This window comes from Poecilia mexicana, unplaced genomic scaffold (genome assembly GCF_051168715.1).
Source record: "Poecilia mexicana isolate PSO_F unplaced genomic scaffold, ASM5116871v1 scaffold_12, whole genome shotgun sequence".
Classification (NCBI taxonomy): Eukaryota; Metazoa; Chordata; class Actinopteri; order Cyprinodontiformes; family Poeciliidae; genus Poecilia; species Poecilia mexicana.
The window spans coordinates 17013708-17302065 of NW_028263381.1; the positions used below are offsets into that span (position 1 = coordinate 17013708).

At 37.8% G+C, this 288358-nt stretch overlaps 6 protein-coding genes across 10 annotated transcripts; 4 read left to right on the forward strand and 2 right to left on the reverse strand.

The window, feature by feature from the left end:
- Positions 1-211: 211 nt before the first annotated feature.
- On the forward strand, positions 212-98975 carry LOC106918300 (matrix metalloproteinase-17-like). Its single transcript, XM_014987922.2, has 10 exons — positions 212-1853; positions 52277-52409; positions 54401-54536; positions 65593-65879; positions 74984-75160; positions 75631-75733; positions 81619-81701; positions 86074-86226; positions 86354-86611; positions 98114-98975. Exons 1-10 carry the CDS (start codon positions 1704-1706, stop codon positions 98437-98439), a joined length of 1806 nt encoding a protein of 601 aa, XP_014843408.2. The 5' UTR covers positions 212-1703; the 3' UTR covers positions 98440-98975.
- An 11290-nt stretch (positions 98976-110265) lies between these two features.
- On the forward strand, positions 110266-135848 carry ulk1b (unc-51 like autophagy activating kinase 1). 3 transcript variants are annotated; one of them, XM_014987920.2, is made up of 27 exons: positions 110266-110905; positions 111654-111746; positions 112454-112495; positions 115487-115519; positions 116045-116081; positions 116931-117104; positions 122161-122234; positions 122357-122458; positions 124303-124361; positions 124715-124797; positions 125015-125065; positions 125253-125344; positions 125507-125672; positions 125795-125849; positions 125998-126084; positions 127549-127692; positions 127843-127988; positions 128274-128533; positions 128618-128823; positions 129171-129289; positions 129628-129747; positions 130089-130273; positions 130488-130672; positions 131434-131552; positions 131654-131811; positions 132329-132464; positions 132634-135848. In XM_014987920.2, exons 1-27 carry the CDS (start codon positions 110816-110818, stop codon positions 132687-132689), a joined length of 3072 nt encoding a protein of 1023 aa, XP_014843406.2. In that variant the 5' UTR covers positions 110266-110815; the 3' UTR covers positions 132690-135848. The 3 variants fall into 3 exon arrangements, with proteins under 3 accessions (XP_014843406.2, XP_087867149.1, XP_087867150.1); XM_088011023.1 differs by having other exon boundaries at positions 132329-135848; XM_088011024.1 differs by having other exon boundaries at positions 128645-128823; positions 132329-135848.
- A 137-nt stretch (positions 135849-135985) lies between these two features.
- ccdc74a (coiled-coil domain containing 74A) lies at positions 135986-140764 on the forward strand. Its single transcript, XM_014987916.2, has 7 exons — positions 135986-137024; positions 137684-137731; positions 138465-138567; positions 139639-139843; positions 139989-140089; positions 140187-140246; positions 140498-140764. Exons 1-7 carry the CDS (start codon positions 136745-136747, stop codon positions 140622-140624), a joined length of 924 nt encoding a protein of 307 aa, XP_014843402.2. The 5' UTR covers positions 135986-136744; the 3' UTR covers positions 140625-140764.
- Positions 140765-145730: 4966 nt separating this feature from the next.
- Positions 145731-156417, forward strand: crkl (CRK like proto-oncogene, adaptor protein). Of its 2 annotated transcripts, XM_014987918.2 has the most exons (4): positions 145731-146279; positions 146425-146904; positions 147905-148358; positions 154374-156417. In XM_014987918.2, the coding sequence occupies exons 2-4, from the start codon at positions 146594-146596 to the stop codon at positions 154506-154508; spliced, it is 900 nt and encodes a 299-aa protein (XP_014843404.2). In that variant the 5' UTR covers positions 145731-146279; positions 146425-146593; the 3' UTR covers positions 154509-156417. The 2 variants fall into 2 exon arrangements, with proteins under 2 accessions (XP_014843404.2, XP_014843403.2); XM_014987917.2 differs by having other exon boundaries at positions 145731-146904.
- Positions 156418-160682: 4265 nt separating this feature from the next.
- LOC106918297 (T-box-containing protein TBX6L-like) lies at positions 160683-164958 on the reverse strand. Of its 2 annotated transcripts, XM_088010673.1 has the most exons (9): positions 164922-164958; positions 164351-164513; positions 164123-164225; positions 163341-163505; positions 163095-163241; positions 162331-162407; positions 162121-162194; positions 161714-161927; positions 160683-161553 (listed from the first exon to the last, which is right to left on the reverse strand). In XM_088010673.1, the coding sequence occupies exons 1-9, from the start codon at positions 164956-164958 to the stop codon at positions 161367-161369; spliced, it is 1167 nt and encodes a 388-aa protein (XP_087866799.1). In that variant the 3' UTR covers positions 160683-161366. The 2 variants fall into 2 exon arrangements, with proteins under 2 accessions (XP_087866799.1, XP_014843405.1); XM_014987919.2 differs by lacking the exon at positions 164922-164958 and having other exon boundaries at positions 160683-161571; positions 164351-164559.
- Positions 164959-172913: 7955 nt separating this feature from the next.
- LOC106918294 (matrix metalloproteinase-17-like) lies at positions 172914-220889 on the reverse strand. The gene is made up of 9 exons (XM_088011025.1): positions 220688-220889; positions 220452-220584; positions 204293-204579; positions 189077-189253; positions 186653-186755; positions 184496-184578; positions 183103-183255; positions 181518-181775; positions 172914-175244 (listed from the first exon to the last, which is right to left on the reverse strand). Exons 1-9 carry the CDS (start codon positions 220725-220727, stop codon positions 174919-174921), a joined length of 1560 nt encoding a protein of 519 aa, XP_087867151.1. The 5' UTR covers positions 220728-220889; the 3' UTR covers positions 172914-174918.
- Between the last annotated feature and the right edge of the window lie 67469 nt (positions 220890-288358).

Below are 288358 nucleotides of genomic sequence, written 5' to 3' on the forward strand. Positions count from 1 at the left end.
TTAATTAGCCTTTAGGACACTATCTTTTTTTAATCTCAGATGAATCATGATCAAAGTCAAAAGACATTAAATAATGAACCCCTCCAGCTGAATTTAAATTCTCCAACAGCTGTTGAAATCGACTCATAGCAAAGTCAATGGTAAGTCAAAGGATGCTCGAGGACTAAACTTCAAAATAAAAGCACAATTATTAGCACCATTCAATAAATTAAGCACTTTAGGAAAAATTGTGCTGATCATTAAGTTATGTCTTATTCAAAGTTTTTATTCTTTTCTAAATTGAAAGATTACTTTGGAGGTTTTTGTGTCTCGACAATATTTGATAATTTCTGTATCAACATTCAAAGTGGTCGATCCTCAGATGAACAGAGAATATTTGAAACCTAATTTGAGATTCATAAAATCTCTATTCTCTTTGAGGCCACTTAAAAAAGTTAGATTAAGTAGCGTCTCCCAGTGGGCCAAAGTCGGTCTCCTTCAGACTCTTTTGGCCAGACAGTCCTGAAAAATTATTTTTTTTATTTTTTTTTACTTAAAAATTAATATCTATAATGACAATTTATTTCTTTATTTATTATGTATATGTTCATATGCATTGACAGACATACACATATAGGTCAATGTTTGTCAAAGAAAAACAGAAATTGGTGCACTTTCTTCTCCAAAGTACACCAATTTAGAACACCCAACCTTGCATGTCAGCATAAGATAATGCCCCAAAATGGCCACTGAATATCAGCGGTGAAAGTTTTCTGGATGTGCCTCATTTGATTGAGACCAGCATGAAAAATACAATATAGAGTAACCAAATCTGGATTGAGTACAGTGTTGAAAGATGCCTGTGTCTATCTTTCTGGATCAACTGTTATCTGTATTTTTTTTTAGTTCTTATCATTTCTGTCAGGGCAGTAAGTGCCTGTTGAGGGAGCATGGGGTGGACGAAAGAAGAGTTTGCCCAAGCCACTATTCATGGAAAGATTTCGACTGCTACTTTTTTCTGTCATCATCAAGTTTATAACATTGCATACAGAAATGTACCTACTACATGTCTTTTATTGATTAATTAAAATATGTGACAATATTTTCATAAATATAATCGACAATATTTTTTGCTTTGTCTGTGACATTTCCACAATACATAATTGTGATGTAGTCTATAGGTTTTTCTTCCATCAATATTTTTACTTTGGGATTTTCTTCCGGAATTTGATTGGGTAACCGCGCCTGGCTTGGGGGTCCTACTTGCGCGCGACATAACCTCGCGCAGCTGGCGGTGGCTGCTTACATTTTTTTTTCTCACTTTGTGCTCGAGACTCTACAGCGGAGCGCGGAGCTCGCGCGTGTTGCCACAGGGATCTCAGCTCTGACGGACCTGGCACGAGACAGTTATTTTGTCTCTCTCGCAGACAATATTTAGCTGTTTATTGCAAGTTTTTTTTCTTTTGTTTGTTTTATTTTCGGGTAACAAAGTGTTCTGTTTGCCTAAAGTGTTTTACTGGCAGCGTGTTTCATGTGTTTTATGTGTTTGCGCTCAACAGTGAGGTAGACTTGTACTCCCGTAGTTTTTTTTTTTCTTTTTTCTTGGATTTTTTTTTTTTTTTTTTTTTTTCTACAGCGTCTTTGCTTGTGATTTATCCCGCGGATGGATGCAGCTGGCGGGGTGGACATTTGAGCCCAGCAGGATCAACCTGTCTTAGGGCATCATGAATTCTCTGGTTCTCCGCAAGTGGATGAGGAATATCTCCCATGAGATGCTGCTGCTGCTCCTGCTGCCGCTGGTGCCGGTTTGGTGTTTTCTGCCTCTGACCGGAGCGGCTCCTTCGCTGACGACCGAACAGCTGGACATGGGGGTGGTAAGTTTTTGCCTTATTTTCCCTGCTTACTAATCAGAAAACAGCGGACTTAGAAGTTTCCCCTCCTTCACAGCTTTTAATTTAATCATTCTCACGTCAACCCGGCTGGTTTGATCCTCTCTCTTATCCAGGGGGGTTCTCTTGAACGTCCACTAAAAGCAATTGCCGCCTTCTCCAAATACTTGCTCTGAATTTTAACACCGCTCTGCAGTCCAATTCACAAAGCAGAGAGACGGTGTAGCAGACAGACGGCATGATTAAAAATAAGACCCTTAGACTCCAAAGAACAATCAAGTCATGAAAATAGGCATCAAGTTGTCTTTGATAAATGCATGTATTTGCCTCAGGGACTCCCCTTCCACGTTTCATTTCCTTCTACAGATAGAAAAAATAATAATTAAAAGGGTCCAGTGGACTGTACAGCAGTCTGTGAGAGAACTGAAAATTCACATAAATAAAGAGAGCACTATTGATTAGAGAAACAGGCAGCTGTTTGAGTTGTGACTTCATCTTAGAAGTGTGTCTGTTTTTTCTGTTAAATATAGATTGCACCAGAGCTCTTTATTGATTTTAATGGTTCTAATCTGTCTATGTTAAATATCTATCTATATAATCTGTCTGGACCGGTCTATCATAATTTATCACACCATGTATGGTATACATTGTAGATGTAGACTCATTTGTGTGTGTGTGAGTGTGTGTGTGTGTGTGTGTGTGTGTGATCTTTCCTATGTAGGGATTTTGATGGGGAATGCATCAGATCTGAAATGAATCTGAGTATGCAAGAATTTCTTTGAAAATGAGTCAGTTTATGCCTCGTAAAACTAGATTATCTTCAACATTTCCCTCCAACTAGATGCATTTTTTCCACGTTAATGTCTGACTTAAACTTTTCCCTCTCTCATCTATGCTTATTTCTATAAAGATATCTTTACTTGATATTTCCTTCAAGTTTACTCCGTCTGATCCTGCGCGTCCTATGCATTATATTTTTTTCCGAGTCATCACTTTTATCACACAATGATTTGAACCCAGCTACTTAGAAGAACATGTGAGGAAGTTATGTAATAGGAATACTAGTAATGAGCACAAACTGTACATCCAGCCAGCCTATTACCAACACATTATGATGGTGTGGAATACCGAGAGGCTCTGCTGTTCCTGATGACGAGAAAGCAGACATTGAGACATTATCTGATGCACTTTACCTCCAAACAAATTGTTTCCTGCCTTTCGAAAAGGTTAGTCTGGTCACATCTGATAATGTTTTCACCAAGTGCAAGCTGCATAGCTTTGTACGCAAACTATTAAAGCCTTGATTCAGGGTGATGCTTGAACTGAACAGTTTTCCCTCCCTTTCACTTTTACCTCTATGCTTTGTTTTACTCTCTGGCCTCAACATGACTTTCTGGTTCTGCATCTGAACTTTGAGTCACACAAGCACTTTAGCTACTGACAAAAAAAATAAAAAAATGTTCATTGGAACATTTTTAAAAACAGCTTTCAAGTCAGAGCCACATACTTTTATGTAGCGTAAGGGGATTTTATTACATCCTACCATGTGACCATCAAAGGGTTTTAGCATTTTTTCAAGCAAATAAACTCCTTAAAATGTGCCCCCTTTGATTTAATACCCCCAAATAAACTCTGGTGCTACCAGTTGCTTTAAAACGTAGCTATTTTGCAAACACATCTGTTTTTTGAGAAGGCTTTGTAAGTTTGGTAGAGAATAATAAGTCAAGTTTATTTGTGCAACACATTTCCGAAGGCAGTTCAAAGAACCTTATGATAAAAAGGTGAAAAAATATAAATATAAACAAAAAATATAAATAACAGTGGCAAAACAGAGAGAAGTAATACAAAACTGTAATTCAGACTCGAATTAATTTATATTCCAGTTATTATTAACAATCAAAGGCAACTCTAAATAAGGGCTTTTTAACCCAGATTTAAAGTGTCTGTTATGTAAAATTGAATTTTTAAAGCTTTATATTATATTATAATGTCATTTCCTCATCAAAAACATACCTAGATGGTTGCTTTGATTATTTCATGCATGTTTGAGAAATCCTTAAATCTCCTTTGGCCACCATTTAGGGGTGCCTAAACGCTTCCTCTCACTATTTCCAAAAAGCTCCTTATTTCCCAAACTTCTGCCTCACAGAGCACGCTCCCCCGCACACTCCACACTGGGCTCCACCAGACTAGCAGCAGCAGGAGCAATTAAACACCTGGCGGAAATGCATGGTGTCTGCTGAGCTTAGCATACAAACTGCTTCTTAGTTGAACGCTCCTGCGGAGAGTTGTAAATGAGATGATGACGAACATTTTTGTGGTGACGTGCGGATGTTGATGTTTCAGAAAGAGCAGGAGCTTCTTAAAGAGACAGAGGCCATTTTCAAGGCATCTAATTGCGAAGTCAGATTTATTTTGAGTCATGTTTTTAACATTTGTAACCTAATTGTGCTATAAAAAGGCATCATGTCCCTGGAAAATACAGAAGGGAACTCGGTGTGTCAACAGTTAGTGAACAAACAGGATTTGACAACACCAAGCATGATAAGGTATAGAATTTCAGGGAATTTTAGGCATTGGTATGTTAAAAAAAAAAACTGTATCCCAAATTTTGAACAATTCACCAATCTGTTTTCAGAGAACTGAAAGAGCAGGGCCCTTCCAACTGCTGTCCTCAACAGCTACTGTCCTGCAGAGCTTAAATGCATCGCTGTTCCAACACAATTTAATCTGCATAACTTGATGTCTCACTAAAGACAAAATGCAGCCCTTTTATTCAGATGTGTTCAAGTAGGGATGCATCTAATATTAGCAGAAAAGTAGCACTTGCAATCTAGAGATAGAATCGCTTTAAAAGGGTTTGGCACACTTGCAAAACTTACCAAAACATAGAATGCCACCTAAAGCAGGAAAAAAAAAAAACCCGCAGTGACTTGGGTGAGCTGCAGAATAACAACTCTGGTCGTAGAAAACATCAGCGATAATAGTTTTGCTTTTCCAATGTAAGACATGAAGTTGGTGGTAATAATGTGACAAATTGCAAAGATATAAATTAGGGCAATGAATACTTTTGCGTACTACTCAATGAAGTGTGTTAAATTATACTTAAGAGAACATTTATTGTTTTTGTTGTATTGAAGTGCATCTGTTTTCTCAGACACCAGAAAATTGTGTAAATAACTATACAGTTGTAGAGGAGGGACAAGAAAACGGCAAAAGAGACCCGTGGCTCATCTATGTTCATATTTCTATAGTAAAATTATCAGTTTGTGTGTTTGTATGTATGCTGGATAAAAGCAAGAGAGTGGGAGAAACTCCAAGAGCAAGGGATAAACATTTCAAACAGGAAGTGTTGTGAGCACACAGACACACATAGTTGCCTGTGTGAATGCTCTTGACAATTATCTGTTATATCAACACATTCGGACAGTTTTCAAGCTTTGGACTTGAGAGCTATCCAGGAACTTCAAAGTCTGATCCATCTGATGCAAATGTCTGCGCTCCCTCGCACAGCTCCTCTGAAAAACATCTTGGAAATGTCATTTCTACACAGCTTGCATGAAAGCAGCCAAAGAATAATACTTGACACGGCCGTCTTTGTTCTTTAATTGCTGTTGACTTAAGAGCATCAAGTAGGAGCAGTTAGTAATGGTAAGTCTTGGACAAAGTTCTTTTTAAAGTTGGATAAACAATGATAGACACACACAGCGGTGGGTGCAGATGAAAAAGTAGAAGCTCTTTATGCATTTGTTGACCAAACTGTGCAAACCACTCAACTTCACTGCAGCTTTATGTCTGAAAGACTTCAGTCTTGATGTGGAATTTGTGCTTTATTGAACTTTGTGCCCCTATAAATGCAAAATAACATAAGGTAGTTGTTACGTTCACATTTGTTCTACAGACTTGAGGAATATAAGCTTCAGGTGTGCATTTGATGGAACAGAAATGACACCTTTCTTGAATTTCTCTACTTTCCTCTTGAGGGGACAAAAAAAGCAAAAACATATTTTTATTGCTTTCTGTCACATAAATATGGAACATTTGATATTTTTCATAAGTCCTGTGTGTGCCATTTTTAAAAAAGTTTTATACTTTGATAATTTCTTGCAGTTAAATAATTAAAATGTTTTCCCCATTTCCAACTGTATATACTCTTTTCAACAAAGCTTGAATACAATATGTTTTTTTTTTTTTTTTTTTTTTTTTTTTTTACCAATTTTTATAAAAATGAATGTAACATTGTGTTGTATCACAATTGGTGTCACAATCTTGCCAAAATAAAAAGAGAAATGTGCTGCAAAATTATTTCAACTTTAAAAACAACAGTTTGCACCAGTATGTTTGTTGCTTGCAACACTTTTATAAGCAAATAAGTGGTTTGAAAACCTTAAAAATATAATTTATTGTGGTAGCATAAACTTGCAGGAAAAAAAAATCTAATGCAACATGTGTTTATTTTTGCAATACATAAAGACATATAGTTTCTTTTTTGTGCTTTATAGTTTTTCAAGCTCATCAGAGTGCCACAGACCAAATGTTTTTTTTTTTTTTATACCACATCTATGATAACTTGATGTCGGCTTATCTGCTTTGGACAGCTTGAGGCAGCTTCTGATGAAAAGAGAAGATCAGGTACACTTTATCTGCAAACAAAGACCAGCTTTTGAAACTCCCTGTTTTGAGCGGATGGAGTCAACCATTTTTGCTGGCTAAATGCAACACACCCATCTCTGATGGAATGAATTGGTGAGGGTGCTGCTTGGACTGCTGGTTCTGTTGAGATAGAGATTGTCTTGCTGGAAGAAAACATGAATTCCCATGAAACGCAGCCAGGCTGGATTTTTTTCACTGTGCCATACATTTGGGAAAGAAACAAAACAAAAATGGAAGTTGCTTAAAAAGTAGCTGTGTTCTTCTGTGGTTCACCCTAGAAAGCAAAATGCAGGAAACTCTTGAGCCCAGAAACAACAAAGACATGAAAGTGGCTTTCAGGTTTGTTGTTTTGAACCAAGCTTGGCCATTTCTTACATATAACCATGTGGAAGGAAACCTTGCTTGCAAGTCCAGGAGACATCTCATATCTCTATCCTTTGGGTGCTAGAAAATATTTGGGATGCAGTATTTTCTGCTAATAGAAGCCACAGAATGAAGTTCCTTTATAGATGTAAGAAAACGGTGCCTTTTTAGGGTTAATCTCTCACTGCGGAGGTCAGCAGGCTGCAAAGTAAACTTCACTGCTGTGACCTTTTCACCATGATAAATGATTCTTTTTCCATGTGCATTATCATGGCTTACTGGAGCAAATAGGTGCTGATGGCACAAACTTTATTCTTGTTTACTTAAATGTAAAGCTTGTAGTAAATAATTAGTGTAAAATAGTCTCCTTCAGCACATAAAACTAATGAAATTAAGTAAAAATATGTCATATTGACTGTTTTTGGACTCTTGAAAAACTATGTACCTTTTTAAAAAAAAAAAAAAAAAAGCAGTTTATAAGAATTATTATTTTAATAACTTCTACTATGGTTTCAAATGGTGATTATTTTGATTGCCTACTAATTTCTCAATACTTCTCCAGTTAGTTGGGATGTCGACTGTTTTAATTTCACCTTGAAGCCCCTTTCAATAAATAAGAAAATTTATACAAATACGTTTTCCCTTTCTTCAATCAGCTCTAATGTGAAATGCAAAGTAAAATCAATCGGAACAGGTTTATTCTTCACCAAATATAGATTTGCTTAATCCTAGAGTGTGATTAGTGAATCCTTTATTTTATTTGTAAAGGAATTAATTTAGTTGGCTTGCAGACCACCTTGGATCAGCTTTAGCACAGCAGCTGCAGGAAGCCTGCTAAAATAGATTACTAAACAACAAGCCCTTTATGTTGTCTCACATAGAATGAAAGGTTTCAGAAGTTATTTGGTTTTAAGGGCTATGCAACATGAAAGTGTAGTCTTGATTTGATTTGAATCTGACTGAAAATGAAGGAATTGCAGGCTTTGATCCATTTTTGAGGAAAAGCGATGAGTCAAACTTGATATGATTTTTATTCATTTCAAAAAGTACATCAAATGCATCCTGCTAGATAAAACATTCATGGACTTTTTGTTTTGATGCATCTAATAAAATCGGAAGAAATTTTGATATTTCCAGGATATGATCTGCTAAATAATTCCAATTTAGGGAAAAAAAAAAAGCCAAATTCCAATCACCAAGTGACAAATTCATACTTTTAGACTAATTTGTGTATAACAACTCAGTTCAGGTTTGACCAGTATTTAATAATTTGAACTAAGCTGAACAAAGAAAGGTCAGATTTCTTAAGATTTGATATACAAACAAAACCAGGAACAAACCTCCCTGGGGGCATTTGGAGATATTTTCAGATTCTGAAAGTGTGGATTCTAATCTTTCCAATGGTGTCAAACACAGTTAAAAAAAAATCATCTCTCCACAGCATGACATGTGAGACCCTTTTAAGCTTTGTTCTGTTTTCAAGCATTTCAACATCTAAAGAAACTATCCACTGGAAAAAAATACAAGGCTATGGAATACTTTGTAGCCCATTTCAGTTATAAAACATTTCTGCAATTTTTCAACAGTAAAATATGTTTCCTTGGTACTCGATGTCGTTGACTGGACATTACAGCCATACTGTACCTCACATTTATCAAAGTGATTCTGTACCGAGGCGATTGTGGCTCAGGAGGTAGGAGTTCATCCTGTAACTGGTGGATTACTCCAGAGGAATGATTAGAACCTGGTGAGGTGGTATGTAAAAGTAAAGATTTGAATGGCTGAATGTAGGATAAAGTGCTTGTGGGTCTTCTGGACTAGATAAAGTGCTACACAAGTACAGACAATTTACCATATGTCATCTAATTAAACCTTTTTTGTTCCCTGTGAAAGACAGGAAGGAAATAGGGATATAGCTTTACTTTATTATTTGTTGACCAGTGAGATTTGCCATCACTGTGGGGTCAGACTTGAATCCACTTCACTGAAAGGTCTGTAAAGTGCAGAGATCTTCAGATTGAACACATTGTTTTCTGTCTACAGTGGATATACGTTTGCATGGGTGTGTGCATGCATGTCTGAGTGATGGATGGCCAATCTGAACGTGGAAACAACCACTAAACTGCATATAATTCACCTGACGGCTATCGCTGCAACTTCCAGTCCCATTAAACTCTGCATTCTGCTCGTATGTTGGTGTAGTATATATTGTTTTTGTCTAGTTTGCAACCATGCATTAAGTTTTTTGGAGCTCACGCTTACTTGAGCACATCTCAGGAGTGTTCATTTTACAGCTGCGCAACAATCTAGTTTTATCTATTAGTCATTTGCGATTTAAGTGCTCAAGGGAATTACATCAGCTAAAATTGAATGTGCGCTGTGTTTTGTGCTCATCATATTATGTTTCTCTGGAGGAATATTTTCTCTACTGAAATGTAGCTGACAGCATCTCAGTGGAACTGTTCGCTCACCACACAGAGCTCTCCCTCCAAGAAGAGAGCATGAGCTGACCAGATTAGCAGCTGATAAATTTCCTTAATCACCGTATTTTCAGACGCATGGAGAGTCAAATCGATAGAATCACATCTGAGTAATGATTAGAAACAGGTGAGGCGGTATGAAAAGCTAAAGATTTGACAATGTGATTGTTGTCGGTGGGTGTTTGCCAGCTTATTTGGCTGAGAAGTTCATTTTTTATGATTTTATAATAACACTACATACATACAATTAGCACAATACCTATAAAAAAAATAAAATTCATCAACTGATGTTTGTGACTTGCTTTGCTTTCTAAAAGGGGCATTTAAGCTGGTATCATTGGGAACCTGGTAGATTCTGATGCTTCTCCAGTGCTCCCTGCACACCTTTTTTTAGGTAATAAATTAATTTTAGCGAAACACTTTGCAAGCTCTGAAGGGTAGGGCGACCTTAAATCCTCTCAGCATACTTGGAGTTGCCTCAAGGGCTCCATTGAGGCTACTGAGAAGCACTTTCTGTGTCTGTTTCCCATCATGCTGAGGTGTGGTTCAGTCTGTGTGCTTAAGAATGAGGAACTGGGTGGTAGTGAACTCAATGGAGCTAGATAGAGCAGGATCAATTCCCTCAGGCATCCCTGGGCAGTGGCACTCATATTTACATTCAATGTTACTGCTACATAAGGGTTTATGAAAATTTATCTGACGGCAGTAACTTGAAATGCCAAGCACCAAGCTCTTATGCAAAAACTATTTGAATAATTCGTAGGACTCCTTCAATCTTAACCAAGACCGCACCATGAGGTCTTTTGCGCTCCCCATTTATGGACTAGGGAACATGAGACCAGCCTTCCAGATTGTCTTCATCGCGCAGAAAAACTTCTGAGGTGAAACTGTGTTGGTTTCATTAGTCCTGGGTGCCACATGGAAAGTAGCAGTGGCAGTTTAAATACAACCTTTGGACCTATGCACCTGCATGCCTTGGCGATCAGACAATGTAAAATATTACTGCCGATGCTGGCTTTATCCCAACACTACAATTTAATCACGTCCACAATAAGCTGGCAGTCCTCCAGGAAATTTATTGCACTCTTTGCTCCAAGCGAAGAGGAATCCAAATAGAATCGCACCAAGCAGCTACAATTAAAGATACAAGCCATGCTCAGGTCCCACGGTGAGAAACGCACATACTTCCCACTTGTGCATGCAGGTTGAGTACAAGAAGACTGAGGGAAGCTGTGAGATTTTTGGCTGCATCTCAAAGACACATTTTTTCAATGCTGTAAAAAGATGTCCAAAAATGTTCACTGTTTTGAATAGACACACCATTGACTCCCCCCCTGCCATTTGGAAAAATGTTAAAGATTTTTGAAAATCTATGCATGTCCAAAAGGACACAAAATCCGAAAATTTAAAAAGGGTACATTTTTTTCTAGCATTGCTGCGGTTTGCAACCACTTTTTCTGTGTTTCAAATTGTTCTTCCTAGACAAGAAAAGTCCAGATTTCAAAACTGCATAATCTTCCATTTAACCACATTAATGCCATTTTTTTTAAACGCCTGTGCTTTCCTAGAACATGCTGGTGTACTTGCCCTCTGCCGTCTCTCCCACACAGGAATAATTTAAGTTTCTGTTGACAGTATGTTTCTTCTTGCTCCCATGGGTCTCAGGGAATGTTAGTAACCTCTCCTATGAATACCAAAAGATGGCCTATTTTCCACCTTGTCAAGCACTTATTATTTGATGCTTGAAGTAAAAAAAAAAAAAAAGGAAATATAAAAAGTCAGCCTTGTGAATAGTGAAAAGTCTTTCAGTAAGGACCAACAGGTCTTGCTTAATCCATTTCTCACTTTTGTTCTGCTGATAGATTTTAATAATTCATAGAACGATTAACGTCAAGAATCTGTAACCACAGGATTTTTCTTCTGCTCTCACACCGCGGCCACTCAATGCCCCCCCGACATCTTATTCTGTCCTGATATTTGATATCCCATTGAAGATTACTATGCAAAAAAAAAAAAAAAAGACTAAAGGAGCTTGAGGAGCTTCTTGGATCACTTCATTGATATTTTAAGTTGTTGTTTTTTTTCTCCAAAAATAAAGTTGTAGCTTCAGATAGACCAAATTAATTTCCTTTATGCATCAATATTCGACCAGCCAAAAAGCAGAAACCCGGGAGGTTTTAGCTAAGGGGAGAAATAGATGCTAATATTTTTATTATTAGTATTATTTCCATTCAGAACAGTAGAAATCAGAATGTTTGAGCTGGCAACCAACAGATCTTCCACTTTCATCAGCATCTCATATTTCTAAAAGTTTCTCATTCATTCTGTGTTTCCATTCTTTTATTTTGCTCTTGCACATCAGATTGCACACTTTCCACCATGCTGCTTACTGTCAAATCATGATTCCTCTGATTGCAACCAGGAGCTCGGGGATAGAAAAGGCTGAAAACAAAGTCTAGACACCGATTTGTGCTCTGGAATAACTAGTCGAGGAAAGAAGGTGTCATCTAAACGGCGGGCGCCCAGTTGTAATCTTCAGGGCAAAAGTTCTCCAAGTTTGCAGTGTGTCTGCTCCAACACAGCTGATTTAAATGGTATGTCATAAAAACCTGCAGAGGCCTGCTATTGAAGCATCAGGTGTGTTAAATCAAGGGAAGAATGGAAACATGCAGAACCCTGGCTCTTGAGGACTGACTTTGGACACCACTGGGATTCCCTGAGGACGGCTTTATTACTCATGATAGTTTTAAAATGAATAAAAACCATCCAATGGCCATTGGCCGTATTTTTTTTTTTTCTGGTTCATTACTTCTCATGAAATTTAATTTTGTGGGTTGGCTCATTCTTAAATGATCTATCTTCTTTAATGTGTCAGCTATAAACCTTGATTTAACTCAACAATTAAAGTAAGTAGTTTTCAAAGTAATCTTAAGAGGAAGGCAGCTATACTATATAGAAATGCAAACAAAACAAATCAAAACAAAACTGTAGAACAAATAATTTATCTGTATTTAAATGTATTTATGTATATTTATCAAGTTCAACAATTTTGTCAGGTTAGGAAAAAAAGAAGGCTGAAATTTGTTATTGACAGGAATCCTTTTTTTGTGAGTGCTTCTTTCTTCACGGAGCTGTTTTGTGTTTTGTCCGTGTAAACAGTCTGAAGCTCAGTATCTCTTAAGATTAACTGTGCTACATCCTCTCTTTGTGAAATGCAACAAAAGTAATTCTTCTTAAAAACCTGTTCAATTAGGAATTAGATGAACATCTGGAAATGTCAAATAGTTATTTTATGAGGTAGTCGCATGTTTTTCAGTTTCACTTTTTATTTGCTGATTTGAGCTCATAAATGAAAATGTCCTAATTTCAACTAAAGTATTGAAGAAACATGTTGGAACCAGGAGCAGATGTTTTATCAAACTGGCCTTTTCTGTGTTGTTCACACCTCTTATCCTCATGAAAACCATAGTTTTAGTGAAATTTCCATAAAGTGAAATGATAAAAAAAACAAAAAAACATTTTTTTGTTAGTTTCTGTGTGCACCTGGCAAACTGGCACTTTGGCAAATCAATAACATTACATCCTACGCCGTTCCTGCTCACACTGCTTTTTGTATTGAGCATGTGCTACAAACCACCACAATGAAAACATTTTCTACAATTTTTTCAACATCTGACAAGATTCACCTGTACAATGTCAAAATCAAATTTTCCAGTAGAGTTGGATATGTGCACAATTTGAGGTTTTCCTGGTCAGTACTGAATTTTTGATGTCTGACTTGCCAGAACCAAATTTGACTGATTCAGATTTTTTCCAAATGACTGTAACATAAAAGAGAAATACTTTTCTGCTGGTCCTGTCTTTTGAGTCCAACAACAAATAAACGCATCGATGCACATGTCCCAACCTTCATCTGATCTTCATCAAAGTTCCTGTTGCTGACTGATGCATTTATGAAGCAGTAAAGGAATACAAAAATACAAACCCATTAGGATTTTTACTACGTCACCTGTTTTTTTTTTTTCCATTCAGAGCCAATTACGATCTCTGCTTACTCATTTGGAACATTCACATTTGAATAAGTAGATTGTGCATTTTGTCATCTGATTAATTGCAGAGATTGTCACCACCTACTGGATCAACACAAATAAAATTGTTTTTAAATTTCACCATCTTATCTGGATTGTTTTGCTGTTGACAAGGAGAAAAAGTGTCATTTTTTTAAACCCTTTTTAAATACTTGATGTGATGAAGGCCTTAGCAACAGCGGCGCTTCTAGGACAAAAGTGTCCACTCACAGCTCAAAGGTCCTATTTGCATAGTTTGAAACATCAAGGTGCATGCAGATATATTTAACGATGGATAAAAAAGAAGAAAATACATTATTTTTATCCTCATCCAAAGCTTGGATCCTTTTGCTGTTCCATTTTCATCTACCAGTTTGACCTCCCGTCTGCAGAAATGTATCATGGGACTCATATTCAGGACAGGGAGATTATTTCAGGAACAGTCACGTGGGATATGATTTGAATCTCGAGGACGCAATATTTCTCCATAAAGATTGACAGGGAGCAATTGTTCAGCATGTTACACACAGAAGACATTCTCAGCTTTGCTGGAAGGGAGAGCAGACTACTTCAGTCAGCGCACATCTAATCTGTCATCCATAGGCTGTGTTGAGCAGTAAAGTTTCCGAAAGGACGTGCAGGTTCCTGAGAAGACTGTCAGCGTTATTGAGGAGTTCATGATACTCCCAGAAATCAATTCAAAATGGATTTCAAGGGCTCCAAAAGCACATGGTTGCCACTCTGTTGCATGGTGATGTTTTATTTATGTGTGGCACTGCAAGACTTTTGCAATTGGCGTGATTTTCTTTCAGCCAACGATTGCATCAAACCGCAGCTAAAACACAGCAGCATGTCCCTGCATCCCGAATTAACCGTCAGCTGTTCTCATGCTGACTTGGAAAAAACAATAGAATAATTTTCCTAAACGAGTCATCTGGATTTCACAAACGCATCCACAAATGACTGTATATGGGTTTTGGCAGTTTGAGATATGAGACGCTGTTTGCTGTCATTGAGAACAGGATGTTTTTTTGGGGGGTGTAGTTGTAAACAACAGATGGATATGCTTACTAAATAAATAGACACATGAATCACTTAGATCTGCTTGTTAAAGGCGGCATGTTGTGAGGAGATTTTGTATATCACAGTTTTTATCCATGTTTGCGCATTGTGTAGGTCATTCAACTCTTATGCCCCTAAATAACTCCAATAGAATTTGAATATTAGGATGTAAGAGTTGGATGAATCACTTTGGTCAATTTTTTTCTTCTTTCCAATTTTGTGCAATCACGTGGAAATACAAATAGAAGACAATATATAGAAGAAGCTAAAGAAAGATGATATTTTATGAGTGAAATCCTTTATATCCGAATGAACAATTACTGATGAGTGTTTGCAGGAACAGTGGGGAAAAAAACAACAAAAAAAAACCCCCATTGTGTTCAATTATAATTTTAAAAGAATAATCTGAATCTGCTTAAATTGGTTTCACCAGCTGGAACAAAAACCATGTACCAGTTACAAATTTTCTATGTGAAGTTGCAAGGTGAACATTTGGAGTATTCTGAGGGAAATGGCTTACGGTAAATTTCAGAAATATGTATCTATTGCAAGTAAGGAGCAAAATGACCGTAAACACAGGGCAGTAGTAAAATCTCCCATGTTGATGGTTAAAGCTTCATAAATTGTTGCTGTGGATATGATTCTCTGTGATTTCTTTATGTCACTGTATAATTGGAAACATGTATGGTTAAGTTTTCAGACTCAAGGAAGTCATCGCATTTTGGTCTCTCTAATTTAAATAACATAATTACTTTCAGTAACACTGCAACTTTTGCTTATTTATAATAACAAAGTTACTGATTGGAAATGTTTTCTTGCAAAATATGCACTTTGGTTCCTATTTCAACATTTCTTCCAGTACCTTGTTGAAGCACCTTTTGCACCAATCGTTGTTTCCAGTCATTTTAGGAAGGATCCTATAAACTCGGCACATCTTTCTTCTGAAAGCTTCTCATCTTTTTGACAGAAACATTCATCTTTAACCAGATTGGATGGGGAGCATCAGTGCATAGCCCTTTTCAGATCATTTCAGAGATACTCTAAGAGTTCAGGTTCAGACTCTAACTGGGTCACTCCAGGACTTTCTCAGAGTTTTATTTAGCCCCTTTGGTGTTTTCTTCTTCATGTGCTTCTGGTTGCTGTCTCATTAAAATGTGAACCTTAACCCGAGCCTAAGATGTCGGGAACTTTGGGGGGTGGAAGGGGGAAATCACAGGCTCTTTGCAATTGCATACCCAAATGCTACAAAGGCTACATCTATGTTGATGCTTCAAAACATGTCCATTAGATGAAAAAGCAGGTAGTGCAGGACATGAAGAAGAGTCCTGAAAATCAGGCGTAGAGTACTAATTGTGTTTTATTTAGGCACTTCACTTGCCAAATTTAAAAATATAATATTTCTGAATATAACAGCTTTGCCAGGAGGACGCCTTTGGGCAATGGATAAAATGGGTGAAAAATTAAACAACATAATTTAAGACAGTTCATAATAATCAAAGTAAATGGTCCAATTTGCTAAAAGTGACCAGGAAACTTAGGGCTGTAGTGATACAATAATCTCACGATATGATACGATACACGATATTCTGGTCACAATACGATATATACTGCGATATTCAGCAAACGATACAATTCAATATACTTTTGCGATTTTCTGAAAGATTTTAGAGGGACAGAGTGATTTTGGTGACATTTTGTGACTGTTATAGAGTTGGATTGAATTAATTTAACTGAAAACTGATTAAAAGCACCAACTACACAATACCTGGCTCTGGTTGGACATGGACAAAGACTTAAAGTCGACAGCTGGACAAAATGAATCAAAGAAGTGGTGAGAAAACATGTTCCTTTTAATTGAAACAGTACAAACTGTAGTTTACATGCATTTGTAAAGTAAATAAAGTGCGCCAAGTACCCTGCTCTGCATAGTCCGATACCTTTTTAACCTTGACACTTAACAAGGTTAAAAAGTTATCAGATGTTACGATACTTGTGGATGAATATCGAATTTTTTCTAGGAAAGAAAATATCGATACATATCGCAAAATCGATATTATTACACAGCCCTACTTCACATGGTGATGATGTTGATGACATATATGCTATAATATTTGGGTAACACTTGCATACGTTTCCATTTAAATACAGTAATGTAAATGTATTGATGGGGAAGTGATTATATCCATATCTCCTCTTAATTACTCCTGTCATCCACTCAGAACAAAGCCAGGTTTCAAGGGTAAAGTTACTTACATGGCTGCTTTATCTGAGGAGATGCTGTGTGCTCTTCTTTCAGCCTTTGTAGCATAAAGAAAACACCCTCTCGGTATACTATAGCTTATTACTGTTCTTTTTTTCCGTCATTTCAAGTACAGAGTCTATGAAGAAAGCCTTCTTTCAAACACTCAGCTCTTATCATAATAGCCCGGAGACACAAGAGAAATGAAGAACCTTCTGTGTATTAGAAAGAAGTGTCTTGTTCTTGTGATCCCAATGCTATGTATCATCCGACCCTAGTGGTGATGCATAAGTTTACTCTTCAGTACAGCCTTCGCAGTTGTAAATCTGCTACTGCATACGATTTAAAGCACCACAAACATACAGTGTCATGAAAAAGTATTTATCCTGATACACATTTCTTCAGTTTTTGCTTTTTAGCCACACCGCAATGTCATAGATTAGGAACCTGAATAAATGCAGAAGTTGTCAAATGGCAACTTTGTTGAATAGTGGCGAAAAAGCTATCCAAACCATCCGACCCTGAGGTTAAAAAAAAAAAAAAAAAAAAAAAAAAATATATATATATATATATATATATATATATATATATATATATATATATATATATATATATATATATCAAATATATATATTATATTGATATTGATATTGCTGTTATGCACAATAATTCATATTATGATGTAAATTTCCCTACTGTTTTGACGCTGTGAGAAAAAACTACCACACTTCCTTTTAGCTGGAATAAACGTCTAACAGAACTGGGCTCTTTAAGACTCCTTATCAGCTGCAATCGCTTGAGGGGTTGAGAGAACAAAAAGGACTTGGTCAGTGAATAAAATCATCTCATTTTCCTTTAAACGATCCTGACAAACAATCCAGTTCATTAGATAGATCAAAACTTAAACATGTCTTTGAATGTGTTAACAAACAGCACGTTCTTAGATTCACTGTGAGTTTTCAGTTCAGCATAAATCAGGTACATATGATATAATGCGTGAATATCGCGTTAATATTTCGATACCTCTGCCAAGGAACCTGCAGTGTGCTCATTTCATCTCTTGTTTTAGTGTTTTGCATTTAGAACTATTGGTCTTTTCAAACACATGAATATTTTATGTCATGGAGCATCAAAGAAGTGGCATAAATATGTTATACATGACTGACATTGCTGATGTTTTGACCATCAGACTTCTACGGCACAACACTGTCATTGTGATTCAGGATGTCTCACGTCTATGTGGCAGTCGGTCTCTGTAGGTTTTTCAAAAAAAGTTCAACTTCTGAGGAAAATGCAGAGAAGTTCACAACTGATGAATCCCATTTTCCCAGTGTTTTCTGTGTCAGAATAGAAGACAAAATTGGGAGAACAGTGCACCTTTTTTTTTTTTTTGTTTTTGCTGCAAAAGCCGGCTGTTGTTTTCATGCGAATTAATCAAAGTAAATTGTTGTTCATGATGACAGAGCTCAGTTGCAGCCTTTCTCACGTTGGAGGCTGAAGATTTATTAACATTTCTTTCTTGCTTGCTGTGTTCAGATGGCTGTAGGGGTCTGAACGAACAAGTTTTGTAACGAGAAAGTATGAAGCTGATGCAGACACTGGATAAAGTAACAGCAAGGTAATTGTAGGCAGATGCAGACTGATTAACCGTCATTACTGTTGTAACCACAATAAACAATGTGGTTTTGATTTAAATGGTGAAAACGGTTTAATTAAAATGGTTAATCTGCACTTTAAGCCTCATTCTGTCTTTTCTTTCTAACTGCTGCAAGTACTTTGGGCTTGATTGGTTTTGGCAGAGGTGATAGATCCATGTAAACTGCTTGGATGAACATTGTCAGCTTCTTCTCTGAGTTTTTTTTTTCCAATTCTTTTTTTCCCCAATGTTTTCATTTTAAGAAAACCCCAAATCAGCTCCATGTGGCCTTTCTATTTTCGGCGAGGTGAACCGCTCTCCTCTTGTTATGCACCACATAAAAGTTGTTTGTCTGTGCCAAAAATGCCCATGTAATCATGGTTGCTTCGGGGGATTTACACACTGCAAGAAACTACCAAACATCTTATACATGATTGATTTTATTCTTCCGCCAGATTCTAAGATGATCGAATGTCTAATCTAGGAACTTGACCAATTTGACCCTTCCTGGAATTAGATTTATATCGAAATAAAATCCCTTCCAATCAGCAGTGATAATAAAATGATTAGAGATGACAAGTAGTGGCAAAGTCTACCATAAATATAGCATCTGCTGTACTTGTGCTTACTTCAACATGACTTTTCAAGTGGGCAGGCTGTTGGGACCTTGCTGACATACACTGTTTACATTCACACTATTTTTGTCTCTGGCATACCACAGCAGTCTCCTCACAGTGTTTTTCAAACCAAGTTGTCTTGTTTTTCTTCCTTCAATCTTGGTTTGACTCACTTTCTTCATGGTCTGCTGTGTGTTTGGCATTTGTTGATTGAGAGTTTTATCCCCGCATATTCCTTGTTGGCCCGCTCATTTGGGATGGTCACAGACATCCGGATAGGAACCCGCTGCATATTTATAGTTTTACACATACTACGTTTGTCAGATGTTATATATCTAGTTAAATCTCACTACAAACAAGCAACACCAAAACAGGTTCTGAGATTTATTCAGCGTGAGAATTCAAGGGATTTTAATGGCCCCCTGCCGGATCGGGGTTCCTTAGCGGCACCTTTGTTTACTCATGCCTTCAGGCGGCGCAGGTAGAACTCATCCAAACAACTTTCAGACTGATGCCCTTTGTCTACTTTCACCTCAATCTTAAGTTTATAGGTCATATGTGTTAGTTACTGATGTATAATGGAAAACATTTTTAGAAAACATTATTTCTCTGTTCATATACATGTTCACACTGTTACCTAAACTAGGATATATGTCCATATATATCCTAGTTTTTAAACAACTGTCTTGCTGAGAGAGCCAGTAGATTGCATCTCATCTATTCTTAATTTGCTTCCTGATATCAATCCTAGATCAGTGAAAGGCAATAAAAAGGAAGAAACAACTTTCTTTTAAAAAGGAGAGATGGTGAGTAGAGATAAGTTCAGGTAACTAGCCTCATTTCGTGGCTTAAATAAGGCGAGAATTAAATTTATGAGCAGGCACATTGACTTGTTTCCAGATCCTCCTTCATCTAATTATGTTTGTTCTTTATAAATATAAGATGCGTAACAAAAAAAACAAAAGCAACATCACTTAATCCACTGTCAGATTCACGTTACATTATAGATTTACGCAGTTTATTTTTATGTTTAAAGTTGTTCATTTTACCAAATGCCAGGTAACTTCTTAAATAGCATTATGTTTTTCAGTTAATAGTAACACTTAGAAATTGTGTATTCGCATTCAGCTGTTCTGCTATTGTTTACTATTACAGCGGCAGTGTTTCCTTCCTTTAGTATGATTGTGCTTCAGTTCATCATAATCCTCCGTCAGATGCTGCTCGCTTCGTGGGAAGTATGGCGCACACAGTTCACCATGTGATCTCATGGTCTATCACACTTACCTGAATTACTTAAGCCTGGCTTGACATGGTCACACCTCCAGAGCCTGGTTTGTCAGGATGAACTGATCACATTATGTCAACCCTGGCTTTATCTCTTATCCTGGATTTCTGGATCCCGCTGTGTGAAACAGCCCTCAGCTATAAGAAAGGGAACAAAAAGAAGAAGGAGAACCCAGTTAACGTCAGCAGTAACCTCTTATGTTGGCGTGTGATTGGTTTGTGATAGGGAATAAGATAGAAGTATATGCTCCAAGTATATAAAATTGTGCTGCTTTGTTATTTGTTTATCCCGTCTTTTCAATAAAAGAAAAGAAAGGTATTACAGGGCTCTGGCCCAGCCAACCAAAAGCAAAGGCAGAACTCTGCTTTACTTCACGGTCTGAAAATGGCTGCATTGGGGAAAAAAGTTTTTGTACATGAGGATATAAAAAATCTGTTTCTTCTCTGCGGCGCAATGCATAATGCTTTTTATATCACTTATTTTTCCTGAGAAGTGATGGGGACTATTGGGTTTTGGCTGTGAATTAGCAACATTCTGTGCAAAAACATAAAAAAAACAAACATAGGCACTTGTCACCTCACAGAAAAGACTGGTTGCATAATTGCTAGTTACATTATCTCACATTTAACGTATTTTGTCTTAATGAGACTATACACATATATGAACACAAACACATTTTACTAGTTTCAAATGTATTGGTCTCCTTTTTAAGAGTGGACCGTTGCATACTAGTGTTAAAGACATTCATGAGTCTAAAAGAATTAGCATCAACTTATTGAGTACTTGACATTTAGTACTCAATATTACGTTATACATTATTCTTATGAGTTAATCCAGTTATAATTTCATCTTAAGTTTTTATTTAAAGCTTATGAACTTTCACCACATTAACCTGTCTGAGCTTCACCCCCACTGATAGATGTTGTTTTCTGCAGATGCAAGTGAGCCAGACTGTCTCTAGTGTTTATGATTCTTTGTCCTTGGTATAAAAATGATGTGCTCTGACAGACTGTGTCTGTCACAGCTTTTACTTTGACCTGTTCATGAGTGTCTGATTTTGTGAGCTCTCATAACATCCACCTGGTATTAATAAACCTGCCTGAGTGACATTCACCTTAATGCCGTTGAAACCAGAAGCTGACATACACCGAATAAAAATACTGATGCATTCTTTCTTCTCGCTGTCTGAAGTTAAAACAGACTAAACTTGTTCTTGGTCAGTTAGGATTAATCGTTAAAAATCACAGATGTATTGGTATCGATGTAATTACTACCTTCCTGTGTTCAAATTGCTCATTTTTGCACTAAACAATGCACTTGAAAGTGTTTAGAGAACCAATTCTTTAAAAAAAAAAAAAAAAAAAAAGCTAACATCAGCTGGATACTGATGCTATTGGTGATTTATTGTGCATCTCTAGTTTTTAGCAAAATTGGAATTGGCTATGATCAGTGGAATTATATCAAAGCTATAAAACAAATTTGTTCTGTTGAAATTGGGTCCTTAGTGAAAATGTTTGTTTGTTGTCAGGTACTCTGTAGGACTGATAGGGTTGCATGTCAGCCTAAAATTCCCCATCATCCATCTCTGATTTTAGATCTTCTGAAAAGGTCTTAAACGCATCCAGACTCGTTTCTTTCTATGCTCCAGCAGCTATTGCTTAGCACACTTATCACGTTTCAGCACAATTATCTGAATTTGCTTTATTTTAAGTTTTAGGGTGCTATATAATTAACCCTCCGTGCCTTTTGCTTTCAAAACGTGGCTGGAATGCATCTGTAAGTCTGAGTAAAATTAAAAAAGGAAGACGGTGAGACACAGAAGCAATTTGCACAAGTGGAAGAAATTCAGAGTTTGTCCAACGTCTGTGAGTAATGTGTTTATTAGAATTGCTATAAAGGCTCGGATACAATAAGCATTAAGGCGTAAAAATGTGTCCTTGCCAGAGAGTCGACTCCCTTTGTCCCATGGCACGGCGCACAGCAACATTAATTTGGAGAGTGACTACTTTCCAGATTGTATCTTGAGATGCGTATTAGCTCAGCAATTTTTCAACGGCTAATTAGATGTTTGCTATGTCTTTTTCTCTCCTCAGCCCATGGGAAAGAAACAAAAAGAGTTATTTCTCAGGATGTCTCTCCCCAAGTAACAATTAAACTAATTAGACATCCTCCACAAAAGAACAAGTAATTTGAAAATCAGTTTTTTTTAAAGCAGCATACTCATGGAAGTTCATGACTAAGAGAGAGAATTGCTAAGCAGCTATTATACACACAAGTAAAACTGATCCCTCTTTGATGTTAATCGAGTGCAAATGTGATCTTAGAGCCTTTGACACTCTCTGAAATGGAAATTGAGAAATGTGATAACCAGTCTGAATTGACAGACGCCTATAGATTTTAACAGCGTTAACAATAGAACTGAATTTTAGCTGGTCCTCTTCCATAGTGGAACTGTAAATTCTCCATTGTCTGTTTTAGGAGTGGAGGAAGCCGTAGAGTTTCGGTTACGATCCCATCCCGATCGATCAGGTGGAAAAAAACCCTACAGACTGAACTAAAATAATTCCCTGAGCAGCAGCTGCACACCAAACCTGCTGTACGCCTCGGAGTGTGTGGTTGTTTTTACACCGAGATGAAATCATGCTATAGCAGAGGGAGACTAACAAAGTTATTAACTGAAGTAATGAGACGACAGTAAGATTAATCTGATACTTGTGCAGCTTCTTGATCTTGCCATGCTTAACCAAAATTAGATAAATAAATATACTGGCCTAGATCAACTCACTGAGGATCCTTGAATAGCTCTTTATGCAGCATTAGTCCACTGGAACTGGATAGGCTTGTGCCTGACTGAGTTTATAGATAGTTATAGTTGTGTATTTTCACATTGGGAATAGAAATGCATGCATGTCAGATTGTACAATAAATGATAAAACAAAGCTATAGCTAAAAACAGATTGTGAAGAACTGCATCATGAAACTATCAAGTATTTCTGCAAACCTTATTGCATTCCCGTCACAACACGACACGACACATCTTCACCAGGTGCTAGAAGGTCTCTCATTGCAGAGCTGGGAAGCCTCTAGTCTGTGTCAAAGCATCACACGCTCCCTGTCTTGTTGAATATTCTCACCGCTGGAGAGCATTCTGATTCTTTCCTACCGACAGTCCTAAAAACAAACAGCAAGCTCAATTTCGCTGCACTTTCATTTGATGCTGCAAGAGTACTGAGGTGGCCTTTTGTCAATAGCGCCGAGATAAACAGCACAATTTGAAGAACCATGACAATCACTTGCATTGCGCAAATGAGCAGCATGTTCGTGTTGGCCTCCTCTGCTCATTCACAGGAATGTAAATCCTGTCATGCAACGCAAGCCTTTACTGTTGATTGATTTTAGTTTAGACACCGACAGTGCAGGAGTACTCAGCAGCCTGTGGAGCCAATGAACTGTAGGAGACGACAGAAATGCAAATAGTACAGCTGTAAGGTTGTGTCATGTGTTTAATTAAAGAACATCTAAGGAGGATTTTGTGGATTTTTTTTAATATACGTGCAAAAACTGTTTATGCTCATTTGGTTTGAAATTATAAGAGGTACACAACAACAATTTTTGTTTAATGGAGAAATAGAAATTCATAGGATCTTGAAATTAGTCATAGAAAATAAATATTTGCATGACTGTCGATGCAGCAATAAGAGAAACTGCAAAGCAGCAAAAGTACAACCTCACTGCTTGCATAGAAAATTAGCAGCCAGATGCCGTTTGTTGAATTCAGTTGATTAAAGGCAGCTAGAAGCAGAATAAATTTCATTCTTTTATTTCACTGTTAAAAGAGAAGAAACAACACAAATATAAAATAAACTTATTTCTCTTCAGAATATTAATGTAGATTTTTGTCTTTGTTAGTTAGAGCTGAGTTATCCAAATGGTTCAAACAGCGGAGCTACATTCAGTATATTCTTTTGAAAAAAACATTATTGCTGTTTTGTTTTGTAATTCTGGTTGTGATCTGACTGCCAGAGATTGTTTGGCAGGTACGGATGACAAAATTCATGCCATTAAAGATTTACTTCTCGATTAGCGAGTTAAATATTACACCCACTGTCATTTACAAAAAAATAAATAAATAATAAGAACTAATCAAGTATGGTTTGTTTGCAACGTTGCTCAGAAAGAAACTCATTGTTTTCTAAAAAGAATATGGTTTCTGAGTTTAGGTTTCAAAAGTTCCAATGTAGCAATGAACGCAATGCTTCCAAAACAATGTTCTTTGAACGGACGAGACTAAAATTTGTTTTTTTTATTTTTTAATGAAGAGCACCAGGGGTGGACAAAACTAAACTTGGCATCTCTGCACCTTAACTGTAAAGCACGGTGGTGGAGACATAATCATATGGGTTTGTTTGGGAACTTTATGCTGGATTGTTCTGGAGATGAAGCTAAAAGTTGACCTGAACTGGTCCAAACATTGATCTCAGACTCAGAGCACATCAGCAAGTCTGTTACAGAACAAAGAAAAGGAAAATAATTAAAATGTTGCAACGATCCAGTTTATGTCCAGACTGTAACCTGGACTATTACAGCGCCGTGAGAGACATTCAAAAGAAAAGCATTATATTTCCATTACGGCGTGTTTTCTTTTCTTACATAGACAGGCTATGTGATAATATTTGACGTTTTTAATGTATTTTTCTTGCATTTTATAATAAAACGATGGTGTTGCTTTATCCCATCGCAGAATCTACTAAGATTTATTTATAATTATGTACATAAGCTTCTCTGTTGTTTGAAGTGCGGCTGAGGAAAACAGAGGCCATAAATAGCACAAAAGTGACAATATTCATTTTAAAATACTGTACAAGAAAAGAATATTCAAAACAGCCATGTCTGGATTATTTTTACATTTGGGGCCACAAAAAAAGAAAAAAAAAACATAAATGTGCCACGTAAAAGCAATTGCAGTAAAGTTTGGATATTTTTAAAGTCCACGCATTGAACAGAATAGTTATTCTTTGACTACCAGTCTGTCATGAGTATAACACAATCTCCGCTTGGATTTGTCGCCTACACAGTTTTATTGCTAGGCAGCTGGATTGTGGTCTGACAGACAAGCTTCTTATTACCTCACTACATCACAGTGTTACTTGGAGCTGTGCTGAAAACACACACACACACACACACACACACCCACACACACATTTGCATGGCTATCTTTGTGGGGACTTTCCATTGACTTCCATTCATTTCTACAGCCTAAACCTTACCTTTATCCTTTTCCTAACTGTAACCCTCACATACCTAACCCTAACCTTAACCAAAACTCAATTCATACCTTAGCCCTAAATCTGATCCCTGACCCAAAAACAGGGTTTCCCCTTGTGGGGACCAGGCTCCGGTCCCCACAAGGAGCAATTGGTCCCCACAATTTAGTATGTCAGGAACATCGTCCCCACAAGGTATTACAACCAAACTCACACACACACACACACACACGCACACACGCACACACACGCAGACACGCAGACATCCAGCACGGCGAAAGATTTATAAAAATTAGAAATAAAGTGAATAACAGAATAAAATGAAGTTGTCCAAATGTGTTCCTGCCCCTTAAACCTTTCCACATACTGCCACATTAAAACTACAGAAGATCATTTTTATTGTATTATGCTTACTTTCTTTTTATTTGACAGACAGGAAAAGCAGAGCGTAGTTTTGAAGTGGAAGGAAAATTATACAATAAAGTTTTTAACCAATAGAACTTTCAAAAGTCAACATTCATTTGTATTAATTCCCAGTGAGCGAATGCTTTGTAGAATCACCTTTTGTTGCAGTGACTGCTGTGAGTCTTTTGGGCCTAGATTTACACTTCTATAGACTGACATTTTTACCCATTCTTTTTATTTATTTTTTTTGCTAAATACCTAAACGTTTTAGACTACATGGAGGATGTCTGTGAATGCCAACTCTCAAATTACAGACTATCCATGGATTTCTGTCTGGACTTTGACTGGACACACTCTAGGACTGGCGGTAAAAATGTTTTGTTTTTTTTTTGCTAGAAGAGGCCATCCAACTTCTTTTCTTAAAGGTCAGGTTTGTTGAATGTACAAGTTATCCTGCCAGTAGATTTGCCCATTGAGTTGTGGATCTCTGCAGTTCCCCCAAAGTTACCACAGGCCTCTCAGCTTTATCTATACTTTGAGGTTGGTCTTAATGATGCTGTTTGTTCTCTAATGTTTTCTAAGAAACCTCTGAGAACTTCTCAAAACAGCTGCATTTATACTGAGGTTCAATTACACACAAGTCTACACAAATTTATAGTTTGATGACTTGTGAATGCAATTATCCACACCTGTTTTGTTTTTTTAGGGTTATCAAAGTACATAATTCTTGAAATGATTTTCTGACTTATGTATTATCTTCCTTCCAATTTACAGCTATGTAATAATTTGTGTTGGTTTATAGAAATCCATAAAAATAAAGTTAACTTTCTGGATGCAACATGGGAACTGTAAAGAAAAAAAAACCATCAAGGAAATAAATACTTTTGCAAGGCCCCATAATTGTGTAAATATTCTGTGTGGAAAAACCGTGTTAGCCGGGAGGAGTGGCTTTATTATATGACCCTACTCTTTTTTTCTTTTTTTTTTCTTTTTTTTCCAGGCTGGATGTAATGCTAGAGTTTGAACTTTGACCCCATTTTCCAGGCTACAGCTATGTCGAGTTGCAAAGTAAAAGTTCCCTCGGCTCCTTATTTTCTCCAATTGATCTTTCCATTCTTCAAGTTTGAAGTTTTGTGACCTCTTGCCGTACAGACTTGCTGCTTTCAGTTTCGGTGTAGGCCGTGGAGGGTGTGCGTGATTCCCAGCCAGGCTGTCATTTCGCTGCAGGGTTGTTATTGCTGTAGGTACAGTACAGCTCCTCTCAGCCAAGCTTCCCTAATGAAACAGCACATATCCAGACACTTCATGGCTTCTTTTTTTTTTTTTTTTTTTGCAAGGTGCAGCACAGATTCGCACGCTCGGCATCATCGCATTTCTTCTTCCCCTCTGGTACTGCTCCTCTTTTCTCTGAAAACCTTTCAGAGCAGTCACAATAACTACTCATCACAATAGATTTCCTTTTTTGCTGCTGGGCACAGAGCGAGTGGGAGGTTGTAAATAAAATACTAACTTTATGGTGTGTCTTTGATGATTTTTTTTTTGTTAATGTAACAGGAAAAAGGTTTGTGCATGTGTTGGTGAGAGGGTTGTTTGACACGTCAGGAGATGATCTGCTCTTTTTGTCAAATCACTGCGAAATCCCACACACAAGCAAATACAATGTTGTTTTCACCCGAGTGCAGCATTTTAGCTCGCTGGATGGCATGGCTGTGTAAAAGTTCTCACAATTAAGCATTGATTGTAGAGCCATTCATTCAGTACTAATGCAGAAGAGTATTTCTGCATCATGAGGCTCAGCTTCAGTACTCAACTGAGCTTTGTTACCAAAGTTTAACTGCCTCTGACAGCCCATCTATTGCCATCATTTCACCTTCTCAAGGCTTTTCCAGAGTCACGGCAAAAGTATTATTCTTTCTTTCCATCCTGCCTTGTCGTTGAAGCAGAAAGTTGCGGAGACGCTGCCACAATGATTCGTGTTTGTTTGAACCCAGCTCTCGGTCAAAGTGCTTCTTAAGAAATACATAATACTTTCATTTAGTACCCAGGTTCTGCCATTTCATTTTTTCCAGTTATTCCATATCCATAGACAAACCATTTTTGTATTAAAGAAACCACCAAACATCCGTTGTTTTGTTGTAGTTACTAGTGGTAAAACCTCTATTATTCTCATTTTGCTTAGACAAAATGTCACAAAATTCTGATATATTTGAGCTCCAGAAATGGGACCGCCCGTTGCGGTGTTCTTTCTAAAACATTATTGCGAGCCTTATATATATCACCAAAAAAAAAAAAATGTCCACATTTGATCTCTCTCTAAACTTTCACCAGCATAATGACTTCCATGTGCAGATATGTTTTACAACTTGGAGGAAAATAGCTACGTCTTGGCATTTAATGCAGTGGTACTCTTTGGTTATTTGGCACACCGCACTTTTGCTCTGGGATGTTTGTGGGTTTTACAGAGCTGGAAACTCCAACATGGAAAAAGATCCGTTTCTGTGTCTGTATTTGTATGACCCTTTTCTACTAACCCTCACTGCATGTTGTCATGTTCTGGCTTCGTACTGAAACCCTCAGGCCTATAAATGACATACAAGCTCCATAAATACACTCACGCTTATTCCTGCAGTTTATTTGAACTTTAAGTCGACAGAGATGCAATTTCTCATTCATATGAATGTTTTATGAGCCAATAAACCTACACACAGAGCTACAGAGCAAAGAACCACATCTGACACTGACTTTCATACACTTAGTGCAGAAATTCCCTCACAATTTCACCCTCTCAGGCCCAGACTTAAAAGTCATCTCTCCAGGCAGGGAGCTCATATGTTGACAGTTGAGCAGATCTGTCAAGAAGTCAAGTGTGTGTGTGTACTTATATGCACATCCATTTGTGAGTTTTGCATATTTCGTTCTTATTCTAGCATATAGAATGAATGCCTCAGCAGGGACACTGGGCAGGCGTTATTTAATCCTTATGTTTGTGGGCTTTGGCTGGATGCCATGCCACATTACCGCCCACGGAAAGCGGAACTTCAAAGTGGGTTTGGGGGCTTTTTTTTTTTTTTTTGTCGCCCAAGTGAAGCCACTGAATCTTCAGCCTGTCAAAATAAAACTTTAGTTAAAGCACACATCCGCTTTGACTCCTAAAAACATCAGTTTGTTTATCTGAAAACCGAGAATAATTATTTTCAATGGAAGCGCACAACGGGAATCCACGCTGGGGTTCATATAAAACATGCCATTCACTGGATAAATGTGTCTGGTGTTCACCATAAGACCACATGATTCTTCCAGCTGAGGGCAAATTTAAACTTTTGTTGTACAATGTGGTTCTCCTTCTATAATAGGATGTACAGCTTCACACTATATCAAATTGCTTTTGTCATTGTAATATCATTGTATCAGTGATTCTTGAGAATAGGGACAAAATGGGTTTTAATTTTCCCATTTTTTTTTTTTTTTTTATTATTTCCCAACCTTATGTATGCAAATATGACAAATGATGTTTTGGAAATGTAAAGATGCTAAGGTGCAGGCTCCCAGTTGCAACATTTTTTTTTTTAATTACATTTTTAATCGACCTGACCCAGAACTTTGTCATCACCATCTGACAAAAATAAATATAAAATGATTTTTAAAATACCCTATTAGTGATATTTTTACTCCTCATTTTACAGACAGATGCTTCTCAAGAAACAAAATAAATATTATTTATAACAAAAAACAACAAAAAGTCCATCTGACGGAGTTGACACAGAACTGAAGGTGGTGACAAACTAGTGAATAAAATCAAAAACTTGGTACATGTGAAGTAATGCAATTCATGTAAAATACATTAAAATGAATTGCATATTTAAGTGAGATTTGACAACAATTTCACTGAAAGAGTCAGAAAAACTCTGATGGAGTTGACATCTGACGGAGTTGACAAAAAGCCAAACTACCTCAATTTATATGATGTTATTCTGAAGGAGGCCATTGTAGCTCATCAGGTCCATGAAATCTTTACATTATACCAAACTTAAGCTTTTATTTCACAAAATTTCATCAAAGTTTTGTAAATTATCAGTTATGGAGTTGACACATCATGGTTGTGACAAACAACTTAGGAATAAAACAGAAGAAAAAACTAAAGAATAACTTAAGCTAACCCTAGCAAAGGAAGAGAAAGGAAGATGTCACGGGGTCCTCAGAAGTTCTGGTGCCCCCCAATAATGCCTGATTTTTTTACATTCTTTTCATGTCTGACAGTGTTGACAAAAACTAGGGACAAATTTCAGCGGAGTTGGAAAATATATAAAAATTATTTTTAATTCAATGTATTGATACTTTGAATTAAGGAAAATATACATTGTTGTGCTCACATTACCCAGGTTAGTTTAGTCAGATATTTGAAAAAAATTATATTTTGTGTATATTTTATTCAAATTTTGTGCTTTATTCATAGGACCTGTTTTGTCCCTATTCTCAAAAATCACATGTGAAATTGCTATTGCAAAGTACTCCTAGATGGTGACATTTTGTGGGCTGTTATGTTTCAAATGTCATTTTTTGCATACTGGAAATAGGCTTGGACAATTTATGAATATAAAAGAAATGGTTTCTAAACTACCTGTACCTTCCCTCAGAGCATTTCTGTGATTTAAAGTTAATTTAATTGGATTCCAGAAGAAATAGAGGGTTTTTTTGGTTATATGTGGCTTAGATTGAAATCTGATGTAAGATTCTTGTTCTTCTGTTACCACTTATTGTGCTTAAGCAGATTTACTGCTTAAAAGTCAATAGTTCATCTATATAGGCACTGTTTCTGCCTCACACGTTGCTGCTAGGGCTACATTTTTTGGGTGAAACAAAGCTAAAGGAGCGTCAGCCTTTCCTCTCATGCAAGAGTGACTGAAAACTAGAGATGGACAAGTCAGTATATTTGTAGCTGAAACAGATTCTCAGTTTACTTTAAGATATCACCTGCCAGGTCAGATTTTTACCAATTCAGATGTACATATATTTTATTTATAAAAAAAAAGAGCAAATTTGCTGTAACCTCTCCAGTAGATGATGTAGCTTTGATGGCACAATTATTTTCAATTGATGCATTAAAGCCCATCTGTGTTACTTCTTTCTGATTTTTACGTAAGTGAAAACATACATGAAGTTGTGGGCTGATGTCTTTTTAGATCAAAAATGTTACATATTGTTCAAATAAATATCAGTATATGTAACATTTGAGGAAACAGAGGATAGAGAAAATGTGGAATAATTAGGTGATATTCAACAATAACATTGCAATCACAATATTTCTTCATTTGCTGTCTTCACAGGAGCTAAACAACAATGTATGAAGTATTAATTTATAAATAGATGCGTGCTGAGCAATTTATTAATTCCCTTCATTGGTAATTTGTTTTCATTTTATTAAACTCCAGCTGAGATCAAACTTATTTAAAGACATAAAGTTGAAGGTAATACTACACTGGTAGTCAGCAGATGTAAAGTGATTTATGTTCTCCCTTGAGATGAATTGTACAAAAATAAAAATAATATTACATACTGTCACCATGTGTGCTTAAAAATTTTGAGACTGATGGTATGGTTCCTCTGGACTTCCACTGTAGGATTTAATCAAACTTGAAGTGCACTGGTCGGGCTATTTTCAGCTGTAACTACAACTGTTCCTTTGTTTCTATGCGTCTCCATGCATTGCATGGACTGCAGTATATGGAAAACACGAGGAAGATAAACAGAGGTGTGCTGTTTTCATCTGCACCACAATAGCTATATGACAGTGTTCCTTAATATTGAACAGGCATCCAGGGTGCTGGAACTCATAAGAAGAAGTGGCATCAAGCCAGGAAACCATCGGTCACTGCTGAGTGAAATAAAGCAGAGATAATACAATGTAGAACCAAAACGATGGTTGCTACATTAGATATAATTCTTATTGACACTTGTTCAAACTTAGGGCCAGACTCTTTGATCTGTCACCTGAAAACTGTGGGTTGGGTGCTACAATGTTAAATGATGTTACTGGTATGCAAAATGTAGTTAAACCAATGGTATAAAGTGGGAGGCAGCTCAAGCTTGAACATTGTGAGATACTTTATCTCACAGGAGTTATTCTGCAGGAAATTCAGTTGCCTGGTAATAATGTTCGGTGTGGTTGAGCTATATTTCGTCTTGGCTTTTGAAGGCCTAATTATACTGAAAGAGAAAGAGCTGTGGCCAATGCCAAGATAAGAAGTGGACATGCTCCTGTGAGCATGCAGATGGAGACATATTTTATATACATGAGTCATAAAAGTAATCGTTAGTGAGAACCACAGCTTCTTTAGTGTTATCTGGCAGAATGCAACACATTAACCATATTGCATTTAATTGTTCTTTGAAGTTCACTTGAAGCATATGGTTGGGAGGCATTAAGTGTTGCTCACAACTCTGATGTGCATCACAACAATAGACTGCAGTTGCCACACTTTAATTTACCTGGTGGGAAACAAATAATGTCTTGTTGCAAAGCCTTGGAAAATATGTAAAGAACTAACTGCATTGCCTTATGAAAAGATTCTTCCATGAGTGACATTAGAGATTTTAGTCGCATTGTGGTCTCCGTAATCATTAGCTAACTTTGCACACAAACTGAGACCCATTAAATGAATTACATTATTGGTTTCTGTCAGTTACTTCCAGCATAGCAGCCTCTCAGATCAATTCCTTCTATTACCAGCTCCCTCTCAATCCTTCCAGTCTTTCGTCTCTCTTTGCTCCATATTTAACAGGATTGACCGAATGGCAAGCTCCATTTAGCAGACATGTCCAGGTCATTTAGTCTTGGAAATCTAGAAGAGAGCGGGTGCCTTTTTAAAATCCTCCTCTCTGTCTCCCTCACTGTCAGTCATTCCCCTTCTGCTCCACTGCCTCGCCCTGCAGACTGCCGTTGTGTCTCAGCACCCTCTGCAGAAGCAGCTGTCATTAAGCCTTGGATTAAATGATTCACTTACCGGCCGCATGTTAATCCTTGATGTCACACTAACTCTCAAACACATTTTGTTGCCTCACGTGGGTGAAGGAAATTGAATTATGTCTGGATAATATTCAAGACAGACACATATATATAAAGTAAAGCCTCGAGGTTTAAGCTGTTGAAGGGAATTGCGGCGAGAAAGCTGGCAGAATGCTTTAAAAAAATGTAGCCATGTGTTTCGGTGCGAGCACATTAGATGGAGGTACTTGTCTAATGAGGTGATTGAGTGCCTCAGCTCACTGCCATCTGCTTGCAACAAAGTGGCTTTGAATCCAACAGATGAATATTAGTGCTTGTCACTTCTTGGCTCTCTTTGCCGCTTTACTTCTCTAGATGTCAGAGTGTAGTTTCCAAATTGATTTCATAATGCTTCATTTGGATTAATTGTTGGAGGAAAAGAACATTCTGGAGTGCAGTGTCTGGCAGAAGCAGCCGCACTGCTTCAAGTGTTTCCCGTTTTGTCATGCTACATTCATGTTTTAGCTCTCACACAGGTAATATTTACCTCCCTGGTCTGCATTTGTGGTTAACCCCCTTTACTCTGTTACCTTATAAAATACTATTGAATAACTCAATGTGGAAATCATTAATTGAGAATTTAATTTAATTCATAAAACTTATTTGAAATGCTGTATTGATGTTTCAGTGATTATTTGGCTCGTCAGATGAACTCTAAACTCTGATTGGTTTATCTGTGCAGCAGCTAAAATCCAGACCCGTCACATTGTCTATTGCTGTGTTATTATTACCCATGAACTTTGGGTAACCTTGATGGATAAGACTAACCAATGCATTTTAATCAGTTAGGAATATGGAACTATAAAATAACTTGGTATATACTGAAAGTGTTACACATTCTTTAACTTTTTTCTATTTAAACCATATTGTATTTAGTAAACATGCTCAGTCGTTGTTTGTTTTACTGCTTCAACATGAGCTTTTTTTAATGTGCCAGCCTGCACTGCTTCTGTTTTCTACGACGTCCCAAGGATATTATATCAGTAAAGTCAGCATTTGGTGAGAATGAAAACCAATACAAGCACAAAACAGACACTGAACACTATTTTCTGCAAGGGGTAATCCAGATTTCATGTGTTTTTGTGTGTGTGTGTGTATTTGTGCACAGATGCTACAGTGGACTCTGCTGCACCATGAGGGTTGTTTACTTGTGCTTCTTCCTGTACTTCAGCAGCATTTGCTGATGACACACTCCTGCCAGCATCACAGATGTGAACCCCGCTTAGAGATGCTGTGCTTTGATAAAACTTAAAGCACAACACACTTAAAACAGTTTTGCTTTCAGTACGGCACTGAATGTTGCTCTTGCTCTTTATTTCTTACAAACATTTCTTGCTTGCCTTTTTCCGCTTGTCCGATTGGGTCAACATGCCTTTGCTGTTTACGCATGTTGTTGAACAAATTGTTTACAAGTTCTGTAAAATCAAAATACGTATTTCATGCATTTATCTACCACCTTTTCTCTGACACCTCTAAATCACGGGTCTCCAACCCCAGTCCTCAAGATCAACAATCTTGCTCCAACACACCTGATTCAAATAAATGACTTGTCACAAGGCCTTTGTCACAAGGCCTTTGTCAAAATGAATGACATGCTGAAGAGGTAATTCAATCCTTTGATTCAGGTGTGTCGAAATATGTTCTGCAGGACAGGAGAGCGTGAGTACTAGTGTTGGCTACCCCTCCCCGAATGAATGTCTTGTGAAACTAATTTGCTACAGAGGTTTGTTAATTTTTAAAACGTGTTTACTTGTGAGTAACATAATGTCTGTTTAATTGTAGCTATTCTGTGAAGACCAAGAAACACAGCAGACAGGTTAGAGTAAAGGTTTTAGGAAAGTTTGAAGCAGGGTTAGGTAATAAAATAATATCTCACACTCTGAATACTGAACACTGTTCCATCCATCATCAAAAAAGTTAATGTAAAGGGTATTACGTAACCACAAACCAGCCAAGACAGGAACATTAAACTGACAGACCAGGATTGGAGAACATTCAGAGCATCCTAAAGCGTCATGGTAACTTTGGAGGAGCTGCTATTAACACCAGCTCACAGGTATGAATTATGCAGTTTGCCACTCATCCACAAAGGCTGCATTTCAGGAGTAAAAGGAAGAGTATTTTCACCAAACGCAAATAAAGGACAAACCTAAAAGAAAACTTTTAGTAGCTACAAAAGTCATGAGACAAGGGCGGAGATTCACCTCAGAATAGGCAAAAAGATTTAAACATAGATCAAGAAATATATTAGAATGGTTTTGATAAAAGGTTTGTGCCTCAGAACTGCTACCTTACAGCAAAAAGGTCCTTGCTTTGACGGCTGTTCAGAGCCTTTCTGCTAGGAATTAGCATGTTACAGTTTCCAGGCCAAACACAATGTAATACCTGCTTACCTAAAAAACACTTATAACAACTATTAAGAACTATAAAACATAACTATTTTCGTATAATTTTTCTATGAATATCTTCTAAAAACCCACCAAATGTTTTGAAAAGAAAAGCAGCCAAAATTCTAATAACCTGCCCAAAGCTGTTTTTCCTAGCCTAGTGTGTTCAAAAGAAGCCCAGTTGCCCAATTTGGCAACATTGCTTGGGTTTCATCCCAAAACATTCTTCCTCAAAAACATACATGCTAAGATTAATGTTCACTCCAAACCAGTCACAGGTGTGAGTAGTGAGTAGTTATGTGCATCTGTGATGATACCGAAGAGAAGCGTTCAAAAATATAAGCAACATTCTACAAACATTTATGAAGTTCCCTACAAAGTCTGACACATAAGCAATTACAGATACATCGTGACATATTTTCCCTTCAAAACTATTTGTTTTTGGTTGAAAATACATTGACGTTTGCAGTTGTTACTTGATAAAAGAGAAACAAGTGCAAGGTGCAGGAATTTCAAAAGATTCCCGTTTAGATTGACAAAACATCTAAATTGTAATTATATAAATTAAGGGGGGCGTTTTGAATTGCTTTATTTGTATGGAAGAACTTATACGTCTTCTGCACAGATCAGCATAACTACTAGCTAAATTTTAAATATACTCCGACGAGATCCCTCCGTTCTTCTGTTCATTTATTTTGCTGCAGAGGAACAAACAAGGCATGAGTGCTTCAGATGAATTTCAAATTTGCAAAAGCAAAAACAGGGTGCAAATGACATTACTGATATATATTCCCATACTTCTGTTTGAACAGTTAACGCCATTTATCGACCAGGTTGGATAAGGACTTTGCTGCAAGGTAGCAGCTGGTCAATATTACATGGCTTGTCCCACACACAGATAATTGCTTTTCACCGCTGTTTTCTGTTTAACTTACTGAAAAGCTGAGATAAAGTGGAAGTGCAGATGCTGTGATTATTTGTTCTCTGGTGACCACTTTTATAAGCACACAGGAACTCATATGTACCATCTCTGGTGCCAACTTTTTATGAGATAATGACTGCAATATATCAAAAGTGGACAGAGAACGCACTATCACCAGTGCACTGCTTACAATCAGGTTTCTCTTCAGGTTCTCCCAAGAGTCTATCTGAACAAGCATGCATAGTAGGAAATATATTCCAAGCCTACCCTATTTCTATCCAGCGATATGTCTGACGTATATGTGTATGCGCCTGTGTTTGTGGAAATGGTGCATATAAACGAGGTGCTATGGGTACAGTGTTTCATGATAAAACCCTGAAACACAATGGACTCAAAGAGCCAAACACTTAGTAACGCCACACAACACCAATGCATTTCAGCTCCCCGCAGACGACAGCACAGCTGGATACATCGAAAAAGATTGATGAGATGCGATGTGTCATTCACAGTTTAAGTGAATAACAATAATGAATAATACTGAATAATAATAATTAACTTAAATTTAAAAAAAGCCTTTAACAAACAAAACTTCTACGCTAAATTTTGGATTTGGAACGGTGAAGTTACCAGCAAAGTCAGACCTGACCTTGCTTTGTGTAACTGAGGTGCAGAACCACCCGAAAGCAAAAGTTTGGTTTTAATTCACCAGGAGCTACAAATAAGCTAAATTTCACCATTCTGGTTAACTTTTTAAAGATCTGAAATCTACTGCCATTAGATAAAAACTGCAGTGTATGAAGTTAGAGGTGTATGAAAAGTTATGCTGTGCAAGTGCTTTTTTTTTTAAATCTTCCACAGTGTGAATGGATTACATGTGACAAGTTGAGAACGCCTAAAGCAGAAGAGATTTGAAGTCTTTTTCTAAAATATTTCATGACATTGCAACCCATTTTCCATCATTTCTCCATTGTTTCTTTTTTTAGGGCTAGAAGTGCTTTTGCCCTCAATTTGTGGCCCACAGGCTATGTCAGCCATTTGTATTATATTTCTTCTTTGTTTGATATCTAATGGATTCTTGTTTGATTTTGTCGACTCTACAGAGTTTTGGAGAAACCAACTTTCTCACCATAACGCATTTTACCCCGAAAACAACTTATTTTTTTTATACTTTGGGTTTTAGCAGTGAGCATTCCCTTCCTGTTTGAGCTTAAAGCTGCAGTAGGTCTGCGATTTTTTTTATTTTTTATTTTTTTTTATAAAAAGATGCTTTTCACATGTTTTCTAAAACTGTTATGAAGTCCTGATAGTATAATTTGAGACAGATGTTCTGTGTAAAAATGGATCTCCTCTTCCTCCTCCTTGTGGTCCTGCAGCCATGAACAGAAATATGAATAATAAAGGCTCAAGAATGCCTGCATTTAGGTGACCACTACCTTTAAATTTTACTGATTCTGCTTTACTCCCACCGGTTAGTGGAAATCATCCTTATTTAATTGTCTTTCATAGAATTTCTTTAAAAGGCATTTAAAAAAAAATTGTTTTGTGCTTCCTTCATTCAGTACAGGAGATTAACAGAGAAACATCTGTGTCCAATATCTGGCAGTAATTAGTTTGATGAAGAGAAATACAACACGATTTATTATTATCATGTCTTTTCACACTTGTTAATAAATCCCTTCAGTTGCTGTATGTTGAATCTTCTGGGAGCTCTTTTTCCATTGGTGAAAGCTGTTTTGTCAATATCCCCATTGTGTTTTGAAGACAGGTACTTTATCTTACTTGCCACAATTCTTAAGTTTATCTGTTTTTCTTAAGACAAAATAAAGCAGGTGGACTTAAATCTTCTGTTAGTACTCTTTACCCTCACAGTCTCACTTCCATTTTGGCCTTTGTCTTTGTCTTGTTGACATGCCTAGAGGCACAGTTTTCAGCACACAAATGAGGCAACTAAACTTTGAGAGAGAACTAAAAAAAAACACTTAAAGTCAACTTAAATAAACATGAATGGTTGCAGTAATCAGTGTGTTTGGCTGGCAGCAGAGTGAGAAACCCCGAACAAAGTTACTTCAAATTGGATAAAAAAAATGTTAACCCATTTCCCATTCACTTACAAGACCATTTTGCTCACTGTGATGCTAAGATGTATACAAGGCAACTTACTTGAATATTGCCAAAATATCAACTATAAACACAACAAACAACAAACGTGGGCAAACATTTTGCACAAAGTCAGCAATAGACACACAAAGTAGTTTAATGTTGGCAGTACATAAAATTCTCATGATAAAATAACCTTGAGGAAAAGAAAAAAATAAAGCAATACCTAACATAATCAATGTAGTTTGAACAATATGACATGTATTTTTTTAAATATTAATGTTTTATTACTAATATCCGTTTGACGTTTATATTTTTTCTTTGAATTTTGATGAAGCAAAAATCTTAATGAGGGTGAAACAGTGAAGCCAAATGTGTTGATGTACTTTTTAAAAAACAGAATTATGGAAGATAAATGGCCACTTTAAATATCTGCTTAAATGCTAAACTGAATCATAAATTCTTCCTATTCTTTTCATTGCTAATTACGGTAAGCAGCCTGACAAATTGGAGTGTGCTGTTTACTTCACGACAGGCACGCCCATTCTCTTTGCTTGCTCCATCTCCAAACATTATCTTAAAATGAGATGCCTGGTCGCTCTCTGGTGGCGAAGCAATCGGTAGATGCTTCTAATAGCAAATTGCACAAGTTGAGTACAGGAGGACTGTATCTGCTGACTGACACACCAAAACACACGGTGCAGCAGAGTGGGAATGTTACTCTACATGGTAGGCATGACACCAGATTCAACTAATCTTGGTTTGGCACAGTGCATTTTCATTGATAATTTGAACAGCAGATATCCTACAAAATAACTGAGAAATGTACTACACCTTGAAATGAGAAACTGCTTCACGACAAGGATGAATTAAAAAAAAACAAAAAACAACTATACAAGTAAGTATGTGTAGATGTGCATTATGGCATTTAAGAATATATCGAAGTAACTCATGCACATACGTATGTCATACAGATTTTTGTTGGAAGACAATGAATAAAATAACATTTTTCAGTTAAAAGATGAGACGGTTCTTGCACACAAGCCTTTCGCTAAACAAAAACACTGCTAAGTGATACTCATTTCATGCAGTTCCTTTCATTTCTCGTCATCAGGCATCAAGTTTGCAAGTGTGAACATCAGACTACCCACACATAGTGACACACTTAGAGGCACATATGGCTGGAACATCTCAGATTAAAAATGACCCAGGGATCAACATATGCTGTTGGTGTTGTGTCTCAGTTCCCCTCTCAATGCTCTTATATCCCCACACTGAAACCTGCGACATGCAGAGACTACTCCAACATGCTCCGGGATTTTGTTGATGTTGTAGGCAGTAGCTAGTTTCCTGAGGATTTGTGTTGAAATTTACAAGTTTTACATTTAAAAACCTACAGTACATTGGAATAATATGTGGTGTTTAAGTGCTACGTAACATTTTTTGTTTTGTGCTCATTAGAATATGTTTTGGTATTAAAAAAAGGCCTAACATGACTGTTTTTACAAGTACACTTTGGCAATGAAATTATGCAATATTAATTTCTTTTCACAAGCAGATATCGAGTTTTATTTTCATGATAGCTTAAAATCATGTTTAAAATAATAAGTATTTAAGCAACTCATTCAAGGTAAAATAACACACAAAGGAAGTAAAAGGGCTTATTTAACGACACCGGTTGTACTCTTTATAAATTAGTTCTTTGATGAATTTATTTCTATCCAAACATCTTTTCTGATCAAGAAAATTGTGCTCAATTATGCCATTTTACATGCATACTGACCTAAGTGGTGTTGGTTGGACAAAAGTCTTCTATTCTACCACTATCTGATGCACAGTGGTAGAGTGGTGGAAAAAGTCTTGTGAATCATTTTTGGTAGTCTCTGTACTGCATGCCAAGCTTAAAATCTCCTACTTACCTTCCCCCCTCACTATTGGTTGACAACCCATGCTAAATACCCTAATCGGACAACAGTTATGAAATCAATACTACGCTTTTGCAAACAAATCAAGTTCTCTTTGGAAACCCAATTGTATATTGAACATGTTCTCTAAAGTATTCTCAGTTGGCATAGCCAGGCAGGGCACAGTGAATTTGGAGTGGTAATTTTCACAGCACTGCATGATTTATGGGATTTTAAGTGACTTTCAATTTGCAGGTAATGATAAAGTTAGAGTGAGGAAGTCGGCTCTTGTTCATTTTTATCTGAACCCAGCTCTCACAAAAGTCAGTCCTGTTTGATGGGAAGACCTGAGACGACTTTTGAGAAACATTCATTACAAAAACAGATAATGTGACTCAGCTTGATTTTTTTTTTCTCCTGACTTCTCCAGCGACTAAAACCTTTCAAAGCATGTTTCTAAAGGATGTGCAACCATCCTTGTATGTCAGCTGCAATACCTCTCTCCAGTTTTCTTATATTCTGTTTCTGTCAGCAGCTCTGTTTGCGCAGGTGAGACGGAATCCTTCATTTCTGCAGGAAACCGTATTTACTTTAAGGGTCTGCCTGTGACTTTCGTTTTTATGAGGTCTTTAGTCAAGCACACAAGCTGTCATCATCTGGCTGTTATATCATCCCAATGTAATGCTTTAAGTAAACGATTTTGCAAAATAAGCTGGTGAAATAAAATGGAAAGCTGCTCCAACTGATTAGGGAATCATAGTGTCACTACTGCTTTTGCATACTCTCCCAGGGTGTAATGGAAATCTGCTTTGCTGAAAGCTGTTGCTTCATGTGCAGATTCACAGCATTCTGTGTGCTGTTCTTCATTATTACACACTACATTTACTGAGGAAGTCTAACCGAACCTTCACTTCTACACATAATAAACACATCATCCTACATCAAGTCTTGGAGTGCAATAATTTCTGTTTGAGATTCGACACAGCAATGACGTTCAGAGGTTGCATCACCTGCTCCTGTTTCAGTTTGGTCTATTAGCTGAAAAGTTGGGAAGTTTTTCAACCAGGTTCTATGCTTACACCTCCATTTCACTCTATTCTGAAAGCAAGGTGTCATTTATAATTGGGAATATAAACTAAAGTGATGCACATTTTGTGGTTTAATGATTAACTATATAAAATTCTGGATAGAAGTTCGGGTAGATTTCAATATGAATTCTATATGAACTTTTCTAGGGTATTTGTACAACAAACAACTTGAAAAATAAAGTTTTTTTTATGAGCTAGAAATGGATTCATGAGTTTATGTAGTCCTTACAGACCCCAAATCCCACAAACTAGCTCAAATACATAGATGTAGTGATATTTCCCTTGTAACCCTAGAAAATTTCCATTGACCAGGCCAGAGGGAGGAAGATAGATAAGAAGCAGCTTATGTGCTTATTTCACTATTTGATTTTTTTTTGTTATTATGAATTAGCAAATTATAAACTGAAATAAGTGTTGTAAACCTTGTTCTGTCAGAATGTAGAATCTGTTCTACATGAAGGAAATAAAAGATGATGGATCATAATCTATGCTTCATTCTGCACTATTTAACTTACATCATACAATTTTCAGGATATTTTATTGCTCAGTAAATTTTTGGGGGGTCTTATCATTGCAAGATAAGACCCCAAAACCATATTTAAGATCAGCATTCGAGAGTTTTTCAATACTGTAGTGAATGATAATTCCCCCCATCAGGTTAGGTTTCAACCTTAGTCATAAAGTTTTTGAAATGCCTCGTTTTCCAGACACCAAAAAACATTCTTACTGCCAGAAAACGTTTGGGTTTTTTAAGGAATTGGACTGTTTTTAGAAGCAGTAGAGACCCAAATGGAAGAATAAAAATGTACAAAAGTGAATTTTGCATATTAGATCCCTTTTGAAGATTATTTTACACTTTTCTGGAAGAAGCAGCAAGCTGTTTAAAAAATACAATTGTTATCCATCTTTTTGGCTTATCTTTATGAAATCAAATGAGGTCTACTCACAGTGATTTGTCAATGGTACACAGTGTGTGGTATCTATTTGAAAAAGCTCGATAAGTATAGTTTTGGCTCCAGAAAAGGTCAAACAGTCGAGTGCTCCACAATATACTTTAATTCTGGTTATTTTCCAAAGTGTCTTTATCGATTTGCAGTCTCTCCATTGTATCATAAAGCAAAAAGGGAAAAATCCAGGCACTCTTAAGTCCCTCATCTAATGAAAACATTTTTTTTTAATCTTTAATGGTTTGTAGCTTCACATTTGAGCAACTTTATCAAGTTGCTAATTTAATACAAATTTCTAACACCAAAGAAAAAAAGTAAAATGTTTCCTTTTTTAAAGATTATGGACATGACTCATTATTTGTTGCAATCTGTGGCATAATTTAAAATATTTAGCTTTATTAATCTACAAAATAGAAAGTTTAGTAAATCAGTATTCTTCACTTCCTCAACTAAGAAAGCAAAAGTGAAACAAATATATAATTATTGGTGTTCAGTTCCAGTCAGGAATGTAATTTTGGTTTTGAAATTATTTCTTATTTGAACTAATTAGTGGGGTTTGAATTCCCACTCTCTGTCTCAGTCGTTGTGTCTTTGGGCAAGACACTTAACCTGCCCTGCCTGCTGGTCAGAGGGCCTGGTGGTGCTGGTGCATGGCAGCCTCTCCTCTGTCTCCTGCCCCAGGGCAGCTGTTGCTACAATCCAGTAGCTTGCCACCATCAGCGTGTGAGTGTGTGTGCGAGTTTGTGTGTGTGTGTGAATGACTGAATGCAGTGTGAAGCGCTTTGGGGTTCTCTGGACTTGATAAAGTGCTATAGAAGTACAAGCCATTTACCGTCTCCTAGCTGTATTCTGGTTGGATTTTTTTCACAGCTCTTGGCATTTTCTCTGTAGAAATGGCTGTTTTGTAGCAACCTAGGAACCACTAGGGGTCAACTCTGCCATGCAAGCTAGTAGAACATTAGTTACTAACATCAACATGAAATAATAGACTCCTGGACAAGGCAGAGCAATCTCCTCCAAAATTGACATCTTCAACTTGACTGACATGTCCTCAATGCACAAGTTAATAATATAATACATCCATTCAGAAATACCGACTTTGTTTTCATATGTAGCGTTTTGTCGACATTTTAAGCTGTGTAATTCTGAAATAAAAGTTTTGTTTTCATTTCAACTATGGTGCAAGACACTAACTCAAAACAAACCAAACTTTCTGTTGTTTCTGGTCAAACCTATGTAGATGTATAAAAATAGGATTTTATTTTTCTCAGCAAAAATCCCAAAAGGCTGCACAAACTACAGCGGGGGAGGGGGGCAGTTAGGTTGTGCCAAATCAAAGAAATTAACAAAACAGGGCCTATCTGTAATCTACTTTAAGTGAAAAATAAAGCTAAAGAAAACTCTGATAATCTGATCTAACAAATAGGCTCTCCAAAACAGTACATAGGTGGCGCCAACCTACTTATCCAGTGTGTTTAACAGAAAGAAACTGGTGTGATGGTAATGCACAGGATACCACAGACTTACCTGGTCCACTAACTCCCACCACAAACCTACAAGTAACCTGCTTGGGCCCTGATTGGTTCTTCTCAAATCCATGAGCCAATCAGGGCAAATTGGCACCAGTTTTTGCTCTGAACCTGTGGAGAGACAGGAAACAAAAAGGAGGGAGAAAAAAAAAACACACAGACAGTCAGGCAGATATGTAACACCTATCTATAATGTTGGATTGAAACAGCAATAATACCCCAAAAATTGAACCACTGTCTGAAGCCACTTCTCTTCAGTGTGATAAATGAGAAATGTTATCCTGAATGGCCATAACGTATACCTGCTTGGAATTTGGTATTGTATCGTATGGAGCTGTGTGCTCATACAGCTCACAGAGAGCAATTTTGCAGCTTTATACATACAATTTAGCTCTCTGATGCATAGCATTTGAAAATACACAGTTATTCACCCGACAATATTGAAGCAATGCTTTTGCAGCTAACTTATAAGAAGCAGTAAATGTCTTGCATTAGTCAGGCGGTGAGCACCGTTACGCTGGAAAATCAGCTCTGTGTTGGTTCAGTTTCACTCTCATGCTTTCTGTAATCCATTTCAAACACTATCTTCTTGATCTGGCACATAAATGCTCTAAGGCAGGTTCTTTTTACTTCAAGAAAATTAGAATATTGCAAAGATGTTTTCGGCAAACGTGGAGAAGGGTTTATTTATGATAAAAGTGAACATAAATATCTTTTTGCCAATCACAGGCTTGTGAGCTTGTGTGCAGTTGTGCATTCACTCCGTTATCTTGTGTTGATGATTTTTCTAAATTCAAACAGCTGCACTGAATCAAACCGTCTCATTAGCAGTCAGATTAAACCACACGTTTAAAACCCACTGCACAACAAATGCAGAGGGTCTCTGAAGTGCTCTCTTTTATTATTATCACACGCTGGGATTATTCTGACCGTAAGTCTTAACTGAACTCTGGTATTTTTGTATTTTTCGGTCCAGAATGACATGTTTGCTCCCCGTGTTTTTGTTTCACATCATTCCACATCACATCCATCTCACTCTAAAATTTCGCCACTGCTTTTGTAAGGGATCTTCTGTTTCTCTTCTCTACGTTGACCTGGGGGTGGTAAGAAGGTCCAGCTGTCTCTCAGTTGCTCACTGTTGTGTTCTCATCAGTCTAGCCCTCTTTCCACTCTGTTTATTTTCTTTCCCCCTGTGCCTCTGTTTAATAGGAAACTGATTCAAATCAGGCCTGTACTGACTGACCTCATGTCAAGATGTGCAGGAGCAAGGCTGAGTCAGTGCAAGAGGAGGTGAGGTGAAAAAAAAACGAGGAGGAATATGTCTGTATGGCCGAGGAACAGAACACATTGATATTTTTGCTTGAATATGTTTCTTTAGGCAAAGAGATTGAAGTTGTGTTTGTTTATTCAGTGCAAAATATGTTTAAAGCAGAGAGAGAGATGCACTAACAGAATGTGCGCGTCTCCTTCCTGCTTTGGTTGCACCAGCTGTGTTTCTTTTTGCCCTGTAGAAAGAACAACCTGTCCATCCACATTGTATCAAAATTATCTGGAAAAATCCAGCATTTCATCTTATTGTGTAAGATATGTTGGCAAAATATACATATTCATTTTGAGCTTGCACCTCTCATCCACATGAAAGCACACATTTTGAGAGAACGGTATCACAAAAACACCTGCCAAAGTCTTGTGTTTCAGTGGTGCACAAAGGCTCACAGCTTTGAATAAATAACACTCCATCATATTCTTATACATCTGGTGCTGTAGCATATCCAGTTTAGTCTCCAACTAAACCAGACAGGGTGGAGTTTTGAACAAATCGAAAAAACTCCAAGGAACAGCTATCCAGCGATACCATTACTTAGTCTCGTGAGACACCATGCAGATGGTGTGTTTTATAGATGAAGATATACTCGCATTGGGTTGAAAAACATTAGAAGTGGCTCCAACAGCAGGGAAGACCGACCTATTTTCTGGCAGTAGTTATCTGACCACTTGGGGGCGTTGAAATTTCGATGATCCTGGATGCAAATAAGATAAACATGAGTGGTAATATAAGATAAAAAATAAATAAATAAAGAGCTAGAACATGTATGAGACCGCAGCAGCAGTAACACAGTTGTACATTTTTATCTGAACTTAAAACTTTAGCTGCATGAAGAAAAGTTTCACATCTGTTGCTGAAAATTCACAAGCTGTCCTCATAATCATCTTCATTTGTATTTTGATGTTGTCCCTCGCATAGATGTTTCAGCATCTTAGGGGTTTCTGCTTTTTTTGAGATAAGAAACAAGGGTGAACCTCAGATTAGTCATTTGATACTAACTCCATTTTTTTTATTTTCAAGAAAGCCACACGTACCGGGAGCAATGTGGGTTAGGATTAATTAGATCAGAACCTCATAAAATGTTTTGGATAAATTGATAAGGCTATGATAGAACTAGATAAAGAAAGTATCTAAATATGATGAGCAAACTACTACAGCAGTTTTCCATTTTAATGCTTTGGTGTACTAATGACTGTATTTAAAGTTACACAATGGATCAATGAACCTTTTATGTTCTGATGGCAGATGCATTGATTTATTTTTAATTTTTAGACTTAATCATACAATTAGGGATAAAAATAATGTGTTTTTCATTTCTATTTTTGCAACAGCTGCTCTGAATTCAAAATTGTTGCACTGTTAACAGATTGCTGTAAATTTTATATTCTCATGGAATTATTTGGGAAATACGACTCAGTATAAAGTATACAGATCAGGTGTTTCGAAGAAAATGCAGGCAATTTTCCAACCTTGACAAAACCTGATCTACACAGTTTACTATTTCTGGATTTCTGTAATTGAAATTATTTAGATAAACTTATTTATCTCTACAAAATTCCAAAGTAAACAGTGAAACTTTATGTATTTACCCTGGTGCATTTTATTTATTTATTTATTTATTGTAGATTTAATAAAAGTCAAGCTGACTACTAAATAAACTGCAAATAAAACTGAAGTCCATGCTTCACAGCCAACATCCTGCATTTGTTGGTTAAAAACATTGGCTGGTGAAGACATTGTACTGGAACAAAACTTTGCATTGAGTTTTTTATTTTTTTTTTGTAAGAGTTTGCTGAATTGGAAACAGGTTTTAATGATGGAAAAAGTAATAAAAACAACCAGTGGAACTTATTTAAGCTGCCTCACAGTAGAAGTTGTTGGGTACATCAACTTGGCCGGCATCATAACACAACCTGGGTGGTGCAGCTACCAGCTGATCTCTGACCTGCCGTTCCTCTTCTCTTTGAAACACCACATGCGTTTTAGGTAGCTCATATAGAGCCAGATCAATAGAAAGCATAATGGCCTGCATAGGTGTGTGTGTGTGTGGGTGTGTGCGTGTGTGTGTGTGTGTGTGTGTGTGTGTATGTGATAAGAGCACCTCTGTGTGTCTTGTCTTCTTTCTTGTTGGCCCGCATTATTGATGCTCCTCATGCATGACTTGCATTTACACACTCCCGCTCTCTCTTGTGGTGTGTGAAATCATAGTCAGTGGTCTGGTTTGATGTTTACAAGGCCGTACAACAGAAAGCTCCCTTGAGCATACGCTGATGTTAAGACTCTAGAGATCTCCTTTTGTTTCACTCAGTGTCTTTCTTCTGCATCCTCCCTTTTGCGTCTGTTTCACTCGTCTGCTTTTACCGCCGTTTTTTTTGTTACTGTGTCTCTGTTCCGTGGGATGGGTTTTAGGAAGTAAACTTTTGACAGTTAGATTAACGACGGCAACTGGGGGGTTTTTCTTAGTGTAGAACAATGACCTTGCTCTCAATACGCAGGCACAGCACAGTGGAGCACCGCTTTCCATTAAACAGCCTCAAGGCCAAACACATATTGGTCAGTTCTGAGCTGAAACTGAAAGTTTTATGTAACTTTTTTTTTTTTTTTCCTGCTTTACAGTTTTTATGTTGTTTACTCTCACTTTTCTGCATTGTGAAGGAGAGGTCAAACTGAGTCTTGCATTAGTCTCAAAGCAAAGCACTGGAGATTCATACAAAAATGTTGAAAATAATTAGCATTTCTGAAGGCATTAGAAAAGTGGATTGAGTGTACCTAAGCCGGTATTTGCATTCTTGTTAATGTTTTTTTTTTTTACTATGCTTTGTTATTGGGGGAAATTTGTATTCCTAACCCTCCCTCCCCCCCAAAAAAAAGAAAGAAACATTTGACTGACTTGTTTATGTGCATTTATGTTTCAGTTTGGCTGTTGGGACTTTATATGTGTCCTTGTGGACATCCTGAAACACAGGATGGAAAGCCAATAGAGGAGAAAGCCAATTCCACATCTGCATGGAACTGAGAGCCAGCATGGCAGCACTCATCACCCCGGATGCTTTTGTGCTCCTCGAAGCACACATTGGGACACAGACACATCTCCTGCTTTTGGTTTCTATGTGAATTCAGAAAAAAAAATAAAAATAAAATTGGAGTGCAAAGTTAAGCACATTGAGGAGGGCTTATTAGTGATAGTGTAGAGCAATTACTGTTTAAAATGGGCTTTGCTTCCAGCAGTGAAGTGTAACCAAATCCATCGTATTAATCAAGACACGAGAGCCTACAATGATCGGGCCTTGTAGAAGCTTACAGAACTCTTGAACCTTTTCACGTCTTTTTGACGGTATGACAAATCTGATTTGGGTTAGATCCTGTATAGACCACGCAAATGTTTTGAGCAAATGCGAATTAAAAAGATTTTAATGTTGAACAATAAAAACGTGAAAAGCACGCCAATGAATAAAGTATTTTACTGGCTTTGGACGTATGCCAGTTAGTGAATGTCTGCCGGTGCAGTAGAAGGCCTAAAACAACAAGTGTCTCAAAATGCTACACAAGAAGGATAAACAAAGGATAAAACACAGAAACAAAACATGATGTAAAGTCTTGCACTCCACAAAGAATGACGAGAAGAAAACCAGTGTTGAAAAAAGTCAAGCTTGAACCCACAAGTTATTTAAGGAACAGGGGGAGTGTTTTGATGAAGGTGCTCTGCTTATACGACACCAAAACTAAACTTTTTGCCCAACATGCAATTTGTTGTGCAAGGCAGAAAACTTGAACCTGTGCATAATCTCTAACAGAAGAAATATGTTGCCAGGGCTACAATTTATTATTTTAAGACCAACATATTGATGTAGCAGCTCTCCATCCACTCTTACTGGGCTTGAGTTATTTTGAGAAGAAGAATTGGAGAGATACAATGTGGAAAGTTTATGTTGACAGTGCCGAAAAGACTTGCAGCTTTAATTGAAGTGAAATGTGCTTCACAAAATATTGACATAGAGAGACAGAATATAAATACAGCACACCATTTTTTTTTCTCTAAATTTTATTAGTGAAAATAAATCATGTGTCTGTTTCCACAAATTCTGAAATATGTGTTATGGATTCCTAATCTGTCTTAAAATCCTAAATAAATTTGGAGAATTATGAATACTTTTACAAGGCACTGTTGATGCACAGAAAATCTTATTATACTCATGTGCTGAGCAGCATTTTTTTTCTTACTATTGTTTTTCCTGAACAATCTTCTGAATAAATGCAAAAATAAGAACCTTGAAAGCCATCTTTTCAGTTATTTGTCTTATTTTGCTATGCTCTATAACCCTGACAAGAAATAAATAAAAAGAAATCCATACTTCTTTGCCAAACAGAGCAGAGTTTCTGAAAGATTTTACAAAAAAAGCGATTGTCCTTACAAACAGAGACAGCAGGCTTGGAAGTTGGTTATAAATGTTTCTCCCTCATTTGAGACTGAGAGGCAAGAATGTTGTATAGCATTGCTTTGAATAGTTGTTGTTTGAGCCTATGTTTCTTAAAGGACGTGTCCTTTTTTTTTGACAGTTTCAGGAGGCCGTACAACTTTTGCCAGTTTCAGGTGGCAGAGTGAGCCACTCCAATCAGACCTACTCCACTCTGCTGCAAGACGCCTCTCTTGATATTATTAGCATGGCTTTGTGCTGCATTGCGAACAGGAACTAGGACACAAATTACACTCATTGCTCTCTGAAAATGATTATTACAATATGAGTAGCAAGAAATGCATTGCATGAGAGCTCACACTTATATTGAAACAGAGCTCGTGGTACAAAATACCAAAGTGATTCATGTACATGCCCTCTGTTTTTTCTTTTTGCATTCTCTGGATAAGTGATGCACTATTTGATAAAATAAGATATGCAGATATGTATATATGTGTTTAACTTTGTTAGAAATCGCTTTGTGTTTACTTCAAATGCGACAGACAAATGAAAGGAGAGAAGAAAGGGAGAAAGGTGGGGTAAAATATTTAGAGATATTTAAGCGATAATAACTCTAGAAATGTGGAAAAAAAAAAAAAAACAAGAGACGAAATTGGTAAGATTGTGTCATGTTGAAGTTGCTCTGTTCCCTGTATTTGTGCCAGCTTAAAAATACATAAAATGTCAATAAGTGTTTTACATAATCGAAATTACAATGCACTTTCCCTCCTCTTCTATTTTTTTTTTTTTTACTTAGGGATGCTAATCAAACATGGCCTGTAGTGTCATTTAATTTCCCAGAATTCATTGCTTTTGTGGCAGCATTAGCATCAGTACTATTTCACAGTCCCCCATTGATCTTTAAATTCAGACATTAATGCATTCGGCTAACTGCTGCAATGTGGCTTAATGCACAATAGACTCTAGATTCTCCCCTGTTATTAGAACATTTGCAATATATTTTAAGGTTTATGGCTTGTGTGCTTAGGCAACATGTTGAAGCTTTATGAGGCCTGCTCATATACTTACCCCTGGGCTCCATGGAAGACTCTGGAAAGTCTACTAAAAATGTTACAAGAATCAATATCAGTATGTTTGATGTATGGCTGAGGTGTACTTTTTTTTTTTTTTGCTGACTTATCATTCACTTTCTGAAAGAAGGATCACTTTCCAATGTTAAAGAGGGTTGTGTTCATAGTTAGACCTGAAATTGAACTAGTTGTATCAAACTCTGTAAAACTATAGTTATCTTCACTCATGTCTCCAGCTTTCATATTATAATCGCCTGGCATAAACACAGATTTTAAGAGCACTGTGTTTATATTGACTTTTGCTTTGGTTTTACTGGCCAGAGTAAAACTTGTTGTATTTATCTAGTAACCGTATTACACACCGTATATAAGCCGCTACTTTTTGCCCACGTTTTGAACCGTGCGCCCGGTACGGCTTTTCTGTGGATCACTGGGAGTCTGAGGCATTGTTTGATTTCTAAGTAACTCGTAAAAACCCGGTTTACCTTATTTTAAAGTCTAATTTCACCATATTTACTGATGCAGAAACAAAAATATAAATTTATGTTTCTGCTCGTGTTGGACAGCAGCAATTGCTTTTGTCTTAAATAGGTGATTTTTTTTTCCGTCTCTGAAGAGCAGGATATCTTGTTCTTCCTCCTGTTCATTGTAATTTTTGTGATTTCAGGTGAAAACATTTGCTGCTCTGAGTTTTGTAACTGAAGAATAAAAACATGCTTGTCATGCTGCACATTAGACAATTGATGGTTAAGTCTGAGAGATTTGAAAAAAGACACAGACTGAGAGAATTTGTAGATTTGACAATAATAATATAAAAAAAAACAACACTTAAAATTGCAGCTACTGGAAATTGTATTCAGTGTTGCCTGACAAAAGGAGTTTTGTTAGAAAAGCTGAATCAAAATTAATTTGCACAGGGTCAATCAATTTAGTTTGTTATTCTTTTTTGTGTGTGTGTGTAAACATGGTTTATTTAGACAATAGAACTGCTGAATTTTGGTTAAATGTCTCTTAGCAGGTTGAACCTTATCTACACACTTTGTAGTTATGAACAAACTACAGTAAAGATTTTAAATATCTCCTGTTCTACAAGTACAGCTCCAAAAGTTAGAATTTTGTGGAAAAAGTTTACAAAAAGAAAATCATATTGTATAGATTTGTTGGACATACTGTGAGCTATTTTAAACTGTTATTTCTTGAAATGTTTATTATTACGCCTTACAGATCATAAAAAATCTAAAATGTAGTGTCTCTGTAAACTATAATATCACATACAATCAATAAAGTATGTCTGTTATATGTATTTAATACTTGGTTGTGCCTTCTTTTGCATAAATGAATGTGTTAATGTGGTGTGGTTGTGAGAGGATTGTCAAGCTAAACCTATTGAAGAATTTGGAAGAGCTTCACAAGGAGTCAGCTGAAGCTGGAGTCAGCACATTGAGAGCTCTTGGTTTCCTTCTAATATACGCTTTTCTATTAGGGCGTCATAATGTTAAGGTTGAAAAAAGAAAATACAATTGCGACTATATTCAGACACAAAAATCACTGTGAACATAAAAACAGCTATTTGTGTGTTGAAGTGTGTCTGCTGCTATTTCTCTTCCAGGACTGGCTGAGTAGGTTTGGCTACCTCCCGCCCCCCGACCCGGTGACCGGCCAGCTGCAGACCAAAGAGGCGTTGACCAAGGCCATCAAAGCCATGCAGAAGTTTGGAGGACTGAAGGAAACTGGAGTATTAGGTGCATTTGTGGGCGTTCAGATGCATCCCGCACAATCTGTTTTACTTTGAGACTGCAGAGGATGTCAAGCTAAGTAACAGTGAAAGGAAGTACAAGTGCTTGACTATAATGCAGTCCTAGCAACAAAAACACAGAGAGTAGCTTTACAAGGAACTGAATCAATATATCTTAGACAAAACACTGAAAGGTAATATTTATTTGGGTTCTATTTACTGGGTAGTATTGCACTGCACAGCTGTCTACCCACCACAGGAGAGCTTGTAAACATGAATCACACTTGCTGTCACAAAGAGAGGGGGAGAGAAGAATGACAATACCTCCACGTGCGTACTGTACGTGATTGATGATGCTTATATGTGGGGAACCGAACAGTATATTGATTAGCATGCGTTCTCCTATTCTCTCCATGCAGTATTCTCATAATTTCCTGCAATTCGCATTGGCAGTCTTACTCACTCATAGGCACCACAACCTTCCTCTGCAAACAGTGCCATTATTTATCTCCCACATATACAGCAATGGAGAGTAGATGCGAGTAATTTTGAGTTGTAGAGGTTTGGGGGGGAGAAAAACAAATAATGTTCTAGATGGCAGACACCCTAAAGAGTTTTGTTGCACATGTAAGCAGATATCTTCAAGAGCTTATGTATTTTATCACTTAAATGGATTTAAGATACATTGTGTTGATGCACATATGTTTGCATAGGAACACCTGAATTCCCAGGGTTGCTGGTGCAGCCAATTATAAATGCAGAAAATGTTGAGGCCATCTTTGCAGATCAGATGTATTCCTCTCCAAAGACACTAAAATCATTAAGTCTCTTTCAGTGCCTTTATAAAAGTACTTATATCTGTTGAATATGTATATGTTTGTATTTTACTGGAATTTTATTTAATAGATGATGTAGAAGGAAAATGATACATGGTTCTCAAAATGTTTTACAAATAAAAAATCTTGACGTCCACAGCCATCCTTTGCTTCTATTACAGATGCAAGTTTATGTAGGAAGTTTTGATCGGTCAGACTGGATAGGGGGGACATCCTGTCTTTTATTAATCTGGCTACAGATCAAATCAAAATCAAATTTTATTTGTATAGCACATTTCAGCAGCAAGACATTTCAAAGTGCTTTGCAGCATGTGACATTGAATAAACAGTGAGAAAGAGATTTTCAACAAAAAAAAGTTTGGAATTTGGAAAAAAAAAAGATCCAGATTTTTAGTTAAAACGCCATTTGACAAGGACTCTTAACCTCCAGATGTACATTTAGGTTTAGGTTTGAACTTTGACTGGGCCATTCTAGTAGATGGGTGTGATTTGGCCTATACTCCTCAATATTTTCAATTTGTTACTCTCAAGTCTTTTGTAATCATGTAACTTTGCTCCCAGTATAGCCCTTTACTTAGCTCCACCCATGCTTCCCTGTCTCTGTCAAAGAAAAGATTCCCTGCAGCCTGATGGAGCCACCACCGTGTTTCCCTGTCACATAGTTCTTTCCACACTGATGAGTTCAAATTTGGTCTCATCTAACCACAATCCCTTCTTTAACATGTTTGCTGTGTCGCCTGTGTGGCTTGTGGCAAACTGAAAACATTTTTTTTTTCTCCTTCCGACAGTGGCTTTCTTGCCTCCCTCTTATAAAGGCTAGATCTGTGGAGTGCATGACTCATAGCTGTCTTCCACCTTAGCTGTAGATCTTCTGCAGCACCTAAGTTATCAGAGCTAAATAAAAGTGCATTCCTAACATTTCCAATTTTCATTTGAAAATAAAATGAAAACTATGTATAATGATTTACCTTCCACTTTTACCACATAAAATCCCTAAAAAAAAACTACATTCAGCTTGTTGTTTGCATCATGACAAATTGTGATTAAGACTTTAAAGGCACGGACACTCTTGAAAGGCACTATAAGCGGATATTATAAAGTTTTAATCATGGAAAGCCATTTTAGTTTTTAACTACTTCCTCTCACCTTCACTGTCCTTCAGACCAAGCCACACTAGGTCTAATGAAAACACCCAGATGCTCTCTGCCAGATGTCTCTGATCCCAACGTGACGGCGGGGCGCAGGAAACGAAGCTTGAACACACAGAACAAATGGAATAAGAGGCACCTGTCGTGGAGGTAGGAACATTTTTTGATCAGCCTACATGAAACCATTAGCTCACGTTCACCCAGATAATCCTTAAATAATAACCAAAGGTTACAAAGCCTTCAAAATGGAGCGTCATATTATTTCCTGCTTGTGGAATCGCTGTAGTGTATGTTTGGACCACACTCAGCAACTTATTTTTATTTTTTTTTATTTTAGATTTACATTTTACAAACAATTCAGTTATTGCTTGTTTCTTTTTTTTTTTTTTTTTACTGAATTTATTACCATCTGGTGTAAAACGGTATCAATTGTGCACAGGCGCAATATTCCAATAGTATTGAAATAATGGGAATCATATTTAGTATAATTCATCTCACACTGTTGCGTATCGAACCAAGGAATGGAGACGCGATCTGATGAGAAGTGAAAGCAAAATAATAACTAAAACTGTACACTGCACTGATCACACTATGACATGGTGGCAGCAGCACCAACATGCTGTACAGACTTCTTTGTTCATCAGGAGCTCTGGTTAGAGGTGATGGAAGGAAAGATGGAGCTAAATGCAGGTCGACTCTGAAAGAAAGGTTAAAGGCTGCAAAGGTCTCGAGGCAGAAGTTCACCTCAGGTGAATAACAGCCCCAAAACACACAACCAGAATGGTTTAAATCACAGGATATGTTTTAAAATGGCCAAGTTCAGAGCAAAATCTGATATACCGTGGAAAAAGTGACTAATATGACTGAGGTTGAGCTATTCGGCGAAGAAAAATGGGCAAATATATCAGTGCAGCTGTAGTAGCAGTGAAGGGGGGGGGTTCTGAAAAGTATTGATTTTTTCTCATAACCTCCTTTTCACCTTTAACGATTTTTATATCTAATGCATTTTAAAAACCATATGTCACTTTCCCTTCACTTCACATTTATGCTTTGTGTTGATCTGCTATATAACATACCAGCAAATACATTTGCGGCTATATTATGACAAAGCGCAAAACCGTTCAGTTGGTATTAATATCTGTAAATACGTCGCCGTCGATGTTCAATTTGAATGCTTATGTAAATGTGGACCTGAACAGATTTTCTGATGAACGTGCTCTCTGTCAGGGGCGACTACGCTGGGAGACGGTTTGTGGGACGTTCATGCGTCTTCCAGCTTGTGGATCGTGTGTCCAGCTGGGCTGCCGAGATCAGTGTAGTATATAGAAATACACGTGGGCTCACCGAAATCAACCATCTGAGGAAAACAAGTTGTGCAGGACACACACACACACACGCATACACACCTACACTCTCAGAGAGAATCATTGTAGAGGGGACAGATGCTCTAGGATGCAAACATTTTCATTAAGTCTCATCACTGTTGCATAGCTGAGAAAAATCTCAGCACCACCTTCAATTTAATTTTTTATTTTTTATTTCTAAGGTTTTGTTTACATAAACAGTTCAATTTTCTATATGATTAACAGCATAAGTGCTAGATTAGTAAATAAAACAAGCTTGCCCGCGGTGTTTTATTGTCTTTGCCCAGATAATTGATCATTTTCAATAGGCAGAAGTCCATTAACAGACAGAATAAAAAGCTCAACGGTTCACTTATCTTTTTGTGATTGCTCTGACTTTCCTGGCAAAACATTTAACTTAAGATTAACATGAAATGGATTTGGAAAAGAACCTCCTGTCTAGATCCCGATGGTGGGGGAGCTATCAGGGTGGCTGAGTCGTCAAATGAGATTTTTTGTGATGTCATGAACAGGTGAAGGTTGCACACTTTGGAGGAGAAATCACAGAACAGAAACTCATTTTAAAGGGCAATAGACTGATAAAACTTTTTTTTTTTTTATCATTTGCCCTCGTCTTTATGTCAGTCGAGGTTTACACAGAGTGTCACGTTGTGAAGTGCTCGTATGTCCATATGTTGCTATTTGCTTTAAAATAAAATATTTTCACATTCCCTGAAACGGAAGGGAAAGCAAAGAAAATTAAAGCCATTTTTAGTTATACAACATAACACAACTACAGCAGAACAAGTGCAGCAGAAAAAATGTGCTTCAGCATTAAAATATTTGTTAAATATAGTATGTAATAATCTGCTGTCATTCATTTTATTCTCGCCAGATACGCCTGAAGTTACTTTTAGTGAGACATAAAGGTGTGAAGGCCGACGCAACAAGCCAGTAAATGATGAAATGAGGAGGCTTAGTAGATGTAAGACAGGACAGAAGGAAAGCAAAGTCAAGCGAGATGAGGCAAGAAAGCGGGACATCAGGGCGCTGGAGGATTGAAGAAACAGGTCGATGAGCGGGAACCTTCAGCTGTAGGGGAGGCTGTTGGAGCGAAGCTGGCAGAGTGTGGAGGCTGTCCTGGTTAGAAGCAGAACAAAAAATGAAAGTAGAGTTACACAGTGGAGATCACAAACCTGTAGGATGAAAACGGTGTTCTGTGCACATATAAATATGTTAATAGAAGAAACAAAATGAGACAATCATTGTACTTTTGTTTAATCACTTTCGAGCAGTGATTCTCAGACTTTTTGAAGGAGAGGGATGATGTGAAGTCGAGTTTTCTGAGCTTTGCGTCATGATGATATTCCGCCGTCCAAAACATTCCTGGACTGTTGCTTTGATTCTTTTATGCATGTTTGAGGGACTCTTTTAATGTTAAATTAGGGTTAATGAAGAAACACTGTTGTGATAACGTTCTGAAGGCAGAGCGTCAGAAAGAGCTGGAGCTTCTTAAAGGGACAGAGACCCAATTTCAAGGAGTTAAATTGTGAAGTTAAATCTGTTTTTAGTCATGCTTGATATTTACAGCATTCAACTGAAGATAACAGTTACTTGACTGTGCTGGCACGGTATGCCTGTAAAATACACACTGCTGCCCCTTTAAGACATGTACCACATCTGTAAATACTAAGGTTTTCAAGTACTGCCATGTTGACACAAATTTGAAAACATTAAAAAAACAGAGGTTTTTGTCAAGAGCATAACAATAAGAGTGAAAAACTCCTGTTTCATTTAGAACAGGTGTGTCAAACTCATTTTCATTTTGGACCATGTTTAGATTCTGAAAGTCCTCAAATGCCCAGTTGTGACAGAACGTATTGATAAAACTACCTATTATCAAACTGGTAGAATATGATTAAATAGCTGTCTCCATATTTGATGAGTACTTCTTAAATTGAAATAAGATATCACATTAATATGTTAAAATTGCAAAGAAAATAGACTTCAACATTATTAGCTTATCATGCTAGTATTATACACAGAAATTAGAACATCCCTCTGGCTTTTTGATTTACAACCAGAACATGGATGAATTGTTTTTGCCCAGATCCATGTTCTGACTTCAGCCTGACTTCATTATTGGATATGCAGCTATGACACTGATAAGAACCAATGTAGGCACTAAAACCAGTATGAAATAGCTCAATAGCTGATGTGTTTGATAGACCACCCCCCTGTAGCTGCAGCGGACATAAATTGAGGAAAATCACCCACTACTGATTCCCAGGGATACACGTCTGGCTCATCCAGCTGGAATCCGTGGAGCCGTGCAAGCGTTTTCAGCAGCTGCTCAGGCTGTGAGAGTGATGAGTTCAGAGGGATGAATCACCTGTCACCAGGGGCCAGGATAGTCATGGCTTATTGAAAACAAATTACCTGGAGACTCTGTCCCTGCAGGCAAGGCCTTGTTGAAATAATCCCACCACATTTCTGAAGGCTCTCAGTCAGAGGTTCAAACAGATTTTGAGGGCATCATGATGGGAGCATGCGAGTGTGGTCTCAGCTGACCTGGAAAAAGAGGTGGCAACCATCCGCCGTTGCTCGCCGTACTGGATCGCTGAAGTCAGCCTCTGCTCGAGGGGACCAGCATGCAGACCGCTGTGAAGGTCTGCTGTTAAATAACTGCAGCATTTAGCCTTTTTTCTAATAGCCCATACCCTGCTTCTCTCCATCTTGCGACTGCCAGCCAACGACTGCCAATCTCCTGACCCGACCCCCACAGTTTGGCTCTTTAAAAAAAAAAAGCCTTTCTTTTTAGCACAGTGGAAGCAACCTCTCTACTTTCTCACCGGTAGACACAGTAGACCCAAAGCGGGCATAATTTGCTGAAAGCTGAGCTCTAAAGACTGAATGTTGTTATCATTATTTTTTTTTTTTTTTAAGTATGAGGTGTTACCTTTATTATAAGCATGTGCTTTATTAGATGTCAAAAACTTAAAAAAAAACGTACTTACATTAAATTTTGTAAGGATGCTCTCTCTAAAACCCTCATTTCAATGTGAGGGTATTAATGATGCTAAATGGGAAAATGAGTTTTTTTGCTGCTTTCTGACTATCCTACCACAAGGCTTCTGCCATTGGGTGCTGGACTGGACTGGGATGTTTTCTTCATACAACCTGCCGTTATTTTTTTATTTCTTATTTTTTGTCCTTTGATCACTGTCAATCAATCACAACAAGCCTGAACTGTGTTTTTAGGATACTTGAAGCATCTGCCATTCAGCTTATTTCACACCATCTACTTCTTGAGCTTCTCCTTCTAATTACTCTCATTCTACATGTATGTATCTACCAGAGCCATTCTTTGACATTCTGACAGTGTGTATTCTTTAAAAACACAAACTTTTTTAGTGCGACGGCAACCAGCAAACATTGCCTTGCGTGCAACAAGGAAGTATGTGCGCTTTTCTCCAACTGGGAAGCTTGCAACACAAGAGCTCAGTGTGCATCAACATCTTTTCTCCAAGGTGACTGATCATGGCGTAGTACTTTTTGTTGTGGAGAAAAAAAAATGGATTATTTGTTGGAGTTGCATGCTTAGATTATTTTTGATTGCATCCAAATCAGCAGCTGGATGCAACAGCAGTTGAGGTGCTAAGCGCGTGGCAGTAACTGTTTTGTGGCAATGCCAGCTGGTGAGCATCATAAAGGCTGTAGCTTTACCACGAGACCAGCTTGTCTAATCCAGCTTCAGATTCTCTGACGACCAGGTAGTATGGATGAGTGTCAGCCCCACCGATTTGAGACAATTTGATGCAACCTAATAATTAATCTCAGCGTCCAAAATAATTTTACACCACGTGCATTCTCTTTTTTTTGTAATTTCTTGAGCGTCAAAAACTGTTGCGATCAAATATAAGTTGTGATTTGTTGTATCAAACATTTCCTGAATAGTTTTGTTCCTTTACCATGACACTTCCAGATAATGTACAATCAATCTAGAAACTTCTACTCTGCCTTTTGTGTTGGTTTCTTTTTGAACGTGTTCATTTAATTGGTAGCTGTTTGCTTGATTGATTTGTCAATTAGAAGTAAGGCCTCTGAGATTTCAGTACAGGATGTTTAGATTGTAATGGTTATGTAGTCCTTCCAGAGATTGTACCTTAATGACAGCAGCTTTATTTGGTTTCAACTCAGCAATAGAAGGCGTCAGTAAGGGGAACCTTTAGCCCTCTGAACCAGATCAGGTTGTAAAAGGTGCACAAAATGTTCCTCCAAAAGGTAGGAAAGCTGAATGGCTGAGACAGAGGACAGGTGATTACGCTCATCATGTATCAGAAAGCCAGAGGTAAGCTTTTATGACTTCTGACTCCTGAAATTTTAAGTAAAAAAAAAAACAAAACAAAAAAAACCTTACGAAAAAATCTGTGTACGTTGAAATCAGTAGACATGAAGATCTGCACTCAAAATGTGTTGCTTTCAAGTTCCTCCTTTGGCTTTTTTTGAAAGTTACAAACAACTGCAAACTCATCCTGATCACTGGAAACTCTTGCTTGCATATTTCATCTCTTTTCTTGCTCTCACCTCCAGCATTCCCCTCAGGCTTTAACAATACTCCCATCTCTTTCCTCTCGGCCTTCTTCATCTCGCTCCTCTCCTCTGCTTCCCTCTGTTTGCCTGTTAAGCTCCATAGCAAATGATCCCGAGTCCGTCCCGGACTGCCGGCTCGCAAGTGTCAGGGTGTTCTTTGATGTAAGCACTTCTTTATGTAGGTATTAAATTTGATTGATGTGGAAGCGTCTGACAGCACACTCTGTTCTCAGATATTTATTTGTTAGTCAATGATGCACACTCTGAAGCTCTTCTGCTGCTAAACAGCCCTCCAGCCACGGAGCAGCTGATGACTCCCACTTTGTACTGGAACCAAAATCTCCAGCGTCTGCGTTTTTGACTAAACCGTGCTTGCTAATGCCTTTATCGCCATACAAGTTTGCCTAAGTCAAGATTAGAATATTATCAAGAAAACAGACTTTAATGCTGCAATTGGAAAGCGATCAGCTTAATCCGCAGACTTATTCTTTTAGAGCTGAATAGCAGCTGTCGGTGCAATCCACTTGTGCTGCTGCCTCGACTAGCATTTCAGGCTATTTAGTCATTCGTTTCACACTGTGCCGACAAGTATTTCTGTAAAAACATATCTCTTAATTATTTAACAAACATCTTTCAATCAGCTCTCTAGGAAAGGATTGTTAAATGGGAATCTGTGTTCAAATGTCTGACTGTGACCTTGTCTCTCCTCATGTGGTAAACTGGAGCAGTGGCCAGCGATGATGATAACTCCTCCTTAGGGAAAGCGGATTCTTTGCAGATGGATGTGAGAATTAAAGCAGGGTTTAATTAGCAGCAGCAGCGACAGCAGTTTTGGTAAGTGTCGGTGTGGATCTGAGGGCCATCCTTGCAGCCATGTTACACCAGAGATGCAACATTAAAAAAAAAAAAAGTAAGCAGACTGCTTAATACCTGAATTATGGTTCTCTTTGTGAGAACTGCATCAGCACGCTAAGGCCCAAAGTTAATTTGCAGCATGCACATATTTGGAGGAAAGGAGCTCCACTAGCTCTGAGGAAACTGAGGATTCCTCTAAACTGTGTATTTTCTTAATTATTAATAATCAGTAAAAGAGAAAAATCCACATGCAGGATTTACATAATCACATTGCATGATTATGTAACTGAAAATTTACAAGTCAGTACACTATCCACCCTCTTTAAACAGTTTTTATTCATTCTGATTGCTTTATTCCGACACACATTCCAGAAGATGTGAGGAATTCGCAGCTGTCCTCCAAGGTGCATTTGTCTTCTGTTTGCCACAGCAGAGCAACAGGAACCACGTTCCAAATCCCATCGCTAGCTAAATAAGTGATGAGGATGTTTTAAATGAGTCATAGCCGATGGAAAATGCAATGAAATGATTCATGCCTGTAACAGGTTCGTTCTAAGATAAACAAGCACTGGCTGATATTAAAATATATTTAATTGTAAAATGATTACACTCTGCAGTCTACCTGAATATGCTTAGCACTAATTTGTGTTTACTATTTTTGTCAAAATAAAAGAAATTAAAGTTTATTAACCTTTAATACGCACTTTTTCCATTTCATAAATATAAAAGAAGATTCTTAGTGTCCGTCATGGGACGGTGACTGTGCTACCACTGCTTTATGAGGATAAATCTCTAACATCTTATTTTTCTTTGTTTAGTTTTGTTTTAAAAACACTGAGCATCAAAATGTTGCATGATGATATGGTTTACTTTTCAAATTTCAAATAATTAACAAAGCTGTACACGCAGGTTAGAGAATTTACTTGTATTAAGTGATAACAAAAACATCACCTCGAGGAAGAATAAATTCTACTTTAGGCAATATCCCTAATTTTTAAAAAGTCAGAATACAACAAGTCATTTTTTGTTAATTTTGCACGAGACAAAAGGCTTTGTTCCTTCATGATCCAAAGATATTGTCTTTGGCAACGTTGAGCAAAAATATGGGCAGACTTTCTTCTTCTTCTTTCCCCGTTTTTGCATAACACATCACAAAGGTGTGATCAAAACTACAAGAGCAACAGAGAGGCTTTTATTGTCTTTAATCATATGTTAATAGCAGAGCAGTCTAACAATAACAAGGATACCAAAACTCTACCTTACAGAAATTCATCAAATATAAATAGTTTTGTGTCACTGTCACTCCTTCCATTTGATCCCACTCTTTCATTTGTTGTAAAATGTACTCTGGCTTAATTTTCTTTTGTTTATAGACGTCACAACTGATATCACAATTTGTTTTCTTGACAGAAAAGATAAGAGATGTCTTAATAAACCAAAATAATCCTGGATCATTGTCTGTTGGTGTGGAGCGGTTTGTTTCTCTACTGCAGTACAAATAGGAAAAAAAGACGACTGATGCATGCATTGAACTGTTGCAATCCTCTCACAGTCATAAAACATAACTCTCAGGTAAACTGGTCTCCCTAAGTGGTCTTTGGCTATGAGTGATCAGCTCTCTCGCAACCCTGCAAGGACAAGCGAGTATATCAAATGGATAAATGGATGGCGTTCTATAGACGAAGCATTATGTTAATTAATTACACACAGACTGAGGTTTTAAAGCCTTCATTTTTGTGAATTATGGTGATTCTCTTCTTAACGCTAATAAAATTACCAATTAATGTCTTAGAATATGAGAATAAAATGGTACAGAAATGTGAGTTCAGTGAAAAATATGTTTAATTCCTGATTAAAGATCATTTTCAAAAGATCCTTTGAATCTGAGAAATGACCGTCAGCTGAATGCATACTCCAATTTATATGTTGTACCGAGTGGTTTGTTTCTCTACAGCAGCATATTTGGACTTTTATGCATTCTTCAGCTGGAGACATTTTTACCTTGTTTCATAAATAAAAAAAAAAAACAGATCTTTTGACTCAGAGTTGAATTACACTGTGTAAAAATATATATATATATTTGTCACTGCAATGATATAATACTGTTTTTGATATTGTCATAAAATCTCAGTGGAAACAACCAGAACGTAAATGCATAGTGTTGTGGGCTTAATTAGAACAAGCTGTTTAATAAACATCAGATCTGACTGCAATTGGTTTCTTGATTAAATGTAATCAATAAGGCAGTTAGAATCAAGGTGTCTGACACACTGGCAAGTTCACACTCTGTAAAGATAATCAAATTTAAAGGAGGCACCATGGGGAAATGACACTTGCTTTAATTTTCATGCGAGTGTTGTCTCGGCATGTGGGCAGAGGCAATTCTCTGAGACTCCTTAGTTCATCTGAGATGCAGCGCAAGAGTGCTCTGACCTTGGCAGTCTTACCTGTAATTGCATTCACACACACACACACACACACGCACACACACACACACAGTTGCACACGCATGCACACACAACATTTAGATGCACATACATGCTTGCATCTGACAAAACCATGCACTCTGCCTCTCCATCTTTCTCTCCCGAATACTCTCTCTCGAAAACGCGCAGACATACACAGTCGCCCTCCCTCGTCAGTCTGAATTAGGACTAATCAGCAGGTGAATTGTCTGTGGAGGCGCTGATCCATTTGCAGTGACCTTGTCTAACTGTGGTTAGCAGCGACGGTCACACACTCAGGTTGTACTGTATGAATAAATAGACGGTGCAGTCCCATTTAGGTAAACAAATAAAGACAAAAGTTTTGTCTCACTGTACGCCACAAGTTTCCCTCCAAACAAATGGTCCGATTACACTTAGCAGCAACTCGCTGCGACTGCATTTGCATATTGATGGAGAAAACCCAATTTTCAAGCACCCCGTTCGTTATTGCTTTGAGCTAACATTGCATCCAACCTACCAGCGTCCATCTGTTTTGTGACAACATGTTGATACAGACATGTTTGCTAATTATTGCATTAATTATCTGCACTAATGAACTCATTTGCATCACTAGATGGATTAAAGACGTTCTGGTAGCAGGAGAACAGCAGACAGCAGGGAAGTGTGAAGTGTAGCTATGGATATTGGCAAGAATTCCTGAAAACCTCCGAAGGGTTTAAGTTGAACAATCTGGTATGAAGTGGTTTTCTTTTCACACCAGATATGTAAACACGCTCATATTATTTTCCAATCTTCTGCAGGGGCATCACAAAAGTATTTGTGCTCCTTGAAATTTCCAGTTGAACTTTTTCAGCACTTTCCTAAAGAGTGTCAGGCAGTTGTTTTCCATCCTCTCTGAGATAAAACTTTGTAGAACAAAGCGCTGCAGCTTTCTGTACTATCTTGTCGATAACGTTCCACGACACTCTAGAGTAAAATGATAAAATGCAAAAACGCTTTTAAAATGTTGGATGAAATAAACTACCATAGTGCAGTTTTCTTATTTACCTTTTGGGATAAGCTTGTTATATACATAAAAGTAGAGATTTAAATGTGTAAAGAGATAAATTGCAGATATGAGCTCCTTTAAGTGTAAACATGATAAGCTACTACTGATTCCACTCATGCAGGTTTAAATAAATGCATGCAGTGGTCAAATTGTACTCAGAAGTTTCATACTTCTGGGTATGAAGTAAAAAAATAAAAATAAAAAATCCCACCTGGACTACAAATGTAAGCCTCTACATCAGGCCTTAAGACCCTCTTTGATGTGAGGTTTGACAACGAATGGCTCAGCTTTCCACTTTGATTTATTCAGACCGGGTGTTACTCCCACTATATGACGGGGCTAAAGGAAGTTTAAGACATGGAAATTTCTGTTTATTACATTTCACACTTAATTACAGTTCGAAATGTGCACAGTCTCAGTGCGTCTGACTGTTCATATCCATTTCCCATTTTAAGAGGAAATCCATGTTAAGGTTCCACAATGTATTTCTCACCAGAAATTGCATTTTTTTTCCTTTTATTTCAATTTACAGTAAATCCTGTAAACATCCTCCATTCTTGTCAGTTACTTAATTTACTTGAATTTCACTGCGTTGTTAAAATATCCTTACCCCAATTTTGAAAAACATACATGCTTTTTTTAACATGCCAAAAACTGGATATGTGAAGAAAAGCAAAAAAAACTACCTTTTTTTCTATGAAAACTGGAGAACATCTACAGCACAAACACTACATACTTCTTTAAATAATTTTACTCTATGCAATATGTTGATGAATAAATGAATAAGAAGCAAAATTCTTCATTTATTAACCCCCACACCAAAAACAAACGACAAGGTCGTTCTGTGTGTTCTTCAAACGCTGAATAATAATGCCGTCTCATCTGTTATTCATCATGCGGTCTCTTATTTGCTTTCTTAGAGTGAGAACCTTCCCCAAGGATTCAGCCTTATTGGGCAGGGACACTGTCCGAGCCCTCATGTACTACGCCCTGAAGGTCTGGAGCGACATCGCGCCTCTGAACTTCCACGAGGTGGCCGGCAGCGACGCAGACATTCAGATCGACTTCACCAAAGCGGACCATAATGATGGATACCCCTTCGACGGGCCTGGGGGAACAGTGGCACATGCTTTCTTTCCTGGGGAGAGGTTCACAGCGGGTGATACACACTTTGATGACGACGAGGCCTGGACCTTTAGATCTCCAGGTGAGGAATAAAGACTCTCTGTGTCAGTTTTAAGCACATGTGCTTGAACATAAATGTGTTGGGTTACATGCTGAAGGAAAAATGTGGGTCTAGGAAAAAAGGATATACAGTGGAAATCTGCTAGACATTTGCATGAGTCTGTAAAACAAAAACGATAAAAAAAAGAAGAAAAAAAAAGCATTCAGCGTCCAGAAAATCCTAAAGAAAAGTGCAGCTTTTATGTTTGAAAACAAAACTCTGACTGCACCTGCAAGGCAAGCTGTGCTTTTGTCTTGTCTGGTCATGATCCAGATTTTATAATTAGCATTTCATTTGTTTGAAGTAACAGTATAACATTCGATGGCCTGTGTGTGGCAACTAAAGCGCCACTGATTGTTATCACAAGCTTATTAGGAGACATAAAAGGTATCCTTTCATTTTCCACAGCTGCCAGAAACAAACAACTCACACGTACGCGCCTGCTGATAGCCATTAAATCTGTTTTTAGCAATCAGCATAAGTAATTGAATTTCACTGTCAGCTTTCATCGATTCCAATTCGTTTTGCCATGGGGTTCTGTTACATTTTGGTCTTTTACCCTCAAGTTGTGTGCAAGACAGAATGCAACTTACTTTGATGGAATTGTGCATTTTACATAGATGGTGTTTTTTTTCTTGTATTATGTCAGGAGCAATTTATCTGTGCTAGAATTTGAAGCAGCCTGGTGAACAATAAGGTCGTCTAACAACTTTGCCAACGTGTGGTCTTCAAAAGGAGGGCACAGTAAAACAGGAAGTAGATTTCCATCACTTTTTAACACTGTTTCGTTCTCAAACCTTTAATTTTGTCGTTTAAGCGAAGATAAGCAGTTCACACAATTCTGTGGCACTCATATTTGAACTTAGTATTCCATTATCTGCTGTCTCAGTTCACATCCAATCTTTGTCCTCAGCCTGCATCAAGGGAAATGCTCAGTAAACTGCAAGACAGCACTTTCTAAATAATCATTACCATACCTGCTACAAAGAAGTAATTCTTCATCCTCCGTCAGAAAGTGGTCCTCCAAAGTGGTTAAGTGCTTTGAAAGGCTTATCATGAAATATAAAGTAATTCTTGTACTTATTTTAGAGCCATATTGTGCTAACATTTTCTCTGATGAACTAGTCCTCGGCACACACTGCTCACTGATTTAAGTTTATATCATCATTTCAGTGAGGAAACTAACCTGAAAACTTCCCTCTGCACCCGGCAACTGGTCACGGAGACATTTTGCAGGCTGCATGTGTAGATTTACTCAGCTTGGAGCTCTCCAAGAGCGCCCTCAGTGCCTTAATTTGATCTAAAGTCAGTGCATGATGACTGTAGTCATTCAGCTTACATATTGGGAAATGTGGTGGAGAAGCAAATTACAAGAGAGCTGAAACCATACCCCACATAAAAAAAAAACTACATCTGCTGATTTTTTTAGTTAATAAAAGAAACATAAGACCAACACATTTGCAATGCTGCTGTATGGTAAACATAAGGTTTTTCTGCATAATAATGCCATATGCATCACCATTCAGGGTGTCCCTCTACGTGTTTCTATAGTTCCTGTGAATCCACTAAAGAAACAGAACAAATAAGCCTGAAAACAGAGGTAGAGACATGAGACACTTGCTTTTGAAGTGAATGTTTAATAATAAAGGGAGACGTGCTTGTTGTATCTGACAGCTCAAAGTGTTGGCTAAAAATAGTTTTAATAAGATCCTTTGAAACATTACACATCATGTAAGCCACACTGTTTAGCAGAATGCTGCTGACCACAAAACAACCTCAGTGAAGGAACTGGACGTATTTGCTCAATAACTGCAAACTTCTTTGGCAAAGTAGCTTTTTTTGTTGTTGTTGGAAATAAATACAGTAAAACTTGTATTAATTTCAGTTTGTGACCAGATTTACTTTATGATTCTTAGAAAATAATAGGGGGAAAATGAAACAAACAAATTATATGAGAATTGTGTAAATGCTATGATACTGTGATGAAATTGACCCAATTCCTACTTTGAAGCACTGAAGTATGTTTACTTGTGTTTTGGGGATGAAGACCCAGGAAGTTTGGTCAGAACCAATGGTATGGTATGATGAATGCAACGTCTGAATAAACACTGGAAGAAGAAAATGTGCACTCATCATTTTGGAGGCTTGGTAAATAATGACGTGGATGTGATCCAAAACACAAGGCCGGTTTAACCTGCTTCTGGCTGCAGCAAACATGTTGAAGGTCCTGGATGGCCATCTTCATCTCCTGTCATTGATTTAAGAACTTGACTGGAATTAACAGAAACAGGAGGTGAGGTTTCTAGCCTAGAAGAACGTGGAGCTTTACAGTGAGAAAATACCAAAATGTGGAAACCAGAAAGGGTTTCAATTGGTCTTGATATTTAAAAATGATCACTACATGGTAACAATGTATTAAGGTAGGAAGTTCCTGCTGTCATTATGATTTAAAGGGGTAGACACAATTGCTTAAACATTCACCTAGCCACTCACCAAGAGACAGAGAATAATGTTTGCATAACAGTTTTGTCCAAATTCCCTGAAAAATGGTCCCACATGTCTTAAAGTCTTAAAGTAATGTAAACTTAAGAGCAAAACTGTATACTTTGTTTACTTTAAAGGTGCGATGATACATTTTTACTAACACTATTACTTAAATTTTGACCTGTAAAAATAAATGCTCTAACAATAAAGCTTCATTTTTACACCCTTATCCATGGGTTTAAAATTTCAGTGACAAATTTTAGTACTTTATACAAAAAAATGATTATTCTAACTAAAATAATTGCAGTGTTTCACTGAAAATTTACATATTCAGCCACAAATTCGTGAATTGCATCCATAGATGGTTTGTGGTCCTTGGCAGAGCATTGGCAAGACTATCAGATAACCTCTGCAGAGTTTCTCTCTTGTTTACCTCCAGTGCATAATTCTTCCATCTCCCCCTCAGATAAGTGCCACGGATGCACTGGTTTATCTACAAGATTCATCAGTCCAAGCCACCCTCTTCCATCAGGCCATGGTCTCACTCTGATGCCTGCATTCCCATTACAGGCGTGAAAGCATCCTAACATCCAGACAAGCAATAACTACTTTGTGCTATGCATGAAAGTCGCTGCATGTCTTCCCATGTGCCTCTGCAATAACTAGTATTATTTTTTAGCCATGCATCTCTCTTCAAATTGAACCACACAGGTCAGGCTTTACTCCCTGTGTGGATCATTAAGTTCCTGTGTCCGTGACCTTAGCCGTAATAACAGACTATCATGGCATCTGTTAGACATCTAGTTTACTGACCAACGCCGCATGTAAAAACCAGGGTAGGAAGCCATATAAATACTGCAGTGATGTACAAAGTAGTGTGTAATTCTGACAAAGGGTTTTATTTCTCTTAAACTGTAGCTCCGTAGCTCTATTTGGGGTTATGGCTCCACAAGTTTTGCACCTGTAGGAACAGAAATTTGCCTGGTTCTATTTGTAAAGATTTGTTTTATTTATTTATTTTCAAAGGGAGAATTTACCAGCAGTCTTTTGTTGGTAGCATTGAACAAGGATAAATATTAAGTGCCATGGTTGTTAAATTATTAAATGCTGGAGAATCAATTAAGCAAACCAAAAATAAATAATTAAAGCTACATGCAGCGTTGGAGGCCCTCGCAGCTTGGCGCCGCTCCGGCCAGAAACACCACCCACTTGCCGTCGTCGACTGTCTCGCGCAGTTAGATAAACGATGCGCTCCAGTTTGTTGAGCACTAGATTTTTGAGATGGAAAAATCTAGGGAGTGCAGTGGGGCATATTGGGTTGACAAAGGTCAATTATAATTATAAGTGGAGGTTATTCTACTTTGTGGGTGAAGTTTGGTGTGTTTTTAGATATAATAAGCCCTCCAAGAAGCTGCATACTTTGTCTGAAAAATAATAATTAAAAAATAATCCCATGATTACAAGAGGCCTTCGCAGCGCTTCACTGCTCTGGGTTAGTAAAAATGTGTTCAAAATACAGAGAGACAGCCTTGGTGACTCATTACCTCATCATTTGTATATCATAATACAAGATGTTTCTCCAGTTTTTTTTTAAAAAATATTATCTATGTTTAAGCAGTTCTTGACTTAGATTTAAAATCTAAATATTATTCTCAGCATTTTTACGACTACAGTCTGGTGTATGTAAAACCTCTAACCTCACACAAATTTTTTGTTCTCTCAAGAGTCCGATCTAAAAGCCAGAGCGAAAGTAAATATGATAATGATTCACTTGAAGCGCTATAGAGCATGTTTTACAATTTCTTCATTTGATTCAGTTATACTAGCACATTAGTACTTGCCCGCAGTTCAAAAGAAGCATTTGTACTTACAGGGTTTTATGAACGTGAGCAGAACAGAAAAGAGGAGAGGGAATCACATGTGTATGTTTGACCTCTGTCTGTTCATCTTTTCGAATCGTACAATTATCTCGAGCCGTATAGAGAACTAGGACAGAGAAAATATTTTCTATCTCTGATCTGAAGTTTCTCACCAGCAGTGACAAGACAGCATGCTGTGCTGTTCAAGAGAATAAAACATGTCACTTGGCCTTGTTTGATTTTACTTCTTTCAAGGCTACTTTCCACTCTGTGACAGAAGGTGGAACATTGCTTTGTTAAAGCATATAAGACATTTTCATTCAGATGCTGTATGAGATATGGCTGAATGAAATATGTCCCTGTGAGATTCAAAGGGAATTCAGAGGTCCTAATACAATTAATCAATTTCTTTACCAATCTGGGGACTTTAATAGGCAGTTGGTTGCTCTTTATTTTATTTCACGGTTTCAGATAAAGGATGCATAAATGTGTGCTGCTTTTTTGAAAAAACATTAAAAACTGAGTTTTTAATGTTTATGTTGGACCTTTTACACCAAATCCCAATAAAATGAGTTAATAATTTTGGGGTAAAAGTGACAAAATGTGCAAATGTTTATGATAAATAACAGGTTTCTTTCATCTAACTCATGTAACTTTTTAATTCCCTATATTCACAGTGTCTTCACTCAGTTTTCTACTTTATTGCTGCTCCTAATGGTTCCTTTTAAGCATATTTACAATTTCCGTATTTGTTTTGGGTAGCATTGAGTGCTAAATGTGATGGAGGGGTAAATTTGTACACATTTCACACACTCAGGAGGCCCTGAGCATCCCTGGCATCCCAGTAAAGCCATTTGTCTGTTTAGCAAATTTTAAACAATCAACTTTTTCTGTCAGCTGTGTGTTACATGCTTAAGTAGTGACTATAGTCAGAGCTTATTAAAATAATGAGAAGGAAGATGGAAACAAAACTAATGGATACTCCACACTTTACATACATAAACTTGGAGCAAAATGGAAAACTAGCTAAAGTCAGGCTAGTTGGACCATCTGCAAGCATAAAGGTGGATCAGTACTGACCTCAATGCAAGAGGAAAGTAACCTTCATGACAGCCATGATGGAATGCTTACAAGACAAACTGAGATATTTTAGTTATTAATTGCTACAAGCTAAGGCTTTATTACTAAGCTCAGACTGTCCCACATCTTTTCTTTTATCTGCCAGGCATTTATCCTGGTAATCAAGGAAATGATAGCTGATTTTAACCTACAGCCAAATCTCAAAGAGAAGTCATCCCAGAATGCAAATTTAGTAACTCCAAATTGGCTTTTATGTTTAGTAGCAATGCCTGACTCGGTGCAATGGGGTACAGTGTGTTATTGGCTGATATCTGCAAATTTCTGCAAATATGCATCAGGAAATTGAAAAACGGCTTCCCAAAATGTGATTGATGCAATTTTGAACAACCGTCATGCATATATTTGTCGACTTCATGTTCCACTCAGTCCATAGCTTGATGACAGTTATGCAATTTCTAAGGTGTACCATAATTTACAAGTGAGAGTTTGAGAGTCTGACTTATAGTTTGGCTTCACATTTCAGAAGTCTGCTGGAGTTCATCAAACTTTGATTATTATTTCAAACTATCTATTTCTCTAGAGACATTTTTTTCATAAAGTTTTAATGATTCAAGTTTCTTTCAGCAAAGAAATGTCAATATTGGGTTTTGAGTTGAACTAAAGATGGGAAGACAAAAAAGACTCTACTTTCCAATAATCTAGTACCTATGTGTTGTGCCATGCTTACTTCATGGATTAAACATGGACCAATAAAAAAAATGTTTTCCTTGAAAATGAATCCCTTTTGTGCAAGAACAGTCTTTTTTCTTCTCTTTTAGTTCACTGATGTATGTAGTTACACTTTCATACATCCTGATCTTGGATTATAAATGACTAAATGGAAACAAATCAGCAGAAATAAACAGGTTTTTCAAATAGGGGCGGGTTGTTTTTTGGGGCAAATTGTGGTTTCAGTTTATTAAATAAAAAAAAGTTTCTTCATTTTATTTACTTTTTTTTTTAAAATAACTGAAAATTATTTATGTACTTCTTAACAGAATCAATAATTGTTTTTCAATTGCATCTTTATCAGGACCAGCTATTGATTTTCTCCTATGTTAATAAATATATGAACACCACACTGGAAAAAATATGTTTCTTTTTGTTAATTTTGTTACTAATGATAAAACATGATGTTTTGCTTGTATGCTTACTTTATGTCAAAATTAAACTATGGAATCTATAGTTTACATTTTTCATATAGGTATTTTGTCAGCAAAGTTGTTTTTTTTTTCTTTATCTTTTTTTTCCCTCCTGTTTTTTCCATATAAACTCCAGTCATCTCCTTTACCAGCTCTTTCCTGCTCAGAGTCTTGGGGGGGCCAGCAGGCAATGAGTAAACCAGTTATTGGTTCATCACAGAGCCAATGCATATGAAAAATGAATGTTCATGTTTTTGAAATGGACCTTTTTTCTATGATGCAACAGTGCTAAGAACTGTGGCAACGTTCAGTGCTGCTGTTCAAACTGGTTAAGTCTCGTTCATCCTCTAGAATTAAAATGGCATATTTTCTTCTCAGGCCCTGCTCTCTCCCTCAGTCTCTACTTTATATCCACCTTTCCTGTCTTCTCCACATAGTACCGTAAATTAGACTTGACTTTTTAGCCTCTGGATGTCCCAAACGCTGCAAGCACAAGCGCACCTCTTTTCTTGCCTTTTACTTTCGACGGAGCACGGCACTAAAATGCTCCTAAAGTAAAGCCAGAGAGAGTTTAACAGAATGTAGATTTGTTCCTAACCACCAAAGAGCTCTAAGCTAGCTTTCCTTGACACGCATGCTCTCACATGTTTGCAAATCTTTATCCCACCATCCATGGTTTTGTCTTGCTTTGCAGAAGCAGACAAACCGTTTTTGGAAGCTTTCCATTTTTTTGGCCCAACATCCATGGAAATGTGCTCTAATGGCCTGCAGCCTCTTTGGGTATCTTTCCACACATAGATTTTGATTGGCAGCCCAGGGGCTCAGGCAGTATTACCACAGTTATCTCACCGCAGCACATCCCAAACAGCACTCATAGCCACCAGAGCTGTCTGTCACGTCGGTTAGTTTGCAACCCCCAGACATCTGAACACTGGGAAGAAAATTCAAACCTACCCTGAGCCGTTTCCACTAAAGACAATATTAAGAGACATTGTGATATTTATCGAACCTGCGATAAGTTAAAGGTGGCTCCTCAGGGAAGGGTTCTTAAAATCTACAAAGTGAGATGTTTGGGATTTTATTCGTCTTATTTGAAGGGGATTCTACTGCTACAAATGAAGTGAAAATCCTCTGTGTTTTACAAACAAAATTATTCCAGAAATTTTATGAAAAGCTGTGTTTTAAAGGATTTTCTGAGTGTGAAACTATTCACTTCAACTTTATTCAGACTAACTTTTTTACATTTTGAACTAGAGATAAGCAAAATAAGTCCAGACTCATTCAAGCAGATGAAAACTTTAGCATTGTTCTGGGCTAGCAGTTACCCTATCTGTGATATTCTAAGGCTGCGTTCACACTGCAGCCTGAAGTGACTCAATTCTGATTTTTCTTTTTTGACGTAATGCGACCTGTGTGATCTTTTCATGACAGTCTGAACAGCACAGGTCGGATTCTTTTCGAATGTGACCCATATCCGACATGTATCCGATTCAAATGCGATTTAACGTTCAGGTCGCATTCATCCGAACTGAACGTCACTGATTCTCAACAAATCTCACTATTCTGCGTCCTCATACGCGCAAGCAGGAAGAAAAACAACAACCATGACGGACTATAATGAGGATTAAGTTGTTAATATGGAGTTCCGGCCGGACAACAACTCCAAATATGTAAGCTAAGCTCCACCGTTAGCCTCCATGTTTACTTCCGCAAACACAGAACACTTCTTCTTTTTATGGCGGTTGGCAGAACACTGAGAATGCTGACGCTATCGCGCCCTCTACTGCGCATGCGGGACACTTTAAGGTCGTTTTCCTGTTCACACCGCAGAACGCATACAGGTCGCATATGTTTGGTAGTGTGAACGGCCCGACAAAACAATCTGATCTGACAAAAAAAAAAATCAGAATTGTGTCACTTAAGGCTGCAGTGTGAACACAGCCTAATAGTGCTCAGAAATCCTCAGAAATCCTAACTTAATTTCGGAGTGGCCAACATGGTTCTAGGCTAACGTTTGTTTCAAGGTTTGTAATCCTAAGAAAAGTCTTAAGTCACTTTCTCTATGAGTTAAAATGGACAGATTTAGAGCAGTTTCTATTTCCTTAAACTCAACACACATCTACATGTACAACCACAGCTACATGTTTTCTTACATTTCCCATCTTAAGAAGGGGTTTGGACAAATATCCCTGTTTTACATAAAACAAGATTTTATGGATTATAAATTAAATGGCGAATCACTCTATGGTCAATTTAAAACTATTGCATGAATTAAGAAAAATAAATGGACATTTTAGATATAAATTGTGGCGATAACATTTCTAACTAAATTCATATGGTTTTCATACTGTTAGATTATGCTTCTCCAAATCAGAAAGTAGTTAATTTTGTGTATCCATCCAGGGGTGGTGATACTTTTAAAAGGCACAGCATTTATCAAATAATAATAATAATTCTCATTGCCTCCATGTGTTTCTTTCAGACTCCCATGGGATGGATCTGTTTGCAGTCGCAGTTCATGAGTTTGGTCATGCCATCGGCCTGGTCCACACCTCAGCTATGGAATCCATCATGAGGCCGTACTACCAAGGTCCTGTGGGAGACCCGCTGAAATACGACCTGCCCTATGAGGATAAAGTCCGTGTCTGGCAGCTCTACGGTAAAAAGACACATCCATTATCTCTGTTTGCGTGTGTGGGTGTGTGTGAAAGGACACTATTGACTCCAGTGGGTGAGGTTATTGATTAATGAGAACATGGATGGAGTTAATTGGAACTCTTTATGGTATATGACCTTATCATACCATTCACTGCTATGGAGAGGACTGCAATAGAGAGAATAATGATCATGAAGGGCTGCATGAAAGGTGGGAAAGACCGTTAAAGGACAAGGCTGCAAGAATGGATGGTTTCTTTTAAATGAGGGAAATTAAAGATAAACACAAGCATAAAGACAAGAACGACAAACATTGTTGCCTCAGATTGATCGCAAAAGATAAAACAAACAAACAAAAAAACCCATCTGTCCTATTGTTGCCATTTTATTTATATGCAATGAATCGACCAGACATTTCTTTACATTTTAACAGCTGTTGTCTCTCTCTCTGGAATAATCGTCTGAAACATGCAGGTGTCAGAGACTCTGTGTCTCACACGAATCAGCCAGGCAGCCCGTCTCAAACCCCTGAGCCTCCCGTCCTCCTCGACCTTCCTGAAAACAGATCCACGCTCCTGTAAGTAAGAGAGACACCTAAGAAACAATGTATGATCTATACTAATGTCTTCAGCTTTCATATGTTCCTATTGTTCTCAACTCAAACTAATTTGATGAATCGGTATTGGGGAACGTTTTACAAGAGGTTTAGTTTAGTTTAGGTTTAGCCAAATAGCCAAGTTATTTTATTGTGATTGCATGTGATATAAACATCAGCAAAGAAGAACATGAAAATTACAAATGAAAAAAACAAACAAATCTGAAAAGTGTGGTGGGTAGCGTGGTGACCCAGTTGGTAGCAGTACGAAGGCCCTGGGTTTCCATCTTTCATGGTTCAGTTTGGCTTTCTTTTTGCTTCTTTTTTACTCTCTTTTATAAGGGTGTAAGAGGAATAAATAAACTGCTATTTTTTTTTTTTTTTTTTAGATTTTTTTTTGCAAAATTAGTCGAACCCTTCAAATTCACATCTATGTCCACTACAGTTCCAATAAGATGCACTGAGGTTTTTGGTTATGAAAAAGACAAAAAGGTATTGCAAAAATATTTTGTATGACACTGTATGAAATGACAATAAGGAACTCCTCCTTTCATTATATGCAAGGAGTTTAAAGATTGACTGAATCTTGTCGTTAAAATTGTCAGATTCAGAGATTATTCATCTCTTGTGCTGAAGGACATATTAGCATGCTCAAGGCAATGTGCTTCCACATACACATACATGGCGTTTCACTGCTAATTTCACTTTTCAAATTGTGTGACCGTTTGGGCATTAACTCATCATTTAACTTCTGGGCCAAATAATGAGTTAAGTCTTGAGAAAAGGGAACATTCCGGTCCGAAATGGCCCAATGAAGCATAAAATGATTGGTGAATATGTATTAAAGGAGATTAAGCTAAAAGAACAGGACCGATTCCATCACAGTCACTTTTTGTATATAGTTTAGTAGAGAATTTTTGACTTGAGCTTGAAGATTGGGCACATTACAGTCATTAGCGATCATCATACATCATCGGACTGGATGTGTTGTCTGAACAGAAGGGCAGTAGACAGGAGGGATATGAAGCATTTAAAAGTCTTTAACTCTGACATTTTTTACATTATGCAAGAGTGCACTGTAAATGTATTAACTCAAATTCTTCCACAGCCTGTGTTTTTTTTTTTTTTTTTTTAATTTAATGTGAAAGACAAACATAAAGTGGTGCATAATTGTGAAGGAAAATAAGAATCACTTTTGGGTTTAAAGTTTTGAAAAGTGTTCTGTCCTTTTTACTTGATCACCCCTAAATAAAATCCAGTGATACCAAAAGTCAATTAAATTATTAAATAGAGCCCAACTGTGTATAATTTAAATATAGCTGTTCTGATTCAGATGCTTACAGAAAGTTGGTGAACAAAGAATATCAGGACCACAGCAGAGCAGATAAAGTTCTGGAGACGTTTGACGAAGGTCAGATTATTAAACAATGTCACAAGCTTTCAATATCTCACTGGTGGTTATTCAGACTGCCGTTTAAAAGATGACGAGACACAAAGCCATACCTGTCTGGTGGTGGCAGCATCATGCTGCCAGGAGTTGATTTGCAGCAGAAAAGGGATGCAGAGATGGGTGAAGCTGTTACATTTACTCACTTACATTTATTAGAGTAACATTTAATACTTCTTGGAGTATTTTTACTGCGCCATACTTTTTACTTTTACTTGAGTAATATTATTATGAAGTATTAGCACTATTACTTGAGTACAATCTCTAGCTATCTTCTCTAGTATAGCACCAGACATAGATGCACACTTACAGTTTATGTCTGAGTGAGACTTATTATCTCTATCTGTTGAGTCTGCTGTACCATTTGAAGGTCAATTGAATATATAGGAAACGATATATAGTCTCAGCTGCAGTGCACTCGACGTCGAATGTACCAACTGTACCTACTGTAAGCACTGGTTTCAAAAGTTTAATGGGGCGAGTAATTTGAAATTGGAAATGTGTTTCTTCTGTCTTGATGTTATTTTATTGTGTATTGTTTTTTTCTTTAAAGAGATGCTACAATCAGACTGTTATTCAGTCCTTCAATAGGCACTTTAAGTACTTTTTTTTCTCTCTTGAGTCAGTTTCCGGATGACAACTTTTCACGTTTTAGACATTGAGATTAAATCAAAGAGTGTGGCCGTAACCTGACTAAAGGTGCACTGAACAGTACCTTAGCATTACAGTACCTCATTGTCTTTCACTTTTAGCTGTTGCCTGTTTTAAAAAGCAGAACGTGTCTCACGTTTTATCTCGGTGGAGGCCGTTTCCCTACTAATAAGATGCAGAGCCCTGTGTTTATGCATCACCGTAAGACGACTATATGCTGCATGCAGACTTCCAATTTGGTAGCAGTATGTTTGACCATATAAATAAAGCTGCGTACTTAACCACCTTTAGTAGCAGAAAGCTCACATAGATGTGTGTTTGGGGAAAAAAAAATTCTTCTGAAGTAATTCACATGCAAATACTATTAAATGCATGTTTATATTCCTGTCACTGAATATTAGCATCGCCCTCCTTGAAGTAACCTTGTTTGTTATTGTTGACATGAAGCACATTTATAATTCGAGTAAACAATGCATTAACCTTCAATTTTTCATACTGCTAAGCAAAAAAAAAAGCAATGCTTAAATATTCGTAACTGCATATCTAATGTTTACTCTTTAGACAAGAAGAATCAAGAGCAGCAATGGTTATGAATCTTAATATATTTTACTATATATTATTAAATGTGGAGAGGAAAACCCATTGGTATGTGTAAAGATTGGGATCATTGTGTAAGATGGACAATGAAAGAAACTGTAATTCCCAAAGTTTGTCAAGACAAGCTGGTTTTAGTAACTAGTTCTAAGTCACTGTAATAGGTTTAGGATTATATTTATTAGTGATGAATGTGGTAATAGAAACAGCAAAATGTTGGGTTTGTATTTAAGACCAAACAAGATCTTTTACACCTTAAATTAGTTTTGAACTCTAAAACAGCTATAAAAGAACTAAATATGTTGAATCCTGCTTCAAATCCAGCTGGACATCTGTGAGGAGAGTTGAAAGCCAATAAATTTTAGATGGCTGCTGCAGTTTGTTCAAAGAGACGGTCAAAGCTACGAACTGAGAAATCTCATAAAGGGTTTAAAAGGCATTAGCAGAGACTGCCTTTATGTGTGCAACAAAATGATGGCTTTGGATGAGCTCCAGCAGTCTGTCTTTTATTTGTTCATTCTGACTCTCCTTCATTCGTTTTCATTTTTCTCCTCTACTCCGTCTTCATTTCTCTCTTTCTTTTTTTCTGTTTTAACCCATTTTCCTTTTCCTTCAATCTTAGATCCTCCCTCTCTCTCTCCTCCATAAACTTTTTCATGTTCTGCCTTCTTCCTTTTGTCTGTCATGATCTCTTCCTCTCCATCACAGTCATTCCCTTTCTCTTTCCATCAACATCTGTATTCTTCTCTTTCATCTTCTTTCTCCTTTCTTCTCTCGTCTTCTCCTTTCCCCGCTCTTCTTTTCCTATATTCTTTCTTACTTTTGTCTTTCCTTTCTACCTACTGTGACTATTTCCTTTATTCTTCCCTCAACTCCTCCCTTACTTCTGACCTTCTTTAATTCCTTTCTTCCTTTCTGCCTTCTTTATTTCATTCCTTCCTCTTTTCCCTCTTTCCTTCCTGCCTTCCTTCCTCGCCTCCTTAAGCTGAAGGAAAAATATACACAAATTTAAAAACCTTTGAACACAACCCTGTTTGTTCAACGTTTCCTTCCTCTTTTCTTTTTTCATAAGCCACGTTCATTTTGTCATTTAAAAATATAATATCAGTGTCTCCTCTCCTCTGCAAGCCCAAGAGTTAATTATTCATCCGGTCTATCACTGTAGTTTTTGTTAATTAATGAACCTTCAGAGGGCAAGTTCTTTGTCGTTGTGTGACCCATTATAATTTTGTATTATTAAGAAGTGTATTTAAACATGCTTGCTGTGCAGATGCAGCCTTGGTTCCTCAGAGAATATTCAGACTCTGATAGAGTATCTAACACATTCATGCTAAAAAAATAAACTACAAATTTAATTCTGGTGATAATACAAAGACCATCAGACTCACAGAGAAGCAGCTGAGGTACTGATGGCTTTATCATTAGCAGACTGATGCCTCAGAGCTCCGAATCACTTACTAATAGAACAACATGTTGCAGCTACTATCTAATGTTTAGCCCATCCAGCTGAAAGAAACACATTCAGTGCAGTTTTATCTTTTTTTAGCCTGTGTATTCAAATGACATTTAACTAATTTAGTAAAACAACTTTAGGTCTTCTAACCCCCGTCACACAGTCACACACCTGTTTTTTTTTGTTTTTGTTTGAAGATACACAGCTGTCAATAGATAATGTTCCATTTCTGCACTTCTGATACTGAAAATGTGTAATTTTAACCTCCAGTCAAGCCAGACAGCCACAGATTCCTTTGGACATGATTTAAAATAACAATGTGGGACGAGCATCTCAACTCAGACATGCAAAATATACATACTGTAAATATGCACCACAGTTTATGTAAGTTCAACACCAATGTTGCAGCAGCGACCCGATAATTACAATGTGCAGCATTATGCAAACACCCTGTTGACATCGTTTGAAGTGGCAGGTCCACCAGGGGAGGTCGTGTGATTTTCTTATTAATTCAGCTATAATTAATACAGCTTTCAGGTCAGGGAGCTTTCTCGGTGTGAAAAGATTGTTGAATTTGGAGCCCTAGATGATCAAATGATTATTAAGTATCGTAGACAAAAATGATACGGGTTACACCTCCGCAAAAATAAATACCAGCATTCTTATGTAGTTGCACATTATATTTTTATGCCTTTCATCCTATTACACAGACTGTATGTAACAGAGGCATAATAACACACATTCATGACAGAATTCTGATCATGTTTATCGTTATTAAGAAAATACACAAAATTCGTAAGTGTGAGCTCATGCAAAAGGCATTTTATATGTTCCGACATACATTGCAAGATAGGTACAGTGATGATGATTTTATGCTAAGCGAGCATAGAGATATGTAAAGTTGGTGATGGGACATGCATACAAAATTATAAATAAAAAAAAATAACTTGGAAGAGTTTAAAGCTCCATGTTCAAGAGCAACGTCTTAACAAGCAAAGGAGGCTCAGCCCACCATAAAATTGATGGTTATATGAAAATGACAATGTAGTGGAAATAAGAAATGTCCTCTCCCCTTTTCTTCACCCAACAACAAGATCGTCTGTGTGTTTTCAGGGTTTGTTTTGTTTTGTTGTTGCTGTTCTGTAATTGCTATTGTTAAGTGGTTGTTTGCAGCCTCACTCTTTTCCCAGTCTGTGTCCACATTTCATACCAACACATTGCCATTTCATCCCAACCTGCTTCCATTTCACACCTTGGTTCTCGTTTATATCTGCTTGGTTCTTTTGTTCAATATTTTAAGGAATTGTGACAATAAATGATCATAAAACCCTCAAATCTCAAATAAAATTTGAAACATTTGTAGGTTATTGAAGGTTTTCAGTTGCACCTTATTGTGGCTCTGATCCTAATTTGGACTGGATCAACTTGAGAAAATATGGCAGGTTATGACATCCGTTTTAAACTAAAGAAACTGATGGAGATCCTTCCTGGTGTATGTTTATCAGATTTTCATAACTAGATTTCATTAAAAAAAATAAGCTTTAAGTAGATTAAAGAAAATTACTTTGAATCATCTCCTGTCAAACTGGGTATGAACTGTCCCATGGGGGCAAATTATTTGTGGCCGCCATGACAGAAAACCCTGTTTTCATTCCTTGCGCTCTTCCAATACTGTTTTGCTCTTTCAACTTCTTACTCTTAAAATTGCTCTGTCTTCGTCAGACTGGCACAAGATGCTCCAGACAGATGCACCAGTAACTTTGATGCTGTAGCCCAAATCCGAGGAGAGGCTTTCTTCTTTAAAGGTAATCTAAAATGGGGGTAGGTTGTGTTTTTCTTTAATATTATTATGATCTATTTTTTTATATATAAATATAGCAGATGGAACATACAGTATTTATCGGGTGCAAAATGATATAAAATGAATTAATTTACAGATTAATTGGTTCAGTGTGGTAAGTAATATCAGGCGAAGATGATATTACTCATGCATTGTCCTTATAATGTAGCTCCTACATGCTGTATTTAATAGATGTTGAAGTATAATATCCAGAAAAGGTTGGTGCTGGAAGAAAAGTGGATTAAGCTGCTTTTATGGCACATAAGAGAATTATCCTGTGACAAGTCATATAAGAGAAATGGAAAATGATAAAAAGGATGACACCTGAGGAGCACAGTGTACCGTTGCTTTATTTTTCATGCTTTACCATTCTAAATATTTTTGTTGTTGCAGTGTAATAAGGGAGATGCATGCATACAAGTGCATGCTTGCTTCAGATTCTTCTTAAGATAACGACAAGACAGAAAACAGAATAACGCAGGTCCAAAGACTAAATCCTGCGAGACACCCGGAGATGGATTATAATACGACTGCCTACCAGGGAGTGTAATGAAAGTTTCTGTTTGCTTAAGCTAGAGTCGAGACACAGGAAACGCAAACCTGCTTCCTATAAATTATTTTTTCATCTAAAGTGTAGGCTATGAACTTTTAATTCTCACTGGTAGTTAGAACAGTATCCACAAACAAGAGACCGATGCAGACGGCAGCAGGTGACAGTTTCTGGATTGGAGGGGCAACAAGAGAAGGGGCAAAAAGCGAGAATTTATTTACAAAGACTGGAACAAGGCTAACAGAGACGCTGAGTCACTGCACTGGCACGATGTGGTAGAAAGAGACCCACAAGACCAGGGCTGATTGGATCGGACTTGCAGGTGAAGCCAATCACTCACACACCAGGATGGTGTCTGAAAATTAAGCAGAAGGGGGAAAAGAGAGAGGGAGAGCAATTTCCCCAGCCGTGGGAGCAAGAAACTGGCAGGCATGACTGTAGACCCTTTGCAGCAAATGCCTTCTGGCACAAAGTACTGGGGTTACAGCAATAAAAATCACTAAGGAGAGGGTTGGGGGATCTTTTGGGATGAGACCATCACTCTTCTGGGCCATAACTCTTCCAATTCACCAGGAATTCAAGGCTGTGTTCAGAAGCTCTGCTGTCTGCCTATGACATTGGGTGATGAGAGATAGAGAGAGGACACAGGAGACTGAAAGAGACCAATTTGAATTGAGACTCATTAAAGGAGGAATGATTGCAAAGAAAAAAGGCAACTTACGGCGGAAGGCTCATCTCTAATTAGTAGAAGAGAAATGGAAAAGTAGAAAGTGCAAAATTTTTGTATTTAACTTTAACAAGTATTTTGATGTCGCTCAGCCTTTTAATAGGGAACTGATTATGTTTCTTGTAAAAAAAAATGTTCATACCCGTTGAACTCTTCCACATTTTATGTGGTGTTGTCGCCATGAACAACACCACATAAAATATATAAAATATACAAAATTGGTATATTTTGTTAAGATTTTATATGATAGACCAACACACAACAGATTTGCCCAAAGTTGAAGAAAAATTATGTTTTACTCATAAAAATTGCATCAGAGTGACATACCTGTGTATCCCACCCCTTTCTTTCCACGGACAACTCTAAATAAAATGCACCACAAACCAGTTTTGAGGAGTCACCTAGTTAGAATATAGTGTGTGTACACTGTCTAATATATTCTCAGTGTACAATACAAGTTGTGGAAAAGTATAAGCAGGGTTAGGTTGTAAAACAACGTTTCAAGCTTCTCGCAGAGCACGTCCAGTTCGTCATTTTGAAAATGGAAAGAGAATCCCATGACTGCAAATCTACAAAGAAATGACCATCTACCTGAACTGACGGGGTGGGTAAGGAGGGCATTAATCAGAGAAGTAGCCAAGACACCCAGGGTAACTCTTGAAGAGCTGTAGAGATTCACAGTTTAGCCGTGTGAGTATAAATCTGACCTTAATGGAAGAATGCCAACCAGGAAATCACTGTTCAAAGAAGGTCATAAGAAGAATTTGCATTTTGTCACAAGTCATCTACAGAGGAAAGAAAGTGCTTTTGCTATTTGCAACATATGTTTTTCCATAAATTATCAGCAAATGTATGTTGGTCTGTCACAAAAAAGTCCCAGTGGAGTGCAAAAATGCAAATGGAAATGTGTTGGTTTTCTTTGTCCAGAGCACTGTGTGGATGTTCTGTGCTGCACAGAGCTCCTTGAACATGACTCTGTAACATCCTGCAGGGCAGGATTGGTCCTCCTCTTTAGTTTGACTCTGAGGATATGATCATACAAACCCATGAGGAGGTACAAAAATACCTAAATACTCTGATCTTTGTGAGACAGGAACCACTGTTTTTACTAAGAGGTCATCAGTTTCTTTAGCTCGTGGAACTTTATAGCCAGAACTGCACAATTTACCCCGTCAGTGCGGTATTAATAAAGAAAAAGATGACACGTTAAAGCCACTATTTGCTTTGTATTTGTATATTACAAGTATACCACTTGCCAAAGTACAATTGACTATGTTCTCACTAATTAATTATTCAACCTTATACCATGTTAAAACCTTACATCTCAGTTTGAAAATGTCAATAATTACAACAGTCATCTTTTACACACAAGCTGATAAAGTTATGGTCTTTGTACATCTTTCATTTTCATACAGCTGTCTGATATCTTAAGCTGAATCTTTAATCCTTTAATCCTCAAATCTTTAATTCTGTACTTTATTTGACTTATTCGTTGGCCATCCTGTCCGGTCACCATTCAGTACTGAAAGATATGACATTTGGTTATGTGCTTTGTCAACCTGACTGAATTAATTTTATCTTATTTAGACTGTTTCCCTGCTGAGGTCTTGATTCTACTTTAGCATAAAGTTTTGTTTCATAAGAGAAGGGGAAGGGGAGATTTTCAAAGGGGGCAATTGTATTTGTATTTCCTTTCTTTCCTCCTATACCTTGAGTTTTTATTTAAGCTATTCGTCTTGATTACATAACACTACAAACTGAGCCAGGAGAATGTATTCTGAATTGCAGCTCCTTATAAACCACTCTCGGATGTTGTGATTGGTCTATTTTCCATCAAGATGAAAGAAGTCAACATCCATCTGCTGTGAGAGATCTGTCCAGTGTCACAATTTCAGAAAAAAAAAAAAAGTGCTTGTCTGCTTGTCTTGAAGATGTTTGAAAAGGTTAAAGTTGTACCTCCTCGGGCTTTTGTTGGATTGTACCAGAAGGAAACAAATAGCGGCGGTGTGGAGGAATAAAAAAAAAGAGCATGGAGAAGATGAAAAGAAAAACACTAGATCTGACATGATGGAGTGAACAAAGTGCCCCCCAGGGAGATTGATGGGTGTTACTCCCAGGGATTGGCTAATACACCATTAGGGTGTTGTAAATAAAAATAACCAAGAAGCAGAAGCAAAAGGGAAGCAGTGTGTGAGTCAAGTAAAAATACTTTCATGACAAACTAGGAAGAGCTCTGGAATTCCAAGAACAATGTTAGAATGAGACCAAAAAAGGATTCACCTCCACAAGCCCAAATGACAACAATTGAAAACAGGATGGCAAAAGTTGTCCAAGAGAAACAGAGATCGATTAAGGGTTTTCTGGATTAGCAGCAGGTGTGCTAATAGCAAAGAGGAAGCTGCTGACTGGTCAAAATTGCTCCATTTGATGCATTTCCTCATAAATTCAGCTAATAATTATTTTGTCACTTGGCGGTGCTCGCGAAATGCATTCGTTAGATCATAAAGTATGGGGGGGGAAACTTAGACGGTGACATGATGGCGGCAGTAACACATCTTGCCATGACACACCAGAAAACAAATTGTATCCAAACACACATGCTGTGTACGAAGTGGGCGTACTTTAAATGTTGTCACACTTAAGTCAAATAAGTGACAGGACTTTTGCTCCTTCATTTCCTGACATTTAAATCTAGTAAAATTCCCTGTTTAGACACAGAAGTGGTAAAATAAACGGTGAGACAGCAGCTTCAATCAGACTCCAAGCCTCACCAGTCTTAAGCACATTATGAACAAATTCTGCCACCTAAAAAAGGTTATTACATTAAACAGTATTTTCTGCCAAAGTAATCTTAATCTTTCCAGATAATTGTTAGGTTCTTTAAGTTGTTTTTATCAATTGCAAATTGTATTTGTTGCTGGAACACCTTACTTTTTTTTTTTGATGAAATAAAGTGCAGCCAGCACTCCATTTGGCAACATTTCACCAAAATCAACTTGCCTTTTCTTTTAATAACCTTGTTTGGAGAAGCTCTAAGCCAGTCTCTTCTGGTTCCTGTAGGGAAGTACTTTTGGAGGCTAACAAGGGAAAAGCACCTGGTGTCCCTCCGTCCTGCTCACATTCATCGCTTCTGGAGGGGGCTTCCTCCCAATTTGGATAGCGTGGACGCTGTTTACGAGAGGCCAGGGGACCACAAAATAGTATTCTTCAAAGGTGAGTATTTACTCCTGATTCAAATTGGCTTTTATTTTGATTTGCCTGTCTGTACAAGAAAAAAAACAACATTTGCATAGCTTTGTGAATTCTTTCTTTTATTGTAATGTGTGTGCTGAATCCTCAGGTCAAAAGTATTGGGTATTCAAAGACAATAACGTTGAGGAGGGTTACCCACGTCCAATTAGTGACTTCGGCCTTCCTGTGGAAGCAGTGGATGCAGTGTTTGTTTGGTTACACAACGACAAAACCTACTTCTTCAAAGATAACTACTACTGGCGCTATGACGACCACCTGCGACACATGGACCTTGGTTTCCCCAAAGACAGCACGCTTTGGAAGGGGCTGCCGCTCCAGCTGGACGATGCCATGAGGTGGTCTGATGGTGAGAAGCCACAAACATCTGCACTTCATTATTTTATACTTTTATATTAGCTGAAAGAGGGTAACCTAACATATTCTGCATGCTATGCAAACCTGTTCAGTGAATTAGAATATTATTGAAAAGTATTTTCAGACTGATGTTTTCAAGCTTTTATTTATGTTAATTATGGTGATTTGTTGTTTGTTTGTTTGTTTACCGTTAATGATAAAAGCGTTGAAGGTTAGAATAATACACCAGATGGATGCAAAGACCATCTTTAATTTATGGGTTTAATGAAAAGTACGTTTTATACCTGAGGTTATTTTCAAAATCTGACAAACGAGACTCATCTGAACGCTGTGAAATGACAATAACAAACACAGGCCACTTAGTAACAAAAAGAACCTGCATCCAAGATTTTCTGATCTGTGCTCCACCTTTTCAATTGAAATTAAGTTAAATTGCAATTTGAGCCTGATTTATACGAACATACAGAAAAGAACTGAATGACATCTTTCATTTCTGATACTTTGTTTTATTATAAAATGTAAGATGTGTTTTTTTTAACTTTCATTTCTGTAAAGGTTATTTTAGCTGCTGGTGTGTGTGCCAATCATTTTTCAATTTCAACAGGAATCCAACCATTTTGACATATATTTATTACTTTTTGATGGGACCAATTTAGGCTCCGATTGGATGTTTTTTTTTTTTTTTTCCCATATTTTACAAACTGAGTGTTGGTAACTGGGATGTTTGTCCCACATGAGCACCGGTTGTTTCCCATTACTTAATGCCCTATGACTAAAGTTGTCTGCTATAATTAACTTTTGGGAAATGTTTGTTGGAAAAAGGTTCATTTGCAGTTTCACATGATTGAACTATATATTTTTTGACATTATTTTTATTCCCATATTATGAGGAGTATTTTTAAGATTTACCAAGTTATGGTGGAGTTTAAATATTTGCTTTTCTTTTGAGATTGGCGTTTCCCAATCCAATACTATGATATAGAATTTTCCCACTTACAGATTTATTCAGGTTTTTGTCATATTTACATGTTTTGGATCGTCAAACACTTGTTAATATTAGACAAAGATAACCTAAGTAAATATAAAATACAGCTTTTATTAAGGACAAAAAAAAATATTCAAACAAACCTGGTCCAATGGTTCTTTGTTTCTTAGTTTTACAGGACTGTCAGTAATTAGGACTGAATATCGCTTGTGAAATTATACAAAAAAAAAAATGTGGGCAATCAGAGTTAATTCATAGTTTAACAATGGGTGCAATTGTATTTCACGCAGAGCCAGGTTAAGTTGGACAGCCTTTTTCCCCCCTAAAAATTGAAGTCATCATTTAAAAGCTACTCTTTTTATTTAATTTGATCATCTTTGTCTCATAAGTGTGACAAACAAAAACAGAAAATCTGAAAATCTGCAGAAAATCAAAGCACAGGAGGACCTAATGAGTTTTAAATATTGCGTCCCGACAAGTAAAAGACGTTGAACTTGCTTTCTAACGTGATAGAAATCTTAATACTCTGCTCACTCTTTAGTTGGGAAAACTTTGCAGGAAGTCTAATTGAAATTCAAATTTCCATTCGGAACTCTGTTTAAATAGCTCAATTTGGCTCACAAAGAACCCCGTAAAAGACTATGGATGAAATAAAAGGAAGTTTAATGAGGAGTCAGAAACAACACATTTTATTACAAAACAGGATATTAAATGTGGTAGAGATTTTGGCTGCAGTTTGCTGGCAGATCACTTCTTTAACAATACATTTAGACCCTGCTGATTCCTTAACATTTTTAGAGTTTTTGAAAGCCAGGTGGTCAATTTCTATTCCAAGCATTGTTCTGTATTATTTTATTTATGAGTGCATTCTTGCACAAACAGCAGTTATTGTACACGCTCTTGGAAAAGAAGATGTGGCCAAGTGCTCCACAACAGAAGCTATAAAGCACGCTGCGGTCCTGGAAAATAAAATATCTGGACTATAAACCTTTTAGAAACTAGCTGCTGAAGTTTAAAGACTGAAAACTTTTTTTCAATTACACTTGGTCAATGTAGCACAAGAGCTTTGGTCTTTCCACCATAAACACAGTAAAAATCTCTTGTCAGGTGTCATGAATCCACTAGGTGCCACTGTGAGCTTAGTGGTCCCACAGGGAGCACAGATGTTAAAAAAAAATCTAAAATGGGGTGACAGGTTCTCCAATCTAATCAAATGGGTGAGACAGGGAACATTTCTCCAGCCTTAACCTCTGCACACGGTTGAGTCCATCATGATCCACTCCCCCAGATCTATCTTCTGCTGCAACGACAAGGAATAAAGCAAAGCTTGTTTCAGACTGTTTGGATGCCACCGAAGCAGGACAAAAGACTATAAAAGTAACGGCTGATTTTGCTTGGCGGCTGCCCACTTGTTTCACTTCAGTTCAGTCCCTCAAACTCTTTAGCCCTTTCATCACAATCACAGTTTGCACCCACACAGGCAAACATCAGCAGAAACACCCTGTTTCTACATTGTGCTGATTAAGCTTAGGTATGGAAATTTCATAGCAAGCATTGCTACAAAAATTCATACTTTTAATTTCAGCCCTCATTTGTCCAGTTGAATATCACTGTAATTGTACGGAGATGTTTATTCTGGCTGGAAATGGCATTAATGCTGCTAAGGTATACAGGTTAATAATTTCTACTTGCATAATGAAACATGACTTTTTTTCTACATTTTAAATGTTTTATTTGCAGAGGTGAGACAATTGAGAGCTGGTTCTCACTTAAAACCCCAACTTTGGAAGAACCAGCAGTAAAAGCAAATACTACAAACATTATAAATTATAAGGACAGAGAAAAAAAAAATCAGAAAGCACCACTTCTATACAATACGTCCAAATGAGAAGAAGGTGCATGGACCATTTGCAGTGAATTATTAAAGGTAATCATTGGGATGTAGGTCTGAAGCTTTAACATGTTTTTGCAAATCATTCCAGTCATTTTGGGCAACAAACTGTAATAATGAACGACCAATGGTGGTGCAAACCTTTGGAATGGTTCTGGTGATAAAATTACTGGAGCATAAATTTCTGCAATTTTTTTGGAAATAAAAAAAAAAAACATGCAAAGGTAAAGCAGAGTTTTGACAATGTTTGCATTGTAAACTAATTGGTACCAACCTGCAAGAATATAGAGATGACCCTGTTACAAAACGGACTGCAGTGACATTCAGTTTATGCAGAAGGTTTTTGGAGGCATTCCCGTAGATAACGTCAACATAACCTAGAACAAGAAAGGTTGTCATTTTGATGTTACTAGACAGAAAATTGGTTGCAATTACTACCGTATTTTCCGCACTATAAGGCGCACTGGATTATAAGGCGCACCTTCAATGAATGGCCTATTTTAAAACTTTTTTCATATATAAGGCACACCGCATTATAAGGCGCATAAAATAGACATTACAGTAGAGGCTGGAGTTACGTTATGCATCCACTAGATGGAGCTCCACTAAATGGAATGTCAACAAAACAGTCCGACTCTGGTCGGCGAGGAGAGACTTCCGCGACTGGGCCGGGGCGTGGCCGGACGATGGTCACCCTTCTCTGTTCGCGCACAGCATGTTCATGGAGAACGTGGTGCTAAATGACCTGCAGACGACCTGATTATAGACCGTCGGTAGGTAGATAGGTCAGTCAAACTTTATTAACAAACCAGCGTTCTGACAACTATCCCAGCATGCACCGCGCAATTCTTCTTCTTCTACGGGCGAAAATGAAGTCGGCGGCTGCTTACCGTAGATACTAGACCTGTTGTGGCTCAATATCGGTCCATATATAAGGCGCACCGGATTATAAGGCGCACTGTCGGCTTTTGAGGAAGTTGAAGGTTTTTAGGTGCGCCTTATAGTGCGGAAAATACGGTACTTGTAATGTGTGAAGACTTAAACCTCAGTACAGTCTCTCACTTTTATTTCAACAGAACCACAGAATACAGAAGTGTTACTTAGATAGTTTTTTATATTTTTCTTTGGTTTTCTGTCACAGCTCAAACCTTTACAGAAAGATTCATTTCTATTCATCTCAGTTTTAAAATAAAGGTTTGTGAACACAGTTGTGCTGTTTAAGATCTCATCCCAGATATCTCTGTTCCTTTTTGTTCCTTGTCAGGACTTGTAAGTTTTGTTATCTTGCAAAAAGGAATGGACAGTTTTTCTTGCACATTTGTCAGAATTCAATTTCGTTAGAGAGCAAAAATCAAGAGATGGTTAAAGATTTTTCTCTTTTTTTGTTTTTTTTTCCCAAGTGTTGATTCTCCCATTAATCAATCCCCAAAGAAGAACCGTATCAAATTTGACAGGTTGATCTGGCTTTGGATGTTAGAGCAAAGAGAAAGAGCTACAGCTAGAAGAAAGCTTGAAATGATGAAGAGAAAAGTGTTCATTGGCCTTAAAAGTCCAAATAAATCTGGAGCAAAATTTTTAAAAATTCCGAATGTCGAGTAATTCTACTACATTAACACTCTTAAAACCTATTAATACAAATGTTGCCCTTACTTCTACATATGTCCTTTATATTCTGCATGCTAAATACTGCGATCTTAGTTTTCTTTGTTGATAGATTGCTATTGGACTAGGTCAAAATGCATTTTTAACAATAGACTGACTGATTTTAAACTAACTCACTGTCAGATCAGCACATTAAATTCATTGCCTATTATTTTGACAAGGACCTAAGTGCTTCACCAAGACACACTGTGAATTTGAGAATAACTTTAAAACTGTGCTGTGGCTCCGTTTGTGAACGTCTGATTATCCTTTTGGCGATCCAAACCCTCGGTTGTTATTGTGCTGATGAAAAGTTTTCTCCGTCTTTGAATCAGCATAAAAACCGGTGAATTCATCAGACCTGGGATTTATGTAATCTTTGAAGAAACGTAAAAGTGATTGTGGTTTATGTGATAAGTGGTTCTGTGAAACAGGGATTTATTCCTCCAAGATTGAGCCTCCAAACATTTCTCGCTACCTTGTTGATGTGTTTTGATGTATTTCCAACCCAAACATTTATGGTTGCGTACAACATTGATTCAGGATGCTGCGCCGGCTGATTGATCTAATTGCACAGAGCAATTATGTCCTAAAGAGTGTTGTTGATTAAAAATGCACCTCTCTACAATTCATACAACTAAGTTATATTGATTTTAAAAAAAAAGAAAAGAAACATCAGTGTGTATCCGTGTATAACAGCAGTGTCTGATGTATTTAGAGCCTGAACTAAACTTTATGGCACAAACAGGCATGTGTTTGTCCTCTTCTGGCTGGGATACATCTGTTGTCTGACTCCGTGGTTCAGGACAAGCACGTGTACTGCTACATTTTTAGAGATTCATGGATTTATTTATTTTTATTTATTTTTTTATTTAAAAAAGCTGCAGGCCATTGGTATTTTGTGTTTTTGATTATCAAAAACCTCAGCAGGTCTGCATGTTCCCACACCACAACAATTTTTGTTGAGGTGTGTTGGGTTGACAAATTCTCCCTCCCGTCTTCAGAAACTCCGCAGCTCCTACAGAGTTGCCACAGTTCTCTCGGCTGCTGCTCTGATTAATCTCTCTTTGCCCAGCCTGTCGGTTAAGGTCGACCACCCTGTTTTGGTAGGTCTGGTGTTGTACCACGCTGCCTTTTTGGATGATGAACAGTCACTTTGCAAGTCAATCCTGCTTCAGCGTACTCCAGAAGTAAAGCCCTGAGCTTTCTGCTGTGCTCTTTGGTCTTCTTCTTTCTGTTTGTTCTCTGATGTTCTCTGTCAAACCTCGGAGGCCTTCACAGAAAAGCACGATGTGTATTGAGATGAAGTCACGCACAGATGGACTCTATTTACTAGCTCAGGTCACCTCTGAAGGCAACTGGTTGCACTGGATTTAATTTACCATTTTCAGAACGCGGGGTGCTGAATAACAAAGACAAGGATAGTTTCTTTCTGAGTGAGTATTCAGTATGTTATAATTGATGCAATTACAAATTTGTAAAGAAAATCTTTGGATTCTTAAATGATTGAAACCAGCATAAGATGCTGTTTCAATCGTTATTGAAATCGTTTTATTTTTGTTCCAACTTGTTTCTTTTCTAGATTTGTCAAACTTCCCAGCTGTGTGGTCTCATAATATTTTTTTTGGTGTATGAATACTCACTCAGCCTGCAGCCTATACTTGTACAGCTTGTAGTTGGTCACAGTCAACACTCCATTGTTTTCAGCACTTATCTGCTGTCACCAAGCTGCAGAGCGATAAAAAAAAAAAAACATTTCATTGCGGCATCACATGTGCGCCCTTTCTGTTTGCGTACAATTAATCACCTTCCTCAAAATGATTATTTTCTGTGAAGTTTCCCGAAAACATATCGCGGGGGGAGCCTCGGAGCCAGATGGATGACAGACGTTTTGTTTACTTCTAAATACCACAAATTGCCTCATAGTTTACTGACAAAGTGCTTGACAGTTGTTCAGAAAGGTCATCACCAATCACCGATGGCCCCTTTCGAACATAATTCAGCCTTTTGTGATCTTTTCTTCGCCGAGGCACACATGGTTCGCAGATTTTTCTGAGCAAGTGCTCTCTGCAGGGACTGTTGCATTTGCATTTTCCATTTAATAAAAAGCAGCACACGCTAAGTCAAGTGAGGCATAAAGATAGTTATTGAAGTCATTTTCACAAAAACCAGAATATTAATCAAAAATAGCTCTCACGTCTCTTATTTTCCTTTTAGATGTGTTGCTGCTTTTAAAATTTTTTTGCTGTTTTTGCAACGGTTCCAAAAACTCCCACATAACACTTTTAATTTTTTTTTTTTTTTAGCATTTGAAATTGGCAAAACATTTACAGAAATCCCTGCTGATTCACCTCCAGGATACTTTACTTCAACCAAATGAGCATATTTGTTGTGTGAGCTGTTGGCAGGTATGATGTCTCCTTCACCTCCCTATAACCTTCATCCCATCATCCCTTAATACTCATTTTGTTTCTCATCAAGTACCAGGTTTTAAAGGAGCACATGAGGCGATGTGTGTGTGTTACCGGAGCTCATTATTCCAGGCAAGGCCAGTAATGTTTACAGGATGCAAATCTGTATTTCTTCTTTAATCTTTAATCTTTGATACAATATCATAATGTACAGAAAAAGGAAAATGTAAATTGGAATGAATAAAAAAATTTGAATTAATTGAATTGATTTTGGATTAAATTGGACTCAGTGCAGTTAAAAATGAATAGGACCTGTTTGTATGACATTGGCTTATTAATAAATTAATTAAAATGTAATTTATTGTATTGATAGATAAGATAAGATATTTCTATAAGACATTTTTCATGTGCAGATTGAGTTATTTTTTGGAGAAAGATGTGACTCAAAAGATGTGATCCATCTGATTTTATTGTTCAAAGACTACATCAAGCTGTCTTTTTGACTTTTAAGCTTACATCTGTCTTACGCTGCTCTTATGCCAACCTTTTGCTCTACAACTGCTGGAGATAAACCCACATAATTCTTATATTATATTTAGACTCCAGGAAAACAAAAAGTCACGAATCGCTTTTTGAAAGTTCATAGACAGTCAGACACAGGTGGCGGAAAATAACTGAGCTTAGATCGTTTGTGATTTCCAAATACGCACGGACAAATTGGTGACGGCCAAACGTCTGGACATTGTGCTTATTGATGAGCAGCAGAGGATAGCTGTTGTGATGGGACTCTGTAGGTGTGGCCATGCTAAATGATGGGAACAGGAGGAAAAAAAGGAACTGCGGAGAAATGCCAAAAGTGGGGGCAGATAAAGGACGCAGTTCTGCTTTCACACAGTTTTGTCAAGAGATGTAAAAGAAACGTTCATTTAATTGTGCTAATCTAAAATGTAGAAACTCCGGGACACATGGACTCGGAGGTTCTTCACAATGCCATTTTTAATGGTTAAAATATTCCTAGGTTTAAAACGGCATCACATCAGGGAGTGACAGTGCTCAGATGTGGCTTTGAATCAACTGCTGTGATAATAAAGTTGATGCACTTCATAAAACATCCCCTCTCTGAAGCATTACCATATTGAAACTTTAAAAAGCTTGCTTTAAATTTATGCCACCACACATCAAGGAAAGACACCCCGAGGTGTGTGCAGACAACAGACTCGGTGCAACCTAAAACAGCCATCAGAGAACAAATAAAAAAGTTTAAGGACCTAATAAACAGGGAGTGAAATGGGGTCTGTGCCTGAAAGTGTTGTAAAGATGGGCGCTGCGATATGAGATATGAATATGTATAAACTTTATAGATGTGCAGGTTAAAATTTATTGATTTAATCATATACATGTGATCATTTGGTGAGAGAGAATGTCTCCCTAAAAAGTGTCACATCATCATGGTTGTGACATTTTCTTCATCCCTCAGATGCTGGAGAAAGGTTACCTGTTATTACCAGGGACTTACGATAGGTCAAATTTTCAAGTGCCTGCATTGTTGCAGAAACACTTGCAGGACAGAGAACACCGAGCAGAATATGTAATTTACAAAAAAATTTAAAAAATCCACAATGTAACCAGGTGACCCATTGCAGGTGTGCCTGGTGTATTTCTCCTAGGGACACTCATGTCTCTATTTCTCTTGTTTCTATCGGTGCTGTTGATGCTTTTCAGCTGCAAACCTGGCGCTCTGAATGTTTTTTTTTTTTTTTAGACATTAGCCATTGATTCAGGATATGTGTGATTCATAATAGTGTGTGTAAAGCTTTTTTTGGGGGGGAATGATGTCTGCTTTAGAACTTTAACTGCTGGAAACTTTATTGTTTTACTTTTTTTGTCTGACTTAGTTTGATATGCAGCCAGCAGAAGTCTCTCTCTCCCTTCTTCTAAGAGAACTGCACAATGTGGGAGGACCCAAGTTTGAATGCTGGCTGCATAGTCTTTCAGTTTTACTGAAGGGAGCTCTTTATTCTTTTAGATCATTAGACTTTACAAAATGAGCTATTTAATAAAAGGTTCTCAGGAAACTTTTCAAAGTCACCACTATCCTTTGTTTCCTGCAGCAACTCTGAGTTCAGAGTCTTCCACCATCATCCACTGTACTAAAAGTTAAAAATGTTACTTTGCTTCAAATTGGCTGCTTCAAATGACTGGATTACCTTTAAATCTATGTCATCAAGCTCAACAGGAGTCTTTGAGTGGACAATAGTTTGTATTCTGTTAAACATGCTGGAAAGTGAACCACAAAGCTCTGACATGGGGCTCCTACACCCTCAGGGAAAGTAAAGAATTGTAATGGAAGAAAGAGGGGGAAAAAAAGTGAATTTTTATTACCGTCTAAAAAGTTGTGTCCCTCCATCTGTTCCGTTGATATATATCACTAGATAGGGCAGCAGCTATTAGCCCCTACAGCTAATGATATGCAACTGCAGATGCCATTACTGTGCTTTCAGTCATATCGACAAAACCATAGTGTTCCGATGTGGGGTGAGGATGCATCTGTCACAAAAATGAACAAAGCTTCCTTATTTCTTATCCAATATCTAGAAAATATGGCTGAGAAAATTGCCAAGCTTTTTATGTGTGAAATATGTATTATACCTAAATGTAAACTATCAGTTTGGTTTCTGCCAGTCTCTGTCTGTCAAAATCCAAAAGAGGAAAAAGGAAATATCTCTAATGGACAATTAATTTAATTTTACACAACTGCTACTGAAACTGCTACACTTGGCCCTATTTGATGACTGTTATGAATAGTGTGCCTTTCTGCAAGTGAACGGGGCAATTTGTCAAATTTACTATCGCTTATTGAACCACTCTGTTGGAAGGTGTTTCTTTGTCCAGATGGACCAAAAAAATTCAGAAGAAATGTACATCCAGATATGAACTACCATAGAGACACATAAAGTGTGAACAATATGTGGTAGAGAAGGAAGAATCACATTACCATATGCCATAAATATCCTCTTTGCAGTTTTATGATCAGTGATCAGTATGAGCTTGAATCCATTGCGATGCGTTGCAATTCCAGCTGAATTTTTGCAACGTAAAACCCAAAATCTTACACAACGTAGGACTGTAGCTCTTACCATGCGGAGCCCCACTCTTGACAGTCCAGGCCGATATTGAAATAAATTGGAGTTATTGATCAACAGTATGCTATCAAGAGGAGAAACTCTGCCTAGCTGGGTAATTATAAGCATAACAAAGGTGTAAATTTTCAGCTCAAAGCAATTAGTCTGCACCTCTTTCAGCTGTCACCCTCTCTGGAATTCTAAACACATGCCATACAGAGACTGACTTCATTAGCAGTATTCATTAGACCTCCCCGAAACACACACACGCACACACACACACACACACACACAGCCACACACATTGCACCATTGTAAGCTGTCTTAAAGAAAGATGGGAATTTATTCCTGCAGATTTAGTGCAAACTCTCCCAGCCTTCATAAACCCAGGTCTCTGACCAGCTTGCTGATGCTAATAGCTCATTATGTACACTGAGCTAACAAGCGTATTTCCTTCTTGGGATAATGACCATTTTCCGCTCATTACTTTTCTGATTTTTTTTTTTTTTTTTTTGTTGCATTTCTAGGCACAAAATCAGCTCTTTACGTTGGTCCCCTTGTAAACTCTCATTTTGGGTCATTTTCTTCACCTCACCTTTCTGAGAATCTCTCTAATGACATCACTCTGAAACTCCTGCTAATGCATCTACGTGTGCTGAAGTTTTAATGTGGAAACAGCCGCTGTGCTCTGTCTCTCCATCTCTGCATTAAGGGCAAGGGAAGGGTTGCCTAACAAAAAAAAAAACAATGTAGTGCATTAATGGAAGGAAATGGATATACAAATAAAAAATCTGATGGTTTTTTTTTTGTGTGTGAACTTCTATTCAACCCCTCTGATTCTGTGGTGAATCAGTTCTGCAGAACTAATTTGCCACAATTACAGCTGTAGACCTTCTGAGAATGGTTTGCTCATTTATGGCCTGGTACTGTTGCCCATGTCTCTTTGCAAGGTAGTTCAAGCCAAGACAGACTGGTAAAAGAAAAAGAAAAAAAAAAACATTTGTGCACAAAAAAATTTAAGTTACAGATTTCTTGGCTTCCCTGTCCATCCTAAAAAACAAAAAAAACACAGCGTAATGGCACCACCACCGTGTATCGCAGTGGGGACTGTGTGTTCAGAGTGTCAATCTTTCTTCAAACATGTTATTTTGTTGACTTGAGCAAATTATTTAAATTCTTTGCTATATTTTCTTATAATTTTCTTCCAACATTTTTTTTTTCTTTTGTGCCTCTCTTCTACGAAGGCTAGATTGGTGGAGTGCCAGGCGGGTTCTGGATTAATTCAGTATTAACCTAATTCGTAATCTAAGAGTTTGTGGTTGCAAATGTGGCAAAATATGGAAAAGTCCCTTTCCAAGTTCCTGATTTATGTTCTTTTGAGTAACTGCACCCTAAATACAACAAAATCCCAACAATGTTTTCTCTTTCAATCTCTACCTTAAAGGATCATCCTATTTTTTCAAGGGCAAGGAGTACTGGCGAGTGCCAGGCAGCGACATGGAGGCGGAGGCAGGATACCCTCGCCTGATTGCCAAGGACTGGCTGCTCTGCACCGAGATGCAGTCTGACTCTCCGGACACAGAAGCCAAAAGCACGGAGACGAGGGTCAACGTGCACCGGCCCCCAGACCACGCAGAGAATGGATACGAGGTGTGCTCCTGCACCTCTGACACCGCCTCGCCTTTGGCTGCTCACTTACCCCTGTTTCCAGTTTGGCTGCTGCTGCCTTGTTGGACGCTCTTACTGACCTTCCGCAATGAACTGCTATGATGCTGAAGCACGGGGTTAAGTACTTGTGTTGAGTGCAAGAGAGAGACTAATTAGCGGATGCTCTGCAAGAAAGAAAGAAAAAAAACTGGAAGAATTTGATCATATAAATACGGTTTATTTAGTTTGTTTTGTTCTCTTTATTTCTCTTTTTTTTCTTGGGAGTTATTTATTTCACATGCCATCTTATGGTCACTTAAAGAGCTTTGCAGTAGCTGTTTTATGAACAATTATCAGTTAATATCCACTGACAGTGACGGTATTAGATGTTTCATAAGCTGAGTTGCACAGAAATACAAGTTAACTTCACTTTCCAAATGGCCTCATAATACTGAGAGGGCTAAGAAGAGGGGAATGTTCAGATATAAGTGGTTATATCATTACAGATTTAATGGCGACTTACTTTGAGGTATTCAGTTTTATGAATAAGAGCTCGTGGCTCAACCTGCTGGGGTTTGAGAGCATTCACGTCAACACTGACGGAGATTTGGAAATTACAGCTTCTTATTGACAAAATAAAAGCTGAATCTTTTATAAAATGGGATTTAAAGCAGTTTTATTTATCAGAGCCTAATGCTGTAATGCTGATACTGCAAATGTTTGCTTATTGGTGATTTGTTTAGTTAGTTAAAATGCAGCTTAAATCAGAAAGATATTCATTCACAATTCTGATTAATGTTCAAAGATACCTCGATCTTCTTTAGGCATTGGGCAGTTACTGGTATGGAGGGCTTAAAATGTTATGGTTTCAAAACCACTTTTCTATCATACCAATCCTGCATTATGACATTTCTTTTTTTAGATATGTGTTTATGCAGCAATATGAGGCATAGGATAATGCAGTGCTGGCCCTCCCCCACTTGTTGCTTGTTGAATTCTTTTAGCCAAACTGATAAGAGATTCTTTGTGTCAATCTGCTTCACCAGCAGATTTTAAGACCGTTTGAATAATTTCCAAACAACTGCAAGACCTAGAAAGCATGCTAAAAAAAACAAACAAACAAAAAAAACATTTTTGATCCTACTTCACAACAGGTGCAAAATCTATAAATTCACTCCATTGTTGGTGGAGCTACAGCAGACTGATAAGTCCCAAGGTATTTGTTGTTTTGATACTACCAGCAGGCTCAACCAACCTAAATCTGCATAGGAACACAAACACAGTTCTGCTTTAAAAACAGCACTAAACATAAAAGTCTTTTGTAAAATTGTATTCTGTCATATATGCAAATTTCCTCAAAAATAACCTTATCACCCTGAAAGTGACCAAAGACAGATAATGCAGGCCTTCTCTGGTTCTCATATTCCACCACTCTGAGACTATTAGCTTTTGTTGACAATAACTACACAAAACCTCTCAATCTACCAAATCTAAACTGTGTTTATTATGACCATTTCTTCAGTTAAAAAAACCCCACAAAAACAAAACCCCACCTTCTCGACTGAAAGTAACAAAATGCTGTCACGACGGGGACGCTCGGTGGATTCGGTTGTTGCGGAGGGGTTTGTTTATCCAAAACTTTAGCCTCTCGATGTCCACGTGTGCATCCTCAAACTCCTTTAATAGTTTGACGTTCGTGTTCTGAAGCTATCTCAAGCGAGCACACGTTTACCGTTGCCCTGCGCCGTCATCCAAACTGGATCCATATTTGTCTCCGTTTGATTGAACGAAGCTTTCGGCTTACCCCTGAGGTTAGCTGTAGCATGGAATCGAGGGCAATGCCAGGAGGTGAGTTGCCTTTTTTAATGGAATCACTTCTCTTTGAAGTCTTTTGAAGTGTGAACTAGATAAGATTTGATCAGCTTATGCCATATTGACGACTTTAAAGTTTTATGATAAGATGTTAAAGAAGCAGAATGCAGCTGATCAACGTGTGAACGCTTTGTGTTACCCGCTAGAGGTCCTCTATAGGCTACAACAGCTGTTGACTCCAACCAGCATATCTGCTAAATAACTGTAAATCTGAGCTAATTTATTCCCAACACAATAATGAACAAAACGGCAACAAAAGGTGTAATATCTCGGATCCAGAACCAAAATGACTATAAATAAATCCTACAGATAGTGTTACCATACTTGTAATTCTGAACTTGTTCCATTATTTTGACAGCAGCAGGAATAATTGTAGCTTCTACGCTTCAAATAAATCTACCTTCTGAAAATCTGAAAAAGCTGTAATTTCTAAGATGTTTGATCAAGTTGAAAGTGAATACTCTCAGATGAAAGCTAGATTTGTTCTGTACAGTCAGTCTTCATATATATATATATATATATATATATATATATATATATATATATATATATATATATATATATCAGTCTACATGGACAGTATCTTGGAAAAGTATTCGTTTGGCAAAGTGTTTCATGCCTTTCATTGGGATTTTCTGTGACAGACCAACACTAGTGGTCCATAATTGGAGAATAATTTTCTTTCTACACACACACTTATATTTTTTTTCTGATTTATGGGTAACCTCTGCCCCAGACCCAACTATTTTTCATTCTCTTAACAGGTTAATTTTAAGAATTGGATTTCGTATGGCTCAATATTTCTTCTTTTCACCTCTGACCAGCTTCCCTGTCCCACAGCATGATGATGATGGTGTTTTCCAGATGATGTGCAGCGTTTGTTTTCCACCCCACACCGAGTTTTGAGCGATGCCCTAAAAGCTTAAATTTGGTCTTGCACGCCTTGTCTTCTTCATTGCTTGTGGGCCTCTGTAAACAGGATGTCCTATTTCTTTCTTTCAACCATGACTTTCTTCTTGCCACTCTTCTGTAAGGGCTAGATTTGTTGGGTGCACTCCTATTGTCAAAAGCCAAGGCTTCTCCCCATCCTTTCCATGCCCTGCCTGTCAGTTTGGGTAGATGTCCACGTCTACCCATTGCAAATGGTTTGCTTCCCATTCTGTACTTTCCACTAGATTACGTCGATCTATCACACAAAAACCCAATGAAATACATTTAAACTTTGTGGTAGCATGAAAAAGTTCAAGGGATATGACTAATATTTCTAAGACAACGAATAAGCCGGGTTGAGATTCAGATCAGCCGATCCCAGAAGAAGAGACAGGATCCCTATTAATCTGAATATAGACTCCCACCAGGGGGAAGAGCGACATCCCAAGGTGTCATCACTCGACAGGTGACTGACACTGCAGCGCCCGTCTGTGCAGGCAGGTGTAATGTACCTTGGGATGTATTGCAGAGAGATGGTTAGGTTGACAGATCAATGGCTCTGTGGGAGCTTGACGTGTTGAAGACACATGAGTGGCGTGCTGGTTTTCAACAGGTACACGCGCAGTCAAGAGGAAGACAAGGGAACATGGGACGTGGGGGGGGAAGACGACAAATGAATGTCGGACAGAACATTCAAAACCAAGATTCCTGCTGTTGCTTGTTGACGTGCTCCTTGCTTTCTATCCGTGTCCTGCACTCCCTCCCTCCCCATCACACAGGTGGTACCTCCCCTGCTCAGATTTTTCACCTTACACACTCCCTGCCATAACCAGAGGTAGTATTAGTTTGCTGTATTTTCTTTTTGTATTAAGTATGAATATATTGTGAGCCATTGCTTTGACGAGACGACATCCCGTGGAGCATTTCCGACACAAGCCAAAGCTCCGTTCGACGACATCTATCGCAGACCTCACAAAGGCAGCAGATTTGTTATTGTTGCTGATATATTTACCTACAAGTTTAAATATAGACAGATATATTTGAGTCACAATGTTCCATGGTTACTGCAAACCAAGTGGACTGTGTATATTTCAAGCTGTGTTTTCTAATGTAAAATATTTTTGTAGAAAAAAAAAAAGAAAATAAAGATTCTTGAATGGTTTTCCTGGCTAATCATGGTTGCATGAGTGTGCAGTAAGAGAGATTACTTTGAGTACTCTGTCTTGAGGCTGAGGACGTAATTATTTTGCACCATTGAAAATCAACCCATGCTTGAAGACAGATGAAGGTAACAGAACAGCTTGCAGACACCAACTGGGAGTTGATGTCTATCTCTGTGGTGTTCTTAAGAATGTTTTTTTCATACCTTTGTTTTGCAATCATGGGTGTTCATGAATATTGCAAATTGTGTGATGATAATCACCCCACAGAATCACTCTTTTTGCCGTTACCTTTGTTCTTATGTTGACACTAAGGTTAAAACGCTGCATAGTTTCTGAAGATGTGCATGAGCCGAAGAAGACAACAAACCAAAGAGCCTGTATGGACTTTTGGGGAAATTACAGTGGCAATTTTGAGAACTTATTCTGAGAAAATATCAGAGTTTATGCAGCATTTACCTTGCTCATAGGAGGATGTATTTCTATTTTCAGATTTCTTTTTTCTTGTTTGAGAATTCTTTCTCAAAGCGTACGATTGAAGATACCAAGAGATCCACATTATGCTGAACAAAGTTAAGAGCCATCATGTCAGATTCACTTATAACGCGTTTATTCCAACATTCAAATAATTGGTTATAACAGCAGTGAAGTATCTTAACCACAACCATTCTTCTTTCTGCTAATTCATCAGTTAATTTACCCATCCATCCATGTTAAGATTCCATTTGCACTTCTATTTATTATAACATTCTTAAGTAACTTTAAGTTTCTAACTTTGAAAATATGTGAACAAAAAATACCCATATGACATTATAAATGAATCTATCGGTATTCTCTCCACATGCTCCCTTTGACACAGCTTACAGGCCACGGTGTGACAGCACTGAGAGCATTTTTCCCTCCTCTTGACACTCTCGAGTGGTGTTAATTAACTGCCGTGTCCCGGCGGCCACCAGAAGAGCACAAAACTCCCTGGAGCAAAAATGATACCAGGTCAGTCCTTATCACTTTGTCCAGCTGATCCTGTTTGAGCCGGATGCTAAGCGATCAAGTTAGTAGTAGTACCTGCCATACAAGTATTCACTGTTTGTTTCTACTATCAAGCTGATTGAAAATTAAAAAAAAGTTTAAGGGGTTTGGATATTTAATTGAGATTCATATATCATATATATCTAGGTGGTATGGACACATAGAAACAATTTTATTTTCATAATACTTAACTGATCACACCCAGGATAACTTTGCTTTTTTTCTGCAGAGAAATTCTCCACCTGAGGCATCTGTACTTTGGCTTCTTCTAGTTTATAGATGTAATGTTTTATCTCTGCTCTCTGCACTCTGGAGACAATTATTGAACACCTCAAACAATGACTTTTTAAACTTCAGGTCTTCCGCATTGTTATGTCTCAAACCCCTCTTAAAATAGATTTCATTTTACTTATCAGTTCTACCACAATGGGAAAGAAAAAAATTGGATTTCTGAGTGTGTTGGAAATGTATAGAAAGTGGAAAAACTTGAAATATAGCATTCAAAGAGCTTACATATAATTCAAAATCACATTTTCCCTCAAGGGTATCCCCAAGTCTTCAGGGAGTGGAGTTAACAGCGTCCCCAGAGAGGTTTTGCCTGTTCTACCTAAATATTCAGGGAGGATTTATTGCAATTTCACATCCATATAAATTACACTGAAATAAAATTCACTCTGTGCCACAGGGAGTGCAAATAAAACAAAATATAATAACACTGAACAATGCAATTTGAGGACAGCAACTGGATTGGATGCGATGTCAGAGTGCAGCTATTTCAACGGTGCATTTTCCATGGACAATATGACTCGCCGCCAAGGACATCATTCTATCTGGGGCAGCACAAGAATCAGAACCACAGTCCATGAAGACTAAGTGTTGTATAAAATCTTCAAAAATAATTTGCAGTTAAATTATATTAGAAGTCAGATTTGAGCCTTTTTATTACTTATCTTCAAGATTTAAGGTAACAATTCAAACACATAACTGATGGAATGAGTGACTTTCTGAATTGGATCATTTATGGTGCTTAATGATGGGAAACGAGACATAATTAGTCCTTATTGGATGAAAAATCTTCAATGCCGAAGTTGGACATTTCAACCTGTGGCCACTTTAGACACCTGTGTTTATCATTTCAAATGTTGCTGCCTTTCACTGCACATTTTGTACTGACCATGCATCAATTCATAGCCACCAAGTGGATGTTTCTTACTTTCACAGCCAATACTTTAACGCTTCCAGTTTTCTATATAGTCTACTGTTAGAAAATGTAGTTGTTTGATTTAATCACAAAATATCAAAGGTAGGCGACTTTAAATTATTACTGTTTGAACAGAGGACAAAATGTTTCATACTTTATTTGAATCAACATGCCCAGAAAATATAGTTGAACAGAGTAAATACATGGTTTTCAGGTAACTTACATTTGAGTTAAAAAGTGAAATTTGTGTTTTATGACAATTTATGACAACACTTAAATATAACGTGGTGTACTTGGTTTGAAGTGAAATGGGTAGGTACCAAAGAAGTGTTCATCCAAGTGGTTTATTTATCGATGTGAAAAGGAATTAGGAGGTGACAATATAGCAAAACGGAATTAGGAACAGACAAAGAAGAAAACTGTCCCAAAGATTCCCAGAGATCATGAATACTGTCAAAGAGGGTTTTCTAAAAGCAGAAAAAAAAAAATCTTTTTGACTTGGTTTTTACTCCCACAGGACCAGTTTTATACTGTATGTTGCAAAACATAAGATTTGTCAAATGCAAAAGGACGTTTACTGAATATAAATGAGATTCACTTTTGTCAAGATGTGTTTCATTGAAACTTTTCACATAATGGATTCACAAAACCAGTGTCTGTCTCATGGCAAACAGATCCAACTCCCAAACTTTCAGTGACACAGTGAAGAAAAAAAAAAATTCTGATGCAGTGTGGGGGAAAAAAAACCAAAAAACTGACCTACGTACTGTGTATATGTGAGTGTCACACTCCACCGTGGAGATGAGTTGCTGTCAGAAAGCTTAGCTTGGCTTCTTCTTGATTCATGCTTGGTGTACCACTGAGGGAGGAATCTGCAGACTTGTCGAGCTCCGGCAGTTCTCCGCTGTCACATTCCACTAGAGGTCATACCTGATTCAACTTCTGCCCACACATGAGTCGAGGAATATGCTGGGAGTTTGAGTAAAGGTTTCACCTCCACTGCGGATGTAGGGATGGAGTTCCAGGGATAGACGTGAGATCGCTCACTTTAATGAAGCAAGTGTGCAAAGAAGGTTTTTTTTTTATTTTTGTTTTTTTTTTTTTAAAAAGGCATGGATCGAGGCTTATCCTTCTGGACAAACTAACATTTTTAATCAGATAATGAGCAGTTCGAACGCCTCCGACCATTTCAATTTAACTTAGATAAAATGGGAGCAAAGTCAAAGGAGACCAATTTCAATGAGCCACCATACACAACACTACCATCCTGAAATTAGTCCAGCTAAACAGAATGCAGTCTTTATTTGTCAGAGGCACTGGTGCTCATCCAGCATTGAATTGCCTAAAACAGGGGGGTGGGGGGAGAATCCAACAACAAAGATGTTTTCACCTGAACCTGGAGCTACTTATCACCATGTAAAAGCTTCAAATCCAGTTTATGAATACAGAATGCCTCCCTCAAGTATAAGTCTCCCTTGTTTGTAGTAGAGAGTATTGAATTTCCTTGAGATTCTCAGTTTAATTATCTGCCATGACCTATTGGCAGGAATTACAAGGTTAAGCGGCGCAGTGCGCAGACAAAAGTGTTATGCTGATAATGTCTTGTACGTGCATTGCAATGCAGAGTTGGGTATGAAGAGGCGGTGACCTTCCTGGCCAGATTACTAGCCATCTGTCTGCAGGAAAAGCTGAAGAGATGAGCAAGGCACGGCGCCATGAAACCCAACAATGGTTACTCAAAGAAAAGATTGCAGGAGGCAGTCACCCTTTGGCAAGCAATGAAGACAATAAAGCTCATCATAAACAGCTTATAATGCTCAGGATGGGCAGCTGGAGGGATTTTACAAATAGAAAAGAGAGTAGTGAACAGATTAAAGTTAGTAGGTGATACTATATTTCATAACAGTTATAATCGGAAGAGTTAAGATGTAGTTTCTTGTTTGCAAAAAAAAAAAAAAAAAATCCTGCAAGGATGAAAAATTAACTCCAACATTTTGTTGCATGGATTTACTCAATACATAATTTTTACGAAATTCTTCTACTCTAAAAATAGTCAGTGCATGACTATATGCTGACATATTAAACCATGTCACCATATAGCGAAGACTTCATGAACATTTAGAAAAAATAAGTAGACCTAAGGATTAAATAGCTTGTAAAACCTCCTTCAGATGTTAAGTTTGTTTCTGTATGATTTAAACCTTAAGAAGCATTGTCTTCAATTAGAAAACATTCAAAGTTTAAAATCAAACAAAAATAAACAAAAGAAATAGACATTTATGGCCAGGGGGTGGCTCTGTTGAAGGAAGCTGGAGCTGATGCTAACTGCTAGCCCAAGAGAAGCTAATCTCAAAGGAAATCTTTACTGTCTTAAGATGAATTAAGCTTCACTAACATCCCGTGTGTGCAATTTATAAATAACTAAAGTATCATCACATTTAATAGGTGACTATTTGCAAAAGCAATGGAGGACATAGAGCCATTTTTTATCTTCCTGTGTGAAACCTGCTCTTTTTCTAGCTCAGTCAATGTCTCATACAAAAGCAGAGCAGCATAAAATGTAAAATCAGCATAGTGGTTTAAGTGAATGAGCAATTGACAATGTTTAAGATAAGATATTAACTATTTATAAGCGTTTAGCAAAAATCCCAAACTACCCCTGATACATGTCAAGCGAATGCTGTCGCTTTGGGTATGCAGACATGGTTGAGTCATTCGCTAAGGTTGCCCCGGTATTGCAGCAAAATAAGCAGCAGCCCACATCATCATTCTTACACCACCATGTTTTCCAGCTAAGATTTTTGTGTGGACATTGGGTGATCAGTTTTCATCAAAAGTGATAGTTCAGTCGTCGTGTTCAAATCTCTGCGTGTTGTTTTAGGAGGAAAAATGTGCCTTGCACAGTACATCAAAGCAAGCCATGACCACACTAGATCCATGTTTTTCAGCAAAGGACTGAACACTACAGTATGAGATGCAGCTCTCAGATGTCTTTGCATTTGCATTCAGGCTTGCACAGCCTGGCCTACAGGTGGAATCGCAGAGACTTCCGCAGCGGTAAAGGTTGTGTTTGGTGTTCAACACTTGTGAGCAGGTTTCTTCACGGCAGATATGTAAATAAAAGCAAAAGTTTAACAGAATTTTGTTAGATTTCACCATATCATTTCATCAAGTTTTGTGCTAAATGTATGACAACATAGTTGTAAAAAATGTCTACACACCCTGCTCAACTGTAAGTTTTTGAGAAGTAAAACTAAGATAAATAAAATCGGATCTTAGTCTAACTTGAGCTTAATGTACATGGAATTATTGAAATGATAATAAATACATATTATTAGGAAAATATATACCTACACATATTTTAAATTCTAGTAAATCTGATTAACTTGACGTTCAGCAGTCCCAGATTAGGGTTGACAGACATAATTCTTTTTTCTTTTCTCTTTTTTTTTTCACAGAAAAAAATCAAGACCTAGTAAAAACCTAAGACCTTGTGAAATTATGTTTCATGGTCTGATAAAACTATTCTCAAAATTTTGTCTACAGTTATGTTGGGCACCGAAAAAGACGAGGTCCATGTGACATTTTTATTCCCTGAAACTTTATTGAGCGAAAATGTTTGACTTTGCTATCAAAGGTGATAGTGTCTGTAGGGGGCTGTGATTTATTTATTTTTTCTTTACAGGCATGATTGCCGTGAGTGAGTGTAAATATTTCATTCACACACAAGATCAACAAGACCCACCTTCGGAATCTGTATGCAGCGTGCACGCGCTTTGGGACCCGTCTGGCTAGGAATTTCCATTTCTACCCAGAGCGAACACCTGAAGGCTCTTCCGCTGACTGACAAAAACAGAAAGTTGAAGTAGGCCAGGAAGAACCAATCAATCATCCTGTTGGAGCCACAGAGCGACAAAAATAGTCAACACCAAAGCGAACTCCTGCAGAGTTAGACACCTGTAAGGTGGTGTGGTGTGTATCCTTCTGCAGAAACACCAACTGTCCTGCTCAGGCAAAAACTGTCTGGCGTGTTAAATCAAGCACAGGACTCAAAGCAGAATTATCATTTGTTTACTATTTTGTAAACCTGTCACTGTATTTGCCAGACTGCAGCTTGTCAGCTTGCAGCTGTTTTTAACTGAGATTAATCAACGTGACTGCAGGAGTTTTACATAATAATAGTAGATATAAATTCAATATTTTTTTCATAATTTGTTCTTACATTTTCTTTCTTTATGTCGCCTATTGTTTTATATCGTTCATATTTACATTATTATGATGTATATGGGAAAACTAATAAGCAAACAAACAGAAAAATAGCAAGGAAGTTTTTAATGGAATTTAAATGCTCACCATTTCTGGGATCTTCCCAGACTAAGGCACTCAACAGTAAAAATGTTGAACTGAACTGGTTGGCATTACATCACTGCCCTCTTCTGGTAGTTATATGGAACCTTTTTGTAAATATTCATCAGCTGATACTGAATGCATTCATATAATTTGTTCTTGTGCATACATTTGGTGCAGCGAGGGTAAGACCAACTTTTTCCTGTCAGCAGTATGTCTTCTTAGCGTCTAAAGGTGCAGTAAATATAATAATATAAAAACACACCAGAGGTTCTGTAAGGTTGCGATACTTACAAGTCCAAAACACATGCAGTGATAGAAATTAGTTAAATAAGTAAAAATTATGTCTCTTCACTTTGCATGTTTTCTCGCATTCTACCAGTGGTTATTATTGTTTGTCAACGACTCAACTTCGCAGATTTGCTTAGACAGAAGCTCTGTTTTAAGTCTTGAGATGTTATTTCAATATTTGCAGGCGAAGTGCTTTCCATCTATTTTGTTAAGTGCACCAGTTGCTCCTGCACAAAACTCCCTCACAACATAAGGCTGCCGCCATACTTCACAGCTGGGATGACAGTCTCAGACTTGCTACTGCCTTTTTCTTTTAAATCTAATGATGGTCATTATGAGCCAACACCTCAATTTAGTTTGCTCAGACCACGGGCCTGTCTCACAAATGAAGGCCTCTGTACCTGTGTACTTTTCAAACTTGTAATCTGGATGCTTATGTTGCTTTTAGAATGATGGCCTCCCCCTCACTGAGTAGCTTTTAAACCTGTTGTTTCACTTTATGTAAATACACTCTCTTACCAACTTCAACAAGCATCTTGATCAGGTAGTCTGTTCCGGTGTTGATATGAACATTTCACAACAAAACACATTAATTTCAGAAAAATCAAACCTGGCTTCTTCTTAAGTGGGTGGTAGCTGGACATTCCCATACATTTCAATATTCAAAATGGTGAATGTGGAACCTTCATTCATGAGGAAATTTCACCTAATAATGGACCAAAGTTGTGTAGGATTATAGTTTTCATCCTGGTATCTTGGTTTAATTTTAATATTTTTATTAGCTGAAAGTCAAAATCATCAAAATGAACAGAAATAAAGGACAGAAATGTGCGTAATGTACGAGTTTAAGAGCTTATTGGTTGCAGAAAAGAAACCAACGTTTTGATGGCATTGTATCATGTAATGTTTCCTTATTTTTGTGTTGTTTACTTTCTTATAAATTCAAGACATTTAGCGTGTTTTGACTTAAGCTATTTTATCTGAAACATCTGTGTTGTAATAACAACTTTCCTAAGTTGATTTTACACTTCGATCTCGTTTTATGGCTCCCGAAGAAAAACGAGTGACGTCAAACCTACAGCTGTAATTGAGATGCGCATGCGCATTTGCCATCGAAAGCAGATTCTGCTTTGTTGTGAGCGTCGATGCTGTGACTTTCAGCGAAGTCAGCTCCTATTTTGAAACGTATTGAGAGGATTTTTTTTATCGCACCCACTGGACTGTGAATGTTGTCAACCTGTTTTAAGCTCAGTTTGTCGTCTTTTCGCCGGGTGGAAGTCTCAGGCGACAGAAGTCTGGTCCTCCTGTATATAAACAAAACGCAGCAAGCTGCTTCTTAAGGTGGCACGTCAAAGACAGCTGTAAAACTGCTACAGTCGTCGGCTTCCAGTTTGTCAAGTTAGCTAACTTCGTGTTAGTCGCTTTGCCAGTGATGGAAATAAACGTACAGCTCTGCTAGGAGTTAAACTCCAACAGGGAACCGTGCGAACATGAGAGAAGAGGACAATTTGCTGTTGGGAAGCCAATCCATGGCAAGCGAAAGAGGGGGTGAACGTTCCTGCAGCAGCCCCCACTTGACTGAGGAGAAAAGACTATCCAACGTGAAGAGTGACCTGAGGCCCCCTGGTTATTGGTCCAGGTCTTAGTTGGAGAAATTCGGACTTTCGACATGGAGACGGTGGGGAAATTTGAGTTCAGTCGGAAGGACCTGATAGGACATGGCGCCTTTGCTGTCGTTTTCAAAGGCAGACATCGAGAGGTGATTTTCCTTTTACACTTACAATGTAACAATTATGAATGATCATTATAGGATTTCCAAATGCCTGTGATGCATTCTTGAGGGATTATTCTCATTTTCCGGTCATTTGGGACGTTTGTTATTATTGTACGGCCTTAAGAGGCCTGGTCTAAAAGACAGGATATTCCCTGAAAACCACCAAGCTATCGCATAAAATGCTTAAATAATCTTCGCAAATCTTGCAAAAATGTTTAAAGAAGGCATACATGATTGCTTTGTGGCCTTTTCTTGTTTTTGTCGCCATAGACATGTGCAGATGTTGCACGTCGACTTTGCAAATTCAAATATAGGCCAGTAGACTCGTATTGTTTCCCATGAAAGCTCTTTACAAAGGCCAGTGATAGACATGTTGAAACACGTACTGTACACAAATGCATATTAATTATTATGGCTTCATTTACTTAACCATTTTATTTCAGTCATATAAACTTGAAGGCGGCTAAATGAAATAACATAACGTAACTAAGCGAAGTAATGCATGCTAAATTTCATGTTCCTGTGTGCAAACGCTGGACATGTCTAAACACATATCTGTTTTAGTTTTAAATATTTCATTTCTATGTAACTTAAGTTGAATGCATAATGTTGGCAAATTTATTTTGCAGGATATATCGAATGAAAATGCATAAAAATCTGCAAAATTTCTTGAGAACTGCAGTTGTTCCCTCCACCCAGAAAGTGATCTTCTGTGAAATATATTTCCTTCTAGAAACTCGACTGGGAGGTGGCAGTGAAATGCATAAACAAGAAGAACTTGGCCAAATCTCAGACGCTGCTGGGGAAGGAGATCAAAATATTGAAGGTGAGCCAGAGTTATTGGGATTGCTGCAAGAAAATACATGTGGAAACATAGCAATACCAAATTAATCAACAATCCACAATTGTATAAATGGACATGTTTTTTTTTTTGTTTTTTTTTTTTTTTTGCAATAAATGATCAGCATATTGCCATATTTTGCAACATGGTGGTGGTAGCATCATTCTGTGGAGATTATTTTCTTGGGGGACTGCTCAGAGTTGAAGGGAGAAGATGAATAGATCTAAAAACAGAGCAAACCTGAAGGATAACCTTCTAGGAGAAAGAGTGTAAATGTATTGCCGGGGCTACAGTGGAAGGTGTAGATTAAAGCATAGTCTGTGTATTAGAATGGTCCAGTCAATGTCCAGACCGAAATTCAAGGACTTTGTGGCAAGACTTGATCACGGACACTGTCTGTCTAATCTCACGAGGCTAAGCTATTTTAGAAGGAACAAATGTGGGTAAAAATGTCTGGCATGTGCAAAGCTGGTAGTCATATGTACTAAATTTGGCAAAGTATTCATCAATTCATTTCCATTTTACTTTTATTCCCAATTTATGTGTTTGATCTGTTACATAAAATCCCAGTAAAATACTTTAAAGTTGGTTGTTGCAATATGACCAAAATGTCATACTTTATGGCACTGTGTGTCTGTGAATAGTCAAGGCTTCAACCTAAAGCCAATATTTATTTTCTGACATTTCTACAGGAACTGAAACATGAGAACATTGTTGCATTACTGGACTTTCAGGTATGTATGTATGTATTTAATTAGGGCTACAATGCCAAATACAGTTTGGTATTTCTATTTAGTTAGAAATACCATCACATTCTTTCTTGTTGCATTTCCCTTGGTCTGCAATTGGAAAATGAAGATACATTCTTGCATATATGTTTGTTTGACTTCCCACCTTGTCTCTTTTACTGCATGTTTATTTGCATTTTTACTCTGTAAAAGAGGATTTTCTTCATTTCTTTGCTGCAAAAAGTATTGGCTATCTTTTGTCTGACCCTCATTCTTCAGTAGAAAACTGATCTTAGTGTCAGTTTACACCCTGACTTTGTGTCCCTTTGAGCACAGTCATCACTTCCTGTGTTTACATTTTGCACGCAGTCACAAAACCCGATTCTGTCAGTCTTCATTGTTAAGCTCTCTGGGATCTGTAGTGCAAATTTTACCCATAAATAATGCGTTTTGGGATTCTCTGCAGTATTTACATCCAGACAATCGGGTAGCTATACATATTGATCTGTTAACTTACTGTCAGCGCGGTTGCTGCGTTGTTAGGGGACAAGCCTGAGTCCTTAGTGACATTGATGCTGTTGCCTGTAGCTTAGTTACCAATCTGAAGCGGCCTGCTGCAACACCTCCTGGATCGCTGTTATATCACGTCCCTCATGTCTCCTCACAAAATGTTATCTGATCTCAGCAGGTGTTCCTTTTGTTTTTAGTCCATAATTAACACCCTATGAGCTGGATGAAAAACACAATGCTACTTTATATCATACTAGCCTAAGCTATGTTAATGAAACAACAGTTCACTGTTTGATGGATGACTCTTTTTACTTTGCGATGAAGCATTGCTGTGTTTTTTTTTAATCTTTAATCTCTTAAATGAGTTCAGATGTTTAAGAGTTGCATTTTTTAAAGCCTTAATTTGCAAATAATTCAAAAGTGTACCGTGTTGTGCATGTGATTTCTGATTTTGGATGTTTAATTGCCTTGTTGGCAGTTGTTGTTTCCACCTCTGAGAATACCTATTGTTCTCTAAACTCTATTTTTCTATAGATAGTGCAGCAGGACCTGCTGGCTTTTGCATGACTGGTTGAAATGAACTGAGCTACAGTACTGTTGATGAAACTGTAGCCTGGTGTTGTTGTTGTTGTTGTGAAGTATGCAACTGCTTTGTTAGGTCATCATCAGTAGCCTGGTAAAATAAAACAAAAAAATCTCTTTAAAAAAGTTGTCACATTTGTGCCAAGCACAACTGAGCTGCACTCCTCACTGACAGCGGGTGGCTGAGAGTGACAGGAGCTGTTTCTTCATAGGACAGTCCAAGCCAGGCCTCTAAGATTACAGGTTTGTGTTGATGTTCTTAGCTGGGGATTAATCTGTCCATTGATCCACATCTCGGAAGGTCACAAAGAAAGTGACACCAAACGAAGCACTGCTCTCCAGCAAAATCCAGGCTTTCGCATTGAATCTGCTTTTCAGACTGTCCTGCAAAGGAAGATGGAAGCCAGTTTAAAATCTTAAATAATTTTAAATGTCATTTCTTTGAAATACTTCACGTTTCCTTTACTTACTAGGAAAAAAAGGGATTTTTTTTTTACTGTTGCATAAAAACATTGACAACTATTGGCTGGAAGTTTAAGGCTTTGACATACATCTCCACATCTGTGACCTCGAGCTGGTTAGATCTCACAGTCCCTTTTTAAACTATTTCTAGGTCGGTTGACTTACAGTGCTCTACTTAGATTTACAGTTTTTCCTACAGTGTCTTACGGGGCGATATCGAGCAGATTTGAACACTGTTTACCCGAAGGACAGGAAGCACAAAGCAAAATCATTTCTTATCTGAATATTAATGTTGTTTTGTGTTCTTGTGGTTCCTAATTGATAAAGTGCCTAGCAAATCCAAATCAACCGGCTAATTTTAAGCTTGTTTGACTTTCGGTGTTAAACTGTAATAATCAGAAATGCAAAGGAGTGAAATATTCTCCACACTAAATGGAGTGGATGTAGTTAAACTGATAAATGTCAGTTGTATTAGTTGTTTGATCGCAATTTGGTCCTGTTGTGTGATTTTCTTCTAGACAAGAAAATATTTATTGAAAACTCTGCAAAGTGACAACATGGTTTGACATTATGCTGAATGCGAGCTCCCTTTGTTGTGAAACCGTTAGCAACAAGAGCAAACATTTTATCCGCCAGAGATGTTCTGCCTCAATTCTTTGAGAAAGCCTGTGACCTCTGGCTCTCTGCCGGCTCTCTGCCAGAACCTGTTTGCTGTCCTTTTTCTCAGTGAAGCCACAAGCAGCCGGCGTTAGAAGCCCTGACTCAGCTGAGCTACAGAAAACAGTCTGGCCTTTGACCGCTGCATTCAAACAGATACTGAATCGGGGTCAGAGTGAGAGATGACTGTCATCTGTTGCTATGTGATAAGAGGGTGTTTTGAAGTTAGCTGAAGTATGTTGTTGGGCTTTTTTTTTTTTTGTTCATGTTTTCCTCCAAACTGTTTCGAAAAGATTGTGACAGACTAAAAAATTAAAAAAAATTTGGGAGCTTTCAATCTCTCTGAACAACCATATCATCATTTCTTTGTTTTGTTTTTTAAATATAAACTAGTTAATTTAACTTGTTGACATTGAAGTCACCATTTCAAGTGTTTTTATCCTGTTGGCTAAAACAATCGAGTGTTGATCATTTTCCCCTTTTCTTTGGGCCAAAGTTAATTTTCAAATGTAGATCTAAATTGGTAGCTTATCTAATATCATTAAAATATTAACTAGGACTAGACTAGGGTTAAATTCTTATTTTCTCAGTTTTTTTGCACAATTTTTTTGTTTTATTAAATTGTGCACAGAGTCGATTCAGCTTCTAGCAAAGATTTCATGGTTGTCATAAGCTGTGTCTTATCCTCTGTAGTTATTAGCTCAGTTTGTTCTCTTGCAGGCTGTTTTCTCGTTACTGTTTGACTGAAATGTGTTTGTGTACGGCTCTTATCTGTTCCCTCTTTAGGAAACTGCCAGCTCAGTCTACCTGGTAATGGAGGTAAGCTTTGCTACGACACGTTGCTTTGTTTGCTTAGAACTGCGTTGTCTCCATAATCTCAGGGGAGGAGCTATAAGTGGGGGGGTTAAATGGTTTCCAGTCCAGAAATCATCTGTTGCTGCTTTTGCAACTTCTGGGCCAGTTTGCAAAGCCTTCTCAAATAAAGCTCAAACTTGAATGTTTTTCATGCTAAGTCCACCACCACTCAGTTTAGTAATTTGTATATTTTCTGGTGCTCCACATGTTCTAGTCCAGTTAAAAATTAATTATGGATGCTTTTTATATTCTCGTTGCAGATTACTTTTAGTACTTAATTCCTATGTTTCTATCTTAGTGAAGAAAAGTGTAATTAGAGCCTCACTTGCCACACCTCATTAAATTTATTTTAATACTAGGTGTGAATATGTGATCACATTTATGCAGAATCCCTTCTGTTGTCTCCACTCCATTAGCCTCTCTCTGAAATCTGGAGGAAGTCGTAGTTTTAAGATAGTTCTCAACAATTCCTTTTCTTTTTGATCTCAGTATTGCAATGGCGGAGATCTTGCTGACTACTTACACTGTAAGTATAAAGACGGATCTACTGTTCGATTAGCAGCCAATGTATTTCAATGGACATTAGCGTTTTCTTAGTGGAAATGACTGCATCTTTCATGAAAAGTGAATAGGTCACATCAGTAAAATACCAATTTGTATTTGTATTCAAATCCAGGATTTTTTAACCTGCTACGTGGAACATGGTTTCTCTGTTGTCAGGAAAAGTATATGGAATTAGATCGAGGTATTTTCCAGGTCAGGATAAATATAGAATATGGGAAAATATCAATTTGATCATCTTGTGTTTTTTTTTTCCCCCCTGATATTATAGCTATTTCATATAAAAATCTAGAAAAAAATCTTATGAAAAACAAGAATATTTGCAAGAAAACAGGCGAAACATGATGCATTTAAAGTATTGTTGATTGAAGGAGGAGTTTATTACCCGGCTGAAAGTTAATGCAACCTAATGCATGCTTAAGTCGCTGCTCGTCACATGAGCTGGGAGAAGCTCTCTTAATGGTCTTAGCTAAAGAAAGCAGATTTTACATTATAGGAGGATGTTTTTTCTTTTAAATGTAACAGTCTTTAAAACACTGAAGTTCTGCTCTGCTTCAGTGACAGCCTGAGTTTTACAGGGAGAATATTTTTGTAAGGATTCAGCAAAAATAGTACCCACTCTCTCTCTCTCTCTCTCTCTTTTTTTAGCTTTAAGATTTTCATCACTCTTTCGTTCTTAGAAGCAGGGACCTGTTTGACTTAATGCATTACAATGAAACTGTCTGACATTAGAGATTGGTAGCTTCTAATGGGAAAACATAAAGCAATTATTTACGTCAGCAAACACTTTTTGTTTTCCGTCTGGCCTCTGCAGCCAAAGGCACACTGAGCGAGGACACTATTCGGGTTTTCCTGCAACAAATTGCAGGGGCCATGAAAGTCCTGCAGACCAAAGGAATAATCCATCGGGACCTCAAACCCCAGAACATTCTGCTCTCCTACCCACCGGGCCGAAAGTCTCACTCTAACAACACCTGCATCAAGATCGGTAGGTTTCTTATAATGAGTTTCCTCATTGTTGGCTCTCTGTTTTCATTTCGGCTGTTTAGAGCATATCCTAAAAGTGAATCACATTAAAACCTGATGAACAACCAAGAAAGAGGGAAAGAGGTCTGTGACCAGATCTATTCCTACAGTGAAAGCCTCTTCACTATTAAAACAGTTTTTAACTGATGGAAAAGTGTCAGAAATTTCTGTCTAAATGTGTTTACTGGAAATGTTATGACTTTTCTCTTCCTTGATCTCCTATCTGTGTCAGAGTACGTCATGCATTATTATCAAGGCTATTTCCTTCATGCCCACTAGATGAGCACTTCAAAAATGATTACAGCTTTCTTCTGTTTGCTCAGTGTTAATTGGCAGCACTCCCAATTTCTTATGAAATCCTTTTATCGGTGTTTTTATGTAACCTAGATATTTGTTTTCACAACAAACTGGGTTACATGCGAGAATGAAAACAAGTTGGGGTTGAACCAAATACATTTTATGGAGTGCCGTATAACAGGGAATAAAATGATACAGGTTAACAAGCTTGATAACAACTTTCTAGATTTATTATTTTTATATTGAGGTCCAATTCAGTTTAACATTTATGTATTTATTTATTGTGTTCATACTCTTGTTTAATTTTTCTGTTCTTCATATGGATTACACACTCTTCCTCATTGTAAAGGAAGAGTTTTTCGCAACTTTCTGTAGGGAAAGACATTGTCTATTTATAAAAGTCTTCTCCCAATCACTGTTTACACTTCTAATCATGTAAAATGACTACTTGGCATGTTTCACAGTATCTCACCTGAAACAGACACAGTTTGAAACTTCCATGATCCGCTCTTTCCTTTTACAACCCTGGCAAATCCGTTGTGTGTTCCTGTAAGATTAGAATAAAAAATTGTTGGTAGAAAATTCCCCCCCGCCCCCCCAGCCTTAAATTTTGAGTCTTATCCCCGCACCTGTGATTAGCAGGGTGATTCTCACGAACCCAGTCATTTGAATGTCTAAGAAGATTTTAAAGTCATACTCATGAAAATTAAAAATAATTCACTTTTATTTGAACAATCATCATTTCTAATATTTGGCACAGTTAATTGTTAGTTACCAAAATATTTTTTTAAATGTTTTTTAACTAATTTTAGAGTCAGAAATTCATTACCGTAATGCGTCCACAGTAAAAAAAAATGCTTTCACCTCAATTTATCATTGTAATTATTCAAGCTGGTTTATAAAAAAATACTACCAACTTGTGTAAAATAATGTAAACTAGCTCAATATTGTGATATCTAATGATTTCCTATTAAATAATAAAATATATTTTAATAAAAGTGAGTGTCCAGAGGTGCAAAACTCATTACCGTAGCACCTTGTTCGAAGTCCTGTTAAATTTATAGAATTTTTTAAAATTGAGTTATTTTGACCCATAATGTACCACAAAGAAGAGAAGACAAAATATGGCTAAAAAATAAGATTGTTTGACATATTTTGATTATGATAATTGTTATGTTTCTCCTTGCATACGCCTATTCGCACACCACAGCCGATCATTACCGTAATGTGCATTACCTCATGTGCTTAAAAAGTAAATGATTAGATATTTTTCTGTAGAGAAGATATCAGGGAATTTGTATTGTAGGTGAAAAAATTTTAGCTGACTCACCATGGCATGCTACCATTTTAAGCTATCTCATGCGAATTTCACTCATTACCGTAATGCACAACTTTCATTACCGTGCAATTTTAGACCTGTTGCGGTAATGAAAAACAAGATTACGGTGATGAACAGTGTCTTTTTGAAATGAAAACATAGATAAATACATAGTGCATTTAAACTTTAATGCTCCTTCTTATTGTTTTTTTTACACAATTACAGCAGTTTTTTATTTACTTCCTACTTATGAAAAATGGTTATACTATTTTATGGCAACAAATATTAATTACCTAATGTGAAGGGAAAAAGGAAGTAGTGCTGGATATCAATTAAAATTTCCAAAAATGCTTAGATTCAGAGGGACCCATTTCAACTCATGATCCAATTTGATGGTTTTTCGATTCAGTTAAGGATATTCCGCTATCAAAATTTTACTTGGAAGGTGAATGAGTGAAAGAAGATGTATACTGGGGGCAGTTCTCCTGGACTGGCAGCCCAGGGGGGTGGTCCACCTACAGAGTATGCTCCAACTACAGAGGGTTCTTGGGCCTCCCTGGTAATGTCTATTCTGTGGTTCTGGATTAGTCGAATCTAAGCTTCAGGAAGAGCAGTGTGGGTTTTGTCTTGGTCGTGGAACACTAGACCAGCTCTACACCCTCAGCAGGTCCTGGAGGGTCCGTGGAAGTTCGCCCAATCAATCTACATGCGTATTGTGAACTTGGAAAAGGTGTTCGACCGTGTCCTTCAGGGAGCCCTGTAGGGGCTGACAGTAAGTCGGGCTGGTTTCCGGTGAGAGTTGGACTCCGCCAAGGCTGCCCTTTGTCATCGATTCTGTTCATTACTTTCATGGACAGAATTTCTAAACGCAGCCAAGATGTGGAGAGGGTCCGTTTTGGTGGCCTTAGGATCGCATCTCTGCTTTTTGCAGATGATGTGGTCCTGTTGGCTTCATCAGGTCATGATCTACAGGTTTAGTTCTCAGTATATCTGTAGTCATGGATGGGAAAATGGAGTGAGAAATTGACAGGTGGATTGGTGCAGCGTCCACAGTGAAGCATATACTGCTTTTCATTGTAAGCAGTAATGGCTTTCCATTATGGTTCAGCAATATGCAACATTTTCTCAGTTGCACTGGTCTGCCCTGGTGAAGAGAGAGCTGAGTCAAAAGACAAAGCTCTCAATTTACTGGCCAATCTACAACCCTTCCCTCATTTATGGGCATGAGATTTGGGTCATCACCAAAAGAACAAGATCACAGCTACAAGAGGCTAAAATGTTTTTTCTCTGAGCTCTCCTGTAGAGACAAGGTGAGGAGCTTGGTCATCTGGGAGGGACTCAGAGTAGAGCCACTGCTCCTCCACATTGAGAGGAGCCAGTTGAGGTGGCTTGGGCATCTGGTGAGGATGCCCGAGCCACCTCAATAAATAAATCACCCTTACATAAAAATAAATGAATAAAAATTAAAAAAACACCCAGTGAAGGACATAGCCTATTATCCAGGTCTGTGTAATATCGATTTTTGCGATATATATCAATATTTTCTTTCCTAGAAAAAAATCGATATAGTAATGCAAGTATTGTAACATCCAACTGTCATCTTGTTCACTCACTGCTTGCTTCGCCAGGAGAGTGATTAGGTCATCAGGCTTAGAGTGATTCCTTCAGATGTTAAGTGTCAAGGTTAAAAAGGTATCAAACTATTCAGAGCAGGGTACTTGGTGCACTTTATTTACTTCACAAATGCATGTAAGCTACAGTTTGTACTGTTTCAATTAAAAGAAACATGTCTTCTCACCACTTCTTTGATTCATTTTGTCCAGCTGTTGACTTTAAGTCTGTGTCCATGTCCAACTAGAGCCAGGTATTGTGTAGTTGGTGCTTTTAATCAGTTTTCAGTTAAATTAATTCAATCCAACTCTAAGTCACAAAATGTCACCAAAATCACTCTGTCCCTCTAAAATCTTTCAGAAAATTGCAAAAGTGTATTGAATTGTATTGTTTGCTGAATATCGCAATATATATGGTATCGTGAGCAGAATATCGTGTATTGTATTGTATCGTGAGATTATTGAATCACTACAGCCCTACTATTCCTGAGGATTGATGAATTCGTCCAATTGCCCAACCTTCATTCCAAGCAATAAGCAGAGATGAAAAAAAGTCAGTTGTGGGTTTGTTTCCATGGCTCAATGTTGGTAAAATGTTTAATTTGCAGATGTATGTTTTGTTACATGCCATTTTATTATTTATGTGTAGTTAAATGTTAGTGTAATTATAAAGTGTTCATTACCGAAACATTCTTATTCATTACCGACATACGTTTTTTCATTACCGCTATGCTCATTTTATGATAATTTATTTAGATTAGATAAAAGAATTACATGAACTTTTTAATTCCTCAATGAAATGGTCAGACTCTTTTATATTATGGTTGTGTTGTTTTTTCAATTTAATGATTTAACACAAAATTAGAACAAAAATAGATTTTAAAATTGTATTCATGTTACGGTAATGAAATAATTGTTTACATTAAAATAATAAATTTTGTTATTAATGACTATTCTTTGTTGGTACCTTCTCCTTTGTGGACACTGAAGTCCATGGTGTCCAAAAAAAGTGGAAAAATGTTTTTGTGGTTTCATATTTCTTCATCAAAATTGTGTTACGGTAATGAATTTATTTCTTCAAAGTCAGACTAAAATGTCTAAAAATACCTTTAAAAATATGCATAGAGGTTATAATTTTACATTGAAAGATAAAATTAGATTCTATTTTATAAAGAAGGTGTGTTTTTGTGTGCATACAATGCATTTTTATTTTTGTTGTAAGTTGTACCATGTTCGTGAGAATCACCCAGCAGTGTTGTGGCTCATTCTGTATCTGATGAAAGTCAGTGCAACTGGGAAATTTAGAATTGAACATTTCTGGTGATAACCTGAACCACTTTCATGCTTTTTGGGTCGCTGAAGGTCACCTGTGTGTTCATTTTGTCGGTGATAAAATAACTCTGGTGTGTTTTCAGTGCTCTATTTCTGGTATTTATTACCATATATCATCTTAAAAACGATCTAATAATTAGAAAGAAATGCAACATTACTTATGCTGACATTTTTATAAAGTTCTGCATAACTGTACTCGCATCTCTCTAGTTATGTACGTAATTTGTTATGATACTTTTGACTGGCTGTCTTTGGACATAAGCTCCAAGTCTTTAAAGTTGGAAAACCTCCTAGAATAAGTTTATTCTACACTCTCTCAATAAATTCTGTTTCAATTTGAAGTTCCACTGGGGGTCTAAACATAATTTGAAGCAATGTGCAGCTTTTCTAGAAAGTTCTTCTCTTTTGTGCATCGGATGTTCACTTGTCCCTCCTCTCATCTTTTTTCTGTCTCTTTGTAGCGGACTTTGGCTTTGCCAGATACCTTCAGAACAACATGATGGCTGCTACACTCTGTGGCTCTCCCATGTACATGGTAATGTCAACATCGATGAATGAGTCTCCCTTTGACTCATTTGTATTTACTGCACTCGCCTACAAGTAATCATGCGAGCAGAACTACATATTGTTAAATCTCACGTTTTATTTCCCCAATAGGCTCCTGAAGTGATTATGTCCCAGAACTATGATGCCAAGGCTGACTTGTGGAGTATAGGAACCATCGTATTTCAGTGTCTGACTGGTAAAGCTCCTTTTCAGGTAAAAACACACTTTATATGTTAGAATGCCATGACAGACAAAAAAAACCTTCAAGTTTAATGTCTGTCAAATGATATGATGATACAAACTGTTTTGTATTCTGTATTATTCAGATCAATATGATTGTTCAATGAAGGATCTTCTACATTTCTTACTGCATTGATTGAAATCTTAAAAGCTTCTCAAAGTGCTTAAATGTTATCTTTTAAAGTAGAACAGCAGCACAGTCTGTGTTGTGGAGTATCGCAGCTCCTCCTCCCTGTGGAGGAAACCTTTAGGCATCATTCTTCTAAGCTTACCAAGAAGGAAATACAGACTTGACTATCCAGTCCTTCCAGTCCCTAAGAGATTATTTACTAGATAAGATAATTGACTGTTATTGTTATTTGTGCTGATTTTTTTTTTTCTGTGCATCTGAAAACACATCAACAAAATTGGAAACAAACAAACAAAACATTATCCCAGCAGCATTTCTGTTATTAAATACTTAAAACAAGACAGGACTAAAGGTCACACGTTACTAAAGGTCCATTACTGCATGGACAAATGTCTTCTGTCATGCGGTAACAAGTATTTTCCCCAGCTGGCAGAATGAGTATCTTCTCATTTCTTAAACACTCATAAGATCGATCTTAGCCTGTTCAGGAAGGGTCAAGTTATTGGCATCAAGCAGAGAAAACGTATAAGAATATTGCTACTATCTACTAACATTGGGTTGAGAACTGTCCAATGCATCGTTAAAAACTGGAAGGATGGAGGGCAACCATCGTCTTTGACGAAGAAATGTGGTCGTAAAAAAAATCCTAAATGACCGTGATATCTGGCAACAACAGAACTCAGGATAATGTTTAATAGTGAAAGCAAGGGCATTTCCACATGTTCTGGAAACGCAATCAGGGAGGCTATCTGGAGGAAAAAAAGACTTCAGTGTGCGGTGGAGTATAAAGATTGGACTCTGGAGCAAGGTCATGTGGTCTTATGAGTCCAGATTTACCCTCTGACAGAGTGATGAGCGCATCAGGGTGAGAAGAGAGGCAGATGAAGTGATGCATCTATCATCACTGGAGTCTCCTAGGTTCTATGTACTCAAAGAATGAGGTCAGCTGGAAACACTGCACCACCAGGTTATTCCATCAATGGATTTTTCCTTCCCTGATGGCACGGCCATATTCCGAGATGGCAATGCCAGGATTAATCTGTCTCAACTTGCGAAAGAGGAGTTCAGGGAGCATGATGCATCGTTTTCCACACATGGAGTTCAGACTTTAACCCCATTGAATGTCTTTGGGATGTTCTGGAGACAGTTTTGCACAGTGGTTGGACTCTCCCATCACCAATGCAAGATCTTGATAAAAAATTAATGCAACACTAGACAGAAATAGATCTTGTGACATTGCTGAAGCGTATCAAAACTGCGCTACAGCGAATGTAGTCAAAGCCTAAAGCGTTCCATGAAATATTGGTGTGTGACCTTTATTTATGTCTAGCACTGCATGTACTGAATCAAAAGTAATACTGTTTACTGATCATGTACAGGGAATAAGAAAACTTTATAACTGAGACTTATTTACAGTTTTATTACATGTTATGAATTCATATTCTGAATAAATTAGCATATTTTGCATAAAAGTGCATGTGGGCCAGCACGTTTACTTGCTGGCCCAGCAGCAAGTAAACGTGAAACATGTCTGTTCTTTCGTATCTGAGTGTGCTGCATTAGAAACACAAAGGAAGGATGAGTCGTAACAGACAGAAGTGCTCAATAATAAACTTCCCTTGTGCTGTGCAGTAGCTATGTGTCGACATGCCATTGATATTTGCATATTTTGCATCATCGCCTTTAGGCCAGCAGTCCCCAGGACCTCCGGCTGTTCTATGAGAAAAACAAGAATCTGAGTCCCAAGTAAGAGCTGCAGCTTTTAAACTGAACAACGAAATGTTAGCACAACAGTGTTTTGTGGTAAACAGGAGTAATGAATGTGAAGTCCCTTGGTTTGTTCCTAATAATTGTTTTTCATTGGCTGCCTTACTTTTGCTTGAATTTAGACTTGGATTGCGAACTAAAATGTTACAAAACAAGTAGGTCAGACATACCAGCTGCTTACTGTGTCTCATAAAAGCTGACACTGACAGCCATGTTCATAGTTTTTGAGATTTCTTTGTTAATGAACATGATTATTTAAGGTAGAACATTGAGAGCAAACAAGGCTATTAGAAAAATCCCTCCTTAGATTTTAATGTTTTATATTTTTGCAGCATCCCCAGAGAGACTTCTAGCCATCTGAGGAACCTGCTGCTCGGTCTGCTGCAACGCAACCACAAGGATCGTATGGACTTTGGTTGGTGACAGTCAGCAGTTTTAACCCTTTCAAAATGCTCTTTCTGACAGATGTCACACTGTCATAAAAAGACTCAGATAAAACTCTTCCATATACATGAAACCTGATGAAACAAGTGCAAACACTCTCTAAACTATTTCTATTTATTACTTTGAATTCTGCTCAGCTTTTTCACCATTGCTCAGTACTTATTCTTTATTTTCTTCTCTTTCTCCAGATGAGTTTTTTACCCATCCTTTCTTGGATGCAAGCTCATCCATTAAAAAGTGTAAGTAAAAGTAAATATTACTCTATTTAAAGCTTGGTTGGGTGTGATCTGGCATATTTTCATTTCTTTTAAACCAAAGGTTTGATTAAAAAGTGATTATGATTACTGCTCACGACCAAAGTTGTTGTTTTTTTTTTCCTTTTATTTATGCGACTCATTTTAACAATTGTTTTGCGTTGTATCACAGCCGTCCCTACAGTGACCATGACCTGTTTGCCCAGTTCGGCATCAGCCAGCTCTTGTAGCAGCTCCTCCACGTCTCACCTTGCCTCACCACCGGTTCGTACTCACTTTTTTCTCTTATTCCTCTGCTTCTGTTTGCATGCAATTTATGAGTCTGTACATAGTCTGTGCCTGTTCAACCATTCCCAAATGGTATGCATTTTACACTTTATGCTCACACTCTTCTTCTGGTTCTTTTGTGTCCGCTTCCTTCTGCAGCAGTCTTTAGCTGAGACTCAGCATCTGCGTGCCAAAGTTCTGGCCTCTCCAACGCAGGAGGCTGCAGGTTTTCTCCTGAAGGACTCGTCTGGAGCAGGCGGCAGCAGCAAGAACTCCTCCTCTTGCGATACAGATGATTTTGTCATGGTGCCTGCTCATTTTACAAGTGAGGATATGTGTAAATGACATCAGATGAAACTGTAAAAGTTATTCAATATATTGTTGTAATTATTGCCAAAGCTTTTTTTTTTTAATTGGTGCGTTATTTTCATATGATTGACTTTCCAGCAGGTGAACTGACTTGTGAGAGTAAAGTGCTGCAGGACAGTTTGATGAACAGTGGGTGAGAGGCACTGACTTTATTTATCATGGAAAATAAATGTCTTTCCATCCCAGAACATTTGCAGTTATTTAAAAAAAATCAAAGGAAGTACAGTTCTTTATGATCTGATGTTCTCTTCTATCTTCATTTTTTTTTTTATCTTCCTTAGCTCTCTTTTGGCTTCAGCTGGTCTGTGTAACCAAGCAAAAACACCACCACACTCTCCTTCTTACAGTGGCTCTCCAAGTCCTGTCAGGTACATGTACTGAGTTAAAATGTTGAGATCTAGCTGTAAAATGAAAGTTAAGCACAAAATGATATTGAAATTTTAAAGTGAAAATGTGTTTGAATGACTCAGTCAAAGTCCAGACGTCAGTCATATTTAGAAATTTTGGCGAGACTTGAAAATTGCTCTTCACAAACGCTGACCGAGTTTGAGCTGTTTTGCAAAGAACGTTTTGCAACGCTGGTTGAGACATACCCTAAAAGGCGTGCTAAAGCAGTTTAACCAAAAAGAGGCTTCCAGGGTATTTGTTCATGTTTTTATTGGTCAAAGCTATTCAAAAACCACCTGCCATTTTCCTTCCAATTTACAGTTCTGCATTACTTTGTGTTGGTCTGTTTCATAAAATCCAATAAGATGCATTGGAATCAGTAGTTGTAAGGTGACGTAAAAAAAGTTCAGTGGAAATAAATACTTTTTCAAGGCACTGTGTGTGACGTTATCCAATGTGAGTAGCAACTTCATGTCTTGAGCCCATAAACATACAGAAACTGGTTTTTAAAGATCAGCTTCTGGGTCAATTTCCACTCTTTCTTTTCAGAGTTTGAAGAATCCTTTGTTGTGATTGAACAGAAAATAAATCTTGCGATTAAAAAAATCCCTGTCATCAGAAGTTTTGGCATCCGATCTCACTTTCTGTTACTGAAGCTGACTTTTCAAATAAACTGCAGATATTAAAACTACCAAAAGAAGCCTGTGCATAAGACTTGAAGCATAACCATTTCATCGCTTTATTTTTTTCTCTCTACAGTTTGAAAAACCCACGACTTTTTCTTTTTTTTTTTCCCCACCCACATCCTGACTTTATCCTCCTTTTAAAAACTGAAACCTCTAATTTTCAAATGAACTCAAATATTGTTTTTCTTTTTCTGAAGGTGAAGCAGATGCCAGTCCTAAAACAGAAGCTTATCCTTGCATTCCACGTTGACATCCTTAAACTGTTCAACATTGTGATTTACTTTCATTCAGCATTTAAACGAACGATGTTAAAATTGCTTCATTAAAGTTTACCGTAAGCCTTCGGGTGTGAAGACTGGACGGTTTCAGCCCAATCTCGTCTTCAGAAATCTTCACAGCTGTTTGGTGTGTTTACAACAGGCCTGTAATTCAATCCTTCTCAAACAGAGAAAAACATTTTCCACAACCTGAGGCGATATCTTCCATTTTGCGCCTCTAGGAGCCTTCAGCTGAAAGATAATATTCCCTACCTAGTTGCTTGACTTTAGCCTGGCGATGACCTTTAATAGGGATTTCAAGAGTTTTGGTTTTAAACCCATTAGTAACCTCTGAAAGCTCTGACCGTATATGAACAGAATGCCACATCTTCGAGATGATGCTGGGCTTTCCCAAAAAAGCTGTCATAAAAACATAACTGTCTGCTGTTTGTGCTCTGAACATCCCCTCCTCATGCTCTGCCCTTCTCTCTGCTGTTTCCAGGCCCACCGAGTTCCCTGGCAGTAATTATTGTGGTAGCTGTGGAAACCATGTTCACTCATTGCCTATCCCAGTCCCCACTCAGGTCCAGAACTACCATCGCATGGAGCTGAACCTTCAGTCTACCAAGCAGGACGGCTCACCACGGTCTGTATCCTAACCAGCACGCAATCCCACAACCAAACAATTGCACATATGAAATTCTGAAACTAATGCTGAAGTATTTTTTTTTTTTAGAGTTTCTCAGATAAACTTGAGTAATGTACTTCTTTTTTTTTTTTTTTTTTTTTTTGTCAGGTTGTCAACAGCGGTGCGTTGCGGCAGCAGTGGGAGCCTGGTGGGCCACGCTAGAGCAGGACCTTCGGCCCCGTGGCAGGGAGCGGTCCCCTCCTCCCGTAGGCTTTCACTGGGAGGGACCAGAACATTCCAGATTTCTCCTCAAGGTACTAAAGGAAGCTGCATGTTATAAAAACCGTTTCTTTTAGGGGGGGTTTTCATGTAATGAATAGATTTCAAGCATTTCTCTTTTAGATACATTTAGGGTTAACCTTTTTTTGTATTCTGACATGCAGATAAGGAATTATTTGAATTGATAAATCTGTAAATTGAACTTCCCCTATTTTTTTTTTCTGCTTTTTTGCTTTAATATTATTTTAAATCTACATAAATAAAAACAATTCCAAGCATTGCACCATACTAGAGGGTCAAAGTTGCTTTTCGCTCTCCAGGCCCGCAGCACGTTGAGTCGAGGCAGACGTCTCAGCAGCAGCCACAGGCACCGGGGCTCGGCACGCGGCTCCACAGTGCCCCCTGTCTGTTGGACTGCGCGACTGGCGGCAGCAGACAGAAAATCAAGAAGCAGCATTCAGACCCCGTCGCTGTCCCTCCAGCCGGGCTGATGACCCTCCGGCCGCTCCACTCTTCCCCCAGACTCAGCGAGCTGATGCAGCGCAACCCTCTACCGACCATCCTGGGATCCCCGTCCAGGGTGAGACGACCGTCTCCGTGAATTTACCCCACACGCACAGGACAAAAATAAATTTAATGTTTCCTTACTTGTCCGCCTTCTCAGGCTATCCCTCCTTTTGAATTCCCAAAGCCGCCAAGTTCTCCAAACCTCGTGACGTTCCTGACTCAGAAGGGCTTGGTTGTTGGTTCGCCCGGTAGCAGGACCGCCCCGGGAGAGCTCAGAGACCTGGGGCAACAAGCGCCAGCGCCGTCCACCCACCCAGCCTGCTGCGTCCACAGAGTGAACGACGACGGCAGGAGCTTTGGAAGGTCAGGCTCATTCATTCACTGTTTATCTTTTCAATCACAAACGAGTTGTTTAGACACAGGAATCTTCTCTTTAGGTATAAAACTAGTCATGAACAGGACAACCATCGTTATCTATTAACTGCTTCTAACTCGTTAGTTCTAGTTCGAAATTAATTATCATTTGTAAAACTGCAGTTGAAGTGATTTGTCTTTTTTTTTTTTTTTCTGGAATGGAAAAAGGTCAGAGTAGTGTTTAACCTTTTCAGAGTAGATGGATATGAACGAACCTAAAGTAAACAGATGAAGAGAATTGATGGGAAGCGGACAGATTTATGAAAGCAAAGCTGTTTCTTGTCTGCTTGCTTCAGGTCACAGAGTGCCGGCCGTCTGTCTGACATGCTGCTGATGGCTGCGTTTGGAGCAGGACATGCAGGAGAACGAGGCAGCGCGGAGAACCTGGCCTCAGAAAAAGCCATAGACATAACAGGTCTGTGTGTATCTTACAGAGGATGGATTAAAATGTTGATTTTATTTTATTTTTTTTCTTCTTCTTCTTTCTGCTATGACAGTTCAGGATGAATTCAGGCTGCATCTTCAGCATTTTAAAAGCTTAGAATTAAATGGTTCCAGACATCAGCAGATTTCTTTCTCTATTTTGAAGCCTTGAGTTTGAACTTTTTTATAATTTTCAGAAGAATGCCAGTAAAAGCGTGAGGGAACTGTTTTATCAACACTGCCATTGTTTTTTTTTTTTTCTTCCTAACTGATTCTTTTGTTTTTTCTCTAACATGAAGTAAACAAAGCCAATGTTTTTCTGCTCATTAGCTCCTTCTAGTGGCGGCTTTGCACCTGGTTCTTGCAGCCCCGCACAGGTGGTTTTCACTGTTGGCTCTCCGCCAAGTGGCAGCACCCCACCTCAGACCTCCAGACACAGGAAATGTTCAGGTAACACAATAAAAATGTCTGAATAAGTTCAATATTCAAAAAAAAAAAAAAAAAAAAACCTAGAGGTGAAACATTCTTTGTTCTCAAGGCTAAGATCTAATTTCACATATCTGGATAGATATAATGTAAAGAAAAAATCCTATTTAAAACTGATATATGGTTTAGTAATCAACAGCAATTTCCTCAGAAGGCTTATACATTGTAATTGCTTAATATATATATATATATATATATATATATATATATATATATATATATATATATTTTTTTTTTTTTTTTAATTAATTTCACAGTAGATGAATTGAAGGAAAATGTCTTCCTTTTTTTTCTGACTCATGCAGGCTCCTTCAGTTCAGGCAGTCCTGCAGGCTCGTTGACCAGTCGCTACCCCCCGACAGGCACCTTTCCCGAAGGCTTTGAGGCCCCGCCCAGCCCTCGCTACAGTTTCACTGATCCTATCACCGCTAACATGGGTGGCGCTGTGACCTTTGAGGCCCCCGAGCTGCCTGAGGAGACACTGATGGAGGTGAAGAACTAGTTTCCCCACAAACTAGTGAGATTGTTGACACTTTTTAGGACTGGAGCTTAGTTTTAGGATTCATTTACCTACAAAAATGAGGAATCGATGTTTTCTTTCCAGCAAAGCAGATCCTGTAACATCACCTTCTGTTGACGCATGATATAAATTGTCTCTAAATTACCGCCCCTTCCCTCTTTTTCTGCTTTCGCCGGGAGTTCAGCAAGAGCACACAGACACGGTGCAGCGCCTGCGTTTCACTTTGGAGTTTGTCCTCTGTCTGATGGAGGTGGCTGGCTCTCGCGGGGCAGTCACAGCGGGGGCACAGGGAGACGGCTCTCACCCCGCTGTCCTTCAGCAGCAGAGTCTGGTGGCAGATCAGATAAGCTCGCTGAGCCGAGAGTGGAGGTAAGGTCAATGTCACTGTTGATGATTCAGTTTTGCTCCATTTAGACAAATAAAACCACCCAAAAGCCCCAGACATAAGCGACGTGTGTTAAAGCGGCTACTTAGTTTGTTTTTGCTTATGACTCTGATGTGTTTATAGTAATAAAAGAACAGTGACGTTCTGGAAAACAAAAAACAACTCTACATTTTCTGTAATTACTAATCTAGAAACGATTAAGTACTGTGGATGACTAGCAGGAAGCTTTGATATGATTGTGTTTTTTCACTTTAAAACTGTGTAACAGTCTTTGTAAATGATAAGATTTAACATTTAAAAACACAATGTTTCATGTTTTTGTCTGAAATGGGTGTCAGATATGTAGTTATTAAAATCTGGCAGTGAGTTTATTTTATCACTTCACTGAGAAGCAGTTGCTTGATATTTTTCTTCTTTGCCATTTCATACTTGTACAGTTTTGGGGATATTGTGTATCGTAAAAAAGAGGAAAAAGTCAGAAAAATCATCATGATTGAAATTTTAAGCAATCCAATTTTTTTATATTACCTGAAAAGGAACTTGACCCATAGGTGTCTAGAATTCATTTAAATACTTAGTCGAGTGAGCTAAAAGTGAAACTGCTGTGTCTAACGTGTGTGTATGCACACACTTGTAGTTCAGGATTCAGGCCCAGAAAGTAGTGATTTTTTTTTCCCTGACAGTTTTACAACACTTAAGTTTTAATTAAGTCTCAAGTGATGTGTTTTTGTGCTTCTCTCCTCAGTCACGCAGAACAGTTGGTGCTCTACCTTAAAACCGCCGAGCTATTGTCTACTGCCTTACACACGGCCATGGAGCGAGTTAAACAGGGCAAACTCTACCCCTCCGCTACTGTCAAACAAGGTAGGAGGCTCTTCATGTCACAAAAAGTCTTTCAGATCTCCTTTTCTTTGTGAGCCACACAAAAGCAGAAACCTCTTTTCTTCCAATCTCTGTATTCGCAGTGGTGAGGCGGCTGAATGAGCTGTACAAGTCCAGCGTGGCATCTTGCCGCTCGCTCAGCACTCATCTGGAACACTTCTTCTCCAGGAAGCATCGTCTAATGGACCAAATCAGCTCCATCACAGCTGAGCGTCTGCTCTTTAGCCACACAGTGCAGATGGTAGGCTAAAAGGAAAAGCAGAGAAAAGCCGTTTCACATGGCTCTTCATTTTACGACTTTCACAGAAACCCAAACTAATCATGTAAAACACCTTATGTGGCAACACAACGTAACCGCACACCGTTTCTACTGAGAAATGTAGCGGTGCAGCAGCGATGAGGATGCTGATTAGAGTTGAGAGTAAAATAGATTAAAAGTCTGAGGCAGGACTTGAAAGTTTGTGTTTACAAACTCTCTCCATCGGATCGGAGAGATTTTGAGTTGTTTTGTAAATTAAAAAGGGGTAAATGTCAGTTTTTAAATGTGCAAAACTGGTAAAAGAAAAAAAAGAAAAAAAAAAAACCTTCAGCCAAAAGTAGTTCTACAAGTATAAATTAGGGTAACAAAAACAAAAACCCACTACACTTCTCAGTCATTTATTTGTAAAAAAAAAAAAAAATAAAATAAAATAAATGTTTTTCACTATTTTTAAATGAATGGAACAGACCATTAATGTCCCCCCTCTTTGTGATGTTAGGTTCAGGCTGCTGCGCTGGATGAGATGTTCCACCAGGGGGAAGCGTCGATCCTGCGTTACCACAAAGCTCTCCTGCTAATGGAGGGCCTGTCTCTGCTCCTCACTGAACAGGATGACATCCTTAGTGTTAGCAAATGTGAGAATCTCTTTCAGCTGCTCAACACTTGTAGTATTTGTTGTTCTTTGGGTGTTTGGGGGAGGACAAAAAAAAAAAAAAAAAAAAACTGGTTCAGTTTAGAGAACTGGAGGCTTCTGTTTACGCTGCACTAAATATTCTCTGTCTTTCTTTGACCCTGTTTCTGCAGGCAAGGAGTGCATTGAACGCCGCCTCACAGCTCTGCAGTCGGGTCTCTGTGTTTGACTTGTGAAGCCGTACAACCCTCCATTTGCACTCTGACACCAAATCTCCACCCACATTTCATGGTTTCACATAGAAACGCTTTCGTTTTCGCAAGAAAACCACAAAGTTTACTCAGACGCCGGAGGGTTCCGCGCATGGAAGATCTTTCAGTTTTCAGGGTTGGACTGTGACAGAAACATCTCAACTCTGGAGGTTGGCCCAGTAATGGACATGGGGAGGACTCTGCTGCTGAAGATGGAAATGCCAAGAAAAAGATTTAAGATTTGCACCTAGTTACTGTCGGTCTAATAAGAAGGAACAGTTTTTGCCAAGTAGTCACATTCCTTCATGTTGTGCTTATCTAGCATAAGAAAACAGCTTTTTAGGATTCATGCTAGCTGCAGCGGGATGAGACGATTAATGCAGTAGAAGCTGCACAGCTGGTGACACGTTCTGATAAGGACTCACTGTGGCTAAATGTTCCCATAATGTGTTTTTTTTTTTTTGCTTATATTTCTAATTTCCTCCCATGTTTGTTCAGTATCTTTAATTCTTTCATGCTTATTGACAGAAAGTACACATTTATAAAGCATAGCGAAATTTAATCAGCAGAAGTACATACAAGCATTATTACACAAAACCACAACCAAATTACTTTCGAAAGACTTTTGAAGTAGATTCAGTGTCTGCCTCTGCTGTTTTGATTTAAAAAACAAAAACAAACAACGAATGAATAAGAATTTGCTCATTCAGTATGCGCTTAAAATTATAAGGCCACAACCTGCTTTTCACACTATGAGGTTGGGAGGGAAGTATTTTGATTCTGTTCATGAAAATCGTGGCTTGCAATAAGCACAGAGGAAACAGGTCAGGTTAACGCTCAAGACATCTGCAGTTCAAGTGTAGATTTATATGCAGACGGGGCTGAATCTGATTCATCTACATCTGCCATCGCAATCATGTTAGCAAAAATGTTCCTGTACAGGTGCACCTTAATAAATTAGAATAACATTGAAAAGTCCGTTTATTTCAGCAATCCAGCTAAGAAAAATGAAAGTTATTAATTTCTGTTAATTTTGATGATCATTGCTTACAGCTTTTTAGATTCTTTTAAAGGTTGCTGTTACCGTTTTGCCAAATTTTGTCCCTCCAGCTAACTTTGGTTACAGCACTCTGAGAAAACAGTTTTTTGGTGATTTCTTCACTGTGAGGAGGATGCCAGTGACTGTGTGCTGAACAACTTTTGCCTTTATCTATTTTGCGTCATTGACTCTTGTGTGTCTCATCTTACTCCACACCTTCTCTGTGTAGTTTAGGTCAGGTGATTTTGCTTGCTAATCAACGACAGTCATTAAAAATGGACTATGACAGTTTCTTCCTTCTACCCTGGTAGCAGCTAGCTTAATCTTTAAAACTCAGCTCATTTTGCTCACACGCCGCCTGTGTGAGCAAAATAAATAAGTTTATCTTAACTAAGATAAATGCTTGGACAATATCACATTGCACGAATGTGTAGAAAATATGAGTTTAACCAAATTAATTTACTGAAATGACTGGACTTTTTAGTAACATTCAAATTTCTTGAGCTGCACCTATGTTCATCTGATACTCATAGGCTTTCACACTCATTGCTGGTGTTTTCTGCAAATGATTTCCAGACTTTTGCCACGGGGATTTTTTTTTTTTTTTTTTTGCATTTTATCTCTCAATGTTGTGGGTGTTCAGCGAGTCTAGTCAAATATGAATGTAGGGGTGTCAGGAAAGAAGCAGCATTAAAATCAGGCTGAATGTCGAAGGGAAGGTCAACATTTCAGCTGATCTTAATGGCTGGATGTTTTTTGCACTGTTGATGTACTGTATAGATAGAGGAGTATGCAAAACGTGTGCAGTCTGTGTAGCCGTGCTCATTTAGAGACTTCTGCTTATTCGCTTTAGTGTAGTTTTAGTTGCTTTTACATTTACCGTCATAAATCGTATATGTTTTCATGTTAAGGAGTGTTGAGAAGGAAGTTGTATAAGCTAGTTTTCTAGAAGACGAAAGAAAAAAAATTCACACTGAAAAAAATGTTGCAGTTCTTGTTTTGTGCTTTATTTTAACAGTTATTGTTTGGTTTGGGTTTTTTAAGGCTTTATGCCGTTTTCTGCTTGCTTGATTCATTTTAATTGTGACTGTTTTACTTAACCACGTGTTTCCCCTCACCCCCCCCCTTTTTCTTTTTTTTTTTTTTTTTACTCTTCTAAATTTGATTGACTGATTTTTGACAGTTTAAGTCCTACAGTAGTTGTTTTTCATGCTGTGTGCATGCAAGTGTGAACTGGTAAGCCTGATATTTAACACGGTAACGTCAGTGGGACACGTTAAGCGCAGAACGTGCTGCATAGATCTGCTCTCGTGAGAAGCAGAACATGTCACTCTGATGTAATTGACATCGAAACCCACCACTACCTTATTTTACTCGAGATGTCATTCCCTCTGCTGCTCAAGGCAGAAATTGAGTGCATATTTTATATAATGCTTGCGTGCGATTTTGGCTCGAGAGGCTGAACTGAGACGCCTTTTTAGCGTTACAATCGGCAGGACGAACTGGATAGATAATTTATCTGAGCAGACATTTTGTGTGTTTACTTTGTTGCCTTTTCATGTTGTGTCCTAAATGATGTCTTTGTCTCTTAAGTATACATTCCTAATATTAATTAATTAGTTCCTCCGCAGACGTTTTGTCACTACACTTGCTGTGCTGTCCTTCGACGAATCAGATGACAGAAAAAAAACCGACGCATGTGTCACTTTTTATTGTTCCATACAATCTTTCTTCAGATTAGGGAAAACAATTTCCTTTGATCATAACCATCACGTCGATTTTATTTCAATTTGTTTCTTTTATGTATTTTCTAACATTCCAGGATGTTTCTTTTTCCCTTGACTAATTCTATGTTGCCTTTTATATGTCGTCAATTAAGTTATTGTATTCAACTCTGGGGAGACGATGGGCCACCCGAACATTCCCAAAGACTATTAAGCTTTTTGCTTGTTCTTCCACATTCTCTCTCTTGCTCTTGCAAAAGCAGTTTTAATGTTTTCATATCCATAAGAGACGCACTATCTCCTGTACCACTGCTGGTAATGTAATCTTTACTGTTTGGGGATCTTCGTCATGAATAAAGTGAAAGGACAATTTCTTCAGGATGTTGCGTTTTTGTTTTAGTTGAAAGGAAAATACTGCATGCTTTATTAGAGTTGGTTTATTTCCTTGTTTTAACATCAAAACCTCAGGCATGATGTGATTCATGCAAAAGGAGCCCTGGCCAGCTGTCGAGTACATTTACTAAATAGTACATAAACATACTTTTCAATGAGCTGGCTAATCTCTCTCTCAAAGCTTTTTTTTTTTTTTTTTTTTTTTTTGGAGAATGTACATAACTTAAATTTTAATAGTACCTTAATTTTTGGTTTTCATTCGCTGTATAACATAATCCTCAAGCTAATATTAAAAAAGCCTTTTAAAATACACCACTGTGATTTGTGAACCTATTGAGTTTCACTTTTTAATTTATTAATGTTCCTATTTATTTAGATGCACCCATACGAGTTATGTTTTTGTAGAAGATAAAAACTGATTTTACTGAGATAAAAAAATAATTATATCACCCAATCCTGCTTGTAAAAGAGAACGATTAGAAATCAAATAGTCACTTTTTAGTCGTGTAGAAAGAACTTTTTGTTGCTTGTGTGAAGCTGCTATATTCTTCCGTCACCACAAGGGGGAGGAATACAACTCCAAACTTTCCCCAAAGAAGAAGGCGAGACATTTCTGCAGCTTGCTGCGCGTCGTCATGGCAACGTTGTTTTTCTCAGTGCACTTGCAGTTTGAGTGCAACGCAAGTCAAATAAGAGCAAAAGAAACCCGGGAGACTCACTAAGCCGTTTACTGCTTTTGTGCTGACTAATTGGTTGTTGTAACACAACAATGTGGGTTAAGCTGAACTTTAACAGGATGTGGAAAAGACCTGCCAGCTAAACCGTGTAGAAAAGAAGCCAACTAGTTCCATTGAATGCTGCAAAAAAGGAGAAAAAAATGGCAGGTAATGACCTCCCACCCATATTTCAGTCGACATTCAGGACCAGATTTGAATTCAGCAGGAAAGCGAGTTCTCCACGATCTCGCCCACCGGGACACTCAGTGCCTGCTGTTTCGCTGATTGTCAGAGGAAACGCGCCAAATACTACCCAGCTGAGCGACGTGGATCCCCGAATCATATCCCTCCAGAAGAACATCCGATATCTGCAAAAGCAGCAAACGGAAACTCTCGAGAAGCTCCACGCAGAAATGGACTTTCTCAAAAGGGAGAATAAAGGTGGTTTTTCCAGATTTTTTTTTTCTTAGAACGTATCCTAATCACTGAATAATTTAATTTTCTATACACAACATATATTGCTATCAAAGCACCCTGGGTTTGTCCATAATGTTGCAAATTTATGTACTTAAGAGAAAAAAAAACAGAGCAAAGCAAAAAACGTGCATTGTGGTAAATGTTAGTCTGAAAGTGTTATTTGTAATTTTTCCCATTTGGCTGTTTCATGAAAGATGGCTAGATAGAATTTAGTCATTCCCAGTGGGTAATCAGCAGGGTTTTGACATTCATTAATGAATCAGCCAGCTTCATTAACCTGATGCCTAACAAATCAGCCGCCGGCTGTACATCATTATTTTCCATCTACAAGGGTTGGATTTGATGACTCAGAGTATAATGAATTCAAGCCAGAGACCTGACTGTCCCAATGATAAAGTACTCACAAGAAAAACACTCAATCTGGGCACTCTGGTAGCATAGCAACTCCAGGGTTTTGACTGGTCCTCAGCTGGGGGTCCATGAAGGGTCTGGTGTCTGAACAGGTCTAAGTGTCTCGCCACCTGTGTGAGACATTAACTCCCCAATTTTTGCACCGCGATCTTATGCATTGGCTGTCCCTCAGTGCAAACTGTTGACACTGTTTTCTTTTATGGCTGTTGCAGAGCTGAAGTATAGATTGACTATGGACTCAAGCAAAGGAGGCAAAAAAGGTAAGATGCAATCCTGATTTATTATTGTTTCCATTGCACCTTCAGTGGCAGTTTTGTTACATTTTAAGTTACTTTAACCTTACTCACCTCCCTGAAACTTGTCATGTTACAACCACAAAATTCGATGTATTCAGATTTTGTTAGGTAGGACAATAAACAAAGCAATTATCTGAAAAGCTTGACCTTCATTTTTATGAGTTAATACTTTGTAGAGCTACATTTAACTAAAAATCAATCAATCAATCAATCAATCAATCAAATTTTATTTGTATAGCACATTTCAGCAGCAAGGCATTTCAAAGTGCTTTACATAATTAAAATGCAAACAGCATGTGACATAGAATAAACAGTGAGAAAAAGAGATTTTGAAAAAGATTTTAAAAAAAAAAGATAAAAACATTAAAACCCGCACCCCTTTTAGAACTTGAGTTAAACGTCGTTTAACTGGGACGTTTTCCGGGGGGCTTTACATCATTAAAACATGATGGATGGAGGTAACAGGTTTGTAACATGACAGAATAAAGCTTGGGGGTAGGAGTACCTCTAGAGTCGCTTTAGATTCTTAAATCACTAAAAACCCCACAGGATTAGTGATTCCTGATTTGCAAAGAAGCCAGACGTACTCAGCCTTTACTCATTTGTTGCTGTAGTTATTGTTAATTTCTTTAGCTAAACGTCGGTAAACCACATAGCCTTTAGAAAGATTGCTTCAGCTTAGTCATTGGTTTTGTAGGAACAACGCCCAACCGAAATGCAAGATCTCCCTGTCAAATCCACTCCGGACTCTACGGGGAGGAGCTGCTTGAAGACTCACTGTTTCAAGACCAAGCTTCAAGGTGAAGTTCTGTCCAACCACCATGGATTTGTACTTAAACTGTATCCTGCATTGAAAATGAGATCCAAACTGCAGATGTGGTCAGATGGATATGCAAAAGAGTCAGGGGCTGCTGAATGTTTTATTACACCCAACTAAGAATAGGTTTCTAGCAGTCATACATGACTTCTAAAACTTATATTTAACTAAATGAGCTCACTGTTTTGTTTTTACCAGGGAATTATTTGCCTATTAATAGCAGAGACCAGAGCAAGATGCAAATATTACTATGTGGAAACATTGTGCAGTGCTATTTTGTTTTGACAACATGGTCACATTTCCTTGGCTGTTTTTGACATCAGTGTAATACACTGACTCCTACAGTAACACATAATTGCTTATTTGACTCTGGGACGTAATTTATTTGCACATAGAACCTGCCAGGAAAATCTCAATAATTATTTACTTGCTGAACACATAAAAAAGAAAGGTTAATGTTTTTAATCCCAAGAAGACATACAGTTTGTGTCCAATTACATATAACCAATCGACTAGGCTCTAATTTATTTCATATTTAGATTTATTTCAAGATACAGCAGAATCCCCCACGTCACCTGTATGTCTATGAAAGTAAAACTCCATGATGACAGCATAACTTTGCGAAAGAGACGGTGCCAAACACAGAATCCGAGAGTCAGGAGAACTTTATTTATTTGAAACAAAAACAAGGTGAGAACACAAACTGGAGTCGCAGCAACAATCCCGTCGACGAGTTTGTAGGAGGAAAAACATAGCAAAACACAATCACTTGGCCGGGTGCGTCTTCATCAAAAATCGCACATTATTCACACTTGGATAATGGCGTTAAGATGTGACAAAAAGTGGAAAGTATGTCCTCCAATAGTCTAAGCCTGGAGTTGCGTAATTACACAGAGAGCTCTGGATATCCTACTCTACTCTATATGAGTTGTTTTAAACAAATATGCTTGGCATAGTCTTAAAAAAAATTTGTGGATTTTGGTATTTAACTTACACAACCAAAACTGTCATTTTTCATGCTGGTTTTAGTTTACAACATTTTACTCCTCTTTAGGGAGGTTAACGAAAGTCCGCGATCTGTACAACTAAACCACGGTGGGGAGTTAACAGGGCTGCGAAAGACCGTTTTAGAGCCTGTGAGAATCAACAGCATTCGCGCGGCAGGTCCGTCCGACCTGCCGCCGCGTCCTTCTACAATGCAGGAGTGTGAGGCCATCATCCAACAGCTGTACAGTGAAAACAGTTTACAGACTCAGGAAGTAAGTGCGCATTGTTAGATGCTGTAAAGCGTCCCTTTACGCGCCTGAAAATGTTGTAAAAATGCACTTGACGATGCGCTTTTAGGACCTTTTCTATATTTATTTAGGAAAAACTGACTTGAACCTATCTGTGTCCGCTGCATAGATTGCACGTCTGAAGGCGCTGCTTAGTGATATAATTCTGAGCAAGAAAATCACCCGGGAACACCAGAGTTTGAGCAAAGCCTACCTTGCTGTTGAGCCATGGTAAGGTGACATAAACATGTGCTTTATTTGTACCATAGAATCAGATTTGAATATACTTTAATCTTCCTGCTAATTTGATCTCTGTTGCATGTTGCAGCAAACTTGGTGAAGAGAAGAAATTCCGCACTCTTGGTTCTCACCCAGTTCCACCAATAGTGTATGTGCTGATTTGTCTTCCACTGGTTCTGTGAAGTTTAGGTCTAGGGTGATGCCCAACTAGCAAAATGCAATGTCTTATTTATTTATTTATTTATTAAATATATTTGTATCTATAAAATACACAGTTATTTCTTTGTTTTCAGGTTTTCAGACGACCAAAAAAATACGATTTCAAGCAGAAATAAAGAGTATTTTTTTTTTGTCTAACAAAATGTATCCTTTAAGTTAACTCTACTTATCTTTCCCCAGTGCTGGACCCTCTCGCGCTGGTGTAGTTCCCCCTGGCCTGAAGCAGCGCCCCGATTCCAGCGCTGCAGACAGACAGAACACGCTCCTGTCAATTCAGCAACTCCACATCCAACGGGGTTTCCGCTGACTGGCAAGAAAGACCAAAGTCCGGATGTTTTCCTTGGTCACCAACGCATCTTTATTAAAGACTCATTAAAAACAAATACTAAGCCATAAGAAATATTCTATTAAACTGAAATATTATTTTTATGTAACTTTGCAAACCTATCTCTTGGTATCCTTATTGACGTTTGCTCTTCACAGTAAACCACCACCACAGTGAACCAACAGTTTGTACAGCAGGACCTCCTATAAATGGAGCACAGCTTTTCAAGCTTTAACATGTGAACGTATAAGTAGGTAAATAAGTCTGTGACCCAATCCTATTCTCCAACCTGACACCTAATCACTGGACCCTTACACACACTGACATTAACGGTGTAGTGCTGAAGGTCATGCGGACTTTAAATGGAATTATTTAGCTGCACGTTGAAAACCCTGTGTTTTGAAACAATGGGGCAGTATTAAGAAAGAAGAAACCCCATCTCTAAATACAGGTCTGCTGTAGTCAGTGTCAACGAATGTTTGCATCAATATGTCTATCAATCAATCAATCAAGTTCATTTGTGTCAAAAAGTGCAAAATTAGCAACACAGCAAGAGAAAACTAAAACATGGGGATACAAGCTAAAATAAGAGAGAATGAAAAAAGAGAGAAGGCATACACTATTTAAGTTCCTTCCGTCTTAGTTTATGCACAGTTCGTGATTTGTAGAATCCAGAAGAAATCCAAGTTTGATAAAACACTTTTTTGGGAATTAGAACAGATAATCCAAAGTTTAGGAACTTTGGATTATCTGAACGTCTGATCAAAGCTTTGTCGTGAAGCCTTGATCAGACGTTTAAAATCTTACTGACAAGTCGATGGAAGGATGAAAGTAATGAGATCCATAAAAGAATTATACAGTAACATGGGGAGTGTTAAAAACTTCTTGTGTGACAAACAGTTTCCAAGTTGAATCAGCCGCACTTCTTCCTTAGAAGTCCAAAAACATCTGCTCATTATCAAATGACTCAGGTCCAATACCTGTGTTCATTTGTTAGACAGTCACCGGGTTTGGGATTGCTTCTGATAAGCAGCACCGACCCAGAGAGCTGAGTACGAGACTGAAAGTGTGACCTGACATATTTCTCAAGGCCTTTCGCTATTTATTATAATAAAGCAGATTGCATCTCTTAAGAATTTTCCTCTGCTCAAGCAACATAACGACGGTTGCACCGCTCTAAGAATGCATCTAGAACTTTCCATACCACATCGTATGCAATAAATATGACTAGTTTATCTTAGGGTGATACCTCATTATCAGCTCACATCAGTGATATCTTTCTGCACACCTTCTACAATACATCCTCCACTCTCTCCTCAGTGCTGCCATAAAGCTCACTTATTTTTCAGCTAGTAAGTGACGCAGTCATCTTAGGTGTTTTTAATGAGAAGCACAGCTGAAATCATCCTGCCAAGCTAATGGCGTCACCTGCAGATAGCAGGAACATAGGAACATACCGAACAGGCCAGAGTTAAGGTTGTAAAGAAGTGCATAGTGGTGCTCGGCTATAAAACCATATTCTAACTTTGAATGTGTTAGAATGAGCTAAAGTACCTAAATAAATTCAACTGGAAATTTCTGCTTAATGACGCTTGAGTTTAATGTTTTCCAAATAAGCAAAACTTTAATCGTTTGGTAGGTACCCAAACCTGTAGAGCCATGCATAATACAAATCTGTGCCACATGTTTTTTTTTAAACATTTTTTTTTTCCTACTATTTCACAATTATGCACTAGTTTGAGTTTTGTCTATCACGCAAAATACTTTGAAGTTTTGGATGCAAACATGACAAAAACAGTTTAAGAAGAATTCATCCTTTCCAAGTATGGCTGATGACTTACTGGAAAGATTTATCATAATTTATTAACTTATTTTGATTTCATTGTACATATATGGAGAGTATATATATATATATATATATATATATATATATATATATATATATATATATATATATATATATATATATATATATATATATATATATATATATATATATATATATATATATATATATATATATATATATTTATTTATTTACTGGGAACGAATGTTTGTATAACTTTTCATAGCACAGCTGCACATTAACAATCTATGTTTCATGAATAAACCCAATAGTATTGCCAAGCTTAGAATAGAGAAAGCCTTCATTGTCTCCTAAACGGAAAATTCAAGCCTGTCGGTGTAAGGAAATAAAATATGAAGTTTTAGTAATAGATTAACCTCTTATCAGATAATCCTCCACTAGATGGTGTTGTTTTTTGAATGAATCTTCAGTGACCACTGCCTCGGTAGAGTAATACGCATATGTTCCTCAAAAATGTTTAATTTGATCTTTAAATCTGTCCTTGTGACTCCTTAAAACAAACTTTACTAGTATTTGTCACAGCTTTGTAATAAATTACCTCAAATAAGTAGATTGGAACCCAAACTAGCAAAAAAAAAAACAAAACTATTTTTATCCATAATCACATTTCTAAAGACTATGAAGCTTTTTTTTCCCCAAATGTGTTTCCTTGACCCTTCATTGTTAGAATGTGGGAATTGGCAGACATTAGCAGTTAAGACACAGTGGGTACAGAACTATTAACATTCAGACAGTGTTCCAGGGGTGGGAGCTGCTCTGTGCCACCTCTAGTCTCATGAGACATGACCACTAAAACCAGAAGCACAGGGCTACTGCTTTGTTTTTATCACTAGGCAGCAGTAGCTTCTCTGCGCACTAAATATCTTGTCACACTCAACCAATTTTTTTGTCTGATGCATCATTTTATCCATGTTGCATTTTATCAAGGCTTTTTCCCCAAGGCACTGCCCTGTGAATTTAAATAGACTCCCACCCTTTCAGCACCCTGCGGTAGAGAAGTAGCTCCAAATCAATGTGTCGTAGTTCTGTGCCAAAGAATTCACATTATGAGATTAAATGGAAGGGGAAGTTGGAGAGCAACAGGAAATGAAAATAAGGAATTATGTAAAGATGTTTTACTTGTGGCATGAAAGAGTTTACTGCAAAAACCTACTGTACGCTTTACGGTTGGGAAGTGAGGTCAGCTAATGTCACGATTTATCACAAAGAATCGCCACTATAATCAGCAGCATCTATTGTGGACATATGCTCTCCTCAGTCATGTTGTGGTTGCAATTCATGGCATGTTTCTGCTAAATGTGGCAGTCTGGGTAAAGCATAATCCTGGTTTCATTCAGATACGGCTGCATAAAATAGGAGGAATTAGTTTTTAATCACAGAAATACTTCTGTATTTTTAATCTATTTCTGATTAGTTTTCTTTTGATTTATTATGTAGTTTGATTTATTTTGTCTTGCAACCTTGCCACATACGTTGTCAGTAGCTCCCCAACCCCCCCCCCCCCCCCTCGTCACACTAGTCTTTCATTTATGATCAGTATAATTGTCCTCACTCAGTAATCTCCTTCCTCAGCACTTTTACTTCCTGCTTCTCTCGTGTGCCTTGGTTTGTCCAATCCTCCTATTTTCTGAACATGTATTGTTTTGTTTTGTTGTACAAAGTTTTTGCTTTTTTTTTGTTACCCTTGAGTCTCAAGTTAACGATTAGAATTTCTCCAAATATCTCTGGATCTGTTTCTTTTCTCTAGCAGAGTGCCACAAGATTATGTTTTGCTTTTTGAGAACCCGACAGGTCCACCAGTCCATAGCAGTGCGACAGACAAACAGGACACAGAAACATGCACACACGCAACTCGCATCTAAGGACAATTTTAGATAAACTAATTTGCTTAGCAGCTACCTATTTGAACTGCGGAAGGAAGCTGAGTATGTATGCAGTGAGAACATGCAAATGCCATGCGGATAAAGCCCGGGTTGGGATTCAAACATAGAATGACTGGAAGTAGCAAGAAAAATATTTGTGTTAAAGAAAAGCCATGAGAAACCCCATTTGCAGTTTTCAACAGACCATGAAGCAAAATGTAACTCTTTGGCCAAGATGCAAAATGCTGTACATGGTGGAAAATGTACACAGCACACCACCTTGAAAGCACGTGGTTATGGTGACACACAATGGTGGCAGCATCATAGTATGGGGGAACTTTTTCTCAGAAAGTACATGGAAGTTGGTTAGGGTTGGGGAAGCTAGCTTGGTAAAAGACACAGCCCCTTGTTGGCTTCATAAAGAGGGCCGGCATTCTCGGCTATTGAGAAATGATTGCTTGCTGAAGGCGTGGACAAGCCACTGAAGTTGTAAAGGATTGGATCTCATTTTAAAAATGCATCCTGAAAAACGCAGCTCAATGAAGCAAATCCCAGATGGAGCACTGGGATTTGCTCCGAGAAGAAAATCAAGCGGAACTGCAGGAAGGAAATGGCCAGGGGAAGCTGGAGGAGGTAAAGCCAAACTTAACTTGTTAAAGGGTGACAAAACATAGAGATTGGAGCCCAGGTTGGATTGCATTCAAACAAATCACATCACATAGCTTATCAGTTTATTTATGATTTATAATTTGAAAAGAAATACTTTTATCTCATTTGGACATACCTTTCCTTAAATTTTTTTCCAACTAATTTGTACAGCTTTATTTCATGCAGATGCTGTGTTTAATTTGACCCTGATTGCACCTTTGTTTACTTCAGTGTATTTGATCCACTAGAAATGTTAAATCAGTGTCCGGAAAAAGTATTTTTTTGGACACATGAACTGTTTTACTTCGACTTTTTAATTAATTATTATCAGCATTGTTATGTTATTGTTCTTGTAATGTTTTTTTTTAATGCTACTGTTGTCAGCTTACAATTTTAGTTGATAGCATTTAAAATAAAAGACATAAATACAAAAGAAGCTGCTTTTAGAGGCTAGCCTGGAATTTGCACACTCTTGTTATGCATTGGTGAGTGATATAGCAGCTTGCGATTATAACACTTTTCAGGCTATTTCATTTTTCAATGCAGTATTTTGGAAATTAGAGTAACATGAAGCCGTATCTATGAACGTATCCCCACCCCCACCCGTGCTCAGTCACCCAGCTGCCCACCCCCCATTTTCTCAGCCAGTCCTCACTTCCTCCGCCCGCCTCCCCCTCCAGTCATCGAGTGACGTGCTGATAGAAAGCGGGACCAGCCCTCCCGTCGCCATTTTTTTCTCTTACACTCGCACTTCTGGTTTCTCGAGCGAGCGGAGGATAAAATAAAAAACAACGGCAAGTTCAGGACAAATACTCGTCTGGTCGGGATACTTCGCTTGCGGTAAGGGAGTGCAGCTCCTGAGATGCACCAGCAGCGGACAGACGGCTGCTCTGAAGTCACTTTTTGTGTGAAGACGTGTTGCGGGCCGCCATTTTTTTCTTGCGCTGCCTCTGAAGTCTGCTCGAACCCGAGAGAGGGAACTCACAGACCTGTTTCCGTGCCTTACCGTTAAGTCGAGAGGATATAAAGTAACTATCTGTGTTTCCCCACCTGCGGCTAATTGTTGGCCTTTTTTATTCACAGCTATGATGATTTCTCAGTTAGAAAACTGAGACCACCTTTTCCGCTTTTATATTAACTGACACTGACCGGAGGAGATAATTATTTGAAGCCTTGTGTTTTTTTCTCGGAAGGCGGAACGAAAAGGAGGAAGCTTAATTGATCATTTCTTGCTTCGGCCTTCCTCGGCGTTTTTCTTTCGTAAGTTAATCATTTTCTCGATTCTCAGCCACTCAAAGCTGAGCCAATATGGTCCAAAGTTGGATCAAGTCAGTCTTAACCTGTCCCTAAAGAACCACAGGCTGTTTTTTTTTTAATCATTTTTTGTTAATTTTGTTTTAATCAGGTCGAAGAAACCTTCAGTGGTTCTGCAGAAATTACTCGAAAACCGCACAGGGGCGACGAATGCCCTGCCCTGCACCTACTGAATCATTCACTTTGGATCAACGCTGAACTCTTATCAGTCAATTTCTTCATTTATATACATCTACTAACTTATTTTTTGGGGAGCAGACATGTCATCGGCTCGGTTTGACTCGTGTGATCGGTCCGCCTGGTATTTTGGACCCGTTTCCCGACAGGAGGCACAGAACAGGTTACAAGGACAGAGGCATGGCATGTTTTTGGTTCGAGACTCGTCTACCTGTCCCGGCGACTATGTCCTGTCGGTGTCTGAAAACTCCAAAGTGTCTCACTATATCATTAACTCATTACCCAGCAAGAAGTTTAAGATAGGCGATCAGGAGTTTGAGAACCTCCCGGCTCTCCTGGAGTTCTACAAAATCCACTATCTGGATACGACTACGCTAATAGAGCCTGCCCCCAGGTAAGGAAGTCACGCAATACTCCCTTTACTAACTATTAACCAGACAGTTAGTTTATATAACAAGCAGCCTACTTTCAGGGAGCTGTGTCATAAAGCAGAGTTTGCTTAATTTGCATTGGAATCATTCCGACTACTGTTTGACTTGAGCGTTCTGCTTCACAAAGACACCTTTGATGGAAGTAAACATCTCCTAGGAGACTGATTTCAATTTATTTTGGACTTCACGTTAAAACAAGTTTTTATTTTAAGCCAGTGCAATGTTTGTTTGTGTAACTTCAAATCCAGCTCCATTCAACTAGACCTGGGTAAGTATGGTGACATTGAGTCAAAAATATTTACACAAAAATGCATCTACTACATTTATATGTCCAAGGGAGAAAAGCAGCAGCTACAAAATGTAAAAGCTGCCTTAAGATTGATGGGTGTTACACGCCTTCAGTTTTCACACCATGCCTATGTGCACATCAACGGGGGGAGGAGGAGCAGCAGCACTGTGGTATTGGGCTTTTGTTTATTTTCTAAGTTTTCAATTAGAAATGCACTAAAAAAAAGTACATTATGTGGAGTAATCTTGAGTTAAGATCCATTGTGGCTGATATTGAATATGGTCAACTTTACAGGTATAAACTAGTTAATAATTGTGAATGCATTCTTTTGTAAGTGGGGAAGGCATGTAGCAGGCTTCTTTCAGCCAGCTGACAGACAGTACACAGCAACACGTTCAGGAGGGGCAGTACTCTGTCGACTTATTCTGAATAAAGTCAGAAAAACGTTGTTTGGATACATTTCAAAACGCCCTAGTTGATCTTGAAAGTCTTGGGAATAAAAGTGTAGCAGCACATAGGGAAGGTGTTACGGTGCTATAATGCCAAAATTCCTTTAAAGGAATGTTTACTTATCTTTTTTAAACAATTTAAAAAAAAAAGTTATTAGCCCTAAATGCACAAAGCTATCCTAGTGACTAATTGGCATCTCGTTTTGACTGCGTTGTCTTGCCAAGGTACCCAAGCACGATCACCGGCGCCATCCAGACCATGGTTGGTCCTGAGGAGAACCAGGAGTACGTGCGGACATTATATGACTTCACAGGAAGCGACGCAGAAGACCTCCCGTTCAAAAAGGGGGAAGTTCTCATCATCCTCGAGAAGCCGGAGGAACAGTGGTGGAGCGCCAAAAACCGAGAGGGCCGCGTCGGGATGATCCCCGTCCCATACGTGGAGAAATTGGTGCGACCGCCTCCCCATCCCGGCCAACCTACCCACGGATCTCGTAACTCCAACAGCTATGGGATCCCAGAGCCTGCCCATGCCTACGCTCAACCCCAAACGTCTTCGCCGGGCACGCCAGGCGCGGTCATCACACCCCTGCCCTCCATGCAGAACGGCCCAGTCATCGCGAAGGCCATCCAGAAACGAGTGCCTTGTGCCTACGACAAAACGGCTCTTGCTCTAGAGGTATAGTAATGTCTGATTTTAAAGTCTTGGAACAACTCTTATTTGTACATTAAAAATCTTCCAAGGCTGATACAAGGCTTTCTGATACCTTGTATGAATTGTTCTCCAGGATTTTTCTTTTTGGAAACTTAAACTGTTTTTTCAGTGTTTTTTTTTTTTTTTTTTCTTCTCTCTCCTTATGGTCAAATTTGCCACCGATGTCGATCTTCATCAAGCTTTTTTCCAAAATTAGCCAGCACATTTCAGTTTTTTTCCCCTAAAATTGTTTTTGCTCAAACCAAAACCCTACCAATGACAATCCTCTGCGTGTTTTTTCATTGTGAATAAATGTCAGATAGAGAAGAGGGATGAACAGCAGCACTGACGGGCGCAGTTCTGCGGGCTGAAGGTGTAAAACTGTCCCATTGCGTCTCGAGTCATTTTTCCAGTGCTCTGGTGTTGGTTACCATCACATTTTAAGTTTGTGGTCACACCATAAGATGTGACTAAATAGCTACTGCCTAGGTGCTGCATGTTTATCTGTTTTTTTCTAAAACGGTAAGAATTTGCATGCATGTTTTCCTCTCTAATCTTAAGTCAACCTATGTGCTGCGAACTGTGGCTGCTAGGTTGCGTAAAAGCCCTGAAATCTTGCCTGCAGTTAAATACGTTAACTCGAGGAGAGGTTGGTCAGTTTTACGTTTTAGTTTCTTTTCGTTAAATGCCGAATCCAGAGCAATTCATGTGTGTTTTCTTTGTGTCTGATGCTAAAGGAAAGGTCCAAGTCTGACAGCAGCATTGTCGTATTTCTTAGCTGAGTCCTCTTGGGTTGCTCTTTTTATGACGGCGTGTCTAAACTTGCGACGCGCGGTGTGCGCTGGAGAGCTACAGCAGCTCTCTGTCTTGCTGTGGTGATTTCCCCAGGCGAGAGATGAGAATGGGAGTTATTTTCGAGCCAGCTCGGCTGCCATTCGGTGACGTCGGAGTGTGTCAGCAGTTAAGAGGAAATGAACTAGCTTGCTGAGAGTTGTGTACAAAGATGCACTTGGTCCCTGTGACTCTTGCACACAACTCTGTGGAAAACATTAACAGAGCAACCAAGATTTATCAGCTACATGTCAAAGGTTAGTTTGCTCTCCCTAAAAAAAAAAAAAACAAGACGGTACTTTTAGTAGTTTGCTGTGTGTTCCTTTGAAATCTTAAGGCGTATGAAGGATCAGATAAATGTCCTATAATTTATTCAATCTGCAACTGTGACCCAGTCCCGTTACATTAATGAAAATTATAAAATACATGAATATAAGTACAGAAAGTAAATGAGTGCACCATCGTTGAAGCAGCCATGTATAAACTTGATTTACATAATTGTTATATTCAAATATATTTGGACTTTTAAATAGTACTGTGCATGATGGTACTTAGTATGCTCAATACTTTGTTAAATAAAAAAATATAATTATTTATTCATGAAATCCTGCAATTCTTAAAGCACTTAAAGGTTTAGTTAAGTTTCAAAAAATAAACTTGATGAGTTATAAAAGTTTTAGAACCTAGTCTAAGTTTGCATTAATATAGAACCTAGTCTAAGTTTGCATTAAGATACATAAGATCCTATGTATCTTAGGATCATAGGATCCTAAGATACATAGTATCTTAGGATCCTATGTATCCTAAGATACATAGGATCTCCTAAGATCCTATGTATCTTAGGAGCAAGACTTTTAATGTGAAGCTGTTCAATACAAAAAACAACTATTGCTTTTTTTTTTTTTTTTTTTTGTCTTTGTTTATTTCTATGTAGAATCCGGAGCTTCAATAGCAACTAGATGCTGTAAAGAAGTGATCACATCTTAAGAGATTAGACAAGGCTTTACAATTTTATTTTATTTTTTTTAAATTTTTTATTTTTGTAAAAAAAAAAAAAACCTGTAATGACCTTGTTACCGTCAGTCCTGCATGAAACAGAACACATGTTGTAACCTTTTAGTGAGTTTGACAGATTAAAGTCCAGACTTTAATCTGTTTTTCCACTCAAGTTTATTAACGGTTTTGTGTGAGATGGTTATTCCCACTGCTGCAAGAATCCAACTCTAAATATGACGGTTGCAATGTTATTGATGTTGACTTTGTAAGAAATCTAGAAGAAACAGCCATTAAATTGCGCTGTAGTGTTCAAGTGCTTTTTACAGCAAATGCAGTGGTGGTTTATTATTATGTTCTTTGTTAGTCAGGTTTTCCGCTTTGGTAACCACTCTGCTGCTGTGGGCTTCTATGCAGTTATCATTAATAATTTCCTTACCTTTTGTGCAAATATGTAACATGCATCATCAATTTAGCTCCGATGAGCTAAAGATTGTGTAAACTTTTGGGATTTTTGCACCATTTGTGCAGCAGCACTGAAGATTGTATCTTTCAGCGTTTCTGGTTGGTTGAAAATGATCTTGATTGACTCACTAACTCTTAAATACAGATGAGTGGGGCTTGATTAGTTTCCGCACTATCACTGTAGCTGTTTTTTCTCGCACAATATGTCTAAACAGCAAAGTTGTTTCTTTTTGAGCAAGAGAAAAGTCTAGTGCCGTTCTTTCACCCAGCTGAAGGTGAACAGCAACAACTAATAGAGGAAGGACTAGGCATTAGTCTGTGCTTTATGCACTCAGAGAAAACTTTTTTGTCTCCTTAAGTGGACTTGGACGTTAAGAATGTTATGATTGAAAATCATGCCAAAGCAATTTTTAGACTGTCGTCTTTTAAAAGCCTTGAAATGCCCAGATATAGCTGACTGCCTCACCCTTACATCGCTTTTATGAATACCACTTATTTTAAAATATTTTTAGCGAAGTCTTCCTGTAAAAACCTTGAAACTTGTTCCCTGAAATTTAGAAGAAATTTGCCTCTGGTTGTTCGGGGACCTCAGGTTCTGTTAGACAGCAGAACTTGCATGACTCAAATTGAGATCAGTGGTTGCAGAAATTGCTTTTGTATGGTTGGTTTCTGCTTTTCTGCTGGAAAATCAAGAGACTACTGTTGATGGAATATGTGTTTATGGGCATCTAATCAGCTTTAGCAATACTAGAGGTTGGCTAGAGTAAGCCATTAGCTCAAAGTTCCTGTAACTTTTTTACTTCCCTTTCTGTAGTTGTGTCATTAGTTTAATGTGTGTAAACTGCACATTAATGATGTCTGGTTTCACTGTTGGCAGTAACGAAGGGAGTTCTGTACTCTATATTATGATACAACTCTGCCACACACCTGCCCCTTCTCTGATTTACCTACTTTCTGGTCAAAAGAATTCAGAGTTTGTTTGCCAAGGAACAAAACACACACTTTGTTGCTCTTTTCTTGAGATGCGTTCAGCCAACAGCCTGCTTGGAAACTCTTCTTCTGTTGCAGTGTGCATTATGGTCCAACACACTTCATGTGCATAAAGTAATAATCCAAGCAGCCATATGTGCACCGTCACTGTAGATTCCTGGTTCACTTTTACTTTCCAGTAATGGTTCTGACATTATGTGACACTAAAGGAGTATTCAGACAAAAAAAAAAACTAACAAACTGCTGGAACGGTTCGGATCAAGTGAAACTACTAGGGAGCAGCCTCTGAAGACATTTATACTGTACTGCATTGCAGTGCCTGGACAGTCACTGTCCCTCTGGGACACCTTTGTTTCTCCTCAACTGGCAAAGAAAGCATTAGGGAAACGGTTTCCAGGCTTTTTTCTTCTGTTTGTATTAATTTAAATTCTCTCTTTTTTGTAGTTTTTTTTTTTTTTTCTCATAGTGTTGGTTCTAATCTTTAGGTATTAGCTTTGTGGGAAGTTTTGTTCAATCTACCAAGAGTCATTTCAATTGTTGATCAACCAAACCTTAACTCTTATTTAGTGTTTTTTAAAGTTTCAATTCGCTACCAGTGGTAATTAGCGACAATGCAAGCTTAATGGTACAATATAAACCAGAAGTTTATATTATCTCTAGTTAATTTAAACTGGTAAAGTTTATTTTAAGTTTGTATTTTAGCGGAGGAGGAAGCTGCTATGATAGCAAACTGACAGAGAAAGGCTGGAGAATCATTAGGGTTTTTGATATGCAGGCTGGTGATTTGCTTCGCTCTGTGACAGTTATTCGCTCCCAGGCTGTTGCGTCGCTGCTGCTTGACTGCTTTAAGCATCTGGTTCCAAACACATCACAGATTCCAGAAAAAAAACCTTTAGATCTGTGCCGTGGCTACACTGGGGCCTTTGAAAGTCAGGAAGAAGAAGCAATGAGTCATTTTACAGCAAGTCAAATTCAATGGTCTCTTGAATTTTTTCCTTTTATTGTTATAATATAGTTGAGTAAAAATAATTCATCTTCAGTTCACAAGGTTAGAAATTCTATAAACTGCTCAGATTAAATACTTATAGTTTGTTGTATTTTATGATTAACTATTGAGATTTCATATGCTAAGCCAATACAAAGCAGCAATAATTTTGAAGTGGTTGGAAAATGATCGTCACACTCTTTGGAAAAAGTCCTTTCTTTATAGAATCATGTTTTGCAGCAGGAACTGAGTCCAAACTGTTCCGTTGAAGTTCTGGTTGTAGTTTATAACAGTTACTGCATTTCACAAAATTTAAATCTTTTTTCATGCCTGCTGATGAAAACCATCTCCACTGCATGATTCTGCTGCCATATTTTGCTGTGGGGTTGGTGTGTTGTGTAAATCTCCTCCAGGGTTACCATTGGTTCTCTGTCGCCCCTTTGACTTTCAAAGCCTTCACGGTACAGACGGGTTTATTTTGAGTTTAAGGTGGACCGGTTCAGTCTGTTTTGTCAGGCTGATATTTATGTATCAAATATTTTTGGTAAATATTTAATTTTTCGAAAATCAGGATTGTTTTATTTTTATTCACCAGTGAAAGTTCAGAGTGTCAGCACGCCCTTAGCCGCCATCTTGTTTGTCACATTTTTTTAATTTTTTTGCAGCTTCTATTTATTTGGACTTTAAATCAACTCTACAACAGGCTAAGATTTACTGTAATGTTTTTTAAAAATAACTTCAGGATGTTACAAGATTACAGTAATAGTAATTCTAGAATAAAGTCATAACATCACCAGAATAAAGTTGTAATATTTGGAGAGTGAAGTAGTACTTTTGCAAGGATTCAAACACGAAAAATAGAAAAAAAAAGTTAAGCTTACTAAAATGACTTTTCTTGCAAGTTTAAGAGATTCTTGTGGTAAAATTATCTTTATTCTGCTAATATTGTGACAACATCCTAGTAATTAAACAAAAAATCTTGTATCCAGGCCACAATACTGGTTGTACAACTCACAGAAGGAATGATTTGAAATAAAAACAACTTTTTTTTATGGAAAAGAAAGCAAGAAAAAAGTCTGTTAAAATATTAGCTGGTATGAAAAAAATCAGAGATTTTGTTGTTAACTTACTTTGGAGCATCAAGAGTAAAAGTGGGTGAATTAAAATGCATTCCACACTAGACGTCTCATATTGTTGTTGTTTGTGGTTGCAATCTGTAGATGAATTTAGGAGATGAATACCTGGCAAGTTACTACAAACTTTAAATTATTAGGATTTCATGTAAAGCTAACCCCCCCCCCCCCCCAAATCGGATAATACTTGCCTTACCCGTTTCTCTGATAAAATGCTTCAGATAAAATTCTAGTCTGTACATCTTTATTTATTTATTTTTTTTTAAGCTAATGTTGTGAGTAATCTAGTTTAAATTGAAGATTTAATCTTTGTTTCGTTGGAATAGATTTCTGCTCTAATCCTAATCTGAAGGGAGATTCGACCTGGTCAAATCAGGGTCACGTTTTGGGCCGTGCATCTGTTCTCCTGCCGTCCGTTTTTAAACCGCTGTGTAGAGTGCAAGTGGAGATCTGACATGAAAGTAAATCTTCCCGCAAGTTGTGTAACATTAGGTGGATCATTGCATAACTTCAGGACGCACCAATGAAGCCCCCGACTGTTTAATGTGTTTAATGTATGGAAACGTGTGGAAAGACTGAAGCTTTTTGTCCTTCCCTCCTCAGGTCGGCGACATCGTCACGGTCACACGGATGAACATCAGCGGCCAGTGGGAGGGAGAGGTGAACGGACGCAAAGGCCTCTTCCCCTTCACGCACGTCAAAATCATAAACCCTCAGAATCCGGATGAAAGTGACTGACGCGGGGGCTCGTCCGGAGCCTCTCGGCGGTGTTGACGTGTACCTCAACCCGCTGGCCCCTCTCCACCTGTCCCGCCAGTGTCCTTGTTATCCGCTTTCCTGCTTTGAGAGGAAATAAAAACAACCCCCACCTCCTCTTCATGTCCCTCCCCCCACCGCCGCCTCTGTTGCCGCCGGCCTTCGCAAGGCTTCCTGACTGTTTACAGCTGTGGACTCCAGACTTAAATTAAAAACCAGACCTAACCATTGCTAGTTAAATTTTCAAGCAATTTTTCTTTTTTTAATTTGCAGAGCTTCACTGGGCATCAGCGTGAGTATGTGTTTGTATGTTGAAGTGCATGTGAGCGTGCTCACAACAGATTTCTCCCACATTGCATCACAACATGTCGGTCCTCTAAGACTCTGAATATTTGTCATGTCTGCTTTTTTTTTTTTTTTTTTTTTTTTGGGGGGGGGGGCTCTGAAAATGTTTTTGACTGTGTGAGAAAAATTGTGCAGTGAGTGGGATAAAGCAGCGTCCACACGGATACAGGAGAGCACTGAGACACCGAGGAGCTGGCCAGCCGATTAAACGACATTACTGCAAACAATCAAGTCACTGTTGTACCTTAGCTATCAACTAATTGGTCATGGGGTTGGACTTTTACTTTTTTGGGAGGGGGTGGGGTTGAATTTTGATAAGTGTTTTTAGCAATGCTTGGAAACCTGTCAGTAGAAGAAAAAACACGGGTGGGAGTCCTGGAAAGATTTCATTATTGATCACATTCTCAAATCCTGACTGGCTATTGAACTTATTTATGCTAGTGAGAAACGGTGTGGCCAAAATTTCATCCTGTTTTTCTCTTGGTGTGCCAGAAGATACATTTACCTCTTCTTGTTTTGAGACCTGAATGCATGTTTGAGGCCAAGTCTACCTGCCTACTTTGAGTTCAAACAAACCATTGGAGTAAATTTTTTTTTTTTTTTTTTTTTTTAAAGAAGTGCCAAGCAAATTTTTTTTAGCTAAGCAGTGGCTGTAGTCTAGATCAGCAACTTTGCTAGCATTTAGCGGCCTGTCGAGCGTAAAAATGGAACTTTGGCATCTAAATTTTCCGTTTTCTTCAAGGTTAAATAATTCTTACGTTTTATTTAATGTGCTGATTCTATTGAGTTGAGATTATGTTTTGATTTTCACATTTCTTGAAACAGGCCTGAGTAGATGTGCAACAGGACCCCCAAAGATTAAACAGTTCTGCGGCTTTCTGTAGAAATACAAAACCATTTCTCCATCGATTTTATTTTTTTTTTTTTTTTTACTGCAAAATGTTTAAATCGACGCTCGGCCAAATACTCCAAGGTATTGTGCAACTTTGAACTGTAACTTTTCTCTTTGGTCAGTTTTGAATCAAGTATTTTAAAATGAGTAATGTTATTTAAAGGGTGACTTACTAAAAGGGAAAAAAAAAATGCCTGCTGGTTGCCTACGTGCATGACCTCTTGGCCAGCATCGGTGGTCTCGCCTGGTCATATGCTGCTTATTGTCATTCATTTCATTACTCAAAGTTTTCCTTTAATAAATCCAGAATGTTTTTTTTTTTTTTTTCATGCCAGGATTATTTAAATCTAGTTGAGCAATACACCTTGAGTATTTCCCTACTTGAGATGAACTTATTTTCTCTTGCTTTTGACTTATTTTGTAATGGCATTAACAGTATTACTGTGCTCATTTTTTGTTCCCTCATAATTCTAATTCCTCAGTCTTTTTTTTTTTGAAGACTGTCCTTCAAAAAAAAAAAAAAAAAATCAAATTGTGCCTTTTTATTTTCTAATACCATTTACATGTGTTAATATTTCCCATGGTTAACACCTGTGCTGGTAATGACCCTTTATGTACAGAACAAGTAAATAAAATTTATGTCTACTTCTTTAAGCTGCTCTCTGGTATCTTTTCGCTGTGCCCTACATGCGACGTGACAGATGGGTGGGTGGTTGTTTGCAGCAGCTCTGGCGTCACCGCTTGTGTTTCTGGAGCACAGGACAGTTTTTTTTTTTTTTTTTTCTTTTAAAGAAAGTTCCAGTTTTGACTCTGCCTGCACCCAGGAGAAAGAAAGCAATTAATGAATTTTAATGAGGTGCTAAGAAAAGAACGTCAGCTGACCCAGAGACGGGAACAGGAAAAGTTTTTCAAGGGCAGCGTCGCGCGCGTGTCCATGTGGCGAAGTCTGTCTGGCACTTTGCATTTGTTATTCAATTTGCTGAAATGCTGGTATATTTAGATGGTACAGTTCGCCACACAAAGATCTGAAATCAAGCTTTGAACATTTTGACAAATGTTGGACATGTTTGTTAGACGGCGACGTCTGCATGCGAGCGGGTTTAGAAGGCACGCCAACAACGTGGCATTTAACACCTGAGTTTAAATAGTTTGTTGAAAGAGTTTTTATTAATCTCCACTAACATTCACTTGTGGAGATTAAGAGGAAACGAAACCTTGACTCCGTTTTTGTCATGCGAGAGTATCTGACTGAATTTTCATATCATTAGGTCAGGAGATGATTTTGTAAAGATGACTAGTCTCAACGCTTTAAACAAAAATATTTCTGCAACGCAGTCAATTTATTTTTGTGCTAATCATTAGATGTGCCAGTAAAAAGGGAAGCAAGGGGGAAAAAAATGAAATGATTATGCATTTGCTACCTTTGCTTTAGTGATGAATTGACAAGAAATGCTGACGGCTGCAGAGGGCTGCAAAAGTATTCATAGCCCTTGAACTTTTCAAGGGCTATGAACCACAAGCTTCGTAGTATTTTTACTGGGACTAGAGGAGTGGTGTGCAAACCTGCCATGCTTGTCAAAACTGGCAAGTTGAAAGTACTAGAAAATTTATGATTTTTTGTTTGTCTTATGCTACTCAATAAACTAAACATTTCTGAGGCAGCAATAGCTTTTATTTGCAGCACTTAGGAAAGGAAATGGGCAGAGAGAGAAGTGGGAAGACGTGCAGCGAAGAATCGAACCGAGGACAGCTCCGCATACGATGCTCCCACTTTACCACTACACCACGCACCGCATGTGTCTTTTTGTTTGATTATACAAAGTCGTCGAATTTGACTTGAAATGGTTTAAATCAGAGATCCAAGACATGCTGGTCCTGTTAAAAAGCTATTTCCTATATTTCCTTCGTCTAGAAATGTATTTCTAGTTTAGTCTTGGTAACAAATTCAATGATCTGGGTCACTCCTGCTTCAGAAAGGTCTGCTTTATTGAGCAAAGTTTGGGTAAATAACAATGTGTAACTGGTAGAGATGGATGGTAACTGGGTTTATTTAATACATGCCACACTTTTCAAATTTTATTTGCAAATATTTCCACATGACAGTCTTTAGCTTTGCTTTTACGTGATTATCTCCACAGTTTGGGTTATAATATAAAATATAAAGAAGTTTAAGGTGTGTCTGTGAGCTGCATCTTTTAAAGTGAAAAAAAGTGTTAATCCTGTTTCTATATTTGCCCTATATTGCATTCTCTGTGTGTATCTCACAGCGGTTTTTATGTATCGAGCCGATTTGGTATTGGAGCAAATCAATGTGTTCCTCAGCACTGCATGTGATTGGCTGTAGGTCCGGAGTAAACAAGCTTAATGAATCCAACTTAGTCGACTCTGACCTCTCCTCCGGGCACAACTTGTATGCGTGTGCGTGTGCGTGTGTGCGTGTGTGTGTGTTTCAGGGTCGATGTGCTGCAGTCCATTAGTGCTGCCTTTAAGTCAGCTTCACTGCCTGGGAACATGCAATTTGACCAAGTGATGCAAGGTTACTGTACAGAAATATGAACAGGACTTTGGATTTTGCTTTTGTAGTTGTGTATTACATGGAAATGAATGAGTAAAGTCAAAATTAAGGTAAAAAATAGAACTGAAAATATAAATCCCTACCACAAATGTAAGAGTGGAGATTGGAGATGTTATGAATGTTCATTTTCACTCCTCCAAGCTAACCTTGTCAAGGGGTTGACTTGTTTTCTGCACACTTTGCAACAAGAGGAAGTTCAAATTATATAGCCTGGTTTATAAATATGTTTACCAGAGGTGTCGTCATAAAAGTTGAGTCTGACTTTGTCACTGTATGAGCTTGAAGCTGATAGTCTGTACACTTTTTCACTTGTAGCTCTTCCTGACAGAAAAGTGCTAAAAAAAGTCGGGGATTTTTTTTACAGGGTGCTTCAAATCCAGTTCATACTATTTAGTTTTATGGGATGATGAAGTAAAACTTTGAACCGCGATGTACTGTTAGTGTCTGTAACTGTAACAACTGTAACTATGCAGTCTGCTGGAAAATCATAAGTATTCTTAAAGTTCTCAAATCTGACATTCTGAAAATATGAACTCTGCCTGTAGTTTCTAAAGAAATGCTTCCCCACATCATGATGCTGCCACTACCGTATTTCATGGAGAGGACTGTCTGTTCTTGCTGATCTGTTAGTTTTCTTCCACATGTAGCATTTTGCATGTGAACTAAAAAAAAAGTTCAATATTTGTCTTGCATAACCAGAGAACCTTCTTTCACATGTTTTCTGTGTTTCCCTTCATGACTTGAGGAAACATGCAAGCAGGTTTTCATAATGGCTTTCAGTTTACAGTGGCTCTCACCGTGCTCCTCTTCCATGAAGGCCGATCTCCAGATGTCTGCAGCTCCAGAGTTTAGGGAATTGGTTGCTTTGGATTTCATTTAGTAAAGAAAAACTGCATTTTCAGATTATTTGGTAAAAGAAAGATAAGTATTATTTGATACGCTACTATAACATGAAAATCTAATAGAATACGTTGAAGTCTGCTGTGAAAATATGACAAAATCTGGAACAGGGGTGTGAATACTTTCGTGAGGAACTTCATTTCTGGAACACCAAACAGTTACACAACCATTGTGTAATCAAACTCCCTCTTATTCACGAGCCGCCATGTCTTTTTGTTAAACCCTCAAACTCATCAAGTGACTAAAACCAAATGCCCTCCGTAGCTGATGCTTCTCTGAAAGCACTTTGTATACAACGATGTTAAAAGTAATGGCTTTCACCGAAAAACATGCCAGTGAATGTGCTTTAGAATATCTTCTGTAGCAACCCAGTTCCCTGAGGCTCTGTGTGTGTCCCAGATAGAGCTTCTCTTCTCCATCTTGTGAAACATTTACGGTGGCAGACGTTCCGGCCGTCTGCTGGGGGTAGAATGCCAGAGCGTGAGGGCGACTCCACGTTGAGCTGTCTGTCATCTCTTTCTCAGGTCAGATGCTTTGCTTTGGGAGAATCTAACTGCTTTTATGCGTCCTCAAGCCTCAGTAGTGTTATGTTGCATCTTGCTTTTACACAGAAGATTTTAGTATAGGTCTTTTTTTGCGATATCTAAAATGTGAAGGCACTAATAGCTACTCGGTTTCTCCTTTCTATAAAAACATTTTTTGGGGGAATTTATGAAGCATTTATTTTTTATTTTCTTTTGTATTTCATAGTCAACTCAAACTTAAATCATCCTGGTCAACATACCGGGAAGTGGGGAGGTGGTCTCTGACTTTGGAAGCCAAAGAGATGAGGTTGGGTTGGGTTGGTGGTGGAGGAGCTGAAGAGAACAAAGCAGAAAAGCAGGCAAATAGAGTGCACAATACAGCTGGACGTTTTGCAGCTTAAATAATCCTTAGGGTACGTTTGATTTATCCTCAACAGTTAGACAAAAGTCACATTTAAGGCAGCAGCGCGGCTTGAGATGACTGCGTGACTTGCAAACGTCACCTCGTTAGTGAAAACATGCACAAAATCGCATCCACTGACCCATCAGTTTGCATCAAATCAATACTCTTGCCAGTTGCCATTGCCTCTGAGAAGTTAGGTAGTTGTTGAATATCAAATATAGATTTAGGTGGCACAGGATGACAGCTTAGCTTGTAATATGGTTCTGTTGCAGGTGTCGGCAGAAATGAAAACGGGAGCTTGGTGTGACTTGCAAAGAAAGCCGTGAATAAAACATAAACAATACCAAACATTATTAATCATAACTGAATGAAAGAGAAGTTTAGCCAGTGAGGTAGATGTATGGTTGAAGAAATAAAACCTTAGCATCTGATTGTTGCAGAGGGTCTATGATGGCACCTTCACGCCTACTAGCATGTTAACAAACATAAACTATTTTGAGTTAATGCTTAATAGACATTTTCTGGTTTTATTGTTTTGAAGCGGTTGTACAATCACCCATCATGTAGGTGTGATACAAATCAGCACATTTCATTTGCCTATCTAGCTTTAGACTTCAGAACAGAGTGGCAGCTCAGCAGGCTGAATACATTCTGAATGCTAGTGGTCAAGAAACAGATTTAACCCAAAGCATGTTCCATTAAACACCCCTCATGTTAATAATCCAAAATAAAGCCAATAATGTAAAGCCAAACAGTGCTTTGTATTTAAATTTCTTCACATTTTGTCTCATCACAACCTCAAACTTTAGTAAACTGTGTAGATCAACAGAAATTGTGAAGTGGCCAGAAAAGTATTGAAAATTTCCAAATTGCAAATACTGAACCTGAAACCTTTGTGTTCGGTTTCAGTGAAGCCAATCACCTTCAAAAGTCACCCGCTAAATAAAAATGTCACCGACGTGTGGCTCAAACTGAGCAGGAACGCAGCCTCACAAACTGTTGAAAAGGCAACACTTTCTGCAAGCAGTGTTGTGCAATATGGAAGAAATGTGGGAGAATGTCACCAGCATTCCTAACTGGAGAAAAAAAAAGATAAAAAACAAAGGCAATTCTTTTCAAAGTTTGTCAAATTTATTTAACTGTATCCAAATGTAGTTGAAGGCCCTCTTCTGACTAGGCCGTGACTGAACGGTGTCCAAGTTCACCAGCAGGAATAGGAGAACAGCGGGTACTGGCTCCAGTCTGCTGGGTTGCTGTGGGGGCCCTGCTGGTTGCCGTAGCGGCATTCCTGTTGCTGGGTGCCGGGCTCCGACGTGGAGAGAGGATGAGGCGGCGCGTGGAGGAGCAGCGCCTCTGTGGGATCTCGGTTCCTGGGAGGCAACGGGAATCTGGGGTACTCCACTGATCTGAAGGGAAGAAACAGATCCAGTAACATGTTATACAGAACATGCTGGCATTTAGTTAGCTATTTCTGTGTATTGGTGTTGCTTGTCATCGTATACTATCATGACTGGATGCTTATTTGTCACCTATATTAGATTTTCAAACCTGTAAGGTTGGTAGGAGGTGGATGCAGGCACCAGCTGTTCTTCGCCGCCGTAGTCGTACTCCCGCTGCTCCTGGCGCTCAGTGTGGATGCTCTCTGACAAGTCCTGCTCCGGGGCCCAGGGGGAAAGGTGACCCGCCTTCGGTGACTGCTGTGTGGAGGCTGGCTTCTTTCTGACCTGTGCTGACTGAGAGGTAGAGGGCATCCTCTGCAGGCCTGACGAGGAAATACAGCGTCTGTTTGTGAGATATATTCATCCACGCTACCTTGTGGTCATTTCATAGCCTGAGGTTTGAACGCAGGTCGCCAGCTCTGCAGGGAACCTATTGTAATCACAGTACATGACTAATTTGGTGCATTAGCAACAGTTTGTAATCAGTTTATTTGGGTAAGATGAAAAAGAAAATACCTGCAGCACTGTGAGAAGGACTTTTCTTGTCTTCTATGTACTTTTTTGCAGGAGAACCTTTATTTGAACGGCATCTGAAAACCCCCCCGAAAAACACAGTAGTGTCATAATTACTGTAATTTTACCAGAAACTCTTAAGGACACATACAGGCAGAGAAAAATACCTGAAGAGGCAGCTGCTAATGTCTGATAAAATGCCAAAACATGTACCTTTTACTGTGGGAATGGGTTCCTCCTTCCCTAAATCCCTTTGCAAATGGATTGTGATCAATCTTCAGCTTGGTAATCTAAACAAAGACAGGAGAAAATAAATCCCATTGCATTCGTAGGAAACAGCCATACAAATGTGAAGCAAATCATAAAATCTGCTGCCCATCTTCCAAACGGCCATCATTCAGTCTGGTTTGTGCACATCTATCTATCACTGTGTGGTTCGGCTCCGAATGAATCCAAACTGCAACAAACAACCAGACCTACAGAGGGAACCATCAGCCCTGACTTTCTCTCCATCTGTGACTTGTACAGGTCAAAACAGGGCAGATAACATCGCTGTAGACCACACACATCCTGGACACAAACTGTTTGGACGTTTACTTATAGGTAAGCACGGAAAATTGTTATTTGCGAAAAATAAGTCGCCACAGAGACGACTTCTTTCCCCAGGCTGTCTCTCCGATGAAAACTAACCAGCATTTCCACATTGATTCCATGAATGTTTGCACTAATTTAAACCTGTTTTCCTCTTTTGTAAAAACTCTGCATATATAAGAAAAAAATATCTCCCAAAAATGTTATTTATACATTTATATTTAAAATGTCAGGAAGCACCGTGCAACCAAAGTGAAATTCCTTGTGTATGTGCACCAACTTGGCCATGTTCAGATTCTTGATACTTTCAGATAAAAGGTTCAGATGGTCTCTACATACTTGTTTTATGCACCGTGCATGGGAAGGACGTGATGTCTTTTTGGTACCTTTGGATTTTGGTAAGCGGTAACAGCTGTGAAAACCGTCTCTGGGAACGAGAAGGTCTGAAACGATCCCCAACACACAGTGTGTGGACTGTCCGCCTGTATCACATGAAACCGTGGGTAGTAACGATGCATGGAGTGGAGGATAATCTAAAAGGCAAAACAAGGAAAGTGAGAATAAGTCACTCAGCATAAGGAGAGTTTAATGTTATATCTATTAAGATTTAAGGTGTGAAACTGTGTTTTTACATGACCATGCTGATCCAAGGTGTTGTTGGTGAGCTTCATCTTGAGGAAGGACAACGACTGCTTCATCCAGTGACTTCCTACAGCCGGGGAGTCCGGGTGAATGTATGTCCGACATGGGGGCTGGGGCTCAGACTTTCCTGCGACCTCCCACTGCTCCTTCTTCCACTACAGAGAGACAGATGTGGGGGGAGGGAGAGGTCCAGCATTACCACATGAGAGACCTCAGGATATCAGTAATTAGTCAAGATGCTCCAAGTAGCCAAAAAAAAAAAATCCATTTTAATTTCTCTTAATGTTGGCATATTTCCAGGACTCTGACAATACTTTTATTTCTCTAAAGGAAAGTAATCACTCAGTTTTACATCTTGATCTTCACAGACCCTCCATTCGCCCCCCCCCACCCCCACCCCCCCAAAGCTCTCCTGGAGAGGTCTGATTTGCACTACACTGTCTTCAAGTGCGTGTTGACAGCAACCGCTTCGACCAAATGGGCTGCGAAAAAACGACAGGGGCTGCTGAATGTATGGGATGGCAGACTGCTCCCCGTTCATCGACTGTGAATGAGGCCGGGATGCTAATTGATTGGGCTTCCAGCCGGGAGTGCACAAACAGGAAGCAATGAAAGGCTTTGATATGCGGCAGTGAACGGTCGCAGGCAGACAGGGCAGAACTGTGTCTGACTGCCAACTGCTGTCTCTTATATTCTGCAGCCTGGTGGGTTTAAATCCACAGGGAGAGGGGAGAAAAAGAACATGCTGGGGATGTGTTGAATATGATCATACCTTGTATTTGAGATTGTCTGCAGGGATGATATCCACCATGACGACATAATTTGCAAAAGGCTGAAGCCCAGATAGGCTTATGCTGCAGTGTGGAAACATTCTCCTAAGATAAACAGTGTTAGAAGTTGCTTTAGCTGTTTTTTTTTTTATATATATATTTTTTGCAAATGTTTTCTTCTTTAAAACAGAAGGCTGCATAAATTAGAGTTCATTGGAGAAGCTCACTACCTTCCATGTTTGGTTATTATCATCTCCGTTCCAACGGTGTGGAAAGACTTCCATAGCTCCGAGTCCTCCAGGGTCATCCGGATGCAGCCCTGCTGGTAAGAGTTAGCGGCTGATGAAGACAGCGGCATACCAGGATTCAGTCTTGGATCTGCTGGAGAATCGGTAAGAAGTGCAGAAATAAATTGACAAGAAAAGTGAAAATAATTCGTGCAAAAGTATATTAGCTACATTTGTCGTCCGAATGACCTAAATGTCTTAACTGCAGTGCAGAAGATTTTGTGTAATATGCAAAATGTCTCGCAAAGTCTGCTAAACTGGCATTTGTCTAAACTGTTTGTACTTAAATCCTGATAAGTTTCAATAAAATTTTGATCAGGTTAGTAAGACATGAAAATAATTGTGTAGTTAAGCAGCTTTTTTGGGATAAAAATGTAAAAAATAAAGAGTTAATTATACAATTACTTTAAAGCCAAATGTATAACAAAATCAGTATTAGTTGAAACACGTAGGGTCAGTGTCAGAGAGCATGCTTAAAATGCATATTCATCCTTTCAAAAATCCATCTTACCAGAGATGTTTGGATTGTTACTGCATCGCGCTGTTATCATCACCAACCAAACCACAGGGGAAACACTGCTTTCAAATATTTGAATAGGGTTGGGATACTTCAGGGACTTCTATCCTGGAGAGGTCTGGGAAAGGTTAGACTTGATTGGTCATCACTGAATAGGTGTGGTCTAACCCGCCTGGAGGGGCAACAGAAAATCAGGGAGAGGGACAGAGGAGGCATTTGGGAAAAATACTTGTTCTGTGCAAATTCAAACACAATGCACAGTGCTGATTTTTATTAGAGATACAGCTGGTGCCTCAGAGGATTGTTAGGGAATATTGGTGCACAAACGTCATCAAGGAGACCAAGAAACACTGGGGACATGTCAAGGATAAAGCTGTGGAGAGGTTATAAGCAGCATTAGATTATTGAAAAAAATATCCAGCCTTGAGATAACATGTTGGGATCTGAAGCTGTATAAGTAAACTGAACCAAACTGAATACTCTTGCAAGGAGCTTTATTATTTGCAATGCTGAGAATGCAAAGACTCGAAGTGATCTGGCTTTTAAAACTTTCCGAGGAACAGGAAGGCCTCTTCCCTGCTGCTTTGAATGCGTATTGGGTGCAGGATGTGAAATCACAGAGGCAGCTGAAGTTTCAGGTCTGGCCTTGATAATGGCTAACTCTGCTTATCCCGCCAAATGGCCTCACCACATCCATCCCCCATGTCTGCATCCTCATATCTTTCAAGTATCGTGGGGAGGAGAGCAGCCTCTCTCCTGCTTAAAAGCCAGTTCACAAGGATGGGTGAGAAGAGGAAGGGGACAAAGGCAGGATTGTATGCAAGAATGAGTTGATCTTTATGTTAAAATCTTTACAGTCCGATTTAAAATATTTTCTGAAAGACTCACCTTGAGCCTCAGAGGTACTGACCAACTTGTAATAGTGTATTAAAACATGAACTGGTGAAGAATGACTGATCATCCATAGGTCTTATTCTCAATACATTTACTTTAGTATGGTGCTTTAACATTGAACCTCCCTAGAAGAGTTTTGATATGCATTATAATCATAGATGCATTGTCTACTAGCGTCGCTTCAACCTTTAAAAAAAAGATCCTTTGGGTCTACTTACTTTTTCATAAGATTACAGATGTGGGTATATGATTAAAGCAGACCAAGAGTATTCATCTAAAATAAAATTTATCTTTCTCAAGAAAACATCTCTTGCCTTGGGTGAGGTTTTTAAAGCATAAAACCTGATGCAGTTCTGTTGTAGCAATGAATTACGTTGTTGTATGACTGCTGCGAAAAGCACATTCTCTACATTTTAGAGTATCCTTTGAATTACTAAGACGCTGACTTGGTGTCCTAACAAGAACTTTTGGTTTCAAGGAAAGACAAGTTGGAACATTCCTCTCCTGCCTGAATCAACTTTAGGCCTGAAGATGGAATTTGTTCTGTTCCAGCCTGTGGCGGGTGTCACCTCTTCAACTATGCAATCGCATCTGCCTCTGCTAATGATGTTCTGTCAGACAGAGTGAAGAAAAGAAAAGGAAAAAAAATAAGATTGTTTTAAGAGCAATGCATGAAATGTTTTGTCTACATTCCACAAACTGTGTAGCTAAATTGTGAAGATGAAACATCATTTTGTTGCAATCCCCTGGGTTACGGCTATTCTTTGTTATATTTATTCTGCATGCTCGGCTGCGTCAGAAGCCGCTGCACTCAAAGTATCTTATAACACAGGAAATGCTGTGGTAGCATGTTAAGCTGCAGTTAGAAGATGCAGAGCATAGGTTGTGTGTTTTGGTAGAGCGTCAGATGTGGGGTGTGTTTGGTTCACCATCTTTGGATGCAGTTTGAATGAAAAAGTTTGGAAGCTTCTGAAATGCTGAAGTGTTCCAGAAAAAAAAAAAAACATTTAATTTACAGAGAAAGAGGCAGATGTGGGTGAGAATTTGTTTTTTTTTTTATTCTCCGAACCACAATGGAGATTGGCAACAGATGATGGTTTGGCTAATCGATCTGAAATGATAATTGATCATAATAGAATAATGAAAGCTCTGAATGAGCCACCAAACGTCAAAGTGAAAGTGAGGGTCACCAAAAAACAGGATGTCCAACATGTTTCAAAAAAGAAAAATCATATGACCAAAAGCTGCAGTTTGGTGCAGCTAAAAACAGGAATCGGCAAAGTCTAAAGAGTAAAACAGGCTCGAGCACGTCCATTCTAGATTAATATGTTCATTGAAACTCCCTAGTAATTACTGTAAGCACAATGTGATACATCAGAGTTGGCAAACACATTTCAGAGAACAGAAAAAAGGCTGAGCAATCACAGGAAAGGTTCACTTAAATCTTTATTTGCTGTTAATGCCACCTGCTGGAAGACCCTGAACAAAGCAGTTTGAACATAGATTTGAAACAACGGAGGATTAAATTGAGGTTTTAATAAAGACAGTTTAATGGTTTTTTGTACTGCCACTTTTCTGACCCCATCTTGAGGATAGCTGTGTGGCCATGCTAATGCTAGCTTGTACATAAACAGGAAGTAGGTAAATGGCTATAGTGTGATTTCTGTAGAAACGGTTAATGAGACGTACTTTTCTAACTCTCTATCTTGAGGGTACAGCTACGCTGCAATGCTTAACAAAGTGGGTTTGTTATTTGTTATTTTGCACTTCTCTATAACAGAAGTATTATTTCTGTCAGCATTTATGCTTCTAAAAATATTCAGTATCGTTTGCTGCACTTTGCTAATGGCTGTTAAGTTATGCATCAGCCACCACCAAGAGGAGTGGCTGCAGCCTTAGTCGACTCCCTCTTCACAGCCTAATTAGTTTTATTGATATAAGATACACATATTTAATTATAATATGTATTTAATGAGCACAAGTGACAGCATCTCTACAGTGCATAATCCTGAAAAATAGACATCAGGCAACAAACCACTGTGTCTATTATTCCTTGTCAGGGTTGCAGCAAAGAAGGTGCTTATCTCCTGAGGTCAATAAGCTACACTCTGGACAAGGACCACTCAGCAGTCCATCCATCACAGGGACACACAGCAATGCATGCAAACATTGTTCCGAAGAGTGAATTAGAATCCCTGGTTAACCTAACAGGGATGTTTTGACTTTGGGACGTTGGCGTATGTAGAGAAAAACCCTTTCAACCCAAGCAGTTATTCCAACAACAGGGCCAGATAAAAAAAGTGTTAGCAAGAGTCAAAAACAATTGCAAGGAAATTATTAAGACATCACTAAATAGTATGCAACACTAAACTTCAGGATTAGGCCTACAATAGGCTTCGATTGATTAATACAATTTAATTATGTTGATATCTCATGTCATATAGACTTTTATTGTTCTGATAATCCAGTCAAACATAGTCTGTCCAGGAAGGTTCTCACTGGACAGACAAACAAAGCCAGTTGACGCAGTGCTTTGATAAATCATTATGTGAAGACAACAGTTAGCAGAAAAAAAAAAAGTTTCCTGACATAAAAAAGGGCTGGCTGAAAGAGACCTGTGAATGATAATGATGATGATGATGATGATGATGTGTCACTGTGTTAGAAACCTTGTCGGTGTATCCAGTGATGAACACGGACAGAAAGGTATGAGCAGAACAGTGGAGCTTAATGTTGACATTACAATAAAAAACACAAATACCTTCTACATGTATTTTTGTATCATCTGTGCTACCAAATACTGGAGATCAAGTGGAAGTTTACAATAAATGTTGCTAGAAAGAAATAGTGAAATTCAAGGGGAAAGAAAAGAACTGTAACAGGTATAAATATTCACGTTGTAACCAGCAGGGGGCAGCACAACACAGAGAAAACATGGAAAGAAGTATTTGTAGAGATTACGGTTGTTACTCTATTTTCACGTAGGAAATTTGTATTTTTTTAAGTCTATAGTTTTACCAAATACAAAAGTCCAAAAATAGTTTTTAGTTGGACAAATTAATGTCATACAATCAAAACAATCAAATTTCACAGTTATATTTACACGAAGACAACATTTCTGCTCGTTTGATTTTTGTTTATTTTAACAACAGAATGACTGCTACGGAAAGGCCTCGTTTATATCAAGAAAATTCTTCCTGTGAGTATTGTATCCCACAATTAACAGTGTTACACCCTTTTACACCAACACTGGTTTCACAGGAAATTGCTCCAGCAGCAAATATTTCAGCCTTCGTTTGCTTCTCTTCAGACTGATCGATTGGCTCTACCCGGCCTACAGGAGCCCTGCCAGTGATAACAGCAGCCGCGGGCCTTCAGGTGCCGTTTCCGATTAAAGGAAAGGCTCCGTGCACCGCCAGAGGTGCCTTCGCACATTTAAATAAATTTCCATACCTGTGGTGATCATTATTTAAAGCATACTATCAGAGGCTAATAGGGAGTCAGCTGTTTTATGTCGAATCTTATGAGCAAGGATTGTGAGTTTCTTCCACTTAGTATTCATTTATACAAGCGCCCCCAAAACCCCATTACCTCAAACAATCTCCTGCAACTCAAATGTCGCTCTTTGTCAGCCGTTCAGAGGACAGCGCTGTTTATTCAGCACCTGCGCCGACTTCAGGGGTCCCGCTTTGATGTGCATTTGAGGGCAGACGGAGAGCTGAATGGGCAACGAGAGCGACAGCTGCTCCTCTCCCCAAAGAATGCCACCCAGACTTCGTTAAGGGGTCATCCCTTAGAGCCCAAATCTTAACATTGTATCTGCAAGCAGAGAAACAACCAACTGAGCATAACATGAGACTGACACAGGGGGGGGGGGGGGTTGCTCAGAATACGTCTTTGGTTAAAGATATGTCTGGACCTCACCATCATTGGGATCAGGGTGGGATAAATGTTGGCCAAGCAAATATAAAGATGCATTAGTTCCAAGCTAAAATCTAGTGGAATTTGTTTGACACGACCAGGCTAGCAACAATTATCAACACAAGCCAATAGCAATGGGTTTCCTAGCATTTCTCACTCAAAAAACAAAAAAAAAAAACTCAAATCCACAAACTTGTTGTTGCACCTTTGCTTGTTTTCACTGTCAACAAGTCAGTCAGAGGTGATGGATTTTTTTCTTCATTCTGTCCCATAGCAGAAAAACTGCAGAAAAAAAGTGAACCGAATCAAATGAAGGAGTGACATTTTTTTCATCATTCCCAAACCAAGCAAATAGAGTCCCCTGGATTCTCCGGGTTATGGATGTGGTCTGGTCCTTTTCTCAGCATGGTCGGAGTCAGGTCTACTTGGTTTGGAAATGTTTTCCACTGGTGGCAGCTGTGGTACCAGTCCCTGTTTAAGAACCTGCGTCACTGGGGTTTCAAGAGAGCCATGTTTGCCTGAAAACTCAACATTTTAACTTTTTGGCTAAAGGAGTTGAGTCACTGATTGCGTCACTATAGCAACTTTCTCTCTCTCTCTCTCTCTCCCTCTCTCTCTCTCTTTCCCTCTTTCTCTCCATCTCTCTGCTGCATTTGCCTCCCATGCAGTTTTCTTTTTGGCTCTCTTCTTTGAATTAGACAAAAAGCAGACTGAGCAGAGTTTTCAACATATCCCCCATTTTTACTCTCTGTTTGTGTTGTGTGTAGATTATGTCACACTACTTTTCAGACTCTGGGGCCAATGTACTACCCACTATGTGATAACTCCACCCACTGCTGTAATGGGTGGAGTTGCTATTTTTTTCACATGGTTAAAACCAAACCTGACTGAAGACTTGTATGTCGTTGTTATAGCTTCCTAACAAAAACAAGACTTTTCCAGTTCAGACTTAATGGAACTTTTTTTTTTTTTTTTGACGTTTCAAGTGTAATTTCTAAGTGAAGCTATCAGTTCTCTAAGTGAAGGTTCCAGTCTTCTAATTCTGCCGTGATATACATAGCCTGCTACGGCCCATTTCACCTGTAAAGATGATTTATTTTTCAGTCCCTGTTTCTGTTAGGGTCATTTAAAAGAAGGAAAAATAAACCTAGCATTTGGCATTTTACATTTTCTAAAGCATGACCTGAAAACCAGAGAGCGTACTGAGCCGTAATTTAGATTTACCTTTAAGTTCCTACCTTAAAGCAAAGATCTTGGCCATTGCAAGCCGCTCTATGTGCAGTTTCTATGGTTTCAATACACAAACAAGAAACACTCAAACTGAGTTTATGTAGAAATTTATTGAATTTCATGGCTCAGCATCTTATCATACATCTAAAATATATGATCTAAAATTTATGAAGTTCTTCATGAATTTAACAAAAAATGGTCTCTGTGAATCTTTTTTAAACCTGTACTGTTTACTCAATCTAATATTCATGACCAACTACGTTAGCTAACAAGGTAAAAAAAAATACCTTGTTTACAACATTGTCATCTTAAACTTCTTAGGGGGAAAAAAAAACATCATCATGTGAAAACATTTTCTCCATCTGCCTCTAGGATTACATGTGCTAACAGTCAGATAGCTTTTATCTTTCCTGAGGTCACATTTCATGCCTTCCATATTTTTGGCTTCACTCATTTCTCTGTTTATTAGTCGTTTTTGCTTTCTGGCTTGCAGTTTTCCTTTTGCTTGCAAGTCTGTGTCTAACTTCTATATCAACGAATTATGCCGACTTTCAATTTTTCCTGCACTTTCCTGCCTCGTTGTTTCTGTTTGCTCTACCCTCCACCACCCCCGTGCCGTCAGCAGTTCCACTGCAAGGCTCTCGGCTTTGCATGCAATTTTGCCAAGTTCTGAATATTTTAGTTACAAAGTGATTGATTGGTTCTGCCCTGCCCCTCTTAAGCCTCTGACAGTGAAAGTGTTAAAGACTGAGTATATATTTCCCCTCGAATATATTGAATTATTCTAAATGTAATATGTGGATTCTTAATAATTTTCCCTATTGAGGAAAATTATTAAGAATCTGCTAACACACACACAAACACCCTGTGTTTGCCTGTGGGTACAGGTGCTCTCCACCAGTTAATTAACACCAGTGGAGTGTGTCAGGAGAAGGAAAGGAAAACATGCTGCTGTCGGCAGAAGCGGTGAATGAGTGACTTTGTAAACTCTTAAACTTAATTTTACCTCTAAAGGAGTAAAGTTGTGAGACTGCATTTTGCAGGGTTGGGTTGAATTTCTAGCCGTGGGGCAAAATACACACTCAAAAATCCTTAATGACGCTACCGCTCATCGGCATCTACAATCTGCACTTGTTATTAATGATGGAATCTTAAAATGGTTGAATCGAAATAACTTGTGGTTCTCACTATAGGTTTTTGATTTGTGCTTTATATGCCTGAAAAATCTAGAAACACTTGACATCTAGCTGAATTTGATGCACAAGTCGGATGTGTCAGAGCATGCAAATATTTTTGTATCATTTTTTCCCCCTCTGATTCCTATGAAATATCGGCATTCTGTACAATATTCTGTCACCGGATCTCTTTCAGTGTGACTGATATGGTGCCATTTACAGTGCATTCTTGTAAAGCACCAGTTATCGCCTTAGAAAAAAGTGGAAGGACATTAAAGTGATGGAGAGCAGCTTTTGTCATCTTCATCTGCTTAAAATGTTTGTCATGGGAATAAATCTAATTATTTTTGGACTTTTAGCGATTCATTTCATCTAGGGTGGATTTACCACATGAAAACATCAGTGAATTTAGTGAAAAAGTTTGAACCTGTTGTGGTTTTTCACTAAACACAAACGTATGTACAGGATCAAATACAGCAACTTCTAATAATTGTTAAACTGTAAGATTTTGGGGAACATTTGACATGCAAAAAGCACATTGTTGAGATATAAGTTGCTTGAGTCTACAATGAAACTCCAAAGGTTTACATATGAGCATCGTTAGTGCATGTAGAGGTTGGGTTGAGTCTACCCAATAACAGCTGACACAGCCAGAGGTGTGTGTGTGTGTAGGTATGTGTGTGTGTGTGTGTGTGTGCGTGAGCATGTGTGTGTGTGCTCAAATGAATTCAAATTGAAATCAAGATGAATACGAATTCACAAACGTGAGTCGTTTATATTATTTTATTATTTTTCTACAAAAATATTATACATTAAAAACACAGCTTAAAATATACACAGTCCACTTGGTGATGCAATAGCTGCAAAAAACATCTCCAGTCAAATATATCAGTTTATAGGTAAATATATCTTTACAGCAATAATAAATCCAGCACCCACAATGATGCAGCTGCAGGCAATAAAATAAGCAGGAAGATGGAACCTTCAGTTGACAGCAGGGAGGTTGCGAGAAACGCTTGCAGGTTGGAGATGAACAGGAGGTCCTCGGTTTGAAGCGGCGACAACAGATTATGGTGAGAGGAAACCTGGTCCACCAGGAGGAGCAGCTTTCAAACATTCATCCTCCTCAGAAGCAGTGAGGAACTGTTGGTTCATATATGTTTGAATTAATTGTAGATTTACCCAAATGTCCACTTTGAAAGTTTTTCTTGTTTTTTAGTGATTTAAATATCTTTAAAAAAATGTAAGTGCAAATAAAATATTATTTTCCTTTGAAATTAGATGCCTAAACTTTGTTGTCAATGTCTTAGGCCTGGAGCACTTTGCAAGACAAGAATCTGAATTTATAGTTTTGCAAAAATTTGTTTACAGATTTTCTTCTGTTTTTGTGTTATTTTTGTCACACATCAATGTTCCCGGTCACAGTTGTTGGTTCAGTTTGACGAGGCATGAAGTAAGGTAAAAAAATAAATAAATAAAAATCTTGTAAAGCAACACATTATGCTCTTATCTAATGAAAGTCGTTGAAATATATCAGTCTGGGGCAGGTTATAAACCATTTTTGAGGTTTTGGGACACAGTGTGAGCCATTGTCCACAAACGCAGAAAAAACAAAACAAAAACCAAAAAACAAAAAACATGGAACAGTTCGCTCCTGGTTGAATCCAGGAACTCACAAAAGAGCCCAGAGCAACATGTAACACAATGCAGGCCTCATTTGCCTTTCAACAATCAAAAAGGAATGGTCAAAAATGGCATCCAACTGGATAATTTATAAACCACTACTGACCAGCAAGAACACAAAGGCTCATCTCAGTTTTCTTCATCCCCCCCAAAACATTTTGGGAATAGCACAAGATGTATAATACTGTTTTTTTTACAAATGGAATAGAACTAATAGCATTTCCAGAAAAGAACATCATAACTGTGACTACTTCACTGCTTTGGGGACTGGATGTTTTTTTTCAATTGATGGAACCACAAATTCTGCTCATGCTCTGAAAACCTCGAATGTAGCTGAGTTAAAAAAAAAAATGCTTAAAGAAAAGTGGGGGGAAAATCTCTCCACACTGATATAAAAGACAGATTGCCAAATACGCTAAATGCTTAATGGGAGTTGTAGCTGCCTGAAGGTGGAACAACTAAAGGATATTAAACCATAAAAAATGTGGCTTATCAAAGTTAATTCATGATGTAAGAAAACGAAATCATCTTTTGATAACTGCATTTTGTAGATACTTTGGCTATTTATTTCTGGTGTTCATATTTGTTTGACCAGAACCAGTGATGTGTGTCAGATAATCAAACAGAGGAAAAAATATGTAAGGGGAAATACTTAGGACTGTATAATGTTTAGGTGTTTTGGATTTTTCTAATTCCTCCCACCTATTAAATTGATTTTCTACCCCATATATTGAAACGTGGCTCACTTTTGCACGTACGAACGCTTTGAATGAATAAACTCTTAATGCTGTAAGAGTTCACTGAGGTAAACCAGGTGCACATGGAAGCAAAACAAATCTTGAAAATGCTTGTTTTGCAAAACCTTTCTAGCTGAGACGTCGTTGATCATTTTATTAAAAATGCCAAAGCATTAAAAGTCATATGGTACCTGTGCCTTTGCTGACAGCAAACCCACACCCCTCCACCTGGGGGGAAAAAAAGCTATGCTGAATAAATAGCTGCAAAATAAGAGCAAAATGCTACAAAAAGTGTCATGTCAACATTAATTATTGGTCAGTCCGCTTGAAAGAACTTCGTCCCGTGCTTCAGCATCATAGCAGTTCAGAGCAGAAGCTCAGAAAGAGCGTCCACAGAAGCGGCAGTAGCCATAGCGATGACGGGCTGGGCCGGACGCCCAAAGGCGAGGCGGTGTCAGAGGTGCAGGAGCACACCTCGTATCCATTCTCTGCGTGGTCTGGGGGCCGGTGCACGTTGACCCTCGTCTCCGTGCTTTTGGCTTCTGTGTCCGGAGAGTCTGACTGCATCTCGGTGCAGAGCAGCCAGTCCTTGGCAATCAGGTGAGGGTATCCTGCCTCTGCCTCCATGTCGCTGCCCGGCACTCGCCAGTACTCCTTGCCCTTGAAGAAGTATGTTGAGCCTTAAGGGAGGGAAGATAGAGGGTTTGAATTACTGTGAAGTTATTTAAAGTTTAATTAGTTAAAAATGCCATGTCTCTTACATATGCATAAGTATTTCTGAAAGTATGACATCACATCACAGCAAACTTGATATAAACATGTAAATTTGCTGAATTTTCATCTTTAGGCATATCAAAAACTATTTTTTGGACATGTGATTTTATTAAAATGTTTTTTTTTTGTGAATGGAATAATTTTTAAACATGCAAATTCAATCTTTTTTTTAAAAATTACAATTAGGTGTGCAAGTTCTAATTCATTATGGATATTCTACAGTCCACATGGGGTCAAAATAGCACATACAAGCTTAAGCTTATATATATATATATATATATATATATATATATATATATATATATATATATATATATATATATATATTTCTATATATATATATATATATATATATATATATATATATATATATATATATATATATATATATATATATATATATATATATAAATATAAATTGCACCTCCAACTCTTTCCATATGAACCACCTTAACATTAATGAGCCACTGATTACATTTGTCTGCAATGAAATTGCAAAAACAATCCAGTAAATTGTGAAAGTGATTTGTTGCAAAACCCAAATTCAAGAACAACCTTTATTCAGCTGATATACAACAAATAATAGCCACACCAGACAGGATAGTGTTACACATAATGTGCTTTCACAAGCTTGTATTTTGTATGTCATCATTAGATGCACTATAGCACAGCTGTCATCCAGCCGGAACAAACAATCAACACCAAATACCTGAGTAGAAGAACGTATGAAGAATCCTAATTAAGGCAATGTCACTATCACAAACACAGTAAAACAAGTAGACATACAATACATGGGTATCTGTTTGCCTTTGTAGAATTTTATCTACGTTCCTCTTATCTGAAGAACAGCACTGCAGCTTTGCTTGGGTAAAAGAAATTTGGATAATTTTCTTGGCCAGCTGACCAACAAAGCCAAACCTGATGGGCAATTTTCCCCTCATAACTGCAATGTTTCATCTGACTGTTACTGATATACTCAACTCTCCGTCTGTTCTTTCACCTTGGGGCACTGAAGTTAATTGGAGTTGCCAAAATACCAAATGTAGTCTGGCTCTGTCCACCGTGGATGAAAATGCCACTTTGTTGTTGTGTGCCAGTATGTGATGTGCTGATGTCGAATTTTAGGTCAATATTCCACAGTCAAAAGTTGGTTCTTTTTTTTTTGTAAGAATGTTTTTCTGGAATTAGGTCCACAGCTCCCACACTGACCGATAAATTTAATAAACTCTGTTTTACCAGAGATATAACTCATCCGTTCTCCCATAGAGCTGAAACAGAGTGTGTTAAGTGGAAGTCAACCGCCTTGGCCAAGGCCAACTGAGTCACATACATTTTCTCCATTAACTTATTGACTAAGCCAAACAAGCAGAGCAGGAAATAAACAGGTTTATTATAGTATGCTTCATTAACAAGGGTGCACAAAATAAACAATGGGAGCGAAATGAAAAATGTCCTCTCACCAGTAAGAGCTCACATTGGAAGAAATCCAAGGTCTGTAACACTTTAGTACTTGAGTGAATAGTTTCTCAGCAAGGGAGATGAGTAAGGGCGGATGCCTTTGATTTATAACGCCACGCTTTTGCCTTGAAATTAAATGGCAAACACACGTCACACAGTGAAAGCAAATTTTACACAATAATTTTGCTTTATGGGGTCTGTGACATTTGCATTGGAGAGTGCCCAAAAGTCAGCGTTTGGCCTCCGGCCCCTACTAACCCATTGAATTAAGATATATTGAACACAAGTTAATCACAAGCTGTCAAAACTGCCTTAGAGCTTATAGCTATAGAATTTACTAGACCTCCATTCATCCTGTGGAGTTCTGCATTTTTGAGATGCACCAAGTCATCTGGTGACTGAAACCAGCTCATATCCAGCTCAGTGGCCCTGACTAGGGAGCTAAAATAGACCCTGTTTCCATTGGTGAACACACCAAACCCAAACACTAACAGCAAAGTTCCTTAGTATGGAAGCTGTTACTGAGGGTAGAGGATTCAGTTGGTATGTTCAGGACCATTGAGGTGTTTTAATCAGCTATGCATGTCTAAACACTTGGTTAGTCAGGTTGAGAGATTATGACTTTCAGCAGATAATACCAGAAAGTACTAAATTGTACAAAATCAAGTACAAATAACTTTAATATTTCTTGAACAATAATTTCTCCCTGAATCCATAGTTTATAGAAAACAATATGTTCTAAAGATGATATAGTACCGCTGTTCATTCATCAAGATTAGTACACAAGAACTTTAAATCAGTAAATATGTCCTTGTGTATTTTCTAATTTAAATTGAGATCAACTTATTTCACTGAAACAGTGACATGGACTGGGAAGGCAGTAAAGTTATAATGATTCAGCTGCAATTAGACAAATAAAATGCATGTTTGTTCTTGTTGGGTCATCCTGGAGTGTGAGTAGTTTAATGTGCCTTACAACTTAGCCAATGTTAAACAATCAGGCCCTATTATTTTACTAAATCTTTGCTATGTTTTCAATACTTCTGCTGCCTCTTCTCACTTATTCTTGACTGGTTTTAGAATATGAATGGAAATTACTGACCTCACATAAACCCTACTGTTTATGTGCGATACTTTATGATGGATACGAGTCCTTTCATGTCTCAGAGGACCATCTGTGACATCCGTTTCTCTCTGCATTTTCCCTGAAAAGCAGCTTTCTCAGAAATGATGACTAAATGTTATGCATTTTGCTTTCCAAATATTACTCTACAAAGGTTTAGATTATGAAAAAGAAAATGAATACAAGCCCATGGAAGGTCACCATCACTTAAAACCTAAATGCTTATAATTAAACACAATCATTTCTTCTTCAACTTAGACCCAGAGCTGTCAGATGTTGCTGAATAAATTTCGTTCACTTCTGACTGTTAGCTGCTACTTTTTTCAGAATAACCCCATCATGCCCTCAATGTAAGTTAGCTTTATCTTCTTTACTGCTTTCTTTACTAGCAGTACGCTTATTTAAGTTTGCTTCATAAACTTCAACGTCTGCCTGTTCATTGCAGTGAATTTCTGACATATTTACTAAGAAATCTACAGTCACAAGTTTTGCCAGTGTCATGTTTTTGGGCCTTTTCCTTTTTGGATTAAATTTATGTTTCAACACTTTACTAAAGAAGGTTTAAAAGCATTTCATAAAATACAAAGGCTTTTATTTGTAAATTCAAATGTATTTTGATGTTAGACTTACCGTGTTTACCCTTTGTCTTTTGAAATTCTGCAGTTCGCTGTGACACACTGGAACTGACGCAGTTCCGTCTGACCCGTGTTTTTTTTCTTTTTTTTTTTTTACTGATCACAAGTTGTTGGTTTTTGAGAAGTGGCTCAAGTTAACGACTGGGTTAGAAGCGTCCTGGCTGCAGTTCCAAAAAAAAAAAAAAAAAGGCTCAGCTCTTGGTCAGAATTGAAAGTAAGTAAACCCACAGTCATGGATAAAAAACCCAAAACATCCAAGCAAAAGGCTTCACAGTTGGCAAGGCAGGAGTAATGCTAGCTCCCAGCTTTTCTCCTCTTAACAGGATTTTTTTGCAAATGTTGCAAACTAATGATTATTTATCTCACTTTGCTTAAAACCATCTTTATACTTCCTGGAATTTCTTTCTCCCAGACAATAAATATTTCTTGCCACAAGGTTATTATTTGAAAGATTTTCCCTCACTCTGAGTAAACGGGCCCATACTTTTAGTTTTGCGTAAATTCTGCATAGATCAGCAAACCAATTCTATAGTTGACCCCTAATGACTACGTCCAACATTGAATCTTGATTGTAACCAAACCTGTCACTTTAAAGCCCTTGATGGCCTGAGGAAGTTTTAGTTGTGCTAATTTTATCGAGGAATCCATTTCAGTCACATCATCCCCCTCTTTTAGGGCATCTATCCAAGTTGCATGCCATAGTTACAATGTAAAGCTAATAAAGCTCTTTTAATGATTCAATATGCATCTGATCACACTGTAATAGTTTAACAATATGGTCAGTCAACATAAAAATCTAAACTAAAGATGACTGCATAGATTGTGCCAATTTCTTCTCATCATCAGAAGTCACTAGTAACACTCCGTTTGCCTAAATTAACATAATTGCTAGAGCATATAATACTCTCGTATCCAACATATTATCAGTTTCTCCGTATGATATCCTTTGGTAAAAACCCAAACTCTATTTACCAGTAGCTCCTATCTTTATTATGATATAGTTAATAACATACTTCTTCCTCCTCCTTTTGATCCAACTCTTTCCCGTTATTGAGTTTTAACTCCCGGCTGTCTATAAAATATTGGCTCTCAGAACATAATCCAAATCATCCCCTTCCCATAATATTTTCCCACACGTTCAGGTTAATTGTGTCTGCGTTTCATCATCCTCTTTATGAGGTCATAATTTTCCCACAAATGTTTTTATATTTTTTCACTCCTGCAAAATTCACGTGAGCATAACTTCTGTTTTTAATAAAATATCATAAATATTATTATATATTTTTATTTAGTAGGAAATAGGAAACGCAAAAGGTTGAAAATTATTTAATTAAAATAAGTCTTTCTAAACAGCAACAATAATGTTCCCCGTCAGGGGGCAAAAATCTTCAGATATTTTCAAGTTTTATAAAATTAGAAAGAAGCAAAGAAAGGGTAGTGAAAAAAAAAAAAAAAAAAACCATATAATATAACTGAATATTGTTTATTGGCTATAACAAATATATTAATATTAAATGGTCTAGATTTTTTCAATCTTTATTTGTCACATTGACGAACAAATGAGAGGCCACCACACCTAATGTCAATACGCAGAGCCTGATTATGAATTCTCGTTAATTTCAAAAGTGTTTTTTTTTTTTTATTATTAAATATATGAAGATCAAACTACTGTTCAGCTTTGCATACCGACATTCTGTTGTGTTCCTGTCTCCTGTTTCTGCTGCGCTATCACTCTCTTTTCTCCTCGTGTGCCTGTCACTGGGTTTTCTCTCCTCTGTTCTCTGGCTGGTGAAACAAACTGAGAACAGGCTTTGATGTGGCTCCAGTTCCAAGGCTCCCTCTGATCTGTCTATGTGCATTTGTGCGTGCAGGTTTAACCTTCCATGCTCTGCGGTGATAATGGCCGGAGGTGAGACCGAGTGAGAGCCGTGCAATTGACTGGACTCCACTCCCTCTCTCTTTTACTCACACACACACTCATACAAGAGCGTTCAAACCTCAGAGTCTGTAAGCTCAGTCAACAGAACATAACCCACTGAACACCTGACAGGGAAAGGACTTCCTCCCATGCAGCTGCAGTTAGACGGGTAGCAACATCCTGGCAGCAGATGTGTGACCTGGGAACTGCAAAACCCATTGGCTGATTTTTGAGGGGAGGGTGTTTCAGATCACACCACATTATGAGCACAACTCCGATCCTAAAATACCAACCTATAAACCTAGAAACAGAATAAAACCGCTCCCGATTCTTGATCAAAATGTCCTGAACCATTTTACAGCTCTTGCTTTCATGGGGCTAGATAACTGTAAGTATAATGCTCCGATGGAGGCCGTCACTGTGACCTTGGTGTGGTGGAGCTGCACAGTGTGCAAACTGGGCGAGCTCCAAGGTTTGAAAATGTTTGACTCTGTGAATGTGAAGCCTGGGTGTTGGTGAAAATAAACAAAAATTGATGGAAAAATAAACTCTTTTGACACACAGCAGGACTCAATAAACAGATACGTCTGCACACTGTAGCTATTCCAAAGAATCATGTAAACTGAAATTAAAGTAAATCAACTGCATGATTGCTGATAAACATCATCGCAAACTGCTTATTCTCATGAGATTTTTATTACTACGAAAGACATAAGTTCTTAAACACTATTAATTCTCTAGATTAGTATTTTTTTCAAGCAGATTTTTGAAGAAGTGTTCAGGGTCAAAGAATTAAAGTATTTAGACTTGCTACCGGTAGCCAATGTAATTCAGCAGAAACTAAAACATTTATGGTCTGGAAGTCTGAAGACCTGCTGATGTGACGGATATGTGTGTTTGTGTGTTACTTTATTCTTTACTTATACAAAATATGTATATGATACATTTTATTTTTAGAATCTGTAAGGCATTGTCCAATGCTCCGTTGTGCAAAAAATTGATTGAATGATTGATTGATTAACTGATGAAGTGCTGTCTTACTCACCATCAGACCACCTCATGACATCATCAAGTTGAGATGGCAACCCTTTCCAGAGGATGCTCTCCTTGGGGTAGCCCAGGTCCATGCGCCGTAGGTGGTCGTCATAGCGCCAGTAGTATTTGTCCTTAAAGAAGTAGGTTTTGTCGTTGTGAAGCCAAACAAAAGCTGCATCCACGCCCTCCATGGGCAGACCAAAGTCACTGATTGGACGTGGGTAACCCTCTTCAACGATGTTGTCTTTGAACACCCAGTATTTTAGCCCTAGACAGTAAGAACAGAGAAACGTGTTTAAGAAATGTGGCATTTATTCTCTCAGCATGTATTGGTTTCACTACTAGAAATGTGTAAATGCATAAAAATAAATGCATCTTTCATTGAAGTGCCACAATCTCCCAGTGAAAATTCAGCCTTAATCTAAAGTACATTTATGCAGTGGGGGAAAAAATCCCACTTTAGAAAGTAACTATTTTTTAAAAACAACACCGGGACTCCTAATGAATTGCTTAAAATAAATGTAACAATGCCATTTTTTTAAATCCATCATTTTATTTCTTAAGTGTATCCAAGTGTCTAGAAAATGGAGTCTTGACTGAAGTTCAGGCTGGAAGACTCTTTTGGCGCACCTGGCCCTGCAATCAGTGCCTCCCCCTCCGCAACCCGGACCTATCAACGCAGGTCCAAGCCTCACTCCAGCCAAGCATCGTCCAGGCTCTGGTTCAAAAGGACCTTCACTCCCAGCCTCCTCCGCTTACCAGCCCCGATCAACCCACCGCCACCCCACCTCCACCTTCAGCTCCCGGCTCTCAGGCCTCATCATCCTCTGACCGCCGCCACCAGCACAGGCCCCGGGGGGTTTACATTCCCTCGCTGCATCAGGAATGTTCATCGAGCTTATCGAAGTCCAGCTCGACGTCCACGGCCGGGGCCTGATCGCCAAAGAACTTTGTGTTTATTTTCACGTTATTTTTGTCATTAAACCCTTTTAACTCCTTCCCTCTCTCCGTCTGAGTCTCTCCAGATTGAAGTGTTTTTTTTTATTTATTTAACAGTGTCTGAGTTCCTGTTTCCCTAGTAAATAAAAATGACATGACGCAGAGACCGATTTCTCTTAGACACACTTCAAAGTGGGGAAACATATGAAAATATGTTACAGTCTCAGTTATTATTTATAATGATGAAATGATTCTAAACCAGTGAAACTGTGACAAACGGAGCTGAAGGGGTACCCAAGTTTCTTTTGCCGTGAGTGAAGAATATGATAAGGGAGAAAAGAAAAATATTCTGCAGCAAAGGGAGGAATCTTGGGTTCACCATTTTATTTTTTTAGGGCTTTCGCTGACATCTTTACCACAGGCAGTAATAATAACTGCTTTAAAAAATGAATAGATGTTACTCATAATAAAAAAAGAAACAAACTTCTTACTGTTAGAGATCTAATGCACAACTCCTAATGATCTAGAACAGAATTAATTACAGTGGTACTACTGAAAGTTACCACCAAATAAAATAAAAAAAACTTCATTAAAATGCTCATAAATTTGCTACACAATTAGTTGTATTTGTAAAATACAGTCACTTGTAAATGTACCTTTAAAGAATACTATTTTGTGGTCCCCTGGCCTTTCGTATACAGCGTCCACGCTGTCCAGATTGGTTGGGAGGCCCCTCCAGAAACGATGGATCTGTGCAGGTCGCAGAGACACCAGGTGCTTCTCCCTCGTTAGTCGCCAGAAGTATTTTCCTGACAAAGTGCACAAAAACACTGGTCTGGATGTTGATTCATACGTCAGTCATAACTACGCCTACTTAGTAATGTAGCTGCAGCTGTACGTTTTTATTTATTTGCTTGGGGCCACCCATGTAGGAAGTTTATTAATGTCCAAATGAACGTACAGCACTTTGCAAAATATCTCTTTTCGCCTAACGTTTTTCGCCTTATGTCATGTGACAACCACAAACTTATTTGTATCTTATTGAGTTCACTGCCTTATGAATATACCTAATATGGATTGATTAAGATCTAAGCGAATTCATGGGTTAAAATGGTCCAGTCAAAGTCCACGCATAAATCTTTTTGACAATTTCACAGTCACTTCCCATCCATAGCTTGACATACTTTGCATAACATCATCAGCAAATTTCCTTCCGTAAACGTGAAAATCTGATGTGGACGTACACCAAAATATTTGAAGTGGTGGTAATAAAAAGTATTGACTCGAATGTCTTGAAAATATGTATATTTAAAACCAATCAAGAAAACATTAAATTGCAATCCTTTTACTGAAAATAACAATGATGATATAAATTATGATTAAGCCACAGTTTTGAATGTCTTCTCTTTCTTCTTCTTTATTTCAATCTCACAATCTTTTATCACCCAGGCAACTTAAGAGATCTTAAAACTGGTCATATTATTGGGATAGAAAGTGAAGTATGAAGTATGATGTCCAATCAAATTGCAATTTTCCAAACATCGATATCGCTACGGTTTTAGTCTGAACCAAAAATAAAACTGCCATCTTTTTTTTTGTGTGTGACTTGTCAGTTGAAACCACATTTAACGGACAAAATAAAAGCAGCAATGATGCATAAAGTTTTAATTGTTCTGTCAGCCTTATTAAAATACAGGAGATTAAAACAGGTCTTTCAGCAGAGCTAGAGTTCAGCACGCTTCACTGACACTTGTGCTTCTGAAAGTTTAAGTCTATTTCTTGTTTCTATTGTCAGTGGGAAGCTTGGGGTCATTCCTCCAGAGAGCAGGCATGAAAGCCTGATGTAACTTTTGGATTGCAGTCTTTCAGCTGCCCGCCAGCTGCAGTCGGGCATCTACATCTACCGGCCCTCCCTCTCATAGTCATTTTGATCCATTTATGCTCTCCTTTACTTCTACTTCTTCTGTACTAATTTAGCTAAGCACTTTTTGTGATTCCCATACTGTTGTGGTGCTTTGCGTCTTTATCTCTCCCTTTGTGCTCCTGTACCTTTGAAAAAGAAGGCCTCCCCCCGTATCTGGGCCACTGCATCAAAGTGAGTGGTGCATCTGTCTGGGGCGTCTCGTGCTAGCCTGGGAGACAGGGCAGAAGAGCAGAAATGAGAAATGTAGGAAGAGGAGAAACAAGAGTATTTTAGGAGAAATTATACATTTTTTTTATTCTGTTACCAACTATTTGGGGAAATATTGGCACCACAATGCATTCAAGATGTGCTGCTGTTGTATGAACCTTCCAGACCTCTCAGGTCTTCTGGTTCCGGTCTGCTCTGCATCCACAGAACCAGAACCAAACACAGAGAAGCAGCATTCAGCTTCTATGCACCACAAATCTGGAACAAACTTCCTGAGAACTGCAAAACAGCCGAAACACTGAGTTCCTTTAAATCTAGACGTTACAATGTTTGCTTTTTAAACATTATAAACGAGACATTGATCAATATTCTGATGCGTAACGATGGCAATTGACAAAATGTAATGCTTCAATTATTGACTGTGGGTTTTATGTGTTTTTACAACGTAAAGCACTTCAAAATGCCTTGTTACTGAAATGTGCAATACAAATAAACTTGATTGATATTTTAGGGATGTTTTTTATGACGGGCCTCTGCAGAAGCTGGTGATACTGCACTAAACAAAAAAAGGAAAACCTATCAGTCAGACCCAGCAGAATCCCTAGGTGCCTTTTTCCCTGGGGTTCTTAAGTGATTTAAAGCGCCGACGTGGCCTGCCTGCCAATGATGAAGTTAATAGCACCACAGGGCCGGGAGTGGGAGCTGGCCAGGCCTTATATTACCAACAAGGGTCTCTATTCAGAGCTCTATTAAAACTACATCACTACCGAGTCAGGCCTTATTCAGCCGTCTCACTCATTATCGTTTAATGAAATTAGAGAATATTTAATGATTAAAGTAATGGTTTAAACTAGCAGGGATATGTGGAGACATATTCAACTAACCACCTGTTTGGTGGCATGTACGTGTGTGTGTGTGTGTGTGTGTGTGTGTGTGTGTGTGTGTGTGGGGGTGTGTGTGTGTGGGGGGGTGCGTGTGCGTGTGTGTGTGTGTGTGAGGTGGCAACCAAAACATCAGACTTTCATATTAAGGAGATCATTAATAAATATTTGTTTCTAAATCTTTTAGGCGAGATTACAGTTGGAACGTAGTTTTAGAGTGTTAGTGTGGTCACCTGGAAAGAAGATGTAAATTAAACAGACAGTCCAAAGACACTTCAAACAAGCAAACCCATATACATTAAAGCTGCCAGATCTTCTTTTGGTTGTTATTTTTTTATATTAGTAAAGCAAATTTAGGTTTAGTTACAGCCTTTTGACCAAATGGTGTGTAGAAGCCATTGTGTTGCTGATACAAAAATAATATCTCAAAACGAACAAACAAACAAACAAATATATAAAAATATATATACTACATCTGGTTATAATTTAGTAAGGTTTGTATAAACTGTACATTTGCAACATGTGTGGAAGAACAAATACAAACGTAAGGAAACAAAATGCCCAATGCTCCCAAAACACTAACAGGCTCATACCACTGAAGTGAAAGAGGATGTATTTTCCTCTTATGACGACTGTACCTGTATCAGGAACATGGATTAAACTAGAAACCCACCAAAGGTGCAGCTTAAAAGTAAGATATAACGAACATGGTAGAGATTTGTTTGGGTTTGAGTTTATTAGCCTTTATCAGTTCCAAGCACCGGGAGAGGAACCAATAAAACATGGCTGAGCCAGTATACGCTCCAAACTGAAACTGGTATTGCATTTTGATGCTAAAATTTCACAAAGCCAATTTTCTTTTATTGACATTCCCGTCTGCTGCACTCCTCAGGGAGATTGATGATGAATAACATTTACTGAGAGAATATTTGAAGGTTTAGAAATACTTACTCTACTCCAAACAAGAATGATGATGCAAGAACAGGTCTCATGAATGTTGAAGATATATATATGAACAGGTCTCATGAATGTTGAAGATATATATATGAACAGGTCTCATGAATGTTGAAGATATATATATATATATATATATATATATATATATATATATATATATATATATATATATATATATATATATATATATATATATATAGGCACATGAAAAACTACAAATTTTAATCTTTTACTTACATGACAGTGGATCTGTTTTCAGGAAGATCAAGCAGGACAGGAGGCTCAGGTGTAAGAGAGGGGTTTCCTGGTTGATTCGTGTGGGAAACTGAGTCTCTGACACCTACAAGATGGGATGAAAAAAAAAATGTTAGAAAATGTTTTGATAATTCTCAGTAATATAAAATCCTTTCATTTCTCACTTCATGAATATATTTCAACCCACTCCACTTTTGTCCAATTCAATTTCTTTCCTGCCACATTCCCTAACCCAGCAGTACACACTTTGCATGCAGATCATTTTCCCCTTTTTTATTTCTCATATTGACACTTCCTGCATAAAGGCAAAGCATGATAAGGTCACACTCCATAACAGGGTCCAATTAACTTCTTCCGTGTTTTTTATTAAATCAATATCCACGCTCTATAAAACTCATCAAAGGCTGCTTCCTCCACAACAAGGCCTCTGCACCTCGAGTCTCCTGAGCTGTCCCCCATAAGCAGGTGTTCTTATCTGATAGACTACATAATGACAGCAGGGGCTTGTAAGTCAAGGCCAGTAAAGAAGGGGAGTGTGAAAGCACTTATGGGTCGGAGAACACATCATCTGGCCAGAAAGCATAATGTTAGAAGCACTGGAAAATATGAGTAGCAGTAAAAATGACACAGGCGTATTGAGGTATAAGGAGGTGAAGTGGTGTAGGACTTTAATCCCATATTGTTAAGGTGTCCTCCACAGCTACAGGGCAGTGAAGGAGAATGTCCTCCTTTCCAGTTTCTGTTTTTAATTTGTTGCCAAAAACGTGTTTTAGGTTTTTAGCTTATTATAATATCAGACAGATTTCATATCATAACGGGGAATTAGTCTTTTGATTGTTGACCTACTTTAACCTATTAAAGTAAATTGAAAATTGTTTTTTTCATGCCAGTTGGATTTAACTCCAGGTTCTGACTCTCTGGCTACAAAACCTTTATTTTATTTTCGTGCATTGGTAAAGAAGTTGCTTGTCTTGCATAACACAAACTGATGGACAGATAATTTCCTTCAAATTTGTTTTTTTTTTTTGTTTTTTTTTTGGCAGAGAGCAAAATTTGTGGTTCTAACAATTACTGAAAGTCATCCAGGTCCTGAAAAAGCAAAGCAGCCACAGAGCCCCACATTATGACCACCGTATTTGAAATGCTGTTTTAAATTTTCATCGGACACAATAAGACATAACTTCTTGTCAGTCCAAAACAATATATTCTCAAAACTCTTGGGGGATCATCAGAATATATTCTTGGTAAATATGAAGCAGTCCTTTATGTTGTTCGTCCTGATCAGCAGTTGTTCTCACACTGCAACTCTCCCAAGGCTGCCATTCTCGCCCTGTCTGCTTCCTATTGATTGATCATGAATACTGACCTTAACTGAAGCAAGTCAGGCCCGCAGTACTTGAGATGTTGTTCTGGGTTGTTTGCAGCCTGCTGGACAAATTGCCGATGCACTCATGAAGTAATTTTGGTACGGCGGCCATTCTTGGTAGGGTTCATCACTGTTCGATGTTTTCTCCATTTGTGGATAATGACACTCACTGCAGTTTGCAGGAGTCACAAAGCCTTAGAAATTGCTCTGCATCTTTCTCCAGACTGAGGGGTGTGAACAACTGTTTCTCATCTTCTTGAATTTCTTTAGATCAAGATACAATTTGTTGTTTTTTAAGAGACTTTTATTCCTTACATGTTATCAGGTTGAAGTTAGTTTTTTTATTTTACAATTCTTGTGATCAAGTCTGGGCATGTATAAGTAAACTAAAAATATAGTTAATTATAATCAATATGATTTGGTAAGTTATGCAGATGTTGTTTCCCTAAAATGAAGTCCTCATTTGAGTACTATTTTTACAATTTTAATCAGGTTATGCTGTAAAATTTGTTTCTTAATCTGAAACATTTATTGTGACCATAAACAATCCACATACCTAGTTCACTTTATTTTCACCAAAATATCTTAAAATATATTTAACATTTAAAATGCATGTTTACTTCAACTGTTTAACTTTCCCACATACGGCTCTGGAAAAAATTAAGAGACTTAAAACGATCAGTTTCTCTGATTCTACTCTTATTACGTATATATTTGAGTACAATGGACATTGTTCTTTTATTCTATGAACTACCGACAACATGTCTCTGAAATTCCAAGCAAAAATGTTGTGCTTATTTTGCAGAAAATGAGAAATGGTCAAAATAACAAAAAAGATGTGATGCTTTCAGACCTCAAATGATGCAAACAAAACAACCTCATATTCATTTAGAAACAACAATACTAATGTTTTAATACAGGAGGAGTTCAGAAATCAATATTTGATGGAATAATGAGGTTCAGTGCAGGGGGCTCTTCATTTTTTCCAGAGCTGTATGTAACGGCACATGCACAACAGGGAAGTTCCTCTTCCTTCATACCGTAGAGTTGCCACAGTCGTACTTTGTCTTCATAGGGTAGATCGTACTTCAGAGGGTCCCCTACAGGGCCCTGGTAGTATGGCCTCATGATGGACTCCATGGCCGAGGTGTGAACGAGGCCGATGGCGTGACCAAACTCGTGGACTGCAACAGCAAACAGGTCCATCCCGTGAGAGTCTGACAGACAAGAAAACAAGAGGTAGGATGAAAACATGACATAAAGGAGAGAAAAAGAAAATCTAAAGTTGTTGCATATTGAATAATACTTGATCCTATGTGAATCTGTTACTATCATCTCTCTCACAGTTATTTTGGGTCCTGTTCCACAGAACTCTGGTAGATTTAATGACACATTTGAGTTTATTGGAGGCCCACCTGTCACACACCTGTGGAGAAGTTGTGGGTCGTTCTGAACAGGTGAGTGAGGCAAACTACAAACCCGGCTGAGTTACGTCAGTTCTGTCAGAACTCCACCAACACAGGAAACATCAGCAGCAAAATTGTCTTTGTCAGAAAGTCCTGTATGCAAATCACGCAATTTGTCACGTAGTTTTTTAAGTGTAAACATCTCATCATAACATTCATCTGTTCTCCCAGAAGTATCTGGTAACAGACATTAACTGTAACTACAAAGTACTTTGAAATGATTAAAGTCTGTTTAAAATTGTTTTGCCTCAAGTTGAGAACCACTTTCAAATCAGCAATGTCTCCCCATTCAACGCACAGAAGCCTTACACAGCTCTACAGTCAGATTGTCACAGCGTTGTGCTTAATGTGCTTAACAAGCCAACATGACGTGCCCTCGAGAATAACTGAACTAATAGCTATCTAGAAAAGCATAAATGGCAAATTATCCTCAGCTGGTGATCATGACATTTCTGAAATGTTAACAGAATTGAAAAACTAATCTTTGTAAAACATAAGAAAATAGATCATTGAAAGGTAATTAAGAATCATAGTGTTGAATTTTTATCAGTATGACTAAATATCAAAAGGGGCGGCAGAGGATTCAGCAACCAAAAGTTATGCTGGACGTTGGTGTTTAGGCAGGACTACTGGGATGTGGTATGTGACTTTCTCCAAAAAATTGTATTTATTCTTATTTCACAAAAAATAATATGATTTATCCTGTTATTGAAATGCCAGGCAGTCAGGGAAAAAAGGTTATGCATCTTTACCTATGTGTGAGCGTATGTAAATGTAACATTGCACTCGCTTAATTAAGAAAATAAAATCTGTTAGCTGAATAAACAAACTATCTAAACAAAATCTGAGAAGCTCCATCTTAATCCCCAAAACTGACTGATTAATGAAAAAGAAAAAAATCTGTTAAATAAAAAGCTCCATGGTGACACTGACCCATCACCTCTGACCCTATGCCCTAAATTGACCATTTTCAGTTACTTTTCATCTGCTTTTTATAGAAATTAACAGGCGTGACAGACAGCTCAAAAAATAAAAAATTATAAGGGCTATAGGCTGTATGGCATGGTGAGATAACCACAGTAATACTGCCTGAGTACTTGATCCGCCAATCAAAATCTGAGTGGGAAAAGGTGCCTAAAAATGCTGTGGGCTGTTAAAGTGCATTTCCTTCATGTTAAGCCAAAGCATGAACAGAAGCCCCCAGAACTCCTTGTCTGAGTCTGTGAGGAAGCACAAAACCTTGAGCTTGGAGCTGTAGATTTGCAAACAAATGGTGAGACAGCATGGCAGGCCAAGCTAGCTTAGAGTTCCTCAGCGACTTGGCTAAAGTCAGCATTTCCGTTAACCTAGCGTTAGCTTCAGCTTGGGACATGCAGTCATGCTTGGAGTATTCACCGGGGGCATCCGACAGACAAATACCAACTCTAATCTACAGGAGCACATGGTGCAGGTGAACAAAGGAAGGATAACAGAGAGAGAGAGAGAACAGAGGCTCAGAGCGGAGGATCTAGTGTGTCATCGTATTTATGGTTCATGAGAAACTGACAGCACAGATGTAACGCCTGCTGGACAGAGGCAGAGCAGGAAGTGTTGTGAGGATGAACCAGATTCCCTTTTCTAAGGCAAAGAACAGAGACAAAGTAGAGTTTTTTTGGAGCTCCACTGACTGCTGAGGTCTCTGGGGCTCCAGCTTTGTTCTTCTACATCCACCAGTGACCCATTAAGTAGCTTTTTACCAAACCAAATGCTTTTATTGCACAGTGCTAAGAATAGATTAAGTGTCTTATTCACCAGATACCTCTAAACCTTCCCTTCCCTAATTGTTATATTCTTTAAGTCTTAAAAACGGCTTTGATCTTGGTTGGAAGGACATATGAAAGACTTGTCCACTAAGTAAATGAGTGAGTGTTTCAAATAAGCACCATCGTCAATAAAGCAATTAAACAAAAAAACCATTTCAATGCTATAAATTCATATGAGGTCAGAAATATTTGGAACGCCTTCTAAACATGAGCTCTCACAGAGCATCTAGAGGTTTGCATGTTAGACAAAAAAGTTCAGTTTTGGTCTCATCTGACCAGGGCAGCTTTGTGAATCTGAAAAGTGTGGGATGCATGTGGGTTTCTATCCCTTTACTTTAAAACTCCTAAGTAAAACTCAATGGAACCTTTTTACTTCGACAGGCACCCAATTAGTAAATATAACTCAAAATGAAATGTAACTTAATCTTAGATAATTAGGCTTGATAGGGAACATTTGTGAACAAACAAAATAATGAAGACCAAGCAACAAGGCAGACGTATTATGGGTAATGTGGTGATGAATAAAGCGATACCAAAAATCAATATACCAAACTTCAAACATCTCACTACTAACGACTGGTCAATCTGTCATCTGAAAGTGGAAAGAGTATGGGACAGCCGCACACTTCTAAGAATTGACTGTCCAGCTAAGCTGTCGGGCAGGTAAGGAGAGCATTAATTAGAGCGGCAGCCAGGGGTAATTCTGGTGGAGCTGCAGTGATCCACAGCTCCGCTGACAGGACAGCTATTAGTCTTGCAATGTCGAGTGCGGGCAGAAGAAAGCCGACATTGAAAGGAGGCCATTAGAAGTCAATTTAAAGTTTGTCCCAAGCCATGTGGGGGACACACCGAATATTTCTTAGAAGATGTTCCGCAACATAAAGCACTATGTGTGGGGAAAAAAAAAAAACTAATACTGTTCAGAGTGGTTAGAAACCCAGTCAAAGTCCAGACCTAAGTAACACTGATTCTGTGGTAAGACTGGAAATTGTATGTCTTAGACAACAATGGGGAAAACTATTTGTCCATAATCAAATTGTTACAGGGGAGATTTTTTCCAAAAATAACAAATCTAGGAAGGCTGAATATATAAAGTAATTTCTGGATTTTATTTAGGGGTGTCAGAGTAAAGGTTTTTTTTCTTTTTGTTTGTTAAAATGTATGTGTCTAGATAAGCATACCCAAAACAACGTGCAGCTGTAATTGCAGCAAACTCTTTTGTTCCATCACAAGATTTAAGATTTTAAGATTCAAGGGAATGGAGTAGATAAACAACTCTGAAAACTACGTATCATTTTTCCTTTCACGTCACAATTATTCACCACTTTGTGTGGTTCTGTCACATAAAAGCCACCAAAGATGTGATACGGTTTGTGGTGGTGGTGCGACAAAATGCGTGAACGTTTAAGTGAAGCACTACACCATTGATGAAATTTTATATTCCATGTATGTACCGAAACTTACAAAGCTTTACAAAAATATTGTAGTGATAAAACCTTGTTTCATATACTCACTACAAAGTCCCAACAAAAACACATAAGAAAACTTTTGCTTTTAGGGCTTAAAGCTTCCAACAAGTGTAACAACAATATTTCACCTTTCCTGAACTCATGAAGTGTGATGACAACACACCGGCTTTCACCATTTAGTGCTTCGGATGAAGCGACTGACTTTTTTGACACTGTGACGTAACCGTTGTGGCCTTTGGTACTTTCTCAAGCAAGCAGCCTAAGGTGTCTTTACATGAAAATGTGAATCCTTGCAGTGATGCTGTCAGCTGTTGCAACATTTTTGCCTGATTTTTTTCCAAGCGCTAAAATGTTCAGCAATGTTTTTGTAGGTTAGTTTTTCACTGGTGTGTATGATAGAGTCTCTGTTTGAAATATGGCAAATAAGTTAGGGGTTTACTTATGAAGAAAGAATAATATCTCTTATAGGGTGTATGCCCTTTGTTTTAGAGGATCAATAAAATAGATACAGTACATTCTGTAAATAAAGTTCAGTGAAGCAGAACGTCTCTCTCCCGACGCCCCCTTGGTTTTTTTGTATCTGCAATAACAATGTGGTTTGTTTTTATTGTCTATATGGATGCTGATCCTGCTTCTGTTTTCTAGCACTGAATTGTTCTGCAGAACTCTCTGCTTTCTTTTCTTAACTTGTTTGCGCTGTACTTGAGTCATTTCTTTTTGTTTACTTTAAAAAAAAAGAACATAGAGTGAAAACGAAGGCAAAAACATGACAATGATGAATATAAACTGCAAACCAAACTGCAAGTGGAGCATTGTTTTTTCAAAGCACAACGTAAAATTTTGAAGTTAGAAGGGGTAAAACGCAGGCCTACCATTCTTGAGATACACCTATCGGTAGCCCAGGTACTTTTATTTGCGAAGGTAAAACTTTCTCTTCTGTTCTTGACCAATTAAAAACAGAAAGGAATGGGGAAAACGTAGCCCAAATAGTTCCTTAGACACATTTCAGGCAACTAAGCCTAACAGAGACAATAGAAAGAAAAGAAACAAAAAAATAATAATTGACAGTGTCTGTTGTATGCACTTAAATTGGCTGTATCACAGCTCTACATTCTCTATGCTTCATGGCACAGGTCTAAATGGAGAAAATTAAATACTGAAACTGAATCAAAAGGTGGATCAGCATCAGTTTAAGAGCGTGCAAACCTAAGCCATCAAGTCACGGCAGCCTCTTTCGAAAATGAAACCCCCAAACCCATATGCTCTTCTACTAATTTGTTCCAGGTTTTACGTGGGGCCTTGCAGCTGAAAACATACTTTGAAATATTGAAATGTAATCTAATGTAATCATGTCAGAATTAACAGGTGTTTTAGCAGTGCTGTGTATGCTGGGATTCACTGTAGATTTGTAGTAAATATGTGCAGCTGGGGCTCCTCCACTGATATCATCCTCACAGTTGTTTGGCAATTCGACGAGTGCAGCTTCTCTGGAGACATTTGCGGTAATCCTCTGAATTAAGTTTCCTGCATCATAATGCAATGTGTGGAGTGAATGCTGACTTGGCTGAACATGGAATCAAATGAGTTAGCCTGTGGGGTCAGTCGTAAATGACTGACTTTCTCAATGTTTGTCTTTATTTTTTAGACAAAAAAACCCACATTTGAACCACTGTGACCATTGCGAAATTCTTCTTAAGATCTAGTTACAAGTTACATTTTGAACTGGTGACAACACTAGGAACTCAATTTGGCTTTGAAAAACAGAACAACCCCACCTGTCCTGTGTAAAAATCTCACTAATGAGCTAAAGCTTGTGATTAATGATGAACAATGGATGAATGGACACTGAGAGAAATGTATGGGAATGGAACAAATATGGGAGAAAAAAAACAACTTTTCAGGAACTATGATGACTTTCTCACCTTTCAGGAACTTGATTTTTGTTGTAGAATTATTCGTTTCCTTGATCCCGGTTGTTACCATGGATTTTTTGTGTGTATAAACACGGATTAGGTGCTTTGAAATTTAAAGTAAATACCGACAAGGCTGGGATCAAAATTCAACACACAGGAACATATTTACAAAGGTAATGCACGCAGATGTGTCTTTTTTTTTTTTTTTTTGCAGCTTGTGTGCAAATGAAGCTTAGGTTTTGCAAACGATTCCTTAAAACTCCTCTGCACGTAAACATCACAAGCCTCGCATGTGTTCCTTCCCAAACAATGCTCTGACATGAAAAATTCACCTGCCTAATGATGCTTTTGTTTTACTTGGGTTAATTCTGCAGAGGCAGATTGTTGTCTGAGTGATAATTAATAAAAGCAATCTGCTTCCTGTCAAAGCACAACAACAACGCTCAGCCGAAACTTTTTTTTTGATGTTGCTAAGACCCCCCCCCATTCTTCTCCCCACCCGACAACTTTTAATGGATACGGGAGCTATCAGTCTGCACAGCAGGGGTGAACTGTTCTCCTAAATGTGGTGCTTAATTTCTACAATTCAGCATCATCGTGCACATTAGGGAGACAGACTTAGTGGACCTGGATTTAGGCTCCCGCTGAGAACAATGCAGCAGGAAATGGGGGGAAGGGAATTAGCAAAGGCAATTATTCAGCTACGGATTTGTATGATAAGCTTCATTTTGTCCCCCTCAAGATTATTACACAGCTCCACAATTTGCTGAAGCACCAACTCTGACTTTTTACCTCCCGCCTGACCTGACCAGGTTGCAACTTTTCAAGGGATTTTCAAAGCTCTGAAAAAGTTACACAGGTCAACAGTACGGGTCTGTTCTGGCTGTGGTAATGCGCTTTTGTGTCGCCTTACGAGAAAATGGATATGCAGAAGCAGGGACATTGCATCAACTGAGCAAAGTCTCAGAGAGACACTGACAATGTTAGAGGAGGATGTGAGATAGCAGCGAGGTGAGACTGGCAGAGTGTGACATGAAGAAATTAGGGGGCCGTTTAATTAACTTTTTTCCCTGAGGTTTAGAACATCAGGTTGGCAGCTTCACTGTGGTAGAATATGAAAAATTCAACAGCTAAACCAAATAGTAAAAGCCAAGATTCCCCCACTATAAATCTCATTGTATAATGTGGGGCAATTTTGGCTCGTTAAACATTTATCTCACTAGTTGTTTCAGCCAAGTTGATATTAACAAGTTATGGAGATAAATGAACAAGAACTGAAAGGTGTCAAAACCTAAAAGAGAATAATAATAATAATAGGTGCAGAGCCTACCATATGTGTCCTTTATAGAAGGCTGGATGTTTCAAATATGATTCTCCTTGCTTTATTGATGAAAAAGATTGTCGCAATGAAAAATATTCTTTTAAAGAGCTAAATCACAATGAATGAGCAGAGTATCCTTGAACATCAACATCTAAAAAGGTTGGCGACAGTGCAAAGAATCCATCAGGTTTTGCACTTTTTCCTCATGTTGAAGGCCAGTTGGTAGTTCCTGTGCAACCATCAGTCAGTCTGTCAAATTCTTTGATTTAAGTCAAAAGTAATATAATATTACAATCTGTAGGTTTACAGCAAACATGTTCATCACTGTGACTTAACGGAGTTTAAGATAACATTAAGAGGTCATACAAACAGACTTATACCTTCTTTTTTCTCCCCCTTTCTCTCTCCTTTGTTCCCATGAATCAAACCTTCATCTGCACAGCTGTTGTTAGGCCCTGCCGTCACTTCAGACACACATCAAAGCCAGGCTACACTTCTGCATCGCCTCCTCGTAGTGCTGCTGGTGCTGCAGCCTGGTGGGAGGTCTGATTGGAGCAGATTGAACTGCTGTCCTGCAGCATATGGTTTACAGCCCCGGCAGCTCAAAACAAAGAGGGGAGATCAGCAAAAGGCTGCTGGCCTCACCACAGACACCAGCTGGGTTAGAAAGCATAAATACACTCTCCGCTGCTCAGACTGGGGTTTTAAATGCACGACGGCCCACTGAAGCTTTCCCTTATTATGGATAGCTGTGATTAGAATGGAATATGATTACCATGCTCTGGATTTATATGTGAAATCTGATGAATTCTCTCAGTGCAAAACCTCTTTTCTACAAACATTTATATCATCTTATGGGGAGTTTTGATCAAATAAACAAATGTATGTGGAAGCTCACACATACCTCTGAAGCGAGTCTTCTAAATAACTCTCAAACATCCACATATATGCTCATCCGTAAGCTCCCAGTCAATCTGTTTAGACAGCTGCTCAAATGGAAGAGTGGTGATATTGGAGGTTAAAATGGAGTGGTTCCTCTCCACTGTCACCCAATGCTTGCTCAGGATGAGGCTGTTGATGCAAAGTCAACAACTCAATGCGTTCAGTTCGGCTTCCTTAGGTGCAATTGGCATTCATTTTCGATTGAACAGGGGTGAGTGCAATTTGATCTGAATCTGAATTTTTGATTAGACGGTATTAAAAAGAATCACACTGATTTGATTTCAGGTCGGCTGAACTGGATTATGTACAAATTGATACGAATCAGACCTGTTTAATAAAATACCTTGAAAACAGAGATGCCATTTGATTGTAGATTTCTTTTATTGTCCAAGATCAAATACACATGCCATTAAGTCATCCATCAGTCAGGAAATATTTGTGAAGGTTGAGGGTTTAAAGATTGTGTTAGAGACATTTACCCAGATGATGTGACCCTGTTCCAAGTAAAAAAAAAATCTTGAATGTAGAGCAGTTTTGATCTTCTTTACCCACTTAAAGTACCATTTTAATGAGTGGTGGTACGGCAGAACTCTGAGAACAATTCCCCCTGCCTTACCCCGCTTGAACACAGACATCAATAGTAGGCAAAACTATTTCAGATTAAAGTTAACCAATCTGTCATGTACAAATTTAATGAACTTAACCTGCAACATCACCCACTGACTTTCTTTTCCTTCTGGAAACCAAATCTGTTCTAGGCAGTCGTACACTGTTCGCTTACTTGTTATTTCACGAGATGTGAGATAAGCTTCTTGGATCATTTATCAATGCCACAACCTATATCCAATTAAATTTGAGTACCTGCAGTCAAAAAAATAAATAAAAAGAACAAAAAAAGCAAAACAACTTAAATTTAACAAGCATTGGTGTGTAAAATGAGGATGGATCTTTGGATCTATCCCTTCCTATCTACACACACTATCCTCTCTGACTGTGCACTTCTCGATCTTTATCATGATTGTCTAACTCGCACCAAAGGTGGCTTCTGAATCTATCTTTGCATTCAGGCAAATATGAATGTGCTGTGAGCTTACTGCGTGCAAACTCAGGCTGCCCTAAATTTGAAATACATAAAAATGTAAAAGATTTATTCCACAGAGTTATCCAAACTAACTTGTCGGGTTTTTATATTTTTGTGATCCCGTTTGGAGAAATGCAATAGTTTGGTTGTTTGTACATTATATACTTAAACGTATCAAGGAACATCGCAAAATGTCGAAAGCAGTATTTCTCCCCTTTTTCTGATGCTGGGCTGTACATCCCCCTCTTATAAAGGAGAAGACAAAAGGTACAAAGGATGTAAAAAACAGGGGTCAACGTAAGTTCAGTGATCCAGAAGAAAGGAAGAATAAAAAAAAGCAAGAGAACTAGTGATTAAGGCTGTCAATTGTGTGGCTGTACAGAGACAGCCCCTTCCTGGTGATGCATTCAGTAGACTACATCACTCCACCCGGTTATTTACTTCGGATGAGTGGACTCCTAATGTTGCCCCACCTTTTACCATTTCCCAGCCCCTCTCAGCACAGGGAAGAGAAAGGTTAGGGGACACAAAATGAGGTTGATGCTTAGTGACAAGAAAATGGTCCCATTGTGCCATCAGCCTTTTTATTTTTATTTTTTGCAGCCGAGCACGCACAGAACATTCTTCAAGTTTTAGCAGAAGTGCAAAAAAAGTGCAAACCAACCATGAAGTCCGTAGGATGGGATATATTTTGTATTGCATAGTTAATGAGTGAACAAATGAATAATAAATCAGTTGTTATAAGTGGCTCAGAGACCACGGCTTGCTGTGTTTTCCAGAACTGTCTGAGAATGACGGATATCTTTAATATGGGCTCATCTATTTTTGATTGGCAGATCTGATTGAATTCTATTTTAGAGAAGCAGTCACTACATCCTCATTTCAAACTCGCACATCTCTCATAGTGTGTAATAAACCTCTTTCAAAACAGTTTGATGAGACAAATTAGGCCAGATCATTCAGGAGGCCAAGGCAATTTATTAGCCCACACAGTACAAAGCAGAAACACACAGAATGAACGAACATGCATCATTGGCATTATCACGGGCTTTGTGTCTACGGCAGCTTCACGAAACCTTTCCATAAAGTGAAATGCTTGAAATAATTTAAATAAATTATAAGTGGGTTAAGTTAGAAATGTTTTGAAATGTTGATTTTGTTTTTGTTTAACAAAGCAGTGTCTGAAACTGGGACTGATAAAACACTTTCAGTCTGTAGCTGCAGAAGGAGCAATATTACTGTCATTACAAGAAGAGTGAATCATCATCCATTTTTTGTCTTGCCTGTTTCTCTCTTTGAACATCTCTCATAAAGTGAGGCATACAAGATGATAACAATTGTGAAATTACAAATGTTTTTTTTTTTTTTTTCCATAAACTGAATATTGAAATTATGACCTCACTGACACCTCTCATTGGGCTGCCACCTTATTGTGGTGGAGGGGTCAGCCCGAAGAGAAGACGTGGGTCCCCCTTCCAATGGGGTCACCACCTGTCGGAGGGGCCAAAGGAGTCGGGTGCAATGTGTTACGGGCGGCAGCCGAGGGAGGGGACCCTGGCGGTCTGATCCTCGGCTGCAGAAGCTGGCTCTTGGGACGTGGAACGTCACCTCTCTGGTGGGGAAGGAACTGGAGCTAGTGTGCGAGGCGGATTGGGGCAGCGTCTGCCGTGAAATGGGCGCTGTACAAGTCCGTCGTGGTGAAGAGAGAGCTGAGTCAAAAAGTGAAACTCTCGATTTACCAGTCGATCTACGTTCCCACCCTCACCTATGGTCATGAGCTTTGGTCATGACCGAAAGAACAAGATCACGGATACAAGCGGCCGAAATGGGTTTCCTCCGCAGGGTGGCTGGGCTCTCCCTTAGAGATGGGGTGAGAAACTCGGCCATCCGGGAGGGACTCAGAGTAGAGCCGCTGCTCCTCCACGTCAAGAGGAGCCAATTGAGGTGGCTCGGGCATCTGGTAAGGATGCCTTCTGGACGCCTCCCTGGTGAGGTGTTACGGGCACGTCCCACTGGGAGGAGGCCTCGGAGAAGACCCAGGACACGCTGGAGGGACTATGTCTCTCGGCTGGCCTGGGAACGCTTTGGGGTTCCCCCGGAGGAGCTGGAAGAAGTGGCTGGGTAGAGGGAAGTCTGGGCCTCCCATCTGAAGTTGCTGCCCCCGCAACCCGACCCCGGATAAGCGGAAGAAAATGGATGGATGGATGGATGGATGGATGGATGGATGGATGGATGGATGGACCTCACTGACAAACAGAAGAAAAAACCTGCAAAATTAGACAGCTTATTCTACTGTATATTGCGATTAACTGAATTTGTATTATACCTTCACTTGCTTTCCAAAATAGCGTGTTACACACTGGTTGCACAAATGTTTACGTTAGACCATTTCAATGGTATTTGAAAATTCCTGCCTCTTAGTGAGATTTATGTTCCACTCCAATCTTATCTCTTCTTGTACTTTTGGGTCCACCAAGATGTTTTGCAAAAAAGATTTGCATAAAAAAGCCTAGATTTTTGTGACTGTATTGTTAAGGTCGCTCATAAACCTCCCAGTTAAAGCATGGGACCAAAAACAAACAAACAACAACAACAACAACAAAAGCCTGTTTGCAACAGAGATCTGCTGTTAGGTAATTTACAGCTCTGGGATCACAATGACACAAAAATTGCACTGATATCACACAGGGGAACACTTTAGTCTTTTTCTCTCTCTAAGTAGACAGTTAACAAATCAGTGCATTAATGCCTCACATATGAATGAATGATTGTACTTTATTAATGCCAGAGGGAAATCCCCATATTTCAGTACAACTCATCCAAAACAACACACAAAGAAACCTCAGACATTTAGACAAGTGTATGAGGTTGCAGCCCTTCACCCAGATGAGAGGCACTCTGGGCACATTTATGAATTTACTCATTTTCTCTATTTTATTTAAAAAGTATGTAAGTAAAAACAATAAGTAATAAAAATAGCAAAAGTACGCAAGAAAATCCAAATGACCAAATTATCCACAGATGCTGACTTGTGATTATTTCAATTAGCTAAGACAAATTGAAAAGATAAAAAATTTCCTTGGGAGGAGTTTTAGTCACTGTGGTTTAACACACTGTCCTCTTTTTAAGTGCTGTTGCCATGGGGGATGAGCTGCATCCTCTCTATGAATGTGTAGGAGGGCGATACGTGACAAAGTAAAGAGTGAGTAAATGCCAGGATGCAGAATTTTGAACATTTTAAGATCAAAGTTTTCCACATCACCTATGAGGTGTTGAGCCCAACCAAAGTATATTCTAGAAAAGCAAATGTTAAAAGAAAATGCATTCCACTTTCAACCAAACTTCTCTAATCCCCAACACATGGTAGCGTCACAACATGTACTCAATGGCTTCATACAGTAAAAGAGCTAACTGTATGGTAGCAATTTAGTGCAATTAGCGAAGACAGTTTGCTGAAGCTCAAACCAAGGATCAGAAAAGGAGAAAAGTGACAGCAAGGTTGTTGTTTCCCAACAGACGTGCCAGATTTCTCAAAACTGCAGATCTGCTGGGATATTCATGCACAAGTATTTCTAATATTTATAGAGGATGCTCAAAAATGAGGGAAAAAGTGAAGTGAAAAGAAATTTCTGATTGGAATGCAAAAATGCCTTGCTGATGTCAAAGGTCAGACAGGCATGCACACACTTGTTAAAGATGACAGAAAAGCAGCAGTGACTAAAAAAAATCACTCTCACCTTCCAAAGTACGTGGAAGTAGGCCTGTCACGATAACAAATTTTGCTGAGCGATTAATTGTCTAAAAAATTATTGCGATAAACAATAATATTGTTTCAAGACCTTTTTGACACTGATTTAATGGAAATGACGTAATAATGCATGCTATTTCCTGCCATAGATAGATACACTTTATTTTCAAAAGAACACATAACACTCAACTGATAAACTAAATAAACAAAACAACCAAAAACAAAAATAAAATGGATTCTCAGTCTCCATGAACAAAAAACATACTTGAATAAAAACTAAACATAAAGCCAAATTGGAAATAAATACTTAATTCAACCAAAAGAGTGCAGATTATGAAGTCTGTAGACTGTATTGCCCTTCAGTGATCACTAGATTTAAATAGAGAAGATGGGCACATCCGACTACCTAATGCAGTAGTTCATACTACACGATTTTTTGCCCCTATTTTCCCCTTTCAATAATCTTAGATTGTTGGCCGATCTAAGATTGTCGCTGGTGATTTCGTAACCGATCATCCTGCAGTGTGTGGTGAGTTACGGTAAATCGAAGTCCAGCAGACACTGGAGATGATATGTGGAAACAACATTAATATTAATAAATTAATATTAATATTCAACGTTTCGTGCAAAGAATATAGAAATGACAAGGGGAGGAGTTGGAGCCAAATCGCTACCACAATTGATAAACCCAGTAACCTTTCAGCTGTTCTTCGTTAACGTGACATAAATAGGTTATAATGATTTTCATTCAGTCAGAACTTTACGCTGACTCTAGCCACATGCATCATAGGTAGATTCTAATAAAGCATTGATTAATGCCTGATTTTAAAATTCGTTAACTGGACTTGTAGCCATTATTTTGTGCCCATGTGGCTGGACACCACAAGGCCCGATCGAACCCGATCGAACCGTTATACCTAGGATTTCTGTCAGCTAATGTGTGGTCTCAGGTTTCGAAAATGACTACAAAAAGATTGTCGGCCGACAATCAGCCGACAACTCGTGTAGTGTGCGCTGGACATTACACTAAGGAAATGAGGAAGGGAGGGTCAGTGGAGAGCACCGGAGCTGAGCCTTTTTTCATTCAGTGTCATCAACAGAAAGAAAAAAGGGAGGAAGAGACGATAAAGCCGATAATTAAAATGAGGTCTATAAGTTTAATTTATCGTGCGATTAATTGAGTTATCGTTTATCGTGACAGGCCTACGTGGAAGGTAATCTCTGAATACTCAACGTAAACACTGAGACAGAAGGGCTACAGAAAAATACCACTATGGTCAGGTAAGAAAATAAAACCGAGGCTCACAGAAATGGACAATAACTTGTTGAAAACACGTTTTAAGTCCAGCCATGGGATTCAGCTGGTCGAATTTAGCATAAACGATATAAAAACAGATTCATTCTGGTAAGCATAGTTCTGACTACGCTTATCTTCTTATGACAGTGGTTCAAGTTGGTGGTATAAGAGTTTGAGGGCTATTTTCTTTGCACTCTTTATGTCCCTTAGTGCAGACTGCTGACTTAAATCCTTTTAAGCCAGTTTCTTTAATATGAGAATTAATTCACTGAGCCCAAGTGATCTCCACAATCACCAAATCTCAAACCAGCAAAGCACCTAAGAAATTCAGTGGAACTGGAGATTTTAATGATGGATTAGTTGTAGATAAACTCTATTTGAAGCTACTGTATGATTTCAACAAGCATCAAAATCAAAATCTCTCAGAAAAGCTAATAACAATTGAACATCTTGCTCAATTTTTACCATGAAAGATTACCATAGTACTGAGGGCAAAACGAGGCCAAATCCTGAACTAGATAGATGCACATAGTAGGTTTCCAACATGTGTATGTTCAAAAATCACAGCTTGACTTTCTACAGTGTAGATTAGACCTCTTCTGACATAATGTGAAACACAAAAGGTCGACAGTAAATCATCTCTTCATACTTTCAAACTCTTACTATAGAAGTTTTGTTGTAGAAACTAGGAAAGCAAAACACAATGAAGTGAGTGTTCTCAATTAAACAAGAACCTTCAATTGATCAAAATGCAGGAAACAGGAAAAAACACAATGAGAAAGTTCAACGAAAGCTTTTATGCAACAATTTAGATAAGAAATGTTGGGTAAGCTGTGCTTTATCTAAATGTGGCTGTAAACACATTACTCACACCTCAGTCATATTGTTTTTTGTTTTTTTTTTAAATCAGCATCTTGCTATTCAGAAGTGAGATTCTTATTCACACCTCTCCAGATGAACCAGACTTTCTAGGCTAACCAAGTAGAGTTTGACTGAAGTGGACTAAAGAGGGCTGGTGTGAATGCGTCCTAAGTTTGAAGTTGCGCATGACCAGGAACAGCACCTGAAATGAGGGACCAACAACAAGTTTTAACTTCTTTGAGAACCAGTGCACCAAGTCTCATTTGAGGCTGCAAAGCGTAATTATTAGTTTTTTTCTTTTTCTTTCCTGCATTACGTCCACTTTAAAAATCATGTTACATTAAAATGTTTCCCACCTGGTGATCTGAAGGTCCAGGGCTCATCATCATCAAAGTGTGTATCCCCAGCAGTGAACCTCTCTCCAGGGAAAAAGGCGTGTGCCACTGTTCCCCCAGGCCCATCGAAGGGGTATCCATCATTATGGTCTGCTTTGGTGAAGTCGATCTGAATGTCTGCGTTGCTGCCGGCCACCTCGTGGAAATTTAGAGGCGCGATGTCGCTCCAGACCTTCAAAGCGTAGTACATGAGGGCCCGAACTGTGTCCCTGCCAAGTAGGGCTGAATCCTTTGGGTAGGTCCTCACTCTGAAAAGAAAACAAAGGACACATCTTAGATGTAAGAGAATAGATGAGCAGAAAAGGGAACTAAGATGGAAAGAGTGAAATAGGATGGCTCACAAGAAACAGAAGGTTAGACTTGGCATATTAACAAAGTAAAGCAGAGAAGAAATGAAGTAAAGCAGCGTTTGGGAAACTTGTAAGGTTAACATCAATGCTTAAAAGAGGGCGTCGTCATGTAAGTGAGAGAATTATTCATGAAGCAGAGAAATCAAGTTCTTCATATTGTGACATGAACAAAGATCACTTCAACATGAATAGCAGTCCATTAAATGTGTAAACTGTCTTAAAATGAAGCTATCATAAAAAAAAAATCATATTGATTCTGGCACACAGAGATACCAATTCTGATTAATTACTTTACAAAATGGGAAGGATAAGAGAGCATGCCATCAAGTCAGAACTACGTTTATCTTCGTACGTTAGGAAATTAAACATTAAAAAGTTAAAAACACGAATCTTCTTAAAATTCATTTAAAGATGGATTTGTCAGTTCAACTTTACGTTACTGCAATAAAAGATTAATTTATATTTGTACCCATCCCCATCAGGGTTTCTGTTAATGCTTCAGAGCTCAACCACATCTGCACGCTCACTGTAACGTAGAACTCAAAATGTAAGGTTTTGATAAAAAGTGAAATGTTGTCGCTAATCTAATCAGGCGAAGTAGATTTAAACATGTAAAGAAATGGATATATTGAGTCGTTCTTGCTTTTACTGTCTGCAGCTCCTGCCGTTCCATTGAAGTTAAACAGCCGACTGACGACTGTAGGATGTGTTACATTCGCACCATCTGATCTGAAAGTGGTGCCATTATGCACACCCGTCAAGTGTGTTTAACTGAACTGTCTGAATGTTATACAATGTTAACCACGGACGATGTCAAATGCAAACTAATTAATTATGCTTTGTCTTGAAAAACAAAAACAAGAGAAACTGTTTTCTCACAAATCTTGTAATTTGGATTGTATGCATTTAGTTTCATTGTTATGCCTTTATCCTAAATATACAGGTTTAAGGTAGATGGAAAATGTTGTCAATTCCCAATCTGCCTACAGGCTCACGGATTAAGAAAAGTGATAGAAAGTGCCGCCAAAGAAGCAGAAAAATAGGATGAAATGCAAGAAAGGCTGGCAGCTAAGGAGATGGATAGAAATTGCTCTGAATTTAAAGCAGCAAAGGTCAACTACACAATGTTTGCCACTGGTGGAGAGCTGCACAAAAAGTCCTGTTTGCATATTTCTAGCAGTACCGTTGGCTTCAGTATTTCATGCTCAGGTGCTCCTGCTGCTTACACATAATATGCTGAGCATACAATGTGCCTTTGAAGAGATTATAGAGTCAGCTTTTGGGAACAACTCATAAGTTCTTTTCCCATCTTTCCCATTTCCTTATTAAGTTTTCATTCTTCCTCACATCACCTCCAAAGCTCTGCAGCCTTTTTCTTTCTGACAGCTACAACAGAAATGGGACATGTACAAACTGAAAACCAATCAGACATCATACAAAGTTTTCCATTTTTCAATTCTTTGATGGTCTCTTTCATCCAATGTATTTCCTTTCCACTCATTGGTCTTTACATCCTTCTACGCCTTTGCTTCTGTGTGAGGGACTTGCTTTCCGTGTCCCTGCAAGTGTATTTCGGTCTAAAACTACGGAGCCGTGCGGTTCTTACAGGCTGCCGTGGGACATTTAATCAGTGACAAAAAAATATCAGCGGAGTGATCTCTGCCTCAACTAGCTTTCAATCTGCTCGGAAATCACTGAAGTGAGAGAAAGTTGTGACTTATCAATGCAAAAAACATGCACAAAAAAGACAGACTCAGAAAATGCTAAAAAAAAAAGTGCTGAAAAAATAACTGGAACTATATTGTCCTGCAAAAACAGCCATTCTTCTTGCTTTTTCACATTTTGTCAACTAGGACCACAACTCTTGCTGTGTTTTGATGGGATTCCACCTGATAAATCAACACAAAACAGCCCATTCAGCCCGAGCCAATACATTGCATAAACCCCTTTTGCTGCAGTTCTTTGGAATACTGTCTCTACTAACTTTGCCGGTCTGGAGATGGATATTTTTGCAGATATTATTTTTTTTTCTTTTTACAAAGTAGCCCAAGCTCAGTCAAAATTGATGAAGAACGTCTCATTCCAATTGTTTTAAAGTCTTGTGAAAGATTCTCAACTATGCTTTCATCTGAACAGTTTCATTATGGCTCTGGCTGTAGAATCACTGTGCCGCTGGAAGATTAACCACCCCACTAATAGATAGACTCTCTTTATAACAAGATTTTAGGGATATCACATGCTTAATCCAATATATAGCATATTTTTCAAGTTTGTGAATGCAAAACAAGGGTAGATGCGTTCACAAACATACAAGGCACTTCATGTAGTGGAAACGGCCTTAAAACTCAATACATTGTTGGTTTGCACAATATAAATATACAACAATGTACAGGCCGTGCAAACATTTCAATTTAGATACATGGTACTGGTGAGGTAATTAGTATTATAGTAAGTTCAACATCTTATTCCACTGTTGCATCTTTCATCTAATCATACAATAAAAGCATAAATGTAGATTCACAGACTCATTTTTAAATGCAGACATCAGAATTAAAATTGTAGTATTGTAAGGTCAGAGGTCCTACCTTTCAGGAGTTACATTATGCAAACTCTAACAGGAGTTAAGTCTGAAGGGAAAACATGCCCAACACACAATATGCAAAGCGAAAGTGGGCGAGTGCCCACATTCTGAGTCTCAGCTTCGCTCATACCTGCACCAAAGCTTCAGCAACCATCTGTCAGAACACCTGCATTACTCACTTCTACTGCAATTTACATAAAGGAAAAGACAAGAACACTGAAAAGGAAAAAGCCAAATCTGGATGACAGCTAATGTGTATTATAAGGGGTGAGATGAAGGTAAGTATATATTCATGTGAGCTTAAGTTCTATTCATAAATCCTGCGTTAATTCGGCCTGTTTAGTTGGTATTTTAATCCCTCCTTTTTCAAGAAACCAGATTTGCTCTCCTCTGAATGTGTGTCAGCTTCATTTCAGAGAACTAGATTACCTAATTGGAACAGGAAACTGGATAAAAATAATTCTACATTATCAGGTTGTGAAATACAAACAACCTAGCCACAAATAAAGCTAAACAAATCTGTCTTGTCCATTGATATAATCGGTAATAATGAAACCTCTCAGAGCTGTAACAGTGCAGAATGTCCTAGCTTTCTACATGTACAAGTCTAGGATACTATAACAGTAAGACAGGTTGTATCGCATCATTGTAACACATACAAAATCCTATTGTAATTCCTAAAAATGCACCAATGCCTATAATGCAAACATACAAAGTTATTTTCACCAGGATGCCTGGATAAAATGATAGATAAGAAAAAAAACATGCTACATGTTTATATCCCTACCGGTAGAAAAGGAAAACTGAAGACAGACTTTTTACAGCTGGGGAAATGTGACGTTTTCCATGTGTTCGGCGTTGTGGAAGGATGTAAAATGGTTTTAAAACTAGCCCACAAATTAAATAGACAAATCAAATGGAAGGCAAAGTCTCGAATAAAAAAAGTGAACTGTAGTCCCACGAATTAAAATGGCTGCAATCGAGTAATAATTCCAGCCTTGAATGAGCTGTAGTTTACACTTCACAGAGCTTAGTGCAGCTCTGTAAAGTGTAAGCTGCTTGGCGCAGCTCTGTGAAGTGTAAACTACATTACCTTGAATTTAATGTCTTAGTGTTGCCTCATATTAAAATATTGCAATGCAACAACAGACTGGTGGGTTTTAATGAAAAGCAGCAACTGTGATTTGCAAGAACAACACGATCAAGTTCGGCACGTCTTGGCAGTGGTTCAGTATAATAATAATAATAATAATAATAATAATAATAATAATAATAATAATAATAATAATAATAATCTTTTAAGATTCTTTGCTACTTTATTCCAACTTTGAAGTTTGAAGTTACATGCACTAAAATTACTATGTCATTTTAGACACACAATGCAAGCTTTTAGTTAATTCCCAACTCTTATGTAAAGGGGAGACACATCTGTGGATGCATTTTCAAGCAACATCTCAAACTGAATGCATTAGATTGTCTCATTATGAACAAAATAACAAAAATCAGCCAATATGTCAAACATGAGAAGGTACAGTCATGATGGAGACAGGTTCTGTGTCTTAGAGATAAATGTGTTTTGGTGCAAAATGTGCAGATTAACTCCAGAACAAAAATAAATAAATCACGCTGTGAAAGAATTTTCAAATACTGATAAATTAAAATTAATATGTGTAAAAAATATTGCGGTAGCATTCTTTCATAATGTTATCTTGTTGAGCTTCAGAACAACCTCCTTTGTGTCACCAATCACAGGTGTCATAAATCATTCAGGAATGAAAGCCAACAATTATTTTGCAAGGACAGGGAAATTAGCTCCTCCTAAGTCTGACAGAAGCAAAATGTCATTTATTAGGAAAAGAAAAAAACTATGACAATTCCCACAAGTTCTGCACTTGAATTCTTGTGAAGTATGAAATGTCCCGGCCAGAGAAAACATTGTTATTGTTTATGCGGCATTGAATAAAAGAACATATTTCTGTGTTCTAGAGGACTAAAGGCCATACAGCTGAGAATGTTGCTTCCTTTGTGTTCTTCATAGCACACACAACAAAAGCCTCATTATTTCTGATGCTTTTGAACAAGCTGATCTAGCTGTGAAGGTGTCAAATGCAAACTATGAATATGGTTGTAAATATTGAGGTCACAAATAGGCTCAGGCAGAAATTCTGACACTACAAACAATCCCTACAAGGAGTGTTATGCCAGTTCTCTGTCTTCTTTTTTTTTTTATCTATTCAGACCTTATTTCCTGTCAAAAAATAAGAAAATCGTTCTCTTTGTGTTAAAATCCTGATCAAAAATAACTTTTCAACAAGTTCTGATGATTCATGTGTTTGAATGACGTTTCCTGCCGTCGTTTTTTGTCAAAAAAAGTGGGTGAATACAGAAAAGTTCCCCCTGAACTTTACTGAAGTAAACCTCAAATGGAGTGGTATTATGTACTTTGAAGGGACATAGTGTAATTTCATACTGCACAATAAAGCAACTGGGTTACCTTCATTTGTTGTAAAAGTGTTCTATATATCAAAAATAACTCAAGAAATTTGAGCTCAAAATAAGATGCCTTGAAACTGGAATTGGGCATTTGTCTCTTTAAGAAGATCATACTCTTTATGACACTTCAAACCTGTTTTAAAGGCAATCACTATGTCCCACATTGAATCTAAATCCTAAATCATCTGAGTGAGGCTCGATACAAAGTGTGTTTAGCAAAGTAAAACTGGTTATTAACATGCTTCCAGATATCTGCGTTGATAAACTCAAGTTATGGGATTTTAAATATATATGAATCTTATACAAAATACATGCAATATATGACCAATTGTCAGAAAAAAAAGGAAAATAATGTAAGCGGTAAGGATGCCAGGAGAGTAAGCAAAACAGAGAGCAATAAGCAGAAACGCAGCAACTTTCCTATTGCAGTCATATTTCTGACAACTCCCTATGGCTCCATGTACCACGGCTCTAACTTTAGTGAGAATAATGCTGTGTGTTCTCCAAGAGAAAGACGTCGTCCTTGTTTCAGCATTTCTCCCGGCTACTCCAATCAGATGGATCAGTGATCACACAGGCACATTTCTATCTCTGACAGACGGGCTGATGCCTTCATTTCTCACCAAACTTAAAATGTTCCTCACAACCTTTGCTAAAGATGTATCTGGTGCAGAAAAGCAGTGCAATGTGTACTGTAGTGAAACAAAAGTGGGGAAAAAGTCAAATGATGAATATTTAAAGCCTTAGAGATCTCAGCTAAACATTTAAGGTTCATTTGAAGGGAAATACTAATCCTAAGCATCATGATTACATAATGCTTTTAATTCCAAAAAAGTGCATTTCCAAAACAGCTGAAAAGTCTGCTTATGTCAGGAAACGACACATTACTATTCAGCACAGAATGCAACAAGCTCCTCCAGATGGTGAGGGCAGCCTGTACACACCCCCAGAAATGAAGCGTGTTGGGTTTTCAGTGAAGCGGAGAAAACAGATTCAAATCTGTGCGACCTCGATGACTGTATTATTTCTAGACTGAAAAGTAGTAGATTTCATTTCCTAAACAAACGCAGACCATTTACAAAGCCCATAGATTAAAAAAAAAAGAAAGTCCCAAAGGTTAAATGTGAAAATGCATTAGTTTAACTTGGTCTGAGTCAGTTACTGACGATGGAGAATAATGTTTTCCTTTTGGATTCATTCACAGTTTTGTTCAGGAGCAGAATGTTTTTGCAGGAGTTTGTATACTCCAACAAATAATGTGATGATAGTGAAGCACGGAGGGGGCAGCATGGTGATATGGCGCATAAAGGAAATGGGCAAAGCAGAAAAGCAACTTTATCACATCGATTTGACTTCACCAGCAATGAGAGGAGAGGAAGTGAGGCAATAGACGGACGAGAAGGTTGAACTTTGCGGTTTAATGGAAACTTATAGTGGAAGCTGGTGAAGCGTTGCACATGATGAGATCTGTATCACACACACATGGTTTTGTGTCAGTGGCTCTCTAGTAAGGTCAACTCAGAAAAAAGGAAGCCAGAAATTGCAAGAGATATTGATAGGAATGAACAAGGACAATGTGTTGAATTGATTTATTCTTGGTAAAGCAAATTAAATTTTCATAGATTAAGAGTTTCAAAGTATTTTCATTTGGAAACTTTTTGGAAGTCCGATCAATTGGAAATAAGTCCCTGTTTTTAAAAAATAGAAGTAAATGATTACTAAGAAGTGGTGAAAGGAAGGATCAGGGAGGACAAGTAGGATAAAAACGGTGGGGGGGTCATGTAAAGTAAGATGAAATGGGGTTATGAGAGGGAAAGTAGAGAAGTAAGGTGATGCAAAAGGATTGTAAAGTGGGGTGAGTAGCATGAAGTGAACAAAATGTTCTTTTTATGAAAAAGAAATGGACAAGGTAAATGAGGGGAATAAAAAAAGTCCATAAAAAATGATGAAAATGTAAAGGGAAGGAGAAAGTAGAGAGGGATGAAACATATGAAGGAGAAGAGGGATTAAACCAGGTTGTAAAGAATGAATAGAATAAAATGGGATGAAGCGAATTGAGAAAAATTGTCATAAAAACTCTTGAACAGAATAAATGAGATTAAAAAGGTTAGTAAAAACAGATCAAATTAAAAACAAGCAGATAGCCTGGACTAAAAAGGGTTATAAAGAGAGATGAGGACCATCAACAGCAGCACAGAATGCATGTGGTAAAAGAGTCTGATATGGGCAGAACTGTTTGTGTAAAAGGTGGAATGAACAGGGAAGAAAGGATAAAAACAAGGATGAGTGAAATAAAAACAAGTCATAAAGAAGGAGGAGTTATAGATGAAAAGGAGTTGTAAAGAGTCGTGGGAAGTGTGGAGAGGATCAAAAAGAGGTCACAAAGCAAAGAGGGATGAAAAAGTGACTTATAAAGCGATGGCGTTAAATAGAGTGTGAAAAAGGTAATGAGTGAGGAAAGGTTAGGAAGAATGGGGTAAAAGGTGTGTGTAAAAATGTGATGTATGGGTGAAAGGGACAAACAGGAACAGAAGACTGATCCAGTCATAAAGAATGAGGAACGGGAGGAGAAGTGGTTGTAAAAAAGGGGGAAATAAGATAAATGAGGTAAAAGCCTATCGAGTGAATGAAGAGGGATGAGTGGGATAAAAAGGGATGATAACGAGAAATAATGGGAATAAGAAGGGATTTTTAAAAAGGATACAAGTAAGATAAGGCAAAAAGAGAGTAGAGTGAAAAGCAGGATGAAAAGGATTGCATGGATGTATTGGATGAAAAAAGGTTTAGTAAGTGCTTAAGGTGGATGGAGGGATAGACAACATGAGGTGAGGGCGAGTGGATGTGGGAAGAGAGCGTGAAGTTGAGCGTCGGTGATGTAATGGCAACCAGGTTCGTCAAACAATTCAAGTTATTGTTAAAATGTCATAATGCGCCCTTGCTTTCAAACCTCATTTAGCACAATCAATGCATTTAAAAAAAAAAAAAAGTAGTTGAGAGAAAAAATGACTCAGTTCCCAGAAGTTCTACAAAATAAAAGGCTAAACCTGAAAGACTCTGAATGGAAGCCCTCTGACCTCCCTAGTTACTGAAGTAACCTGGGATGAATCAATAAGTAAATAGTTGATCCAGTGACGTACTGCCAACCTGTACACTGCGCACCTGGAGACTGGCAGAAGATGACCTGACTTGTAAGCAAGCAGGTGTAGACAATGGATGGATGAACTGCATAGACTGAGACTCAAATTTCTCTCCCAAAGTAACGCAGGATCAACCTGAAGGAGCGTATTGCGAGTTGTTTAGTCCTCCAATTGCAGCGGGAAGCTCAAGAATTTTGAGTATAGGTTTCCGATGAACCCCTCTAACTTCCTGCAATAAATGTCAGGGTAAAAGGGATTAAAGCGACTTTGAAATTAGCTGGATGTGCAGAAGCCTGATTAGGGATGACTTCATTTTCCTGACCTACTTAATTCTGAGACGTGAGTCTCACCTTGGTTTGACAAATGAGTCAGAGGAAACCGGGGATCAGTGGGAGGTAAATGTTTGCATGCTTTCTCAGATATAGACACACACGCAGATTTTCGTGTCACATTTCACCTGAATGACATTCATTTACATGCGACTTGCTTCTTCTGAACATCTCCACTGTCAGTTATGATTCAGATAAAATGTGGCAGGAGGGGAAAAAAAAGAGCAAGAGCAGTAAAAAACAAAAAACCTTGTAAGATTTTTTTGCTGTCCCCTGCCTTCATCTCCTCTGCAGGTTCCTGCCTCCTGTGGCTTCAGTACTCCACAGACATCAGAAGTGATGATAAAAAGTACACACAGGTACAGAGACTGAGGGACCCAATCATCTCATTTCATCCTTCCCTACCCTTTTGCAGACATAACCTGACAAACGGGTGGTCAAATGGTAACGGTCATGCATGCTCGTGTGCATTTATACCTGCATGTAAGACAAACGGACGAGAAACAAGCACTGAAAACTGCTGCTGGCATTCTTGCAAACACACTCACAAGCCGCGTCAATCAGGCTGAAGATAAAAGACGTTTTATTAAAAGGCTGTGCTGAAATCTCTCCCCCTGCTAAAAAAAAGAGACAAAAAAATATTGCTTGCCTTTTTCTTTGTCTCCCTGTTGTCTATCTTCCATTCTTCCCTCACCAGCTCTGTGACGGTGATTTAAAATATAAAAATAATATATATTTTTGACAAGTTTCTAATGAGATGACAGCGTGATTATACTTAAGGCTCTACCAAGTAATTTCACAGGTTAGTGGCCTAAAGTGACGGCAGGGAAATGATAAATGAGCAGTTAGAAGAGAGATAAGGGGCTTTGCTTTGGCTAAAGATTGAAAAAACTTCTGAAAAAGACACACATCGATCAATGGTAAAGATAAGAAGGATTGCAACGTGCAGAAACAGTTCAAAGCTTAAAGTTTTGGTGTTGCCACTAAAAAAAAACCAACTAATCAATTTTCTTTTCCATTATTCCGTTAAGTGAATCTAGTATTGATGATATTTATAATTGTGTTAGGATTTCTCATCCCTTCATTAATATTGAAAATAGCTTTTCAATATTTGAACGGGTTTGCCAGTACTAACCTGTCAATCTGACTGGCAGGATTTTGAAGCCTGTGCCTCAGAGCTCAGATGATTCTGCAGCAAAAATTCATTAAATATTCTCTAATGAGGCTATGTCTTAAACCAATTTTATTTTTTTTGTTTATTCAGCACAGGCTGGTAACTAATGTTTTAATCTGGATGTTAATCTAATGTTTGCTTTATGTTGTGGGTGTTTTAAACTAATTTAAAAACTGAACCTGATTCACGGTTTGCAAAGTAGGTCTGGATTAAAATTACTTTTTTTTTGTAGTCCCTTGAGATGAGGTTTTGTGATGATGATTATGATAAAATTGTTTAATTCAGAAGTAGTTTCCAAGAGCTTATTGGACCAAATATTGTACATTTTTCTATCATGCTGCTCTTTCTAAAGCAACACAAAGAAAACATATTAGCAAACCAGTTGCTTAACAGACATGCTCCTCAGAGGTTCCTAATTGTAATTGAATTACAAGATAATATTAATACGAACCAAAGTAAGTCTGTATTGCTAAAATATTTTTGAACGTTTGCCAGCATGAAGCGAAGGGGAAAAAACACAGACTAACATTCGGAAATTGAAATTATCATAATTATACTCTGTTCTTTGCAAAGAGCTATTTGGATTCCCACCTGCAGATTTCTAGTCATTAAGTACGTTGAGCCTCCTGTTCATTTTTGGACTTAGTTGATTTATTTGATGAAAAGGAAGGCAAGTCAATGGAGAGATGAGTCTTGATGAGTGTGGAGTCCAAGTTACAAGTAAAACTTAACTATTTTATTACATTTGGGAAATAAATTAAATTAGACAGCTTCCTCCTCATGTTCCCCCCCCTACCCCCTCCGTCCTCCTCCACCTTCTCTCATCCTCCACCCCTTCATTGTGCCTCTTCGCTCAGCTGGCTACACCTATCTGTGTGAGTTATCAGTCAAGCTGCTAATGACTGCCAGGCTGTCTGCTGTGATAATGGCCCAACAATATGAGGTAATGGGCTAACAGTGAGCCATTACACCACTCAGCTTTTAATGTCAGCGACACATTCGACCAAACAGACTGTGGAGAAGCGGGAAAAAAACGGAAAAGGCAGAGTGGAGTTAAATTGGGATTAAGGGCTCAGCCTCGTCACAAAAGCTCTCAGACGCCATCAGGAAAAAAATAAAATCATTTACTTATTTCGATTAAGAAAAAGACATTGTTTGAATTTACATCCAGCGAATGAATAGTTACTCGCCTGAGCCATTTATCCTTTCTTCCTTTCTGTGAAATAACAACCACTGAGCACAAACTTTTTCCACATTTTCAGAACATAATGATGTGAATGACACGTGAGAACAAGCAGAGAAGAGCATGAAGTGCCAATCAGCCTCTTGTCAATTGTGCTGTGGCGAGCTGAATCAGGAGGGAGTGGGCGATCCTGTACTTCCTGCTGTAAGTAAATGGGCTGTTTTAATTAAATACACGCAGATAATGCTTCAAACTTCCGTTTGATTAGGTAATTCCATTATGTGCAACATTTTACATTCTGTACTGAAAATAATGACCATCCCTTTCTCAGTAAATTTCTAAATGCATTCTGCAGAACTTCTCAAGCATTAGTATTCAAGACAAATTTATTTTAAGAAGGCATCTGCAAGGACGGACATAATGTACATGTGAAAGACAAGTTGTTTACAACTACTATTTTTACAATGTTATGCAGATCATAATATCCGAACAAAACTGGATAGGCCGTGGGTCACTTTGTTCTGCCATTTCGCGCTTACCCTTTGTTTCATATTACTTTTCTAGCTCCATTTTCTACTTGTAATCAAACCATCTTGTACCAATAGGTTGCAGTTCAAATCAAGTCCCTTAAACCGGCCAAATTTAAATACTCAGATACATCAACAAATAAGTAACATTTTTCCAGACAGACAATACATTACCTTGGGTTTAAATTCAGTTTATTATGCCAACCGGTAAAACAAATAAATAAAGAAACATATATATTGTAGTTTCCACTATATCCCAAATGTTATGTGAAAATAGTGTTTCAAAATAAAATATCACTTACAGAACCTCTCCTTGTATGGTGAAGTTCTTCAAATTTACCTTGGCCTTTGTGAACCTTACTTGTTTTCTTTTTGCTGGGATACTTCAGGCTATTGATGATACATAGACAATTGATCAGATCAATTGTGAATATGAATTTTATTAATTCAAGTAGCTCCGTTATTTTGAATGCTGAAAGTGTGGAGTTTGTTTTTGATGTTTTGGTACCATGACACCAGATAGCTTTGATCTTCTGTCAGTTTCTATACTGTTATCACTACGTGTTAGATACTCTGTATGTTAACGTAGGTCAACAGCAAGCCAAACTCAATTTCATGAGCCAGGAAGCTGAGCGTCTTGCTCCTTTAATACGTTTTCTTGACACAACTTGAGCAGTAGTGTAGAAAGCTCAATGAAAAGTTGAGTGAAACTACAAGAAACAGAAAAACAAACATACATCAGCTCTGAATACAAAGAATAAACCTCTTGTGTCTGAACAGAATTAACCTGAGCTTCAGTTAAAAAGCAGTTATGTAGCAACTGTTGCTATGTAAATAAAAACTCAGAATATGGCTTTTCTAGAACAAAAACACATTTAAAAAACAATCTCAAAATAAACCAACAAAACAGACAACACCAAAACAGAAGATTGACTCACAGCCATTGCTTTCGGAGGCGCAAGCAAAGATTGACAACAGAGGAGGTGCAGTTCACACATTAACAGGCAGGCTCTCTCTCTACCAACAGGTATTCCAAAACTGCAACAGCCTCTGCTACCCACAATGCACTGTTCTCTAAAAATTCTCCTCCAAAATAAAACAGAGAAATCAATAGAACTTTCTTAAAACTAATCAAAACATCCAGCCTGGGCAGAACAGTTTCAAATGTCCAGGTCTTAATTTATTTTATTTTTTTCTCAGACGACTAATAGTTTAAAAATGTCAACGCTGCCATTTGTGCCCGTAGATACCAAGGATGTAAAGGTGAGATGGACAAGAAAGCAACAGGCAGAAAGAAACATTGTCATGTGCAAATATATGTATGTTTTTAATGTAAAGTACACAAAGAAAGAACTCTACCTGCATCTACTCTGCTTTTAGCTATTGGCAAGGGAGTTAATGTTAGCCAGATGTACGGCCTCTTCAGATTTATCTATTTTCAACTTGTTACCAGCTTGTCAGATTTATTGGACAGGTGGAATGTAGTTGGGAGTCTGCTTACATACTAGTTTGGTTTCACCTAAATATTGTGAAAGGGCAGCTAGAACAGTCAGTTAGACTGAAGTGTTGTCAGGTTAGCTGGTTAATGAGCTGCTACTTTTAGATATTCTTTAAACTTTGCAGCAATAACTACATTATTATGATTACAGAAATGTTTTTTTTTTTTTTTTCATTTTGGGGCGTGTCTCATCAAAGTTGTCTTTGTCTTACTTGGTCTTGACTACAACACCAATATTATTATTATTTTTAAATCTAGACATTAATTGGAAGTAATTAGTATCTTGCTTACTTTTAGCTTTTTTTACACAATATATACTAAGCTAAATGTGAACAAACTTTTTGAACAGATACAGAGAATGTTATGTTTTGAAGTGGGTTCAAATTTTTCCTTTAAAATATACACCTAAGACATACGGTAATATTATAAAAGAGTTTTGTTTTTGTATGTTTGGTTTTTGTTTCATTTTATCTCATTCTTCTGTTCCCCCACTTGAGTTCGCCAATGGAAAATTACTTTCTAACGCAAATTGAGATTGAAAAACAAAATATCTATTTCATGGCGATTAAAAGCAATTATTTTTTGTGATCTCTCTGAAGTGTTGCATCACTGCAAGAACATTTATTATTTGTGTCAGGTTACACCTCGGTCATTCATCATTTATCATAGCTTTACTTTATCACAATTCCTAGATTTTACTTTCACATTTATTGTAATAAAGCAGAGGTATTGTTAAATGTTGCATCATGAAACCAGGCCGCGAGGTGATGGGCATGCAAGTGGAACAACATCCACTTAACACCAAAGGGAGGAGACAGAGAAAACTGCCGGGCCAATCTGAGCAGAATACAAAGGATTTTCTTCAAATCTGCCACACGTGAAAATCTCTCCGGATTAGAGCCTGGTACATAACCCACAACGGTTCCTCTGTTCACTTTTACAAATCCAACTGCTGTGAATATGAAAGCGTTTCATCGGACTGAAGACACGGCTGTCTTATTTTAGTGTGCAGCACGCTGACAGGAGAGCTGAATGATTGGCAGGAGTACAAAGGAGGAAATGAAAGTTAAAGTCCACCAGGAGGAAAGCACACATCTGCACAGGGGAATGTATACTTCATTTGTGAAGGTGTATTTTGGATTTCCCTGTTCCCCAATTCACATGTGTATGTTAAATATGTATTGACTTGAAGAGATACTTTCTACCTCTACTGTTTCAAGGCAAAATATCCTGCTATATTTTTCATAAGGTGACACAATTTCATGCACTTTAGTCTGGATACCTCTGAGAGGAAGAAAAATAGCTCTTTTTCTAAACATAGACCCTTTTTTAAAGGTAATGCTTATCTTCTGTCTTTACATTCAGCCCTACACAATAAAATACAGAATGAACTGCTTGCAAGTCTTAGGTTTAGGAAGATCTGCCATTAACAGCAATGTAAAAAAAGAAAACTTAAATTAACTTTGACTCCAATCGACATCTACGGTAACACTTCTCATTGGGCAATATGAGATTCTTGTTGGTTGCAAACAGCAAGTAAAAACCATTGAAAACAAAATTGCATCAGATAATATAAATGCTTTAATATGAGGCAGATATATAAATATGCTATTTCTCAAAATCACAGATGGTGATTTTAATATTATTAAAGGGCAGTCTTCTTGATGAATGTCCCACCGTAAGTCTGGTGTCATATGGGTTATTTGTTATTGATCAGCTGCCAAACAGCAATGTGCAGGTGAGAAAACAGACGCTATGAAGGAGCAGGAAAAAAAAATGGCTGCCGAGACTGCCTGAAAGGTCACTGCATAACTCTCATCCCTGAGCGCACTGGGGTTTAAATCATAGCAGCCTGTTTGCGTGACGCTGTTTACATTCCAAATAACACTTTAGGAGCACTTTTGTAAAGAAATGCAACTGCAGGTTCCCTGATAGCCATGTTTCCTCCCATAGTCCAACGATAGGGATAATAGAGTTACTGATGATACTAAATTGAACATAATGAGAGTTTGCATGGTTGTCTCTATGTGTATTTGACTGGCAATCTGTCTGAGCTGCAGCCATCATCTTGCTCAGCCCCGAGCAAGATGAATGTGATGAATCCAGAGGTACGTCCCCCTGTGGGTGATTATGAATATGCATACAATTTTAAAATCTCAAAGCACTGTTGTACAGTTAGTCTCTGCTGGTGGGATGTCCTGATTGCTCTAGAGCATTTTATCTTTTAGATAACAGCTCCTGTCACACATATCAACCAGTTTAGGCAGACTTTCCTTTAAGTGAATTTACCTAAGCCTAATTTTCTTTAGAACAAAGTTCATTGACACAGCAGGAAGGGTTGAGTTTAGCTTTAATTGCATTATACTTCCTCTAAGACAGAAAGAAATTCAAGATAAACTGGAGTGACTTCAGAAAAGAAATCTTTTAATTAAAACTTTGGCATGAGCTTGCTATTTAATATTCTGTGAGTTTATCAAATGACTATTGCAAGTCTTTTCATGGACTTTCTGTACTTTTCTGATCCAAAGAGAGAGGTTCATGCTGAAATTTAAACAGGTATCCTACTGGGGTGATATGCTCATTGCCCTTTTATTAACATCTTTCTGGTCAGAATGTTGGAGTTATAAAGTATCTTTACTTAGATTTTGTTCCAAGGATACATACACTAAGGAAACACTTTGGAGCTGCCAAGCTTCAATTAAACTACTTTTATTTTTATTTAGATATACTTCCTTTATAATGTCAGTTTGCACTATATATGAAGGCACAATTCCAGGTAAAGCCGGGAATAAATTGAATGATGTAAGATGGAGTTATTGTCGAATGGAGATGGTCGGTTGTGCCTTACCTCCAGGAAAGATGCCTCTTATTCCATTTGTTCTGAGGAGTTGGACTTCGTTTTCTGCGCATTGTCATCTCCGCCTGAGACATGTCTGGCAGGGAGCACCTTGGTGTTTTCATCAACCCTAACGTGGCTTGGTCTGCGAAGAATAGAAAGAAGTATGAGGTTTGGATTTTGGTAGCAAGGTGGTGAACCAAGTTCAAGGTAACATTTGAGACATGGGTAGATTTTGCAAAACATACCTAAAACTCCAGTCTCTTTCAGCCCTCCAAACTTCTGCATGGCTTTAATAGCCTTGGTCAAGGCCTCTTTTGTCTGAAGCTGTCCGGTCACTGGGTCAGGAGGCGGGAGGTACCCAAACTTACTCAGCCAGTCCTGTAGATGAAAATAGTAGGCATACAAAGTTCAGCGGAGTTCATTTGAGGCATTTCAAAGAGCTCTAAAGCTGCTGAGATAGCAACACCTGTGCTTTACTGTCTGTGGATACTGTGTTGCTATGTGTTTGTATATAAATAAAGATCCCAGGATCCGTGTGTAATCTTTCTCAACCACAGATTCACACCACTACTTTTCAAAACCCCAATTCATGTTTAAATTGATGTGCAGATAGATAACTTTTTAGAACTTGATGGAAAGACTTTATCATGTTTTTGTGCCAAAAAATCTTAAAAATCTTAAAAGTAAGAAACATCCACCTTTTGATTGCTACTCAGCGGAAATATGCATTTCTGACACAAAAGACTGTTTGGAGCAATGCCTCTGAAACAGAAGGAACTTTATCAAATATAAATGATAAAATTGCACATTCAACAAGGGACCACAGCGATCAATTCTGTCTAGAATAAATACTGCCAGTATTTATTCTTTTTCGGGTAAAGAAAAAGAATAAATACTTTTCCTTTACCCGTTTTCGGGTAAAGGAATGGAATAAACGCGTATTTTCCCCAGAAATGTTTTACCCACAATACTCAGCTGTAGAAGCAATTTTTTTCAGTGTGTAAGCTGAATGAATGACAAACTGTGCATTTCTACTCCAATTTTCCTTCTAGCCACTTTTAACACTAAACCAGAAAACTAACCATAGATGGAATTATTTAATTTGATCGCCATAACAGACGATCAAATGACAAATCATAGCTATATTATCTTATGCAATTAATCTGTCATGACTGTGCTAATAATATGTAGAAAAGCAAGATGCTACCTCTGTACATTATGAGTTTCGAAGAAAATTGGTACACAGGTGGGTCAGTTGCAGAGCAGAGAGTAAAGCATCTACATAAATACTGTTAGAATTCAGGCAGTTGATTGATTAACAATTTGGTTTGTTTGTTTCTTTTTATTTGTCACAAGAGGTCCTTCAACAAATTGGTAAAATACAGCTTCATCATGTAACCTTTTTCAAGTCCTGGGAAGGGTGCCAATCTGTTAGATCTCCAACTTCTGCTCTCTGACACATTTTGTCCTCCTCATCAACAAACCAATCACAAGCTGGAGACTTCGCTATTTTGAAATGACAATTGCTTCTTGTGACATCCATATAAACACCACATTTATTTTTGACTTTGCATATTGTTAAATATGCATAAACATAACTGAAAAGAAAACTTTTAAAAAACGCATTTGTCCTTTAAGTGCACGCCAATATTTTGTATTTGTTTCTCTTCACCAATAAGTTGTTTGATTTCATATGAAAGCATACTAGAGATGCAGCCAATATAAGCTGTTTCATGCAGACATATAAAGTAGCAAGGTTGAAAAATGATCAAAGCAAATCTTAAATTTTAAATAATAAATTTATACTGCCATGCCTAAGAGGCATAATATCTATTGGGCAAAATGACAATACAATCAATTGGTTTGGAACTCATAAGATGGAGGTATGGGAGGTAAGTTTCATTCTCCTCTCTCACTGCTATTGTCTCCATTTTCCCAGCTTCTCTTTCTTTTCCTCCTACCTTTATTTGTCTCTGCTCCATTAAATTCCCCTCCTCCTCCATCGTCATGATCTGACAGCTAATCAGAAAAGGCAGATTTTAAATAGGTTTTTGATCAGCACTCATTGGAGGTGAGTGACACAGATCGATAGCAAGGCACCCCCTCTGTAATGACAATGCTGGGAAAATCCCATTTACCCAATGACTTCAGGTTTACAGAAGTACTGCTCTGCCAAGTTTTTACCTCTTCATGCTTTGCTTCACTGTCTGTCCAAAGGGGCTTGTAAGAATCGACACAAGAACTGAACTGAACCCTCTGTAACACTGCAGAAGCTAACAAACCAAAGTTTCTGGAAATAATATGACGTGAAAGTCAAATGGGGAGGTGAGAGAACATAAGCTGAAAAGGCTGTATGAATTGACAGTTTGCGAAATTAAGTGTCTTAAATCATTCATATTACATATGTGCCATTGAGACCAGAAGTATTTTAGATATCTCTCTGTGCTTCCTCTCACAATGAGCACTATGGTCGCTTTTCAGACGCTCTAAAACCAGAAGTATTTTCACAAACAATTTGGAGTTCTGTTCTACAGAAAAAAATATGCAAATATGTGAATTATGAATAGGTGGGGTTTTGTTGTATCTAAACTCCAACATCTAAATCCAGATATTTGAGTCAAAATAGAAGTACAGTCTTAATGTACTACTAAAGAAACAGTAAAAAGTATCTTCCTTATTTTCTTCTAATTTTAAACCCCTTTTAGCCTATATGATTAAACATATAGACAATAACAAAGCACTGGCTGTTTATAGGCACCCCAGGAATGTTGGGTAACAAATTTGTCTGCGGTAGCAAAATGGCACCCTGAAAAACATGTTCAAAATATAAAAAATAAGAGTGCATGCCATCCAAACAAGACAGATGTGTGTTGATCTTTATGAGTCAGGGAATCAATATAGAAAAATAACATTTTGGCTAAACCTGCCATAGTGCTGAACCTGATGACAATGTATTTCTCATTTGATTAAGGTGTGAGCCTAAATCTGAAGACCTCTAAAAATTTACGAACCAGATAAGTCCTGATGTTTAGATGTGGTACACTACATGTAATGTTTTATAACTTCAATGGTTTCATTGTTAGCACTACAAGGTGTCCGGTCGACCTTGAACTAACTTGAAAGAAAGAATATGGATTATAATGACTGTTGATGGATAAGTGCTTTTCTCTTTCATTCCATCCATGTTTATTTGGGCTAATTCACAACTTTACAGGAAAAACTAAACCAAGTCATATTCCGTCATATAGGAATATACCAATCAATGCAATAACGATATTATATAAACAGATTCAAATCTAATTACACTGAGAACCCTTTAATCCTGTATGATAGTGCATTAAAGTTAGTGTAGTCCTTCACAACATACTCAAGTGGCAACACAAAATTACAGTTTACATGCAATAAGACGTTCAAAACAGTTTCCCAGGCAGCTTCTCAGTATGCTCTGCGCGCCTCTTTAACTTGGATTGTTATTTGATTAGTTCCATCTCTGCACATGCTGACATTGGCATAAAGTCTCTCTCTGCAGCCATAAAAATTAAATATTTTACTGATTAGCTAAAAAATAAATAAATAAATCTCTTAATGACCTTCATATGACTCAGCTTCTGACTCTGTATTTTCTTTCTCTTGTTTTTAAATAAAGTCTGAGGCACCCATCCATGTCTGTTATAAAACTTACATCAAACTATGGGAAAATTAAGACAGACACAGGAAAAGATCAAACAGTAAATACAATGATCTGAGATTCCAACTCTCAAAGTGAGCAGGGGACAGATGACATAACTGCACTGTTTTCACTTTCAGGCAAAAGCCTTGCTGCTCCAGCAGCTTCAGTAGGACTTTCTAATGAGATAAGGAAAGAGCAAAACCTGCATGAAATCGTGAACTTACTTGTAGACCAGAAGGTAGGTTTATGGTTTATAGTAAGAGTACAAAGTGTAGATTTCTTTTTGCCAAATTTGTATAACAATAGCCCCTGAACTTAACTGAGATTTATCCAATTTAATTAATAACATAAATATTGTTTTGAGGTGGGAGATGACAGTTTGTGGAATTAAATTTTGCACCAAGAAATCCAAAAACAGGACAAGCGATGTTTAAACTTTTCAAAGAAAGACCCAAACATTCCAAAAGTCACCTCGTTACCAAGTCTTCAATTCTCCACACCATTTGTCAACGGCATTTTATATTGTCTCCTTAAATATAAGGAAACTCACCTCGTAAAGATACACCCACATAAATAACTATTCAGACTGTATGACGTGATTAAGCAGGTTTGGTTCATATTTACCCAGCATTTATGCCTAATTTTGGTCAGGACAGTTATTATAAAATGAAAACAACTTACATACGGTGAAAACAAATCATATTTATTCAGTATTACTTTCATTAACCATATTATAGTAATCTCATGCAAAATTCAGGATATTTTTTGGTTACATTCTGAACTACAGTCAGTTTCTCTAGAAGCTTTTCTTAGCTGCAGCTGTATGAAATCAATCAAAACCATATTTAATCACTGCAAGTGGGAAGACTGTTTTTAATTTCTGTACACTTTATGAGACAGAAAATCGTGATTCCCTGTGGTCCATTAAGCTGCTATAACATGCATTAAGCACTGAGCGCCAATTTAAGGTAGCTTAAGGTGGAAAAGGCTAATCAGAGGGTGGATGACCTTTTTTTGATTAACAAGCATTTATTGGATTAATTTCCTCCAATCAGTTTAAAAATCTCAATATACTAAAATAACAAAGTTCTAGTTACATATGTGTAACTTTCTACAAACCCTAAAGAGCTCATGGTTTTGTCTTCAAAATCCAAACTAAAATGAAAAACAAAAGGTGACACTACAGCCGTTACTGTTGAGAAACAAGCACCGGGTCTTTATGTAATGGATTTTTGGTGTAATGAGATAAAATACTCTGACCTTGGGTATTCATGTCACCAGATTATCTGAAAAGCAATTTGTTATTCATATTCAACAGGTTCTCAGTTAACACGCTGGGGCATGAGTGAGACATCAGTTCACCGATTCATATCACTTGAATGTAGAGCAGTGAAACCACAATGTAATTCGGAGGGTGTCTGAATGGTACACAAACGAAAAAAGGCAGAGTGATCAAAAGTGAAGCTTCTGAATTTCCAGAAGAGAAACTGCAGATGTAGGGGACAGCTATAAATCTCTAGGAATCCAAAGGGAATTGATAACCAAAACTAAGCCACAAGAGCTGTGAGAAAAACAATCTACAAACAATGAGGAAAATGCTAAAGGGGGATACTAGAGAACCAGCTACAATCAGTCATGTCCTGTCAGTTTTTCAAGCAAAGGAAGAAGGTAGAAGTCACTAATATCAAGACAAGAAAGCCCCTCAGAATGCACAGTTCCTTCTACCAAAAGTCCAGCAACCTATGGCAGTGGGCAATCAGGAGGATTGATGGGTTTTATGTCTCAGGCAGCAAAAACAAACCATAGAAGTGGTAGAAGAGAAGGAACCATCATGAAGGGATTAGCCTTGATTTGTCACTGAGCGGCTGCTGAAATAACGTACATGGAGAAACCAGACTCAATGGAAAAGAAACCTGGACAAGAGGACAAGACATGGGCACTAATCATTGTAAGACAAGGGTAGAAGAGACCTGGCTGTGTCACATCAGAAAAGACCCAAGATGCAGCCTGGAGACATTTCAATACATATATGGTTGTACCGTGCAGACTGATAAGAGTATGTACAGAACTGCATCTTCAGAATGTTGTAAAAGCATAAAACTGTGATAGTATTGTTGAACATTGTGACAATAACATATATTGTAACTACCTCTATTTTTTCCTCATTCCTTTCATTGTTTGCCATCATCATAACGCCCCTGTCACGCTCCTGGATCTTCACCAATACAATCTAGATTAGGTGTAGGCAGGAAAAGCAATGAGAATCTGTCCAATTAACCAGAAATGCTTTTTCACAAACTGAACTTGAATGGCATCTGAAATATTTTCGCCTACCAATTACTGCAACCAAGAAATACTTAGCAAATGCAGTATTTGACATAATAAGATTGTGATGATAATTGCAACTCGATGTACTCTACTGCTCTACTCAGAGCATTATAAACCAGTGGCTGGAATTCAAAGAAGGACATAGTACCAAAAGGTGAAGGAGGGCTAGAATCCTAAGGCCCAATCAGAACCAAACTGTTGATGAGAAACCAACAGGTCAATGACAGACTCACTGTAGAGATTGACCTGACAATAAAAAGCGATCACTGCACCCAGAAGAAGAAACATAAGAGGCTTGACAAATGCCTCAGGCTCAAAGATCCAACAGCGAAGTTGTAGAAAATCAAGGCCTCAGTGGTCATTGCAGCAGGCAGGGCTGTGATCAGCTAAGGGGAAAGTGATTCCACCAGATAACCAGAAGAACACCAAATGTTTTACAGTCCTACAAACAGCTAAGATACTGTGAAAACCTTTAGGAAGTAGAGGTAAGATGCAAAAAATAAATCTAATTTCTTAAAGGTTTTGGAAAAAAAAATATTTTCATTCCCACTTCATGAAATTGCAATATTTTATAAAGTGACCAAACTGTTTTTCAATTCAAATAAACTGGTTGACAACTACATTAATATGCTGACATGTCTGAGAGCTTGAAAATTCAGACTGGGCAAACCCTTGTTTTGACCATTTCAAAGATTGTGGCTGTAGCCACAGGGCAGTGCTCACAGCAATATGTCTTTGATAACAGTTTTAAGAAATATGTAAAAAAAAAAAATTTAAAAAAAACATTTTTCTAATAAAAAATTACATCCTGTAGCTATACATACCATAAACGTATGAAGAAATCACCACTCTTCAGGGATTGAAGCAAAAAGAAAATGCAGGAGTGCTAAAAAAACTTTTTTTTTTCTCAAATGTTTGTCAAACTGTTTCACCTCAAGAATAAGCAGGATCCAAATAAATATAGTCTGTATTGCTTATTTCTTTTCACTTGACAACCATATGAATATTCACCGCATTATAAATCACCTGAGTAAACTGAAGATGTACTTTTGCAGAATTAAACTTTAAATGCAAAAATAAGCCAACGTAGGAGTGAATATAACAAAAAACAAATGTACCGTCTGGATTGAAGAAAGTACATCGTAGGTGTCTGGGTACCCAGTTTAATATCCTTGTATATTTCAGTCCAAAATCTCATAATAATGTATTTTGACAGGTCAGACTTGCTTCATGTTACACAAGCCACCCAGTAAATTGCAATCTCAAATTATCGTACCATATTCAGACACTTCTCACATACTTTGCCTTTCACCGGCATACAGATAAAGATATAATTGAAGCACGAAGCAAATATTAAAGGACCTGACAGCTGCGCAACAGACTGTACATGTAAATAATAATTTACCTCAACATTCCTGAAGACTTGTCCCTGTGATCTGCTGTTTGAGGGGACCTGAACAGAGAAAATGCCGCTAATTTAAATAGCCAGTTACAGAGCAAAGGTACAAGGAGACAGAGTTTCTTACAATGCTTGAGGATTGTTTTAATATTCAGAACAAGTGGGACGACATATTTCCTGATGTCAGTGGTGATGATATATATTCTCCCTAGATAAGTTATTGATAAGACATTATGATGTGGTGTATTTATAGTATTCCTTTTTAGGACCTGTTGGAGATGGGAGGCAGGGCTGTCTGGCACAGAAAAATGACCCAGACTTACCCTAATTAAAGAGCTGTGAACAAAGAAAACAAAGTGAGACAACTGCTCATTCTCTCCCTACAACAGAACTGCTTGTTCATTTCGGTAAAGAGAAGGGGGCTGAAAAAGAAAAACCAAGCCTCGTGCGTGAATGAAATATTAATGAACTGCTGATGCGTTAGTTATTAATGATGTGAGTGTGTGTGTGTGTGTGTGTTTGCATTTTGTTGTATTCAATCAGAAGGAGGTGAAGTGATAAACGAGATACAAAGAAAGACGACCAAGAAAAAGCCGGTGATCTGGATGTGACTAGTGGGTTTTCTGATTATACTGAATTACAACAGAATTAAGTATTTATGAAATATAGCATCTAAAATGCTATATTTCATAAATACACCAAGGCCAGTGTTTTCAAACGGTGGGCCCAAGTACTGTGCATAGTACTTGGACTAACTTTAATGGTACTCCCCAAAAGTTTGATCTATTCTGAAAAGAGAACCAAATTGGTTCTCTCAGATGTTGAGCTAAGAATAACATGAAGGCTACACAAATTGCTACAACACAATAGCATTAATTTCAGTCAAAACCAACTAAAAAAGAGGCTCAGCGTGGTAAAATAATCAGAAAAGATAAGTAGATGAAAGTGAACAACAAGCAAGTGCTGGTTCTGCCTATCCAGGATTATGTTCAACTCTGAAGTCAGAACTTGGCCCTGAAAATGAAATATTTGCTAATTATTACTATTAGCTCATTACTATAAGCCCTAAGAGGGAACGACTACAATGCAGTTCTCTGTATTATATACAATTAAATGCTGTAGCAACATGTCCATTAAACTTGTTGCCTTCAGTAAATGACTTAGGGAAACTCAAGCTGACAAAATCATTTTATTTCTGTAACGTTTTAAAAGTGGGGCAGCCATTTTGGATTTTAATGTTTACTGCTGATAAATAAACAAAATCCTTTGCCATTTAGGATTTCTGTTTACTTTAATACACATGGGATGTACAATAAAATCGTATCCTTCAACAACTCGTATAGCAGACACATTGAATTAGTTTTTTTCAAAACAAAAACACTCTTTACTTATTTTCTACTGAAGTGGTACTTGCAATAAAAGAGCACACTGCACTTAACCAAATGTTAGATGTAGGGCATAGTTATTTTATTTTATTTATTTATTTTTTTTATATTTTTTGCCAGACCCAGTGAACACAATAAACTGTTAGTCTTTCTCTTGTTCTTCAGGCAGTTCGGTGTCCCTGCATGTGGATAAACTTTTCTAAAACTTTTTCAACTTCTAGTTCTCACCAGCCATATAAACATTCCCTCATCCTTTTTTGACTAGAAGTGAAACCTTAGCACCTGCCGAACTAAAGAAAATAAGCTGCAAGTATCAATGTTGCCCACACCTTAATATATACAAAAGTAGTCCAGTTATTCCTATATAGATTAGTCCCAGGCTTTTCAAAACCACTTAACATCCCCTCCATTGCTAATAGCCCATTTGGGATATAGTTAAAAAAATGTACTATTTTTTCTGCTTAAATGTTAACATTTCAAAATAATATTTTAGAAATATATTAATATTAGCATTTATTTTTTTCTGTAGCAGTATGGGAAATGATTTTTTTTAATTATTTGCTAAATAAGATAAAATTATATGTTTTGTTTTAAAGATTTGCATTGAAGGATCTCTTGTATTTTGACATACACTGAACATCTTTTCAATCTTGTCTAGTCACAAATTAAGTGTTTTTTTTGTATTTGAACAGCTAATAAAAATATAAGATGATTTGTTAGCAAGTCTACAAAGACCCTTATTCTAGGATCCTTCTTTCAGAAACATCCTGTAACATCATCCAATTTGTAGTACATCAGTATTCCACAGCTGGATCATTCTCAAAGCGTCACTTTTAACGATGTTTGACCCGTGGCATCATTTCCTTTGGTTGTCTATGTGTCATGAGGCTGACAGTGGACAGACACTCACTTAATGAGCTATGAGACTATTCACATCGCCACATCAACTTCCAACTGGATTTACATAAATGCGTGTGATCTCTATCATCTCACAATACCTCCCTGTTTAGCCCTGATGAGCAGCTGCCGAGTTCCCACATCTTTTCCATCATGACAGGAAATGACTCTCTGGGAGGCATTTAACCCTGAGACCTCACTGACTCTCCAAGGGTCACAAAGTAGCACACTCCATTATGGGGTTTTGTTGTTCTTTAATACCTCAAGAGTGAGGTCAGATCTGTGAGCCACCTCTTGGTCTTTTAAAAGGTTAAGAAGCTACATGAGGTAGAAGAAGAAAAGATTTTTTTTGTTGAAAAAGTCAGAGACGTATTCACCGTTTTGACATACCATTATTCAGGTCTATTAATTAATGCCACTTTTAGTACTTTCAAGAGCTACCCACATGTCAAAACAATCTGAACCTGCTGTACTTCACCATTGGCATAGTTTCTTACAGCTAGCAGTTAGCAGGTCTGTAAAAGTCATTCTGATAAAAACCCCCATATAGCCAAAAATCCCAGAAAGTAAGCACTTTATGATCTTTTACTGTGAAAGATCAGAAAATCTTTCGCAGCCCACATGGACCATACCACAGGAAAGAGACAACCTCCATCCTACCACCGCTTGAGGACAGGACTCCACAATGCTAAAACTCTTCTGCTTGAGGAAGAAACTGCCTCCAACCCTTAGGAACCAATCCCTTAGGGTTGGTCCCAATCCACCAAGTGAGAACCATGAGCTCAGATGTACAGGAGCTGACAGCCACTTCACAGCCTGCTTCAAACCACCAGTTTTACAAGTAAAGGACAGCCCCCTAAAATAAACCACAACATTGCACCAACTGAACGGCCACGATGTGCTCTGTGGGGGAGAGTCACAACGCCTTTTCCAGATCCACAAAACACAATTTGACTCAATGACTGAAGTCCCACAATGCTCTCAGAAACTCTGTAAGTTTATTTGGACTAGAGACTGGAATGAAGTAATTATATTATTTTAAAGTGACTGAGCTGTAGGCTTAAAGTTTTATACTTCAGTGAAAGTTATCAGATTCCTGTATCTGCTTAAAGCCCCAGATTCTCGCCTCTGAGTTGCTTTGGAAAATTCAGCGCAGGGATGTTTTTATTTTACAAACTCGTGCATACCACTACAAGCGTCAATATTTGAACTGGAAACATCTGACTCCTGTAATCAGAATAATAGCTAATTTGAAAAACATTACGCACAATCAACCAGCCTAATTGATTTTGAATAACTGAAGAGTGCTGACAGATGCAGTTTTTGTTCTTCTGCTTTTCATTTTGCACTTTAAAACAATTCCTACCAAATTCCACATCGTGACAACACATTATGATGTCCATGTCACAATTTTATATGTCAATATTGGAACTAAGCAAACATTACAATGTGGAATGTGGGAGCTCAGAATGAAGATGAGAATAAAAGAAAATCAGACAAACTTCAAGCAAAAAAAAAAAAAGAGCCCAGATTGATTTTTGATTAGTAGCAGCTTAGACTACACACAAATCCTAATCTTATCTTTTATTTAACACAATCTTTAACTAAAAGACATACCGGGTGAGCCAGACAGAAAACGCCTATCACATAGATGTAAATGCCTCACATCAAGCAACCACAGACGTTAGATGCTGCTCTCCACCGAGATCATTTCTTTCAAGCAGCTTCTATCAGAACATCCATGAGCCTTGCAGCGGATTCAAAGATGCTGTCATCATTTAAGGCAGCTGAGAGAACTTCCTGTATTATATCACCAGCGAATACCCCAGGAGAGAGTTTACTCTATGTACCACACTGAGACGATGGAGGATCCAAGGAACGAAAGCCTCCTCGAGTGTGTTTGACTGAGAAGCTCTTGAAAGCAATCCGATGGTATGAAATGTAAACAGTTTAATGAAGAAGTGAAGGATTTAGTCTCATTTGTACGAGCAGATAAGTTCAAAGACGGAGAGTGGCAGGGGGGAGAAAGTGAGAGAAATTGGGGATGACATGCAGTCAGAATGACAAATTTAATGGAAGAGAAAAATTGAGGCAGGAATGTCAGAGGGAAGAAGCGCAAGAATCAGTCTGGGCCTTTTTCTTGAAGTTTGGCATTAAAAATAATTAACAAGCATTAAATCATTTATCACTGATCCTTGTTTTGTTTATCATTTTAATTAGTTTCCCTGTGTGACGGTCTACTGACAGAAAGAAAACAAATGGGGTTTTGTATCAGCCTATATTCGGGTCAACAGCTGCTGCCAGTGCAACTGGATCAGTGAGACAGTGATAGTTTAGATCATGATGGCCATTGATCTGGTCACTGAGTCTTACTTTCAAGGGCAAGCAACCAAACATGAACTCGCTGCCTGAACTTGCTGCTGCCGAAAAAAAAATATATACATAAAAAATAAAAATCTGGACTCATTTATTTCAGGTCTCAATATTCTTGTCTTAAAAACAGAGCAACTTTCTGACAGAGACATGCGGGGTTTTTTTGTTGTTTTTTTTATTTACAGGATAAATAAAACCCTTTTGAGGTTGATTTCAAGCTAATTAAGGACTTGAGAATTTCTAATGTACCAGGAAAAAAAAAAAATACAAAAAAACAAAAAATAAAAACAAAAGTGAAACAGTTTCCAGATTCTGTCAAACCATTTCTGCAGTTTAAAGTCATAGCAAAAAGATAGCAGAGACAGCGTGGGGTTTTCTCTGGTTGTATGGAGCGTAAAGTAATGCTCCACTGCACCCACCTGCTACTTCAAGCCATCAGTCAACTGTGCATGATGACTGTAAAAGACAAAAACTCCAAACTTTTCTCCGTCTGCGCAATAGTAAGGCATTTTCTGTTTTTTTTTTTTTTTTAGGCTAGCGCGTCCTGCTCCTCCACTGGATGGTGTGAATTACCATCAGCTGGAACAGCAAGATCAAATTACAAACGTTTTGGCCTGCTGTTTGATTTTGTTTTTTCTTTTCAGTGGTGTAAAACGGAGCTATACCACAGGAGCACAAATTATTACTCTTAGGATGTTGGTGGTTTGAAACAAAACTTTTTTTAAAAAGAAACACTAAAGAAGAAAAGCATACCAACTCCTAGGACTTACTGTAGCTTCCAAAATATAACCAGCTACCATCAGTGTTGCTTCACATTCAGCAACCTATTTTTAGGTGTTTGGAAACACTTAAAAATGATCCCGTCTTCAACATGTGTTCAGTTAAATGGTTATTAAAATAAGTGATGGTCAAGCAAGTGTGCTCTCTACCTCTAATTATGTGAATCTATGAATCGAAATTAAGAGATGGTGTTTGGTCGGTGTAACCATACAGAGAACAACATGGAAGAGGTTTTCTTAAAATAGTGCAGGAACATTTTGAAATTGCCACTGTGGTTTGACAGGTTAAATGTTTTTGGAAGCAGTAAAATGCAATAACTACACCGTCAAAATTATAACCTAAAATGCATTCCCTTAAAAAAAAAAAGAATCTAATGTCCATGACAGATAGGTGTAATAAATTGTTTTATATGTGACAGAGTTGACATTGGAGATAATTGCACCCACTCTCTTTTCTTACTTTGTTTAAAGACTTCTGTTTTTCTTACTTTACTTAAAGATGTTGACTGTACTCTTAAGCTGCACTTCTGCTCGAGCTGGGATGTACATTGGACTGCAGTTGCAGCAGTTCGCCACTAGTGGGCACATAGAGCACAGTGAGCCCTCCTAACTCAGCGGGCCAACGGAAAATTTAGCCCGGTAACGGCTGGTCACCGGAGGCGCTCACTGCGGCTGTTGTCTATCAACAGGTAAATGTCAATTAGCGCTGCTATTTGTGGGGGAAGTGAGCTGGAGTGGAGTGGCAAGATATGTGTGTGGAAGTTTTGAGTGAACAATTGTTCGACTTATATTGTAAATATTTGTTTGTGAGGAGGGCCAACGGCAAATTTAACCCAGTAACGGATGGTCAGAGGAGGCGCTCACTGTCGCTATTGACTGTCAACAGTGTTCAACAAATAAAGAACCTGCGAAAAACACACTGACTAATCATTAGGTGTGCAACATACATTTTTCAAAGTTTTCTCTTGAGTTTTGACACAGTGTTGCTAAATATTACATGCATTTCTTTCCACAAAACTGATCTTAGCTCCACTAGGAACTGCAGCATCCTCTTGTTTTAGTACAATTGTTTTAAAAAAAAAGTCTCAGGATTAATATTTGCAAAACATAAAGATGCAGGAAACAATGAATTGCTATATATATTTAGACCTCTTCCACTTTACATGCTTTGTAATAAAGCATTTGCAAAGTGTCTACGTTGGATCAGGCACATAACACCACCTCTGCCTAAAATGTATGTGACAAAGCCTCCCTAAGAAGTGGGTGTGAAAAAGAATACAGTATACAGTAGGAGTGCATGCGTTTTTTATTCCCAAGCATTTTCCTTGTAACAGTTTCATATCTTGGATGTAGTTTTTAGCCTTAATTTAATCCTTTAGATCAATTACAAACAGATAACAAAAGATAAAACTCATCAATATGAGATGTGTTCAGTGAAACGAACTCAAGCTTAATTTGGTTATTTTTCAACATTTTGTTAGCAAATCTACCTAATCTACACTTAGAGTGAGTTACAGTTTTATCTTTTTTCGCTAATTGTATGCATGCAGTGAACAGGAAACAGAATTTAATGAAGTAATAATGTCATAAATTGGGATTCCATGATGTTCCACTGAACTGCTTTGCAAGCAGATGGCGCATGAACCATCCACTTGAGAACCCATCACTCTATCTTTTTTGCAGACACAATGTGCATATAGTGTGACACAAGTCTGCCTCGTCGACAGAATGTAATACATTTTCATGGACTTGCCTATTCTAACACCCAATTTCCATGCTGGTGAATCTGTGAGTGTTTGGATCCTGGACACTTTGGAAGAAAATCAGTCCTAGTTTGCCTGTTTGGACATGTGTGGACCAGGATTTTAAAATGTGTGTGTAATCCTTAACTTAGAAACAGCTTTTTGTCTACAAAGAGGTGAGACTGAAATTCCTGTCTATTCCCAGAGGATGCAACAAGAAAGGCGAAGAGAAAGAGATTTCAAGGAAAAGAAGAAGACATGTCAGAGGAGAGAAAAAAAACTTCAACAAGCATTGATACAAGGGAGATAAAAAAAGTAAGTAAAATATGGATGAGAGATGGCCAGAAGAAGAGAGGGATTTTGTGCAGCATCTTATGAAATGTTTGACTGGGAAGTGAAAAAAATGAAAGACATAAAGGAATCCGAATATAAAATTGCATGAGTCAAATAAACTGATGGAGTCAATAAAAACTACACTGGATTTGATTTAACAGTGACTGCACTCAGGGGGAAACCCCCCAAAACCCTTCTTTGAAGTTCTTCTCTCTACGGGTGGTAATGTGGCATGGTACTGGGGGAAAAAAAAAAAAGACTGAAAGAGACAGGAACAGAAGGGTTGAATAAAACTCAGTCAGGGTCCACTGATGATGAGGATAATAGAGGGGGTCGTGACGTTACACATAGAAACAAGCACAACAGCTCTTAACTATTAGTGTCAGTCCTCAAGACATTTCTTCAGAGTACCAACTCATAAATGTTTTATGGACAGAATGTCCAGCTGTAAATCTTTATTTTATTAAAGAACCAATAGTGAGAATTTCTATCATGGTGTTTAGCTCTTCTTCTAGAGAGAAAGAGCAGCTAAGTGAAAACTGCCAAAATGTTCGATGGTGTAAATATGAGAAACTGTTTTGTAAAAAAAAAAAATAAAATAAAACAGTTGGGTTTTGTTGAAAAATTGTCAGAGAACGTTGTGTTTCCTGAAATGCAGTTATCAGTTTGTCACTATGCTTATCTACCTGCACCCACTTTTCTGTGAAAAAATAAAAATGTTGGATTGATGAAGTGACAGGCTGACTCAGGAATAAGAAGTTTCTTTACTTTTAAATGACAAAACCTTAAAAAAACATAAATTGGAAGAGAGGAAGGGAGCGGCACAGCAGACCTGTGGATATTTGCATTTCAGTCACTTGTTTATTTATTTATTTATTTATTTATTTATTGTTTTTTTTTTCCTGTGGAACTTAACTTCCAATTATTCACTGAAAATATGCCTTTTCGGAGATTTTTCCATAGAACATATGTAAAATATTCAAAACAAAATACAACTTGGGAGGCTGCTATGCTAATTATTAACATTTCAAGTTGATAATTAAGCTTGATGTGGAGCCAGCCACAAACATAATTACTGTTAAATGCCAATACAGTGTTTTTCTTCAATCCACCTTACTTCCTCCATCATCACTGAAGTTTTCAGTGTGTTGGTTTGAAACATCGAAGGAGTCACAATGAAAATTGCCAGTACAGGTACATGTGCCTTTACTGTCATGCACATGTACATTTTAGTTGTCTGAACTGCAGGTGGGTCAATCACCCTTTATTGTTTGTTTGAAAGAGCAACTAAAAAAACAGGAATGAAAACTCCTTAAAAGGAAAACACAATGCTGTGTTTATATTGCTATATGCAGTCGAGTTGTTTCCTTCATCCAATTACAGATGCACCACTGCTGCTTTCTGGACTGGCTTGTTTACTTGCACAGGCGCAGATCATACATCCAAACTGACAGAGTGAAGATGTCTTTCTGGTGTGTTAAAGTGCTATTTTTGCCAACATGCAGTCAGCGTGAGAATGCTCAGTAAGGGGCCTGATGTTGCTGCTCGTTCCTAACGATGGTTTTGTGTATAGCAGCCTGAGGACCTATTATAGTGTCTAGTCAAAGCTGACGTAGGGCTTCGTAGGCTGCTTTTTTTTTATCTTTGCAGCAGATCTGTGACTAGGGAAATATGTTGGTCTAAAAATTTTAGAAGAACACCATGTTTTTAACATCTTTGATTCAACTTAAACAATTCTTTAGCCACAGCTGAACTTTTTAATTTGTGTTTATTAAAAAGTCTTGGAACTTCAATCATGTTTAATTGCTGTGACCTTTACTAACCTGCTAAAAATAATTAAAACAATAGTTGTAAATAGAAAAAACTGAAACTATAATGTGATCTAATACATTAACGACAAAAAGGAACTAGTCAGTGTAGATAGCATGTCAAAAATGTAAGTAGATTGTACACTCTTTAAAGAAACATTTAGTCCCAGTTTGATCTGGCAAAATGACAAAAAAGTCACTCTGTATCATAGTAAAATATTTTGAGGTTTTGAAACAGCCCATTTTCTAATATTTGGTGATGCTTACAAACATTTATGCATGCTGAACCTTTGATTATGTTTTATTTGAAGGAGCAAAAAAATGATGAGTCAGTGCTCCTTTACTAAAAACATCTATACACATAATTTCATTCTTTACAAGAAGCAAGCATTCCAATAAAAATGTTAATCACTTCTAGCAAAAACACACCACAGTGCAAGAGAGTTGCGTAAGGCCTGCGTATTCCCAGCAAAATTAATTTTTACGTTGCCATGTTGGACTGCATGGTGGATGGCAGGCTTCCAGTCGTGGTTTCAAGTAGCGTTAGTATGCATCCTTGGTGATATTTTTATTTTATAACTGAATCTGAATAGTTGAATCTCATGGAAGATTCAGCTACACAAATGTTATACAACTCTTGTGAAATACAAGCAGCGGACATGCGGAGGATTAAACTTTGCTGCTTTGCAGATTTGAATCAAGTCCTCTCCTCGTCATTGGCAAGGTGAGTCTAGTCTGCCGCATCATGTGTCGTCAAACTTAGCTCAGTAGAGCCAAAAACCCAAATAGGCTTAAGGTTAGATGAGTGATAAAACAATATGCAAGCAAAGATTAAACAAAGAAGCATAAGTATTATCAATTAACAGAAAAACTCCACAGTCAAGCACATCTGAATAAGTAAGACCTTGTAGATGTATGTGTGCAATCAAAACAAGCATGAAAAATATATTTTTGTGTCAGGACGTTTCTGACAAGTTAAATATATTTATCATCAAAACTACAAATTGTCACAAACACATAGAGTACAAGTGATAATTCTGATCTTAGCCAGACAGGAAGTAATGATGGGGTGCTTGTTATTTTGCCCATTCTCCTCTTCATACTTTTGCAGATTCAATAATTTTCTATCTTTTTTTTTTTTTTAAGTACCAAAACGATCCATCCATAGCAGATCATTTCATACAGACCATGCCTCAGTTCCTATCTATGTTTATGACATTCTGTGCCCACTTTGACAACCAGTAATTTACAGGCTACTATGTGACTCAGATAAGCTAGCAGCAGGGGGATGGTCATTATTATTTTAGCTTTTTTTATGGACCATGCTCTGTCATGTCTGATTAGAGTCAAATGCCCAAAAATTGTCTAGAACCATTAATAGATGGACCAGTCAAATCTGGAGTAAATTATTCTACATGAATTACATATTCTTTAAAAGTTCTTTAAAATATTTGCCATTATAAAACCACATGCCTCAATGTGTCTCTGAAAACGAGGCGCTGCAGAATTTGCAAGTTGTTGCATTCTTTCTTCTGGATGTTGTTTTACAAATATGTTCTTTCTGATTTTTGTGGCTGATTTGGATTACTGAAGATTTGGACTCCCGGACAAACACGGCTCACTTTCTTGGAGAGCGAGTGAAAGCGGGTGGGGATGGGCGACAGCCGCAACAGAAATACACAATCAGCAATGAGTCTTGTTATTGCTTGGATTTGAATCAGCGTGTTTTACATCCAATGAAAGCATGAATGTTAGCAAATAAACTGGGTCTATATTCTGGCAATATAGTTGTGGTTTTAACTGGTTTTTAAACAAAAGTGGTCTCGAGACAAAGTACTACAATACAAGTTTGCACCTTTTTATAGCTGTTCACAGGGGAATAAGTAATATGTATGTCAGGATGTATTTATAGACAACCCCTATACGCACTTCATCGAGCTCTGAAATGGGATGCTCCATGTTACTATAGCAATCTTTACAATGTCTCGTGGGGTTTAACTGTGGAATGCAGACAACTGGCATCTCCAACAAGCATATAGACAAACACACAGCTGACATGCACGCACTTGCATGTGAAGGTCCAGTTCAATATGTAGTGAGCTCTATTTTAAACCCAGACCCCAAAAGAGCAGAGACCCACGCTGAACAATAACTCAGCTGCAGAACGGAGCTCAGTCCAGACTGTCCTTCATGCAGTCAAATGCAATATGATTCACACAATAATGAGAGCCCCTTGTATTTCTGGGGACTATTAGTGCCTCATTAAATTCACTTGAAAGGAAGTTAAGCATCAACTCTGGACTGAAGAAAGTTGGTCTAATTGCCAGTGATAGCTGGACAGAGAGGAGGCTTATCTCTGCCACCCACTCAATCTCTCCTGTTCTTCCTTTCACTCTTCCATTCACTTGCACCTTCAGAAAAATGGGATCACGAACAGACAACTTGCGAACTCCATGAAGCTGACTCCAAAGACGATAAGCAATCATCTTCATCTCTATTTCTCTTTTTTTTTCTTTTTTTTTCTTTTTGTTCTATCATCCCAGCTTGCTAAGAGCCTGCTATTTAGAGTCAAACTATGAGATCACTGGTATAACAGAAACCATCACACACAAACACACGCAGTCATGCATATACCGACACAAAAATCACACAGGAAAAACATGCATACACACACAAAACCACATTTATTATGATTCCCGGAGCTTCTGAAAGTAATTTCAGAGTAGCTTTGTTGTTGCTTTTGGGTTTTCTTGATCCAGCTATTAAAGAAGTCTATTGGCAGCTCAGTTGGCAAAGCTATAGATTATTTCAGGCTTCAGCGTATGAGCCAGCACAACACCAGAAACCACTGTAATTACAAGACCTAGTCGGCCTTTTGAATAGAAATGGCCAGTGAAGTCTTGATGTGGTCAAAGACAAGGAGGAAGGCGAGGCTCCGTGGGTTAAAATAGAACTGCCCACATGGAGTTGATTTGAGGTTTTCTATATGGGGAGCCCTGGAGTGGGTCTGCAAAAGTAATGAAGTCAGTTAAAGCTAGTGGAAAAAGACCACTGCAATGTGTCTCTGTAGAAAAAAAACCATCACCGGCGAAAAAACTACGTAAGAATAGATGGTACAAAACTACTGTGTTAAGACTGCAGATTCACAAAGAGCTTAGAAATAGAAATCAGACAACTTCACATGAAGACTAAATTCTGCAGCCAACCCAACATATTACCCCCAAAGACAATCATATGTTTTTACAATTAAGTTGTAGGCTCTAAAAGAAACCACACACAGTTTTATAGAGATATTCAGATCCTTTACTTTGGTTGTCTTAATTGTCTTTCAGCTAAAGACAAATTAAGTCAGACAAAGATCAGAGGGTCTTGGTTTTATTACAGACTAGCAATGTAATTATATTTCAGCTTCAACTTTTCCTGTTTCTGTCAAATGCCCTTGTTAAGTGATTTTCTTTCCAGTTTCCACAAACATCGACAAAGCCATGTGTTTTGATGTGGCGCGTGGTCAGCTGCGGCTTTTAGGCTAGGTTTGCTTTTCTTAAGAATGTTTCCCTCCAACACATTCGAGTCCAAGGCTGTCAAATACTGCTGTTTAAGCAAAGACAGCAGTTCAACTCAAAAAGCCCGCTTGACACATGAGAAACATTAATATTCACTACATTATAAATCAGTTGGATTGATATATTGGCTGCATCATATCATTCAGTTTGGCTATTTTTTTTAGATGTTCCTCGCCATTCATTCAGGGATATCTGTAAAACAGGAATGAAAAACTGTGAAAATATATAGAACTCTTTTTACTAAAAGCTTCTTAATATCATTTTTTCATGGCATTAAGTTTTGCCAGCTAACATTCAATTGCAGGTCACAGATCAAACTTTTTATTTTTATTTATTTTTTTCCAATATTGTCCTCCACATCCTAACCTCATATGCCACACTTAGATAAAAGACAGGCTGACAAACATCCAAGCTTTTTATGAAGCTTGTTCACCTTTGCTTTGCACATGAATGTCTTAACTAATGTCTTTGTTTAGGGGACCTATGCCTCAATGTGGAAAAGTAACGACTACTTCGAGTAGTGAAGGTATGGCTTAAACACTTTGTGATTCCTTCCAAATAAAATCGCAATTTCAGAGGAAGATGAACGATGGTGGTCAGTTTTATGACTCATCACTGTTCTGTGGTAGCATTCATAACAACACCAGGTCTCAGGGACAGAAATGACAGCTTTTCAAAACAACAGCTGCATTCACTTTTTTGATTATGCCCACATTTGTAGCGGCCTCTCTAGCCCCAGGAAGAATGCATTTATTTGTCCATCTGCTACAAAGAGGAATGATTTTCCAGCTTTCGACCGTGATAAAGGTAACCTTCTGTATATTGCAAAGAACATAATACAGATGTGAAGGACGACCTGCACGCCCAGCTAATGAGACCAAGGGAGGAAGCAGGGAATGTGTGCTTGGAGATGGAGGCTGGCTGGTAGAGCCATTAGCTATGCACAACAAAGAACTGATACAAATACACCAATCCCCGTTCCTCCTAATGTTTAAACGGTGTGTATTAGAAGTAAATGTGTTGCCTATATACACCCGCAAGAGACTGCTGTGACTTTTTAATACACTTCATAGCCCAGTTTAAAGCACCATTTGCTTTACTAAGTAAAACTAACTGAGTCAGTGCTACAATATTAAAGACATAAATGAAAGTTAAATGGTACTGGTAATAATTTAACTACACAAAATGGTAAGTTCTGCTTACTGTTGAGCATTTACATTGAACATCCAACCTCACCATATTGTGGAGGTCCAGTTTCACCCTGACTAACAGAAAAAAAAGCACATCTGAAAGAACATAATTTATACTTTGACTTGTGTGTCTTGACCTATTATCCACAGCATTATTTGACACCTAAAGTAAATACAGACTGGGCTATTTATTTCTGAACAAATAATAAAGCACTTTGAAGAAGGCTAGAGGGAGCTGTCACAGTACCTAAACTTGAAACCAGCTTAGGGCATTTGTTGTTTTCACTTCTTTGTTTCCAATTTCCTTTTCTCATCAGTCTCTGTCATTCTTTCACCAACTGTTTGTTTCTTTTTGGCACTAATACAACTTCAGTGTCAGAAAAGGACACTTGGATTTAGCTTTTCTAGCACATTGTGGAAATAATATGTTTACATGTCTCATTGAAAACAGTGACAAAGTGACAGTATGTGATGTCATCAACCATTTGTCTAACAGAGAATGAAACAGGCTGTTCCAATTAATTTAGGAAAGAAACAACCCACTGAGCTAGCTTTATTTTCAAAATTTCACAACCTCTAGTCCTGCAAAGATGTGCACAGTGTTTTATGTACAAATATGGGCAAAGGAAGAGCCTCGACTCTAACAGCCTTATTAACTAGACTGAAGTAATGACAAGATCTGTCTGTAAATCAGGTCAGCCAGATTGATATTTGAAAGGAGTGAAAAGACAAAAGCTGACTACTTTGAAAAGAAAGAAATCAGGAGCTGCTGTCTTCTAGTCTGTAAGCTGGCATTCCTATAATATCAATTTTAAATTATGAATTCATAGGAAAGCATCTTAAGTTTACCCAGAGAGAAAACATCAGGTAGAAGTGTTGTCACTGTCACCTTTTTACTCCTACATGAGCCACTTACGAGTCTGGGCCGTTAAGATGTTTCCTCAGATTGCTTCTAAATTTACCAAAGACTTTCTTCAGAAAATCTCAAGAAAAAAATACACTTAGTATAGCTGTGGTCACAGATATAGGCTTGGAAAGATTTGAAATGGTTTATTTCAACAGAACCTGGAAATATGCTATATTTTACACGATGAACTATCTCTATAGCAACTGTTGGTACAGTATGACATATATTCTCCTCCTCCCTGCTGTATGTATAAATAATAAGTCTGAGTGTTAAGAAAAACAAGCCAAAGACCACAAGGCCAAATGAAGCAGCGCTGAAAGGCTTTGACACTATTGTTTCTAAGCTTTTGATCATAAATACCACTTTTGTAAATAGTAAGGTTTCTTGCTAATAACAAGGGCTTGGATGATTTCATTTTGGGACTGATAACGTTTCCTTTTGGGGTTTTGTCTGATTGACCTCATGCTGTAGGTGCTGGACCGTGGTCAGATGGGATGTGTCCTTTCTCCCAGGTTCCCTTGGCCTGTCTGACTAGGTGGGATAACCCAGGACCCTTCCTTCCATCCCTCACTCCTTCTTAGGCCTAGATGTTTGGATGGACTCATGTCTGCCTAGTGATCTGGGGCTCTGTGAGGGGTTTCCTCCTCTCTGGCTGGCCTGACATGCTGCCATTGGCTTGTCAGGGACTCTGACGTTTCATCCCAATCATGCATTAATTTGTAACCATCAAAATCATGCACCAACTACAGATGGTTCTTCTTTAATCGACATGGATTATTGTAAGGAGATGTTCTTTTATGACTCTAATAAGTAGCATATATTTTAATGAGGAAAAGCATAACTGAAGGGACAGAGTGAAAACAGAAGCAGCAAGTGTGGAACACGACTACGATGTAGCAAATATTGACCTACAGCTTTGCCACATGAACTTGGAACATGTTTAAATGGTATTTGATGTCGTTCCCAGAATGATGTTCCCACTTCAGAGGTAAGACGCTGCCTAAAGCTCTTGTTTTTGGTTCAGTTCAGTGTTCAACACTTCATTTGAAGTTCATGGGCTCTAAACAGTTTCCGATTGAAGCAAAGACCGTTCCTTGCTTGAACTACTCATCTGTTTTTGGCTATTTTGAACTGTGTATTAGCTTTACATCACAGTTAATGAGCTTCAATGGTTGATACCAAAACATTTGTCAGTACTACTAAAAAACAACCTAAAAGGTTCTGCTACTCATTCAGCATGACACTCTAATCAGCTTAACTGTAAATAAAGTGATATTTCTACTATTGGACACGATTTATGAGAACTAATTTATCTCCAAAAGTTACAAAATCAATTTGTCCCTTAAGTATGTCTTATTGATCATTCTTTTTGTGTGTGTGTGTGTGTGCGTGTGTGCGTGTGTGTGTGTTGCAATCCTTCTATTTGTGAAACTGCTTCTGCAGCCGATTTCCTCAGCTTTGTCTATCCCTGGGCCTTCAGGAGTAATCAGAAGAACCTTGATGAGCTGCTGAAAGGAAAGCCTCCAATCCAACCTGGATTGTCAGACGATAGCTAAAAGAAAAAGACCAAGAAGCTGAGGGGGAACAGAAAATAATGGTGGCGAAACACACACTTTAGGGAGGCAAAGACAGAGCTAATGAGGAGCGGTGGCAGTGGAGCTGAGCAGGCTAGTTGCATGAGAGTTCGGTATTATGAGGTCTAGTGGGAAAGGGAGAAGATGAGAGGGTAGTGGTAGAAGTGGGTGGAGGAAAGTGGCTTGGAATTGGGTTTTTCTCTTTTTTCCCCCCTGTTCTACTCAATGGACAGAGCAGATGGTATTCTCATTGAGGAAATTAGGAGGCAAAAAGGAGAATTAGAAGCAGCCTGGCAGGGAATGGTTGTCCCCTTAGGCATACAACACACATTCATTTGCTTTCATTTCCTGTAACACATGGAGTGCAAGAATTAGACAAACCTAATATTATTCACTGAAGGTGATTTGATACAATGAAAACATTTTTCAAGTTTTTACAGGCTCAAATAGCTATTGAGGCACCTTGAAAAGCAGTGGGAGCTCCGATGAGACTCTTTTTATGTGTGAGAGAAACCTTTAGAGAGACATGGAAGTAAATGTTTAAAGAAAAGTTTAAAATAAAAAAAAAACTAGACTAGAAGATTAATTATTGATTTTGAAGTATTTTTCAATAGAAACCAGACTTTGCAAGTTAACTAAATATCTATCAATCATTGTAGACTACGCACCTAACATTTGCAGCACACAACACTGCTTTAAAAGCTGTAGAAATCAAGTTATTGTGTAGAACTGTGTACTGCATCCATACACCTATATGTATTTGCAGGTGCATCTGCTCAGTGCAAATTGGAAGGTAATGGACCAAACAAAAAGCAGTCTGGATAAAATTAAAAACATATTTGATTTTAATGAGTCGTGGAAGAAAAGAAATAAGAGACAGTCCTTCTTTTCTTTACATTAAGCTGTTTAATGTCATGGGGCATAGCATGAATATTTCATTATTTAGATGTGTTTTGGCACACTGGTGTTCAGTTTTGAAATTGCATTTTTTTTCCCCTCAAACAAGCTTGACCACCCAGCATCATAGTCAATGAATGGGGATGTAGAATCTATGTGAACTATTTACTTGGCTCTATTTCTCAAGTGACACCATGAGAAAACTGGCTTACATAGAGCACACCCACTTGTCCAACTCTAAATATTCATTCGTCTATTTATCTATTCCCAATCCTCTTTAAAAAACAAAAACAAAAAAAAAAAAAAAAACTCATTGTTGTGACATGATTGTCTCCACTAAAGGTGCAAAAGTTGGGATATCTTGTCAGCCTGATAGTTAAATGTGTTTTTGCATCACTAATGAGCTTGCAGTGAACTCTATCAATCCAAACATTTGTAACCAAGCCTTTCTAAAGAGTGTGTAAATAAACGTATTTGAATCTGCTTGGTTGCAATTTTTGGTAGAATACACTCTAAAAAGAAAATAGTTGAACCAACTTAATTGAATTGCTTCTATGGGCAACAAGCAATTAAATTAAGTTTATCCAACTTAATTTATTAAGTTTAACCAATTCAATATATTATAATCATCCAACTCAATTTGTTATTTTTTTTTAACAAATTTATTAAGTATGTTTAAGATAACAGATTTAAGTCAGTCTTACTCAAATCATTTACTTTACTTCAAAAAATGGTAAATGGACTTTTTCAGTCATTTTGACACTCAAAGTGCTAGAATCACATTCACCCATTTGCACTCACACACCGATACGCAGATTAGCTAAGTGCCTTGCACAGGGGGCACATTGACATGTGGCAGGAGGAAGCTGGGATCAAACCTACAACCTTCCAATCACAACCCACTACCCACAGAGCCACAGTCGCTTATCTGTCCCTGGTAAGCTTGAGTAATGGTGTCAGACGTGGGACACAAATATGGTACTGGACTTAATTATTTCAAGTAAAGTCAAAGTAAAAAGGTCATTTAAGGAAAAGATTTGTAACTTTTAAGTTAGAGTGTATTTAGAGGACACTGTAAAAAGAACTCTAACCCAAAATATTTAGTTTGGAGCTACTTAAAAGTTTGAGTTGACTTTCTGTAGAATTAAGTCAAAGAGATTTTAAATGTTTATTAGAGCAAAATAAATGATTTGAGTAAGAGTGACTTAAATTTGTCATGTTAAACCCCCTCATGAATTAAGTTATAAAAATTTAGCAAATTGAGTTAGAAGGACTTAGTGAATTGAGTTGGATGATCATAATAAATTGAGTTGGTCAGACATAGGATACGAAACTGGCATTGAACTCAATTGTTTTAAGTAAAGTCAAAGTGAAAAGTTCCTTTAGGTTAAAGATTTGTAAGTTTTGAGTTAAATGAACACAAAAAAGTAAGTTGTCATAGCAAAAGCAAAAGAATTAAGTGAAATTAATGTAAATAAGTCCATAAGATAAACTGCAGCCCAAACACACTGTTTAGAGTGTACTATCGCTTAGGTGCCATGCATTCACATTCTGCCTTTCGAGGACATAAATGGCCAGTTTATGCCTACATCTGATTCATATTTTTAGTGGCTGAGCTGCTAAAGCTCATGTAGATTGGTGGTGACATTCCATAGTGATAAAAAAGAAAAAAAAAGAGGTTTAAAGAGCTTACAAATCACATTTTTTGTTGCTTTTGAGATGAAATTCTATCACCTCTGGCACCTTTGTGAGAGGACAGAATGATGGATAAAAACCTTGTGGCAAACAAGATAGCAGCAAATATTTTGTAACTTCTGTTCTGTTTCTACAGTTGTGTTGTGCTGATATCCATGTTTGCTGCTACAACAAGTGCAGCAATGTTTCTGGAGGCAAAAAGGAAGTCAAGTCACTCATTCTAAATTAGTACTGAAGATCGCCCTGAAGGATTAAGTGACATTATAAATGGAGCACACATAGAGGTGATTACATTGTAGCTGCAGTATGGAAGCTGCTGTAAAGGCTATATTGCAAAATTGGTGCTTTGCAGTCATGTTCAAGGCTGAATCTATGTAAAATTGGAAACTGGATGCCTCAAAACCACACTGAAGTTTACAGCACAGCTAATTATGGTCACTGAGTACAGTGGTTAAAACGGGGGGACATCTAGTGCTGTAGCTCAGCTAAATGCCTTGTCAGGGCTTTGAAGTGTGACAGGACTGTGGAGCAACAAAACTGAACATCAGGACACGCTTCCGCGGGCAGACGACTGTTTTCGCCGGCTGAGTCCCAAATGCATGGCAGTTATGAACACAAATGGACTGAGATGCAGTAGGCCACTGAAACCCTCGACAGCCAATTATCCACCTGTTCTCAACAGCTGAGAGCAATTTCATCAATGTGGGAGAAAGTCTTATTTAAAAGTCAATCAGCCGGTCGCAGGGGAGAAGGGCGCACATCTGTCAGTCAGCTTGTCTGGCTCCCATGATCACAGTAAACTCTCTAAACAACAACAACAGCAGACATACCTGTCTGTCCTTGATAAAATAAACAGTATTTACCCTCACACTACAAACTATGAATGTTAAGTAAACATAGTAGCTTCTAGCTGGTGATGAAATATATAACAAAGTAAGAAAAGGGAAAAAGTGACAAAAATGTTCTTTTGACAATTGCTAAAATATGTTTTTTGACAGAAAATCTTTTCATATTTTTTTTTTAAAGTTCCTGGGAAAGAATCGTGATATCTGAGCATGTCAGTAAAGGACCAGAGACTGTGAAAAACAGCCATTGTTTGTTTCTCTCTTAGCAGAAAGTGAACATCTATTCTTTACACCCTTGTCCCTTAGTCGGGGTACACCCTGAACAGGTTGCCAGTCTGTCACAGGGCAACACAGAGACACACAACCATGCATACACACACTCACACCTAGGGGCAATTTGGAGAGGCCAATTAACCTGACAGTCATGTTTTTGGACTGTGGGAGGAAACCAGAGTACCCAGAGAAAGCCCACGCATGCACAGGGAGAACATGCAAACTCTGACCGGGGCCAGGAATTGAACCCAGAGCCTTCTTGCTGCAAGGCAACAGCTCTACCAACTGAGCCACTGTGCAGTAACCCAAATAATTGAAACATATGTTAAAAACAAAATAATATTTGAATGCTTTTTAACAAATACCCATGACAAATATTTCTAAATTGGTCAAAAGCAAAGATAAACGTATCATTTTAAAAGTCTATTTGATAGGAAATAATCTAAAAAGAGCATCTTTAGTGCTTCCATAAAATTAAAAATATATATATTTTAGGTGTAAGGAGTTAAAAAAATATTCCTTGTAAAAGAAAGGATAAAATAAAAACTAAAGTCACAGTGCAACACAGTCAGCTGCCTGAGGCTGCAAGCTAATCTAAGCTACTGGTTTTAGTTCCTAAAAAAACATGGACAGGTGCTTCTTGCAACTTGCCTCATACAAACCAACAACCCAATAAATAGTTGCAAGAGGACGTAAACACGTCAGGATAAGGGAGTTAGCAATTGTTAACCTTCAGATGCATGAGTGACTGGACCCTACACTCTCCCATAACTGGGTAAAAATGGACCCAAATTAAAATCAATGTGTTTCAATCGGTGTGCACATGCACACACAATAACAGAGTCTTTCCTCTCCACCGTTTCTAGATGCATACTCTGTAAGAGGGATCTGTTTCTGTATCTACTCAGCACAAAATGCATGCTAATATCAGTGGAACCTGTTATTATGTAAACCAATAACCATTTCCTCTAAATGTTCCTCCTGTATCTGTATCAGACATCAGATGAATTACAGATTCACATCAGGAGTTTGACTTTTTATCACCAATTACGTATGTATCATTAGATTCAGGTGACTTTGTAAGGCCAAAGGACATTGTGAGAAAAGTAAACGCTTTCCAGAGTTTGAGTGAAATAACACACAATTCCCTCAGAATAACCTTTTGACTTCTACATTACTGCAGTACAGTTAAACTCTCCTGAGTAAAGCATGGACAGAATGCAAGTAGAAAATTGAGTGTCTTGGCTATTTCAGTTTAGTACTGCTGCTATGCTTTACACAACCACAGTTTGTGATAGAAATGTATTATTTTTTAATCAAAATATCCCATGTGTATCACAGTGAAAATGCAGGTCAGAACCAGAGCAGAAATTACACCATCTACCTGATGCCTGCAAAAATTCTAGTTTTTCATACTTGAATTTTTTTTACAAGTGTTTCATCACAATAGCAAAATACAAGTAGCAACTGCTTAAAATAAAGAGCTTTTATAAATCTCTGGTTGTGTCAGGAGTCAGGTCTCACAGCTACTGCTCTTAAACATTTCTCCTCTATTTTTCTCCTTACTATACATATAGCCAGATACAGTTTTTGGTTAATGATCTCACATGTGGGCTAAACGGCAAGCATGACTGAAAGTTCTGAAAATCTTTGAAGATGGCTCTGCGCAGCACAATGTAATCCTCAATGGTGTGAAATTGTGGTCAAGTCGTCAAGTCATGTCTGCAGGTTTGGTAAACAGAAGAAGATGAATGACTTTTCCCAAATCAGCTCTCCTTGACTGGGATTATGGAAGCGGGTCCACCATCAAAAATACATTCCCAGTTAAAGTACGATACAAATCCAGCCCTGCGGCTGATGACAGCTGGGTTGTCATCAGTTGACAAGAATGGGAGAAGACGAGAGGCAAGAAGACGAGAAACAAGAATCCAACAGTGATTTGAGGAGGGAGTGTGTGTTAAATGAGTCATTTTCATGGTACAGAATTATAAGACAATCTCTTTAGTCAAAAAACAAAATTAAGATGTTGTATCAAGAGGTTTCAATTAGAAATGCAAAGATTAGGCTTTTCTCTTCCAATAAATATTTCTGGCTTTTATTGAGGTCTGACTTGCCAATTCCAGTTTCAACCAATGCAATCAAATAAATGAAAAACAATGCACTGTGAGTTCTTAAATAAAGGATATAGACTTGAATCCAGAAGAAACAGAAGAAATGACCAGATTACCTTGTTTATTTAACCAATGTATGTGCCCCTAATATAAAACTTAAGGTCTCATCTTTGCACTTTGTAAGTAGGGGTTCCATTGGCATCAACAAGCCATGACCTTCAGTTTGCACTGGAGCAGTTTGCAGACAAGTGCAAATTGGCCAGGATGAAAAAATTAACGTCATGGTCCTCAAATGGAAAAAAAAAAGAAATAAAAATGGACTGCTCCATCCAGATCAGAGGTCAATCTCTGCCTTGAGCAGAGAAGTTCACAAGTGGTGTCTTGTTCACAAGTGACCGTAAGTTTCTGTAACCATATCCCAAATACAAATTGTTTAAATAAGCTTCTGGAATAGGGGGGCAACAATTTGTTTTGGAGACGGAGTGAGCCGCTCCATATCCCTGGAGAGTTTGGAGCCGAGCCTCTGCTCCTCTGCATTGAAAGGAGTCAGTTGGGTTGGTTTGTACATTTAAATAGTATTTCTCCTGAAAGTCTCTCTTTGGATGTTTTTCAGGCTGAAGGAGCTACCTGGTTAAGTTCAAAACTATTCATACCACTGCATTTGCAATCTAGGTCTAAAACATTCTTTCAACTATATACAAAATATTCTGACTTAGAATAATAATATTAACATTGTGTTGTCTGGACTTGAATCTCGTCCCTGAAAATTAGAGGAAACTGCAAATTAGAAAGACGATGAGAGGCCTTCCAAGGACTGGACTTGTTAGCACTCCTTACCCAATCTTAAAGGAATACACGATAATGAATGAATGGAAATTAAAATTAACATTTTTCAACTGTCAGTCACCATCAGAGTCAATCATGCGAAAATTGGATATTTCCGATCTCTGTTCATTAATTGGTGCATCTCAATTACCACAGCTGTCCATTAAACTACTAACACTCATTACAAGCTTGCTTTCTCATACCTCTATACAAGCAACTTCAGATACAAAGTGAAACAACTTAGTACTTTTTAAAAAATAACTTCATAAAAATAATATCCTTTTGGGATGTTGTACAGGAATGTGAATGAAATTAGTTACACTCTCCAGACTTCAACCTGTAAATCACAAAATCTAATCTATTTCAGAGCCAAATTGTCAGCAAATAATACTTTATCGCACCTCGTTGTCAGTAACACCGCTTGAACTGTTGAGATAAATGTTCCTTTAACGCCCTCTGGCTTGGGGCGTCTTTGTGCTGGAAGTGAGCCCCGATTGCAATTCATCACTGCAGGGTATATATACTATGTCAGCATGCTGTGGGGGAGGTCGATATCCCGCCTAGGCAAATAAATATATTTACATTTATTCATTGGAAGCCATTACATGAACCGTGATTTGAACTCAAGAAATCACTTTTATCCCCTCAGTTCTTTCAAGCAGCCCGTAAGGCAAAGATCCCCCGCCGATGCAGAGACGGTCTGATGCGGGGATCAGAGAGCGACATCTGAAAGTAATGGCAACTGCACATCTAACACTTTTAACTGCACTGGATTCAACTTCTTTCAGCCTCAAAGAGCAAAACTTCCCACCTCCGCGTAAAAATAGTCACGTCAACTTACCACCCCCGTGTCCAGCTGCTCGGTGGCCAGAGAAGGAGCCGCTCCGGTCAGAGGCAAAAAACACAAAATCGGCAGAAAAATCAGCATCTCCGGTGAGATGTTCCTCGTCCGCATGCGAAGAAGCAGAGGAACCATGATGCCCTATGACAGGTTGTTCCTGCTGGGCTCACACAACGACCCCGACGACCGCATCCACGGGATAAAACCACACGCCGAGACACGGTGAAAATGTGCCAGTTTACCTTACTGTGGAGCGCAAACACATAAAACACATTAAAACCGCTGGCGGTGGGTGCGTTCGGGATTTATACAAGTTTGGTTTTCCTCAGAACGACACTTGGAGCCATCAACTAATGGGTCATGATCGCGGGGAAGGGCTCGATCCTTCTCAGATTAGTCCACTGGAGGTGAATATCCCAGCAGAGAGAGACAGAGAGAGAGAGAGGCGCTCCACTCCTGTCTGTGCAGTCTCTTGCACTGAGGAACCACAGCAGCTGCGTGGGGCTTCGTCCCGGGCTGAAGGAGTCCGCTTGTTGACGCGCGCAGCAGTGAGGAGAGTAAATCCACGGTCCTGAAACACTCAGGGGGGGGGAGGGGGGAGGCAGGCAGGGAGGGGGAAGGGAGATCCAGCGCTTTTCTCAGCCACCCTGGAGACGGGCGAATTCCTGATGCGCGTCCTGAGTAATCTGAGAGCGTTGCTGGGGTTTTCACTTGAAACGTGTCGGCGCTGTTCATAGTGAGACGTACATTTCAATTAATTTCAATTCACACAAAAAGAGAAAGAAATGTTGGAGATTAAAAAAGAGAAAACTTTTTTTGCTTTATATGTTGTTATGTCTTGCTCTTTTTCTCCAGATTGCATGTGATATCAGGAAGGAGAGGCACAGAAGCGTCTCAAAGGTGTTCACACCCCTTTGGCACGTCATAATCATTAACTTTGACGTGTTTTAATTGGTTATTATATTATAGACTGACAGTGCAATTGCTAACTGAAGGGAAAATAATTGGTTTTGCTTTTTTTTAGCAAATGAAAAAGCTGAAATCCTTGAAATCCTGCTTGACCAAAACGTCTCTTGGAGTATATGTCTAACACCTTATAAAATACGATTTTCACAAAGTCTCACACTCAGATACTTTGAATGGAGTGTGAACATCAACTTTCAAGGCATAGAATCACAATTATATTCAGGTCTGGTTTTTCTTGTGCCATTCTAACACATTTACATGCTTTAATTTAATCCATTCCACCACAGCTCTGGGTCATTGTCCCATTTGAAAGGTGAACCTGTTTCTCTCTCTCTTTTTTTTTTTTTTTTTGCAGCCTCTGACAGTTATTTTTTTATTTTTTTTCCAGAATGACCTGTTTTTAGCTCATTAACTCTGAGAGGCTCTCCACCGCTTTCCCCCTGATATTTTTGCTGTGCTCCTTGGTCTTCATGATACTGTTTCTCTCCCAACAAATCACAAATGCTTTCACAAAACAGTCATATTTGTAGTGGGAATAAAATACACATGTAGGTGGTTTCTGAATGAAATGATTGCGCTGGTGCTCATCCAGAGGTGTCAAATCAAAGGAGGCTGAACATTTCTAAAACCTTGAATCTGTTACTTCAGAATTAGGTGCTGCTCTGTGTTGACCTATGGAGTACAGAGTGTGCCAAAAAATTGAAATGATCCAACTTCCACACACTGAAGGCATGTGGCTTTGGGCTGCCAAAATGTGTATATTTAGAGGGGTAATAATCCTTTTTGTAATTAACAGTACATTTTTGTGATTATTTCTATCCACTTCCAGAAGTGTTTTGAATAACGTCTGCCATTTTGTAAGTCAATACTGCCTGCCAGCTGCAGGAACATTTAAAACCGTTAAACATACCCACTCATCAAAATCTTTAAAGGAAAACAAAGTTCTTCAAGAAGCCACAAGTGTCTTGCTGGAGCCTTTTTATTTAGGGGTCAAGTGCAAACTGACAGGTAAGGCTCAGAAACAAAGTTTAAATGCAGACTTTGAATGACGCTTTTATACGTCTAAGAGAAGCTGATAATCCTCAACAGCTCTTGTAGAACAGAGTGGAATCAGTGACCTTGTGGATGATTGACTGAGTTGTATAGTATATTCGGTAAGGTGACTCTTACTTGTTGTGGAGTTGCTACATATACAGGAAAAGGTTTGTAGATCCCAGAATGGCTGAACATGTTGATAGAGTTCTTTCTTACACAAGTATCTTTACTTTTGCCTTTTTTTTTTTTAAATAAAATTATATTCCATGATTGAAAGCCTTACAGAAAGGAGGGCTGGGTCACAGAATCTTTTACAAATAGGAGTCCTGTTGGTCGCATTAGGAGCATCTCAATAAATTGGAATATCATTAAAAAGTAGTTTTATTTTTAGAATTCCATTCAAAACATGCATTTTTCATTACACTCACTGTGATGTACTTAATTGATTTGGTCTTTCTGACCAAATGACTGTAACATAAAAAAGAGATTTTGTTCATAAAATTCCAAACAACACTTTCCAAGAAAACTGGTATATTGCATAAGATCAATGAAAGATATATTTAGCATGGAAATGCCAGGTTACTGTCATAATATGGCCTACAATTATGGAGAAGACTGCCAACTTGACATTGTCCTGCAGACACCCATCCATAAGGAGGCTAAGCCACGAAAGGTCACGGCTAAAGAAGGTGGCCTTTTACAGAGTGCTGTACCAAGCATATTGATGGGTAGTTGAGGAGAGAAAAAAACATGGTGGAAGAATATGCACAAAAAATATGGATAACATATAAGTAGGCTTATAAAGCAAAGACCAGTCAGGAATTCCAGGGAGATTCACAAAGAGTGGCTGGAATCAGTGCTGCCACACACATAGCCAAAAAAATAACTTTATAACATCTTGGTTTAAGCAACTGGTGAACCAGAGACAATGGCAAAAGCTAGGCTAATGAGAAAAAGACTGGCCTTCTGTTTTATGGTAAAAAGTCATTTTTTAAGCTTAAAGTAAATGTTTTATTTTCTTTATGTGTCAACGTCCCAGAGTCTGGAGGAAGAGAGTAAAAGATACATGAATCAAGTTTTGTGAGGTCCAAAGAGCTTTCTGATTTGATGAGTCATGCAATCTGGCTCACCATCGTCTCTCCTTTTCTAACATGCTATTTCAGGTAGCTGTGCTGCAGAACTAACAAGATTATTTACATAAGCTGATCAAAATCTAGAGGCCCTGGTTTGAAGTGAACTGGCAATTTGTGCAGCATTTTCATTGCATCATTAGGAAATATAAAGCAAGATCACAGCCCAGGATATCCAGGTTTGTTTTTTTTATTTTATTTTATTGTGAATATTTCAAGCCAATCAACTAAAAGTATCGATTACAACTCAGACTAGATCTAACCATGGTTAATAAGAAGAGCTACAGTAAACAGAATAAAATACATTACAGTAGAAGCTGGGTCACTAAAAAAAGTACTGTCTGAAATGCATAGATGTTATTTTTCCACATCGCTCGTTAATTCTTTATCTTTTAGTGGACATCAGCAAAAATAGAAAACACCATGGGGCAGCAGGTAAAATCATACAAAAAATATTTTGTATCGGATGACTTTTTTTTCTTTACAGGAAAAAAATAATTAGTCTAATTATTTTTCTTGCTTAGCTGTAAAATCCACCACGTATTGGAAGTACACACTGTAATTATTAGCAATTAGAGCCACATGCCTCTGCAGTACATTTTAACTATTTAACAGTCAGGAAGTTAATTTAAGGGAATAAATTAAAGAATTTTAATACACTTAAAGAAAAAAAAACAATAACTACAGAGAGAAATACTTGTTACTTATTGAGACCTCATCTCTGGTGAATGATGGCTCACATGGACGCATTTCCCTCTCAGCAGTCATTTATCACAGGAAGAAGAAAATCACATGAAAAACATGTTTTTGCTCAGCAGTGTTGCGTTTTTCTGTGCTACCGCAGAGCTCCCAGCCTCAGCTAGACTGGTTTCACAGCCACAACATTACAATAATTGTAGCATCTGAACATTGAGTCTCTCAGCATGCCTGCTGGCGAAAAAAAGCTTCGCTTTATTCGCTTTCACATTAAGAGAAGGTCAAAATAGCCATTTGCGCATCGCAGCCTGCTGTGTGCGTCTTACCTGAAGTATTTCACAGTTTTTAGACTATTTTTCTTGCAAATTTTAACTATGGTCTTGGTCAGATTGGGAAAAAAAGAAACAAAAAAAAAAAAACACCTTTTGGCCAGAGTCTGTGGGGGCTGGGTGGAGCTTTTGAATGGTGTTGTAGTCTATTTCTGCTATAGAACAGAATATTCTTTCTGTGCAGAGTTCTTAGAGTTCTGGAAGTCCTTGTGCTATATGGTAAAATAGAAATATTGCCTTTCATCTATTTTTTAGCACAATATATTACACAAAGAATTTATATCAAGTCTTGGACGTGTCTGTGTTTGATCACTGAAATGGAGTTAGATTATGCTTGCTCGCATTTTTAATTCATAAATCAGAAATTATTTAAAGCATACTAATTATGTTTCATTTTCCATCTTATGCGTCTCAATGTGGAGAGGTTGTAGGTTGCGATGCTGCAACATGCGAGGTAGCCTGTCACCTTATATTTGGACAAATTGCGTCCTTTTTTATGCATCACATAATCAACATGCAATGGTTGCATTTATGTTTGTAATGGGTATGTATTTTTGAAGTTTTTACAAAAAAAATCAGCTTTATTCTTGAAACTGAAAATAGTAGTTTCTTTGATGATTTTTGCCAGCGTGAAAAGATCAGTAAAGGGGGACGGACTCGTCCCATTTGGTCAAAACAACTTGACTGTAATTTTTTTTTCATAAAAAATGAACATGCAGTACCGTCCATTTCCTGTTGGCAACGAAACAATCAAAAAGAGACTTGCTTTTAAAACTAAAGGTAGAAAATATGCATGTCACCAAACTCCTCTTTTCCCTTTAACTGAGTTATGACTGCCTACTAGAGATTCATTAAATGTTTACAACTTTAAAAAAATGGTTTATTAAATCTGTATTGACCGTCTCTGACGGAATTAGTTTGAAGACTCTAGTGGAACGACAGTGGAACCTAAGCGCTTCCGATAGTGGAACAGATTTCAGCCATGTAAGAAACTCCAGCAACAAAAGTAATTCATCATACTTCATACCTACTTTATGTAAAGTCTTTGAGTTTAATTAATCATGTCCTGTTTTAAAGAGAAGAAAAAAGTGGCATCTGTTCCCTCCATATGCCTTTCATTTAGGAAAATACAACCACATCTGCTCTCTCTTCACAGCTTGCAAAAAAAAAAAAAAGCATAAAACAAAATTTGTTAGGTTTCGGATGCTAATAGTAGATTTATTGACTCACATCTAACTTAGATAAACATTTAAAGTTGATTATGCTTCTTTCAGAGCTTTGTTAGTTATCGTTTACTGTAGAAATACAGATACGTTTGTCTCTCTCTGGCTTGTATAAGAGGCCTCAAAGCTTAAATTTAAACCCCAGAAAGATCTTATTTACTTTAACTGTGTGCACAATCTTTAGGCAAACTACGTATGTTCCCACAGACTTTAAAACACTTTAAAGCCATGTCAATATCCTTACTAAGTGTAAAATTCAATAATAGTATCCTGCTAGTTTAAATAAACAAATGTAACAGTGATGAAGTCCTTCTGATATTTGTCTTTCTAAGCCCAATTGAAAGTCACACTTGCCTTTTTTGATCATGATATATTCCCAGTCTCAGTTATAGCTCTAGAAAGTTTGCAAGTGCTCAGAGCTTCCCAGCATTAACTCTGCAATGAAAGCTTTATTGTTCCTCTTGTGGCTTCTCTCAGCTCTTTGTGCTAACTTTCTGTGAGAAGACTTTGCTTGAGGTTATATTTCATAATTCACATGTTCTCCCTTTTGAAATGGAGAGTAGAAAGCCTAAAGGTGATATCATCAAGAAATCAAACAGTCCTAGACTGAACACTGATAAAGGTAGGATTTAAGTCAACGTTGTTTGGTTATGTTTGACGTGCTTAATAGCTTTTTTACATTCTCAGATTTTTAGTGTATCCCAAGTAGACCTGCATTAATTCTGATGTAGACCTTCACGCTGCAGAAAAAGCTTGTTTTTTGTAAACCTCAGATGCTACAGAGTCAAGCTAAAAAAATCTAATCTATGTTGGGGGTTTTTTGAAGCAATTTCAAATTCTGTTGTCCATTTTCAAAGACTATGTTAGAAAATTGTGATCATTTCAATGTAACTGCACTCTTCTGTCTTATTATGACACGCCTGCCACTTCTTATAAGAACATCCATCCATCTATCCGTCCTTGGTCATCTATTCATGTCTATCCTTGCAATGTCGAGGGGTGGGCCCCAGAAGTCGTTGGGCGCGAGTGGCAAGATACGCCCTGCACAGGTCGGCAGTCCATCACAAGGTCTTGTGAGGTCAGTGGAGAGGAACTGATCATTGATGATCAGTTCCTGATGCAGCACCTTTTACTTATACTGCTGACAACATTTTTTTAAGCATAGGTCAGCCTGATTATATATATATATATATATATATATATATATATATATATATATATATATATATATATATATATATATATATATATATATATATATATATATATATATATATATATATATATATATATATATATATATATATATATATATATATATATAATTTAAATCCAAAAAACATGCTTAACAGAAACTTTGAAAAGAGATAAACTTGAGAAAGTTAAAGAAATTACAGAAGTTCAGTGAGTTGCAAACCCTATTTTCTTTTTTCTTATGTGTGAAGGGAAATCCTAATGTCCGCTGGACTGAGACGGCAATAAACAAAGCTGCAGAAGAAAGCATTCTGTTTCAACTGGAGTGAAATAGATGGAATATTTGAACTTTATAATCTCTTTGAAACAGGATAGCAAACTCCAACCTGGAGCTTTAGCTATTCAATTTCCTTCCCATCACAAAAAGAAGTGGGTTGGTTTTGTACTTTAAATTTTTAATCCCAAACCAGTTCAGCAAATCCTGAAACAGTAAGATGTACAAATATTTTAAGTAAAAAAAAACTAAAAAAAAACATAATTCTCAATAAGGTACAAAGCTTTCGTACCACTGCTGACTTACAACAATCTGTTATACCTTTGTGATTTCATGTCAGATTTCCCTTTGGAGTGTTTTGGAGGCATAAAACAATATTAAAGATGTCTACAAGTGCAGATTTCCCTGACAACAGCACATTTTAAATGAGAACCTTTGTTGAATATAAGAGTCAAAAACTGGCAGTCAATTAAAGCTGCGTCAGGCACAGATTGAAACTCTAAGTCATATGCTGACGTAGTTTCATTCCTCTGAGACGGCAAGATCTGTGTTGCAAGAACATGATAAGTATCATTTGTTAGCTTGACTGTTTCATCGTCATCAAGAACCTGCTAAGTGAATATTATTAGATTTGTTGGGCTGTTCAGTGTGCCCACACAGGCTTGCCGAGTATGGAATTGGATTTTGTAATCTTGCGAGCTCGGATACGTGTGTAAGAGAGTTTCCTGATGATGGGTTGGTTCGAGGGCAAAACAATCAAGTCAGGCATGCAGGTAGATTGTTGTGAATTGGACCAGGAGCAACTCTAATGACAACATAGGTGATTCAACTGAGCAATAATTTCATATAGTTTCTTAACTACTCATGCAGATATACGGGTGGAGTAATTTTAAAGTGGTTGACAGCTGTCTTTGACTTTGTGGATAATGAGACCATGATGGCGAGGCTGGAGAAGTGAGTAGGCACCGATTCAGCTCTGCAGCGGTTTTTGTCTTCTGTTTTAAATACAAGTTTTGTTGTCTCCATTTTAATGATTTTCATCTTTCCCTCTGCTTAATCAGTCCGAGTGTTTTCAACACGGATCGATTTTACATCATTTAGGCATACAGAGATTGCAGCTTGCATAATGAGGTCAGAATTTAACCACATAAATGGTTGCTTCATGTTTCTTTTATACGTGTACATTAAGTTTAACTAATCCTGTCACTTTTCTTTTCAGTGACTGTAAAGCTGCCATCTGTCCACTCTATAAGTAGATAAGCTCTCTCTCTGCCAGGCATGCAGAAGCAAAGTATAAAACACTAAATACTTGGGTGTTCTGAAGCTCACATCATACTATCTAACATTTCCTTGGATATGTACAGTTTCTGCCCATGCCCAATAAGTATAAAAAGCTTAAAAATATACACTCGCTTGCAGAGAAGGCCTTAATTTTAGATTTACGTGTCATGCTACATACATGTTTGAAAGGCTTATGAATGACGTATATGTTCAAGAAACAAATTAATAGTTGCACGATGTAACCCAAGAATGCTTAGAGAGACTTGAGATGAGTTCCAGGATTATGGTGACCATAACAGACGGTGAGGCGTCTGCTGCAGAGGGCTGCCAATCCTCTATACCCGGGACTTGAGAAAAGATGATCTTCAGGTGAGTGCGACCCCAGGGAGCAGCCCTACACATCGAGGAGATGAGATGCACAGAGACGGGAGAGGAAACCAGGAAAATAAAACACAAACAAACAACTACTATCACAGAATCTGCAATCAGAATCATGACAGACCCCAAAGGACAGAAGTATCGCTTATTCTTATGGTTCAAAAGTACTGTTGCCGAGCTATGGAGGCCGTAGACAGTAGTACTTGAGAATCTGATGTGTGCTTATTTTACATTTCTGTTTGAAGAAGTGGTTCAATTACAGAATCCTTCTGAGTTTGCTTTGTAGGCAATTATAAATGCTTTAGATTATATCAGATAATACAAAATGCATCATCAGTTCAAATGATGATTAAGAGAAAACAAATGCTCCAATGGGAATATTGCATTGCTCCGTAATTATCATAACTATGTTTGCTCACTCTTCTCTGCAGAGCTTATGTTTTGTGGCACAGCTGAGTCGATGATGCTTGATAAACAAAACTGCAAACTTACAAAATGCAGAAAGAAAAAAAAAGGATGGAAATCCATCCAAAATGCAAGAACGTCACAGAGAGCAAAAACCGTCAGGAAGAAACAGAAAGTGGCACAAAGAACTGGCTTAGCAAAGAGGAGACGGATGACGTTTCAGTGAGATATGAGAGAACCCTGAACAGTAATAAATGTGAGGGAGGTGCAAAATGAAACCAGGTGAGTCTAATCAGTAGGATGAAAAGCAGATGTGAGACTAAAATAAAAAAAATAAAAAAACCTGGATATCACAAACAAAATAGTAACTCAAAACTTAAAAAAAAAAACAAAAAAACATTGTATGTTGTATTATTACTGCATTTCAGACATAGGATGTTTTTCTAAGCATGAATAGTGTTCAAGATCACACTACACTACAAATGTGTTGGGGTTAAGATTTTGACTAGGTCATTCCAAAACCTTTATTATGTTTTTTTATTTTTTATTTTAGTTTTTGAGGAGCAGTTCTCGCCTTGTAACTTTCCATTAATGTAATTTTTGCACAGTGTCTCTCCTAGATCTGGACAGACCATAAACGCTGACGTCAGCTGATGAAAGTAATGTCTGCAGCACTTTAAATGTCATTCTGGGTTCTTTTGTGACCTCCTAGATGAGACATTTATTTGCTCTTAGAATAATTTTAGATTCGATTCGCCAGTTCACCATATGTTCTTCATTTGTGGACAATGACTCACTGCTGTTCACCCATGCACTGGTAGACTTACAATTGTCTTTGTAAGCGTTTCCAGACCGATGGATGCAAATAAATGGAACAAAACCAGTTTGATCATGGTGTAGATTTTTGCTGTATAATTTTGTGTAAATGGCACGACAGTGTAAAACTGTTGTACGTTTACTTAGGGCTCTCTCGATGTAAGGTTCTTTAACCAGGCCGTGTCTACTCCTCTGGTCCTAATTGGATCCAAAACATTAAGACAACTAAACAAACTCTTATTGGACAGCTTGAGCAAAACTTTTCTTGCACAGTGATTGAGAACTGTCATGGTGAAAACAGCTAACTATCTACAATCATAATAAAAACAAAGTACCTCCCATTTGAAATGATGTGGATATGTTTTCATATTAGCTTCGTCTTTGTTTAATGAATACTGACATGGTGAAGTGTGCTTTATGCATTTTGTTAGATTTAAGAATTCTGTCACGGAGACAGAGGGTGTACTTTCTTTTCACAATGACTGTATCTGGGCCTGAATATAAATTATGGATAATTTTTTTTTTTTTTTTTTTAGGGATCAATTTACTTTAGCTACTGAGGTGTTCCACCAGTCATTCCCTTTTAATTAATGAGCGGATTAATCCAATTACGGCTCACTTAGTAGATTTATAGCACTCTAATGTATTATTCACTAGGTTACATTTGTCGTCAAAGAATGCAGGAGGTTTCAGCTGTGCCAGTATGATTTTCATGTTTAATTCATGGAACACTCCAGCTGCTTGATTTTTCCACAAGATGCAGCGCACTATGCAGTGTTTTCTGCAAACGGGGTTCTGCATGTGTGAAATGCATATTGATCTCGAGACGTATTTGTGATTGGTTGCAACAGTGTGATTAGACCCTTGATTAAATCCACAACAGCTAGAGCAGAGAATAATGAAATCTTAATGCTGGCCGGACAGAACGCTGCCTGCTGGCATAGGAGTTATAAAAAAAATATACGTGTGATGGACAAGAAAATGAGAGAGGCTAAGTTGTGCATTCGATATGCGCGTCCTCTGTTTATGTTAAACAGGATAAAGAGTAATCCTGAAGGTCCCTCCAGCCCAGAAGCTTTGTGTTTTGTCTCCTAGTTTTGCAAGTAGTTCATTGAGGCTGCCTGAGGCTCATCTACACCTGCCCTGAGGTAATCTTTTTTTTTCCCACAAATTTTTCATCTTTCACTTCTTATGTTAGCAGATTTTTTATTGATCATATTTAAGTTTGTCTTTTGGTCAAAACACAACCCTTATTTGCATGTCGTGCTTTAATAAAACATATCCTACATCGATCTCGAAACTCTTTTCTATGTGGTGGCCCGGTTCATGCTTTTTTTTTTTCTTTTCATTAATAAGTGTCAGCACAGGAAGGATCGTTAGAGTTGCTTGGCTTCCTGCAGTTCCGCTGCACAGTGACCCTGAAAAATACAAAGAGCTGCACTACAGGGGATGATGCCAGGCAATGCATCACATGGGCTACGCTCTGCAGTGAGCTTTTCGTCTTCCTTGTTCATCTTCGCTATGCCCATCATGTCCTGCTCACACATTTTGCAGAGACATCCGCTGACAGGTTGTGTGGCTACATTTATCATAAGCAGTCGCAGTGGTGCTCGGATACCTCAGAAAAACAGAAGAGTTTGTAACTTTTAAATCTTTTTTTTTTTTTTTGCTGATATACTGGATATTTCCTTGTAAGTATTAAAAAAAACAAAAAAACAATTGCAATTCAGTTTAGCTTACTGATAAACTGAATCCACATAAAATGATACTGAAAGCGGAGCTGAGTTTCACAAGCAAAACCGAGGCCTGACCCAACCTCTACTAAACGATTGAAGTTGAACCTCTCTAACTGAAAGATCTCAATGAGCAACACAGCATTTAAAAAAAGTACAAAAAAAAAACCAGAAAAAAAAAACAGTTATTCACAACTGTTAGTCTGTAAAAGGACAAAAAAGTCATTTCTAAGAGTTTGTGATTCCAACAAATCAAAGTGGGAACTCTAATCAACAAGTGGAGGAAATAAGAAGCGGCGGTGAACCTTCCCAGGAGAGGCCAGTCAACCCAAATTACACAAGGAGCATGTCAGTGATTCAACTAACGTCATAAAAACACCCGGAACAACATCTAAAACATGACAGCTCAGTCTTGCAATATTTAAAAGCATTCCCTTAATGCTCTATCCATGCTCTTGGATGATAATTGCAATTTTATGCAGGTTCAGTCAAAAACAGAATCAACTTATACTGTGACCCCATGTTAGTGGGATAAAAGCCTCTGCTGTAAAAATCAAAGTAGGTTTACATGAAATAAAATTCTTCACTTTATTGTTTTAAAGGTTTTCATTCTTTTTTTCTTTTTTTTTACCCTTACTAAAATGCCTCTAATCAGGTGGGCACAACTGTTGACTTGAGCACCATTCAGAGCACAGATTGAAGTAGATTAATGTAAAACACAGCTTTCTGGCTTCCCAAATAACAAGACCCCAGCCTTCAGATAATCCAGTCACAGCTGAGGCAGTTCGGCAGCACCCTGAGAAACCTGACACTAAGCCAAGTATGACATAACCTCCCGCAATATTATATTTCCTGTCTGGAAACTTTCAGGGGTCTGTTGAGAGACCAATGGGTGGAAATTATGTAAAACAATATTCAGCAAGCATGGAAAACCGTTCAATGTTGGCTAGTGTTGAAGGTCAATATATCTAAGGCATCCTTTGTCCTTGGCCTCAAAAAGTTAATTTTGGGTTGCGTTTAGAAGGAAATGAAAGTTCATTCTCGCTTCAATTTTGTGAACAATGCCTAATCAGTCTAATGCAGTTAACGATGTTTTGTTCCGTTTGAGTCACACAAACAGTTTAACTGCAGCACAACGATTGCTTGAGCGAGGCTAAGAGAAGATTGTGGTTTGGTTTACAATCCAATCTCTCAGCAATCAGTTGGCGTTCTCTAAGGAGACTTTGAAGTGTTCCCCTGGTATTCCTATCCCACCAATGTGTCATAACAGTGCAGTAATTTCAATCTATGACTTTTGCAATTTAAAAAAAATAAACCTAAAGGCAACATTTTTTTTTTTTTCACACATGGCCAACTTCCTCTGATTTTAGATATAATTAGTTCTGTCTGTTTTGCGTGTATTTTGCCGTGGCACGCAGTGGCTTTAAAGGATTTCAGTTTGACAGGCTTGCACGGTTGCGGGTGGGGTGCTGGCGCCTGCCTTCAAACTTAAGGGCAATTCAGAATCTCTAATTAATCTAAGACATATGGTTTTGGACTGTTGGGGGAAATCACAGTATGACAAGATCTACGAAAACAGTTTTCAGCCAAAACTGAAGTCTACGACCACTGAAGCAAAAGTTCATTTTGAAATAAAGAACCATGTTTAAGTAATAATATATAATACATGGAAAATGAAAAAATCATTTGACTTGAGGTCTCATTATTGCACAGACCTGACCTAAAACAGACCAGTCACTGACTGACTAAGTAATTGCAGACATAAGTGAAAGAAAATAAGTTGTAGCCATTCCCCTTGTGGCTTTACAAGCCAAACACGGTAGACATTGTGTTCATATATATATATTTCACAACTCACTGTTTTGAAAGGTGAAAGTATGGTATGGTATTTTTATACCAAATTAAAAAAAGACTAGCTTGTCTGCCTTCTCGCAGAGTTGAGTAGAAAAAAAATCACAGCCAAGAGAAGGCCAGTTAGCATGGCTGATAAATAGTTTTCTAGTTGTTTCTCTGCCATTAGCACATTTAGCAACGCATTCTAGAGGATGATTGACAGCGCTAAGACACTCCCCCTGGATCTTATTGGTTGGTTTTGGTTGGGAGTGATGCATTTCGTCAGACGGCAACAGAAGCACAGAGAGGAGGTGGAAGAGACAGATCTTTTCATAGATTATCTGCCTCATATTACGCTGTCACAACATGGTGACAGCTCTAACAAATTTGTAAAAAAAAAAACAATTTTTTTAATAAAAGGTGCATAGTGCAGCTTTTTTGAGGTAATAGTTAATGAATAGATGAATCTCAGAGAAGGTGAGCTGTCACCTTAAAACATGCTACAGGTATACAGATTGTTAGAGAAACGATCTATAGCTAGTGGACCTGAAGTACAACCTTCATTAAATATTAGGGTGGCAAGTGCTATTCACTTGCTATCAGCCTGTGATTTTGTCTGGTGAAATAAACATAAGCTTTTTTAATGAGCCCTAGATCAGACGATGTATGCTTTGAAGGTGACACCCTTGATCTATTTATAAGAGTTGTATTTTAAAGAAAAAAAAAAAGTAGTTCTCAGTGGCAGTTTTAGACCAAATTTAGCAGAGGGGCAGTGTATTTTCATTGGGGCACATATCAAAAGAACGAACCCCCTGAAAGAGTCCCTTGCAGATCCAAACTTTCATGATGCAGCCCTACGTATGTTAATACTTCTAATTTTTTTTTTTTCTGACTACTTCAGATTTGATTGAGTCAGAATTGCTTAGGAGAGTTTAATGACGTAACCTAGGTAAAACGACACCATTTATAATTCAGTTTTTCATAATAATGGCCTCATATTTGATTCATTTTTCAGAAGAACATACTTTAATGAACATGGTCGAATTTTAGCATATTCCATTTTACTGTTTGATTTCTCTGTAAAAGTTACATAACAAAAGGAATCTGTGCAAGTAAACAAACTTCAGAGCATTTCACTGAAGCTCAAGAGGATGAGGCACAGTCCTTGTTTTCTCCACGTCTTATTTTTTGGAGTCCAGACTGTGACTGAGAGGGTTTCTCATTTGGATGAATTATCTATAATAATGATCAGGGAGATAAGACGGCACAACAGTCATCCTGGGTCGCTAATATATGTCAGTCATTGCAAGTATGTTTGCAGAAAACAGAAGATTTCAGTGGCTCATGGCAAAATGTCGTTTTGGATGTTATAAAATTTGCTACTTTATATGCATTAGGCTGTTCTTAGTTTGCATCCCACTCATTTTCTTTGTTTTTGTGTAAGATACACACTTTCTTGTTTCAAAGTATTTCAATTAATACAGGGTTAGGATGAACATAACCAGGTCATCAGTGCAGCTAATTAACCCCAGATAAAGCTCTTACAGTGAGATCTATAATCACTTGCTTTCCAACTTTTAAATTACTAAGCCTATGGGTTTAAACAGAAGCTTCATCAAACACTATTCTACCTTTGCAAATCCTGGAACAGTTTTGTATGTTTTCATAGTTTCAAGTTTTATAGATTTTAACCAAAGTTGATGAGCTTAAATTGACTTTTATAATTTAGGAATTCATAAATTTGCACTTGTTTTTAAAATATTGTCAGTGAGAAAATTATTTAATACACCCTAAATGTGGCTTATTTAGGGTATTTATATTATCTTGATGTATTTATATGGGTATTTACATCTACAGGCATTTATTTATTAATTTTTTTTACCTTTTTGAATGTTGAGTTTCTTGCCTCTCTGGATGTATGCTGACGGCTTATTGTCAGGCTTGTACACAATGGATCAACGAAAGGGATTGCCGTGATTGGACTGTATATGTTTTGTTTAATCCAGTAAGTGCAGCCTTAGGACATAAAAATGGTGTTAGTAGGAAACAGTTCTTAGTCCTATGCATCTCTTTAAGTGGTAAAACATTTGTTTCTCCTCATCAGAACAGAACACCTGTGCTCCAAATGTTTGCTCTTTCTTGTCTATACGGTAATAAGGGTTCTCCAGTTGTTTTTGCATTTTGAACACTACTTCAGCGCCACAGTAGCTCATAATTATGTGTCAAGTTACTTGTCAGGTAAACCCCAATGGGATACACTGGAATGCCTGCCTGAGAGTGAGATGATAGAGAGCATGATTATGATGTTTTTGTCTGAAAACACACTTTAATTATCACCGTCTCTCTTAATAAATGTGACATTAAAATTTGACACAAATTGGATTTTGGGTTTTACATTTTATGCTGTTTGGCTGTTTGGCATCGTCTCGCATAATAAATTACCACTATGACGCATCGAGCCACCAGCTAAACATGAACATTTAGACAATGACTGCTTATGGACTTGTTGTATGTGTGTAAATAATTCAGAAGAAATGCTGACCCAACGTACTTAACCCTAAAATCAAAATCTGACAAGGGTATGAATAAATATGGGCTCATGCACTTAGTACACTGCAGAAGACAAGGTCATCAATCATTAATTTCCAGGGAAAAACAACAATTATTTCAACTAATGGGATGAGTTTATGTGCTTTCAAGGTGAAATATTAAGATATGGATTCAGTTTATAATGGCTTAACTTCGTTTGACTCCTATTACTTACTGCTCATAATTTTTCTAATTGCGCCCTTGCAAGATGTCCACCGTTTTGAATATTAAATGTTCCCTCCAGTATGAAAAACTGACTCCAAACACTCCTGACATTGAGGTTCACAACTGAATATGAATCTGGCAAACCAAAGTCCTTATTTACTTAACACTCATGGGTGATATAAATCTCTTTTAAGTTTGCAAAGCTTCGGCCCAACTGACTGGTCAGAGGGCCGACAGTGAAAAATGTCTTGTCCTCGCCTAATCTGGTTCAGCACTTCTGTTCTTCCCTCACTGGATTTGTGAATCCTTTGTGCATTCTTGGAGAAAATGAGAATCTCTGAGGTGTTCTGCCAACATAATTGTGCTTTCTATCTATTTTTAGCCATGCATTGTCACCCTTAGCCACTCGTTTCTAATATCCTCAAACGTTGTCTGAGTGTTTTTCCACGTATATATTTTGTCAGACAGAAATCTTTTCTATAGTCCATATTCTATGTTTTATTGCTCATAGCTACACCTCATTATCTGGGTTTTATACACCGAGCTGCTAAAATATCGTCACATGTATTTAGACACTTAAAACATCCAATTTGTAGTAAATCTTCCAGTCTGGTGAGGTTTACTCAACCTTCTGCTATTCACTCTCTATGCCTTATATTGTTCCTTTAATCCTTAACCATATCTCCCAAATAATAGGCAGTTTATAAGGTAATAAAAAAATAAAAGTCACACTCCCGTACCGTTTCTGTTTCTGGATTACAACTAATGATACAATTCAAACTAGAGCTTTCCACTCAGGGGCTTGAAGCGTTATTAAGATTAAAGCCAACTTGATAATTTAGTCTGAGGATTGATTTGTATGAATAAATAAGATCAGCATAAAGGGTGAACAGACAGAAGCATTAAGAATAGAAAGATTGGGCAGCTTTATTCCAGTTGCAATAAGATAAGCAGAGATTCGATGGATTCCTCTACTGAGGTACCGTCTGACAAAACGCTGCTCTACATCTACAACCCCACAAATGTGCTTAATGGTGCATCAGTGGTAATATAAAAACTGCAAACATGTGATAGAACTTAATGAAAAATATACTGTACTGACAATGTGAAAACTTATGTTTCTGTGCATTTGTCTGTGCAAATAATTTTGTTTATATTTTTTGCAATATTTTGCTGTGGGATTCCAGTAATGTATCCACTTTTGGTGGGCGTGTTTACATCAAGACCTCAGATTTTTGGTCTAGGCTGCAAAAGATTTCAATTTGACCTTTGGCAGCTGAATGCGAGATGCATTTCTAGAGATCTTTATGCGTGACGGAGGGAATAAAAAGTAATTTTCTTAATTAGTTCTGTCTTTTCTGTCAGCCCCGATCAGTCTTACCGTTCTTCTCTGACATTTCTAATTAACCAAGTATTTTCCATAATCAGAGCTGCAAATGCCACCAGCGGTCACACTGTTGTCAAATCAGCAGCTTCCAGATGTATATGAACTGCATTTTACACATTACTACCACATGATTGGCCAATTTTAATGTAGCAGTCAGACCCTATTTTAATGTTTAGTACAACAAATTAGTGCTCATTAAAGTCTTAAATATAAACGCTCATGCTCAGACAAAAATGATATTTTATGATATTTTTCAATAACAAATCTTGGGATACATTTAGATTCTTTAAGCAACAGAACAAAACCTTCAAGAGTTTTATATATATATATATATATATATATATAAATTTTGTACATCGTCCACCTGTCTCATAGTATGAAATTAAATTAATGAAACTGGCAACATCACACAAAAACAAGAAAATAGCATATACACCAAAGCCCCACAATTTCATATTTGCCTAAATGAAGCTTCTGTCACAGTTTATGGTGTGTTTTGTTCTGTCATTCTTTTTTCTCTTTTTTTTCCACCATCATGCACCCGTTTGCGTCATCTATTATGGCCTCATATATCTGCCCCACATGTCAGATTGTCATCATCATTCTGCCACTTCTCTGGTCTGTCCAGCCATGATTTTGAATGTGCTATCCAGAGAACTCACTTGGGTTCCCTGAGTTAAAGCATTCTTTATTCTATTTGTTCAGTTAAGACTTTTATTTATTTCTTAAATCCTATCTTTACTGTCTAGATTTTGACTCCTCAGTGATTGTGACTTTATTGTTTTAAATACTGTTAGTAACCAATCTATAAATTAGCTAACAGTTCACATCGTTCTATTTATTTTATATATGTATTTTTTCCCATTGAGTTCCACCATATACTTGTATTTTATGCAAAGATTAAGGGTAAAATGTTTGTTGTACATCACTAAAAAAATGCTCTTTTGCTACTCCAAATGTTTTTGTGTTGCTAAAAATAACTTCATCATGCTTTTACTTTCAAAGGAAAGCATGGGATTAAAAAAACATATATGTCTTCACAGCTTTTCAGCACTCATCAAAGTACAAAACTAGAACATTTTTCAAAGAAAACTCATAGTGGTTGCATTTGTTTTCCTGATCACATTTTAGTAAATATGATGCTTTATATTAAGAAAATAAAGATATTAATGCACTGTCGCTTCATCCCAGAGAAAAAATGTGTTCAGTGTAACATCATGCTTTGATGTTAAATGCAAAATTAAAAGCACACCAAACAAACAAGCTATTCAAACTAAATTGTCTAATAATGTTGTTAAAATGGACAAAAAGCAGAGGCTGTTCAATATGAGAGTAGCTACACATAGTGGTCAGTTGTGTGGATCCAGTTTCCGCCCTCTGTTGCCTCAGGTCTGGGCAGAATTTCTGCAAGAGTGTTGACTAGGGGGCCGGCTGGTGGCCCTCTTCAACGCTTTGCAATCAGTCACTGCCCTCAAAGCTGCTGTCTGGAGTGCAGAAAGAAATATTTCAAATGCAGCCTGCAGGAGCGTCACTTAGATGGTTAGTCCATCAATAGTTCTACTATTTTTTGGAAGTGTTGGCTGTTTCTAGCTCAATCCAAATATCTAACAACAATTTTACTTTAGATTTATGCTGCAGTCATGGTATTTTGCATGAGGAAGTAGTTGCTCTATAGTGTTTATATTTATGTGTGGCACACACTCATTGCTTGCATAAACAGGGTAAAGTTAAAATTTTAATTACTGTAAATTACTAAAATTGTTTGGAAAAAAATGCAATTGATTGGAGAGAAAAAGAAGCGTTTCACTAACCCTTAGGTGGGAGAATCTGCTGACAGAGCAGCTTTTAGTTTTGGACGCCACAAACCAGAGAGTTAAAGTTGTGATTTCGCAAGAGGTAGATATGCAAAATATTGACTCAGAGGGTTAACTATACCACACGACATTTTACAGTTTTTTCCCTTCTTTTTTTCTGGAAATAATCAAGCATTATTTTGTGTTTATCAAATGAAATCCCAAGAAAATGTATTAAACTGTTATTTAAGAAGTTCAAGAGATATGAATATGTCTGCAACAGTACAGTTCTTTACTTTCAGTAGTAATCATCTAATACCAATTTTGAATAAGCAGAAAGTCAATACTTGATTGTTTTTGATTAGAAATACTAAACAATGCAATTGGAATCATGAGGGAAACAACATGCAAATCCATGTCTAATATAAATGCTTTTCTTGCTCATTTCTCATAACCCATTTTGTTCCTGTAGATAATCAAAAGCCTGTTTTTGATGCATAAACTAAGAGTGTAGGTGAAGTAAAGCAGTAAAGGAAAGAAAATGATTATGTCAATAGCATTTGCATGTAAAGCTCAAGGTCACACAGTTAAAGGTTTCGTGCAAAAATAATTTAATTTACCCTTAGCTGTGGATGTTGCAGGAATATGACCTGAATAAGCCTGATATTTTGTTCCTTTATGATATTTCAGTCCAAGTCTGATCAGTCTATATTGGGCATATTTGTGATTCTTTCAGGGTGGTCCTAATGCTAAAACAACTTTGGCATTGCTTGCTTTGTTGTTTTCATGAGTAAATATTTTTTTCCCCTTTTTTTATTTATCTTTGGTCAGCGCAAAACATCTTGCAACAGATATTTATTTATTTTTCTCATATATTTATTTGTTATTTGTACAAAAACTCTTCAGATTTTTAAATACAGGCAACCTTTAAGCAAAATGGAAAAAGAAAAAAAAAATTACAAACAAGTCACAAGCTGGGAATCAGATAGCTTCTTCAGCATCGTTACCCAGTCAAGGTGCAAGGTGATAGCTTACACTGTGAGCAACACAGCGGGTACTAACTTCCTACTGCCTGGACATGTAACCAACAAAAGACAAATAGTTTGAGCTGCGACTGACAAGTACGTAGCCGTCAGCAGAGCTCCTGTGCCTCCAGCAGCCCTCGTCCTCATTAAAAATGAACTCCCTTTGCCTTTCCCATTTTCCCTAATAAAAATGTATTTTATTGAGCTGAGCCATCTTTTAAATAAATGCTCAAAATCGTCAAAGATTTATATGACCTCTTGAATACATGAGCATTGAAAGAGACCTGATTTGGGGAAGTTATGACCATGGAGGAATTTAGGGCTTGAGGTCATTGGTTCATGAACAATTCAAGTCTTGAACTGAAGCAGGATTTCTGAATGCGAGGTCTCCATTATTAACCAGGGTTGCATGGGTCATAATGCTAAGTTAAGACGGGGAATCAGCACACCCACTGATAGACGGTAGACCCACTGGAAACACTGCAGGTTCAGCTGATCTGCTTGATTTGGTTCATTTACTCCACTCACTAGAAAAACAAAGCAGTCTTGCCAGAAATACTGCTGACAGAGATGATTCTGTTGAACTGGTTCTCTTACTTGAGGTAGGGACTCACTGCAAAAACCGACTAATGAAAACATGGCTGACTCAAATGATTTGGTCAAATTAGCTTGCTGCCAGAGTAAGTGCACACTGTGGAAAGACGGCAGACTCAGTTTACGTGACTGCACTCACACTGGCTATCTGCATACATGATGACAACAGAACTCAGCTTAAGGATGAGAGTTCAACACACAACAGATAAAAATATGAGTCATATCAGGAACAAAAAAAAGAAAAATATCAGAATGTTGTTATATACATACATATATATATATATATATATATATATATATATATATATATATATATATATATATATATATATATATATATATAGTGTGGGAAGATATGCTTTTCTTCCATCTGAGAAAATGATCAGAATAATAAAACGACTTTGATTCGCTGGTAGGAAATCAGTTCATTCCTTCTTTTCAGTCTGTACTTTGTTCTTCTCTCATTTCATTAAGCCATGGCTCCAGAGGAGCTTAGCATGGGGGGCATTGGTTTATTTTGGGGGTGTAGGGGGATCAGAGTAAACAAGCTTTAACTTTAACATAAATACATAGACAAGCCTTTATGCAATCTTTCAAATAAAATAACCATGTCTGTTAATACAAAAATAAACAATAAGCATGTAAAAAATGTTGAGTAATTAAGCTCAAATTTGCATAAACATTAATTCATAGATTCTGGAAATCTAAGAATCTAAAGTTTCCAATCTCTGAAGTCCATTTCTTTAAATACAAAATCAATCTACTTAAGTATGAATAGAAATAATAATATTACTCAAGTAAAAGAAAAAAACGGTTGTAGCGACTGAAAAACGTGCAGGGTACAGGGGGCACGAATCGAGATGTGGCTGACTCTTTAGGTGAGAAATGGCCCCCCCATCCTGCCAGGCCTGATTTCATTGTTGACACCAGCAGAGGGTGCTTAAAAACAATGACTCAAGCTACTTAATTTAACTGGATCAATTTAGCGAACGACTCAAATTAAACCAAATACATAAAATGAACAAAGTTTACCACCCGTAGGACTCCATCTTTATAGAGCAGTGAAAGTGTTTGCAACATCTTAAAGAATCTGATTTTGTTTTGCTTCTGAGTGCTCTGACAGTGTACAGATTCTGAATTCCCTCTGAGTGTAAACGTCACCTGGAATGATCCCTGCCACTTCCAAGTCAGCTTAGACAGACTCCCAGCCAGCGCTGGCATCCTTAACAAGATAATTATGCAATGCCAACGGATGGATGTTTTATTCAGCATCAAAAATATGTTAACAATTTGTGACACGCTAAGTATGTGTCGGTATCTGCCCATTAATTCAGAAACAACTGTGAAATTTCTACAGTCTGAGACAGATTTGAGTGGTTTAGCTAAAAATAATATCCTCTTGTGTCTCAGATAGAATTATGTAAGAAATACATCTTTTTCTTTTTTCTTTTCTTTTTCCACAGGGCCTTGCAGTCGGTATTGTTATAGCTCAAAGGCAATTTAAGGAGAATTACTTCTTGCTTAAATGGACTGAAAAAATCAACGAATTTCCAGAAACACACAATCTGAGCAAGAGTTCTAATGTTTACCAGGGCTGAAACTAATTCAATACCGATTCCCCTCAAAGCCTTTGCTTTAGATTAGGAAACATGCAAGCGGCATGAAGATGGTGTGTGAACTGGATATATGTTTGCGTGCGGGTAATCCAGCGACACCAGCTGACGCTCATTCTTGGTTAGCTGTGTAACAACATCCAAGAGGAGAAGCTTTTGGCTAAGAAGGGAGTTTCCTGCCGTTTGCTGATGTCGTGGAAATGGCGATTAAGACGCACAATTTATTCAGGCTGGCCAGGGGTATGTCCGTATCTTCCACTAACAGCCCCTTAGGGACGCTGCTCAACACCAAACACAAATCATGGGCTGCTGTCAATTAACCAGAGTGCCTTTCTGTAACGAGAGAGCGCATATGGCACAAGGCTGTGTATGCATGGCAGTTTAGTAGATTCTCATTTAGTAGATGCATCTTGATCCAAATAAATGCAGAAATCAGGGAAAGGCTCATTTTAGAGTGAAAATTGATAAAACAAGATAGAAAATAATACATATAAAAAGAACATCCTTAGTGGATCTGAATGTAAAGAAATGAAGGTCATTTACAAATGACCTTCATTTATAAGGTCATTTATAAATGAATGATGTAGTTATAAAGGTAACTACATCAAAGGGTAATGTAGTTACCTTTTGATGTAACTACATTTTCTGTATTGTGTTTGTATTGAGATGAATGTGTGGTCCTGCTTCTGAGGTATATTTGCCATGGCCCAATTGTCCCATATGTCCAGTTTTATTATTCTTCACATTTAATAACTGTCTTAATATCTTAAATATACAAGTGTAATGCTTTAAGAAGTAATCAAAACATTGGCTTAATTACTAAAAAAGTTTTAAATTGATAGATTGCATGGCGTTTCATTCAATGACATATTGTTATCATCTGGTCATTGCTGCAAAATCTAGGTACCACAGAAGAAAACTGCATGTAGGTGGCACCTGATTGTTGGATATAGATATGGTGTTTTACTGTTGTGACAGACAAATTGTTTATGCAACATCAGATGCATGGAAAGCCAATGCAACATTATTCAACCAAAGCAAACGTATCCATGTGTGCAGCTATCAGGCGAGGCAAATACGCAAAAGCTTTAAACTCACCAGAGGAGAATGGATGTAGGACTGTGATCAGAGCTCAGCCATCTCAGGAAAATATTATCAGACCTCCTGGAAAATGATTCATATGATGGTGGAACCTCAGCTGGTCGTATTTCCTACGAAAAAGGTTGCTTATGCCTAGACACAGCGCATAAACCTTAGAATACAATAGAAATGGAAGATGCTGACTTCACCAGTTATCAGTCAAAGCATGTGCATATGGGGAAAACTGAAGACCATTTGCATTCTTTCTAAAGCTGGGGACACACTGCACATTTGATTTCACCTATGATTTTGGGGAAGATCTACACCAGTCAGCAGTAGCTGTGGTCAGATGACAACATGAGTTGGCTCGAAAAATCTTGTTAGTGGTGAAGACTGGAGTCTGCCAGTTTGATTGGGAAACTGGCCTGACAACTTCAGTTGCATTTAAACAAATATTTGCTTTTTTATGTTTTTTTTTTGCATCTAACAAATTGAACATAAATGAATACATAGCAGTATTTGGTATAATACAAACTGCTTTGTGATTTCAGTTCAAAGTGAACTACTTTCTTCAAATACGTCATGCATACCCGTAAATAATCTAACCTTCCTAATCAAAGAAATTATGATTCCAACAATGGGTTGTGAATATAAAACAACGTGAACCAATTAGGCAGTATGTAATTACAGATAATATACTAGTTCTGTGGAAAGCCACTTATAGCATTACTCAAAAGTAAGAGTTTAATATGAATAATGTGAAACATACTGTTAAAATAACAATAGCATATGAAACAGTCATCACCTAAAAGAACATGTTATCCATAATAGAAAGAACTGTGGATGTTCAGAAATTGCACAAAATTTTTAGTTGTCTGTGCATGATTGGCATTGATTTTCTTTCATTTTTAGATAAAGTCCACTTCCACCCGTGGAAATATTGCTGTTGGGCAAAACCTTGTCCATGATCAGTCACCACAAGCCTTTCCAGTCTTTTCCTTTCTTCTTTCCAGCTAATGCAGTCTGGATCTGAAGAAAGTTCCGAGACGGTAAGAGGAGAAAGCACCAACTCACCACATCTATTATTCACAAAAGCATGAGTGAGCAGCTGTTTCCAGTCTCATTAGTGAGAAATCAGGGTGAGATTTATGATAGCATGACTGATTTGATTGGACCCTTAAACACATTATATGATGATCAAGGTAGTTTCAAATAGCTTGGCAGGCAGCAAAACAACAAATGTCTGAAAGTGATTGAACTGTAGTGTGTTCTCTGTTTGGCCCTGGTTTTTCATACATACATACATACACACACACATACATATACATATATATATATATATATATATATATATATATATATATATATATATATATATATATATATATATATATATATATATATATATATATATATATATATATATATATATATATATATATATACAATATGGTAATACTAATGCATTTTATATTTTATGTGAAATACAAATACATGCAATATTTTTGTGGACAGGACATGCAAGAGGTAAACACAAGGGGAAATATTTTGGAAGAAAAATTTGTGAATTCGTGAGACGTGATCTTTGCTGCTCAGTTCTCTTTTGCATCTCTCCTCTCCCATGAATAGAAGAGGAAACATGATTCTTCCACACCATCCCGGTTTTCCACATCTTTCCACCCAAACAATATTGCTAATTAAGAAAATTTCTTTCACCGTGAATCTTAAGTGACTTTATTCTTTATTTATCTGCTTCCGGTGGACAGAGTCTGTTTTTTTTGTTTTGTTTTGTTTTTTTATTACATTTCCTCTAATTGCCTTGTTCCTGTTCATGTTCTCTTGCATCCATAGAGTATAGCATGTCATGGTGCCCTACTTGGAACTAAATTTAATCATTTGTAGGAATTGGATGAAGATGTGACAGGCAATGGTGGACAGAGTACTACAAAGGAGAGGAAGCGCAAGCTAAACAAAGAAAGGTGAAGAATGAAAATTGGCCCTCAGCAATTTTTCTCAAAAATTGATTTCCAAGAACCTTTTGCTTAACTTGGTCATTTATCTGTAGGGTTTAAACCCACTCTACTGATGCCAGGACATTTCTGGACATTTCTGAAGATGAAACTACGTGGCATTTAAAGGTATCTAAAATCAGAATTATTGAACCTTTTACCTTACAGAATTGCAGAATTGTTTTGATCCATTATGTTTGAAGCTGCTTGTTTAATTATGGTAATACATTTTGAATATAACTGTGACAAATCTGTTTATAATCAGATAAGCCTTAGTAAACCCACACTTGAGCTCTACATGATACCATCCACAGCTGTGGAGACACTTCTACAGTTTGTTATTACATTTGATGTGACTTTGTGATTAATTTGATCTAATCTTGTTTTTGGATAGTTGTGGATGTGTGTCTGTCTGATTGTTTCTCATTTTGTTCTGTTTTTTGGTTTTGTTTGGACCTTGAATCTGAAATAAATGTTTCTATGCAAGTTACAGCTTAAGGCAAAAATATGCTGTACATAATTATATTACAAATCATATATGTTTATTTCTTGGTTAATATGTTTCTATTTGACGAAAATGTGATGAATGACAATATTAGTGTGTGTTTTAAATTGTTTGAATGAACTCTACATGTGAATAAATCGACATATATTGCTGTTGCACTTGTGTTGAATGAGGAAAAAAAGAACTGAATATCGCAGGCAGAGGAGAGACAATAACACCAGGTTATAATATAGTGTTTGTGTTTGTTGCGCCTCCATTTGTATGTCAATGCGTGAACATCCTGCACATCAAAATTGGTATTTGATTTAACATTTGCATAGCATTGCTATAATTCACTGCCTGACGCCGTAACACATCCAGAGAGAACTGCAAATCCTTTTTTTTTTTTTTTATAAATAAATTTAGTTTAGGGTTAAAAGAAGCTGATATGTTTTATTGCACTAAAGGTATAAATCTGTACCAAGCTGTTATGTTGCGGCGTCAGCAGTGGTTGGTTTATTTGTTTGAAATCCTAGCATGGGGATGATTGTGCACATGGTTGTCTAATAATTTATTTTGCTTGAAAGGTTTTTTTTTTTTTTTCACAGCTTTGTCATAAAAAAAAAAATCATAATTTAGAAGACCGTCTAGAGTATAAAGACATGTTTATGTCTGTCACTATGAGCAGGCAAAGATAGATTTGCTGGAACCTCCTCCACTGCAAATCAAAAAGCACCAGAGCACCGATACTAATGAATATTGAACTCTGTGAGTGATTTACAATGACGCAAAGACATTTTAAATATATTTCACACATTTTCTGCAGGTTTTCAAATACCACAGAAGAAACTGAACTTATGATTATGCACAAGTAAATCTCAGTCTGTCATAATTAGCTAAATGAATTAGAGAACCTATGGAACGGTGTCTTGTTTTGTAATCGGTGTGTCACCGACACATCACACACTGCTGCTTAGTCTTGTGTGTTCTAAACATGGTGTGTAATGCAATTATATATATAAAAAAAATCTTACCTACATAATAATACAGATAAGCTTATAGTTAAATTATTTGAATACTGAAATACACAATCGTTAGAAACTATAGACAGCATTACAAAAAAGGAACCACATGATGGTTTTGAAGGATGAAGATGAAAGTGTCATAATTAGAGGTCATGCTGCAGCAGGATCTGGGTAGCTCTTCATCGTAGAATGTAAAATGAATTACACTGTATCAGAGAAAGCTAAAGGAAAATATGCGGAAAAAACCAAAGCAGAAACCTGCAACATGGCAGTGACCCAAAGCATACCATTAAGTCTACAAAGGACTGATTCTAATGTTGTTGAGATTCTATGGAGTGACTACAAATGGGCTGTATACTTAAGGAGAAACTCAAACATCTCACAGCTGACGGGTGGGAGGAAGGCACATCTCCCTCATACTGATGTCAGAGACTGATACAGAGCTAACAGATCCAGGTCAATTACAGTATTTGAGGCAAATGGATAAAAAAAAACTGCTATCAGTTGGTGTCCTAATGTTTTCTTCAGCTAGAAAATGTATTTTACTGATATCTTTGTTTAAAAATTAAAAAAAAGTTTGTTTCTGCTTTGTAAGTGGTATAATATTCCCTACTTTTCTGGGGATAAACAAGATTGAACATCACTTTGTGAATATTTCTAACTAAAGAACACTTAATGAGATGTGTGGGCCGCACACTTCACCTTGACCCGTTTAATGTGTGTTAATTGTAAGAAATGATGTGCCTAACACACCACACCTCAGTGGCCCTGGTGTCACTTTGTCTAAAAAGTCACACAGCCCAGACATTTATCACCACATCACACAGTGAAGCTGCAAAAAAGAAGTTCACTCCTACAGAGATGACAGATTGCTTGGCGGCTCAGAGGTAAAACAGAGATGGGTTTGCTTTACCACTCCTCGCTACCTTAGTCTTGCCAGTAAACCCACAGAGAGGGCAAGAAAGCGTATAAGTCTCAGCTTCAAGTGTTTTGAGAAAGGGACTTTAGAGACACAAGGTGAAAAAAGGAATTCATTCGGAGCGAATCAACGCCGAGAGCTTGATTACCGCGACCACGTTGGGCAAAAAAAGTCCTGCTGGTCCTTTTAAGCTGAGGCTCGATGGGGTGAGTCTGAAGCACAGCACGGTTAACAAGGGTGTTACAGATCTGAGACAGTACTGCACAACGATGTTACAAAAAAAGCACCCAAGAGCTTAACAGAACTCACACACTTTCTGTAAGCGGGAAAATGCACCACTCCTGCTTTCCCCTGCAAGCACAAAGGGGTCATAGTCGTGGTTTGGTTACTTCCTCTGCCACTCTCATTTGGGGTAAGCATTTTTATTGCTAGTTCTGCTTCATCAAACTCAAAAATAATTGCAATCACCGTCTGGTAGCCCAGCATATCTGCAGTGAGGGTGAAGCTTCCATGAGTTGTAACCTCACTTTTCCTCATTTGTGAGGAGGATGGTGGGCCACTCAACAGCTAGCAAAAGATACAGCTGGCTGATGTATCTGTCAAAGAAAAAAAGAGAGAATAGTTAAAAAATTTGTGTATTTTTATAATAATAATAATAATAATAATAATTTAATAAATTTATGGCATTATTAGTATTATTTGGTTTCATTAACTATATTTGTAAAATGCTAATGCACATGGAATAAAAAAAAATGTCAAAAGGAAGTAAAATTGCTTGCATTTACAACTGCATATATATTTCTCACCTCATTCTAGTGCAACACAAGCTTAACCCTTTAGTGACTCATGGTCTGGCTGCAGCCACACTTATTAGAGATCTTTCCAGTCACGGAGGAGCTGCATTTTTTTTAAAGCCACATTCTTTCAGAGGCCATTGTGCTGCGAGCTCCAGAGGTTGGACAAAAATTCATTGGAGACAGTTTATGTTTTAAGGGAACAATGGCCGATTTTGTTTCCATGGGTTCTCACAAATTTCTGTCACAGTCCAGTTGGTCAGTTGGCACTCTTGCAAGCACCGTGAACCATCCAGCTGAGACGCTGAGGGGAGCCTGCTCTTCTGTACAGAAACTGCAGCCATGTAGAAACTGCAGCCCTCATACTACAATGTTCATTTGGACTGAAACAATTTGCTTTTATTGTTTTTCCTCTGCCTTTGCCCAAGTCACAATGTGCAATCTTCTTGTTTCCCTATCTAGCTGATTTCACAGTCAGGCCCATCTACTGTTTCTCTTCCTTTTGAGGGAAACAATTACACCAACACACAACAAAAATATGAAAAAAAAACAAAAAAAACAAGGGAAAGTGGAGCAATCTGGCAGAGAAACAGATTGGAAGACAAAGAGAGACAAAGCATGAGAGCCTCAAACGACTGTGATCACAACAAATGCTTTTATGCGAGAGCTGCGGAAACATCACATGAACACGAAAAAAGAAATTAATGGCTCTGTAATACATTGTACATTGTGCTTGCAGAGTGCACAAGCTGCTAAGTGGTTTGAAAAGCGCCAGAGACGGCGTGCTCCCACAGTGTAGCTCTGCTAGCAAGAATGAAGCAGCTGAAGCGTGAACTGAAAGCACTTATTTAACTGCAAGACGCATAAGGCAGCAACTCGAGACACAAAATAGAAATATTACCGTAGAATCTGAATGTTATTGTTAAAATTACAAAATATGACAGGATCAGTTTACTCTTGATTTTCAAAAGATTGAAATCTGAAAAAAAAAAAAAAAAAAAAAAACTAAAATAAAATAAAAACACTAAAATTTATGAATAAGTCACTCAAACAGTTTTGGTGACCTTCACAACGGGAGCTGAATCAAAAGACTGAGGGCTCACGGCTTAAATCCAACACTTCATGGTTTAACACTTTCCATTTATTACTCATCAAATCGTAATTAATTTGCGATTTAGTCCTCAAAGTAAAATATGATTTCAGTAGTGTGAATAGTAATCAAAGATATTTCTTTGAGATGATATTTTTCACATCTACAGTTTGCTCTGGCTGACATCAGGGGCTTAGTAAACTTGGGGTATTTTGGTCATGTTTTTGTTTTTGTTCACTCAGAAAACCATCCAAGCTGGCAAGCACCCATTGTTAGAAACCATGTGAGGACATTTGTTGCACTTCTTGGTCAGAAGCTGCTTGGACTCATGCTACAATCCTCAAATTGGCTTAAAAATAATAATAAATGAACTCTTTTCATAAGAATGGAAAATAAATTACCGTAGTGTTTACAATCAAGATGAGCTTCAAGTCATGAATAAATTATGTATAACAGCTGGAAAATGAATTAATGTCCGAGTAATTTATTTCTTCTCCATCCAACTAATTTGACCGATTTGACTTTTTCTCTTGTTAGGGGGAAATAGTGTAAGCAATGAACAAGGTGCAATTACCTGGGATGTATGTAGTGTTTATCCTAAAATCATAAAGATCTATTTAATTCACTTGCATCCTTCAGTCTCCTTTATCTGTCAGCACGTCAAATATATTTTTTGAAATATTTACAAACCAAACCTTACAAAAAATCCTGAAAGCTGTCAGATTGATCTTGCATTTCTATGTCCACATGCAATAACCATGGTGTAATTCTGACCATTATGCATGTTTATGACCTCACAAATTATCTGTCGTGTTTTCTTCTTTGCCAGGCCACATAAAATGTTTAGTTTCATTTAGTGAGGGCATTTTTATATATTAATTTGTATAGAACATAATGTATGATGGCATTCTGGCACTTTGGCCATAAAGTGCCCTTTCAGAAATGTTCAACCGTGGAAAAAAACTTCATTAAATCTGAAAATAAAGTCACTCGGCAGCACATGAATTCAATTTTTTAATGACAATTTGCACCAGCAAAGTTTTATATTTTTATTTTAGAAAGTTATTAAACATGCATAATGGTCAGAATTACACCATGGTTATTGCAGGTCTTCTTCTGGATTGGTTAAAAGGGGCGTAGCAGCAGTTTGGGGTAGCCACACCCCCTTTTAATTTTAGTATAATTAAAGTAAGATGTTTACCCAAGAAGACTAACTGATTGACCACAATGTGCTTTAAGAAAGAGTTAAGCAAATGATTTGCATTCATAGGCAAACAGGCAATTTTTCTAATTTTTGGATACCTGAAATAAGTAAAAAAAAAAAAAAATTGAGTTGAATCATTTTGAGGGAATATGAGACACTGGAAAAAGTTTGGGAATGTGTTATTGTGGCTTCATTTGTTCAATCAGAAAAAAATAGATATATTTTGACAGTAGTGTGTACGCTCACAAAATAAGAGGTGAGAACAGAAACTTCCAAATCCAGGGTCACTCATATATGAAATGACTCTACAAATGCAGACATTTATAGAGCTAGCAAGCTGATGATAATGCAAATACAAAGTTAAGAAAAATTACTCAAATGAACACAAATTGGTTATTTCACACATGAATGGATTCTGAGAAATACATTAGTTCAAAGATCAACAAACCGCTCAAACAAAACAAATCCATCACATTAGCTGTAAAGACTTTAAATACTCAGTGTAACCTTGCTGACTGTCCAATACCCACTTACATGCTCTCCTACAATCACTTTCCCTTTCTTACAAAGTGTAAACATGTCTGATGTAATTAAAATGCAACCAAAAAAGGTATATATAAAAAAAAATTAAAAGAAATAATTTTTCATCAAGCATCATTTTCTTGTACTTTCGGCTGCATGAGCTTGCAAAGTTAACTTTGTTATCAGAGCTTATTAAAACCACATGAAAACCTGGCAAGGAAGTTTATATCGGAAGGAAATTTGAAAGCACATAATATAAATAAATCTCGACTTTACAACCTCAGCCTAGGTTTTATTCCCTATAGCATTTAAGGGTTGCCACTTTGTGCAACTGAGAGTTTTCCTCCCTCTACTCTACTTTTGACATCTGGGATTGTGACTCAAAGAGCTGAACATTCCACAATCTTTCCACGTCCGAAGAGGAAATATATGAACGTCTGCTTTGGTAAGAAAAAAAAAAAAAAAAAAAAGATACCGGCTTATTGCAAGAAAGCCACTTCACTCAGCTCCATTCGACTCAAAGCTATCGTCTCCACAGAGGCGGTGGACAATTACACGTCGAAAAGCTTTGCGTCTTTGCTTTATCAAAGCTAGCACAGCTGTAAGAGCAGATAAAAACCAACAATAATCAAATAAAGCGCCTTTGACACACATACACTGATTCCGGCAGGAGACTGCCAGATTTCTTTGACCTATGTGTCATGCTGTATCAGTGCAATGCACTCACAGATGTACGCTGAAACAGCCAAAAAGAGAGGCCTGAAGGGCCTTTGAGATCTCATATACTTTGGAAGTTCTGGAGCATTTGGCTGCTAAAATCTAGATGGAAATCATCTGTGAGGCAGGCTCTGACTGTCACTTGTGAGTGCCATGAGAAAATGTGCTTTCATAAATTCTTTCCAATTTTGAAATTGTTTTTTTTTTTTTCCTGTTGGAATAATGGTCGAGCAGGAGCTCTATGTGATGAGTTGAAATGCAGGTGAAACAAAGTTCTGAGAAGAGTCAGAACAGTCCAGAGCAAAACAGGCCAGGACAAGTTGGACCTGCAGTTATTTACATCCTTTCACCTGCACATGTGTATTTTAGCCAATTTTAATTTTGATTCACGATAAGATTAAAAAAAAAGTAAAGTCTTAAAACTCTTCAAATGTTTCTTGTTGTTTGCCTTTCCTACTGTGAAGAGTCTATCTCTGCGTATCAGGAGACGTCACCCTATTGTCTGCAAACTGCACAAACTGCACGGCTAACATTCCCGACTCTTTATTGCTGTAAGATGCAGATGTTTACAGTAAGTTTGAGAGAGTGCCATCAGTTCCATGTCCAGCATGTTCCATTTGGAAGCTCATAAAGTTAAAACATAGAAACGTTGCTGTACTGGAATCATGTCATGTCTGTGTTAAGTTCTTCTCTCTCTCTCACACAGTTTCCTTTAGCGTCTGACATTCCTGTGCGCTGGTTTCATTTTAAACATCTTGCTGATTCTGCTAAATTTGACTATTCTCCACTCAGTAAAGACATGTTATGGTGTGGGAAGATACTAGAGTCAGTTAATGTTTCTTTAACAGATGGATGGTGTTTGAATTTCACATTAGAGAGATATTTGTCTTCAATCTCCTTTTCCAGTCTGCTTAATGACATCATCACGGCATAATGAAAAGTTTCAAGTTGTCTCAAAAATAATCAATTATAGGATCATTTATAAAATTATAAACTTTACAGATGTCTGCAGCATGTAAGTTGTGCCACATTCTTCTTTCCTTTTTTTAATCTCAAACATAAATGATTAAAATTGAAGAAACAATTATCCAAGGTCAATCAGAGAGCGGGCAACTCAATAGTTTGCTAATTGCAGTAACATACAAGTTTTTAAAATTCCACTTGAACATTGTCACAAAACTTCAATGCATATTTTGGATGGGGATTTAATGCTATAGCCCAAAGATTTATCAGTTGGCTTCAGGTCTAAACCATGATCCATCAGCTCTGACCAGATTCCCTGTACAGAAAATTTTTTCCCAGCAACATGGTGCTGTTTGACCAGGGTGAAAGTGTTTTCAGGTGAATGTGCAGTGTTGTGTTTTTCTCAATAATAAAGTATATCTTGGTCTTAATTTTGCAGTTGATTGTTCAATCAATTCTGTGGAAATCTTGAGCAGCCAAGTAACTGAAATGATACATCAAACAAAAACGAAGACACCAACCATTGATGGCTTACAACTATTATTACTGTAATAAACTATAGAAAACAGTGAAACAAAGCTAGAGAGAAATGGCTATTATACAGCAAGACAAAAAAAAAAATCTGTGGCTGCTTTAAGCAATCTTGGAAAATACTGTCATTATTTTCTGAAAGAAAGCCAGACATATTTTTTAAGCAGGATCCAAGGCTCTGCGGTGTATAAATTATTTACCCTACTTAAAATTCTCTGCACCCAAACACATGTCAGACACTCAGCAGATGAAGGATTTTACCACTAAGGTATAGGAAGAAAATTGTTGTGCTTGAAGATGATCTTCATTAGTTTCCCCAAAAAGTGTTTCCCCAAGCATAATATACCCACGATCAAACTTCTTAGGCTACAGATGAATCCGATTTATTATAACAAGTAAAGGAAACGTCCGAGAAAAAAATTGAATTTGAGAATTTGAGCCTTGCAGCAAGAAGGTTTGGAGTCCAAATTATGAGACTTAGTGTTTTGTTCCCATCACTTTTTTTAAGAGTCTGATTCAATAAACACATGTGGGGAATGATACTATTTTATTTTTCATTAGAACAGAAATGCAGTAAAAAGAAGCTGAGAAGAAGTATATAGCAAAGTGGAAAATTGCTTTGTTGATGGTGGAACATGCAGATGCATCACTTCCAATCTCTTTTTATCTTTTTGTGCAAATTATAATTTCTTTAGTCCAGATAAAAAATAAAAATCTTTTCATTCCCAGCAGAACAAATATAATATGTCCTTATATTTTTTTTCTTAAGGGTTTAGTCATGACTAACTATGCATGCAGTAGCTACAAAAAACCTTTCATTTCATCTATTTTAAGAGTGATCGCCGACGTCAAAAGCAAATAAAAACATTAAGATGAAGGAAAAACAAGAAAATTGGAGAAATATAAATAGACTTAAAATAATTGGTAACATTGAAGTATTTATCCTCCAAGAGGTATTTGGCAGTTTCTTCCTCCTCTCAATCCATTTTGCTTCCACGTTTATCAAGATGTTGATTAAGCCAAATAAGAAAATGTTCTGAAAAATCACGAGAACCAACAAGAGGAAAACGGAGCAGAGTTTTCACTTCAGTGAAAGGTTTTATTTTTTTTCATCTGAATCTCGTGTATGAAATCAAGGACAAATCAAGGACAGTCTGATTAAGACGGTGCCACAGAGCAAAGAAAAGAATTAATTTAACTTGATGAGAACAAGCCATTTTTGAAGCATGTAGAAACTCCTGCTGACATACCGTCATCTGTTCATCAGCTGCAAAGGACAAATCACATGAGGAAATCAGATTGCATGAGGCAAATTACACATAAATAAAAGGAATAGTTGTAATACATGCAAGCAATGCAAGTAAAAGGGGTAAAGTACGACACAAATCTTTAAAGAGAAGTGTCTGAAAGTCAGCTTATGAAACAAAATGGCCCACATGTAAAGTGACGTCCTCTGAATAAAGGGAGGTCTGGTCGCCTGTCAGCTACAGGAAACATAAAACTGGCATTCATGTGAAAACAGACGATTTAACCAAAGCTAAGCAGAAGGTGACAGAGCAGCTGGAAGTTAAACAAGTGGAAAGGTCCATTCGCAAATAGGGAAGTGTGGGTACAATCCCGACACACAAACACAGAAACGCACACACAATGCAACACATACTGTGGCCCATTGCCAAAGGAGAATATCCTCAGAATTCCATCTGGTTCACAGAAAGCTGATCCTGTGTTTACAGAGGGGCTGCTGCTAAGAGCCTGCTGGGGCCCAAAGCAGACTCTGCATTCACACTCTGCTGACCTCCATCAGCTGGAGCACAAAATCCTTTTGGAGTCTCACCTAACGCCGCAGGGTCTCTGCATTCGGAGCTGCAGTGGCTTCTTAGACCTTGTGCACTTTTAACTGTGTTGAAAGCGCTTCAAAATTGTAAAGGGGGTGGGGGGATTTGTTTGAGTTGATGTCTGATTAATGAATATAAAATAACGAAAGTATTCAGACCCCTTGAACACTTTGATTTCTCACCATGTTACAAACTCAGATTTTGATGCATTTTCGTGAGAGTTTGTGTCGTAGACCAATGCAAAGTACTGCATAATGTTGATGGCGACGTAAAATGACATATTATAATATTTTCTTCAAATTAAAACTTTGTAAGATTTTTCATGTAACTATAATCAACCCCCATTAGCTAGTCTATTATTCAACCATCTTCCAGAGCACATGCTGTCACTTGTATTTCTCTATCATTTATGAATATTTAGGGACTAAAAGTTAAGACAGATTCTCAGTGGGGTTTATGTCTGGACTTTGACTGTTCCATCTGTCAGACTCTATTGCTCACTATGATCTCAACTACCTCAGCTTCAGTCAAGTTTTTTGTCGCTTTTGAAAGGTTTTCTTCCAGATTTGCTCTGTATTAAACAGTTTTCTTTTAATAAAGGAGTTTCCTTAATATCCCTTCACAGTTTTCTGGCTGTTCCTTATTTAATTTTTTTTTTTTACTAATTAGGAAACTTCTCAAAGGAGTCAGATAACACTAGATTTTATTATAGTAAAGTAAACAAATACACTCTTTCATTTATAGGTTTTCATTTGTAAAAATGTAAAAAAAATAATCACAGTTTTGGCTGTGCTTCACAAATATGCTCAACTTTTTGTTAGCAAATGACAGAAAGGTTAAATGCAATAA

Coding starts and splice junctions, on each gene's coding strand:
- LOC106918300 (XM_014987922.2), top strand. CDS start 1,704: ATGAATTCTCTGGTTCTCCGCAAGTGGATGAGGAATATCTCCCATGAG. Junction 52,410..54,400: donor GAAGGAAACTGGAGTATTAG/GTGCATTTGTGG, acceptor ACTGTCCTTCAG/ACCAAGCCACACTAGGTCTA. Junction 81,702..86,073: donor AGAGGCTTTCTTCTTTAAAG/GTAATCTAAAAT, acceptor TGGTTCCTGTAG/GGAAGTACTTTTGGAGGCTA.
- ulk1b (XM_088011023.1), top strand. CDS start 110,816: ATGGAGACGGTGGGGAAATTTGAGTTCAGTCGGAAGGACCTGATAGGA. Junction 112,496..115,486: donor TTGCATTACTGGACTTTCAG/GTATGTATGTAT, acceptor TTCCCTCTTTAG/GAAACTGCCAGCTCAGTCTA. Junction 129,290..129,627: donor AAAAGCCATAGACATAACAG/GTCTGTGTGTAT, acceptor TCTGCTCATTAG/CTCCTTCTAGTGGCGGCTTT.
- ccdc74a (XM_014987916.2), top strand. CDS start 136,745: ATGGCAGGTAATGACCTCCCACCCATATTTCAGTCGACATTCAGGACC. Junction 138,568..139,638: donor TTTCAAGACCAAGCTTCAAG/GTGAAGTTCTGT, acceptor ACTCCTCTTTAG/GGAGGTTAACGAAAGTCCGC. Junction 139,844..139,988: donor ACAGTTTACAGACTCAGGAA/GTAAGTGCGCAT, acceptor TCCGCTGCATAG/ATTGCACGTCTGAAGGCGCT.
- crkl (XM_014987917.2), top strand. CDS start 146,594: ATGTCATCGGCTCGGTTTGACTCGTGTGATCGGTCCGCCTGGTATTTT. Junction 146,905..147,904: donor CTAATAGAGCCTGCCCCCAG/GTAAGGAAGTCA, acceptor TGTCTTGCCAAG/GTACCCAAGCACGATCACCG. Junction 148,359..154,373: donor AAACGGCTCTTGCTCTAGAG/GTATAGTAATGT, acceptor TTCCCTCCTCAG/GTCGGCGACATCGTCACGGT.
- LOC106918297 (XM_088010673.1), bottom strand. CDS start 164,958: ATGATAACAGCGCGATGCAGTAACAATCCAAACATCT. Junction 162,408..163,094: donor CCGCTTACCAAAATCCAAAG/GTACCAAAAAGA, acceptor GTCTTTGTTTAG/ATTACCAAGCTGAAGATTGA. Junction 162,195..162,330: donor ACCCATTCCCACAGTAAAAG/GTACATGTTTTG, acceptor GGGGGTTTTCAG/ATGCCGTTCAAATAAAGGTT.
- LOC106918294 (XM_088011025.1), bottom strand. CDS start 220,727: ATGCAGAAGTTTGGAGGGCTGAAAGAGACTGGAGTTTTAG. Junction 186,756..189,076: donor ACGACTGTGGCAACTCTACG/GTATGAAGGAAG, acceptor CCCATCTTGTAG/GTGTCAGAGACTCAGTTTCC. Junction 175,245..181,517: donor TGTCATGAGGTGGTCTGATG/GTGAGTAAGACA, acceptor CCCTCCCTTAAG/GCTCAACATACTTCTTCAAG.